At 38.9% G+C, this 288,358-nt stretch overlaps 2 protein-coding genes and 1 long non-coding RNA gene across 4 annotated transcripts in view; all 3 read right to left on the reverse strand.

The window, feature by feature from the left end:
- The window catches only part of LOC141946007 (protein cordon-bleu-like), a 16,118-nt gene extending 11,072 nt beyond the window's left edge, over positions 1 to 5,046 (reverse strand). The window contains exons 1-3 of the mRNA XM_074875071.1: positions 5,012 to 5,046; positions 1,999 to 2,102; positions 1 to 763 (exon numbers count right to left, since the gene is read on the reverse strand). The exon at positions 1 to 763 is cut by the window's left edge and continues 1,255 nt beyond it. Coding sequence (XP_074731172.1) covers positions 1 to 763; positions 1,999 to 2,086 — 851 coding nt within the window. The 5' untranslated portion in view covers positions 2,087 to 2,102; positions 5,012 to 5,046. The remainder of the gene's footprint in view (positions 764 to 1,998; positions 2,103 to 5,011) is intronic.
- A 25,286-nt stretch (positions 5,047 to 30,332) lies between these two features.
- LOC141946015 (protein cordon-bleu-like) lies at positions 30,333 to 151,692 on the reverse strand. 2 transcript variants are annotated; one of them, XM_074875084.1, is made up of 10 exons: positions 151,559 to 151,692; positions 107,536 to 107,742; positions 97,666 to 97,876; positions 96,674 to 96,902; positions 94,558 to 94,602; positions 92,110 to 92,204; positions 88,676 to 88,759; positions 64,737 to 64,931; positions 41,502 to 41,640; positions 30,333 to 34,564 (listed from the first exon to the last, which is right to left on the reverse strand). In XM_074875084.1, the coding sequence occupies exons 1-10, from the start codon at positions 151,600 to 151,602 to the stop codon at positions 34,521 to 34,523; spliced, it is 1,293 nt and encodes a 430-aa protein (XP_074731185.1). In that variant the 5' UTR covers positions 151,603 to 151,692; the 3' UTR covers positions 30,333 to 34,520. The 2 variants fall into 2 exon arrangements, with proteins under 2 accessions (XP_074731185.1, XP_074731194.1); XM_074875093.1 differs by lacking the exons at positions 88,676 to 88,759; positions 94,558 to 94,602.
- A 7,891-nt stretch (positions 151,693 to 159,583) lies between these two features.
- Positions 159,584 to 200,806, reverse strand: LOC141954061 (uncharacterized). Its single transcript, XR_012632077.1, has 4 exons — positions 200,745 to 200,806; positions 193,206 to 193,289; positions 171,871 to 172,009; positions 159,584 to 159,726 (listed from the first exon to the last, which is right to left on the reverse strand). It is a non-coding gene; the product is annotated as an uncharacterized LOC141954061 (long non-coding RNA).
- Positions 200,807 to 288,358: the final 87,552 nt, after the last annotated feature.

Here is a 288,358-nt window from a genome sequence, read left to right on the forward strand (position 1 = left end):
CCAGTGGAGAGTGAAACTCCTCTATCGAAATGTTTTACTTCAGGTTTGGGAGGGACAACTTTAAAGGTTGTCAAACCCATTTTAGGTTCATAGTTTGTTCCTGAATTCTGGGCACGATGACACCATGTGGGTGTTGATGGGACTTCTGCTTCAATTTTTTTTGCTGGTGGCCATTTGATTTCTAATTCTGATTTACTTTTTTTCAGAGATCTTTCCCTGTTACTACAGTCATTAAGTGGATTCATCTTCTCTTTTGCTGTACCGATTTCAGCTGTGGCCTTGGAGTGAGATGGAGTCAGCTTAGATTTACACTCCTCAGACTTCACACCATGTCTGGGGGGAGGGTCCAGTCTTAAATTCTTTTCACTTCTTCTTTCAAAGGAGGATGTGAGAGATTCAAACATATCTCTCCTCTGTTCCACAGGCAAGTGACTGAATTCATTTTCAGATGGTTGCTGATATATTAGGTCCTTGGATATGCATACAGCTCCACCATCTGTGTGTCCCTTATCAAAGGAACCTGCATTGTTGTTTTTATTTGTAAAGTTTCCTGTATTAACAGAGTCAGCTGAGATATTTTGTGAAAGCCTTGTCTCTGTCTCTTGATTTCCAGCTGAGTTAGAGGTGTTAACTTCTGGAATATCATCTATGACTGTTACTGGAACAGAAGTGGTAACATCTTGGGCAGCCTCAACTTTTCTTATATGTGGGCTCAACACTTCATTGATGTACTCGGAGTCAGAGTTACTTATACCATCCACTGCTGCAAAATACACATACAACATTATATATAGGCAGTATTTGGGCAATATGACTTTAAATTACACAAACAGACAGTACAAGCTTAAGCGGATCAGATATTTTAGTTACACGAAAACTATCAGGAATATATTTATGTCTGTATTACAAAAAAGGAGAGATCTGGGTCCTTTTTATTGTCTGGTTGCTGATTAAGATCAGCCAAATATTCCTGCAGTCCTCCTGCTTCAGCCAGTGGGAAACACACAAATGCAGCTGAAAGCAGAATTTAATCTATTGTTCATACTTTATCTTTGACTAACTTCTCTCAGTGATAAACATTTCACCACATGACTCCAAAGGAGAAACATTTCTGAGAAACAGCAAACAACTCCAAATTATGTTTCCCAGACCTGGTAAGTAATAACAGCCCAGCTGAAGGATTTCCTTGAGCAAGCAAACAAAGAAACAGTACTTGTATTTTTTCTCCATTCTTCTCACCCTTCATTACCAGCGACTCCAGAAGCCTCACTGTGCAAGAAACTTAACTCTTCTCTCAACTTTGCTGGTATAAATCAAGGGTTACAACATAGAAGCTAAGAACTTGCAGTGTTAGACAACTCACAGAAATTAAATCAAATCCACTGCAGAAGTACCGAAATAAAGATGGGAAGTTTTAAAAAACTATTCAACATCATTTGGTGACAAACTATTTATAGAGAAATATTTTTATTCAGAGTAGGAAAAAGAGGAGCACAAAATGACATTTTATCTCTTCCCACTGTTTCTTTTCATGTTTTTCAATTTTTAACTTTAAAATACGTCTGCTAACACAGAGAAGGCATTGGGTATAAAAATGTCCCCCCCTTCTCCACTTCATTATGATAAAATACAAAACAGAGGCACTGTTCATTAAACACAGAGCTAAATTCACAACTGATTTAGCTTCACTAAAGTCAATGAAATTATACCAAATTTGGCCCATAAACTGCTGTTCATCTCTTTTTGGTAGCAGACACCAAAATACAGTAACAATCTGATAAGCAGCTTGAAAAATATTCAGTGCGAGCCTATAAAGAGAGGCTGTCCTATAAGCAAAGGGAGAGCAGCCACTTTGGATGAACCATATTCTGCCTCAGACCTGTGAGTTGTTCCCAGTGATCTTAGTGAGAAATGTGCAGATGTTTAAGTACAGCTCGACTCTGCGTCTCCTGGCTATGCCTCTCTCTTTTGTACTTCAGAGGTAACACACTTCCCTACCTTCTAAATCTTCATCCAGGCCAGCCAAAGTCTGCTGGAGTCGTGCACCAATGAATATATCCTCATTCTCACGCTTAGCCGAAGCCATTTCTTCATCTCTCCTGCTAAGTGAAAGAGGAGAAAAAGGTTGGGTCTCCCCATTTTTTTGCTTTGCACAGTTGCTCTGAAATACACTGTCATTTCAGGCCCTTTGGTTCCACTGGGGTTCTGAAACTCATTCCCCAAAATATGAAAAATATGCCACCTTAGAGACACACACCACCATAATGACACATCCACATCTAGGAAGGATCTCTGTGATGCCTGAGCATACTCAGTGTACTCATGATCAAAAGATTAGGATTAATAAAGCCTGTTGCAAAGAAATGGGCTGGCTTCGCTGTGAAGTACACATTTCAGCTGGGCTGCAGAAAAGCAGCATATGCCAAGGCAAAGGTTTTGCATACCCATACAATTGTAAAGCAGACCACTAGCCATCCTATGCATCCACTGTGTCAATATATCTGCACCTTAATTAAATAAAAATTACATGGTAATGAAAAATAAATACAGTGAAGTACTGTTAGACAATCACTCTGTATCCTGAGGGGCGGGAGGGGAGGAGGAAAGAGAAACTAATCCCTTGAGAGCTGTTCCAAATGAAACATATCAAGGGGCCTGATTTTGCCAGAAAAAAATTCTATGGGTTTTGATGAAGTTGTACAATGATCTAAACCAAGTCTGAAATCAGAATGAGTGCCAAGTGTTGTCTTGGCTTATTAAAAGAAAAAAAAAGAAAAAGAAGATGTAGCTAAGAAAAATCCTAACAAAAATTAACTAAAATTAAAAAAAATACATATGGCAGCCTGTTACACAACAGACCTCCTGTTTCCTAGGAAGAAAAATCTTGACCAGCAGAGCTTTTCTGTCTAAATCATTGAAGTTAAGATTTCATATTGGGCAGTTCATTTTTTCCAGCTACCTGTTCCTCACCTAAATTTAAAACATTGTCGTCTGTGACACTGTATCTAAGTTTCGCCCTTGTGATTAGCCTATTGAAAAATAATTTTCCATTCTAGCCACACTTAAACTAACTCTGGTCAGGTGAAGCAAATTTGCCCTTTTCAAGATCAAACCCTTAATAGCACAGATACAGTAACAGATGACATTTTTTTTGGTGGTTTACCAAATACTACCTGAAAAATGCTATTCTTCTGCTGCCCTTTAAAATAGTAATCTGAATAAAAATTCAGGGATGTTTCCTGACATCGATTTAAATTATGTCTTAACAATGTAGCTTCCTTTTTTGCTATTTTATTGTTTGTTTTTTTCCCTTGCTCATACCAGGAACAACTGAAAGCACATGTTGAAGCATCAGGTTTTTATTATTTTATTTTATTTTATTTTATTTTATTTTATTTTATTTTATTTTATTTTATTTTATTTTATTTTATTTTATTTTATTTTTTATTTATTTAGCATTCACCTCTCCTTTCTTTATATCTTCTGTAATGGTCCTGGAGCCCGATTCATCTACTTGCACCTAAACTGCCTTGCACTTATAAAGCTGAGTTCACGTGTGTGGGATCAATGAAAACAGCAAAATATACCCACAAAGAAGGCTTCCAAAACTTTTCTCACATACACATCCTTGTTGATCTGAACATACAGATGGGATGGATTCAAGATGGCAAGGCTATATACGTGCCTAAATGGTTTCCTAAACCGAAATCTAAGACAGAAATCTGTATTGGTTGTTTAAATACAGAAGAAGTGACACAGTGCTCTGTGACTGGAATACAATTTTTTCCAACATTTGCCATTGGCCTGAGCTTTGACAGGCCCTGAACATCCCCAGAAGTCAATGTGAACTGATGATGCTCAGGCTCAGCCCCTACACTGCAAGAGTCATGGTAAACTGAGTTTTCCCCCAACGGATTAAGAGAAAGGTGACACAAATCAGTCTAAGTCTCCAGCAGAGGCAACTGGTGTTGTAAGACTGCAGTCCTACTGTACCCTGAAGCGTGCATGCACACGCGTGCACACACAGACACACACATCAGTGAGATTACTCATCTGAGCAATCTGACAAAAGATTTCAATTTACTGCAGCATTCAGATTGGGAGAGAAGACTGGCAAACAAAACTCTCAACTTGAAGGTGGCAGAAAGAATGAACTGTCTGAATTGCACGTTTTTTTTGCGGTGGAAAGTTTTATAAAATTAATAAAAAATACTTGCTCTCCTTTGAGTGCATTTTAAAACAGTTTATTTGCAAACTCAAAGAGAGCATTTTCAATGGGAGAATCATTCAAACTGTGCACCAGCTAAGCAACAGGTCTATCCAGCATGGAAGGCAAATATTGCTTTCTTCTTTACAAAGCTGGTTTTGTGGGATAGTTGTACACAGCTGGAAGCAAATTAGTGACACAAGTTGAGAGACTCTTTCTTCAAGCTGCTGTGTTTTGGTTTTGTTGTTTTCAAAACCTTGGAAGAAAAATGTGTAAACCCATATCTATCAGAGAATGAAGGCCATGCCAGCTCACCACCTTTTTGGTACCTGATCATATCTTTCTGTCTATGGCCTGACTGTTCTATAATATAGCCAAAATCTGTATTACTAAGGTTGTCTGTGCTGGGCTTTCTCCAGGAAATAATAGGAACTATTGGCTTGAAAATTTTATGGGCAATTTACCTAGGGAAACATATTTGGGACTGGAACAGAGATTTTGGGGGTCTGAACATGCAGTGTAGGTCCATTGCACTGTCCAGTTCTTTTCTCATGTCAATCATTGGGAATCTTCCAATGACTCCTTATAGCAAAATTATCTTCTCCTTGATGGGCACAACAATCAGCAGAGGTCTCTTTCATCATCCTCTGTGCACTTATGCAGTGACTATACATAATTTGCCTCTCAATCTCTGCTTCAATCTCCTTATCTAGACAACTGGGATAATAATATCCAATTCACAGAATTTTTCTGAAGGAAAGTGAACAATGCAGTAAAAATGAAAGAATTCTTATTTGCTCTTACAGAGGGAGCTTCAGAAAAAGCAGTTCTTTTCTTTTGCATTTCCAAATTCCTGAAAGAGCTATTGTTCAATTCATCTCCAAACTCACCTACAAAGCAAGCCAGAAGGTATAGATTAATCACAGGGCTTTTCTTAAAATTCTTAGCATTCGGAATTTAAAATGTGATACGTGTTTTGTGAGTCGAAGGTCTGGTAGTTTCCAGTAGCTCACATGATTTATAAATATGCCTAAGAAGACTCTTTCTCACAACAGTATATGGGAAAGGAAAACAAAAGAACCTCTAATTTTTTTTTTTCATAGCCTTCTTCCCTTCTAACCCTATACACTTTTCTTTTGTTGACAGCTCTGTTTTGGCCATACTCCAAGAAAAATATGACTTATTCCGATACCATGTTTTACATTCTGGATAAACATTACCAGGGGTATTTTCTCACACACACTTTTTTTGACTTAGGGAAGAACTTGATAACCTTTACATTGCCTTTTTGGGAAACGTAAGGCACTAAAAATGCAGCACTGGTGCGCATTTAGTCCAAGCTCAAAATGGCAAACGTGCACGATTCCTGGAAGCCTGCGCACTTATTACTTATGTAGATTACCAGAGATTTGTGCAAGAACACAGAACGGAGCAAAGTGACTACTAAACTACAGCCTTTAGTGTTCCACTGAGCTCAGGCTACAATGCATAATTACTCCTCAGCAGTCATTTGCGCAGTTGGAGACAAAATGAAACTTAGAACAGCATTTCATCAAATTAGTGCCATGGGAGACAGACATTTATGAGCAAGTTTACATTCTAAGAAAGAGAGAAAATTCTCCAATAAACCTAGCTAGAAATGCTGCATTAAAAAGAAACACAAACCAGTGATAAGACAATGCATTTGCACTGACAGAAGCTGCCATTTTGTAATAGTTAGAGCCTCTTTACATGGCAGTCTGCATGTGATAAAACTGACCCAAGTCTCCTTCAGCACTTTGCAGAAGTTCTGGTGAGCCTCATGTATGGTACCAGAGGTAAAGACCACAACTCCCACCGTAACTGTTTGATTACAACACAAACCTATGTAAACTGCAGAGAAGGGACTGAGGAAGAGATTCAGTTATCTAAACTTGGGCACTTGGTGCCATTTGCAATACTGTAGGATATTCAGAACATCTATCTGGGGCCAGTAGACATAATACAGAAGATAGAGAGACCCATGTCCTGATGGAATAGCAGCAGGCAAGAAGACACAGCTGTAGACATCTCTCAGGTTAATTAATATGACCTGAAAGTCTCACTCATTTTGCTCTATGTTTGCTGTATCAAAAGACTTGAGAACATGGCTCCTGTGAATTTGTTACTAGCTGGGGAGGGAAGACAGAGCCATTGTAAATAACAGAGTCAAATCCAGACAGACACACCATGCAGTAGCACACACAGGGACGTAGCGACTTCTACGAGGCAGCTCAATGGACAAGAGCATTCAACTTCTCACATGTGTCTTAGGCAGCTAACAGGGACTGACCGACATGGAAGTGTGATACGGTTACTCCAGACTGGGCTTTGGAGCATCTGGGCTCCTTTCCCAGCTCTAATAGTCTTCTCAGTCTGATACTGGGGAATTACATTAATCAGTGTGTATGTATCCAAATTTGTCCTCTTCAAAATGCATTCACAATATTATTCTCTTACACATATGCTGGAAAGAGAAATGCTTCTACCTTGGGTATATATCAAGGTGCATGTTAAAGAAGAGATGAATTTAATTTGTAGAAAGTATGGCTGAAGCTTTTTTGAATACAACTTTCTATTCACAGAATCACAGAATCATCTAGGTTGGAAAGGACCTTGAAGAACATCTAGTCCAACCGTTAACCTAGCACTGACAGTTCCCAACTACACCATATCCCTCAGAGCTATGTTGACCCTACTCTTAAACACCTCCAGGGATGGGGACTCTACCACTTCCCTGGGCAGCCCATTCCAACGCCTAACAACCCGTTCTGTAAAGAAATGCTTCCTAATATCTAGTCTAAACCTTCCCTGGTGCAACTTGAGGCCATTCCCTCTTGTCTTATTACTCATTACTTGGTTAAAGAGACTCATCCCCAACTCTCTGCCACCTCCTTTCCGGTAGTTGTAGAGGGCAATGAGTTCAACCATGCCAGAAAGGCATTAAATAAACTCAGTGTGTTTCTATATTTGTTTTTGTGAGTGATGCAGCAAAGTACTCTTCAAAAGTGGAGGTAACTATTTTCCAGATTAACCAAAAGTTTACAAAATTTTAGGGACCATTCTTCCATTCTTTGCATTTCTTAGACTAGATGAATTTTTTCTATTTCCTTCCGAGGAATGAATATAACAGCAGCAGGAAAGCAGCTGGTGTAAGTGGTGGACTTTCTGGTCACCTAAGCTATGACCTGATCAGCAATATTTTCCATTTCTGCTGCCTCCTGTGAATCTGAGCATAAAGTTTTAATGTTCAAATGACCAAATCCTGTTAAAATGCAAAATTTGTAGACTGAACAACCAACTTAGGACTGATTAGATAGCAAAGTCATCACTTGTCTTTGATGCAAGATTTCTGAAAGTGGCAACTAGGAAAAGGAAAAAGCACATGGTCATATTCTGTTGAATGTCAGATAACCTTGCTTTTTATGTTCTTCAATAAGCGATAGAAAAATGCGGCACATACTTTTTGAGAGCAAGGTACAGGTATAATTTCCATTCCATGTTTTTTAGTTTGTGTTCTGTTTCTAGTTCTGTGACTGCATCAAACTTACAAACACCTTTAAACTGCATTTACATCTGTGCTGAATAAAAATCTTCAGAGATTGAATTAAACTATTTTCCAATCCTAGAACACACAGGTCCAGTAGTGCCTTCAGCTATAACACCACCTACTTAAAAATAAGAACTTGCAAGTATAGATGAGGAGGAAAACGAAGTAATTCTTCAGCATCAGCTGGGTTTATGGTCCTTTTGCAGTCCTCCTCCATGGCTACTGGTCAAAAATTGAAACAGAAAGCAAATGAAAATGCTTTTGCTTAGTATCATTTTGTGTTTTAATGCTAGAAATCTCTAAGCTTGTTACATACCAGAGTGATTTAAGTTTCAGAGTCCCCTGACATATATTGGTTCCAGGGTCCTGTACATAAGCAGCAGCTTGTAGTTGCTATAGAGCTGGAAGCATGCCCCTGCTCCCCCTCCTCACATGGGCCTCTGGCAACAGCTTCTCAACAGGAAAGCCCGCAGGCAGACAGAATTGCCAGAAATAGTCAGGAAAGTGGACTAGCATGATTTAAATCTTAATATAGCCACATCACCTGTGCAATACAACATTCCAAGTTAAAAGATGGCACAGTGAGGTTGAATAACCTCTTGCTTTACACATAAAAATGAGAAACAGAGCAAGGACCAGAGCTTTTCCCTCCTGGAAGCCAGCACTACACCTTTAGCAACCAAAGCAACATGTAAAATATTCTACAGCTCCAAAGAATACGGCATTTTTCCAGTGGATGAGAAAGGCTAATCTGGATTCTTGCTCTATAGTGACTGTGAGTATCTATTACTTAACCATAATATCATTAGTATCTTCCCTCCATGGAGATATGCCAGCAAAAAAGTGCATGAGAGTATCCAAATTTAAAGAGTCTTCTGGAACAAGGGGAAAGGGAAAGCCAGAGATAAGGAAGGAAATTAGCAAAACTATGTAAGAAGCAGAGGCTTGCAAATCTGTCAGACATCTGGGTCTTAATTAAGTAATTTTTCATCCCTGAAGTTCTCCCTGTCACTTTAACCCTTTCTCTACATTCCTCCCACTTAAAATTACATTTCTGTTTTCCAAAAGTAAAATACGTGCCTACCCAGCTAAAATAAAACATATCCTATAGAGAAATAACAGAATAAAACTTTCCCATATTTCTCAGAGGTAGTTACAAATGACATGTAATTATATAGAATGTGTTTGTGCACAGAGGTATATCTACTGCACACATACACTGCTATTTTTCATTACAGATTTTCTCTTTCCTTTCTGCCTGTCTTCTGCCACTCACTATTGTATTTTTTTTCCTCTGATCAGCTTAATTGCTGAATTGTCTCCAGCTACCAACTTCTCTTTCCCTCCTGTTCTTCCCAAGTGGAATACAATACCTTGTAACATTTGAATTTGAATGAGCTGAAAATTAAGCAGAACAAGTTCACCCACCCCTATTCTTTCAAGCTTTTGTTTTAAAACAACTCATCAAAACCTTAACAGTTTCCTAGAAAACAGTGAGTATTTCTCAGGTTGGTAACCACGAAGACTCCTCTCCTCACCGTAGCTCCAACTACCCCAACCACAGTCAAAGGTAACAAATTCTTCCAAGAGAAGGGGAGGAAATGGGATTATCCCTGTCCAGACCCACAGCATGAATTGATCTCAGGAGGGTTCCCCCACCCCCACCCTATGCCCTCCACTAGCTGTACGTGAAAAAATATTCCTCTCTCATGGCTACTGAAACTCACGGGAAGGGAAAATTCCTTTTAGACCTTTGAAAGGTATTTTATCTTTTTGTTACAGACAAGTCTGTATTTATTTAGCTTTATAACTGCCAAGTTCCCTTTACATTTTAAAATACTTTTATAAATATTTTTATACATTTAAAACTTTATCAAAATTATAAAAAACCTTTTGTTTTTTAAAGTGTTTTTCCTGCTCTGAGAGAGGCTGGTGGAACCACTCACTCTTAAGATCCCTTTAAAAACCCCCTGATTTCAATTGCTGATAACCTTGAGAAATTATACTTCTTTGCTAGGCGGCAGTCCAAATGCAACAATTTATATCATGCCCATGATCATTCTGTTATTTTATTTCAGCCAAAATGGTTAAATGTCTCCCAAGAACAGAGTTTGGAGGAAAACAAAAGCTGCATTCTGATACGTGAAATGCTATTTAATGTCCAGTCCTCTGAAAAAAGAGGTCCTGTCTGGTCTAACTGGTCGCTAGTCTGCCTTGACTCTGCACATCAGGTCTCCTTCTCTAAAATAGGGGAGTGCCACCTTTTAATCTCATGTGAGTACTGTGCAGAGAAATGAATTAAAGTCTTCATGGCACATGGATACTAGTGTGATGAGTAAGATAAAAACAGCAAATGGAAATTAAATAGTCCTGTCTCCAGAAGAGAACTTGAACTGAGAGTGAATGGTGGTATACCTGCTTTATTAATTGAGCTCTGAAACTTAGGAAGAAAATTAAATAAAACACAGTATGATCACTTTAACTAGAGGCTTTATCATACTGCACAAAAGGTGGAGAATTAAGGTTAAAGGGGGGAATCTAAGGTTACACAGACAGCCTTAGTATTAATGTTACCTGACTTTAAGCGCGTGACCTAGCATCCCTAATAATATTATTTTAACATAATTTTTAATGTGTAATTATTTATAAAGCTCCAGACAGTAGGTGTGCATGATGCTTTATAGGCATATAAAATTGTCTGATCCCTGCCCCTAGGAGCTTGCGTGATGACACCACACAAGGGATGGGAAAGGAGGGGGTATGGGAGGACAGAGTTGCAACACTGTGAGATCATGAGATGTACTTACTGCTACATAAGCAACATTTCAGCTTCTCTGTGGTTTTCTTGTTACTCATTTAACACTATATATTAAAATTTGGTGAACAGATACATAGCACAAAGAAATCAACTGTAAGGAAGGATATGAAGAAAGAGAACTATGTAGTACAGTGTTCAGAGTCAGCAGTTAATATTAAAAAATTCACAGCCAAATGTTGCATGTAGTCAATTATTTATATGGGGTTAGCCCTTGGCACCTCCAGCTGAGGTTTGGATTCTGCTCCACCAGGCACTGTGCAAACATATCATGAGATATGATAGCTCCGTTATGGTTTTTACCGTAAAAAAACAGTCAGTAGCTGAAGGGAGTATCAGAGGTGGAGAGACAAAGATGGTTTAACAGGTTAGAGACAGAGCCAAGGGTAGAATTAGAGTGTTTTGACACTTGATTTGATATTCTACATGCTAATTAATATGTGTATTTGGATAAGATTGCTTGAACGAGAATCCCAAAACAAAACAAAAAACAAAACAGAGTGCACTTGCAAGTTTCTCCCATGTACTGGAAAACAAAACCATGGAGGAAAGACCCTAGCTTGGAAACCCTGGAATCCAGGGACCTTCTTTTAGAAATTTCTGTTTCTGTGCTCTGGGAGCTGAATGAGATTTGAGCTCTGCTGTGGTTGTCATTTCTGTGCATGCAAAGCCTGTGGTACATGCTATTTCTGACCCACAATACTATTATGCTGCTATATGCAGACAAACCTATTGCATGTTGAAGACTGTACCCTTAAATACTCACAACTTTCCTTGATTTCAGCAGCAGATGAGGTGCAGATCCTGCTGCGATATTCTAATGCTATCAGGCATTTCAGCTACACAGAGACCACCCAGGTCACTCAGTAAACAATTCCAGAAACTCTAAGAAAAATGTATTTAAAACTAAACATACAATTAACCAAAGTAAGCAACATGGCAAAATACTCTTGATCTCTTAGAGCACAGGCTAAGCCTCTGGACCACACCTCGGTAAGAACTATGGACTTGATTCTACTCTTCACTGCAGTTCTTCACAGTGCTTATGCAAAATACCACTTGGATTTTCTTTATAGTCCTTCACACTCTAAATATAATTTGCTTCCACTTTAAGGGTACTTTTCACAGCCCACAGAGTACAAAATGATTTCAGTATACAGCATCATAAATTTTTAGGAATTAGTTATTTCACTGGGTGAAAAGCCTAAGTTTTAGTCAGCTTTGCAATTTAAAATGACAAGCTAAATATTTCCATTTTTCTTATTAAACTTTTTTTCCCAAGCCTCAGCCAAATTAGTCACTAAATAAAATTTCTGCTTCAGTGGAGCTCAGACTCAGGAAGGACTCCACTGCTGCTAACCACTGTACTTTATAGCAGCGACATGTTCTCCCAATTTCTTTGTTCTGATCTTCCTTTTAGAATTGAGTTAGGTCTTTGGACACTGACTAGAAGAAGATAGAAAGCAATGAATAAACTCCATGTAAAATTTTTCTTTAAGTATTGTAGCTTATGAAAGATATTTAAAACTCTGTATAGCTTGGTATCAATTATTCACATGAACTGCACTTTGACTTGTCTGGGAATTTAGGAGGCTGGTTTGGTCCTGAAAGTAGCCCATTCATCACAAGAACTACACACAATCTCAGAGCTCCCAACAGATTTTATTAGTGGGGTGGCAGCTGTTCTGACAGTGGAAGTTGAAACTGATGTTCTCCAAATTTGGCTGTACTCAAAATTGTACTCAGAATTGATTTACATCCCACTAAAACAAGAATTTCACACAAACAGGTTTAAAAAACCTCCTTATTTTTTTCCTTCCCTCTACACTTAGGAAGTGGCTTCTGAAAACTTAGCAAGTTGACCTCAAAAGGATTTAGATGAGCACAATTTTCAAAGCTGGTTTGTTTACAAACATAGGTTAGGAGGCGAATTGCATTTACCTTCAAATATTACTGGCACATTCAGAGCATAAAAGTCTAAGAGATATTACTATCAGTATCGCTGCTGTGGCAATATAAGTGGTTGCTGACATAAGATTAAAATAAATCACGAATGTTAAGTTTCTGCTATACCCTAAAGTTGATCTGAAGCAATTTTGCTGTCCCAGACCCCTAAAAGTAAATAAAATTTATGAAAAATAATTGCACTCCCCAAACAACAATAAACATCTCCTATTTCAGTCTAAACCCACTCCTTTAAAATTATGGAAATATTAGATAAATACAGAATATTTAGCATGATAAAATTACAGAAAAGATTAAGTTGGAAGTCTAGTCCAACTTCCTGCTCCAAACACAGCTAATTTAAAAGCCAGACCAGGCTGCCCAAGGCTTTGCCTGGGTGACTTCTGAGAACCTCCAGGCATGCAGATTCTTACACCTTTCTGATCAACCTCTTCCACTGCTTAACTGCTCCTGTTTAGATGAATTTACTCCTTATATTCTATTTTTATTTCCTTTACAGCAGCTGGTGATGGTTGTCTCCTGTCCCCTTTTTGTTTAGGGAAAGACTGCAATCAGGCCCCTCCTTACCCACTTTGCTTTTGCAAGGTGAATCCAGTTGCTTCCTCTCACCCTCATACCTTGTGTGCTCCAGTACCCCAGCCCTCACAGTGGCTCTGCTCTGGACTCTCTCCAGTTTGCCAATCTCTCTCTTGAATTGGGGGCCCAAGACTGGGCACAGTACTACAGCACTGGCCTCACAGCAGCTGACTTCCCTGATTGCGATGGGCAGTACACCACACTATCCTTCCAGCTTCCACTCCTTTGGCTCAGCAAGACCCCCTGAGCAGCAGTCTTGCCAGACAGTGTGTGAAATGTCCTGCTGTCTCTTCTACATGCATTCTTTCCAACTATTAAAAATTTTGTGTGTTTGTGTGGTAAAGGTAAATCTCAGTGCAATGTATAGAATAAATGTCTTTTGCTGAAATGAAAGATGGAGAGAATACTGACTTCCAAGAGGGACCGTATCACTTAATGTTCTTTTTGTATGACTAAAAAACCCAGAAAAAGTCTAAAATATTTTTTGCTTATTAGTATTGTTCTTACAGGGCTTTGCTTTGATGTCTTAGCTCAGCATTATGGTAGATTCTTCCCTCCGCACCGACTCAATGTGCATATGTGTTTTCCTAACCAGTTTACTTCCTGCATTTTGAGAAAAGTTGGGATTGCTTAGCTATCTTACAAGGCCAAATCTGATTCTGCTGAAATTAATGAGTTGCTCTTTTGGATCAGGTCTGGAATGTTAATCGCAGTTACTATACTAGCCTATCTAATCCTCCAAACAGAAACTGTATCAGGACCTAAGAAACTGTAAAAGGACAAATCACGAGAAAAATGTATTGTTGAGCAAGTATCTAAGTGAGGTTTGATCTTGTCCCCATTGATACTGATGGATAAAGAAAAGCCCTGAGATCATTCCAATAGGTTAAATACTGACTTTGGCCTAATTTATCCATAATTTATCGCCCACTGCATGATCCAAGATGAAGTTCTCCTTCAGAAATGTGTGGAAGGAAATAACTAGGTCATGATACATGCTCTTATGAAGGGACTACAGATTAGCAGCTGAATGGAGAGAGACCAGAAAGCACAGACTTTGTGTCAACTGAGAATTCAGAGGAATTTCTGGCTCCTGTCCCATGACTCTGTAGCATCACACAGAGCGAATCCCTGTCAGTATTACCAGGCCACCCTCCTTGCTGGAGGCACAGCTTCCTATTTGGCCAGTTTGTATTTGCAAAGTCCTATAAATTTTGGGTTCCCTTTGCGGCCCTACCACCGACTGTGTGAGTTTTGGCAAACAAACAGTGTCAGAGTCACTTGTGCTTGAAGGCAGTTTCTAGTTAAATTCCAGGTTCTCGGATTTTCTTGCGAAAACGGCAGGAAAATGTTTGTTTATGAAAAAAAAAAGAAAAAAAAGGAAATATGCTGAAAAAAAACCCCCAAGGTATAACGCCAGTGGAGGTTAGCATTAGGTGAACATATATATGCATGCACACACCCACAAACCAATCCCCAAAGTTTACTGAATTCTTTTCCACCTTGCTTTCAGTGGCTTGATTTTTTCCATTTTATGAATTTTCCATTTTATGACCTGCACATCATTTTTCTAGATCAATACATAGTCACATTTTAAGCACTTCATATGCTATCAGAACTACAAAATAAACCAAACTGTAACAAAATTATTTCAGACTTCTTGGAGAAATCAACTCAGAAAGGCAGCGGTCTTCTGCAAGAAATGCAACTACAAGTTCAAACAGAAAAGTGACCTTTGCCTGTTGCTACAAGTATGTCACTGGAGGGGATTTGGCAGTGAGCTTTTCACTGGGAGGAGTCACTTGGCATTGGTACTGGTTTATGAAAGAGCAGAAGAAAGTAGAAGTTGGTTTTCTTAAATGATTCCCTACAAGGAGGACAAGCAAGATATTTTCCAAGAGCTAGCTGCAAATAAACTTTTACCTCTGTGGAGCACTGTCAGATCCCATGCTATCGCAGTAGAAGTTCTTTACAAGGCACATCTCTGTGCCATACATCGCATGCGCCTCAGCTGAGTCCATGTAGCCATTGACAAGCTTGGTGTCTCTCAACTTCATACTGTCATTTTGTGAATCCAGAGATACAATGTCAGATGGAGAGCTCACAACACCTGAGTCTTCTGTGGTGTCCTCAGATGCAAAACAGCTGCTTTCTGATGCTGTTTCTTCCACCTCTGATAATTCCAGAACTGCGTCATCCACTACATAAACATTATCGTGTGCAGGCAGCAGGCTCTCTAAATGAAATATAGCAAGGAAAGTTAGCTAAAAGTCACCAGCACATAAACACAGACAGCTATTCCTCTGTAACTGGAAAAAAACCACATGTAATACATTAGAAATAGTAGGATGAAGTTCAGTATTTGTATATAGGATAAAGATGATTTGAAAAGTGACAAAACTTTTGCCCCTCTTTGCTTTTAGAAAAGTGGTTTGCTATGTCTGTCCTGCAGAGTTTGGGTTTAATAACTTTCATAGCAAATCTGTTTCCTTACTTCTAAGAAGAAACAACTTTCCAGTGACAGTTTCTTGGGGAATTAGACTGAAGTTTAAACGATGTGGTGCAAGAAATCACTCCTGTTATTGCTTCTGACAACATAATCTCATTACTCCTCTTCTATGCTGCCAAACAGTTCATGACATTTCCAGTAAGAAGTCTACACACAGGTAAAAATAGGCAGCATTTCCCAGTCAGGACACTGAACTGGTAAACTAGATCTACTGCTGGTCCACTGGGTGTCACTTTATTTTACCACTTTTCAACTTCATAGGTGTTAAGTGGGAGAACAACAATTGTCTCTTTTTCAAAGCATACAAAATCTACTAAAAAGTGTTCAGAAAAGTAGACATTACCATGCTTAAAAGCAGAACCTTTTCCAACATTTAGACATGTACAAAGGCGATCAAGGGATATGCCCTCTGCATGTTTAACTCTATTAGAAGTTGCAGATTTTGAGAGATTAGACACAGTACAATTTTTCATACTCTGTTTTAGTTTGGTTCCTATGAGGTACGCAGGTCTTCTTTTGTTCTGTTTTATTTTTTTTTTTTTTTGTGAAAAATAGAATTTTGTTATTTCCCTTAAGAAATGTACAACTCTAGACTCCATCCTGCAATTATGCCATTAAAGAGGAACTCCCAACAAGGTCAATAATTTCAACAACTGAAATTATTGAGTGCCTAAAGACAGAATCAAGCCCAAACACACTCCTTTTGATCAAAAGGAATCAATAAAGACTAATCTAAATGTTTAATTTGGAGTTATAAGTGTGCTCCATTCTCTTCTTCAACCTCAGTAAGCAAAAGGAAGATTAAACAACAGTTTATGGTTTGATCCTGCAGACACTTGTGGTACATGTTAATTATATGAGAAGTCCCAGGTCTACAAGCATGACTAAGATTAAACATACACTTCACTGTTTTTTAGGGTCAGAATCTACAACTTTTTGAAGCATAGATGAAGCTACAGCTCAATAAAACGATCAACAGAAAGAAATACTTTTGTATTATGTGGTATACACAGAAGTATTTTCTTTAAGTCATAGAACTGAAAACAAGTTTGTCAAAAAATGTCATAGAAATAATTTTGTAAGGTTGTATCTTAGCAGTGAAGCTCTGGTAAAACTAAAATAATAATCAAACCAACATTCTCCTTGACCGAGGTTACAAGATGCCATTAAGTACTGAAATTGATTTCTGACAGCAGAAGCAATAAAATTCAGAGGGTTACAAATCATGATTAAAGTTGTAAGTGCTGTCAAGCATTGATATTAATGACGGAAGATGATCCGAAGACTCTATTGCGACTTTGGAAGTAATGTTACTTGATTTCTTTGACCTTATTTTCTATAACATTAGCTCTAGGTTCCAGATTTAATCCAAGAGATCGTTCCATCTAAAAATGGCAATTACAGGAACTAAGTATATGTCACTGAATGGATTAGAGTATGTTCATGACAGAACTACAGTCAGGAAAACACCAATGTCAAGGAGAAATACGAATAATTTGACATTAAACACCAAATAATAAAACCCCACAAAACCAGACAGTAAATGAACAGGTAAGAGTATATGGCCTGCTTGGCTTTCAAACAAACAAAAAACCCCAGTAACAACCCACCATCAAAGCATTAGTAAAAGCTACAGTATGTTAAAAACAGAACAAAGTAGGATGGCAAAGCAATCAATTTGAAGAGTGGAAGTTGAAGAGTGAAAGCACAAGGGAAGATTTTGTGGTAATGCACAATGCAGTATATCTTGATGCAAAGAGACCTCTATATAACACCGGCCACATCTGTTGTCACCAAGATGCCATAAACGACCTCCACCCTATAGCTGACACAGCAATTTATAACAAAGTACCAACTTCCAGTTCCTGACACGAGGATGGCAGGCTTTTCCTCCCTAGCTGTCTTTCTCATTTCCTCATTCTCTTCTCACCTGCCTGCAACTATTTCCTGCATTTTACTGCTCAGGGATTTAGATCCTTTTGGTCACACAGCCCTACTTGCCTACTGTAGTAATAAGACTCGAGTCCTTCCCTGATGTGATTCAGCAAGCTGCTCCACGGAAGGATCTCCATCCCCCAGCCCATTCTTCCCACATACTGACAAACAAAATGAAAACCAATTCTCTTATTATCAGGGTCCACATGCGAATCGATCCCTATCTGTTACGTCTAGATCTTGGCAGCTGAATCATCCAGTCCAGTGTAAGAACCTCCTCATTCAACAGCAGTTTTATTCAGAAGCATGGAACTAAAGAAAGACATCTTTCTATTCAACGATTAAATTCCCTGTGCTCAAGCAAAACAAAAATGTCCCTCTTTCCTCAGGACTATCAGTTTGTCAAAGAGCTTCTCTAATCTTTTATCTTCACCAAGAAGATCCATTAATTTTTAACAAGAGTTAATATCTGGCACTGCACAGAGTTGCTGGCTAAGGCAAACTGTTTTGATTGCCACTACTACTCGTCTGAACATGAAAGCACACACATAAAACATGACTGCTACGGTTCTGTGTCATGTTAACAACCTTGTTTCAGCTAAGAGCACCACTGAAACACCCCTGTTTTAAAGCTGAGCCATCCTTGGATGAATTAAGTAAGAATCTATTCTTCTTTCTACACGCTTGATTAAGTCTCCACTGATGCAAACTGAAGATGGATGGGCATTACTGGATAATGATACATGACATGAAAAAAGCCAACTTCAACTTTACTGAGTGGTCTTGTGTCCAGGAGTCAGAAACTACATTTTAAAACTTTCTAATTCTACACAGAGAACTGGGTAACACACAGTAGTAGATGTGATTCTGCTTTGTGATTTTTGCATATTTTTTCTCAGAGGGAGTGCACATGAAAAACACCACACACTAAGTGCAGTGTGATCACAATGACGGCAACTACTGAGGTTATGTTTTGGTTGAATAAAGAAAAATCTCAACATTTGTTTCTCTCTTCTCTGTCATGACACTAAGAAGATTTCAATATGGACTCTGATCTTCAAGACCTCATGTAGACACATCCAGGTTAAGACTGAATATTCATCAAATACTTCCAGATTGGACACACAAATAACAATTGCCACAGATAATACATTACTGAAACGCTGCTGTACCTCAGAAGACACTGTGCATTTCCAAATATATAACAATGCCCAGATCTTTTTTAGTAACATGTGACCCCATTCACTGGCTTCAGGTGGGGGTGGGGTGTGATATTGGAAGGGGTATAGAACTTGGCCCACGGTCTCCAAGTCATACTGAAATCTCTGTGGGACATCTCACCCACATGTGAAATTGGAGAGTGTCCCTCAATGCCCTGCATTGACGCTTACTTAGGTCCTGCTCCAGGTCGCAGACTGTGCAATGCCCAGCTGAGTGCCATACCAGGGATCTCCCCTGCTTAGCAGCAGCAGTGCTGTCGCTGCACAATTAGGTCAACCACAAGTTACAAAGGCTTTCTTGCAGGGGGGACTGGGATGTCTGTTTGCAAGAACATTTCTCGTGATCATCAAGAGGGAAAGAGGAGAGTAGCTCATCAGTAAAGAATGTGAGCTTCTTGTTTAACACAAAAGAGATCTTGTCGCTTTAATCTCAATAGGCTGCAAGTAATTAGGAAAACACTGAACTCTGAGTTTAGAGGAGTCATATCTGCACTCATGCAGTTTGATATCGCATATATGTACACATTACTCATACAGAATGCCAATGATGGGGAGACAGATAAACTTCACCTGATTTAAATGCTAATCAGCACTTTCAGAAATGAAGATTTAATTCAATAGATGAAGACTACCATGGCTAAAATACTCACTTTGATTACTACTACGAAAATAATCACCACTGACTTTGAATGAGATTAGAATCAGACCTAAGTGTTCAAAAGATGCATATCCTACCCAGACTTAGAAAATCCGTCACCAAAGACCAAGCCATCACTTCCTCTGAGTCGAGCAGGCACAGGGCATAAGTCTTGTCAGACTATAACTGTTCACTAAGTGCTGTGACCTTCTGGTTTTACAGCATTGCCGGTGGTTTACTGTCACATTCAATAATGACAGAAACAGTATATTCAAAAGCATTTTAAAAGAGGTAACAGTTGATTTAACCCCTACATGGTGAATAATCTGAACTTTGTAATTGTTTTAGAGATGCAGAGTTCCTCTAATTCCTCTGAGTTCTTGCTAAGAGGTTGGCAATTATTTTCCAATTTCTTTCATCACTTGTTCCACTGCCAAAAACTTCCTTTTCATGGACCAAAATTCCTTTGCTGTAGTTCAAAGGGTCTATTACAATGAAGTTGTAAAAAATATTACAAACTTCATGATGTTAAAGAATATTTTTTCTTATAACGATCCCCAAATTACAACATAATTATTTCATTGAGAGAACTTAAAACTTCTAGCGAGAGAAAGAAACACTGCTCTTATTATTTGTATTGGTGGTAAACAGTTAGACCATCACAAAAGATCCGTATTAAAAAAAGTGTATTTTTTCATACACTGGGAAGAAGGCTGGTGGAAGAAATGGGAAAAGAGAGCATTTATTATTGCAATGATTAACAGAGATTATGAAAATGGACCACACAGGACTGGTTTAAGAGTTTTCACATGGGTTCAATGTGTTCTGGTTACATTTTACTCATTTTGCTCATCAATCAAAAACTTCTAGGTAGAGATAGGTGTTAAAACCATTCAGTGAGCAGTTAAAGCATAAGACAGTATGGGCAGACTTCTCTCTATCACAATTAAGACTGTTTAATCCAATACCAATATGCTAGTTAGCATATTTAAGCCTACATGCATACTTTCATTTTTATTAAATTAAAAGAAACAAGGAGAAAATAAATGGCCACTGTTATACATTAACAACAGGGGGGATTCGGGGAACAGATCAAGCTCTGAGGCCCTCCTTCTCTCCCAACTCCCGTAACTGCCTTGCAGAAACTGAAGGTGAGGCCAGGAAATGCTGAGGTGAGGAACCATGCTCTTCAGCTCCAACCCTCCTCCACAATGAGGATGTAGAGCAGCTTAATGTTGGCTCAGCTCATTTAGGTCATAGAATCATAGAACAATTTAATTTGGAAGGAACCCCTGGAAGTCACGTAATTCAATGTCCTCCTCAAAGCAACTAACTTCCAGTTTAAACAAGGTTGCTCAGGACCTTGAGCAGCTGAATTTTGAAAATCTCCAAGCATGGAGACTCCACAGTCTCTCCGGGAAATCACAAATCATCCCGTGGGCAACGTTTAATGCTTCTCATAAAGAACTTTTTTTTTTATGCCAAACTGAAAATTTTCTAGCTGCAACTTGTCACTGTTGCAGTCTTATCCTTTTGCAGTGAATCTCAGAGAAGAGTCTGGCTAGCTCTTCCTTTTCCTTCAGATGCAAGACAGCATTCAATTCTCCTTACCCTTCCCTTCTGCAGGCTGAACAAGCCCCGTTGCCCCAGCATCTTTATGTACATCTTTGATGCCTTCTGCCAGACCCTGCTGCCTCTGCTCTGGTTTTTCAGTATCTTGTTCCACAGAACTGAAAACTGAACCCACTTTTGGACAACGGACACAGATGTGGCTTCATTGCAGCCAAGTAAAGGGGAGTAATCATTTCCCCTGATCTGCTGGCTATGCTCTTGCTAGTGCAACCTAGTCTGTGGTTAGTGCTTCATCACCGTAAGGGCACGTTGCTGACTCACGCAGTCCTGCATGTGACTCCCAGTTCTCACATAATGAGATATTCTCAGTCTCCTTCCTAGTCTTATGCCCCATGCTCATGCTTTCCAACAGGTTCTTTAATTGCAGTCATTCTTACTGCACAAAACCTGCAAACAGAACTAAATCCATTCCTTTACATGCTAGCCAATAACAAAAATTAAAAGACTCACAAAGGACATGTCTCATCAGACATATCATCAGAAAGGTACATATGGAGTAATATTAGATATACCCTGTGAACCTTCAGCATTTCCACAGTAAATCCCAAGCTATTCACAGTTAACTTAGTTACCTAGATCTACTCTCCTATGGTTGAAAATAAATGCAATGCGGACTCATTTAACCTCCCTTACGAACTCGAGGTTGTTAAACTCTTCCCCTGAGGTTAAACCTGTCTGCTGTTAGTTGATATAGCAACACAAGAGTATTGTAACTTTTACAAAAGCTTTTTTGGCAATGGTGTTTTATACACCAAAGGCAATACAAGATAGGATCAAGCCAGGGAACGGGAACTGAAGAGTATTCCAGTCCTTCCATTGTTTTTTCCCATGTACAAGCAACTGTGAAGAACTGTGAAGTGCACTAATGTTTGATTTTCCTTTCAAACCTATGCTGAAAATTATTGTCAAGTCTCTCTCTCTAAACAACAGCAGGTAAGACTGTCTGCTGGCTCTTCAAAGAGTCACAGAAAACTACCACTTCAAGTAAATGCTACCCTTTCCCATTTCAGACCTTTATTTTTAATCACCTGCCAAACAAACAAAGAAAAATTTCTGAACTAATGCAACACAGATTTTCAGACAGGGGAAAATTAACATATTGGACTTTATTATCCCCATTTCTTTCCCACAATCCTTTCTTCAATGACTGAAAAAGCCTCTCTGACCTCTGCAAAGCCCATTTGACCTAGAATGCTGCTGCTATGGCTGAACTGCTTTTCATCCTCTCCTTTTTGGCACTCTCTTGAACCTACTAGTCCCTTGCTTTTATAAAAGCCTTGTTTGGACTCTCTGACAACTCTACACCATAGCCAGTAACCAGACTGCCTTATTTGAAGGGATCAGATGTCACAAAAGCAACATGAAGAGCAAAATGCTCTTTGACAGGAAAAGGATCATGTGTCAAAGTAGATCTTTCCTTGATTAACTAGAGAACATTGCCACTTGGCTTAAAGAAGGATAGATTTTAAAAAATAAGTCAGTAGTGAGAGTTGTTCATTTGCTTTTATACACAATGAAGTATGATGGGGAGACTTTTGCAACAGTTCCTGGTGTTCACTTTCTGAGGCTAACAGCAAGCTAGAATGACTCACAAGGTGCTTTCCTGGGTCTAGTTGGTTCTTAGGTGTGGGGAGAGGGAAAGTCTGCCTAATCCGCACAGTTCAAAAAGGCTACGAACAAGCAGACAGTGTAGGTTAGAGGAGCAGGAAAACATGGAAATATATTTAAGAGCATATAATAGATAGCTTCAGACTTGCACTTTATAAATCACCATGTGTAATACTGGTAACATGCCATGATCAATAATGGGGCTCTTTGGAGGCCTTTGTGGGAAAGAAGAATCTAGATCTAAAACCAGAGGCTGCCCAATACAATGAGCCTGGTGAAGAAATAAACCACTCTCCATATTTTTCTGGGAATTATCAGGCTTAAGTGATAGATTTTGGCAATCCACAGCCTTTACGGAGGTGGTCAGCTTCCATTCAAACACACTGTAGAATCTAAACAAATGGACTGTGAAGGTGATTTTCACGAGCCACCTTAGAGAACACACTATAAAATTGCCTGAAAAGTGTAAGCAGTGTAATGATTAAAACCAGAAATGATTAGTGCACCTATGCAATAAAACAGTGTTTTATTAGGTGATTTTTAAGACCACAAAAAAAAAAAGGCCGTTTGCTCAACTTTTCTTTTTAAACTTCACCATCTTTCCCTCCATGCACTCTATCAATTCATTCTCTTCCTTAGTTTGTCTGTTAACAATTCCATAAAATCTCTACTACGGTTTCATATTTCTAGCATAATCTAGAGGAGAAAAACATAAAACACTTCTGCATTATAATTATACTCTCCTTCCCCAGAGACTAGCTGCCAGCAAACTCAGCAAAGAGGAGACAAAAAAACCCAACCCTAAACCAAACACACATACACATACATACACACACACACACGCTCATGGGATTTAAGAGTTCTTTCCATAGTACAGAGACACCATTCCACTCACAGTTGTGTACATATTTCTGATTAAACGTGATTTAGAAGTTGGGAAATGTGGAAGAAAACCAGGTCAATCAGTAATAAGGTATCTATTAGTGAAACCATTAGGTATTACACACTTAAAAATAAAAAAATTTGAACAGTTGCTTTCTACTTATGGGGACAAAGGATACTTGCCTTGGTCATGTAAGCACTTCTATTGAGAACTGCTGCACAAATCAGAAAAAATACTTTTAGTATGTTCCTAATAATGCAGACTTACTATGCAGTAATGGCCACAAATATTGGTTTTGCTTAATATCAAAAGCTAAGAGTGAACTCCAGGCTGGAGTGGTGGTTAACAAAATAGGATTTCATCACTTGCAGATTTTTTTCTTATCCATCCTTACAGCACCTCAGTCCATTCAGATCTGTGATGTTGCCTTTCAGTTCCCCCATCAGTGCAGCCATCATTTTCCCTTACATCACCTTCTGTCTTTGTACAGGATAGTATCTACAGTATCATCTGAAGTCAGACAGAGCCCTGAGAAAATTAAATGTTTCATGCACAAACCACCTGTCTAACTTACAATTAGGATGGCACAAAATAACTCCATTTAATTGGCCAAAACATGCTTCAGCCAAACCACCAATAACATAAATATCTTCACAGAAGATTTTCAACAGCTAGCTCCAAATTTAGATATGAAAAACATTTTCACACACCTCTATGCTATGAAGACACAAAGCTCTACTCTGACCTCTTTTGATGTACATTAACTGACTCCTCTTGGACCTGCTGATCAATGGAATACCTGCTACTGTCTCCAAAGTTCAAACAACAACAGGCTTTTCAATATACTTTGGCTGGTGGTTTATTTTAACCTAGAAGAGCATGCTCCTTTTCTGAGTTTAGTTATTATACATTTTACTGCACATTCACAGTCGATTACTCTGCTATCATATTTCTCATAGCTGTAAGATGTCCAATGATGTCATCAGTAAAAGTATATATCTGGAGAGACACTGCATGGAGTACCTGAACACTTCTCATCACTAAGACATTTTGCCTTCTGAAACTGCCCAGTGAAGAACTAATTATTCTTGAAGAGAACAAAACTGAGGACCAGAGAATGCTAAGTACTCCCTGAAGATCGTTCCCTTTTCAAACGACATTTCCTGGGCACTCTGAAGACGAGACTCCCATGCTGGGAGGAGGGCAAATCGAGGGCAGTGAGCCCAGGACAGTGCATGCCAAGCACGCTCACCACCTAAACACTGCCAGGCACCCTGGAGCTATGCTAGCAGCAAAGAGCCACAGACATACTGCAGAAGCCCATAAAGGCAATTGGTTTTATGGAAAGGTGGTAAGAGACAGACTTCTTTTCCAGTAACATAGGCATAACCAAGAAATCACTGCATGGGGCAACAATCAAATGCAGGGTATCATAAACTCCACTTCAGGCTCTAGCCATGAGATAATCTTTTTCAGCAGTGCACACTGAAACTCCCCCCCTGGGAGCCTAGTAAGGAGAGGAATACTGGACAGGTAGAGAACAAAGTGCTCACAGAGGAGCTCTTCTGTCATGCCACCACTCCTCCTTGACAGCAGATGGACTAGATCAGATTATTTCAGGCATAAGCAGAGATGGGAATACTTAAGTCAGAGCTGAATTTGGTCTGCTCTTTCATAGTCCTCTTGTGAAGTCAATTATCTCATCAATCGTGCTCTGCCCTGGGGCTCTCTTTCCCTATTAACTTGAAATACCAGGAGGAAGAAATGCAAACATGCAAGAGTGGTAACTGGATGTTATGCTCTGTACTGATTTGCGGATAGTGAAATGTTAATGGCAGTGTCATCTCTGGTGCTATGGTGAACAGCCTTATGCAAGAAATGGGTCATCATCTGAACACCCACTTGGAATAAATTTTCCCCTTTCATATTTTGCGCTGTAAGTATCAGATCTTGCTTCCACCTTAGCAGTTGGGTTTTGCCACTGACTTCAATGGGAGCAGGATCAGACCACTCACTGATTAAAATGCAAAGCTGCAGGTATCTCCTGCATGGGATGAATCCCCACAGGGAAAATTTGTCTGCATTTTTATTCATGTGAAGCATTTTAAGGCTTTCATTTACACAGTTCACTCAATAATAACGTGCATGTTGTATAATGGGGTACCTGATTAAGCATGCTTAAGTGCTTTGCTGGACCAGGGCCATTTCTAGAATTTGAAGGTTCGCTATGATCATACCCTCAAAACAGACAAGCAAGTTTGGGGAATTTTTCACCTGAGTTAATGGGCTTAATTAGGATCAGCATAAAAGGTCATTTTTGCTACAGGAAATTTGGAAATGTCTTTGAGTTTCTTTCTTTTTAGCCTTAGTTCCTACAGAAATTAGGTTGAGAAGGTCACACTGTTGTAGGTTTATAAGTCTGTCTATGAAAGCCTCCAGTAACTTTTAAACTGGCTGCCAACTTCTCCTGAATTAGTCAGGAAGGATAACAGTCTAAAGTTCAGTTCCAAAAGTTTCATAAAGAGGCAGAAGGACAGAGCAAGGAGACTTTCTTCATGTATGTGCTGACATAAAAGCTCATTCTCTATTATCTACCAGGGACACCTGAGGGAAGGATGTTATGAACAATAGCAAAGCTTCAACCCAGACTGTAGTGGGGTTTAGATACCAGAGAACTAAGTCATTAATGCAGAAGTCCCAAAGAAATGCTTAAGGAATTACTGGATGGGGGCTGGTCAAGGAGAAGAAAACAGAAGGTAAAAATAAAAGGAAAAATTCCAAAATCCTAATATCCATTTTGGTTTTGAAAAGCAGGAAGTTGAAGCTTCTGGGATTTTCTCCTGCATCTGTTTTTTTCCTTTTTTATCCATTATTATCCCTTTGTTATTCTCCTTTTTTTTCCCCCTTTTATCCCTAACTAAAAAAATAGTAAAAAAAAAAAAAGCACCTCCTCTTTTAAACTCCAAAGAACCAGTTACTTTTTTTCCCCTAAAAACACTACAGAAAGATAGCCTTTGGCAAATTTTTAGCAGGTGTGACTGGCCACTGTTTCACTTCATACAGTTCAGTTTGTACAGTAATGCTCAAACATTATCTTTATTCTCCTGATTGCTCACAGTTTCAGCATGAGATCATAAAACTCTCCTCTCACCTTAGTGGCCCATATCAGACCAGAACAGAATCAAGCTGGAGGTTTGTTATTACTCTTCACATTACAGCATGTAAGTTTAAGGACTTCTGTCTCCATTGCTTTCAGTCTGATAATTTTCTCACAGGCACTAATTTAACTCCGTGGAAAAACCGCAAGGAGTTTCCCTGTGCAATGATTTTTTGTGTAAAAAAATGCAATCGATACATTGCCAAAGCCTTGTATTATGAACAGTGTCATGTATTTAATGTACCCTGAAAGTGAAGAAAAGTCTTTTTAGTACAATCTGTGTCCCTTGTAAGAGCAGACTGAAGACAATGATTTTATTTGAGGAACATCTGAATCCCATTGATTAGCTTGATGAATACAGAACAGGAAAGCTGCCAGGTACAGAGGAAGCTGGGCATGTCCACAAGGGAGTGGAGCAAACAAGCAAATTACAGTATATGCATGCCTTTTTTTTTTTTTTTTTTTTTTAACCAAATGTTTTCATTTGGAAAACTTGGACACTTAAACGTCTAAGTTTCTTTAACTGACTGGTCAGTTAATCAGCATATTGTTCTCGTTTTCTGAAGGCAAGCAGAGAAGGGTTTTAAAAGTAAAAAAAATCTTTTAAAATTATAAATAATCAACAAAATGCTCACATATGTTGTGTTTAAATGAAATAAGATTTCTTCTGAAAAAAAATATCTTTCCTCTTGTTTGGGTACAAAGCTGGATAAATTTTACCTGGTAATAAAGAATTATGTCACTTCTAAGCATTGATTTAACTTGTCTGAGAGACTGGTAGTACCCAAAAAGGCTTTCAGAATAAAATGAAAATTCCAATGCATTCATGTAACAGTCCCCAAAGTACTATCTACTGTCAGCAACACCAGGAAGTGATACAGGCTGGCCCTTTCACAGCCCTTTGCAGTCCGCAGTGAGGTTTTCAGTAGAGCAAGTCAAGTATAGGAGTCTGCTTAGCCTCCAAAATGCTCCATTTCTTATGAGTAAAAGTCAAGTAAAGAAAGTTTTTATCTTGAACTTAAAGCCAATAGATTAGTTTTTCTTACAGTCTTTATAATTCTTATATAATTCTTCATAATTCTTATAAATCAAGAAGTATAAGAATTCTTAAATTCTTACATTCAAGTCTCGACTGTTACACCTATAGACATGCCTTATAAATAGAGTTGTTGCATGTTTTCACTTAGTTAAGAAAAGAATGTTGAAAATACTTTTCCATTAATTTTCATGTTTGTATAAAATGAAGAAATAGTTTCCCCTTTAGTTTTTAACTTCTTGTCAAATGAAAAAATTGAGGAAAGAAACAATCATGGGAGAGAAAAGAAGAAAAATGCTAACCTACATGTTTTAAAAATCAGGTATCAATAATAATTTTCATTAGATGTTTGAAGTGGAAAAATTAGTTGTTTGTTTACAAGTCAGTATGTACTCCCCTACCAGTCCTTCACCTAACCTTTTAGGAAGTTACCACATATTTAACAACATTACTTTCACCTTTTAATCACAATAGTCTTAAAACAAAAAAAAATATTTGTCTGTCATAGTCGTCCTTTCTCATTCTTTTCTTGGTCTTTTGTTTTAGGTCTTTGTCCTCCATTACACCCCACCTTTGCTTATGGTACAGTAGGTTGGAAAGTAATTCTTTTATCCATGCCAGGAACCAATTATGGAATCCACAAAAGGAGCTGACAAAAGAGACTCTGTCTCTACTCTCAGCCTTTTGCTCCCTCAGGCCCTAAAACCCAGAAGTGAATGTGCATGGCCAGAATTCTCAATTTCTTAGAAGAAAGCAGGCAGGCATTTTAGTCAGTGTTTACTGACTTAGAAGTGGTAATAGGAAAAGCTGAGTATGAACATCTCTAAGGATGGACAAGCACTTTGGTATGGGTTTTATCACCTACCTGGAACACAGAATACAAAAATTTTCAACAGTTTGCTTTCTGTAGCTTCCTGTGCATTGCCTGCATTTGAATCAGTAGGATCTCGCACTACAAATTTCAATGCCATTTCAGATACCAACCTTCCAGTTTGATTTGGCCCATTTGATTTGGCCCATATACAATGATTTGGCCCATACACAATGATTCCAGTTTGATTTGGCCCATACACAATGTGTAAATCAAGCCTAACGTCAAATTCATATCCAGGATTAAAGTTCTCACACACATACTCACACCATGTGCATGTATTTGGCTGGACATAGATGTTTAGTCCAGCTTGTTACTGATAAAGTGTAAGTCTCTCTATTTGTATGCATGTGATTTCTTCATATTCCACTGTTCAAGTACAACAGAATATGTTTAAGATGCCACTCACTCAAAGGTACAGCTCACATAGTTAAACTGCTCTTATTTTGACTAAGGAAGAAGAAAGCAGGGAGTTTGGTTTCACTTAGAATAAACATTCACAGTTTATCCACAGACCACTTGGACTGCAGAGCTGGGCTGCAAGGGAATTAGAAGAAAAATGTCTTTACATTTAGTCAGGATGGGAAATGTGAAGCTAAGGTTTATTCCACAATCTGTGAGATAGGTAAATAACCAGTTAAAAACCTAAATATCAGGAAATGAGGCTAGAAAGACTATTTGATTCACTGGAGTCCAGTCCCATTTCTGTAACCAGAAAATATTTTGTTATATTCAAAGGAATTGTGCTCCCTTACAGTAGGACTGACTTCTGTCTCAAAGTCTGCAAAATCACAGGTATTATTTCCAAGAGGCAGGAAAAAGAGTGAACATGTAAGGAATGTTGGAATACAAAATTTCCCCTTTCCAACTGGTGGTACCTTTACCCAGGACTGAATATCCTTCTTCAGAACTTTCTCAAGGCATGAGAAAATGAAGCAGATCTGGTGACCCAAATTTACAATTTTTTAGAACTGAACAAGGAAAAGAAAATATCTTTCCTATTCAAGGAATATAAAAGACTCAGTAGTTGATACCTACTTCAGAAGTAGTTAATTCTTCCTACTGGTCTTGATCGTTTCAACAGTCATTTACCACTTGAAGTCAGAGTATCACAGAATAATATGTAATAAACAAGAAATAAAGCAGCTGATTCTTGCATAGAAAAATACAAGATCACCTTCCCCCTTCTCCACCTCAGCAAAAACCAGCAGTTTATTACGTATAAGCTCTTCTGGATAAACAAAGAATTAATTATGTCACTTTTTGTTCTGTCAATTACTTATGAATTTTAACAGTGGACTTCTCTAGCCGTACAGGTGCTATACAGAAGCTTATCTGCATACTACACATGAGATACCTGAATAAGAAGTGTATAAACAGTGGCAGCAAGTTTCTCTCACTGTCCTTGAGGGGGGAGTTCATAGTTTTGCAATGACATTAGAAAACAACATGGCTGTAATTTTCAAGGGATGGAATAAGTTACATTCTGTCTTCTAAAATAACATGTATTTTAGTATGGAAAGTTAAATGGTGCCTACTGCATGTACTAAATATATATTGAGAGTCATGGTAGTGACTGGAAGCCAAGTTTGGGAGACAGAACTGCTGTCTTACATACACACACATGGCCCAACTCTCACAAAGAGGCACTTTTATACTGGGGTGGAACAATAAAGAGAGCTTGAAGTGGCTGTAAACATAAATGACGAGGTATGAGAATCATGACCACAGAGTTTATTTTACAAATGCGGAATACAGGGACGGATGATGGGCATATGATAGATTGCATGGCCATATGTTTAACAAATAAATGCATCATAGGCCTTTGCAATTCATCATACAGTTTGGACTGGATGATTTCTCTACGAATCACTCTCCCTTGGCACTCTAGATGTCATGATTTGAGCACTCTAGATGCCACAGACAGCTTTAAATAGTTCCAGTTAAAAATTAACAAAAGAAGAAATATTTCCTTTTTCCATTTATATAGTTAGAATATTTTCTCCGTATTTTACCTGCCCAGAATCAGTTTCAGTTCTGGCCCAGTAGCACATTTTCTGAAGATAAAAATGGAATGAGTTCAAAGTTTAGTATTCTACAGCCCTGTCACTGGAAAAGAAAAAAAATCCAGTTGCTCAGTGAGAAAGACAACATTCATTTCAGTTCTCAAAGATTTCAATCTTAAGGAAAAAAAAGAAAGCATTACATGTAGAAAAGACATTTAAGGATGTTTGGAGAGTCCCTGAATCCTAGATTCTAGTCTGAATGACTGAATTTCTGGTAACAAAGTCATCTGCCTGTGAAAGAGGATGGATATTAAAACAATCTGCTGGTGCTTTTAAAATGCTAAAACTCAGGCTGATAAGCCTTTCTAGCAGAACACATCTTTCTATAATGGCACTAAACCTGACCTACTCCTATGCACTTTTTCTTAAGCACATACACCAGCCATATGCACTAATTTCCACACCTTAGACACAGCTGCCATAAATATACAGGCAATATCTCTGCAATGTAACAGCCAACCCAACATTCTGTGACCCTTTGCAAGAATGCTTAGAGTAAAAATTTGAGCGTACATCTGGAAGATGCCATCACAGTGGCATCACCTGCAAATATGATTTTATCTTAATTTTCCTATGTGCAATGAAACTGATTAAAAAATCTAGAAAAAAATATTACCTTTTTAGCTGTTGAACAAAACAACTCAGTAAACTAAGTTTAATTTTATGGCATTCTTAAAGAACTGAAAATCTTTATATAAGTGTGGTATCCATTAGCTTAACATTAACCTTTAGCATTATTCTTAATTGCTACCTACTGCAGATATGTGACAACATCGGCTCCCTCTGGTGGTCAACATAAAAAAAGTTTCATATGGCCATTCAGTAAAATCTGTGCACCAGGAAGCTTAATCTGTTTCTAATTCACTGGATTTTGTAGGGGTTGAGAACATTCATGAGGTATCAGAACGGGTTTAATCATAAATTATACATTTGTCCTTATTTCCTAAGAGCACTGAATGTCACTGAAATCAGAGTCGTAATACTGGAATTTGTTTTGATTTATAAACTATCTATGCATTTACTTGTCCTCCTGAAATAGCTCAATAATATTTTCCAATTTGGGGTTTTGTTTCTTTATTTTTTTTTAATTTGTTTTTCATCCCAGATATATTACCATGAAAGACAGTATTTGGGAAATGTTGTTAGGCAGTGCAGATGAACCCTGAATATATTACATGTGTTTCATACTAACTCTGGTAAGAGCATTTTGGTGTAAAAATTGTAGTATAGTAGCCAGCTTGTTATCAACTTCTCCAGGTCATTCTCATTACACTTCTAATGTCTCCATGGCTAAAATAAAAGGAGTAAAGCTAAGACAATGTCCTTTCATACCACTGCTAACCCAGAGACTCCATCAAACTGACATAAACTGACATTTCTTCCTCTCATTGAAAATGAGAGAAAAACTCTCATTCTCTTCTAGAAGCTGAATCGAGGCAACATTAGAAATCCTGGGTCAAAGCCTGGAACAAACAGGGATTCCCCAACTGTACTTCAGTGCCGAGCTGGTGCTTATGGACAAAACTTCCAGTGAGTTCACGTTCTCATAATCACACTTTGCTTAAACACTTTAGCCCCTTGCACACACACTATTAACAGTTGTGAAACAGAGTATCTATGCAATTCCACTGAATAGATTTAGATTTAATGAATGTCACTGAAAGTTCTTTCCCACACTGTGTATAGTAATAGGAGGTTTTAAACATGCTAATATTATAGTATAATTTCTTATAATTAAGATGATTTCTTGTAAAGATGCAGCAATTTTTCTTTTCTTTTTTTTTTTTTTTTTTGTTTAATACTATATATGTACCTGGCACTTATGAAATGGTAAGAAACAAAGAATAGGAGCTAGCATAAGAAAGTAATTTTTCTTAAAATTCTGAAAGGCAGAACTGGCTTGCTTAAATCGGTCGTTAAAATGTTTTACACAGAAATTTCACAGAAAATGTTAATTCCCACAAACATATTTTAGAGGCAAATTCTGCATTTTAATAAAAAAAAAGTAAATTAAGGACGAGTAATGAACTTTTTGAGTTTACACCTAGAGCTTTAGAGTTTGAGAAGACCACCTGAAAAGAGACAGATTTTCATAGGAAACCTGTCAGGTATGTGGAGAGAGGTCATAGCCGTACTCCTTCAAAGCAAGAAAACTTTTTCATCAAAATGTGATTTTGTTGAAAACTTGAGCCTCTTTTAAGCTAAACTGGTGGCAGTGCAAAGAACTGCTTTTACAATACACTGTACTTCTTCATTGTACTCAATGTAAAAAACTTTTTTTCACCACTTCATTATTCCATTTTTATACTAGTCTGAACTCCACGGGGCATGTAACTCTATGGAGTTACAAATAGGATGTAAATAGAGTAATGAGAATGGGTAAATCAGGTTCTTAATCTTCACATTGTGAACACCTACTAGCTTTTTTTTTTTAAGAGAAGACTTACAATTAAACCATTGTCCTGTCTTAAGAAGCTATTACAAAGCACCTGGCAGTGCAGAGAGTTCAATTCTACTCCACTTTTATTAGAAGACCTTTAGGGTATTAAGTATACTTTCTGAAGCATCACTTAAAACTTATTAACTACATGTCATATTTGTATTAAAAACCGTCAAAAGTCTTTTTAGTCGTGTTTTGCATTATCTGTAGGAATGCTTTGCTTTCTTATTCTCCACTTTGCCTACCTGGAAAGGGTTCAAGATGAACATGATTATTTGCTTAAGGGTAAAACAATAATTTTTCATTATTTAAATTAGAGTTATGTATTGTAACTCACTCATTTAAATAACATAAATGTCTTAAATCACAGTACATGTGAGGTCAGAACAGTTCTGGGTGTGTGCACCATTGCAACTCATAAAACCTATGCTTTTAGTTCAGAATGATTAAAAATACATGTCTTATGGATTCACATGAAGAACTTTCTTCAGAGCAAAGAAGTTTTTGGTAAGTACAATCCCACAGCTGATATTTTAATTATAACTCACTGACTATTCCTAGTACAACTGTAAAAAGGAGACTTGTGGAACAAGATTTATCTTGAGCAAACAGTGTTTGCATCTTTTGTTACAGAAATAGAACACACACCTTGATTTCCATAGGATGTCACCAGCATAAAGATAAAATTACTCATACTAAGCATCAGGATGAAAGCAGAAATAAAGCCTATGAATCAGTGCATTTGGTACTGGTTCTCAGTACTCGTTTTAGGCCCCTCATAGATCCAACAGATCTTTCTGTTTTTCTCAGCAACTTGATTGATAGCCAAGATATAGAAAGAATCTTGCACTTCAACTTGACTAGGCCATGCCCAGTTCTAGTTTTGTTTCAGAAGAACAAAACACATGCAATGAAGGAAAAATAGAATATATTAGAGAATGTAAAAGGTTATATGTAGGCTAACAAAAAAAAGGAGAAATATTTTTTGGAAGTTTTCATTAAATCTATAGACAGTATTGAAAGTAAGATACCCTGTCCCAAAAACACACTCTTTGAAACACCAAATCAAATTAAACCATGGCTCAAAATAAAGAAAATCTTTTGAAAAAGAACAGACAAATGTATGGATAATCTTTCTGAGGCTGATATATAGATTTATACAACACAGCATTCAGTTGTGGAGCGTACATCTCACAAATGAGTATGAACCACAGCCATAAATAATCAATAGTAATTAAGAGAATGTGCGAGTTCAAAAAGAAAGGAAGCCAAAATCTCAGTCAGAAAAAAAGGTTCTTTTCCAGCAGGGGAGGAAGGAAGGCAACAGAAGAATCAGGGTAGCAGAGGCAACAGGAGTTTCAGAGGTATGAAGGTCATAGGAAGAGGCAAGGTCTGTCAGACGCGCTTGGTATATGAAGGGAATGATGCACAACAGTAAACTGTTGGGGGAAAAGAGTAAAAGGATAAAATTATAAATACAGTGTAGGTCAGACAGCAGAATGGCTAGCATGCTCAGTAACGTTAAAGAATCAGATGCCCAAAGGAGGTGTAGGTGCATGGGCACATGTATTAAAATTTGGAATCCCACAGATGCTCTAAATCCCTGGGTTCATGTATAAGGTAACTCAATCCCAACAGCACAACACCTACTGATATGCAGCATGTCTATGAATTCTGCTTTACCTGGCCTGAATTTTAATTCTCCAGAAGGTACAAGATAGATGATGTTAGAGATTCAACTTCATCCTCTAGCCTCGGGTCAGGCTGGATGAGTAAGAGCAGTGATGGCAGTATAAGCCTCTAAAGTCACACTTGCAAGTTTTCTTGCTTTAAAGACCATCTCTAAGAAAAAAAAGGCTGGGTCACTTGACAGATGCTTTCTGAGGCAGTGCACTATGACAGACCAGCAAAATTCCCTACTCAGTAGCTTGCAGTTCTCAATTAATTTAGAACCACATGTAAGAAAATGTAGTTTATTCTCTGTGTTTCTCTACGTATTTTTGCTTCAAGTTAACAAAGTCCAACTCTTAGAGACTATCCTAATGACTGTGAAAGACTATATATATATATAAGGTGACTGAAGAAACATGACTGAATTGCTTGTGAAACTGTCACAGCTTTTGTCAAGTGGCTTGTTTCACCTGTTAATATATCAATGATATAATGAAAACCAGTAAAAAGTAGATATGGGGATAAGGCTCCCTTCTGTTCTCTTTGTTCCTTAAAATTAACCTGGTATTATCCATCAAGTAATAGTATACATGTCATCTATACAAAATAACTCCTTCATCCCTTTCAAACTTTCTGGTTAAGTGATGATTGATTATTTTGATCTACAGTTAAAAGGAAAGACATGTTCAAGTCATGATTTCACTTCTTTAAAGACAGAACACTTTCTGAAATTTAAAAATCAGTCAGTTGTCAAGCCCTTACCCATTGTGAACCCTGAGTTCACTAGTATTTTCTCCAGGGTCAGAGTGAAGAATTTAACTTCAGACTCTCAATTGTTGAGAATTGTTTATTCTTTTACAAACAGCTTTTAATTTCTTACTGTATTTCTTAATGATGGTTCATAGCAAGACAAATAAAGGGCTAATCATGGAGGTTCACAGGAATATTGCATTTATTGTGATAAGCTAGTTGAAAACATTTAAAGGCAGCATGTTTTGGTTGCTTGTCTAGGTGCAGCAGCCTTTCAACATGTGTGTTCTTTACCTGAGATAAGTAGCACAGAGCTTACTATTGACTCATTTAACTGGGAACTTCACAAACTATGTGACATAACCAAACACCATGCAACAGAGGTGACAATCTCCATTTCTGCATTCCCAGTCAATCATAGAATCACAGGCCATGAACAATCTGATTAGTACGATAAGGAAGGAGAAAGGATCCCCAAAACATATCATTTTAGACATGCACACAACATGCAGCTAAGGGTCTGCCAGACCAAAAGTTAAGAGAAAAGGTCATGCAATGAGAATAAAAAGATTAAAGAGCAAATCTGTGAGGAACAATTGTACTCTTGTTTGTGAAAGAGATTCTTACCATTAGAATCAGAAAAGCCCAAGTATCTTACTAAAGGTCCTATTCATGAATGACTTACAGTCCACATAGGTTTGGAAAACTCCATGAAGAGGATTGCCACCCTCAAGAAATGAAAATTTCTCGACATGGGTTTCCCAGAGCACAACGGGACAACCGTGTGTTTGCGGGGAAGGAATGAAGGGTGAGGCAGGGTGCCCCACAGACTGTGGCAGAACATAATGAACAAGAATTTGAACTCCACACAATCACAGAATTTTAATTTCTGAATGGGAATCTCATCTTGAGAAAGACAAACTGCTGCTGACAGTCACCCACTCAGCAAAGGAAGACCAGAGTCCTCAACAGAGAAAGCTGTTTTGAGAGCGATTTCAGAACAAATAGGTCTTTCATCAATAGCTGGTATCAGTAGCTTCTCCTCCTTCCCACCTAGTTCTATGAGGAAACACATTTACTGAGGTTAGAGTTAGAATGATTGAAAATTTTATTCTTTGAATCTACCGCCAAAGCCCTATTTGCACCGCTTGAGGCATTCTCAGGCAATAAAAAACATCATTGCAAAACTCTGTTCTTATACTGCTCAATCACTACAGTATCTAAGCACCTTTCAGAATGGCATTAGGCAATATAATTAGCATCTATCATACGTGCTGCTTTCTCTCATGGGTATATCTATACACATTTCTCCTGTGTAAATCTATACACGTATCTTTATCTAAGTAGAGCACAGCATAATTATAAAGCTAAACTTGTCCCTCTCACTGATGCTTTAAGTCTAAAATAAGTACCCACTAAGCACTATTCTTTTGCTCTCAGTAAACTGAGGATAATAAAAGCTTATGTTATGTTTCCATGTACAAGCTTAATCAAACCCTTTTGGCCAGGATATTGTGTTTGTTTAAGAGCAAATGATCAGGCTGATAAAATCAGAGCTGCATTGATTAAAGGGTATTTGATCACCAAGGTAGATCAGGAAAGTATTGCAAAATAACAGTGGTAGAAACTCAAATGAAGCAGAAATATTAATGCAAAGAAGGCCACAATGGATTTTTAATAACGAAAACATTGTAAGCAAGCTGATGGTATCTAGCAAAAAAAAAAAAAAAGAGATTTAAAGTATGATATGATTTCTGTGCATATGCTGGTAAAAACAAATTAGGGTTAATTCTCAGTAAGATTCAGGTTTTCAGTTAGAATGTATTTCCTTATTTTCCTTCTCTGCCTGCAATAAAACATCAATCTGTATTTCCTCAGCAAGATCTGAAAAATAATGCTTTACATTTAACTGGTATCCAACAGCAAACACACCAACATTAATGTATCAGAGTAACTGCTACCTGCAGAATAATTTTGGTAAAGAAAATGTCCTGCGAAAAACATTTTGTCAAATTAGCAGCTAAGGGAGACATTTCTCTATCCCATGGTTAGGAGACACCCTCCTAACCTTCAAAGGAAATGTGCCCATGAGATGCCATAACGTGCAGATCTTTGTTGCCTTTACAGGATCTACATGGGTGTGCAGGGCAAGCCCACAGGGAACCTAATACATGATCAAAGACTTGGATTGTGTACAAAGATTTAAAGACAGTCGATGGATAAGAATTAAAAAGTAGCATAAAACCACGCTTTTCACAAATACAAAAGTACGTGGAAAATATCATATTTCTTTGTCTGATAACTGTTATGCCCTAGGGGGAAGAGCACACAAAGGACTACTCAGAGGTGGCAAGGAAGATGTACCTAACCATTAGGACAGGAAGGCCTTTAACAATACACAGCTCCTGTAAATGGTTCAGTTTTCCTAAGGGAGACACCCTGTAGTTTTCAACCTAGACTGATAGACCTGTTGACTCTCAAAGGAACTCATCTCTGGAGAGACAGAGAAAATGTTAGCACAGAAAAACAAACATGAAGAATTAATACAAGACAACAGATTTTTGCTTCTAGCTGCACAAAGTCACAAGGTTTGACGGTTGTTTTTAAATGCTTCCATACAATGGTCAGGTATCATCCACAAAACTGTCTCCAAACAAGTGTTTTGTTTACTTTATATTAATTAGTTACACTGCATTGGGCATTTTAAAAGACAACAGGCTGGAAAAAAGGGAAAAAACAGACATGTACGTCTAGAGAGCAGAGAGGAAAGTCTGGAAAAGCTACCCCTGAGAGTAACCATCAAAAGACTGGAAATGCAAATACATGTATTTTCAAACATACGTTTAGGTACCAGCTCTGTTGGTGCTGTAACATCTGCTTCTCTGTAACAGACTGTTGGATCCACAATGTCTCTGTCAGGAGGAGGGTAAGGTGGGGGTGGGGGTATTACTAACTGGGGTGGACCACGAGTGGTGCCTCTAGGAGGCTTTTGTGGCACCTGACGTCCATCACCTACAGGGGGATCAATTGACTAGTTATTTCATTGCAAGATAATGATTGCTCTGTTTATTGTTATTTTTTAAACACACATTGATTTTCCCTTATCCACATTCAAAGTCTCTCTGGATCTAATTCTGCTCTTATTTACCCTCAAATAATTAAGGGAGAAGGAAAAGCTAGGTCTTTCTTAAACCAACAGCAGTGGGACCAGAATTGAGCCCAGCACATACATGTACATAATGACTAACAGTTAAAATAATCAGCTTTGGCAGATATAAGGAGAAAAAAAGTTTAATAAAAAAACAAATTGGAAAAAGCTATGTGAGGAAATGTGAAAAACGTGTTTTATTTTTATCTCCTTAAGTGTCAAACTGCCTGAATCTGTTGACTGCTAGGATACTTTACGTGACTACTTTCCTGACTCTTTGAGAGAAAGAGGAAGATGCCTCAGGTCAGTATTTTGAAGTGGGTATCTTGACAGGTTTTCCTTTTCTTTTTCTGAGTAGGTTTTTTATTATTTTGACATTGTGGAGAAGCAGATGATTAAGTTGTTTTTTGCAAAACAGTATTTTAAACTATCAAAGGAAATGGTCATAACTTTGGCTGGGGGCTTATTTCAATACTATGTGCAATAACTTAATAAGTACATGCACCTTTGCACTATACTCTGTTAACTATTTGCAATGTTAAAAAGCTGCTGCCAGTTTGTAGTGTACAGACCTAGAGCTATTGCAGCTTGGAAAGTTCTCAGAGGCTGCAAGTGCACTGAGGAACCATGACTACCTGCTCATTCACACCCTGCCTTAAGCATCCGCTGTGGTCGTTGTTGAAGACGGATGCTGGCAGAGATGGACCGGTGAACTGATCCATTTCGATCATTCCTATAGTCTTAAGCTTATGCTCTGGTGCTGCTGAGAAGAGAAAAAGCACCAAGAGGTAGGAAAAAAGGTTAAACTATTATGATTTTCTACTTAGGAGTCACTAGCTTCCAGAGATTCAAGACAAAATTTAATGCTGGCAAATGTACAGACCCTTTTTTACTGCTCTGAGAAAACTGAGCACAATACTTTGGGGTCATAATAAGTGATTCAGTATTGAACACTGAAGTGTATTTGCCAGCTTGAGAATATATTCGATAGGATCTTTTGCTTTGATTCATGTGGCTAACGTGGGAGATACATAGGTAGCTTTAATCCTTTTTCCATCATGTGGCTGCCTATTTCTTGCAGCACGTTTTTCCCCTCACTACAGTCTTGCTTTTTTCACAGCTTTTCTCTCTTGCTTTCAGAGCCATCTGTGCTTTCTCATCGTTTTCTTGCAAGGGCCCCAAAGAGAGGCTGTTTTACCAACCTTCCCTTGCTGTAACATTTTTTCTTGTTAATGAACGCATTCATTCAAGAAAGTAGCAGAAAATGAAAAACACTGAAGATAGGGCTACTGTAGGACAAGTTCTTTGAAGGTGTAAAATCATAAGGCTCCATTAAAGTAAATGATACTATAGAATCCTACCTCAGCAGAGTCTGGCCAGCGAGCACTTATATACACAGTACTGAACAGACTAGAAGTGGCTCTGCTCTGCTTTATTTCATCTGTAACATTCTGAGCACTGATACAAAATAAAACGAACACTTACAAAAAGTTAAAGCACCAAATGCCACATCAATAAGTGACCAACAGTAGGGCAAAGCATGAGGAGCAACAGACTGTGACATCTACAATGGTTAGAAGTAAGCCAATTTGCTGAAAACTCCTGTGTTATATGGTACAATGATAACGTTCCCCTTAGAGGGTTTAAATAAGAGATGTCAATGGAGTCGTACATGTCACAAGATAATGGACTCCTGCTGCTACATAAATGCTGAGGCATTAAATGTGAAGCATTTACTGAAAATAAATGTTGGAACAAAGCCAAGAGGTTTCTTTCTAAACTGTGAGGCATTTGTAATGTAAGCAATTATGTATGACAGGATGTCATATCTGTATGTCTTAGGCACTTTATGAAACATGAGGTCAAAGGCATGAACTGAAGTGCACTGAGTGCACTATGGCACTTGAAGAATGATTCTCTTAATGTACTGAAAAATGAGTTCCAATATGTGGGGTTATTACCTCATATCTTTACCCATCATAAAATCACTTTGTTTGCTAAAAGCATAATCTCGGGGTCCTCACTCGGGCAAAACTCCCACTGATCTGAATAAGCTAGCAGTCAGATAATGACAGAGGTCTGGGAGAACGTTTTTCAGTCTTCCTGCATGAGAGCAAATGTGGCATCACATACAGCTGAAGGCTAGAGTTTCTTTTGTTGTCTCCAGCTATGTATGGCACCCCTTTGAGAGCACCAGTTCTGTTCTACTGATTAGCTAAAGACTCAATAGAGATTGATTTAAAATAAATCTGAGGACTAAATTCTAAAGAAAAACTTCACTGAATATGGTCAGTTGATGTCAAACTGTTGGAGGACTACAGGAAGAGAAAATGTCTTAAGGCTTTAGAAACATGAGGAGATACTGAACCAGCTTGACTGTACTTCAGTTCCAGCAGAACCCCATGGCTTCAGATTAATTCAGTATTGTCTGGACTACCTCCATTTACTAGCATTTCCATTTACCATTTCCATATTTCCATTTACTAGCAAAACCACTATGACCTTAAAGGCACAGAATAGGCCCAGGGCTAGTGCTTTTGGATATCCAGCTTGTACCAAACATTCAAATCACCTGATGAGTGTTATCTACCTTTTACTACCTTATGATACTCTGAACATTGCCATAAAAAAAAAGAGATAATATACCAACATTTATTTCCAGACTTTCATTCTGCAGACAAGTGCTTTTTTCTCCCCAAGTTACAAAAGTTTCTGAACTCACAGCATAGCACAATTAAGGAAACTTTGAATAGTGAGCACTGGAAGCACATGCATAGGATTACACAGGAGAAAAGAACGCCTCTCACCCATTGTGCTCTTCCTCTTGTCTTCCCTCTCTTCTGTCCTGTTCGGCATGGCAGGAGTGGGTGGAGCAGATGCAGCTGGTGGAAGAGGGGCACGCCTCTTCTTTTTCTGTAAATCATTCAGGGATGCTCCTTGTGAAATCTAGCAAAGTTGAAAAACAGGCACAGAAAAGGATATGTTTTGTTGATGTTGTAAATTGTGAATAATAAAAAAACCCCTGATTGTCATATGACCGAATTTCTCAGCACAGTATTTTTATAATAAGCATTTATAGTGACAAAAGGAGATTAAAAAGACAGATCAGAAGACGTATAGTAATATCGCACTCAGAGAAGGAAAGGGTCAAGAACTGCAGATGAATGTCACAGCAGAAATACCAGTCTGGTAGACCTTTGATGGTTTTGGTAAAAGGGATCTAGAGAGCCCAAGACTCAGCAACGCACAGTGTGACACTACATGTTGTTAAGCTTAAGCCATACCATGATCTTGTTTTTCCATTGATTTCTTCAGACCTTAAATTATGGTTAAATACTCCATCGGTATGTGTAGGGAATAAACTGTCTCTCATTTCTTTTATTTTCGTCTCAAATTCTTCTTTAAGGACTTCTGAGAGAAGAATCAGAATTGAAAGTTTGCTTGCATGATATGAGATCATACTGTACTCTATTTATGTCTACTGGACTTCACAGACATACTTTTGCAGATCTGTAACACCTCAGCTTCCAATAATTGCAACATGCTGGTTGGCAAGCCAAGACGTCATTACTGTTTACTCTGCTTTTAAAAATACAAAAAATTTCATTACAAGTGACTTGGGTTTCATTGGGCTGCATAATATTTTCTTGTTGGAACTTAGCTCTATTTCGTTTTTCTGGAAAAAAAATAATAATAAAAACCAAAACCAGGTAGGAAAATCTGTTGAAGTTTTATATTTGAAAGGTACTGACAACACTGGACAGAACCAGTCTTAGCTCAGGCAGAGGGTAACGGGAGCTGCCCACACACAGCATGCTGTTGGCCTTCCTCAGTCTTCACTTGCATGACTTCACTGCTCTGTCTGTCCTGATACTTCCCATAGCTGAAGATACCTAATATACAGAACTGCCTGGTGGTTTTCTAATATTTCAAAGGCCCAAACAATAATAATAATCATCTTTTATTTAATCCAGATGATTAATGAACCCTCAAAATACATTTGTTGTGGGAGATTTCATTGAACAAATAGTAGCTTCACACTGCTCAAAGCTATTATCAGACTTCAGGGGAAAGGCACTCATTTATATGCATCCTTTCTTACATTGAGTGAAAACTCTGAGAATAAATGAATTTTACAAAGAGTAGGACATAAATACAGCCTTCTTCACTTAGCCCTCCTTTTTAAAAGCACTTGGGAGGGTCTTAGGTTACAAACCACAAACATTCAGTTCCCACCTTTCAGGATAGTGCTTTAACCACTGTGCCACAAGACAATTGGACACTCTCCACCCCTTGTTGGTGAACCTGCATCCTGCATATGGAGAAACTTGGCAGTAACTGCTCTGGACATAAGAGCACATTAACCAGGACAAGCTGCAACTTCATAGCAGTTTCTAAAAGGTGGAGGGGATGGAGGGTGGGAAAGAAAGATGTCCTGGTCTTACTTACTACCATGTATTATTTCTGCATTTTACATTCAGTGTCCACTGGATACAGTGCACAACTGAAGCCAATGAGGCCAATCTAGATAAAGTTAGGCATAGTAAATTGGCAAGAATGTTAATAGCAACTAGTGATTTTGCAGACTTCAATTTTGGTCACCAAACTTCATGGCATTTGAAAAAATAGACTTATACCCAGAAAAGAGCACCAGGCCAAATGTTCAGAAAGGGATACAGCAAAATTTTAGAGCTCCTCTGAAAAAATTTTGCCTGAAGTTATGGTGTTGCTCCATATTAAGATGGGGCACCTCTCCTGATGATGAAACTGACTGCCATTGGTTAGGAACTGACTGCAGTTGACTGAAGTTGAATCCCACCCCCCCCAGTTCTTAGAGAATCAAAATGCCCAATATTGAGCTGAACATTGGAAACTCTGTTCAGTGTAACAGACTCATCAGGCTTTGGTTTACAGAGGAGGAATTACATGGAGCACACCTACCTAATGCTGCATTCTCCTTCATGTCTGTTTGGGGCAATTGGCAAATAGGCACTTGGAAAAAAAATCACACTCTTCTGCATTGCATTTTAAATGACTAAAGACATGCAAGCATTTAATATACTGTATTTTGATTCTTCAGGATACTACCTTACAAAAAAGAGAAAATTATCTAAGTGGGGACTTCAATTAACCTGACTACAAAGTCTCCAAAATTCAGTAGCTATGGAGAACTTGAATCATCTGGGAGACAGACAGCATCTGAACTTCCCCAGGAAGAAGCATCTGAACTTCACAAGCACAAGTCACAACTTTTGCAGTTATTTAATGGCATTTTTCAGCTTCCACATTCACTCCTGTCTCTCCTGACAGAAAGGTAATTTTATTTGAGAACAAAAAATGGATGGACTGGTGATTTAAAAGATAAGTCTAGACAATCTTGAGAATCAAGGCAGAAAGTAAGGGAATGCGTGTTTCCACTTGAAATGATAGAGATCACTTATCACTCTTCCCCAAGGACCAGATTCCTCAAAGTTACATTACTGTTTTACTAAGAAAAGATCCTTGTTAGAAGCCAGCTTATCCTTTTCAGCTCTATGCATTCTTATTTAGTTGAATCTTCTGAGGAATATTAGACAGATGTATGGATGAACACACTGCTACAGCTAAAGGAAATGCTAGAAAATAGCGAGTGCACAACTGCAATAATGCAAGTTTGGTCAAATACACAAACAAAAATGCTTTTATTATACTGTCAACTAAGTGCAGTATAATTCACAAACACCATAAAGAAGATGAAAAGCTTGTTTAAAGCCAGCCACACCACAATGTATATAAGAAGTGTCTAGTTCAAGAACAAGTCATAAAAATTGTTAAAAGTAGTTCTTTAATGCCAACTTTGGTAAACCTATGAGGCTAAACATAAAAGAAAAAAACACAAAGAACATTCTGTTTCTTTCTTGCAATTGTATATACCAAAACAATAGACCTTGAAAATAATTTGTTATGGCTGGCTGCTTCTTTTATAGAGAAATCAAGCTTTAACAACATTATCTGAAGTAATTTTCCATCCAAGCTTTGATACAGGAGTCCCTCTCCGAATTTAACAGAACATTTCCTAGTCTTAGCACTTGTGCTTCACCTATGTAGCATTTTTAACTATAAGAAATTATTAGGTCAGCTTCTGTTATGCAACGTATACATAATTTTTAAAGATGTTAATAAGTGTTCCCTGACTATAATTAATACTATCAACTGAGCTAGAAATTAATAAAGTGGGCCAAAAGGACCTAAGTCTGACAAATAGTGTCATTTCTGTTCCCATATTGATAAGACCACATATGATGGAAAAAACAATTTTTCATTAAATTCATGTCATGGCTCACATGCTGTTTGAAAAATACTTCCAATATTGCAGACAAAATATCTGAGGAATGTGCTGAATGTATTTTCCTTCCTTGAAAGCTCAACATATTTATTAAAATTTGAGGGCCTTAGATTTTAGAATATATCTAGAGCATAACAATGTCATGGGGAGGTTATGTGTCAAAACTGTGTGGAAAAGAATCCTACAAGGCTAATGCTTGAAATTCTCTACCAGTAGCATTCGACACTCACCTTACTTGCAAAATGTCTGTGGATACTGTAAGAGTGGATGTATAAATTGAGTTTCCTCATGCGTAAGAGTTCAATATTTTCTCTGGGTTAGGTTGCACACAATATGAATTCATGAAAAATATTAATCGAGGCCCAAGGAAACAAAAGCCAGCACCACCAAAATTTCAGCAAGCATTCAAAGACAAGGAGGTTCTCAGATAAATTTGCAACATGAGCTCCGCTCCTTTCCCTCGCCTGTCCTCTATTTACAGGTCAGACACTGCTTTTGTATTTATCAACCTTTTCCTATTAATCTTTGTAATAGAAATGTTTATCTACGTAAGTACTTGCTAAGTCATCTGGCAAATGGCACATTTCTTTTATTCACAGATCAAACTAGGCCTAAATTTACTGTAGGTTTACTGCTCCTGAAACTGAGATTCCTTCTGTAAACCAGAAACCATATCACTAATTTGTGTTCCTCTGTCCCTTCAGTGTCTACTAACATTCACAGCACACTTGATGACACTATGTATCTCAGTTGTCTGAATCACTACTTTGACCAAGAAGGAAATCTCACTCTACTGTGTTCAAAGACTGATTAAAGACTCTGCAATAGCATACTCGGAGAGCCATACATACCCAAGTCTGTTCTCTTAAGGACAGTTGACACACTCTTGCTGTAGGGTAGAGAAAAAGGGACTGGGCTTAATGCAACCTTGGAAAGCATGCATAGTGCATCCTTGTTAAATAACAAAGTACTGTAATGTTCTCATTACTACAGTTATATCTTGACTAGTAAAGAACCTAGACACTACCAAGGTGTTCCAAATGGTGATATGGCCAGGTAAAAATCCTTAAGCTAACACTAGAAGCCCAGCTGGATTTTGTGGGCTTGAGGGAAAAATATCATGTAACTTCTAAACTGGATGTTGAAGGCTACTTTGGTGCCTTCTGGGAAGTACTGCCTTTCAAGCAACACGTTTTGCCCATGTATTGAATAGCTGAGGGGGACTTGATACTCTTCAAGGACTACTGTGTCGGGACACAGAGATCACAAGAGCAAGTCATGTTTTCTTTCTTCTCCCAAGACTGATGTCTGGGGGGAAGAGTGGACATACAAGAGACACGTACTTTCTGCAGGACTGAGAAAGTTTGGAAAAAAGTTGGGTACTCTCAGCTCAGAAGCACAACTAAGAACACAAGTAAGGAAGAACAACTTAAAAATTGACATGGAAAGACTTTCCTGAACTTGCAAACTAAAAGCAAACAGCATCTTCTTGCATTACCTGAAACAGGTTTTCCCCAAACAACTCCAGGTATCTGTGTTGTAGCTGGCATCCACTCTTACCGGAGAAAGCCTGGATGATTGATAGACAGATCTAAACAGTTCTAACTGTGCCTTAACAGAAAACCCCTCAGTGGATCTAGTCAATATGTGATTGAGATCACGTATCTCAAAAAAAAAAGTGCATAGTTTGTGTTTCAAATTCCAAACCACTCTTCCCAATATTTTCATAAGTATTACAAGAAACAGTTGTCTTACGGCAACAGATTTTTCCTTTTGCTCTCACTGCTATCATTTTGCCATAGAAGAGGAAGAATGGAAACTTGGAAAACCTAACAATTTTCCAGGTTTTCTATTTAACAAAATTCCCCTTAAAGCAATTTTCTTACTGCTCAAATGCTGTAGCTACAGGTCATACACATATTCTATCAGCAATAGCATTATGTCTGGAATAAGGATTGTTTTTTAAGGGATGTCCCATGGTGGTTTAGCATATACAGATAAAAAATTGTATAGCATATGATATAAACTGTGTGAAGAAAGCTCATATACTCTCTTGTTTCTTTTTCTTTTTTTATGCAACATTACATGTCAGGATCTTTTATTGTTTTATAGAATGCTTGTACTGTTGTGACTTCTATCTAATTTGTATACAAATATCTTGTTTGGGGAAACTGTGAGTGATTGTTTGTAGAAATTATTTTTAGAAGGAAATAAAAAGGATTGGAAAAAGAACACATGGATTCAATCACTGGCATGCCCTGACTACAAACTGGTTTCCATCATCAAACACTGACTAGACACACACTCTTGATTTAAGCAAGCCAGATTCTGATACACCTGCTGGTGATGATATCATGTGGGGTCAGAATGCCTATCAAATTACAAGAGTGTTTAAGTATGATCCACAGAAAAATTCAGACCTAACTTGTAACTGAACAAACAACAGTATCACCCCAAACTATGTGTGGGACCATCCAAACTCTCTTCCCTTCACAAAGAATTTTAAGACATCTGGAAATAATTAAGAGTCATTTTACAAGAAGCTCTAGAAGTAAAAAGAAAATACACTTGTTTTATTAACCAGTTTTAAACTCTTGATACAACCATAACTGCACTGATCCCTAACAGCATTGTATGAAAGACAAGTGGTAAGTTGGTATGAGAGTTTTTAAATATATTTTGCTATGATTTTGTACATAATTTAAAGTAGTTGAGAATAAAATATTTTGATCCAAGAGGAGTCATTCTAGGAAAATCAGAGAGATAGATCTTTCAGTTGCAGAATGGAGACATAAATCTGTCCACTACACTTGATGATATAAAAGCTATTCTATCTAGCTGATTCTGCATTTTCACAGGGCAACAGATGCTTCAAAATGCCTAGCAATAGAAACCACAAGAAGTCTCAACTGAACATTAATGTGTCTTAAGCAACATTTATTCATATGCCTAATATGCCCTGGACAGGTCATACATTATTAGACTTTTCACGGGCATACACTGACAAAGGAAAATTCAGGGAGCTCTCAAAGAAACTGGGCATAGGAGCAATTCCTGAGGCTGACCACTGTAAGTCACATCGTATTAAATTGTCTATTCAGCACTGAACTTCTCTATCTTGTTTCTTTATTGGGTAGTACCCCATTTCATTTGATTAAAAACTGAATGTTTAATCCACAAGTATGTTACAAATGGCATTCAAAGATAGCAGTCTGATGTTTCCAAAAACATGTCCTTATGTTGCAGAATGCATTTGTGTGGGTTATTTAAAATGCTTACTAGGATCCCATTCAATGCAACAACATATTGCAAAAACAACATACACAGAGATACTAAAAAATCTGTCACATGGAAACAGTTTTAACAAGGATATTATTTGAAAACTGTGTCATTTTGATAAAATGCATAGAAATAACTACACTTCAGAAATTAGCAAGCAGTTTCTCTGGATTGGTCATTTTAGTTCTGTACATCTTGATTTTTCAGTGTTGAATCTCACAAATCTGACAATAAAATGAATAATAATAAATGCAAAGGGAGATTTTAAAATAAGCCATACAAATAAGCATGCTGTGATAGCAAGACTGACATTTGAACAGACTAGACCCAATAGCTCGTGTTACTCCGGACCGACTAGATCCAATAGTTTGCATTACTCCGGACACACCACCCTCACACAGAACAAGTTTAGATGGGAGATTCCCAAGCCACTGCCAACATGAGTTCAAGTCCACAATGTAACACCAACTAACTCTTCAAGCAGGACAACCATGTTTGTGTCCTGATGCAAAACCGCTCTGTATCAGGGTGTTTCCTCCTGACTTTGAAGCTCTGCACCATGCTTCCTTGTACTGTGTTTGGCCCACGTGATGGCTGCACCCCAGCCATACCCATGGCCTCAGCTTCTGAGCTGCTTTGCTGCTGGAAGTGTTCAGACACTGTGTTAAGTGGGAAGTCTGACTTGTAACTAGAGTGCAAATGCATTGCTGTTCTGAAAATATCCTTAATATTTTAATCAGATGCCACAAAATATTGTATCACTTTGCCTACTTTTATGATGCTTAATTTCAAATTAATTTTTTCTCATTATATAATTCTGGTATTAAACAGGGGTTTGTAATGAAATTTAGTATTCATCATGAAAAATCAAGCCATGACTGCAAAAACATCTCAGTCTTAATAACAGACAAAAAGCTTAGCATTACTGGATTTTACAAAAATTGCTATACTCTTGTGTTATTTTATTCATAAAATGAAAAAGACAAAAGTCAAGGATGTTCTTGAATACTCAGCTGATTGGTGACAGAAAGCTAAATCAGTTGACAGAAGAAAGCTACTACAAGGTGAAGGGGCAAGCTCATTTTTCCATCTGTTTTTATTGAACACACCCCTTTGTGAAATGTCATGGTCAAGGGCAGTTAAAAATTAATGTCATTCTAATCTTCTTTAAACACTTTAACTTGTTCAGTTAAATGTGTCAGACAGGAAATTATCCATAAACAAATTTGAGACGTTAAATTACTAAGATAGCTGTGATTTCCTTCTTTTGCAAAATCTCATTACTAGCTGCAATATTATTTCCACTCAAGGAAGTCACTCTACAACACCAAATATTTTCACATGCATTGAAACATGTAGACTACACAAGTCTGCGGATGTTTGCTTTGGCAAAGAATTGAACTTCCTCTGTTTCTCTGAATACAATGTAATTCTCCTCATTTATGTCTTCATTTGGGGGGGGGAACAACAAAAAACCCTCACCACTTAAAAATCACATTTTAAAACCACCACAAACTGTTTTGCTACCAAGATTCATTTCTCCTCTACAAAAGTTAAATAAAAAAGGCAAAAACCACCTTCAAATTTTCATTTCGTATTTGTGCTTATCTTTTTAGTTACAGCAATACAATTAATAGAACAAATAAGCATTAATAAGATTTTAAAACACATGGTAGGAACGCAGCTCATATTTCTTCTGACAACTTTGTCAATAAGTTTGACATGATCGATGTCATCTCCTTGAGTCGTTGCCTCTGGGAAAGGCTGGCTGATTGGTTGGGTCTGCTTGTCTGTCCTTAAAAATCTGAGAGGTGTTATAAGCCAGCTGAAGATCTGCAAAATTTATGTTGCATCTTTGTCCAATTTTCTGCCACAGGGATGGGCTGTAGCCTAAAGTCTGTTAGGGCTAGAAAGTGGAAGGCAATCACACAAATGTGTGACCAGTAACAAGAACCATACCCTTTCTACTGCCTCTAAGCGACATACCTCCCTGGAGTTTAAGTTTTCCTCTGCACTTAAAATTTTCTTCTGTAGAGATAGCCAAGTTTAATTTCTCTTGCTTAGTGCTAAGTCCTAGGCGATAACCTTAGAAGTCTTCTCAATTTAGAGAAAAACATACCTGACTTATTTCCAGTGATCAACCCACTTGTATCAGCCCCCTCCACCTGCAGACACACAGAATGCCTGGGAAACCTGGTTTGGGTGATAAGTCAAGTGGTAGTTGCCAATTCCTTTCCAGTTTCATAGAACCACAGAATGGTCTGGGTTAGAAGAGACCTTTAAAGATCATCTAGTTCATGTCATCCCTTCTCACTGCCCCCTGCAAATTTACACTCAAGTCTAGTTCCTTCCAGCACTTATGGCAGTCAGAAGTCCCTACTTCCACAATCTTCAGAAACCAAGAAGAGGGGGGAATAGCAAAGTGGTACCACAGTGTCAATTAGATGTACTACTAGGGACTGCAGCGTAACATGGCTCTACCTCAAGCCACCCCCCATAGGTATATGATTTTTATCATCCAAAATTACAAATAGATTCTGCTGCAAAGATTTGTTAGAGAAACCCACCATGGCACTCTGCTTGCTATCCATGCCTGGCAGTGTCAGGGACATATTGCTGAGCAGGACTCAGGGGTTGACTGTTGAGCTATGATATTCTGATTAAGATGAGCACACTGCAAACAAAACGAGGTGCCTATTTCTTCCAGTGATCTGCAACATCCATCCTCTAAAGAGGTGAAAAACTGAAGTGATATGAAGTCAGAGGGACTGGAATTGCTTTCCCCTCTCCCCACTTCTATCACTTTTGGGATATAACTGTGAATATAACTCAAACAATAAATTATACTTGTGATGTTTTTCCTTGCTTTCTTATTTGGCTAAACAATGATTAGAATGCAATGCTATTAAGCCATTAAATTAAACCTGATTTACACAGCGCACATGTACTTAAGTTAATTTTTCTATTCTATAATTTTTCGGCTTTTTAATTTAGGATCTAAGAAAGGTGGAGTTGCAAGCAAAATCTGAAAAGTGACACAAACCCAGTTTCTAAATTAAGCACAGCATTAGGGTCATTTTTCACTGCTTACTGAATGCCAGTTCTTCAGAAGTGTTGCTGCTTAAAATGATCTTTGTCTATTAACTTCCCCTAAATGCCTTGCCCAACAAAGTCTAATAATTACTTGACACATACTTTATTGAGAGTTAAACCTTACGATGACATCAGCCTGTCTTATTTGTCTGTGACTTGCAAGCCAGATGAAGTTTATTTACTAAATGTTGCAACCCTGCCAAAATTCAGGGCTGCATAGAACAGTATGTTCGGGCCCTGATGTCTTGCCAGTTTTCAATGAAGTGCTTGACAGAGACCACATGTGGAGGTCAAGTGATACTATCATGATTTCACCAGATGGTAAGTTGTGGTATTATTCCCAAGGCAGGTAGTATAGTCTGTTCAGAAACAGTTGGCAGGTGATCCATGAACTCACAGCCAGAAGCAACTGGATTATTGCAAAAGATCAAGAACGCTATTGATGTTTGCGAAAAGATTATTTAAAGAATTTTTCTTGCATGTAATTCAAGGACTCAATTCTCAAGACATATGTTTTCTTGCAAAAAAATAGAAGGATCTATTTCATTAACTGCTATCTTAAATCAGAAGCCCTCGTGTCAAACAAATATTGTATTCTTGCGTAATTACTATGTGATGTATGTTAAATGGTAAAATAAAGGCACTGCAAGCTCATCTTGGTTGGGTTCTTATAGTAAGGGTCACGAGGTCACTCTGATGTCAGTTCTACACAGGTCACTCTGATGTCAATGTCTACACAGGTTAGAGTGCAGGACTGGACTACTTTGCAGAGAACAACAGGAAAGCAGACCATGAAGGAATCTTACAAAATTTTGTAATTACATTCTCCCACTCCTCTCTAGCAACAGTCTATACAAGTCAGTGTGAAACACTCAGTACTTCACAGAGTCCAGCCTTCAATTAAAGTAGGCAAGCAATTCAAATCACTACTGAACGGATATTGCTACTATTTCCTGGACAAAGTTGCAAAAAAACTATTTCTAAAAATGCAATGAAGCCACACAGTGGACTCTTACAAAGCAGTAGCTTTTTTCTGCAAGCTAAAGAAGCAGTATTTTTCTTTCAGAAAAGACATAATTTTAAAGCAGACATTAAAATTTTAAGTTCTTCTCATGCAAAACCTATAAATTGAATGTAAAATTATCTGAGTAAAGACATATTCTCAAAGGGCCAGTCTAAAAGCAGTCTTACTTCCCCTTGTACTTCTGAGAGGCACCTTCTGTCTAACACCAAAACCTCTGCTGAAATTCTGCACTAACATCCTCATTCATACTGGCCAAACTTCAGAAAAAAATACAATCAACTGCACTTAATCACTTCATGACTGAGAAAGCCAAGATTCCTTTTAATTAATTCATCACGCTGGAACTCCTTACTCTATTTAAAATTATGGAACAAAAGAGTTGGAAAATAAGCATATTAATTAAAAATGAAAAAAAAAAAAAAGGAGGACACAAAAACTCCTGGAAAATAAATTGGCTGCCTAAAAAAAGGAGTTTCCTAAAGTTATTAAAATGCTTTCTGAAATTTTGTTTTTAAAATGGGACACATGCTGCTTGTAAATAAATGTTCAGCAACACAAAGTTGAGCATTAGGAGCTCTAAAGAGGATGGGTGGCAATTTGGACTGAAACTATGGAATTTATTTAGATGTATAGAGAAGAAAATTCTGTAATATATTAAAGTGTAACATACCCTTAACTGATACTCTTTGAAGATACTGAGAATGTAGTCACTACATTGCATGTATTATCTAGCTATAGCCTGTGATAACTACTTTAAAATAATTATCGTGTTTGATTAAGTGTGCATAATCCAGAATTAATTTTTAGAGCTGTTTTCCTCATAAAAAGAAGTATAAATTACTTCCTTTCACTAGCAGCTTTTTTTGAGCCTTCCTAAATTTGATGCTTTACATGACAGCGAGATAAGCCTTCAGCCATCATTGCACTTTTCTCTCTTCTAATTTGGGCCTGCATCATTTATCCAAACTAGAGTGTACTAGTTCAGCTAAATTAAGCACCCAGACTGCACAGCAAACATTATCTGATGTTCTGTTGGCTGGTTTCATGTTTGCCATCTGAGCATTGTTTTGTCAGACATGAAAAGAACAAGTCTAGATACTTACTCAGTTAACTGAATGTCATGTTTAAAGCTCTTTAGAGAAAATTGAACAAATCACCTTCAAATTGGAAATTAATTGTTCTGTGTTCTAATTTCTTAGCAATTTACTGTGGTGTAGGGTTTTTTAAGGACCACAGACGACTTCTACTACCTCCTCTTGTTTCTACTAATTGGTTCTTGTACATCTTGGTAATGGACTCTGCAATAGGATAGCACTAGCCAGGTTCAGCTCCAGTGGGAATACTAAATAGATAAAACTTTTCAGATTTATGACCGGTTACAAAGGCGATTGTTTTATGTATAAAACTTAATGTATGTCATCACAGAATTTCATGTCTGTGCGGGCAACAGTTTGTACATGGCTTTTTCAACACAAGGTAATTAACTGCAAGTCATTAAGTCTTACACACTCTTAGATTGCCTGATCCTCTGGGCAAAATTGGATAGATCCAGGAAAGCAGCACACCACAAAAGATCAGTTTGACTTGCTATCTCCTGAAAGGTAGATATATCATCATTTGCTAAGCAAAACAATAGCCCCATCACCGCACAAGACAGAATTGTCCCAACAGTTCCTTCCTCAGAGGACTTGCACTCTAGAGAATATCTGGCATGCACCTGGATCTGATAATTGATTTCAAATGGAAAGGGATCAAGTCTTTCATGCTGCTTTTTATTTTGTCAATGAAAGGCACATGTCCAGTAGAGTGCACTGGACATCACCCATACAGCTCCCAGCTACCTGTAATTTGAGCTGCATACCTGCATCTCAACATTTTGAGATGCAGCCCAGGGGGCTGCAACTATGACCCTCAGAGTCCTGTAGGGCTCTTTGCAGTTACAGTACTAAGTTGTGACGTGCATACCAGGCAAATTGCTTTAAGGGTCATGCTAGAAAATTCTTATTGTTCATAAGGTTTTCTAGCAAAACTTATGGCTGCATTCTGCAAGTGCAAAGTTTTGCACTTCTGAGCACAAAACAAGTAGAGTGATGATTTGGAATAGCAATCAAAGACAGCTGTTTCTGTTTTTAACAAGAGACATGTTGTCTGGTTATCAAATTACCAGTGATAAGACAGACCTAGTGAAGTCACTGAGAATGCTGCCAGTGACTTTCCTGGAGTGGTATCAGATCATATGAGACAAATATTTAGGTATGAATCTCTTCAGTATTCTCCAAAAATAGCTGTACTGGGTTAGATCAAGGGTTCTGCTCAGGCTTCTGTATCAGACTGCTGCAAGTATCTAGAGGACAGCAGAAGAAAAGGGAATGTATATTTGATACTACCTTCTCCCTAATACTTTTGCAGCCACCAACCATCTTCATGTCAGGGACTTCCTGGTGTAGTTTATATTTAAAAATTTGCAACAGATTTGTCATCCTTGTAGCATTTGTCTAGTTTCCTCTTGAGCCCATGTAACCTTTTAACGCCCACATCAACCCTTGGCAAGAAGTTCCACAGATCTACTGCTTGCACAAAGAACCAGAGTCTTTGGTTTTGTGTGGTTTGCCTGTTTGCTACTAGCTTCAAATGCTCTAGTAATGGCTGGTTCAGCAAATCCCTATTCATAGTCTTCATGCCACTTTTTCAAGATGAAGAATCACGGTTTACTTAACTTGTACAGTTGCCCCTGTCTTAAGCTACTCCACACCTTTGATCACCCTTGATGCCCTTCCATGAGTCTCTTCCCATTCTGTAATACCCTTTTGAAACAAGGGTAACACCACTGTAGTATTTAAGATGGGATAATAAAGCTCGTAATACAGTGGCATAATAAAGTCCTCTTTTTACCCTCTTTTACTCTCCTAAAATGCTCTGCATCTGATTTGCTTATTTGATTGCTGTTGAGCTCTGAGCTTACTTTTTTCAAAGAAGTGTCTCTTATGATCCTAAGATCTTCCTAACTGACAGCTGAGAGAACAGTATTTTACAAGGTATTAGGGAAAATTCAGAGTGGTCTTTTCTCACGTATATCACTTCACACTTTCCTACACAGAATTTTACTTGGTTTCACCTGCAAGTGCTGTCAGCACTCAATCTCATAAGGTCTTTCAACAGTTGTTCTTCATACTCAGCCTTTGTCCTTACTATCTGGATAACTCAAGTACCAGCAACAAACTTCGTTACTTTTTTCCAGGTCACTTCTTAATATGATGAACATGGATCCTCAAATACTCCAAAGCTGTTGGAACATTCCACCACTAGATGAGCAGATCATTTACTCCTAACCCGTGATTCCTCTTTTATTTTCTTTACTCTCAGTTATTTAAGAATAAGATGACCTTCCTCCTTATGGAATGGAGACTTGGTTTCCTTAAGAAATCCCTGGTGAGGGAACTAGGTGGAAGCTTTGTGGAAACCCAGACAGACAGTATCAACCAGATCACACATATCCATCTGTTTGCTGAATGCGTCAAGAACACTCTAAGAGAGCAGTAAAGCAGGGTTTCTGTTTTACTAAAGCTACATTTACCCTATTCATTATCTTCACAGAGATGTCAACTAGTTATATTCTCTATTATATTTCTAACAATTTTTCCAGTAAATAAGCCACATTAGGAGGCTTACAGTTTTCTTGATTACCCTCATACTTTGCAAACACCAACTCTACTTCCACCTTTTTTCTCTGAATTTTTTAACGAAAACGCAAAATGTGGCATTGGTAGCATTCAGCAATACTATTCAGTAATATTTTCTCTATTTCTTTGCTCCACACAGTAGAAAGAGACTTAATACAGGTACAGTTATTTTATACCATCTTCTTCATTTCAAATAGCACTGCAGTCTCCAGTGCATCATCTTGAGAATCCTTTGCACAGCTGCTGCTCAGACAAAGGAACTACAGCGCACTCCTTAGACAAAGGAACTGAAGTGCATTCCTTATCTGTGTTATTGGACAAGTTTGATGCTCATTATCTGCCTATGTAGGAAACCTTAACCTGTGAAAAATGTTAAGCAAAGTTGAACTGTTTTACCATCATAGGGGAATAGTAGGCAATTCACTGGCCAAAGAGTAAGGCAGTGTTTGTGTCAGTGTGGCAAAATAAATGATTTTTATATGTCTTTATAAGCCAAGGAAAAAGATCACATCATACCTGTAAACTCTCAACATCTATAGAAATGCATAAATAAAGTAAGCAAGCTTCTAAATAAAATTTCAGACAGAATGCCTGGAATAAAAGCCCCAAAGACAGATGGATACTAAAAGCCTAATGGAAAGTTTCATAATTATCATGCAGTATTTACAGCCTAGTACATCCAAAATAAGTGATTGCTACATGAATTTGATGTGAAATACAGAGAAATAGATACAATCTCCATTTTTAATGGGTTTATCTATTAATTATCTATCTGTATTAACACACAGACATAGACTCAGCTGCTCATTGACCTTATCAAAATACTGCTTCATGCCAATCGTAAAGTCCCCAGCCTCTTAATCTGGCATCACACAGCAGTACAGTGTGCTCTCCAGCATCTAATATCCAAACTCTATTACAAAAACTAGTAAGAGAGCATGATTAACAAGTTTTCTTAGCAGCTGTACTATCCCTCTATCATCTCAAGAACTCTGGGAATTAAGTGTTAGGTTTATTCTTAAACCATGAAAGGACATGTCATACATTCTTGACTACCTGCTGGCTTCTTAAAAAATAAAAAGTTTTCTTCTTTAAGGCTTACATAACTTGGGCAGCTGAACAGAATTCTGGAGAAAGAGCTTCTTTAATAAAGATTCAATATCTGTGCCCTCATCACAAAAATGCTGTTGAGAGATATCACACATTGCCTGAGAATTCTAACAAGTCTGCCACCAAAACTGGAGAATATCATACTTAACACTCATGATAACCTCAATTAATGAACAAAGACAAAGGAACTTTTAAAAATAACATGCACCATTCACATTTCAGGCCTTCTTTGTGCACAAAAATGAAAACCAAACCACAGTAAACTAAAAAGGTGTACAAAGCCAGTCATTAAATTCCTTTTAATCAACATTTAAAAAAAAATACAAGTCAGTCAAGTGTTCCCCCTCCTCCTTCAGAACAAATCCTGCTCTCATATCCTCAGGGAACTTATAAAAACCTGAGAAATGACCTAGAAGATGGAGAAGTAAAAGACACGTTTTGAAAAACAGCTTTTTCCTACAGCAGAAACTGATTCATTGCATCCTTCCTCAGAATGTGAAAAAAGTATCTGTTATTCTCAAAGGAGACTTCTGGATGCTCCACAGAAAAAAACAAGGCAAAACAAAAATACATTCACAGAACACTTAAGGGAGAAAGGAAATGTGTCATAAGAGAAAGGTTGAGAAGACCTCACCCAGAAGACCTCTGAGTCAAAAGAAACCTCCCTTCCTTTCTGAAAGATGATAAAAAAATCTATGCACTCATATCTTGTTGACTTCTAGTAGATATTTCTGTTTTAGGTGTAACCTATGAAAGGGAGGTAACTAATCTGTGTCCATCCACACTTTTGCTGAATTCTGGGCTCCTTATTAAAACAGAATACAACTGTCAGATTTTCTCCACCATGAACTGCTCATTACCTTTCACCTTATACAGAAGTATAGAAAAAAGTGTAAGGTAAAAGGGAAGAAAATACCTACAGCATAAGACTATTCTGCTGCAGTATGAAAAACAAACAACTCCTCTCCCAAGTATGACTACAATAATTTCTATAAAGTTAGATCAACCAACTAGGTAAATCTGAGGTAATTTGAAACTTTTCTTCTCAGGTCACAGGACTCTGATCAGAGTGGAGTTTTCACAATAAAGAATTACATCAGGTGCACAAAGGAAGAAGTAGGAGACAGTAAGCTGGTAAGAGTACGGTGCTTATAGAGGTGAACACAGCTAATGTTAATCAAGCAGGCTTTAGACACCTGCCTACGATAGATCTCGGTTCTGTAGGTAACCGTAGTAGATGTTCTCATCCAGTTGTGATTCTTCTGCTTCTCAACTTCCTTACAATTGCAGTGCCTGCTGGTATCATGCCTTTCCCATAAAATGATGCTTCTGATAATTCAAGATTTACGAGGAAAAAAGGCTGTCATCCACACAAACACAGGTTCTTTCTAAGCACTCAGCTGTTTCTCAGGAGGAAAGCCAACTGCAGGAGTATTATTACTTGAAATACCAGATTTATCCAAAATACCCAGGGACAAAGCAGATTGAAGAACTCACAGGGCACACAGATGGAGAGGTCTACTGATGGCATCCTTACAGACATAGCTGTACGTACTAGGAACATACCTCACTCTACACTGTTCTACAGGATCTGTATTCATTGTTTTAGGGCTTAATTTACAGCCATAGGGAAATATGTCATTTTGAAAAACTGAGGAGAAGAACAGAAATAGTGTGATTTCATATCAATCAAGATTATCCCTACAGTCATGGCATTAGATTATGAAGAAGAAAGGTGGAAGAGTGGTAATCACTTTATGCAAACACACAGGAGAGATATCTGTGCAAAAAAATCCACTGTGCTGGGGGGGACATTAGTGAAAGAAATGCTTGCTTTGCTCAGATTTTTATATTAACAATCTTAATTTAAACTCCTTTTGCAACAGAACGTGGCATAGTGAAAAATAATATATTAAAATCGCAGTGGCCAGATACTGAGTTGCTGAGCAACCAGATATAGCTTCTGACATCTTAAAAGTTCAGAAAACATCAAGCTACAAACTCAGCTTCCTAATTACGGACAGATGAGCTAACCATTTCTAAAAATCTTGGCCAATGTTTTAAAATACATTTTACTTTTAAGGAAGATAATGAGTCACATTTCCAAGTGGCTTCCAAGTCCATGCCTGTAGCATACACACATACACATGGGAAATTTGAGAACTGCAAATTCAGGGACTGATTCTGGAAATTTGGATGATTCCGTGATTTAATAACACTTTGAACAAATGTAATATGTTAATTATGATTTCAGTATAATTTTATCCATACATTTCCTTCACTGCCTGTCCTTTATTTTTACTGCTTGAACATTATTCTGTGGTTCTTGCTGGCAGAATGAATTCCAGGTATGTTTTCACTTATACACTGTGCTCATTTGCAATCTCGTTTGATGTATTTCAGGGTTGTCTGCAGATGGGCATGAATTCAATTGCTTTCAGCAGGACATTTCTCTAGAGTATTTCCTCCTTTTGACACACTCTTAATATGCTCAATCAACCAGAGGGGACCTACACTTTCAGTTACTGGTGTATTTTATTTATATTGGTTTATGTAGAAAAGGACAGTGAATAGTACTGTAACACAAATTCTGCTGCGAGAAAGGCATCCCTACCAAAGGCATGAAAATGCTACTAAATGGCTAGGATGGCTAATCCAGTGTCTTTCCAGCTTCACTGCACTCCTATCAATGACTGTCAGCAGAATCGTAACTCTTTCAAGTGCAATATGCATGGGAAAAGGGAGGCTGCTGTCTCCAACAGGAGTACAGAAACACTTGAAAAGGAAAAAAAAAAAAAGAAAGAAGAAGAAAATCCCTGTGTGGTGGTTAATAATTGAAATCATCAACTAAGATGGCAAAAATAACATTTCCTCTGCATTTCCACATTTTTAATCTCTTTTATTTAATAATACATATAGCAAATACTGAAAGTATCTTCTCTATACAAACAAGAAATTTGGCAAATTTTTAGTGTGAGTACCTTATTTTCTCCAGGAAAGACATGAAAGTCTCATTTATATTCATTCCCGTTAAAATGATCCTCTTAAAGTTGAACTTCTCATTTAGGCATAACATTGGTCACAAATAAACTGGGGGTAGGGAGAAAGAAACCTGCCAGCAATGATCTGAGTAAGCCTGTGACTCTATTTGGCTGCACTATTCCTTTTTATTCATGTGAGCAAGCCTCTTCAATGAATAAGTTTTTCCTGGTGAGAAAACACCAGGCTTGATAAAATACTGGAGGCAAGTAGTCTGCTCTGAAGGTATGGCCTTGACCAAGAATGGGAAGTCAACAACTGTCCTCAGCAACCCAAGTTTGAGATCTAAATGGAGAGGAGAGGAATGTAAGAAGCAGGGCAAAACCCACAGTATGTCACATACACTACTTTGTCTATAGCAACCTCCAGGAAACTATATAAACATGGAAATAAACCTGAAAATTGTGTTGGTTTATAATTGAACCTTCTCAAAGTGTGAGGCCAGTTCCTCACCTGCACTAAAAGCAACAACACAATTTTTATTTGAACCCACTGTCTTGCCATATGACAACTTACACTAAAATCTATGAAACAACTGTTAGAATACTGTATCTGTTATACTGCCCAATTCTTCTGTTAGTACAGGAATTTGACTGGCTAGTAACAAATCCCAGATGCCTCCTGTTACATCTACATGTTATATGAAAGTGTTTCTGTTCTGAAAATTGCAGCAGCTGAAATAGCACACAGCTCCTTTATGACAAGTCTACAAGTTGCATTTCTGCCTTCTGGAGTTGACATCAGAGCTATTATACAGATGAAGGCACTGAAAAGCCCTCTTTTAATTCTGATGTTGTCTCCAAAAAGCCTCATGATTTTATTCTGAATAAACCACTCCATTTCATAGAAAAGGCTCTTACAGGAAGTCTCTGAGGCCTTCTTTATCATCCCCCCCCTCACTCCAATTTCTGTATTTCCCCATACATGTCAAGAAAAAGTAATTATTCCCACAAACTAATTTGCCAGTGCACAATACTCTTGACCTCCAAAAGACTCAAATGCTCAATTTGACAGTTCTTCCAAGAAATGACCCAAACACACTTCTTTTTCTTTTAAAGAGAGGTCACTGAATATGCCTCTGAGGAGTTGCGTTTAATTCTGTCAGCCTTGATGTGTGGCTTTTCTCTGTGTGCTCTACCTAGAGTGGCACTCATACAGGTTTTCTCTTATATATTTTGTCTATGTGGTGAGTGCTTTTTGGGGTAGGAACTTTATTTATACTATGTCTACTGTAAGGTGGCCCCAAATTCTGCTGGCACATCATCTAAAGTGCAGTGACAAAGAACAGAGATTTTTTGCAAAGGGGGGTTCAGTTTTTTGCTCGCCCCCTATACTGTTCTGCTCTACTCTGTGAATGGTGTGGGCTCCGTGTTGCAACTGAAGAAAGGAGGGGACCTCCTTACTTCTAAAGCATCCAACCTTCTGGATTTCATACTGGAAATGTTACCATACCCTGGCCGTTTGCAGAATATTTTTGTCAAGTGATATTTCATTATTCTAAACAGCATCACTTGGAAGATGTTTAAAAAAACAGGGGGAAAGTCTCCAGGGAAGAAATCTGTAGACTCCTTTCATTGACTCTCATTCCTTTGCAAACTACTTAGTGCATGTTCAGCACACTCTGAAACATTGCTCAATTGTGCTCTGAACACAAACTAATATTTTCTAGAGAAGATTTAAAACAGTTACAGAGGGAACACTACCTTTAAATAGACATGGAAAACTAATGATGCTGTGCTAAAAAGTAATTAAAGTTACTGCAGGGGCCTTACCCTCGAAGAGGTAAATTACTTTAAGCCCCACAGAAACAAAAGCTGCAATATGGTAAAATTATATTGCAGTAATCCACCTATCCAGAAAAACAAGTGGAGAAAATGTAAATCTAAAGCATAAATTAAAACACCCCAGTCTTTATACACATGGAAATTTCTGATTGCAACCACTAGGCAGGGAGATGAGATACATATTCCCAAAGAATCATCCATGCTGTAATGAAAATTTAATGCCCTGGAGCTTAACAATGGGTTAAAAATAATGGGTTTATTGGGTTGCAAAGTCAAACTACAGGTATTCATAACAGCTACCGTATTTGCTTTTCTACACAACTTTATGCAACCCAATAGCTAAAAAAGAAAAAACCTTCTGAAAGTTCAGAATACCACCTTTTTCATTTTCTATTAATGTGCTAGCTTCACTGGAAATAAACATGTTCCCCTTTTGCAGGATCTTCCTGTTAGTAACAGTTGCACATAAATAAAGTTTTCTAAACAAACATCTTATCTTTTTATGGAAGGAAGTCCATTAATAAGGAATTGACGTCCTTCCCTGAAAAAAAAAGATCACTGCTAATTCCTTCCCATAAACTAAAGAAATAAACTTACACCCTGAGATTTTTTACTCTGTTTTCACAGAAAACTGGATAGTCTGCACATAGATAAAATAGAGCAGTTTGGGTTTTCTTATAAACAGTATCTCTGTTGCTACCTTGCCACATAGTACTGAATAATTAATCTCTTCCCTCAGTTTTTGATTGCTTCATGGATCTTCTGCTTCACTTCAACTGTACTTCACACATTCTTGTTCAAACTACAGGGCAGCCTGTGAGCAACTTTCAGCCTGGGAGCTTCAGAAGCACACCATAACTGTTTAATATTTTGACCTATACAGTCATTTTCAGAAAGATGTCCTTTACCCATCAAATGTAGCCAAACAGACTCTAGCAACTGTGCTCATAATTCTACCGTGCTCTTCATTGGCTTTGACAGCTACACAAGACATGTCTATTGCCCAAAATTATCTTCGTCATGGAAAATCCTCTGATGTGACCTTAATCTGTTTCCCTTCTTCAAAGTAGCTTTTTCTTTGGGCTAAGAGAATTTGAAGTTGACACTGTACTGTATGCTACTTGCAATAAATAAAAGAAATACTTTTCTCCCAATGACTTCAGAAAGCCAGCACTTTAATCTATTTGCAACAAGGCTGAAAACAGAAATGTTAACATGTTTAAAGAGAGTTTAGATTTTCAATGTTTTTGTGCAACACAAATTAAAATCTCAGTGCCACACTGCAGTGAGATAAGCCTAAGAGCATGGCAGAATAATACAGTCTGTGATTACAACACATGTATAACTTAAGAGTTATAATGCCATAGTATTTTTGTACAAAAAGATCTATTTATCTTAAACACATTAAATGTTTAACTCTGGGGGACACAAGAAACCTCATCAAAATATTTACAGTACAAATTTCAAAAGGAAATTTTAAAAAAGAAAGTGAACCAAATGTTGCAAGAAAACGTTGTTTCTCTTCAGCTGTATCTATAAATGAGTGCTATTTCAAAGGCACTTATCCCAATTTTGAAAGATGGAACACCACCATGTTCCAGCAATGACACTTTTAGATATCCTAAGAATGGGAAAATAAGATTCCATACGTCTTTACCAAAAGCGTGCATCAACTTTGCTTACACAGTGCTTCACTGGAGAAGGCATTTAACGTATATCTTAACACAGATAAACAAGAATGACAGGGAGTGAGATTGAGCACTAGACTCCTCCTGCACTACACTGAAGTCAAAGATTCCTTTCCTGACTCCATTCTGCACTAATACAGTTCTCTTTCCAAAGATCAGTCTGCTGTAGAGGTGACAAGCCCTAAGCAGATAGAGTCAATCCACATTACACAACTTTGACAATATCCGTTCCCTGCATTCTTCTTTGGCACCAATATAAAGCTCTACACACTGACTTTTACAGTTTACATTTAGAATGTAACAGTTTTGTTGATGGTGGAATCAGAAGTCTTAATGTGTTTGTGCATATTTAGTAACATACGTACCTGAATGTCACTATAAAAACAAGAACAATTTCCTTTTACCTTAACTCTATTCTTTTCAAAGGGTTAGGTCCTCAGAAAGGTTTCCCCCCATTTCTGTTTAATTCTCAATAACTGTACTGCGGAACAGTGACCTTTCTTAAAAGCAAAAACAGAGCACTGCTTTAAAAGGTCACATGGCACAACTCAGAAAGCAGAGCAGATCTTCTGGTATCCCACGGCAGCACTGGAGATAGGGATGTGGGTGACAGCCTGATAAGTATCTGGGCAAAACAGCACGCTGAAGTTTTTTGTCAGTCATTAGAACTGCCACTCATTTTTCAGGTCTGCCCTGGCCAAATAAGGATATACAATTTCCAGCTTTTCTGACGTTTTCTTCATCCTCCTTCTTTTAGCATAATGCCTCACAAAACTTTTCTGATTTAGAAAGATTCTTGACATGGGAAAAAGCTTGGGGCAGTCTCAAGAAAGCTTAGTAAATATGTAAAAAACTTCAAGACTTCTGATAATTTTATTTTTTAAGATAAAGAGTTTTGGTGAGCTGCAGTTAATGGCTAGCCAAAATATCTGTGAATGACTTGAATAATGACTTGAATAAATGAACTGATGATAGCTAGCACATCAAGCAAAGAAGCCCACTCTGTGGTGTCACTGTTACCTGTGTTGCTGTCTTTTCTTGTCCACTCATCTCCACGTTCTGCAATGCAGGTGTCACAACTGGTGGAGGAGGTGCTCTGCGCTTTTTCACTTCTGGGTTTGCTGTCATTCCTGAGATGTTACCAAGGGACAATGATGGACCCAGGCTACTGGAACGAGAATTCACCGAAGGGGAATTTGGTGCTGTGGAAAAACCCTGTAAATGGATTAACATCTTGGATTAACATCACTTTTTAAAAAACAATGGAAAAGAAAGAAGAAAAACAAGACACATCTGGTTACCGTTTAAACAATGATATGAATAATCACGTATGTTCCTCTGCCAAACTTGCTGAATTGCAAACTGTAACTTTTGGAAACTTCTAAAGGTCAGCTGGAACAAATCTTACAGACAGTATTAGTAAGTCAGGAGGCATGATGAGCACCTACTGCAGTTTAACAGTAGTATTGATGGGAATACTACTGCTGCTTGCTATTCAAAATAAAAGCTTCATCAAGACACATAATTACAGCTATCCAAATGCATTTGCAGTTGTATTTAAATTACAAGCAATACACATTTCTGAAAGCAAGATTTACTCTTAAAAGAGAACACATGCTGTCTGTGTCCCAGGCTTCTCTATTTTATTATCAATCTGCCTGATTTACCTGAGTCTTCTCCGCAGATTTATGCAAAAGAAAATCTGCTACCATCAAACTATTTCCAATTTACATGCACAATCAACCATAATCATTTACAATCTACTGAAAACAACTATTTAACCTGGTCAAAAGAAGTCCCACTGACAGGCACCACCTGATTTTAACAGGCCCAGATGAAAGAGAAACAAAGACTATTTCAATAATTCTTTAATGTCAAAAATTACTTTAGTTCTCATTGAAAACATGGGGAAAGTTTCACTGATTTCAGATCAAGGCCTTAATACATTTTTATATTAATATAGAAACAGAAATATATGCAGTGATATAGTAGTAAGTCTACAAGCAGGAAGACTAGGAAACATGACTGCTTGAAAATGTGCGTTTTTAATTTGGTTTTGACACTTAAATTCAACATAATTAATTTTTTGAATCTGCTAATAAAGATCTTGCAAAAATGTTTCCCTCAAAACCTGTGAGTCACCTTTTGCTATTTTTAATAAAGAGCAGCTTCCATCTTAAATTGAAGATTTTGCTTTTTAATTAAGTTATGAGACAGTCACTTCTTCTCAGAAATGGCTGCTGTGAAATCACCACTGATACCAATACACCATGAGCTGGAGCAGGATACCTATTCTGGAAGCACAGGCTCATGACTGTGGTGGATAATGCTTTTCTTATCACAACAGAACATGCTACTGCACTTGCAAAACTCACCCATTGAGGACATAAAGCTCTTGGGTGGAATTTTGTCCAAAACCACAGAACACATACTGGTGGGCAAATAAAGGTCACCACAAATCCCATCACTTTCCAAATAAAAGAAGTAGTTCTTTCAACTTAAGTTCTCCAATCTGGAAAGTGCTGGAAAACGCTTTGTCTCAATTGTATGCCTCATCGTTATGGTGGGTATCTGGATTTCCGTAGGAGTGTAACTTGCAGTGAATCTGACTCGTGACATGGCATGATAATTCCTTTCCATAAGCATAATCTTAGGTAAAAATTAAAAACATGGGGCAACAAGCTCAAGAAGACAATTCATTTAATTTTAGAATTGTTGAGCTAACACTAATGAAGCATAAATAGCTAAAAAATATAGCAATGCAAAAGGATATATGCAATACAGCTTTCTGACCGCCTAGTAAAATTCAATGTTCTATAGATACCTGTGAAAGCAACTGAAAATGCTAAATGCAGATAGCAAACTGATTTGTGCTTTGTCTTGTATTTACTATGCATGTGGTAACCACCACTGCACAGCAGACTTCACCTTGGAATAATATATTTAGCACAAACAGGGCATGTTACCAGTCTTCTCTGATTGACTAGGATTTTACTGAAGGATTAAAGCAGTATTTACCACATCTTTTTCATCTCTGAACTGAATAGCTTCAGTAGCTTCTTCACCTTTCTAGCAAATGAAGACAAAAATCTTAAAGTAGAAGGTGGGGTTTAAAAGAGGAGGTCTAATCTTATCGAGAAACAGTCTTTTCTTGGCCCTATATCTTGAACAGTGGAAAAAAATAATGATCTCATTTGTAACCTACAAGATCTAAGTCATTCTCAGTGCATATTGTACCTGGTTCTATCAAATAAAGTTTGATTACCTCTAAAGAAATTACAGGGTTCACAGGGTGAAATACAGAGTAGTCTCTTTTCACACACGTATAAAATAACTGAACAAAATAATTTTTAAAGTGTATTCTACATGTATGCTTTTGTGACTCGCTTTTAATTCTTTGAATTTCCTTGTTGGATAAAAAGGTTGAGAAATTTTTTTTGGAGATTTAAAGATGTACACAAATAATAAAAAACCCCTAAAACTTCCCTCCCAGCATACAGGGTACCAGTGAGAAGATAGGATGTATCCAGTTTTAAATTAATATCCCATTCAATTCTACCTCAAGGTCTTGTGGTTGAAGAGCTATCAGAATCCTTTTTCAGGGAACAGATCACTATGAAGGAATATAGTGATGAACAACTAAACATTTTAAAGCATTTTTTTAATAAAGCTTGGATTTCCTAACAGGAGATACAGAGAAAAAAAATGTAATACTTACATGACACTATAAATAGTTTATAATAAAAAGACTTTAATGAAAGGAAAAACAAAAACCTTGGAAATTCATCTAAGTTTTCTTTTCCAAGTCCAACCTAGATATTAAGTCCATTATTTACTGAGTGAGCATTTCAAGAATGCTCATGTTAAGACTCTTCCCCTAAAATAAAAACTTGCTATGGCTTCCAGGGGAATGGAATGAGGACAACTTCAAAGAAGTTTTGAAAGCCCCATCATTCAGCAATGAGAGCTTTGTCTAACTGAAGGCAGACCTTCAAGCTGTCCCATGTGTGTAGTCCTTTTCAGTACCTTTAAGAGCAAAAAAACCACGTTGCACACAAGCCACTGACACAAGTGTTTTTGGCATGACTCGTCTTTTGTTGTAAACCTAATCTAGAGAGACAATGCCTTACCCAACTTTTTTATTTTATGTTGTGTTAGATGCACTGCAGCTTCTTTCCAAATCACTGGATTTTGGAGGTTTGGTTTTCAGGCAGGTTAGCAAGGCAACTATTAAGAGGATACAACATTAATTAAGCAAACTTGCAGGGACTCGATATGTACGTGCTACTTACCCAAACCATCTCTCATTTCTTGTTGTTTTAATTTGTTATCAGTGGATTGATTTCAGTGGAATTACTCAAATTACAGCAGTGTAAGTGAGAGGAAAACCAAGCTCAAGTATTGCAGCCAATGTAGCTGGCTATAAAAAAGTCAGCCCTTATCCTGTTTCATTAGACAAACAGGTTAGCATGAATGTTCTGCTCAGAATCAAAATCAGTTCCTACAATCCATGTGTTTTGTAACTGCATTGCAAAATAAAAGGAAGAAAAAGAAAAAAAAAAAGAAAAATCATGTCAGAAAAAGGAAATTCATGGCAATGAATTATATAAAGAGCTTTTAAAATTGTCTCCCAACTTGCAAAATCAGTGTTTTTGGTAGACCACTAGTGTTACAGCACTTTGCTAGCAGTGCAAACAATTAACTAATGCAAACTAGTAAGAAAAAAGAAATACTTTCCTTTTTTCTGCCCCCACCCCCCACCCCGAGTTAAGCCAAACCAAACCCAGCATGAACACAGATACGCCAGCATAGGTCAGCAGTGAAGTTAGATTCTAGATTCTAGTCGAGCAAGGGTCTTGAACATGTACTGAACCACAACCATGGACTAAAGTCCCTTTCAATTTCATGAAGTAGATGTTGGAAGGAGGCAAGAAACAGCTGCAGTACCTACATATGGTACCATCAGGTTTCATGGACCCATTGTTTCATGTTATACTTGCCAGTTAGTTTTTTCCCCTCTCATTAAACTTCTGAAATCTAAGGAACTTTCTTTTTTTCTAATGTAAAAGATGCTTTCTTTGGGGTTAAGCAGTTTAATTTTAGGATTTTTTCCTACTAGTTCTTCTAGTGGCAGGGGTGGTTAAAAACATGGAAGTATGAAAGCTTGGAGTAACCTGGTGACTTAGGCATACCAGTCCCATTTTCAAAAGACACTGAGAAGTCAACTTTCTACAGGACTATCAAAGTCCATAGCCTGCTGAACATAACACAAGCTAGATTAAGAGCCAAAAGCAGAGGCCAGTCTGTGTTCCACAGTCATCAACCTAGAATGCAATTATAAAATATCATTTGCAAGCTATTACTCCCTTTTCAAGAATGAACAGAAGCTCCAACAGCTTATGGATACTTCTGAAAATTTTAATGTTAATATTAATAAAAGAATGTTAGATTAAGCTATTGAAAATATAATTGTACTGCTGTGACAACTCAATTTTACAAAAATAGATGTGTATAAAAATGGAAGTCAGCTTATGTTTGTTTTCAAAAGATATCCCTCATATATAACTCTCTTACCCAAAGCCCTGTTATTAGCATTTCCTTGATTTTCTGATGACACTAAGTGGCATTTAAAGGTCAGCAAGGAAGAGACTGCAGCTTGCCTGCGAGAGTGATTTGACTTCCCGTTCCCTGTCTACACCGGTCAATAAAAATTTTTCAAAATGTCAAGTTCTTTTCTTGTGAGGTTGCTACAGCCGGGCCTTTCTTCCGCAGCTCTTTGCCAGAACTCACATATTTGAGCTCCCAGTCTTGTTATGCAATTTCCTTCTGAGAAGTTTTTAAATCAAAAGTAATCAATTGAGCTGTTTTTAAGACCTCAGAGTACCAGATGTATCAGCAAAAAGTAAGGATTTTTATTTTTTCCAAAACAGGCAAAAAATAACAATGAAGTATCATAAAGGAAATAATTTTTTTTTGCAAGTGTACCGTGGGTAAATATGAAAGGTAAGATTTAGGGCAGGCAGACAAATCCATCTACTCAGTGACAGCAAGAATATTTATTCCAGTTGGACATTTAAACTCCATTAAAGCAAACTTTTATTGATTTGCTGAATGACACCAAAACTGATTACAATTGCCCATTTAAAATGCCAGACAGGTTATGTCAGATCTACTGCACAAATTGAAGTCAGAGGTTGCTTTCCTTGACATGATACTGAAATTCCTTATACTAGCCCTAAATTTGACAACACCAAACCAGAATTAATCCAAGCTTCTGCTTCAAAACCAAAGCATAATATTGCAGTCGTGAGATTGCTTGGAGACACAGTTTTAAAAAAACCCCAAAATTGTGACTACTCAGATTTTCCTTTCTAACCAGTCACACTGAATACAGTTTGCTTTTTGTACTCCCTGAAGCACTTGTGATTCTGGTATTTGCATACAGTCTGCAGTCAGAAAGGAAAAAAAAGTTAATCTTTTCCTTCTCTGAACTAAAAAAAAACCCTACTAATTTTTATGCAATTTTCTTTATGTTGCTTTATTATCTCATTGCATTTTGGTACTGGTAGGAAATAATCTGGTTACCCATCATGATATTAGAAGAGAAGCAACTATTTCATTTCCACAACAGTAACTCGTACAGGCAGTACCATGTTGATACTATATGTCTGGCAAGTAAGCTTTCCAGTTTTACTGTAAAAGTTTTGACTTATACTTTGAACTATGTACAACTACAGTGCTATCTTATGCTTGTATAAGTCTATTATAGTATCTAGTTAGCAATTCCAGATCTTGTGGTCAGGGCCCATTTGGTGGGCACCAGAACTTACACAGCCAGAATTAGAAATACCTGAGAATGTTCTCTCTCCCGTGCCCCTGCCAGGTCTCCCTCACTGTGGCCAACCACATTCCTCTCATTTTAGTACAAAGTTTGTGGATGAGAAATCCTAGCAGTACTAGGTGCAAGGAGGTCACCCCCTTTACAAAGTCATCTACTTTATCTCCCAGCACTGAATTAGCATGACCAATCTGTCACTGCAGAGTTTACTAAAACCTTCCTATGACACAGGTCCACACCATATGCAATTATGCTGGTTTATTGCTTAACTATCCTTATCATTACCATTTTTTTCCTTGTACCTTAACTACAATTTCCCTTCCTAGAAGTTTATTTGATTACTTCCTGTCATCCCTTAGGTAAGGTCATGCAATGTAAAGTGTCTCTACAGCTAGGAGCACACTGTTTGTGAATTTCTAAGTAGGGAATAAGTGTGGGTATTAACTCAAGTCCCATGCACTACACTGAGGACAAAGAGAATGCCCCACCGGAGAGAGCTTCTAAGAACCTTTAAGTTTTTGTTACACTTCTTGTGTGTGAAGCAATATGCAAAACTCCTTTTCCATTTGAAAATCAGATGGATACTGAATGAATGTAGCAAAAATCACAAATAAGTTGATTGCTTCTTTTATGAACAGTCAAATATTTTTGATATTTAGGTGTATAAACTTTTTACCCGAATCATTAGTAGGTTAGAAAACATGGATTGGGAATACATGCATTCCAGCTAAACATGAACATGTCTATAAATTTTTGCAAATATAAAGAATCAGATGCAGCAAATCCAAGACTAACTGCTAATATCAATATCATCTACTACTACCACCTCCCTCAGTATTCAGCTAGTATGAGGTCACAAATTTAATTGGAGTTGTCCAAAAGTGATTAAACTACCATGGCACATATAAAGCAGTGGAATAGAGATCTATGAATTCAACAATGCATGTATAATATTCAAGCAACTTAGAGATTGTAAAATCATTTATACTTTTTCAAGATTTTATGATAGATGTGATTTCTCAGTGCTTTGAGAATAGAAGCTTTTAAATGACCTCTGGTGATCTAAAATTCAATGTATTTCCTCCAAATAATTTCTCCTGTTTCCACATTTCACTCTTCAGTTTTTCCCAAGTCACACTACTCCTTCATGCTTAACAAAACCTTTGTATTACTGCTACCCCAAATCACTCATGACAATCTGAAGAAGTCTCCCTGGTAGAATGAAGAAGACAGTCATAGGATCAAGTGAAATGAATGCAATGATTTTTTTTCATCACAGCAATACATGCAGAAAAGGGCAGACAAGCTAACTTGATGTATATTTGTGTGCTTGAATCATCTCTTCTGTTTAAGTGACAGTCTGTTTCAAATAAATTCGTAGTTTTTAAAAAAAGTAGCATCCCAACAGAATTAGCAAAAACAACCTTTCTGACAGGAGAGAGTAGACACTACCCCTTCTGAATGTTGGGAGAGAGGGAAAGAAGGCAGAGCCATGTCTCAACAACTCAGAAGGTGGGAGCAGGCAGCATGCTGCCTGGTGCTAATGAGAAGACCAAAGTGTATAAATCAGTGTTTGAAAGGCACACATAAATCATTTGTGTCCTCTCCTATCAATCTGGACGCTGAAGTAATTCCAGTAACCAGCAAGCACATATCCTGTAGACCTCATGAATCAGAGCTGAGGAACTTGTTAAAAAGAAGAGGAACATATCTTCTTTGACTGAGAGCTGTTAGTATTAACAAGTCAGCCTCAACTCAATGCAGTGAAAATAACCTTGCTACAAATCTTTCTAATGCATAATTTCTTTAATTTCTCTGTGTGTCTGATGAAGGATGAAAAATTGTTTTGCTGAAATCTGAAGCTATTTAGCCACAAATGAAAGAAACTTAGATTGCTAAACATTCTTTTCTGAACAAATGTGATCAGCAAAACAAGTAGGTATGTGTTCAAAAAAGCAAACTTCAGTTCATAACCACACGAGCTGATTTTCCACTTAATATTCTGCTTTCCACCAGATTCTCAATTTCCAGAAATACAGCTAAAGAGCTATGAAACATAAAATTACTGGAAGATATTTCAACATTGGTATAAATCCAGTGACATCATGAAATAGCCACAAGCCTCAGCAAGTGTGCATTACAGGTATCTTTGCAACTGGATATACTGAAACCACCATGTTTTTTTAAAAACACATGCATGTCCAGTCCCTTAAAATGTCACATTAATGTGACAGACACATTACAGAGAAATCATAGGCATACATGCATAAGATTTCCAAACATGCCAACTTCCTTCATGCCCTTCTTGTGCTATGTACCTGATACCATCAGGTTAAACGATAGCACACAAAGCATGTTTTTGTTTTACTTCCTGGATGACAGACGCATTTTGAATACCCCTAAAATGTAAGTATTTTTGCTTCTGTTTTGGACATGTAAACCCTCGTGAGACAAACCCATCATTAACATAGCATAGAAAACATTTCTGCATAGGATATTTTCTATGGTACTTGGTACTTGGTTAATGGAAATGTTGCTGTCTGTCACTCGGGTGGGAGGTAGGAGTGCAGGCTGCAGACACAATCTGAAGTGAATTCCAAAGCCAAGCTGAACCGCAGGTGACAGTCTGGGATGCCTGCAGATGCTTAGGATAAGGTTTGCTTGCATTTCATACAAGTGTAAAATGATTTATCTTGACTTTCAGAAATGTGTGTTTCATTTGATAGAATGATGTCTTTTTTTTCTTCTTTTTTTAATATCGTTTTGGGAAAATACCAGAATCAATCCATATATAAAATGCACCCTCTTAGGGCTGATTTACATCTTTCTGGTTAGACTGCTAAAAACTTATCTTCCACAAGTCCAACTCTTCTTGTCACAGTGCACTGTCACAATATGTCAGCTCATAAAAAAAGACCGTATTTTGAAAATAGATTTTTCGTAACTGTCAAAAATACAAAAATGCAAAGGCAATATGGGGAGAAAGATTAAATTAAAAATATTCCTAAAAGGGAATGGCTAACAAAAAATAGGCAGTCACCAAATTCAGCTACTCACATCACTTACATTTTTTGGATAGCTATGTGCATATATGCTAAGTGAGCGTATCATTACCTGATAGTGACATAGATGACAAAGAAACATTTTTGTCATATACTATGCCAGACCAAAAAAACCAGAAGAGCTAATCTATAAAGAAAAGGGTTATCTATTCAAGATGAAATGTGTCATCAAATGGGGACAGAAGATGGGCTTGTAAGAGAGATGTGCACGAGTTTGGTGAATTATAAAAGGAAATGGGAAAAAAAGTGGAGAACACTACATGTCTCTTTTGGATATTCGTGCAAGTGGTACAAAAGCAGACACAAAGAAGTAGGAGAGAGCACAGGAAGAAGTGAGGAGAGACACAAAAACACAGTCATTATGGTAAAAAATGAAGTGAATATGTTCACCAGATTGGAACAGAGAGGAAGTCCTTGCAGAAATTCAAAGACAAAAATCTGGAAAAGGAGAGGAGCAAAGCAAAAAGCAGAAGACTTCAGTGAATGTGATGATAGAGTACTGGCTCATATCCTGGGGAAGGAACAAAGAACTAAGGAGACTGTGCAGGACAGAAACCATATTCTGCAAGAAAACTCAATGATTGCTCATATGTTAGCCCAGAAAGATGGTGATGTTATTGCTCACTTGTTGACATGAAGACAAGAAGTGGGGGAAAAGTCACATGAACAGAACTCAAACTGGTAAAGATTCAGAATGGAAAGGAAAGGGGATTTATATATAGATTTGTGTGGCAGGGATTTAAAAACATACCAAGATCTGGAATGAGGCAGAATGGATGAAAATAACCAAAGAAACATTTTAAAACCTACCAAGGGAGGTCTAAAAACCAATGACCGACCCCAACGGAAAAACTAATTTTAAAGAAACTTGAAGAAGAATTACAGAGGAAAATTCACATGGACTCCAAAATTCAATTCAATGCCAGTATAGAAAGAAGACAGAAAAATATCAAGCGAGAAGGAAAACAAGGAAAGAATATTTGAAAAAAGGCTATTTACACTTGGCCTTGGAAGGCTATTAGCAGATCTAGTGAGAGCCATCTTGGAAGAGTGAGTATGGAAAAAGCCAAATATTTCTAAGTCTGGTTTCTCCTTTCACTTACACTTTTGCACTACAAGAAAATAGATTAGCTCAACCAAATAGTGTTGAACAACCAAGCTGAAAATCAAAATCCGTCTATTAATGGTCTGGCAACAGACTTCAGGAAACAGGGAGTTCAAAAGGTCAAAGACCAACAACAGCAAAGAAGACAGTTTTGTAATTTCCACTGGTGTTAAGCATTCATCAATCATAAATAACCACAAACAGGATCAGAGGTCTTGAGCAAAATGAATTCATCACTGCAATAAGAGTTTATTTTCTCTAGTCTTATTAATTCTTTTAAATCAGTCAGCCAATGTGTTTGGTACATGGAAGATAGGAGTTGTTATATTTGTGATATACGTTCTTCTGAAATTCAAAACATTTTGAAAACCTACTGAGAAGAACTTCTTCTGCAATAAATTCTTTTCACATATAGGAACTGTCAAATCACTAGAGTTGATCATCTTCAATGTATTTACATTGTAGATATACCAATTTATAATGGAGGAGGAGACAGAAACATTGCATAAAACATACAATTTTAAAAATAGCTCCTCTAATGTCTGCATAGCCAATTTTTATGGGGACCAGAATTATGAATGGAATAATTCCTGGTGTGTGTTTTTTGGGTGTATATTTGTTTGGTTTTGAAGAAATAATTTTTGTTTTTTACTTAAAGTACTTTTATTCCAGTTAAATTAATAAGTGTTTTCCCCCAATTTAATGATAGTGTTGTCCTTACGCAAAATTTCCAGAGACAAGAAACATTAATGGTCAACTCTCATCATCTTTCAGTGTCTGCTGAAATTCTGACACATATGACTTCTGGCCTCTGAAAATCTCTACTTCTTATAGCTGTTGATGAATGGAGAAAATCTGTACTGAAATTCAAAGGCAAATTTTCAACAAGATCTGCAGAACTTCTCTATAGTCAAAGAAGTTGCTCAGATTTACTCAGGGAACTGACTTCCAGCTCTAGTCTCTATAATCCAATTCCAACACAAATACTTTCTTAATTTGGAATGAAGTTGTGCAACTACTTTTCCCTTTGAAGTCTATGGTAACTGTAGGTGTTTAGCTAGAGGGAGACAAATAAAATCATCCAACTGTCAAAGCAAATTTTCAAAAAGGAAGCTTTACACTTTTTAATGATAAAGTACTGCCAAAAATATTACTGAAAAACAATGTAACATCTGAAGACTTTAAAACTTAAATTAGAAGAACAAATCAGCTTTTGAACTCTGAAATTAGTGCAAATCCTAACACAAATCCTAATTACAGAGTCACTAAGAGGATTCTAGCAACATGAATCAGAAGTCAACAGCCAGGAATTTTACTGTTTTGGTTAGCTCTTTCAGATGCCTGGATGCGCATGTGTATGTGTGTGTACAGGACCTGTGTGTCTACATGTATCTACATCCAGACACAGGTATGTATACACACACAAAATTTATTACTTCAGTTAGCTCTTTCAGATGTCTGTATGCACATTCGTGTGTGTATGTCCACATATTTATACATACTCAGTACAATAGACCGAGTCTGAAACCCTAAGGAGCAGCCTAGGCAAGCCCCCAAACTGTATATGCAGCTTTCAAGATGAGAATTTCTGGCTGCAAATAACAGCACTGAAGCAGATTAACCCTTTAAGGAGATATGACAGCTTGCTGCAGAAGACAAAAACAAAAGACAAACTCACACACACTGTGCTCATAGCTTGATGCTCGGGTATCAATGCCAATGAACCATTTTAAATTATAACAGCTGAATATTTAGTCCCAGATCAATATCAGTGGTCAGGAGTACAGGGGTGAAGAGAAGGAGTCAGGAGGACAGGGTATAAGAGTACAGGGGTGAAAAGAAGGTTTAAAGACAACACTCTCCTGCTGGACAATGCATAGAGCACATCCAGGTGTTGTATACATCCATCTTCTGTTTCATAATACCTACAGATCAATACCTACAGAAATTAAGCTTGTCCCATTAAAGGAGATGAACAATTTGGATAGAAAATACATATGGTTATACTTCAAAGAAGTCACAAGCAAATTCATTTCAGGATCTGAATCTTGCAAGAGCATGAAATTCAGATCTAAGCTTCCTCTCCATCCTGGAGGATTCTCCAAAGGCTATCCTCTTTGGAAAATAATCAGTATCCTGAACATGCTGGCAAACATCACGGAAGTTCAATAATTGAGCACAGAAGAACATGTTAAGAATAAAGAAGCAGACTCCCCTTTGAATTTTCTTGGAATTATAATCAAACATTACTTCAAACATCCTTGGCCTTTTATTTTTTTCCTATTGTGAGAACTCAGAATTCTTTTAACTCTGACTTTGTCTAGGCCACCCCACCTTCTAAATAAAAGTGAAGTGAGAATATAGGATACTGCAAAGTGACTGGAAGTACAGTTGTGCTGAAGCCCAAGCTACTTTAGCCTTTTTCCACTTCAGATATATATATAGAGAGATATCTCTCTCTATATATATAAAATTTCATATTTTTATCTTCCTTTGCAGTACACTGTAGCCAGCTAAGTTTCTCCAAGTCTGAAAATTCAGTACTATATCCTTAGGACACCAGAGCTTGACTTGTGAATGTTTGTTATTCCTAAGAAACTAATTTTCCCACTGTGTATAGCCTAGTATCCTTTGTGAATTTAGTGTGGAATACTAAGAAATCACAGCTCTCCAATCTATTTATTCCCGCTGACTGGAGTGTTCCAATCCACTGAAGCGCAGTCCCCACTGAGGAGCTCTGGCAGAAACTTTTCAAGCACAGTCCCAAATTTAACTGACACAGAAGTTAAAAACTGTGGAAATAGATACAACATATACCTACATTTGGACTTTTACTTGTACAATTAAATCTTAAACAGGGCAAGACAGTGCTGAGAATTCTGCTTACTTCTCTGGGTATGCACTGCTTCAGATAACAAAGAATAACCTGCTTTTGCAACAAATTATTGGTTGGTGAAAGCCACTCCCTTCCTTTGCCACTGTTTGCAATTCATCTTCTACAAGACTTAACATGTTTACTTTGGGGTTTTCTCCTTCTCCAATGAGCAAATATTCTATAAACTAAGCAACTTCAAGAGATTTATCTGTGTCAACTGTCCATCAGAAAGGAATGAAGGTCTTACATTTTCAAAGATGACAGTGAAAGTGTCGGAAGATCTTGTCCATGCAAAAGAGAACCTGAAGTAGCCTAAGAAAGAAAGATTCTCAAATGGCCTAGTGTAGATAACGGCTAACAACTCATAAAGGACGTGGTCCAAAGCCATTTGAAACCAGCAGGAATTTTTCCACTGGCTCTAGTGAGTTCTGCATCAAGTCTCTGATGGTCACTCTAACTTTACGATGCCAAAAGACAGTAATGCTCAAAACTAGGCTCTGCTGTCATTTTTCCAGGAAATCTTTTTCTTCGGTATACTTTCAAACTCAATGAAAATCATAACAACGCCAGCACAGAAAGCATAGCTCTGATTGTTTAAACATAAAATTTGGCTCCAAATACCCATGCTTTAGTCTCTACTGCTAAAGAAATGAAGAAAGTAAAGCACTTCCAACAAAACATGCGTGAATCGGATCACAACCAATAGGCAAGGAGTTGTTTTAAAAGCATGCTCAAAACACAAGTTAAAAAACAAAATCCAAAAAACCCAATGCATGATCAGATACCCTGATGTATAGCCTAACTGTATAACTATTTGGCAAGGCTTTAAAAAAACAAAACATAACCCCCTACCCAGATGATATTAAACAGCATATGAACACATGTCTAGAAAGTTAACAGACCCTACGCTACTTTCACCCTCAGCATGATGCCTTCTTTTGATATAATATTCAGCCACAGGAAATTAAAAGTAGAACAATATATTAAGAAAGTTCACAATCCAATGCAAAAACATTAAGAAGTCTTGAAGTGCTGCCTTTCCATAAATAGAGGATGTTTTTTTTCTTAATTCAAACAGGTTGCATAGATTATTTTCTCCCAAACCCCTTTTTTTCTTTTGCTTTTTTTTTTTTTGGTGGGGGTCGGGGAAGGTGTCATAACTTTGGAAAGACAAGTTGCTTTTAAGTCAATACTAGTTAATGGCTTTGACTTGTACAATTGCCAGTATTTTTAGTTGACATTGTCTTTCTGACCTGTAACCCTTAAACTAGAACAAGGACCTTGTTTAACGTTTGTTAAATTTAGACAGCACCACTATCCAATATTACCCCCCTCCCACCGCTGCTCCACTAATCTCCCATGCCAGCTGCTCAAATGTTTACATTTGAAGGGCTTTCTCTGTTTGTGCAGAAACTGTCTCTGCACAGTATCTCTCATCTGTACATTTGCCAGAATCAAGGCAAGAAAAGCCTCACTGCTGGAATTCTTGATTAATAAATAGTCTTAAATGTTTCTTCTTCCCTTCCCCCTTCTGCCAAATCCATTGCCATTAGGTTTTTACAAGGCAAACCTCCACAGTGCACTTTACTGGCCTGACTCTTGTCCTATGCAAACAACTGTAAATCAGAACAAGCTCCATTTAGAGTCAATGAAATCACAGTATCTCTGCTGAAACTGGGAGACATCACAATCAAGATGTGTATTTGAGCATTTGCTGGGATGGAAAAAAGAAAATGTTATAATCGGAGGAGGGGGATGTGGGGGAACTATGCACTAACAGTCATAAATCTACTGGTAATCTCTCCATCTTGCTCTGTCAGTATACTTCTTATACTGTCATAGACATTGGTCACACCTGGCTCTCTTGCCAGGTCACTGAGGTACTGAACCAGCAAAACACTTGAAAAGGTGCTTGGAATGACACTGAAAAAGTCAGTGGGTCCAACACCTACAGCTATTCATCCACTTAAGAACTCTGCAGGGCTATGTCTTACTCACCTTGACCTGCTTTCTCTTCTGGCCTTCAAGCTGACCATTTATAAAACCAGAAGTATTTTTCTTAGTTTCCCCAAGTGTTCTGAGATCTGCTTAAAAGTGTAAATGATATTAAAAAAAAATAATTCAAGAAAATGGATCTGACTGAACGTATTACTACTTCATGCTGTTGTAAAAGTCTTTAAAAAGACTGACCGCTATTTGTCACACTCTTTCCCCACTTCAGCGTGCATCCCAAAATGCTGCTGAGGATTCAAATGAAATTTTAAACACTGGAGAGAAAGAGGAAAAGCAATGTCTGGAATTATTTGTAATCATTCTGCTAAGCTCAAAGGGGAAGATCAGTATTGGAGCTGCACAAAAAAGACCAATAAAACCTAATTTAACAGTTGTTTATTAAAAAAGAAGAAAGAATGTGAAACAGCTACACAGACTACAAGTATTAGAAGGTCTCTTTCCGTAGTAATGAACAGTTGAGCAGCACACACAGTACTTGGTGCTATACAGTCTTTGCTTCATATACACAACCACTCTTTGAGTTAAAGGGACACATGTAAGGCCTGCTAAGCCTCATGTAGGTTTGACTTTGCATGAGAGAACTAAGCCATAAAGTTCACTTAGGAAAACTTCCCCATCAAAGTAAAATCCATTGTGTCATGTCAGCAAATGTTGTTTTGCAAATCCTCCCTCACCTGCCATAAGATGTTATTGAGACATATGGTTTCACACGCTACCAAGCAGCTCAGTTTTGCCAACGAACAATAATGCACAGAACAAATACGTGTGGAAATCATGAGATCATCTAATTAAAAGAAATGTTATTGTTTGCCACTACTTTTAATGAAATCGAGTCTTCACTGTCCACAGAAGAGGCTGGAAAAGAACCAAATCCTATTAGCGCTCATGCCTCAGAAATTGTTTGCAAAAGAAAATAAATTATACTTCAAGCAGTGTTGAAAAATCTTCACTGTATCTAAAATCTACATATGCTAATAGGATATTTTAGACTAATATAATAAATCTATGGTTGCACGTGATTCTGAGTATGCTACTACAAAAACAGGTGTTATTATCTGAAAAAAAAATCCATCGTAGATTAGAAATATGGAGTCAATGACATACAATTAGCTGTTTCTGATTTCACCTGGTAAAGGGCATTGGCATAAATACATACTAATCCTTTTACTACAGTAGTTACATCTGGAAAGCTTTACAAGAAATATTTTGGATACCCATCATTAAATCAAACAGAAATGTACTTTGCAGTGGAATTAATAACTCTCTGACTCATTCCCAGACCATCCCAAACTTATGTACACAGAAATATGTGAAAGACTTTTTTAAGGTACTACACCTCTGCTTATCCAATTGAAGAAAAGCCTGATCCTGGGATAAACTTTTCTTTAAAGGTGGCATTTTCCACACCACTGCATGCTTGCCAGTTTCACCAAGAACAATATGCTGAATGAATTATGACCGAATATGAATTACAAGGCTATTATACACTATTAAGGGGCTCTGGTAATATTAAATACCAAGGAAGCAAAGCCTGAGCGGTTGAGATGTCCCTAGAAAAATCTCAAATGGAATTTAAGTTTGTCTTTGTTTTTTTTTTAATGTCCTTTTATTAATGCAAATTAAAAGCCATTGGTCTTATTACCTGCTGCTTTATTCTGTTTTTTCCAGCGAGTTAACTTCAGAACTTTTCAGTGAAATCAGTAACAAAAGATGAATCAGACATAAAAGGATTTGGGTGGTTAAGGGTGTGTCACCAGGTCTTAATTAAACATCCGAGGGAGATATCTGAGCCAACTTACGCCAGACCGACTGGGTACATCCACAGTATAGAAAACGATGCCATGCAGCCCAGGTCTGGAAGCTGAATTGCCTCACACTAGCCTACGTTACAGTGCTCCTGTCAAGTTGGGCCTCCCTAACTCACACCGCTTTGTGCGCTCCCTTCAATAAGCCTGACGCATACCCTTCTGATGTGCTTACTCCCATTTAGGTGCCCGAATTCTGCTTCTGGGCATGCTGAGTGGGAAAACTGTGGAGAAACCCATGAAACTGGCAAATCTCTCCATCTTCATCAGACAGGGGTCTTGATCTCATAGGTGTGCTTAAAGCACAAGTAAGAAACCTGGCTCCACAAAAAACATAACTGCTAGAAGAGGAAGCTATGGTATTTCTCTCCTGTCTTGTCCTTCCCCCTGCCCCAAATTCAATGATTCCATAAGAATATGGTAAATCCAGGTGCAAAACCTTCTCCTAGTTGAGAAAAAACAAACATGCCCCTCCCATGAGCAGAGTGAGCTTATTCTCTGTTCAAGGACATGAATATGAATTTAGCTAGAAAGAGACTGAGATTAGGGCACTCATCTGGGCAGGGAGCAACAGCCACTTGGCTTGTCCAGTTCTAGCTTCAGTGGTTACTTATTTGCTGGATTTAACATTTGCTTAGCACAAAACATAGAAAAACATCTCTGGTGCTGGCACTGGAACCCAGAGCTGCCACCACACTTAAGTTATTTCGCTACTGGTCTGAATAGTTAAGCTTGCTCTGGCTCTCTCTTTCTGAGTCACTGAATATTTTTACAAAAGGGTGCTTCCCACATCAAGAATACCTTACAGCTTTGTTCCAGGCAGTCTCTAGCCAAGCAAGTATTTTGGTTTTCTTTGCAAAGGAGGAAATAATTCTCTCAATAATGGTCCTGAGAGAGATAGAAGATTGGCTGGTATCTCTAAAGGCAGAGAAGAGAACCGAACTTAGTTCTCACATTTTGGCTAACAGTGGTAGGTGGTAAGCTTTTAGAGTAAAAGCTTTAAATACCTAAATCTAGCAGCTGACTCAAGGTTTCAAATCTTGAGCAGAGGCAGGTAGCAGACACAGAGGATGGGCAGAGTTTAACGTACAACTCCTGCTGTGCAGATCTCAGTGGCTTCAAAACTTGGGAAATCTAGCTCTGGGATGCTTAGATCCGGTGTCCAACAGAAGCCCACTCTGTTGAGTATTTAAAACACGTACTGCCAGGCATAGTTGTGCCCAGTTCCTTTTGTAGATACTCAAGCCCTTTCAATTCAACTTGATCCATTTCTCTCTGTTCATCCCAGAACGTTTCTTGAGACTATTTCTTTCAAAAGGTCCTGCAAAAACCACTGCAGGAACTGAAGTGTCCGAGTTGCCTTTTTAAAAGCAACAGCTCGAATGCACTGTGTTGTGATGATTTTACTCTGAATTGTGGTTTTATGTAAAGATGCAGGTTCTGGCAACCAATGACTACCTAATAATCTATTGTTTTTAATAAAACCTTCATGGTCACAAATGTTTAGAAATGTGACCTTTACAAACCTAATGCTCAGAAGCCAAATGGAGGGAAGTCCATCCTAAATGATTTGTTTTCAAATCTCATGATCTTAAGCCACTTGTGTGGTGAGCGCAAGAGCCGATGAGCAATTTTTGAATGCATGAAGTTGGCAATCCTGTGGTAGTACAAGATAAGCAGCACAGGCAGAACAGGGGTCAGCTGACTTGTCTTTTCACCAGATGCTGTTTTTAATAGCTTGTAACTTTACCATGCTTTAACCATAGCTGCTGAGACTTTCACTTCCAGGTGTCTGTCTCAGGCTTTTTTTTTTTTTTTTTTTTTTTTGAGCCAGAGTAGTTCAGCAGGTTCTGAGATGATTTTTTTTCCCCCACTAACTCTGAGGACCTTTTCTTTGAAGAGGTCTAGTAATACCATGCTTTGTAACAAGACCTTGAAGTCTGGTAGCAGGCAGACACTGTTTCAAGGTCTTGCCTTCTGCTATCAAATACTGTAAGAAAAAAACCTAAAGATATTATATTATGTAAAAGTATCTATGATTCACATGAACAAAGACAGTTAATATCCTGTAAGTGCACACCACAGACGGAGGTGGGTACAGCTGCATCTCTTCAGCAGCCATAATCTGGCTGAAAGGCACCTCCACGATCCACCTAATCTATCCCTCTGCTTCAAGACAGAATCAAGTATGTGTAGCTCATCCTCTAGACATTTTTGGAGGTTTTACAGATTAGGTGATGATAAAGATTTCACATTCTCTTTAATAACCTGGTCCCTTGTGAAACCTCCATGGAGTCATATTTTTTTCCCCTCTAATATCCAAGTTAAATTTTCATTGCTCTATATAAAGCACATTACTTCTTGTCCTGCCCTCAGTAGACAAGGAGAAAGAAAGTTGATCACCATCATCTTTGCTACCTATTGGAATTCTCTGAATGTCAGTCACAAGTCAGATGTCTCTGGCAAACCTCTTTTCTTACTAAGGAAAGTTAACAATAAAATGATTTTTTTTTTTTTAGAGAGTATCACAAGATAGCAAAATAAAACTAACTCTACTGTGATATTGAACCTTAACCTGAGATACCTGGTGCTTAATAAATGTTTTTCTTCTAATCTTGTAAACAGTTGCACAAATGAAATAATTTATAACTATACTGTATCTTCCCTAGTGTTATCCTCTGATATCTAACTACTGACTTACAGGCACCCTGTAACAGAAGACTGAGGGGGAACAGACCAGTCTGTTGCAGCATTTACACAACTCTCCATACTCAGTTTGTTGAATTTTATGTTTTGCAAACAAAACCACACTAAGCAAAATTGTTTCAAGGCCAGATCACAACCTACACCTTTGACAATGTACATAGATTACTCTAACTGTATAAAATGCAACAGAACTATCCCAGGATTTGACCCTTAACACACTTAACCAACATCATCCTAAGCATTGCCAGGAGACCAAGCAGCAAGAACATGAAAACAGGAATTTAAAGTGAATGTGACTGGAAGTATTAAAAGTAGATGGCTGTTAACTTCCATTTGGATGACATGGGCAGTATTCTCATTCCTACTGCCCTAAATTGTACCTGGCCCTGTGAGGTGAAATCTTTGACAGTACATGGTATTAACTGATCACCTGGGACCTACCACAATTGAAGAGAAATCACATTTCCAGTTGCTTTTGCATAACTGTACTTGATCCTTCTTTCTAACCATTTCTGAACTGGGAAAGCATATCATGAATAACTCTTGCCATCAATGAGGGCATAAAAGTTAGAGTACATTAAGAGCAAACAAGGCCCTGAAAAGGTAAATAATATATTTTTTTAAAAGCTTTTATAGGGAAAATAGCTGTTCCCATAATTTAAGAAATGACTGCCAAGGTTAGTAATGCACCAGAAGTCATGATGACTTTTTTCAAACATTACTACAGTATTTTTTTTCTGTAACATGATCTTGCAATTATACAGGTACTATGAAATAAAAAAACCCATACACATTCCCTAAACGTATCTGCTGTTTGGAATTTAAAATGACATTTTTTTTATTCCCTGATAGTTTTGTTCATGAACATACATAATAATAGCCGTGACAGATTCATTAAGCAGGGAACTACTGGAGTATCTGCTTCATTTAGGTTCATTGATTCTGTTATGAGGAACACCTATATTCAGACATACGCTGAAGAGTAGATTTTTTAAAAATGGTCCTGATGAAAATCCTCTAACATTGCTCTGCTGAAGCGCTGTTTGAACTAGAGAAACCTTGTGTGATAAGACTTTGTGCTGAAGTTTCAAGTCCTCCGATAAGTGTCCCTGGCTGTACTTCTAAATATTTTTTTCCCAAGCTGATTTATTACATAAACAAAGTCCACATCAGAGCTACATGTCGTTCAGCACTTGAGACGTGTTTTTTTGCTGTTGATTTATGAAAACACGAAGGCCCCAAAAATAAAACCAGCTAATTTTAGTCCTGCGTTCCAAGTATCGGGTTTCATCTTGATCAACTGTTTATTTGAGGACAGTGACACCAAGCGGCAGAGATGACTTAAATTCCCTTTTTTTCCCCACTGTTCTGAATTCCAGCTCTGACTGTCTGCCTTCGGCACACAAAAAGTGGAATACAGTTAACTGTGCTGCAACTTCCCATTGCTTTATTTGTATGTTGTATTTACACACATATTGAAAATGCATTTCAATAGCATTTGATTTGTGAAAAGTTAACCCGGATATAAAGCTCATCTGCTTAGCACAAAACTGGAACAGATTAAGGGAAAAGATTTCTGTTTCGTTTGCAATACACCATTAGATTTCAGATCCTTTATTGACGTGTGGTATAATGAACTGCTGCACTCTGAGGATTGTCATGGAGAATTCTTTTCTTGCATTTTTACACTCTCTTTCTCTAAGGTGTTAACAAATTCTTCTTTTTTCACCTTTATTTTTGCTGATACCGTGAACAAATGTCCTTTCACCTCAAGCATAATGTGTTGACTTTCCCATCTTGACTTTGAAAATCTGCTTCCTCATCAACAATCCAAAGTACTTTTTAGAGGCATTAATAATTCCAATAATAATTAGATAAATACAGCACTGAGAATGGTTTGGTGGTTAAAAAGCATATATAACTTGTGCTTGAATAAATACTAAGGATCTCTTATTTCTTACACCTTTATTCCATTCTTTCACATTGCTCAGTTTTCAAAAAAACCCCAATCAATACTCAGAACAGAATCATTACTTTTTCTACAATTCAGTGCGCATCACCACTACATAATAGTGAGAAAAGGATTTAAACTAAGCATACTGAAGTTCATGCCCCTACCTCACTAATACTTCATGAGTTGCCTATTTCCTTATAGGCAAGAAAAACTTTCCTGATCCAGCCAGTGTATCTCCTGGCACTGTGCTGCAGGCAATGGAAAACTATTTTCCTTTCAGAAATAAATCTGAAACTTTGCCTTTGATTCCCGCACAGCAAATGCAAAATTCTTTCAGATGACCCAAAACAGTAACAGAAAGTAGGCCTGAGGAAATTGCAAAAGAGGAAGCCTCTACTGGATGACATTTTGCCAAAAGTCCTATTTTAGCTCAGTTAAACTTCTATATAATTATCTCTAAATGTCTATTTCACATATATGGCTATGTGAGATACCACTCGTTTTGAAGAAGGATACTCAGTTCCACTGAAGTAAATAAGTGAGGATATCTTTTGAGCAAGTGGAATAAAGAATTACCCAAAATGATCTGGGGTCTGAAAGTCTAGTCCGTAAGGAACTACTAAGCTGAATTTTTAAGATTACAAAGTGCTTTTATTGGCATGTCCAATTGAACTTTATCTTAAGTTAATACAAGTTATCTATGCCAACTATCTATGCCAAGTTCACAGTATTTTAGAATTTTTCACTTAAGACGTCACAATTGTTGACCTTTTTCTTGAAGTCCATCTAGCCTATTCAAAGGATTGACCTTCTGTGCTGCTGAACGTAACTGTTATACTTATTTTATACATCTTCTGCAAGCTTTAACAGAATAGTACCAAATTAAATGGAACTACATCAATACTGTCATTTAAATATATACTTATGTCTTAGAAGGACTGGTGCTCATACAAATACAAGTGTCAAGCCAGAAGGGAAAGATGTAAACACTGAACACTGGCTACATTGTTCTCGAAGATTAATTGGTCTTAAGAGGAAAGAGAAAAAAACCTAAATCCCTGACATGTTCATGTAACTGAATAAAAAGAAAACATTTTTTACCTCTTCAAGATCCCTTTTCTCCCTATCACCTGTGCCTTTAGAAGACAGTTACATGTTCAAGATGGTTTTGGAAACTTTTTTTCATCAATGTCAAAGGAAAAAAACCCCAATCTTCATTCATGATTTGCCCTATAATATTCCCTACCACAATAAATTAAGAGATGTCTCTCATCAGAGCAAAGCACCACACACTAGTGTAAGAGACATTTCAGAGCATCTGAACTACCTTCATAGCCTCACTTGGAATGCCTCCTCTTCCTTCCCCTTCTCTTCTAGTACTTGGGTATCAAGATACTGAGATTAATTTATAATGGCAGTGAATACAAACCACAAGATTATTTTATTTTGGCAGAGTTTGTGATGGTTTTTCTATACTTTTGCCTAGTATATTTCAATTGCCTACATCATCCTCTACTAGGACTTTATATTAAATACAGTGCTCTCGCTAAAACATTCATCTTTATACTGTTACCCAAATTTTTAGTGTCATAAGCAGCTTTCCTATTTCAGTACTCTTTCATTGTGAAGTCTTCCCAGATTTGCAGAGACAGTTTTTTTAACTTCACAGTCAATCACTTCTCCACCTATTTCTCCCTTCTGACTTCTTTTATTTTATCCTTTTTATCTGGGATTTGTTTTCTCACTCCATTTTTTCCACAATTTTCTGTCACCCTTCTCTGTGGCTAGTGAGCTGTACATTTTATGGATTAGCACTCCTTTTCCAAATACCTGTTTCTGAAAGGGGGATTCAGAGTTGAACCTCCAATTTCAGGTTTCTATCATGTCCTGAACAGAGTCTTCTCCAGGTTTTGAAAATATGATAACAAAAAGACATACCATTTATTATGATTACTAATCCACCAGAACAGCCTTACAAAAATATTTAGGATTCACACTTCCTAATTAGATACCTAAATCCTCATAATTTAGTATTCTGTCAGGCATTTAAAAACCTTTCTAAATGTAGTTCACAGGATTTTAGTACCCCAAAACCTATTGAAGTACTTCACAAAGTACTTGTTTAAAACAAAAGTACTCTCCATCCTCAAGCTACTTATGAAACAAATGGAATGCTGCCATGCTGCAGAAGTCATGTAAAGGGATAAAAATGTGAGGCGCGGTTTCATTAAGAAAAAAGCTCCCTCTAAATGTCACTGATAAGGCAAACATACTCTTGTATCATGCAGTACTATCACCGTCTTACAGTCACAACACCTATGTCACTGGTTAAAACGCTTTCTACTCACAACTGCTTAGAATTTAACTTGGAAAGAAACTTTATTTATAGCGAAGCTAGCAAGTTTTATTTGAAGACAGCACGTTGCATTTTAATTTCATCAAGATATGCAAACTGTGCACTCACGTAACTAAGCCTGTTAAGAAGTAAGCTATTTCTACTTCTACTTGGCTAAGCATCAGGAATAGCAGTGGTTTCTGGTTATTCAAACTGCAGGATCTAATAGGAACGCAATAGCATCTACAAGCCATGTTAGTACTTACATCCAAGCTTCCTTCACTTGTAGATGTAGAACTAAAAACATCCTCCTCACAACAATCTCTGTTCATCCTCAAGTGTTCTTCTGTCTGTAACACAAACAAGTATCCTACAGAGCAGCAGCAAAGGAAACAAAACAGCAAAAACATACCAGAGCAAAGCATCAAACCTCATCACAGATCAAAAACAAACTGTCTCAGTAGTGCTGGACCTGATTGCTGAGAAACTTTGTAGTAGTCTGCAAAATTTCTCTTAGGCAAGGTCCTAAGAAATCCATTAGCAGAAAGATTAAGAATATAAAGAAACAGAACAATTTTCGGGCAAGGAGGAAAACAGGTAGTAAGCAACTCTGTTGCAAGTCTGCTTAACCCAGAGACACAGAGGAACAAGCAGAGAACTTCTCCCTGTGACTTGTCAATGACAGGACTGCTTCTGTGCGCTAGCATATACCCTACTTAAGCCTAGATCCCATGATTGTCTGCACAGGACCTCTGCTCTACTGGATTGCTTAGCAGTGCCAATTTGATCTGGATTTAGCCTCAGGCACATGACTACATTTCACATCAAAAAGATATGGAGTTCATGCCACCTTTATGTTTTTTATGCCAGCTGCAGGAGAACAGAGGGTAACTGATCCAGCATAAAATTAGAATGGAGAGAACAAGATGATACCTGATCTGGCATTAAGCCTGCCAGTACAAAGTTAACCAAAGAAATACTTACAACAAATTTGTATCAGCCATGAGAATAAGACTCTGCTTTCATTCTACATCACGGTGTTTTTAATATAGGAGAAAGTTTTTTTTCGAAAAAGATAGGCCTAGTGTATTGTCATATCACGATTATTGCTTTCAGTGAGCGAGCTGAGAAAGAAAGTATGTGTGTGGGCATGGAAATCTGAGCGTAGGCCTGTAGCGTGCAGTGACACTTGATCCAGGACAGTTTGCAACACAGGCTAATACTCTTCTTTCCTTGCAAAAGAAATTTCCTTCCCCTTGTAAATGCCTGCAACTCTGCAGTGCTACTACTGTGCAAGACTTTGGACAGTACTTGCTAACAAATAGTTCTAAAATACAGACTATGCATGACTACATACACACACACACACAGAGCATCACTGCAAATCATAATCCTCTTGCGGAGGAGTAAAAATATAAGAATAACTGTAAAGAGCACAGTTTAGGAACTCTGAGCCTTTGATACCAGTACCTGAAATCACAGGGCATCCCATCATATAATCCCTTCATAAACCTACAAAAATCCTTTCTTAAAATAACTTAATTAATTTGCCCTCATTCTGCTAACGCTGTTCAGCAGTTTCACTGCTGTTTTGGCTAGAAATCTTCCACAATACCAAGCCAGATGTCTTATGGCTAGTTAACATCTGTTTGCTCCTGTGTGCTCTGCTATTCTTCAGTTTTCAGTAATTCTTCCATCTACTTGGGTTCAAACACCTAGAGGTTTTTATTGAAAAGGCAACAATTATTTCCTTGCTGGATTAAAAGTGATTGATTTAGCTTCTTTTCCTACAGAGTATTTGTCATTTGAAAGTAGGAATCCAACAAAGAAATGACAAAGAAAAGTCAATTAATTTGTCAGAACTAGCAGCAAGAAAGTCTTACACCATTACCTCAGATTTAGAAGCTGTTTCTCATACTTGTTTGTACAATTCCTACTTTTTCTCAGGTCAAATACTACTTGTAACTTATAACTAAGTCTCAATATCCCTAGCATCTATTAAAATTTGCATTTTGAAAACCCTCAGAGTATCACCTCCTTTGTCTTTGATTAACAAGAATGAGGAAGAGAATAGAAAAAAAGACAGGAGTTTGCAACCTTGGGACACTCATTCCAAACTCAGCTGTGAGAAACCCACTGCAGTAACCACAGAATTGCAATGCTTCATAGCAACTTTTTCTAAGGTTGCAAGTGTAAATATTTTACAAGTTAAATCTGAGCTGCTTCAGGAGTTAGAATTCTAAGAGCACACACTTCATACCAATGTTCAGGAAAATGGAATCAGAGGACAAACTATAATGCAGAAACTGCGTGCTGTAATATATGTGGTTCTTCCAGAAGAGCTACAGCCCCACAGCGTGCTCTAGAGGCTGAAGCTGAGCTTCCTTGTTTAATTGATTCTTCCAGGCAGATACAGCATTACTGCTCCAGTTATGTTTTTGTTCCCTTCTAAATGAGAAATATTTTCTATGGAGAATAATACTCTGAAAGTGACTGACTTTCTATCTTATAAAATACAGTTTTCATGTGTCCTTTATAAGATGTAAGAATAGTTCAGCATCCATGACAGATCAGATTTTTCAACACAGTAACTCCCAGTGTCCATAAAGGAAGCTATTCCCTGGCAAAAGCACTCCAGATTTGATCATAATCAAAAGGGCAGAGAACTAATAAAGATTTTGGAAAGCTTTCACAGTTTTAAATACATGACTGAGAAGACTGGAAGGGTAAGTGAAACACTGATCCATTAACAAGCATATGTTTCTTAGTACCAGTTAATCAGAGACACATTTTATGATTTCACCGCAAAACCTTGGAGGGCTTTTTAAACTAGACAAAAGAAAGTTTCCTTTTTATTCTGACATCCTAGAGTATTAAACACTTTACAAACAAAACCAGTTGACGCTGATATTTATAGTGAAGGATGCAAAAAGTATGAAGCTAAAAGCCTAGTATTTTTGTTATGTTCCCAAATTAGAAAGTTTTTCTGTATTTAATTTCTGTGATGAATGACAGATTTTTCATAAAGGCATCTCAACAGAAGAAAATTATTTTATAGAAAATTTATTTTTCAAATTTTTCAAACCAAGATTAAAAACAAAGGTAAAAATGCCTAACATGCACCTCAGCAAATACTGATCCTTCATTTTAGTAATGCAAGTTATTTCTTCTACACCTGATTCATTGGTTTTACAGACTTGGAAATGGCAATAGCATGACTGCACAGAGCTTCCTGAAGATATAAATACTTTAAAACAGATTATCACCCATGTACAGAAGAGTTAATAAGATACTTCTACTTGATATCTTAATTGTTCTATATTACATCAGTTCTTTCATAAATGCATTTTGTAATCTGAGCACTACTAATACGTGGACATAAGTTGCTTGAGAGTACTGCCCTTTGTCAACACCTACTGAACCCACAGCATTTTAGAAAAATAAATTAAAAAATGGTCAACATGCCTGACCCTTTCAATAAGCAGCTGATATCTCCATCAGGCTGCACTTGTTAAACACAGTTTACGCACCTGCTAACAGATTACTCCTGGAAGGAAAAGAAGGAAAAGAAGGAAAAGGAAAAGAAGGAAAAGAAGGAAAAGACAAAAAAACTCCAAATGCATGCCACCACCCACAGACATAATACACCTGTAAATAAAACAATTGGTTTTAGTGAGGTAGTACACTGTTGAGCACTTACCTTGCTGCTTCTTCTATCAGCTTTAAACAATCCCAGAAGTCTTGTCTTTTCTTTTTCTATTGCATCATTGCTTACTGAAGCCTTTCGACTTGATTCTGAAACAATTATAATGGAATATTTTTTACATTTTTGCAATTCAGAAGATCGGTATTTTTAAGCATCCTGGATTAATGCTGTATTTTTATGAGCTGGAGATGTTACAAACTGAATTATCTAAGTAACTGCCAGATCCTGCACTTTCTTTTTTAGCAAACTTTTATTTGTTCTGAGTTTGTTCCAAAATCTGATGGAGGCAAATGGAATAATTTAATAAACTGCAGTAAATTTTCAATCACAATTTAGTAATCTTTATTAAAAGACAAAACATGAGCAAGTTGCTTAGCCTTCAGAAATACTCGCAAAGATGGGGAGTATCTTTAACAATTCACAGGCCTAACAACACAGTGAAGTTAATGGAAAGACTCAATGTCAATTTGGATAAAGCTCCATGAAGAGGAAAGAGACCTTTCCCTCACAAAAAGAGCTCTCCTTAGAACTTAAATCAGCTGGTTGTGCTCATCTTTTCTCATCTTGGTGTTTTTACTTCAGGCGGGAAAAGAGGGGAGTCTATATGCATTTCAGGCTGTAAGAGCTCAAACATGCAAGTTCTCCTTGAACCAGCTAAGAAACTCAGACCATTTAGTATCACTTCAATCTCTCCCACACCAGCCAAGCTGGATGAGCAAAATGATATGGTCATGCATTACAGGGAACGACTATTGGTTTGACATTCAGTATACAGACTGTAAAGCTCTCCCACTTTTTTATTGGTATATAATGCTATAAAGATTTCTTCCTGGTCCCAAGCACATCAGAGTATCCCACTAGCACACACAAAGTTTAATGTACAGAGAAAAATTGTTTTCTTTTGTAAATAACTGCTTTATTTGTTTAATGACAATTAAGAAGCAAATGTGAAATGACGTGTTTGTTGACACAAAATAAAGGTTTACTTCACAAAAAACCCCTCATCCCAGAACTCCTGTAAACTAACTTGCATTTCACACAAAGCAGGTGATTTTCACACAGGTCACGCATATCAACAATGTCATTTGTTAGAAGGTGTTAATTGCATACAATAGTTCAAAGCACAACAGAAAAGATGATGAACCCAGAGGAAAACAGGGAGAAACTATCCTTAAGAAAGGTTGCAACTCTACTGCAAAAAAATACAGTAATAAATTAATACTTTCCTCAAATACTAAGTGCTGCCTATGCTCATTCACCAGAAACTGCTGGTTTTCTGCTCGGGGCTGGGCTGCAGCTATTTGTGGATCATGATTCCCTTACTCACATAGTCTTCAACTATGAACAATAATGATAAAGGGTTAGCATAAACTATCAGTAACAGTTGATGATCCACATTACCATTAAACATTGTATAATACTAACAAATTGGTATTTTAAACATAGCATATCATCTCAAAACAGCAAGGAATCTTTATAAATCTGTATCAATTTTTCTTAAATATATACAGTAGATATTCTCTCTAGTATTATGCTCTATATAAGAGGACGCCACAGCAAGTAATAAAAGAATAATAAATAATAAAACAATAAAAATAATAAAATTAGGGGGGAAAGTACTGGCATTAGTGAAGTCAGGAGACAATAGGCCATGAGCTAAGATTTGCTCGATGGCTATCACCTACTGGAGGTAGACTTCCTTCCTGAAAATTTAAAGAAGTTCTTCACAGTTTTATTTTGGTTATGTTGTGTTTACTAGTAATGCAAACAAGCAAAGCCAGTTAGAAATCAGCCGTACCTTTCTTGAGCATAATTAATTTAAGCAATGTATTATAACAGATTCAGTGGGGGAAAAGCATATGCTAAATACACACATTTTCTGTTTAACTAGATGCAGAAGAACCAATGTATCTAATCAAACCCCACCCCCAATAGCAATTCAGAAGTCAGAATCTATTCAGAGTTATCCAATGTGTATACATAGGTTTGATATTAAAAAGCTTCATTGCATGTAAATTGAAATCAGTGGAAGATGTCATAGATCTCAAAATATTCTGTCTTTGCTACTGAATAAATTCTGAATCCAAGAGAACTCTGAAATGTTAGTATTTCTGAAATTCAGCTAATCATGCTTTAGGAAACCTGAAAAGGCTTGGAATCTGTACAGAAACATATCATACCACAGAACACTTAAATGACAGGATTTGTTAGTGGCTGACATTTTAATGGCAATTACTGAAGAAGCAATATGCCCAGAAGTGTGTTTGTTCTGACCAAAAGCACAGAGATGTGAACAACACTTTGCAAAAGACAAGACAGATTGAAAATAGCTTGTTTCTCTACAGCATTTTATGAGACGTTCTTAAAGAGCCATCTACCAAACCCACATTAATCATAGAGTGAAGGGAAAGATGGTTTTCCCTCAGCAGCATTGTACAGTACCTCTATAGTTCAGAGAAGGTTCAGACTGAGTTTTTGATGGAGGAACTGGAAAAGGCAGGCAATGAAAGGACAAGAGAAGACATATTAAAGTTCTAATATTGCCTCGTAAGCCACAATATTCATTAATTACTCCTAGTACTTATTGTCGTAAGCATTTCAGAAAAAAATGTTGACCAACAACAGACATGCAGAGCTGCTACTAGAAGCAGTTTAGCTGCTTTTTTATTCATTCCCAATTCACTCGTGAAGCTGCTTCAACTGCTACATCGAATTAAGTAAGCAGGTGGCAGCAGAGCTTGTCTTTTAATAATCCTTCAGCACTTGGTATTTCTGTTTCAGGGAAGGAGAGAATGACGAGCACAGAGGTTTTCTAGAACCTGCTCTTACAAGCATAGTCTGTGCTTTCAGCACCTCTGATGCCTTACTTGTTAGTGGGAATGTGTTTTCAAAATCTGTTGGTTCTGATAACTAAACAGACTGGACATCTGCTGAATGCACAGTTCATAGACCAACTGCTACTGAAACCAATGGGATTATTCCTCTTGGAGATTACAAATGAGAACACAGGAAGAAGGAATTTGCTGGAACAAAGGAAACCTTTTGTAAATTTTATGTGTATTTACCGGTTTCCTCATCAGACACCATGGTGCAGAGCAAGAGGGAGGTAGTAAAGGCTGAACTACACACAGAACCAGGGGGATTTTATCATAATGAAAGTTATACTGAAAGGTTAAAAAAAAATAAAATATTTTAAAAAGTCTGATGTAGAGCACAGCATACTATAAAGTGTTACAAAACTTGCTGCTATAAACCTAGCCCTGAAGTAAAGTCCTGGTTTTGACTGTACAGGCTACACTGGATTCGAGGACCAATATTATACCACTACATACACCATCTCTTTCATTTTAAAGGAAAAAGAGTTTAAGGAAGGCTTAGGCTAATTGCTCTATAAACTGCCCCTGAAGTACGCTGAATGAATCCTGTTGAATACTCTGCATGTTCAATATGTTGCTCCAAAATGGTTAGCTTAATTACAGTAAACATGTCTTAAAAAACCACACAAACATGCAATTGAGTTATGACATGTTGTCAGCCACTTTTTTGAGCATCCTAACAATTCAAAGGAAAAAGAGACATTTAGTTTACTTAAAAGTCTAAACTCATTGAAATTTGACTCACACAGAGATAGAACTGTCACTTACCAAAGGAGTTTGAAAGAAGAGACAGAATGTCAACATAAATAAATAACTATATAAATAAAAAATAAGCCTGCTGCTCAGCACCTACAAGACTGACGTTATCTAAACAATAAATAAGGACATTTATTGTGCTGGAAGTGATAGTGATTGAGACAACCTGCAGGAGGCAATTTTAATGAATATCCCCTTCTGACCTCAAAGGAAGTAGTGCTTTTAGTTTTAAAGCAGGTATATTTTAAAGCACGTCGCATAATTATGCTATTTGAATACACAATCAGGCCGATAAAAACACAAGCCTAAGAAGCTGCCGCTACAGTATCATCTGTAAGAACAGAAAGTGAGGGTGAATAAACAAGAGAACAAAATTTTAAATACAAATACCTCTTAGCTCCTCTTCACTAAACCGTCAATATCTTCACTCTTTGGAGAAACTGTCTCTGAACCTATCCACAGTCTGTTTCTCATAAGCCCTGGTCTGTCGCCTCTGCCTCTCAGCTTTCACAGCTGCCATGACTATGGCATGTCTCTTCTTTCTTTCTCTCCAACCCACAGCACAGGTTGGTAACAGGCTCTGCCTGGATGAGGCCCCTGTGTTGCACACACCTGTACTGACAGCAGCTCCAGGAGGTAGGAAAACTCCTCCTTTTGCCCTGCCCCAGGCCAACCTGCACCCTGCCAGGGGCCAGCCCAGCCTGGCACAGGGCCCAAGAGCAGCCAGGGATGGCTGGGCACGCTGCTGTCCTGGCTGCCGCTCTGGGCACGGCTCACTGAACAAACCCATGCTGCTCTCTGGACTGAGATGTCACTCTGCTCTTTCAGTCAGGCCCCAAAGGAATAAGAGCACAAATGTTAAGTTGCCCATAATATTGTTGGCACATCATCTAACCCTGCAGCGACCGCTTTCAGTCTTAGCTCACCTCTTTTTCTGTCCCAGGCATACAGCTCCTTTATCCCCAGCTCCTCCAAGGACTTGGTAAGCTCCAGCTCCTCCCCAGTGATGCCATCTCGCAGAAGAACAACATGCTCTTGACTGACTTCACACTTCTCACAAATAGCTGGGATGATGCTGTGGAGAGGCACCTCTGGACTAACTCGAACCACAGCCTTCTGCGTCTTCAAGTAGTTCACTACCAGCCTCACAGACTTCTGCAGAAACAAACACAAACTCTCAGCCCTCCCTCCATGATGGCTAGGCTCTCTTACAATGAGAAAAACACTGGGGACTTCCATTTTATCTTGACTCCTCCTAGGCAAACTTACCCCACATGCAAACTATTGCAAAAAACATTATTAAAAGTGATTTTTAAAAAAATCTCAGAACTGCCCTGTCTGTAAGGAGACATTCACAAGAACAGACAAATAAGGAAAAGGAATTGGAGGCAGACATAATTTGTGAATGTTTACAAGTACCACTCCGAAAGGCATGACTGTAATTAGCTATACTGATTCAGGGTAATAAAAATATCAGCAAACTTCTTTGGAAAATGGCTACTTCTGAATCTTCACTATACTGTGAAATACATTTATTAACGATCAGTCTTCTGCCATATCTGCAATAAAGATGGCAAACAAAATACCACCAAAATGCTAGCTACTTCCACATAATCCCACAGCCCTCCTTTCAGCCACTACTGCAAATTTCAACCACCCCGGTCTTCAATCAAGGGTCTTTATAAGAACAGATTTTCATCTATCCAACCACATGCAACATAAAATGTTGTCTAAACTCTGGAGTCCAGATCGGCACCTGCCAGTCTGCAAGCAAATCAGTTAAGCTAGTAAAGCAGGTTATAGTCAATCTCAAGCCTTTTCCATCTGGTTTGAAGATGCAAAGATTGGAAGAACTGCTCAAAACCATAGGAATAAAATGAATGTTCATGGCAACACTTTAGCCCTACAGTGTACTGACCTCAGGGACCCTTGGCAGAGGTCTCTTTGTCTTCTCCTCAGGAACCTTCTCTTTCAGAAGTACTGTCTGTACGTCCAGTGCTCCTATCAAAGTGTTTGGCTTGTAACTCAGAGGTTGTTGAGTTCCCAAAGACTTCAGTTCAAGACTATGTTGGGATGGATTTAAGCGATACTGGCTGCATAAATCAACCAACAGATCCATCACAGCTTTACTGCAGGGAAGAAGACATTTGCCATTAGCATTAGAAAAAACAGTTGCTACAAAATTTACCTCAGTTTTAATATGGAAGAAAAAAGACAATATAAGCTGTGGATTTGTCACTAGTTAACCACCGTTGAGAGGGAAAGTGCTAATGTTTTGAAACACTAAACAGATCAGATAAAATGCTAGGAATTAAATATATTCGCACTTCACTGTGTGAGCTGGCAATTAACTATTTCCTATGAGGCAGACAACAGTGCCAATAATAGCAGTAACAAACATAAGACAAGAGCAGACAAAGTGCATCTTATCTGCTAAATCCATATGTTAAATTCTTCAATTCAAACCCTGTTCTTTAACATGAAGACAAGATATAAAAAAATTATGCACTCATGGTATGGTAAACTCTACCTAGATTTGAACCATCACAAAACACAACTCAAAATGGAGCATTTAAATCTGGAACATAAGGTAGGCAGGATTCTTCTTTCCAGGTTACAATTTTGAGTCCCCCTCCCCGAATCCATTTGACACCAGCAATATTTCCAAGCACAAGAGATCCCTTCTATGTTTATTTTGGTGAGGATATTAACCCTGTATAAAAACATCTCGTTTCAAGTATTTGCATTATCAAGAACTCTTAGCGTAGGTGTGATTCTAAAACTATGAGGTTAAAAGAGTCAGTCACTACCCCTGTCTTATTCCATGCCTCTGCAAGGAGGTACTCCATTTTGTGTCAATAACTCAACATTCACTGGAGCTTGATACTGTCTGACACAGCGGATAGGAATATGTTCCTCCACACCCCAGAAATTCTCTTCTCCCAAGGTACTGAAGTGTTCTTTTTTTAAAACCTTCCTCCCTAAAATCTGAGAAAACAGGTTTATTAAAACTGGTTATGTTTCTGAAAATTTTTGGTTTCATAAACCAGTATCTGTCATCAACAAAACAATGTAAGTTGAAAAAAATTACCAGACGTAACCACAGTCTATCATATATATGTGATATTTTTATTCTAGCAGAAGTGAAAATAAGTGAAAATAGACAGCATATTTGCCAAAGGAATTGGCATCTTTTCTAATTTGTAAACTGGAAAAACTGTGTACAGATTCAAAATGCAAGCAAATTCAAATAAAATAAAATCCTTCGCAGGTTATTAGCTACCACCATTATGTCTGTAGCTCAGGAACCACCCTTCAATTGCAAGTTGTTGGCATCTGGGAAACTACTCTGTGGTGGCCGTCCTTCTTTCTATGCATATGTTGTTGGCCAACAACTGCTCAAGACAGTGAAGAAGCCTGGAAAGCTAATGGCAAAAACAGTGACAATGGAAAAGGAGAACCATCCCTTATTCACAGGTGAAAGCCTAAAACATACGTAGGTGACACTTCTTCCCACCCAAGAGATGAGAAAGGACCTTTTTTACAATAACCTATTTCAAGTTTCACTGAGTTATGCAGTGTGAGCTGAAAAAATGGCAAGCATGGAAAATCTGAAACAGACGATGGCATTGAAAAGAGAAGAACGCATTGAGAAGATGATGACTGAAGATCAAACAAGGAAAATACATCATTAATATGTATAGGAGGCTTCAGAATAATAGAGCACTGTGGAAACTGGTAACATAGAGAGAGCATTGAAATAGAAACGTGTAGTATCTAAATTGAAACAGGTCATTTCATGATGACTTATTCTGGCACTGTCCCCAAGTTGTAAATGTCTGTATTTCACAACCATGTTTAATTCACATGTAACACACCAGAAACTAACAGAAACATTTACACCTACTAAGTGCAAAGTATAGAACGCCACCCACACCACTATTTATATGAATATTCATTAAGCTGTGCAGCAGTGAGCATTAAAAAAAGTGTCAGTCCTCCTGATACACATCTCAGCTTGCCTGTTTACAGACATACTTCTTTTAAACTAAAATTTGCATGTGTTTTTTTTCCCCTCAGACTTATTACTGTTGTTTCAGAGAAAGGCAAACAACGTGGCAGAACCGCAATACATGGTGTTCTGTGCTAGACTCTTCAGTTTAAAGTGGAACACTAATATATTTCTGTACTACACAAAATTGTGATAATTCATTCAAATTTGGACAGTTGTCTTATGTAAACTATTCCATTAAAAACACTTTAAAAAAAAAAAAAAAAAGAACAGCACTTGTGAAAGGATTATTTTTTAAAACAATATAGTTCATTGTATTGGGTTTGTGTGTTGTGGGGTTTTGGTAGTGGGGGAGGGGCTACAGGGGTGATGGCTCCTGTGAGAAGCTTCTCAAAGCTCCCCCAGCTCCAAGTTGGACTCGCCTCTGGCCAAGGCCGAGCCAATGAGCGACAGTGGCTGCACCTCTGTGATAATGTATTTAAGAAGGGGGATCTGGGAGGAGGAGTGGGAGTTGTGAGGAGGAGTTGTAAGGGAGACACCAATGCAAACACCGAAGGCAGTGGAAGAAAGGAGGAGGAGGGGGGAGGTGCCGGAGCAGAGACCACCCCTGCAGCCCATGGTGAGAGGTCAGGCTGTGCCCCTGCAGCCCATGGAGGTCCACGGTGGAGCAGATGCCCCCCTGCAGCCCATGGAAGACCCCACGCCTGAGCAGGTGGTTGTGCCCAAAGCAGGGCAGGACTCTGAGGGAAGCCCCTGCTGTTATAGTTCAGCACTGGGAGGACCGCAACATACAAGAGGGACCCACGTTGGAGGAGTTCATTAAGAGCTGCAGCCTGTGGGAAGGACTCATGTTGGAGAAATTCATGGAGGTCTGCCTCCTGGGAGGGACCCTACACTGGAGCAGGGGAAGAGTGTGAGGAGTCCTCCCCCTGAGGAGGAAGAAGTGGCAGAAACAACAGGTGAGGAACTGACCCCATCCTCTTCACCCTGCAGCACTGGGTGGAGGAGGTAGAGAAATCAGGATCAAAGCTGAGCCCAGGCAGAAGGGAGGGGTGGAGGGAAGGTGTTTTTAAGATGTGGTTGTATTCTTACTCTCCTACTCTGATTTGACTGATAAATTAGTGGTGGTGATAGTGGTGTTCAAATTAAATTGATGTTCTTTCTTCCCCAATTGAGTCTGTCTTTTTCCTGTTACCATATGGGTGAGTCATCCCCCTCTGTCCTTCTCCTCACCCCTGAGCCTTTTGTTGTATTTCCTCCTCCCCATCCCACCATGGGGAAGGAAGGAGTGAGCAAGCAGCCACATGGTGCTCAGTTGCCCTCTGGACTTAAACGATGACATTCATTAAAAGAACAGTTTATGATTCCACCAAAATTATGAAATATGTTCAGCAGCAGCAGTACCACAGTTGCAACAAAATTAGAATCCTCATCAGCCATTTGAGAAAATAAGTTGTAGACAATCATACAAGTTGAACAAATTTGTCTGGACAATGAACAATTTAAAAAAACAGTCAAATTTGAGGTTTCATCTTACTGTTGATTACAGAGCAGGTGTGTGTTAAACATAAGATCTCAAGCTTTTGAAACAACTTCAAAGTGAATAGCATGTTTTTCCCAAAATGTAAATTTGGGAAAACAATTTCCACAAAACTTCAAAAGGAGAAAAAAGGAAGAAAAAAAAGAGAGGAAGAGGAAGAAAAAGGGGGAAGGAAGAAAAAGGGGGAAGGAAGAAAAAGGGGGAACGAAGAAAGGAAGAACAAAAAGGAAGAAAAACCCCAAAGGAATTCTAGAAACACCATTCAAAATTCTTGTGTTTCCAGAGATGTAAGAGAGCTGGGAAGTCCTTGCAATGAATTCTTACACTAGATTAATTTCACGAACTTGAAAAATTTTCCTTCTAAACTATAATACAGTTCAGCTTGATTTTAAATGGGAGTTTTATTTCAAGGAACTCCATGTATATGCCACACAGAAAAGAGACATTAAACACAGCAAGAGAATGGTACTGATCTTTCACCAACTTTTCTTTGTATCCTTGGGCTGCATATGATTCTTGGAAGATGCAAAGAGTCAACCCTTCCTTTGGTTCCATCTTGTTCCAGACATATCTGCACTTTACTTTAACCTGCTTTTGAGACCTGGTAGAGAGCATACTCTGTTCTGAAATTCAGGCAGGTCTGATCATAAAGGATTAAATCTAAAACTGAAATTAAGAAATTAAGAAGTTGCCTTTCCAACTACTCAGCTAAGAAACAGGTTACTTTCTTATTTTAATAAGATGTTGCTGAAATTTTGGGTGGAGAGACTAAACACTATGTGACAGACACCAAACATTAACGATTGATAAACAAATACTAGAGCACAGAAATAAAACTGGAGGATTAACCCAATTTAAGATTGAGACAAGATGGTCCAGACAACTATTCTTAGCAAAGGAGAGTACTTTGGCTCTGTCCTGATATTCTATTACTAAGCTGTTTGACATCCTTCCAGGATCGCACAGGAAAGATGGGAGGGACTCTATTAGGGAGTGTAGTGATAGGACAGGGGTAATGGTTTTAAACTGAAAGAGGGTAGATTTAGATTAGATACAAGGAAGAAATTCTTTCCTGTGAGGGTGGTGAGATACTGGAAGACTTTGCCCAGAGAAGTTGTGGATGCCCCCTCCCTGGAAGTGTTCAAGGCCAGGTTGGACGGGGCTTTGAGCAACCTGATCCAGTGGAAGGTGTCCCTGCCCATGGCAGGGGGATTGAAACTAGATGATCTTTAAGGTCCCTTCCAACTCCAACCATTCTATGATTCTATGATTTAACACCAATTCTGGACAGTAAAGAATAACTACTTTGTCAGCAATATTTATCAGGCTGAAGTCCTGATCAAGTTTGAGCATGTCAGACCACTGTGTCCTGTTGTTACCTGTAAAATGCAGCAAAGACGTCTATAGTTTAATAGGCAGAAAACAACTGAGTTGTTTTGGGTGTGGCTTGGCCTAATCTCCTTGGATCACACAGAGAAATTAATTTTTAAAATCAGCCTTGTACATCTAGGAAATAAATGTGTAGGATAAAGTTGTACTCATCAAGTGACATTGACTTTCCTTTTACCTTCTACTTTCATGCTACAAATGCCCATAAAAAAAAAAATCTCAAACTGGAGGAAAGAATCTTCATTATTTAGGCCAATGCCAAACACACATTAGGAATCTAAAGTGACAACTGATTGGAAAAGAAAAACAGTAGTGTAAAAGGGGTGACCTGAAGTCTCTGATGTTTTTGCTATCTGCATTTAAAACCAGAAAATAGCATTAGTCATTATGATTTTCTCATGCTCCAAAGCGCAGCAGGAATTTCATGAAAAGATTACGAGTTTTCCTACACAACCAGAAATGAATACACTAAATAGCAAGCTGTATCAAAAGAAATACAGAAAGCATGATAAACAGATATTTACCAATGTTTTCTATTTATTTTCTTATTTTGCTCATGTATATTTGGCTCTTATTTTCCATAATTGAGCAAGTCCACAGAAGGAACATCAAGATGGCACACAAGAAGAGGCAGAGGACTGGGTTTGTTGAGCCTTAAGACGGGGTGAAGGGAGATCTTTTTGCTGTCTGTAAGTACCAACTGGTAGGGTTACAGAGCCAGACTCTTCTCAGCAGTGAACAGCAAGAAGACAAGAGGCAAAAGTGCCAACATCGGAAACTCCATTTAGGTACAAGGAAACAATTTTTCACCACAAGAATGGGCAAGCCCTGGAACAGGGGTACAGAGAGATTCGGGAATCTCCTCCCTGGAGGTATTCAAACTTGCTGGAGACAGCCCTGAGCAACCTGCTCTTGTGAGACCTGCACTGAGCAGGGAGTTAGAGCAGGTGAGTTCCAGTGGCCCCTTCCAACATAAATTATTCTAATAAGATTTTTTTTAAGCCTACAATGAACTACTGTAGCTTTGACCTGACCCCTATTTAGTATTTAGTTAAGCTCATCTTTAACTCTTTTGATGTATGTCCCCTTTTCATCTTCTAACACCTCCTCTTTCATGTTTTACCAGCCTGGCCTTCTTTCACACCTTCAGCCTGTCTTGAGACACTGTTCTGTATGTTGAGCTATAAGTCCACAATTAATATCACTTAAGAGTCTTCCACTGAGAATTATGTGAGGATATTATTAGTTCTAGTATCCTGCTCTCTGTGCATCACATGTATGAGAGAATTTGCGTAACATATAAAGTAACAGCAGGAGCAACAACTGTCCAGTCTACTCTTCTGCATATCGGTCATCCATGTGCTGACAACTCCAAACCAGACATCATTTAGCTCCAAACATTCCCAGTCTTCTGCAATGTATTTCAAACACTACTGACACTACATGTCTTTATCAGGAAGTCCTCCTCAGTGTCAGCATGAACGAACACAGATGCATTTTATTTATATGTTACCCATTGGAAGTATTACCTGTGAGAATCACAAACAGAAGTTTCTGGTAACTCTTGTGAGCTTTTCCACTTATTGTCTTTCTAAATGTCTAGCCATCACCTCTGTCAGACCTGCTAACAGTTTGTGTGAATCTGCTACAGATCTATATGCACAAAATGTGTAAGTGGCCAACGCTCTGCCTATCCTTTCAGCACATCAGGTAGTGCTCATACAACTGTGCAAATATAGATGAGTTGTGGGGATATTTTATAATCCTTTTCAGGGGGGAGAAGGCTAACAGTTTTTCATTAATACTTTTACAGGTTTTACAGTAGAGTTCACAGGGACCATTTATTTCAAAAAAGAAAATTTTTTTTAACACTATTCTATTGCTGCACACACTCCTAAAGGACGCAGTTTTGTGCTGAAATCTTCAATACGTATTTCCAAAATCTGGAATAAATTGTATGTCACAAAATGGCAATAAACTGAGAGACTGTCAGCTTGAGTTAACTTTTATAAATAAATCTACTTAAAAATTCCAGATTCCAATAAAGTATCTTTAAGCAGCATACACTTTCTTTTTTCTTGAACTATCTTTCAAGAAAATTTAATGAGAATTTTTGCCCTTTTGCTGATATTTATAGGAACTTTCTATATAGAGAACAAAGTAAAATTAACAACATGCTGCTTTGCTTACAAACACTAAACAAACTGAAAGAGCTAATTTTGAGTTTTAACTTGGTTCACTTATAATAACCTTAAGTGATACTAATTAACTACAGTAGTTATATTTTCAAACATTCTCTAGCATACTTCATTGCTCTGTGAACTGCTTTCCTGAAATTACAGAATCATTTTCCATTATGTTGATGCCCAGGGCAAGGTTTTGCAAATTTTTCTGTAACAGAAGAGCTATTTCCCCAGGGTACCCAAAAGCACATTTTGCAGAATGCAGTTTTAATGATGACAATGGAAATACTGAAGATTTATAGCAATATAAACGACAGCAAAATTTGTCTGAAACGTCCTTTCATGATATCACATAAGATAAAAAGAGTGAACAGAGAAAAGAATTTATTACCTGCACTGGCTCCCATACTTGCTTCAAACTAAACAAAACACATTTTTTGTCCAGTTTGGTGTCTGGTTTGCAATGTCAAAACAATGTAAAAGGATGAAAAAGCCTGGGCTTTCACCCGAACCTGGAGACTTAAGACAGTTCATCCCCTAAAAATTTCAGATGCTCTTGACATTTTTTTTTATATTCCACATCTCTAAAAACTTAACCAGTGTTAATGTACAGAAAATTTCATCTTCCAGTGGTTAGAAAGAACAGCAGCACACACAAGGTCTGTTTACAGACTAATGCCACTGTAATACAGGGCTCATTATAGGGTATCCTTTTCTTATTTCATAACTTGTTAGGATGATTTACTCCCCTCCTCAGTTTACATAATCTTCTACTTTCCACAGCTGGCTATCAGCGCCTGACATTTGTCACTACCTCTCCACTCCAAGTGCTCAAGAAACTGAGGGAGAACACCTACTTACCTAGGTTAGACACTGATGATACTCAGATTAGCAGATTAGCACAAACAGGAATTTAATTGCTGCCTAAATCAGGGGCCTAGACTTGTCATGCAGACAATGTGGAGAAGTGGGTACCTTCATAGAACAATGAAGAGAAGAATGCTTTGTTGCTTAGAGTGCTTAACGTAGATGATATAATTAATTCCACAGAACCAACTAAGGTTTAATTTTTGACATTTCTTTCAGGTTTTAGTTCACAAACTAAAGACTCGAATAATCCAAATACTCAGTCTCAATGTATGTGATAGCAATGGTAGTGATAATAGACACCTGTGTGAGAGACAGAATGTTTATTGTACAGGGATTTTCCACTTATTCTCTGCTCCTGTAGCTTGTATGTTCTTCAAAAGGTCACATTAAAACTACACTCTTCAAGTGCTCTTGGAGTGTTTGTTTTGGGGTGTGGGGTTTTTTTTTTTTGAGGGAAAAGAAAATATTTTCTAAGCGTATGGCAATTATCTATGTCTCTATACAAATGCTGAATGAAGATTAGCCTTTTGTTAGTTCCCAGGTGGCTTGCCTTTACCAGTGAAATATCACCTTTTTCTGGAATTTAATGGCCAGTGAGTTTCATGTCCTGTTCTACTTTCCAGGCCTGTTCTTTCTCTCATTAGGTCCAAATCTCCCCATAAGAACTCGATCACTAAATTTATAATTTGACAGCTCTGCCTTCCTTTAAAATCTTTAATATCATTCTGGCTTTGGGGCTGATCTACACAAGTTGCACTAGTCTCCTGAGATTGGCTAAGTGACCACTAATTTCTACAAGAAAAGTAGGGGAAAGAATTAAGTACCAGAGACTACATGCTGCTATACACATCTTCCTCAGCCAGCAAAATACACTAATAGAGAAATAGTCAAAATACACATGTATCAGACCAAGAAGAGTAGTTTTACAGGAACGCAGACTAACTACTGCAAACCTCAAATGTAAAATAAGCACAGAACCTGATTTATCAACAGGCATCTACATATCCTCCTAATCTGGTATTATCATTTTCTACAGTGTCTCAACCACTGCTGACTACACTATTGCTTGCTAGAGCTTCATCATAGTATTGAATATATTTTTAAAACTCTTCCAAATTTTTTTTAAATAAGTCTCCCTCTTTCAAAACAGTTCTCACAGAGAGGATGAGGAGAAGAGCAAGCTCCCATGGTGAAGAAAATTAACTCAAAACTGCCTTTCCAATACAATTTGCCCTTGATTGTACCCAGTGACAAGGAGAACCTCTCTCTTCCCATGGAAAAAAACAATACACTTTTATATAGAAAAGGCTTCCTAAATACCAGCAGATGCTTTGCTGTCTATACAATTGCACTGTATTTGTGAAGGCAGGATCTCTGAATGCGATGAATCGTTCATCTTCTGAGCTTGCTTCTCGGCAAGACTCCAGACAGGCATACTGTCAGGATTGCTGTTTGCCAGCAGCACCTACTTCCTCTGCACCAAACCCCCTTCATATTTTGAGATGTAAAACAACCTAAGACTAGCCTAAGACTACATGGAAGAGACAGATCCATACACATGCTGAGGGTGATCCATGGGGAAAACAGTGACACAACAGCTGCTAAATCCTTCCTGCCCCAGCAGAGGGTCCTTTATACACGGCTCTCAGGACTCTCTGGTACAACAGCTGCCTAAAACACAGAGGGAAGCATGACACAGAAACCCCATCAACTCAGAAAGGGAGACATTAATATCTTCAAGTATCCCACTGGGAACAAAGGACTCCAGAAAGTGGGAGCTAATCAAAGCCTTACCTTCCTTGTACTGTGCTCTTCTGCTCCACCCCGCTGGGTAAAATGACTGTGAAGTCCACTGATCTGTTTATCATGTTCTCCTTCATGCTCATAAGGTTCTGATCAGAAATAACAGCTGTCTCTGCAGGTGACTTGTGCTCACTGTGAATTCTACTTGCTGCAGAAGGTTGATTTGGTGGAGGAGGAGCACGAGCTTTCATTCTTCTTCTTGAGAAATAAAGACAAGAAGAAAATTAATCATTTCTCCTGAGCGAAGTATAAACATGTTAATAATATGTTCTTTCAGCCATAAGATAGATTCATCAGATTGTTTTAAAAAGTTCCTCTATTGCAAGCCATTTTTCTTTATCAATGGAGTTGCATTTTATTTTTTTTATTTTACTTTTACCTCCTCTCTAAAAATACGCTATTTTTTTAATGATGCGCTCACTCCTGCTTACTTTCCATGCCCCAGGGAATGAATCAGTTCCATAATCAGGATATGGAATAATCAGTATTCTGTTGAGTATGAAGCATGCTCCTATGAAGAGAGAAACTGAAATGCTGGGTCCAGTCCAGACCTGACTCGAGAAACAGTTGTATTTACGTAAATGAATGTTTCCTCCAAGTCAGAATGGCAGGAGTGGAGGCAGGGTGAGGTTTCATTCAGCTATGTTTGGGTTCCACAGTATTACTCTACTTGAAATATTGTCTCTTCCTCGGCTCCGAGTAAGTAGCATTAAATTTGGCTCATCATACTTCATCAGGAAGCACCATGAAAAGGTCAACCATGAATGATATCACTTCTTACCATGCAACTCTACGAGACTGTAGCTCTTTGAAAGCACCCTGACTGAACTCATTCTTCAGTAGCAAGCTATGCACCATGTGCAACATACAGAAAAGCTGCATCAACTTGCACCAAACAAGCAGTGTACTTTACAGAGATATAAACCCACCACAAACTCAAAGTTTACTTCATTGGCAAGCTGCCAGAGAGATAAGCAACATATGTGTGCTGTTAAACTTCTGAATAGCTGGCCTCATACCAAGCACATGTCGAAGAGGATTAATTTTGATCGTTATTATCCCAGTGACCTCTTCTGACTAGATTTATGCTAGTTTAAGACAGATTTTAGTGTAACAGATGGAAAAAGCAGTAAAATATTTACTGAGAAATTATTATCCAGGCTTACTGCCTGCATTTTTTAATCTGCCTGTTTTTAGGGTGCAGGAAGAGAAGAGATTATGATTCAGCACATCATTTTTACCCTGCGAACAACATAAACAGAGGTCCAGAAAAGAAGAGTGCAGAAAAAGCACTCTAACCCATAAAAGCCTGAAAAGCTTAGTGGCTGAATCAGCCAAGGGCAAAACTTTTCAGGGAAAAAAAAAAAAAAAAAATTAAAAACTGAACCAGATTAATACTAAACCAAGCTCTTCTTTAATTAGAGACAACCTGTAATCTCACAGATAAAAAGACTAAACATACAGTTTGGATTACCATTACCAATGTAAGCTTCTGGCAGAGAAAAAAGAGACGCATCACATCACCAAAAGATGTGTTCAGAAACAATCCAAATCCTCTACACTTTTTAATCAATATTTGCATTTGATGAACAATTTCTATGACATGTCTCAACTTGCAAAAAATCACTACACTGCCCTGAAAATGCACATTTCAGTGAGACCTCAGCAGGACACTGTAAAATTATGGGTGATGCAGACACTTGCTTTCAGTTCCTGTGTGCATGACAAAAAGCATTCTCTGCAAATATGTAGGGAGAGCTAGTGACATATTTACTAGCATAGAGCAATTTCTGGTCCATGGGAAATTTTCCCTGAACATTCACTTTTTATCTTATATACACCCAAGGAGTCATGCAGTCATCAGTCACTAACTTGCAGCTCCTACACTCCTCCCCATGGAGGTGATGATAAAGTTCAAGGCTTTATTGTTTGTCAAACTACCTTGACTTTCTATATGTCCGTGAACCAAACTCCTAGTTTATTTACTTGTCTATAAAAGAAAAACAAGAAATTGAGATTCATCTTCTGCTCAAATCCCTCTACATTTGGCTACAGTTGTTATCTGTAGGCAGGCAGTGAGAGACATGGCAGTTTTGCATAAATCAATGTAGCTTTACAGTCATGCAGTACAACTTTTAAGGACTTCAGATCAATTTACAAATCATATAATTCTCGCCCTCCATAGCATCAACTACATCAATATAAGTAGCTACAGAGATTCTGATCAACTTGTTTCTTAAAACAAGCTTTTCTTAATTTTTAAAGCTTGTCCTATAATGTAGAGGGCAATCTAATACAGTGCTCCTGACAAAGTATCAAAGGGGGTGGGGAAGAAAAGAAGCAGGCAAGTGTCTTGAACCTGGCAGAACTAAGTTTTTCTAATTATGATTAACCTGGACTTGTAAATTCCAGATCTCACAGTGAACAGAGATAGAGGAAATAAAATAATGGTCATAAAATAAACATTAAACTGAAAACAGCTGAAACCAGAGACTTGAAACTTTTTCATTCAGATAAATGAAGAACGACTGAGTTTTGAAGCTGATGGAGGAGCTGGAAGTAAATTAAGAGTATGCTACACACCTGTTTGTTCACTAGCAATAACATAAAACAGCATCTGGTTTTCTGAAGGAACAGACAAACAAGGTCAGACACTTTAATACCAATTTTTAGCTCTGAAATGGGAGTGCGATTTTTATTTGGCCCCTTTTTAAGTACTCTTTACAGCCAGTTATGTAGTTACAGACCACATACAACACTGCTTGGAGCTGAGGGTGTGCGCGTGTCAGGAAATCAGGGATCATGCCATCAAAAGCATCAGCTATACATTGACCAGTGATGTTCGCTTTGCCTCTCTAAAATATGTAACAATGTGTATTCTTTTTGTCATTACACGGTCAGGGCCTTTTAGATACTACAGTCCTCCTTTTCTTTTGTAGAGAAATGACAGTGCAGGTCTGTTTCCTTCAGAGACATCAGAGAAAGGAAAAGGGAAAACAGTCCCACTGCAGTCTCTCTAACCTAGCAACAGTTCAGATGACCTCATACGAACTTTTCCACAATAGTGACTACATAGTCTCTTGAAACACTGTGACTGCTTTAAATGCCTGGTTTTCAACATTTTCCAAATGACAGATCTCAAACTATTTCAGTGGAAGCAGATCCCTTTAAAGTTTACATTTGTAGAGTGATACGTGGCACAGATTTGCATTTCCTAGCCAACTTTCTGAAACATCTCAGTAGTAGAAAGTAGTTCCATGAACTGCAAAGCTAAATCTACAGCTCTGGTTCTACTGTGGGTCTGCACGAGCAGCTGCTTTCTGATGGGCTCCAGCAACTGCAGTCAGAAGGTGCTGAGAAGCCTGTTAATACTATTGAATGTGAGTCAGAAAAAGAATTCAGCTTTCTTTGTCACCGCTACAATGGTTATAAAGGAGAGTACAAAAGCACTCCATAATAAAAGCCTTTTTGTTCCCCCACTAACATACTGCACAGAGAAAGTGTGTGATTTAAAAGCCTGTTTTAAGGTTGGGTATTTTCCACGCTATAAACACAACATACTATAAAAAAGTTGCATACCATTCTTCAGTGTGTGCTAAATTCAAACTAAATTTAGCTCAAAAGCAACTTTTTCCTCCACAAACATCTTTCACTGTGCTCAGTACTGAGATACTTGTTAAGCCCCCCTACCCGTTATTAGTCTGCAGATGAAGTTACAAGCAGGAACACGTCAAACCTATGATTCACTCACCATTACATGAATGCTTCAATCCAGCCCTTGATAAGGGGAGAGTAAGAGCAAGCAGCTGATTCTAATACATAGATGTACAGTGCCTTTTACCAAGGCTTGAAATAGTTCATCTCGCTTTACTATAAACTGAAAAATACACATAGCCATGAAATAAGAAGGCAGAATACATAAATAACCTACCAGCACTGTTCTCAGTAACAGCATCAGGCTTCTCAAAATGGAAAAAGAAAAACAACAAGCAAACTGACCAACAAGACCAGTGTTTCTGTAGTGCAGCACATAGAAGAAATGCAACAGAAACAAAGAAAAGTTTCACCAGACTAAGAACTTCAAGACAAGGTAACACAAGCCCTTTGGACCTGAACTTTATTAATATATAACTACCAAGCAATAGGATGCAACCTGGACTTTACAATCCCACGCTCAAAAAACATGATCTCTACTTCAAACGGAAGTGGTGCTGGGACTTTCACACTCATGGTAATGCTATGCAGACATAGTCTTTCTTCAGATAAGGCCTAACACACACACACACAAAAAGTGATCCTACACTTTTCCACCATGCTTAAAAAAGATCTGTAATCCTCTCCGCCCTGTAGGGCAAAGGCAGCTTAACAGGTATAGAGCAGACTTCATCCCACACATGTCAGTAGAAGTTTAGCAAGAGCTCCATATTACACCAGTTTGTAGAATTTAGTCCTTTCTATATCAATTCTCTCTCTAACCATTCATTTTAAACAAAAAAACTCAACCAAACAAAACCAAAAAAACCTCAAACCAAACCAGAAAGCCAATAAACTCTCAACATAACAGAATTATGGACAACATTCATTTCTGATATAATAAACAACTATCACAGGACTTCCAACCCAGTCACATCAACTTGCAGTCTTGTCAATGCACAGGGCTGGAACAGTTGCAGAGGGTTTCTCCATGACATTCGTGTACACCCCATCTCGTAATTAGGAGGAATAAATCAACATGAGAGTGCTCAGTGATGAGCGCAGTACACAAACACAGTGTCCCTTGGGTGGAAAACAAGAAATACTGAAGTAAATGTTCCCGACTTTCAGGTGATTGCACTCCTACAGTCTTTTGAGGGGAAATCTATACACATCGCTGTTTGAGAAAAAAAAGCAGGCGAGTACCTTCACTCTCTCTGGCAACTTGCATAGCAAAGCTAGAAACCCAGCCCTGAGGCACACCTTGTACTCCAAACCATCAAGACACAGACAGCATGGTAGAAGTTGCTCCTGCCTAGTGATCTAGACTGCAAAGCAGATATCCTTCAGAAAATATTTCTTTTTCTCTTTTTGTTGCTCATGGCAAAGCAAAGAAAACCCAGATCACAGGCTGGGAAAAAGACACCCACTACATCGGAATTAATAGTATGCAGAGTTCCCTCTTCGTAAGTAAAATTCTTTCAGCTTCGAGATACAGCAGCTCAGAAAAATTGTAACACAACACAAATGTAATGGAAATGCAAACAGATTAGCACCAACTTAAAGCTACCTCATGAATTTTGAAAACGGAAAACGAATGTTAAACAAATCCCACAGAGATGGAGAACAGAAATCAGGAGTGCATGATAATGTCCATAACTACTAAAGAGGCAGGAGTTCATCCAGACAGCCCTACATCATAAATTAGAGCTCCATTCTACTTTGCCATCTATAACACTTAACCAATTAAACTGAGTTTTTGGTTTGCTCTTTATTTGGGGAAGAATTAAAAAAAATAAATCAGAACATTCTCAAGTTTACTTAGTCTATCACAGGCAAAATATACTGATTCATTACAAGTATGTGCAACACAGGTAACTTTCACCTTTAAATGTCTCATAAGTAAATTACAGGTCAAAAATATATTACTCTTATAGTAACTTGTTTCCAGTATTATTTTACAACATTCTGTAACATTACAAAAATGTTACATGTTACCTTCTGTAACATTACAAAATATTACAAAAATATTACACTTTCTAAACAGCTGAAATCTTCGGCAGACACTAAGATCTAACGAACTGGATTACTCTCATGTTGATATGGTTCAGGGAACAATTAGGGTTCCCTAGGTTACTTTATTTTTTTAAATGAGATTATTTCATTCTTTTTAAACAGACTTTACTCGAATTCCCTGGCTATTATGGTATATAATTATTTTACGCTTTTCTCTTTTCAAACATTCATTTTCATTTCATATTACTTTTAAAAGATCATTCCATTTCTAAGGCAAGATCACACTGACAGACATGATGAAAATTATTCCCTTGCAGGCGTGATAAAGTCACCCAAAATAGACAAGAAAAAATAATTTGTTTTTGGCAAAGAAATTAAAGTTTGTTAATTATATTTTTATCTTCCATTTGATTCTACTGATGAGAAACTCTACAGCTTTACGTATTTTAAAAATAAAGTTTTAATGCCAGGAGGAAAAAAAAGAAAAAAAAAAGACCAGAAACAAACTGAGTAACAGCATTTGTAGCAGAGGAAGGAGGGATGGAAGTACATGACCATGCTTGCCCAAGGGTGAAATTAAAGAAAAATAAACAAAAGTCAAGGTGAGATGATACAGTCTAATGGAAGTAGTTCCTAACATTTTCTCTCTAATTTCAAACCTGTCACAAACTTAACCAATCAATCATTAAAAAGCACTGTGCTGCAGTTTCCCGGTCCCAAATGTACAAGTGAATAAACTCATTGTTACAAAGTTTGCTACCAGGGATATCTCCCCATATCTGACCCATTTCACGAGAGGCTGAGATGTGTCCCAACACATGGCAGAGACCTGTCTGCTCTGCTGCTTGTGAAGCATTGCACAGCTGCCAAACAAGAGAAAATGGGCTTCTATCTGGCTGGGACTCAGACTCCTGCCCTGACACTACGTAGCTGAACTATTGACAGCACATCCTCTGGAAGGAATGCCAAATGATTTGTTAGCCTACGGCTGGTATCCTCAAACACACTTTTTTTATACATCACCCACACTTTCGATTAAGAGTGCGTTATTTTCCAATAAAAGCCTAATCCTCCTTCCAGTCACTGACGCATTCCCTCAAGATCCAGTACAAAGCAGTTCACATACCAGTTTTATGATACAGTTATTTTTTAGGGCCAGAAGATGACATAAGCACAATAACCTGATTTCCTGTAGTGCATGGGCTATGCAATTCACCCCACTGCCACTTTAGAGAGCCCTTACTTAGAGGGAAAGCAAGGATGGAGCTGTACGTGCCGTGGGCTTTAACAGATCAAGGAATAACATTGCAGCCTACAAATGCTTTTGCACCTATTAACCACAGTCACACTAGGGAGCCTAACAGATCTACCTGTATCAGTTCCCAAAACAAAATAAAATACAAGCCTTAGAGAAAATCTTTTACAAAGGAGCCAAATCCCAGGATTTGGGTAGATGCCCGCTGCAGTTAATGAAAACACTGCCTGAATAAGCACTGCAAGGTCTGGCCTAATAGCTGTATCACAGGACTTTTGAGATACCACCCACACGTTCAGCATGTGGCACAGACCACACTATGAGCTGGTGCCATCATGCGCAACTCCATCAAGTTGCACATAGTAAAGAGGAATGAAACAGGGGAGAGGCTAACATAATGTAATTATTTGTCTCATCTGCTGAAACACATGCTAAAGAAAAACAGAAGTCTTTTGTGGTTAAAGGCAAGAAAGCATAGATGAGTTACTCTGTTTTGGAATGTTGAAGACCTGCGATCTAAACTGTGGTACTATCGCATCTGGGAGTCAGAGATACACCAATAGTTTTAACTCTTTAGCTTGGCAGATGTGATCAAAGCAAAAGCTCACTAACAATTCATACTGGAGGTTGAGTTAACAAGCTTCACCTTCAAAAAAAATTGGTCCAGAAAAGCAAAAGTGGAAATATAGCACACTAGGTATATATCTTTTCACAGTGACATCTGCCAGAGGTAAAGTCTCAGATGAACCAAAATGCTGATAAAAGCAATACACATTTAGGCTTTAGGACACAAATGTTTAGCCACCAGCACCTGAGCTAGAACTACCTTCGTTTCACACTGACCAAAATCAAAAGATTGCCAAGCAATGGCTGTTGAAGTGACTTGCAGCAGAACCAGCAATGCATTAGTGCAAAGTATTCAGCGGCTAGCCATGCAGTCCTATTCCCACCAGTATTTTTGACTTCGGACTCTGTTATCCACACACTCACATTGTTTTTTCTCCACTTACCAAGTACTGAGCTATTAGTCTCATTCCATTCCAAGCAAACTAGTAATAATAATAAAGAAAATGTTGAGGGAAACATCATGTTGCTTATGCTCATCTGAAATGTTATCCAGTTCCTTCACCTGTGACTAAATCAGGCTGCTTTGCATGGTATGCTTAAATGATGCTATTTTTATATTAATGTTGCTTAAGCACAATGGCACTGGTTAGCAAAAAGTAAAAAGTGTCCACACTAAGATCCCAAATGTACTTAGAAAGACATCCAGAATACTGCCACTTATACTGTAATATGCCCAAGCTCTGCTGCCGGGACACTGTTCTGTTCTCGGTGCTCTCAAATCTTCACTGAGCTGTTTTAAGGATGCTCAGTTTAGCAGACAGGAGGCTACAGCCATGCAGACAACCGCTGCACACTGAGTTCCCTGCAGATGGCAAATCCTGTGGCTGAACTATGAAAACTACAAGGTTAAAATATCATTAACTGATGAGACAACCAGTGAGATTTCTCAGAATTATTCATGAAGTTATAGTCAGGTTCATGTTGGCTAACTGGATTCTTACTAACCATGCTCACCTGTGGGAAAATACTGGCATGAAAATGTGCTAGTTTTGACTGGGACAGAGTTAATTTTCTTCACAGTAGCTATTATGGGGCTATGTTTTAGATTTGTGCTGGAAACAGTGTTGATAACACAGGGAGGTTCTGGTTATTGCTGAGCAGTGCTTACACAGCATCAAGGCCTTTTCTGCTTCTCACCCCACCCCACCAGCGAGTAGGCTGGGGGTGCCAAGAAGTTGGGAGGGGACACAGCTGGGACAGCTGACCCCAACTGACCAAAGGGAGATCCCAGACCATATGATGTCATGCTCAGCATATAGAGCTGGGGGAAGAAGGAGGAAGGGGGGGACGTTTGGAGTGATGGTGTTTGTCTTCCCAAGCACTGTTACACATGATGGAGCCCTGCTGTCCTGGAGATGGCTGAGCACCTGCCTGCCCATGGGAAGTGTTGAATGAATTCCTTGTTTTGCTTTGTTTGTGTGCGTGGTTTTTGCTTTACCTATTAAACTGTCTTTATGTGAACCCACAACTTTTCTCACTTTTACTCTTCAATTCCCTCCCCCATCCAGCCAGGGCAGAGGAGTGAGCAAGTGGCTGTGTGGTGTTTAGTTGCTGGCTGGGGTTAAACCATGACAGGAAACAAAGCAGAGTATTTCCAAGCAGGCTGGAATCACTGCTAGCATTGCCTCCTCTGCATGTTGTGGGCAAACACGCACACTTCAGATGCACGCACTCTACTATCCATCAGCTGTGTTTCTGTGAGGATGCTACAGCTCTCACCTCACAGACTGTACTGGGCACCACAACTCCATGCTGAGCTCTCTAGTAACACTCTTAGGTCTGGAAAGATAACTTATTAGTTGGAATAGGTTTTATTAACACCCAATAATTACATTAGTCTTCATCATGTTTATTAATAGCAAACCAATGAAAGCAATGAGAAGATAACTGGTTTCTAGAGGGGTCAATGCCTAAAGATATAATTATGCAAGCCTGAGGCTAGCTCAGAAATACTCACACGGTATGGTATGTCCCCTGAAGTAATAGGGGCTGTACAGATTTCAGTGTGCTTGTCCTTCCTTAATCTCTTATCAACAAGCACTTTCAATAAATCTATTTAAATAAACAAACATAAATTTTATTACTTAGCAACACTGATTTATAAACTCTCCTGTGGTGACTTGTACTGTCAATTAAGATGCAACTTCAAAGTGCATTTCTACTGTATTACTGAGAAAAAGTATCCCAGACTCTGTTCTATTTTTGTGCCTGCAGACTTTTTAACCCCACTACCACCTACTGAGAATCACTCTCTAGAGGCTTGAAGAGTCTGTAGATGAGGGCCCTACTGCAGTGAAGTGCTTTCTTTATTGTCTGTTTATTGTCTGTTTACAAGGGAAACAGAAGATGGAATAGTTTTGAAAGAATCTTAGATAAACAACATATACAGCTAGTGAAATTCTGATGTGATTTACTGTGCTGGCTAATTCCTAGTTTTATAATATGCTTACAAGCTAGTGGGCACTTCTGTGGAAAATCACTGACATTACTATAGAATAATATTCCTACCAATACCTGTTTCAACTAGAAATAGTATTCAAACAGCATCCATCTGATGTGCAGATGGGGAAGAATTATGTTTAGAATGATTACCTGCTTAAATAAACACACGTAACTCTGAGCTGACAGATCACTGTTTCTCATTTAATGAGAATGCACTAGGAGTATGCTACTGAAGTTCATTTCACCTATTCACCCTTATATAAACAGATTATTCAAAACCAGGCAGGCAATAACAGTTGAGGGAGTTTAGCTTTTTGCAGAATTAAACCTGTGTTATTCTTTGCAGAATTAAACCTGTGTTATTCCACCTACCTCCATAACAAAGGTTTTAATTCACCTGTCTACAAACGGTGGCAAGATCACAGTTACTTCAGAAAACCTACACACCCTAATGTACCAAAGAAGAGGATGCAGACAAAAAGTTAAAAGGTGCAGACCAGAGTAAAGAGGCATCTTGGCCCAGTTCCAGAGAACCCCTTAGATCAAAAAGGGCTTCCCAGAACATTAGAAATACCTATTTCTAGGCAGAAATGAAATTAATCAGTAGCAACTAACTCTATGTCTACAGGCTGCAGGTGAAATGTATATGTGCTTTTTCTGAAAGATGGAGTTAACCTCTTAAGCTAGATGGTCCCAGGCAGGAAAGACACAAAGCATGGCAGGCAGGTCTACTGAAGTAATTTATTTTCCAGCAGCCTTGAGCTCTCCCCTAAAAGGGGGAAGGCCTCTCTGCTTCCTCTCAAGTTCACTTGCCCGTGAAGAAGCACCTGTGGTCTTGTCACAGATGACCTTACATCAAATTTCTTGGGGCAGGAAGGGGAAGGCTGCATCCAAGTCCAACTGCTCCTACATATTCGAGAGTCCAGAGCTGCTGACACACTGGACGATAAACAAGGAGACAGTTTACTTACTTTGGATTGCCTGATTGAGAACACCGAAGACATGAATCTACTTGATCTTTTTTCATCTACAGTTATTCTGTAAATCCTAACTCTGTAGAAAACTACATGTCACAGAAGAAGCCAGCACCAGAACTACAGCAGATGAGCTTCTCTTTAGAGCCAGAAAAAAGCCCTAAAAGATCTAACAATGTGTTTTTGTGAGATACAGTTTACATTCACTTGCAGAGAAAAAGAATCAAAGATACCAGGACATTCCTTACTCCCTTAATCATCTTCTCAATTAGCATTTATAATTCAGTCTTAATTCATACTCCATCACACAGTAAGAAATCAGGTACCTCAGTATATTAAAAAAGGTTAATAAAGCAAATATGCAGTGCCAATGAGATAAAGAAATATCCAACTTCAACACAACAGTCTTAACTGCTGTGATAAATACAACCCTGTGTTTTTGGGATGCCACGGGTGCTTTTATCAGGAAATCCCACTGCTTCAGGTGATTTTCTGTGTGTTTTCCTGGTGCTGATTTGCTTAACAAAATTTCTTATGAGACCCACATATCTTTTGCTTTCACTTTTAAGATATTCTGTTCTTTTTAAAAGACACAGGAATTAAGTACCTCTTAGTTTAAATTGAAATTCGAGTATTTGGATTTAAAAGCAAATCATAAACTTAATTGGAAAGTAATAGACCCTACTCCAACTCTACACTGGAGTTAAGACATTAATGTAAAACCAGAAAGTCTGCTGAAAAATAAAACTGCAAATGTTAACACAGAAAAATACACTTACACCACCAAACAGTTGATTAGTAGGACTCTGAAGTATGATCTTGATTTGTCAAGTAAGAACAGAAATGTTTTTATGATTTTTAAATGCCAGCAAAACCCATTTGTTTACTTAGTTTTCATTTAAAATTCTGTTTAATATATCCTGTAGGCACATGTGGTACTTAACGGATTTTAAATCTTGCAAAACAAGAAAGGATATGGTATCAACTGAGCACTTAATAGCCTCATGCAGTGCAAACTAGAGCACAGTATGAAGAAAATCTTGATAAATCAGGCATGTTAACACACCCAGACAGTATCAAACAAGAGAGGAAGCAGCCAAATACCTTCCCTCTTTATCACACACATTCAACTCAGGGCGATTATTCTGTTTATTTTACTGATGTATAGCACTGGCTCAGGACACAGGAGACAGACAAGAATCTGGGCCATTATGGACTTTATAGAGTCAACCCAAGACCTTGCATCAGTCCCCATCAACAGACTGGAAGCCATAGGAATGGCATTACATGTTATAAATGAGAAAACATTACCAAGAACGATGGTATCTACTCCTTAGATACATTCTTAGGAAGTAGGTACTCTACTCAGGAGCTTTAAGTGTTACTCAGCGACAACCCAATTCAAACATGCTTGAGGCTGCTTTGTAAGTACTGATGGGGCATCACAGCAGTGACAGCAAGATTGTGTAAAGGTGCCTGAGCTAGCTGCAAACCCAGCAGAGCCTACAAGAAGCAGGGTATATTGACGACCTTGTAACATGAACTGCCATAGTTATACTAGAAATGGCAAGAGGTGCACATACCTCAAATGCAAGCACCAAAAACAATAATTTAGAGCTGGTCTTTTAACCAAGAGAAAATATTTCTGTCACCTTGTCAGAAACAAATAAACAGAAATATTAATGACGTCTGATTTCCTTCAGCTTCCTTGTCTTGTCAGGACTGATTTTGATATTAAAAAAAAAAAGTCTCACTGAAGTTTTTCTCAATACTGGAGCACTTAATCGAGTGTCTTCAACTCTGGACCTTATCCTGCAGCTATCCTTGAGTGATGTGGTTATGAATCACCTCTATCAGCCATCAACTTTCAAGAGACTTATAAAAAGCTATTATATTAGGCTTATCTTTCCTTCTGTCAGTTAAATTGAAATTAAACCAATGGCTGAGATGACAAAAATTTTTCAAGAAATTACAGGCAAAGAAAATCATCAAATAAACTTCATCTTACACGAAAATCACATTGCATGGCTACACAAGCTGGTGGCAGACTATGCTGAAACAACGGTGTCTGTCCTGTCTGAAAGCTGTCACCTGGGAACACTGAATGAAAACAGAAGAGGGAAGGGATTAACTACAGTTTCCTCCTCACAACCAATAAAAAGTAAAACAAAGAAATCCTGGAGTCAGTGAAGTCAATGGGAGTTTTGCCACTGACCTTGCAGAAAGCCAAGTTTTCAGCCTGGCAGAACCTCAGCAGAGCTCGGTTTCATCTCTGTGTTGACAGCCCCGCTTGCTGCGTCCCCCAGTTTGAGTACAACTTTCAAGCACCAGGACAAAGCCAAGCACGGGCAGAAGCTGTGGGATGCTGAGAGCAATTGCATGGTGCTGCCCTGGACATCCAACCAGCTGCCTTTTAGATCTGCAAAGGCACAGTTCTCTTATGTTCTTACTACATCTTATCGAAAACTGAAAGTATCAAGTATAACAAATGCATCCAAAAAAAAAAAAAAAAAAAGAAAGAAAAAAATGAAGATGAAAAAATCAGTTTAAAAAAGCAAGCAAGTCTATCTTCATACATTACCACCCTGACTTTGTATCATTTCCGATTCTAAAAGCAGTCAGAGAGGTCAAGGAAATCTGAGGACGCAAGATAAAGTCGGAGCTGCCACACCACAACCTCTTTGGTCACCTCCTCTGAAATAGGAAGGTCACTGGCATAGTGATAATTGGTGAAATTACCAGCATACAGAGAGCACTCCCTGAGCCAGGGCCTAACAGTTGCTCACTTGAGACATGCTGACACCGTTCTTCCCAAAGAGAGATGAGGACACTCAACCACTAGCAGGTCTAGCATCCTCTCCAAATGGTTATCAGACTTTCCCAGCCAGGAAAATCCTGGATGTAGCTTACAGAGCAACGTTCCTCCAAACACTTCTCTTCTGCTGAGTCCAACACAAACTGCACCCAAGCAAAGCCCTAAGGCAGGAGAAACAAGAGTGAAATCTACAAAAAACAAAACTGAAAGGGAGTCCCTTTCTTAAATGACACATGGGTTTTCCACATTGAATACAGAAGCACAGATGGTGAAAAGGGAGATGAAAGATTTAAAGGCAGCATTTCAAGTTTCTGAAAGTCAGAACTGGCCCCTCAACAAATAATACAGAGTCACAGTATTGCTGAAAGATCCTTCAGAAAAAATGCTGCCTTTTATTTTGGAACTAAACCAAAAAAAAAAAAAAAAAGCATATTTTTCCCCACTTCCTGAAGCAAAAGTAATAACCTCCAGTATAAAATCTTGTTTATAATGTTATTTGATTGTCATGCTTGAAATACAGGCCATAGCAAAAGCTTGCATAAAAGCTGTTTCCCTTCTTGCACCCCTTTTTATAATACAAATTGCAGCAAAAAAAGAATTACTGGTTCATATAAATAAAACATACTTTTTCCCCACAAAATTCTACTTTCAACGGGTAGACTACTCAAGAGGTCAGATTAGTTAAAAGCCATGTCATTACAAGAGCTCTATTTCAAGATTTTGGCAGCCCTCTTTATCTTACTACAACAGACCATGTAAAATCTTAGACACGGTGGGCTATCACTGGCTCATGACATATCCCAAAACAGTACTGCTCTGTGGCTCATACCTTGACAGAATTAAACAAAAGAATTGGTAGCTTTCACTACTCAAACCTAAATTTTGGGTTTTGTTTCTTACTGGCACCGAAAACCAAAACTTCCTCCTCTGTGGGATACCCGATTAATTCAGGTGTGCCAGAGTACCTGTGCCTAAGCCCACCCTCATCTGCCTACGATGAATCATTAACCCAGTCTTGGAACAGGAAGGTAAGCAGCAACCAGCCTCAGCCCCACAGACCATTCATCAGCCTGAGCTGCTGAATGAATGCTGAACCCAGTGGAAAAGCAGAGAGTAACCAAAACAAGAGCAGGGCGGAGGGGTCAGGAGGAATTTTGACTAGCATAGGCACTAGGACCACCAGGCTTCTTCCCACAAGCCACCACCCCCCGCTGAACCTTGTGTGCTAAGTATAATTCTAGCACTGAAGGAATGACAGCGATGCTGTCTGAGTTACTCTTGCAAGCTCACCCAACCCCTGCCCTTCAGGATAAATGCCGCTGGATGAGCATGAGCTACTCACACCAGCGTGGGTCGGGCAGAATTTTTTGTTGCACTCTTCTTTCAGGGAAACAAAAGCATCCCACACCAGTGGCTGCTGGACATTGTAACTGAGAAGAGCCCAGGCACGCTTCTTACCATCACAGGACATGTAGCATGTAAATGCTGCTTTCCCCTTACCCAAATGATACCACGCATATGTATTTAATGTAGTAAGAATGTTACCAGGCTATATGCCATTGTTTCTGCTTCTGAGTCAGAGGCAATATGTGAGAAGTAGCATTAAATACTATATAAATTGCATTCATTATTTAGATTCAGCTACTTCTGCACAGCTTTATTTTCTCTGAAACTTCTGATAGAATACGCCTCTACAGTACTTTGAATAAAGAAATCATGAGAGACATCTACTGACACAGGCACAAACAAAGCGGGCTGATCACTCCTTCTTGCTCTACAGAACGTCACTGAATGCTGCTGGCAAAGCAAGGATGCTTCCAACCCAGACTGCAGCCACCCCAGGCCTCCTAGCAGGCTAAGTTCAATCTCACAGCATCGGGGAATGTGGTCAGCCAGTGGAGGATGGATGCGTTCGGGAAACTACTAGACAAAACTTTTTTTCTCCCACTCCGATCGAGTAGGCTGTTATATGCCAAAAATATTACCATGCAATAACAGAAGACATAAGAGATCCACAAGCATCTGTGTGTCATCACTGCCCACGTTCAGAGCTAGGGAAAGAGACACTGCAGGCATTGACGCACCATAGAGTCATTTGTTGGCTATACTGTCAATATCAAATCCGCACAAGAGGATGCGCTGGTTTTGACAGAGCAGTTGGTCTGCTAGGTCCATAAGCACAGTAAGAGAGCACACTGAAGATTTTACCTGGCTTGTGAGTGTCAAAACCCATATTCCTTGCTATCAGATATCACGTATTTTTTGTGCTTTGTATGAGGCAGCAAATGAATTCCTGGACTGGGAAGCAGATGCCTCTTAACGTAAGCTTGACATAAGCAGCAACACAAGAACTCCACTCCAAGTGAATCAAACATATATATGCACACATGCACATGCATACAGAGACTAACCAAAATGCTATTTGCAAGGAGTCCCATCTCCCTGTCAATATTCAAAGACCTATTAATGCATCAATGTTATTCCAATTATCCTGACCACGCTGCTGTTAAAAGCAAGCTATGCTTTATCACAGATAAATCACAGGATTAGGTCCAGAGAGATGGGGTAGGAAGAGTGAGAATTTCATTTCCCCGGTGCTGCTTCTCTCAAAGTAAATAATAAATTAAAAGTTTAATCTTTCACTGAATACCTGGCACGTTTATAGTCTTGGCAAATGACAACTAAATTAAACATATATGAACGGTGTCACATAACAAGTCTAACCACTTATTTTTGAACTTGGAAGAGTCTGAACAATTGAAAATATCTGGGCTGGGCTTACAAAGTAATTCCACACACCCTTTTCACGCACTCAGTCTGCTTAGCTGGTACTAGATGGCACTGAAAAGAGAGAAGAAATCTGAAACAGAAAGACAAAAAAAGGAAAAACTTCCTAAAATCATGATATTAATGAGAAAATAGTATGTAGCATGATATTGTTTTTAATTTATGCTGCAGAAAAGGATGGCATAGGCTTAGGATGAGAAAAAAACCTCTGTGTAAGAATCAGTGATAACGAAGAAAAAAACACACTTCATAAAAATAAAATAGCCTAACCTTAACTTCACTTAGAAGTCTCTCCCTTGAATCAGCAAACTTACACCCATGGGGAACTAGTGTAAAGTAGACCAGCAGTGTGCTTTTGCATTCTAATTATGGATATACATACAAAAAGGGGATTTCAATCCTTAAACATCTTCACTGTTGAAAGAAGAAACAACAAATGTTAACAGAAATCTTATTCTGGCTTCTTTTAATATTATTTAACAAGTAACTTCTACAGCTAATTAATTCAACCACTTTTGCAAGTTCTACTTCAGCCAGCCTGAAGAAAAGCCACGGACATACGCAGCCCAAACACGGGCGCAGCCATTTCTTCCCACCACCCCTTCCTCCTCACTTTTGCCTTCCTTCTCACCCGTCTCCTCCAGGGGCTGCAGCCCTTCCAGGGTGATACCAGCTCAGCCATGGTGCCTCCTGTGGCGCTGGCCCCACTGCTCCCTCGTCTCAGCTTCTTCTGCCCTTCCTTACCCAGGCTTTCCCTGAGGTGCCTGCCTGGGGCTGAGGGGCTCAGCTGTGCCTTGCGGTGGGGCTGCTGGAGCCATCCAGAACTGGCTGTGTTTGGCGCGGGGCAGCCCCGGACGCTCTGCACAGGGGCCACCCCTGCAGGCCCCACCCCACCATCTTGCCAGTTAGGCACAGTACAATTAATAATTAGCACCACTGGCTAAAATGAATTAGCAGAGAAGAAGCTTCATTTTCCATTTGGCTTCTCCGGTCAAGGAAAGTTGCCCGAGAATCCGCAGCTGAGGTACAAGTAGAGGCTGTGGGACAGTAAGGTCCCATCCATTTCTCTGCTGCGGGCAGACCCTCCATAATCCAGGCAGATCCTTCCACCTCTTCCAGCTCATCCAGCTTCTCCTTCTCTGGCAACACACATACCACAGCAAAGTGCTCAGACACTGTGGAAGAGGAGAGCTGGCCGAGATGAAGAGAGAAACAAGGTTTCCTGATGATGTGCCAGTGATCTATCAACAGGCCAACGTGAGACACCTGGGCTGCCCGAGACCCACAAGTGGTTTAAGTGTCAGGCTGTGTGCAACGAGCCTTGTGCGAGACAATCCAGTCTCTGGCTATAGAACACCAACGGCGGCAGCTGAAGCCAACATCAGTAGATCTCACTAAAACCCAGATTCATGTTGAGCTCAAGAAGGCTACGCAGTAAAAACAATGCAAAAGTCTTAGGGCCAGTTCATCTCTCCCACTGAGCCACCCAGTTCACCTTCACTCCATGCTGAATACGGTATGTGCTTTATGAAACTACATGAGAAAACTATGAAGGCCAACAAGAAGCTTCACCTGAGGCACAGAGATGGCAGAATTCCTTGTTCTAAGGCCACCACCGTGGGATCACACACTGCCTCAGGATTTTGGCAAGAGGACTTCAGTTTTACCTGTGTCCTGCAGCTTTGGCTGGCAGTACACCAACAAAAGTACTATCATCACAGAATCTCCAATTACTTAAAGAAAAATTAAGTTACATTTAATTTTTGCCCTCATTTTGTCCCCCACTCACTCAACTCTAGCACTCTAGTGATACAGAAATGTGTTGCTCTTAAGTGATCAGTTATTAATACTTTTAGATGAACTTTTATTAAACTTTGAAAGTCTACTATTCAAACAAGCTAGACCCCTTCTTTAATTAAAATGAACTTACAAAACTTTCATAAATACAGAGATAAAATAAACCACCCAAGCAACCAGTAAAATCAAATACGTAAAGAAGTAAACGTATAAACAATAGTTCCTTAAAGCCAACTCCAGGAATGCTACTTCAATGCCAAACACTGAAGTAAGGCAACTGCACCTTCTTACAGTAACACAGCACCGAGATGCAGCAACACATCTGTATGGTGGCAGACAAGCTCTGTATACTGTCCAAACTACAAAACCCTATCCCTGCATTTTTACTTCAGGTTTTCAATTACCTTGTTACTGCATACCTGCCAGTAAACCAAAGATTACAAGCATTAAAATACTAACTTCTCACACGCTTTAAGCTGGCAGCAATGGTCTTAAAAACAGAGTCAAATTCTGATATTCCTACTAAACTCACGATCTTCAAAAACATGACACTGTTTAAAGAAAGCAACTCATGACATAGAGGTATTTGTCACTGCTACTAAGGCACCTGTACTCCTGCAGACTTCCTTCTGCCTACACCCTCGCACCTTTTTTCTGAGCCAAGAGAGAGCTACCGTAGCTCGAACACAGCTTTCTGAGTTCAAAAGTGTTTCCTGATCATTTGCTGTGGCTACCTGTTGGTAAAACGGGTGTGTAAAACATCCTCGAGGAGTATGTATCTATTTAAGTGACACACATTTACAGCATTGCTTCTGTTTTCAGAGCTTTAAAATGTTTCTCTTGGAAGGGAAGAAAAGGAGAAGGAAAAACAGAAAAAAAGTATTCATATTGACACTGAACACTTGTCTCTCAATGCTGGTCAGTATTTTTAAAAAAACAGCCAGTCGGCCAGGTGTTTGACCACAGGTTGAATCACGCACACCTACGTGAGCAGCCAAAGGACCAGCGAGGTGGAAGGCGCTGCCCCAGGGAGCTCTGCCCTGACACCTGCGAGCACCAAGGCCTCCCTCCACCCCAACTTAAACCCCAGCTGCAGCAGGCTGGACACAGATGCTCACACCCCGTGCTATTCCAGCGTTTAGGAGGGGACACTCCAACTCCTGTTTTTTTAAACACTACTTTTAGCTACAGCGTTTTTATTGTTTGTGATGAAAAACAAATACAAGAGCCAAAAGAGAAATCCCCTTTCCTTTGGCAAAACGGTGCTAATTACACCATCATTAGAGAAGGAACTTACCCGAATCACAAAAGGCAAACAGGCATCTCAGCTAACTATATTGGCTGGGGGGGCTAACAACAGCCGTCTGGAAGATTTCGTAACAATCCTCACAGAAATAAAATCGATAAGTGTTTAATTCCCTTGGTATGTGAATCAGCATAGTCCACTCATTAACGAAATAACCCTAACTTAACCAATGAAATAATCTGCTCCTGCAATCTCTAAATACACATCCTGAGCAAAATGTCCGTGTCAAACTAACAATGAAATTGAAAGCTTTAATTTTTTTTTAATATTCAAAAAAATAATCATACAAAATTTATTAAAGGAAAGTATGCACAAGGTATGGAGATTTTAAACTGTTTCCAGTTGTCATCACACCAAAAGAACTAAAAATGTATATGAATTTAAAATGTGAATATGTATGAAATGTATTTATAGCATTTTATTATTACTTTGAGAATGAGGAACCAGTGGTTGATTTTTTACGATCATTTCCTGATTGTACAGCAAACCAAACATACAACACCAGTAACGTTACCCCTCTAAAACTCTAGTAGCCTGGGACAGAATAGTAGCATATGAATGATGTCTTTGGGATAGAAGGCACCAGAAGAAAAAGAAAGAATATGAAAGCTGCATTTGTACAAACTGGAAAAGGAAGAAAAATTAACTTGCAGGAACAAAGACAATAAAAATTAAAGAATGATATAGACAGGAAGAGACAGACATGCAGCCTGCCAGACTGATCCTCTCTTGTCAACCACTGGTAAGAAGGTACGCTTAAGAAGAACGGTGGAGTACTACAAAGCTGAAAAATTGATAAAAGGATGAAAAAGTCTAAATCCAGCTGGGAAACAAGGAAGAGCAAATACATCCCGTCTTCTGAAAACATTCATTATTTTACATTATATGTGACTATTGAACCACTCTTATCACACTTTATGTCTATTAATTACCTGTGTTCTAATAAGAAGTAACATTTTAAGCAAAATTTGTAGCCATTAATACTAATACGTAGGCAAACTATCCCTGTTTTGCAAGATGGCAACTGAGAAAAAGCGTGAGGAACAAGTGCTCCCCCCACCAAATCAACAGGGCAGCAGGGCTGCCAGAAGAATTAGATCTATGAACTACTAGATTTTGCTGCTTTGCCCACACAGAGTGATTAAGATTTGGGGTTTTCTGAATGTAACCTGCCACAAATATTTTCATTAGCTGATACTAAGAAATCTGTCATTCTGCAACTTGGCCTTTGGTTTAAAACAACTCACTTTTATGTTTTTAATTATTTTTTGAGAATGGAAGTGACACTCTATACAGACTTAACCAAAGGCTGTTTAAAGTGCCATGCTTTCCAGCTGAAAAGAGTCTGCAGAGAAACCTAGTACTGCCAGATACCCAGTGTCTGTTCTTTTTTTAGGTAATCTGCTGAAAGCTAATCTTCAGTATCACAAGTAAGCCATTGTGTGCAAGAAAACCCAAACCAAACCACTGTCTCTACTCCTGTTGCATATACAGTAACTATTCTGCAGTACCCGTTTTGGAGCAAGAAAGAAAAGAGGAAGCAGTTTTTTACAGTCAGTGTAATGGGATTATGCATCATGGAGGACATCCATTTCATGTTGCTGAGAATAAGAAATTGATGAATTAAAAAAGATGCTCGTTAAGCATATTCAACTTCCTGACTGTTTATTAGTATTTCCGTGGAAAGTGCTCACCCACAGAAAAATGCTTAATATTGCGTCAGTCATACTTACTCTACAGTTAGATCCAGATCCTGAAGCAGTGATTGTTCTTTTTCCCTCAAATAAATTTACTCACCTCCAGTTTAATTCTTGACTAGATATTCTGAACTCATTTTCTGTTCTGTTCTAGACAGCAGGGCATCCTGGTAGCACCAGTGGTTGAACTGAAGTCAATCAGCACTGTAATTCATGATTTCTCATGATCTCTCCATCTGATGCCAACTACTGTCACTGAAAACTAGCACAATACTCAAGTTTGAACATGAGCTTCAAAGGAGAGGAAAAAGCCATGCATATTAATACTTTCTGCACTTACAGATACCCTAAAACAAACTGCTCTTTCATATTCTACTGTTATACATGTACGAAGACTAGCAGAGGAGGTGAAAGATGGACTAATAGAAGGAAAAAGATCTGACACGTGTCCAAGATCAGAAATAATTTCTCACCAGCTACTCAAATGCAAAATTAGTCTCATCAGATCCGCAGCTTGAAAACTGAAGATCCCTGTTGGCATGTTGCAGTATTAGTTAAAAAAGGCAGTAACTGTTTTTTAATAGTAACAGCCAGACTTCTTTTAGCTATTGGATTGCGGGTTCACCAAGAAAGCACATAGCAGGTGAAGAACATGCAAGTCCCCAAGAACAACATATGCTAAAACAAGGATTCTCAGATCACAATGAGGTAATGGATGAGCTATTACTGAGAGCCAAAAAGGAATCCCACTGACATATGTTTTTAATATATTTTATATCATTATAAATTTATTCCAGAAAAGCCACTGATATTCTGCTATAGGCAGAGCAACCTTGGTCCTGTTAGTCTGATTTAATTCCTGGAAGTGAGCTCGACATTCCCTCCCATTACCAGTCTGGTCTCAGACTAAATACAGAACACTGCCACTTTAGAAATGCCCCCAAAGTTAGTGTTTCTGTATAAAGTTTATAGTCCCCAGCTGTCATAATCTCCAAAATAATCTGTTCTTCTGTATTTTATGACAAAAACTTGGCATTAAGAAAGGACAGTCAACTCAATGTCATACATTACTAAACAGCTGTCACACAAAACAAAACACGTCTATTTTGTTTTCTCAAACTGAAAAAAAAATGCCTAAAAAAAATTAATGGAACAGTATTTGTTTATGTTGTCTCATAAGAAGATTCAACATCAAAAAAATAAACTCCCTAACTTTTCATAGCAGTGTCACCGAGAGACACTGGACAAAAACGATTACCTCTGTTTTGTGGTAGCGGATGGTCTCCTGTGCTAACTATCCATGTGCTTTCAGCTCTGGTCAAATCAAGAATGGCAAATGACACCTTCTCTAAAGTCTCTGCTTTCAACTACTCTTTCCAGTCCAATTGAAATTCCACATATTTTGAGGACCTAAGACATACAAAGCATATGAGTTATTATTATAAGCAGCAGCCTGCTTTTGAACATCTCCCTTTGTGCCCTCACCACTGTATTTCAGTACAAACCTACAAGTTAGCATCTGTACCTACCTGCCTGCTAGCAGAACTTGGACAAAAAGCGGTATGAATCTGAAAGCTGAAAATCACAACTGACTGGTGGGAGAAAAAGTAGAAGGGTAGATTTTCTTCTTTTGCTATCTCAGGCATATCGCTGCACATGCTTCTTCAGATACAAAATCCAGACAGTTATGCCACCTTTCTTTTCTAAAAGGACTCATATGAGGTTGTATTTTTATGCCACTTCCTTTATAATGGTATCTTTACTTTCAGGTAAATGCAGTACAGTAGATACTATGTGATCTACCTGGAGAGAGTTTTGCCTGAAATCACTCCAAACAGCAGCTTAATTTCAACTGCTAAAGTATCACGCCTCCTTCATTCATCCTCCCAGGGCAATGAAAGAGAAACTATTTCCGTAGCAGGATCACAGCCCCGCTTTGTTTTTCTTGATCTTGGATTTATATCCGTAGCTGATCATCAATGAGTCTTTGGTAGCTAAATGACAACAGCTCCTCTGTCCACAGTCAGCATGGATATGAAAGGGAAATGACTGCCCCCCCAAAAAAAGAAAAAAGAAAGAAAAAAAAAGAAAAAAAGGAATCCTCTCGCAGAGCCAAACCTCAGTTTACACAGCATGAAGCAATCTCTCCACAAGCTGGCTTCTCTTCTGCGCAGGTTTTATGGGGTCATGGTGCCACAGAAATGCACAGGATCTGCCTTGCTTATGCCCTATTCCTTTTGATGCCCACTCACACCCCCTTCTCTAGTGGGTTTATAACTGGCAACACCTGTGTTATCTTAGAAACACTTTGGCCAAGAATAATCATGCACACAGGAGCGGACTCTTTTCACACCTGCCTGCTGAGCACAGAGGGGCATATAACCCGGCCGAGTGGTTTGGAGTCAGCATCAGTGAGCTTTCCTATAAAGCAATGGAGTCAAAGCAATAACTTGGCAGGGTGTGATGTGCCAGAAACTCAGCTCAGCGAAAAAGCGTGATGGAGGCTTGAGAGGTATGTGTAGCCAGCAGGAGAAACACCATGGACAAGGTGGACTTGAAAGGGTATGACATGTGTTAGTGGGAGCAGGGGAGAAGAAATGCTACATCATACTGTGCCTGTGTTAAAACACACAGTGAAACGGGTACACCACTGAAACACCTTTAAGGAGGGAACATCTGGAGTGGCTCTCATACTAATTGGAGGCTTATGACACCTTTTAACAGGCATTTCTTAATACTATTCCTTCTCACCAAGGCCCATCAGGCCTCCTTGCTCTTTGTCCTATGCTTCAGAAACCCAAACAGAATTCAGACAACTTAGAGGTGGCATAAAACCTCATTTTTTTTACTCCAGTCTTCAACACCTTCATTCACGTGAGTTAAAAAACCACAAGGATTTTGTTTGAATTCTTTAACTGTATCTCCCAACAGCTGGATCTGTTGGAAAAATCCACTGCGATTTCCAATGGCAAAAAACATCACCTTTGCTCATTTGTTACAGACGCTTACTGCATGGCCAGGGTCTAGGACAATACTATAACAAAAGAATAAATAAAAGACACACATTGTGAGTGACTGTTCCTCCTTTCTTGATGGCAGTGTCGGGCTGGAGTGAATTTTGCTCGTTCTTGTTGTATTTTAATTTAGCCTTGCAGTCCCAGAACTGTGTAATAAAACTGCATTAAAGTTTTTCAAGGGGCTGCTCTAACTTGTACCTGAGGTATTTTAGCTTCTGCAGCAGCTGAAGAACTAGAAAAAGGATAAAGGAGGCATCAAACCATGCATTTGCTATGATTTCTGCGCTGCTTCTCTCCCAGAAGATGCAGCACTGAAGCAGCCCCCGGGTCTTTACATAAAACTCCACAGAGGGTCTTTATTTCAATCAGTCACTTCCAAGGAGGAGTCTGTTTTAACCACAGTTTCAAAGGATAAAAAATTTGACAGAATAGGGATGCATACACCTGGGTAAACAGTTTAATCCCAAATGATGTTTTAAGCTCATGCCTACGTGATCTTAAAATGTCTGTTCTGCAGACTCCTTAACTGACCTCACTGGCTCTTGTACACAATCCAAGCTCAGGGTTGAAGACCAAAGCCTCAGACTGAAGAGCCAGACCTTCCAGGCTAGCTCCCACAATCCCCAGAGATGTTTAATTATGATAAATTATAAACACCTTCTCTGCATTAATAGTGCTTTTTAAAATGACTACGTAATTTATATTAAAATGCTGTATTAAGGTTCACATCACTTAAAAGCCAGTGACTACTGCCTCTCAAATCACCAATTTAGACTGAAATACTTCTGATTTACACTTACAGAAATTAGCAGAGTGAAGCTTATGGTTGGTTTCTTCCCTATACATGCTGTGGATAGCACTCTGCTGCAAAATTACATGGGGGTCATCTGGAGCTTTACAGATCATTCATGATGTTATCACACATCACCCATGAAATAAGAAAGCACTAGAAAATGATGCACACGTACAAAAAAGTTGAGGAGAATTTGACCAAATAGGTCCTGAATATCTAAGTCCTGTTTATGAAGAAAACATAATTGTTCGAGAAGTGTTATACCTTAACACATTGGAGACGTGCTGCCTTCAGGAAAGCGAGCAGAATCAAATGAAACTCTGTAATATGGAGAGTCTCGCATGCCGAGACCATGCAGTGCATCCTCGTATTTAGACCTGACATTAAACACTGGAAATGAAAAAACCAGACACTACCCAAAGTTTCAAAACTATCGTGTCAGGTACAGGACAGCAGATACAAATCAATGCAGCAATGAGTATTTGAATATACATGATTTTACAGACAGTAATACAAAGGCTTATTTTTGTTTTGGCTTAAAGCATGGAAGTGTATATAGAAGAAAACTGCATGGAACTGTCATTTAGAAAAATACTGAAAGATGAAAGTATACAAAGTGAACTGGCTAACCTGTACAACTGTGCACTGAAACAGCCTGACTGCTCTCCAAGTGTTAGTGTCACCCTGAAGAATCTTCTTTGCTAGTGACAAAAGCTCACAGTAAACTGCTGTATGGGAGAGTTATGTCCTCATGTCCCGCTCAAAGGAGGAAGACACTAATTTATTTCTTAAAAGTATTATATTACATAAAAAAACCCCAAACAAACAAAAAAAAAACCCCAAAGAAAAAACCCCAAACCCCAAACTTGTAGCTGCTCTTGGCCTGGTGATCACAAAGAACTGCCTAACTTTCTCCATTCTCCATCCCACCTGCTTCACAACAGACAACACTGGTCTCATCCAGCACATCAGCTATGCAGCAGAACATTTTGAATCCCCACTAGAATGGGGTGTATTGTCTGGAGGATTTACACCAAGCTACTATGTTTTTCCATTAATACTAAACTACAGTCATGTGTACAAAGATGGAAAAGCAATTCCTTGCCAAAAGGCAACTGAAGAATCACACTCCTTATTTTCCCTGTAAAAAAAAAAAAGCTACCAGAGAGTAACATTTTTTTTCCCCCTCCCAAAATAAAATCACCCCCATGCACGTACTTGGAACATGCATGGGTAACACTGTATGGTCTTCACACATAGGCACTATTCTACCATAGACATAAACATGTTAATTAAAATTTCATAATGTTATGTGCATATACATGTACACACACAAAAAAACAGACAATATCTCCACCTTTTTCTGACAAGTTCTATGAACTCAACATTTTTCCATATTTAGGCTAATATAAATAGCCACTACACAATCCAAAACTAGTTATGCTTTTTCGGGGCGGGGGGGGGGGGCTTCTGTACTCCCACAGAAACCCACTGACTTCAACTCATTCCCTCTCTTTCACACAGATACTTAATTCTTCTAGTCTAGCTGCTGGGTTGTTTACCAGAAAAGGATTCTCAAATGAACACAGTTTTTTGAAATTTTCTTCTTCATCCTCTCCAGAATAGGAAAGTCTTGAACTGGAGATCCACCTTGTGCATCCCTCTCTGAAAGAGCCAAAAGGCTAGTGTTTAGAAGGGGCCTCCTGTCAGAATCACCTTTATGACCTGCAGAGCCATTCCTGACATCTTAACCAAAAACCTCCCTGCCAGCCCCAAAGCCTTAACTTTCACCTGACCTTCAGTCAGCTCCTGGCACCGGAGTGGAAATACCAGAGGAGGGTAACTGAACAGGATACAGCACCATCATACGTTAAATTACTGTTGTAGAGGTCTCATGAGTTTGGAGATGGTTCATCTGGGGTTTTTTTGTTTGGTTTTGGAGGGTTTTAAATCACAGTCACTTTCTCAGAACACCACACACTCACTTTGTTAAGTATAACCCTGCTGACAACAAGGCTGTCACTGGTAGAGTCACACTAGTCATCTGGAAGGCTTTTTTCCCCTCCACAATAAGGCTTTTTTCCCTGATTAACAAAGAAATCACAAAACATTTTGGTGAACGCTAGGGCCATGGTATGCATGTACCATTTTTCTAGCTGTCTGTATCATATTTGTACTCATCCATACTAGAAAATTGAATTATTTTCACCAAATTGATAAGCTTAAAAAAAACCCCCAAACATGTTCTTCAACGTAGGGAAATGGTGACTTGTAGATGCACACATTTACGTAATAATTGGCTTAAGGAATAAAGAAATACATCAGTTTTCAATGTAAAGCAAAGCCAGACAGATACTCCTTGTCATAGCTGAGTCCACAATATTGCAGTAGGAAAGCTGTGCTGGGGTTGGAGCATGAAAGAGCAGACTGCTGGCAAACTACACTAAATACATGGATAGATTTCAAAGCATTTATTAGCAAGAGACTTACACAAATTAAAGTTTTGTCTCCCAAATAAATGACAACTCTCTTACCTATTTTTTTTCCTGCCAATCTTTGTTCAGATTCTCCTGCTTGGCTACCACTTAACACACATCACTTACTAGTCATCATTATTCAGTCATGATTTAGGGTCTCATCCAGTCATGACCTCATCTATTTCTGACTGCAGTCAATGGTCGATACCTATTTATGTTAAAGATGGAAACAGAACATAATCCTGGGATTATTAATGATGTCCTTATAATGTTATTTGTTTTTACACAGGTTTTTTAGTGTTTTTTTTACTTAACTCTGTAACTAAAATACTGCCAGCAATCTCTTTGCGCTTCCAGTCATTTTCCAATTTCATCATGCCTTAATAAAAAATGCCACACAATAACAACAATTTATAAATGCAGCCTGTACTTTCAATGAAAACCAGTTGCCAGCCACTCCACAAATACAAATCCATGTGGCTCCACAACTTTCCTTTGAGTCATGAGGAAAAAGCAACTAGATGCTAGAAAGTCTGAATAACCCACACACCCACGCTACATGCGGCCAAAGAAGATCATTTCCCAGCAGACATTTGTGGACTCATTACTAACGATCCAGCTGCTAATTTAGCATCTGCTCTTGTTCTCGGGTTACCAGCAGGTCCCTCCCTACCCCACAACCCTGCTCTGAATGGGTTGTACTCACGCACAGCTTTGCTTCTTTAAAATACATGGGTATATTTAGCAACAGTAAGCGACTTTACACGATAAGAAGGCATGGTTCAGATTAAGTAGGTAAATAAAACTCAACCAAATTAATCAAAAGCAGGCTTCACAAAACAAAAGTCTTTCTGATTTGGTCATTTCAGGAAAGATTTGAAAGGGGAAAAAAAGCTTTATATATTAAAACTTAATCTAGAAGAAAAAAAAATTCCCCTGCCCTTTCTTTAAAAGGCAACTTGCTGCAGTTTATTTAAACCAGAATTTCTTCATTACAAAACCAAAACATGCAAGATATGCCATATATTTTTGCTGTATAAAGTGAAAAATGTTGTATTTTGACAAGTGTGGTTTTTTAAAAACTGGATTCAGAGATTAAAACATTACTTTCAGCTTTGCTGAAAAATGAAACTGCCACCAGTAAAGTTCTGAACTTTCACTCAAGACTGTCAGTTTTGTAGATGAAAAGGTCCCCGCTTCTTGTATATTACATTTAATTTCATTACTAAAACTGAGTTTCATGACTTATGTAGCAGTATCATAAAATTACACAACATTCACTTGTTTTGATTATTAAGTTTTGAGATGGGGTGAAAAAAGTAATGTACTGAAGTACTAAACCAATATAACTCCACCTACTGAATATGTACATACAAACTGAGCCACTTTGTGACAAAAATAATTTAATGCAATGAAGTATTAAATACTATTTAAAAAGGAAAACATAAAAAAGTAAGTGCATTATCACCTACTCAGTTCTCTCGTTTAAGCGTCCACTGAAATACTGTTCTATTAGAATACATTTCTTTATGCAAACTGTAATAAAGACAGCGCATTATGAATTGCAGACTGATTTAAGCTCAGAGAAAAACTCAGACATAATAAATGAACTGATGCCAATATGTAGATCTGTACCCAGAGGTCATATGGCTTGTTATCAATTTTATGTAATTACAAAGGTGTGTTATCAGAATACACTCATATTGTCTAAGCATGAAAAGAGCTGGAATCAGACTAAGCAAGAAAAAAAAAGGTAGTTCTATTTTTACTTAAATCCTACATCTAAGCCTAAATCTAAGGTTTTTAAGTGTTTCTTGTAATATGCTGGTTGTAAATTTTACATCTAGTAATGTAAAACTTTATGATTATTACTATAACTACATGACTTAACTTGTTATTTCGTGAACACCTTTTTCCCCTCTTTTTTCCGCAGCACAGGAACCCCTGGTGAGAGAAGACAGCAGAGAGGACTGAAAGGTGTCAGGGAAAAAAAAATACAAGCAGCTTGAGGAAAGTTTTACATAGCTGTACACTTCTAAACCTCTCTATAGCACACCCAGCTGTGTCTTTACATGCAGTTCCTGAATGTCTGCTGGTTTGGGACCTTCTGGGCCAATGCCAGCAGTAAGGACACCACTGTTCGAGGCATCAAAGCACTGCCGAAGCCCACCTGGGGAGTCACAGCTCTGCCAAGAGCTATGGGCTGGCGGACAAGACCTGGAAGGACCAAAGGGCATGAGACCGAGCAGACTGTGGCTGTCAGGCGGCAAGCCATGGCGGAGGGAGCTCCTTCCAATGCAGCCCCCGAGCAGCAATAACTTTATTCCAGAGACACATTCAAGTACGCGATTCTCCTCTTCTATCATGCCATGAAATTAGAAACTTGCAAGAGACGATTAAAAAAAAAAAAAAGGCCAGAAGGAATAAACTTCACTATCAAGGGACAGTTTCATTTTTTCCGAGTGTTTTCTCCAAGTGAGCTCTATTTATTCTGAGCTCCCAGGGATGCACACGTACTTTTGAACAATTTTAATAAAACCACGAAGACCCGATCTCGACCACTTGTGAAATCTGCAGGCACCATTGCCAAACCACAGAAACACACTGACTGTGTCTCGTAAGCACTGAGCTATACAAGCCAATACAGAATTTCAGGCAATTTTGAGTCTGCATCAGATGTCAACATGGCTGCACCCTACTGTGCAGCATAAAACCAGTATCCCTTGGTCCTCATCTTCCACATGCATTTTGAGGAACACAAGCCACCTCCCAAATTTTGTTTCAACTCACAGTACCACCCCCCTAAATAAGGAGTGTTTCATCAGGGAACACTTAGTTTTCCTGTGTGCAGCAAATTTTATAATCTATAAGCTTGCATGGTCTGTCAGATCATTATCCTCATAAATCCATCCACGACTGCAACATTTGCTCCATGTAAATAGATTGCAGAACAATTCTGGAAGGAATGGCACAGCTGTACAACACAGTGGACACACTGGCTCCAGAAGGAAGGTCCCATACAGTAACATTTATTTCCAGTATTACTCAACACGTTGCCCAAAGCACAGCTTTTTATCTTCCATCTACAACTCTGTGTGAAATACGAACACGTTAATTCAGAAATAGGCTGCAATTTTCAAAGAATCATAAAATAGTCACACATTTGCTTTTAAATGCCAAGAGAGCCTACCAAACCAATAGGATGAAAGAAGAATCTATTTCTTTCTATGAGCAGTGCCACGTGCTCATTCTCTCTTGCCGCTACCCATTGGTACAAAGGCTTGCTACTGAGACCGCCTGTATGCAAGGACTAGAGCCTCTCATCTGCACCCTAATCCTTCCTCACACCGCTCCCAAGCAATTGCATGTGTACTACTCACCAACATCACGCAAAGCAGCCTCCAAAACAGCTCCTGTGTGGACCTCTCTATGCCTATATAATTTAATTCTGAAGAATTGAGGTCTTTTCTGTGATAAGCACTATGGAACAAATCACAGGCACCTCAGAAAGCACAAAAGGAACATAAAGTCTCCAATTCACTTAGTTCTCCAAATTTCATCAGAAGATTTATCTGGTTGCTGGAAGATAAGACAGTATTATTTTTGGTTTCTTAATTGCATCACTATAGTACAATTGAATGCCACTGAACTTACTGTTTTTCTTTCTATACATGGTGATATTATCCTTGGTAGAAGGAAAAAGCAGCATAGAAAATTAAGAAAAGTCTTTCTAGGGAGTTTTAAGGTTTTAACCTTAAATAATGCTTGGTGAAAGCAATTTAATGCAGGAAAACCCCTGTTGCTGATTTGGGGTTTTGTCTTCAAGTAAACAATGCTTATGAAAGATTTATAAATATTTGAATAATGCTGCACAGGTATAGCCAGGTGCAAAACGGGCCATGAGGGGTTTCCTTGCGATCTGAGCTTCCGCATTATGTTTTCCCAAGTAACTCTGCCTACCCCGTTCCTGGCCAAGATGGGAAGGAAAATTCATTCTCCATGCTAGAGACATGTTCGTTACCACCTGCTCAGGAAAAAAAAGAAACAGCGTAGCCCAGATTATTTTTCCAAGATTAATAAAAAGGTTGAAATACAAAAGACAACCTATAGGAGACAGCAACAGAATATAATTCCGTTTTCAACTATTTGGATCATTCACTTGAAGGATTGATCTGTATCAGAGACTGACATGCATCTCCTCTCAAATGACGGCAGAACAGAGCTCTGCCCAGAGTCATTGTACGAGACCTCCTATTCAAATTTGGCACCTAAATTTTGCACACAGAGACTACCTAGGTGAAGACAGCATAATAATTTATATACAGCACAGAGTTGTTTGTCCTGTAACAACACAGGTAAGAGGGAATTTACATTAAAAAATAATGACTGAAAACTGTTCATACATACACCTCTTTTTTAAAAGGTTAATTCCCTCCCCCCAAAAAATAATTCAGCATTACCAGTTTCTTCACAGCTAAACTGTAAAATATGAAGTAGTTTAAGACCTTTCCCCCCCACATCACTTCAATACTAAACTGAAATCAAAAATCTGAAATTATTCTCAGGCAGCAAATTAGTATATAAATAATTGGCAATGCACCGCAAGCAATATTTCTTTCCAAGTAACTTATGAAAATGAAGCAGCACGGGGAATTTACGGTGCTTTTCATGGCAAGAAACCCACAGTATCTGTATAAACAGGTTTTATACTTCAGGCAGTTTTATATTTGTAAAATATTTTCCAGTAGACCTAGATCTCATTTTTAATAGGAGAAAGTATGGTATTTAACCACTTGAATGCAAAGAAATTTCATTCCAAAATAACTATGGCTAATTTGAGAATACACAATAATAAACAATAAACAATTATATAGATGAGAAGTATTCTGAGCAGTATTCTTAAATAAGGCTGGTGTAAATGGCATGACAAGTTGTGGGCTTTTCAAAATAGTATTAGCACTATCTGGCCTTGCAAAAAGAACAACTGAGCACAGAAATAAGTCACCTCTTTATCCTTGACCAGCATGAACAATATATTGTTAGTGTCCAAGAGGTCTTAGCTGTAAAATACTAGTGGAAAGATGGCACTTTGAAGTTTACCATCACATAAATAAAAAAAAGCAAACACAGGTGGAGAATATAGGGGAATACAGGCACTGAACTCACCTATCTTTACCTAAACATACAAATCCACTCCCTCTTTTTTAATGAGATACCCGATTTTTGTTACTTCAACATGAAATATAAACCAGAACCCCACTAAAGAGACAAAAGCAGTGTGCACACTCAACTATTTTAACTCATCTGCCCAAGTCAAGCCCCTGACAGTCCCTCTCCCACCTGTTTGACGCAGGAGCAGACCCAGAGATTTCAGCTGAGCCGCTTAGGATTTGCACACCTCAGCCCCACAAGTGAAGCAGAGCAAAACCAAACTCCACAGGCCCTTCGTCTCAAAAGCCATATATTAAGGCAGTGGGAGCATAGCCATGCCTGCTCTCCTCCATGCTAAACGGGTCATATAAATTCAAGCTGACTAAACGGGTCGTATAAATTGAAGGTGCTTCAGAGCAGCTGACCAAAGCCCCATTTCCAAAATTGCATTAAACAATTAACCAGGGCTTTTGCTGCTCTTCATTCTCTGGCAAGTGCAAGCAGACTCTCTGTCCCAAAAGAGTCCAATAAACCATGGGAACAGACAGACTCCAAGTCTGCCCAGCCCCTACTAGCCATTTTGCACAATACTACACTAATAGCAAGAAAGAGAGGGGGGGAAAGAAGAGGGGGGGAAGAGAGGGAAAGAAAAAAAGAGAGAAAAAAGAGACAAAGAGAGGAAAAAGAAAAAGAGAGAAAAAAGAGAGAAAAGGAGAGAAAAAGTGAGAAAAAAGCGAGAAAAAAAGCGAGAAAAAAAGCGAGAAAAAAGCGAGAAAAAAGCGAGAAAAAAGCGAGAAAAAAGCGAGAAAAAAGAGAGAAAAAAGAGAGAAAAAAGAGAGAAAAAAGAGAGAAAAAAGAGAGAAAAAAGAGAGAAAATATGCTTCTATGAAAAAAAGAAATCCCTGGTTTACCTTATGTGTGAGGCTGGAGGAAAATAAACCTTAAAAAAAAAAGAAAAAGGGGGGGGAAGAAACAACACAGCTGAGCCAGGAGAGGGAAGACCCTGTATTTTGATCCTGGCATCAATTGCTAAAACCCACTGAGACACTGTTTTAATTCCAAAATAGAACTACTAAAGGCAAAGAAATAGAATAACAACTTGCATCCACTGATATTTGATTATTTCCAAAAAGTCACAACTTTTCTTCTTCAGAAAGAAGAATTCTTCACCAAAAGTATAATCTCTGTTCTTCAGAAGAGTAACGTTTCCTGAGGTTTCACCTCCTGTGAGGTTGAAAACTGGGTAAATACTAGTTGCAGAATAACTAATTGCTCTTTCAGGAAGGTATTCTCTTGTTTCTTACAAATCTATGCAAGAGTTGTAAGGGGAATTTAATTAACTGTTTAGAAGTTAAGAAGAAAAGCAACTTTCACCATTAAATGGGTTAATCATCAACATACAGTTCTAGGACTGTGCTTAGGTAGTCTCTTTCTAGATAGTTTTATGAAGCTGGTACAATCTACAAGACTTGAAATGAAGTAAGAAAATAAGTCAATCAAATTTATTACTTAAAACTGCAGTATAACTTTTTATCCTCCTCCTAAATAGTAATTCAGAAAATCCACAGATCTCTGAATTTAAGATAAAATACTGTTCTATAATTAGCTCTGTAAAAGGTGAGGCATAGCTGTTGTCTTTTTTTCTTTCCTTTTTATTTTTAAGTTTGATCCTGGACTCTTTATCCATCACACACAGATACATCTGTGTTCATCTCACAGTGGAAAAGCTAGGTTTGATAAGAAGTTAACTAATTCTGCATTAACACATCATAGTCAGGAATAACAGACTTGATCTGAAGATAGCAATCCTTGACTTACTAACGTAAGCGTGGGAGTAAAAATATCTTCTGATTTATAAAAGCCCTAATGGAGCTCGAGGATGATGTCCTGGCACACTCTGGTTTCTCCCCAGCACCCCCACACCAGGCTGAACTCGGGCAAGTCCACTACAACACACGCCCCAGTGCTGGAGGATCCGCAGCTTCCCTGGGTACAGGAAAGGTTCGGGACTCCCTGAGGACAGAAACTGGTCCCAGTTTGTCCCCTTCTGGACAAGGCACTACCCAAGGATTGAAGCTGCACAACAGACCTTAAGGAGCCATAAAAACAAGACAGCAAAAAGACTGCATGTCTCAAAAAGCACAAGGTTATGCAAATCTGACGTCGGAACATTATTTTAGTATGCGATGCTGCTCTGTGGTTGCTCTGAGATGACCAAGTGACCCTCCAGTTCAGCACAGGCAAAGAAACAGAGGTAATTAAAAGCAGCCAAAATAAATTATTGCGGTAATCACACCACTGGCAGTTTAGCAACATGATCTACCTATTTGTAGCTGTATTTAATGAATTGGTAGAGTCAGTCTTAGAAGCACCTGAAGGTGTCACAGTATCAAGATTTTAATCACAGCAGAAGCTAAAGGCTGGTCTCCTTCCCAAGGAGAAAGCCCTGTCCTAGCAGGGGCTGATCAGAGCATTTGTCCAAGTAACTGTGAGCAACACCATGAGCCCCGTTAGAGCAGAGAAAACTGTGCTGACGCTGAAACATGAGCTGTACCCCCAGGGAACCCAGGAGTAATTTATTTGGTATCGATGAAAGTGTAGGCTTGGTACCAAGTACCGTGAGAAGCTACTCAAAAAAAAAAAAAAAAAAAAAATAAAAAAAAGAAAAGAAAAAAGACAAGTTAAAAAAAAAAGGAATCTGGATTTGCACCAAGATATTCCTTCATCAACACCCAGAACAACTGCTGTGCTGTTCAGAAATAAAGCCTTGCCACAGGAGGATAGATCGAAGAAAAGCACAGAAAACAGTTTTTTCATCCAATTTGGCTGAAACTATTTATTGATTTTGGAGACTCCCCTTGTGGCGCACACAGACAAAGCAGAAGGGAAAATACATGTCCTGTGCACAGTAAGATCAGACATGCCATGCTTGATATATTTACCTAGGTGATATTGCAAACAAAAAACAAAAATGCAAAAGTAAAAGCCATTTAAGCACAGATGTAAGAACAAAAATGAAATAATATGTTTTATTACAAAATAACTTGGAGTTTTTATTTATCTTTTTGGAACCTGCTAAAGCAAGGGAAAAAATAGTTTATTATACATCAAAATAATTTTACACAACAGAAATAATAGAAAGATTAGTATTTTAAAGGATCTTAAACAGAATTCACTATTGTATTTTCTCTTACATTAGAAAACCACTGCCATAGCTCCCAACAGACCTCCAGGGCAAGCACAGGGGAATGCCCACTGTGAGATGGGTGGGGCAAGAAGGAAGAAATGAGCCTTTAAACAAGAAAACATCTAGATAATCCAGGCAGAGCTCTTCGCAGCTTTCCTCTTGTGTCCCTGGAGAAGTCTGCTTTGACCAAGCTGATTCTGCATCTGGTGGACCTTAAGTACACTGCAGCACAAAGACCTTCACACAGCCTTGGAGGACAAACTCCTGTTCACGTCACCATCACACCATCTCCTGACACCACGTAACACAAGTAGTCTCACCCCAAAAAAACAAACTGCCTTTTCAGAGGAAAGGACACCAACAGACTAACAGGAATGACCGTCAGACCCGTGAGATGGTGACAACTGATCATCAGTGGAGCATTCGTACTCAGGCCCTTGAATTTTGTTGTTCTCTAGTCTAACTAAACCATCAAAAAATATTAATAAAAACCAGTAATATAAAGAGGTTTTATATTGTCTCACTATGAACAGTAGCACATATGTTTATTAAAACAATGTTTGAAAATTCAGAAAGCATCTCATCAACCATCTTACCTATTTTAAATCTCTATGTATTTGTGTGGTCTTCAGAAAAAAGAAAAAAGTCATTAACCCTTGATTACTGAAAAACAACAGGGTTCTAACCTTTTGGCTCAACTTCACAATAAAATGTCAATAACAGTCGATCAGATCAGCATGCATTTATATAAATAAATCCTGACACAGCAAAGAAAAACAGGTATGGCAAACAGAGAATCATACTACTTGTTAGTCACCCTTGGTGAAAACATAAAGTAACACTTATCTGATTAAGTACTTCTGGATCGGTACTTGCTGTTGAACCTTACGGTATGGCTATATTTAGAACACTGATAATATAAAATGTAATTTTCTTGCTCAAGCTCCATGCCAGTTGTATGACTTTACATCTTATCTGTTTATTTTGTTGAGTAAATGAAGTTTTCACTGTTAGCACCACAAAACCAGCATAGCTCAGAAAGACCATATTTTCTTCCAGCCTTTGGGTCGCTGCTAGAGCTTGCTATGGAAACATCTATTGCAACACAACAGCTTCAGGAATATTGAGGCTTATGTCTATCTGGCTTCTTGCTCAAAGGAAGAAGGAGGACTCCAGGCTGCTGGGTGGTCCTGGCAATTTGGTGTAGTAAAAGTTACTGCAGGTTTAATCCTCAGCCCTTTCTGTGCCAAGCAGGTCCTTGAATGTGGGTTTTCTGTAAGCGAGCTCCCTAATTACCTGGCTGCTGATGAGGGACTCTCCATCCCACCTTACTGAGCCGTTCCACTTTGCATACACCACATATGATGTTTGCATACACGAAGAGATGCAGACCAACTCACAGACCATCCTTAAAACTTACGCACTGATTTACCTTTAATAGAAGTAAGACACGGGAGAGTGCAGAACTGAACCCAAAACCGAAGTCTGTCTACTGCACCTCTGAAAGTACCTTGGGCCCTGCCTACACCATGTTCTCACTTCATTTGCACCTTTCCTACCTGTTTTAATGATGCTCACAGCCTTAGGAAAAAGAAAGTATGCCAGGGTTGTATCATTTTTTTGACTACCAGAGAAAGCATTATAACTCACATTTCATCACTGAAACTCAGAGGAGACTGCCAACTCTCTTCCATACAACACATCCCAAGGAGCGCACAAAACACAGCTTAACATGCAATTATCAGGTTGAATTTACAGGGTCAGCAGTAAGAAGTTAAATTTTTGTCCCATGGACACTCTCAGTCTGGAAGCTATAGTAAGAACAAAGGAACATAAACAGAAAAACCATTCTCAATACATTTTCTCTCTCATTTCTCTGATTACAATGACTAGTCTGCACAAATGCACAGCATCTTAGGCAGCTCATTAGGTGGGTGATTAATGGAACCGAAAAGACAACGTTTCTGGTGCAAGGGGACTAAAGCGGGTGTGAGATGCTGTGTGTCTGCGCCATCGCAGCACAGCCCTGCCACACAATTTTTGTGACTCACTCCTTGGCATGGGTTAAGTCCCTGGCTCATCGCTGACACTCTCATGCTGAAACTATGACAACAATACACTATTCCCAGCATTACTTATTCAATGATAAGCAGCCTGGCTCACTGGGCCACTAACAGCTCTGGAAACACTCTATACATTAAGAGGATTAATATGTTAATAAGGGTTGTAATTTCCATTAGCTGGAAATGCAGCTACTTTTAAAAGATCCTTAAATCACAAGTTTAGCTGGAAACATAGATTTTAAATCTTTTCCCATTCCCAGCTTCTAATGCAGGAGCTGGCTTAACCCATTACAGAAAAAAAAATAAATTTCTAAAGATGCCTCAATCTCTTAGAAGCAGCATTAAAGTGTGAAAGCTGTCAATTTTCATGGAAATCACAATGTCAAGGCAACACAAAAAGCTGCAGTATACAGAACGCAGTCCTTGCCAGAAAATCAAGTGTTTGCTGATGCTAACGGAGTAGCTAAAGGCCAGACACAGGGGAGTACTTGTTAAGGCACTGAATTGCGATTCAGGAGAAGTAAGGTACTTCCCTAACTCTGCCACAGGCCTCCTGGCTGCTCTCGCTGCAGGTCATGTACATGTGTTCACACTTTCGCCTATATAAATAAAATGGAGTCTCCCAGTGATGAAATGTGAGTTATAATGCTTTCTCTCTCTTTAACCCAAAAGAATATTGTTAGGAAGCCTTCACAAATGCTTGTAAGATAATTGAAGTCTGTGACAACAGGAGGCTTAAATATTTACAACACTACCGATGTTTAAGAATAAATATACATATTCAAGAAACTCTCGTTCCTTTGAAGGCAAAAAAAAAATAAATCCCTTCATTCTGGCCATAATCATGCACTGAATTACTCAGCAAAAAGCAATATATCACTTCTCTAGCAAGATTAACTACACACAAAGCAGCCATGTATTTACTGAACTGACTTCAAAATAAGTATTTAAGAAGTTGTTTTTTGTTAATGGTCAGTATCAACTAAAAGCGCACCCATGAGAGTGCTGTAAACTGTAATTAATCCCTCCTCTCCCCACCTTTATCTAGTGCAGCATCCTGAAATTCACTGTAATTGGTGCAGCTTGCCCAGATGGGGTGATAAGTAAAATCTGTCCCATCAAAACGTAGTACTACCTCCTTCAGCGCAGTAAAGTGCTTTGATAAAGACAAGCAATTTGACTAAGATGTAAACTTACAGGAGCAAAACCTGTAGAAAAATGAATCTGGAATTACAAGGGAAAGACATGAAGAACAAATGAGACAGACAACAGTAGGAAAGAGAAGATTCAATTTCATCTAACAGTGGGAGGAGTGGCATAAAAGAGCAAGATGAAAAAATACAAAAGGTATCTGTGAGAAATAAAATAGAGACGATTGGGAGACTCGGAGAGTGAAAACAAATCCTGAATATTCTAGACAGCCCAGAAATGGAAGAGACTTTAAGAAGCCATCTATTTAATTCTCTACTCTAGTATGAGACTAACAGATTTCTGAAAGAAAGGAAAAAGAAAAAAAAAAAAGGAAAAAGTAAGATAGGAGAAATGGAAAACTGGAATTCAGAAAGAACAGCTGTCAGGACTGGGTTGCATTGTGTTTATCTCACTATTTAGCTTATTCTTACAATTAGCTTGCTTATCTTCAGCAATCCTGAGAAATTAGTCATGACTGAAAATACAAATATCTTCCAGTATATTAGCTCAACAGTTATATTCGTATAGAGGTGCAAAACACAGTAAAAATTGCCTTGTTTCATTTTACGTAATAGCAGGCACAATTCTGTCACTGTTACCAGAGTTTTATTTAATGTGACATATCCCCACTGACACAGAAAGAAATATGTTGGACCCAAACTACTTGCAAGAGGAAGACTGGGCTAATGTTGCCTGCAGTGCCAGAAGAAAGTATTACAGAGAAGCTCCTTGTCTCAGGTGTACACATAAGATGCACCATCTGAATCCTCTGGGAGTGGTGCACGTCCAAATGGGGACAGAACATGAAGGATAATGCCAAAAGCACAAGTGTCAGCCTTGCAACTGGCCCAAGTCACCAATCTTCAAAGCTGGTACCACACTGCTACTCCACATTTCTAATCGCAGTCATCGCCCTTCGCCATACAGTACTCTGCACATTACACAGAAATCTCTTATAAATACAAAACAGGAAACTTACGCAAATTGCCCAGTTTTCCAATTCTGATTTAAAAGTTAATTACGTTTGTTTCTTTACACCCTAAATCTTGTAACATCTGAAAGTGAGAGAATACAGTGTAACCAGTGTTACACAGACATTCGCGCTGAGGTTCTGTGCCCTCTAGGCTTTTCCAGACAAGGTTTACAAATAATACCCTAAACACAAGCATAATAAAAAATCTTCTTTTTTTTTAACTCTGGATGTGTGATTTCACAAAGTAACCCTCTTAACTATGCGGAGTAGGCATAAAATAATAGGAAAAGGTTTCAACAAGTCGAGATGCACAACTTGCTCTGTACCTGAGGGTTTGCTTTCCTGGGTTCTGCGTGCAAACATTAGTGACGTTTCACAGCCTTTATCTGACTTCCAGAGTCACTTCAATCCAGCAGGTAAATCCCTCCAAAGTAGGTGTGCTATGTGTGCTTGTACTTGTTAGCACTGTAAGGCCCTGTGAGATAGGGAAGGAAGCTGAAGCATGGAAAATAAAGGTCCTACTTAAAGAAAGCACTCATACATCTTGTTTAACATAGAAGCTTTCCCCACGTCAGAGGAAGCTTTTCTGTGCTCAGACGTGAAGGCATGGAGAAGAACCCATAAACCGCTGGTTTCCATGGGAGATGGAGATGCTTTCAGTGACGGGGGAAGATGCTCTGCACTTTGCGAGGCTCCTAATGGAGCAGAACAGAACTGATCCTGTAAGCCCTCATTTTAGGCTTGAGCCTGCCATGCCATTTATGACCAATGTACGTCTGTTATGCCCCATTACGGTCAAAAAAGTCACCAATCAAGACAGCCAGAGAGGCCTAACTCTGCTCTCCCTAATAAAATAAGGGCAGATGCAGACACCAAGGTAGTAAATTTTAAACAAGTGTATTTCTCTCTTCTAGCACCTGTTGCATGACCACAGAATAAATCCTAATTTCTGCTGCTGCTACTGACTCTCTTAAATTCACCTTCATAAGCTAAAATAAATGTTAATTACATAAAGCATTATGGACTTGGTAAAGGTTTTCAAAACTTGTGCCTAGCAATTAGTAATAATAAAGTTCTTGGTGTTGAAGTCTACAGTTATTTTTGAAATTGACAAATGGGAAAAACCCTGCAACACCAGCACAAACTGCAGTTTACCCTTCCCATTTAAAACAAAAAAACCCACAACAGTATCCTACTTCTAAACGTGCAATTCTCAAGCTGCCGTGCCATGAAACACACGTAGTCAATTTATCTGTGTAAAGCACACAGCAGAGCTGCTCTACCCTGTACCAAATGATACATTAAACTTGTCCACTGTTTAACAAGGGGAAACTCGTAATGTTGCTGTTAATGATTTACACAGAGACAAAACGGCTCCGCCTAAATTTTGTTAAAAATTGTGAAGTTGCGGTCATTTTAACCTCCCTTTCATAACTGCAAGCTAACCCAATCAATAAGTTGGAAAAGTGAACAGCATTTCTTCTGCCATGGAAGGAAGGTATTTCTGCCACAGTGGCCTTAAAAGCCAGTGTTCTCCGGGCAGACTCCATAGATGCAGCTCACGTCTGGACTCATACGGGAATCAACAAGGACAGACGAAGCTGTCCTCCTGCTGTGCTTTCCTGGCCCTAGTGGATTTCCTCATTGAGTGACTAAAATCTGATTAGGGACCAAACATCCATCGATTTCCAGTATGGATGTTAGCAACTCAGGGAATTATGAACCGTTCAGTGAAGCCCACTGCTAACAGCACGGACACAACCAGGCTCGGAACCTCTGACTTGCAAGAAAAGGCAACAAGCAGCATTCCAAGGATGAAATCAGCTCAGATAAAACAGTCGGGCAGTCCCCGTTGGTGCACACGACAGCATTGTCCCCAGCTTCCACAGGAGCGGATTAGCACCCACACATTTTGCTATACAATATCGCAAGCGCATCTTCATCTTCCGACTGGATCGCCCTCCTTGAGCCATGGCAGAAGCGATCCGACTGAAGTTAATGCAGCGACTGTAATTTCTGCTCATATACATGAAATCTGAGTCTGGCCAAGGACAGGTTTACACAGATGAAACTGGCTACGTAGGATTCAGGAATGCCCTCAGACTCCAGCACTCATCTCCAGGATGCACTAATGACATGCTTTCTCATTACAAATTCAAACTCTTTGATGAATCTTTGGATACCTAGCAATTGAGACAAATTTTTAATCAGCACTGCATCTGAGAAATGCTAGCTACTCTTCAAAGCACATGTGTAAATTGGCATCATGGATCTCCTCTTCATTAGGGTTTTAGAAAGCAGCTATACTGTTACATCAACTAAATACGGCGAGGGGAGGCACATTCTATGTCCTGCTTTTCATAGGAGGTTAGCTTAAAAGGTCATGATCAAACAGGGTCGTTTTTAACTGGAATGAAGCATTTTATTTACAAAAAGAGCATCAAGCAATGTCACGCTCTGTAAGTCAAGGAAACATTTCACCCATACGGTTTCATTACACAGCACTAGCAACAGTGTCTCGTCTGCACCCATTGCTCCCCTGTTCTACTTTCTGAGTTAGACACTGCAAAACTCCCTATCAAATGCAGAAACTAAGGAAATTAAACCTAACATAACTACTGTAGGCTACTAGCATGTACTTTAAAGCTGTTTTCTACTTAGCTGAAATGAATTTATGACATAAACATTAGAGGTGGAAATAAAAAAGCTGCTGAAGCAATCAGTCTTTTTCAGTCCAGGCAGACAGTGTTAAGTAGAGCAGTAAATTGCAGCGAGCAGACAGCACAGCTCTTAAAACTTGCCCAGTTTCTGCTCTGACAAAAGAGATCGCTTAGGACTTCATCTTGCTGCCGCTCTCGTCGTTTAATTAACGGACTAATAAATTCGCCGCTGGCATATTCCGTGTTTGTCTCTTCTCTTGAAAAACCCCAAATCCACCACCCGTGGTTTACGCTAGGGCTGACCGCTGTTTAGCGTTACCTCCGCGAGGGCCGTGCCTGCCACCGAGGGCAGGAGGAACCGGGCGCAGGGGCCGGCGCCGCGCTCGCCGACCAACCTCGGACAACTTTCTGGTGTTGTTAATTCGAGGTTGGCAGCGGTTTTCGTTCCTCTGCCGCGGCCGGGCGCTGGGGCCGAGGGACCCGCGGCCGGGACGGCTGAACAAACCTTTCAGAGGCTCTTGGCAGTGCCCGCTGGCACACAGGCGGGCGGGCACACGGGCGAGCACCGACGCCTGCGGCCGCCGCCGGCTCCCCCGCACCCCTCCGCCGGCCGGGGCCGCCCCGACACCCGCAGCGGCCCCGGCTCCCCCCCGCCCAGCGCCCCGGGACGGGAGTTGCCAGCGACGGCCGCTTGCCGCCCCGGAGGGCGCCGGTCAGCCCCAACAACCCCTCTGCCAGAAATAAACCCCCAAACCAAACCCGCTCTCCCACCTCCCCGGTCTCGCAGACGGAGCGGCGGCGGCGGCAGCGGGGTCGGGGCGCCCCTTCCGAAGAGGAAGGGCCAAGCTGACACCTTTGCCCCCTCCTGCCCTTTCCCCACCCCAGCTCACCCTGCCGTCCCCCGCCCCGCCAGCGCCCCGGGGCGGGCCGCGCTCCCCCCGCACGGTCGGGCGCCGGCTCCCACCCCGGGAGATCGCCTCCCCGGGAGAGGGAGGGAGGGAGGGAGCGAGGGAAGGCACCGAGGCCCGCCAGCCGGCGCGGCTGCTGCTGCTGCCCAGAGCCGCCGCGTCCCGGGTCACGGCGCGGGGCTTACCCGCTGGGAGGTTTGCTGGCCCCGGGGCGTACGAGGGTCTCCATGGCCGGGCCTCCCCCACCGCTTCTTGAGGGACGGGCCGGTCCGGACGCGGTCCCGCAGCGGGGCGGCGGCGAAGGTCGGCGGCGGGGGGAATCGAGAGGGAGGGAAGGGAGGAGAGAGGAGAGGCGAGGAGTGAGAGCCGGCCTCGGCCTCGCCCCCGCCCGGCCCCGCTCCCCGCCCCGCGGCACTGCCCGCGCCACCGCCCCCCGCTCCCCAGCCCGGCCGCGGGCGGGGATGCCCCGCCGAGGCGGCACACGGCGGCCCCTCGCCGCCCCCCGCCCGCCTTACCGGGCCGGCAGGGAACCAACGCGGCGGGCACGGACAGCGCGGCTGCGCCCGCCGAGGAAGGGGCTGCCCGGCCCCCCGGCCCAGACCGGCGGGTAGGGGAGCGGCGGGGCGGGCTGCACTCCCGGCTCGGCTCGGCTCGGCTCGGCTCGGCTCGGCTCGGCTCGGCTCGGCTCGGCTCGGCTCGGCTCGGCTGGCCGCTGCCCGCTCAGCGGCCCGGGAGGGCGGGCGGGGGCGGGGGAGCTGCAAGCCCGGCTCCGTGTGAGTGGCCGGGCCAGACAGGGCGGGCGTGGGAGCGGAGGGGACGGGACGGGACGGGATGGGGGAAACCCGCGGGAGAGAGAAGCGACAAACGCCACCGGCAGCACCGGCTCAGAAAACCCGCCTACAGCGCTTTTGCCGTAAGCTTGGCAAAACCGAGCCTTGCCGGGCGGCTGTCCCCGAGGCTGAGCCCCGCGGGGGACGGAGGGTTTTCGTGAGCCTCCCACCTTGCCCAGTCCCTGGCGTTGCTCCCTACCGCTTGTTTCTCGTTACCTTTATTTTTATAGATTTTTTTTTTTCTTTCCTTGGAGGCAGCGCAAAGAACTTTTTAAAAATTAGTAGCGGCTTTGGCCAGGAGAGGGGCTGAAGGGCGGCGATGGGGCAGGCACGGCACAGCAGGCTTCTCCCGGGGCGTTTGAACCCAGGAGTGCGAGCCCAGCAGCGGGGGCCCCCATCACCTTCAGCCTCGCACCCCGGGCAAGGCGTGGGCAGGCCCCCCCGCACAGCCTTCACGTCGGTGCGGGCGGCACAGTCAAATCTCAGTGTGCCGTTTCAGAAATAGTCCCCTCACGCCGTTTCCCCAGGAGAGCAACTGTTAGGCCTGTGGGTGAAAGGAGAACCAAGCTGGAGGCGGGGGAGCCTGGCTGATGTTACGGCTGTATGTGCCTGCTCTCGCTGCGCCCGGTGCGGGGCACCCTGGCCTCTCTCGGGCATTACAGGAGTTTCTTTGCGGGATCCCCCCCGACCCCCCCCCTTTGCTTCACCTTGCTTTCCCGGCCACTGTGGGAGGATGGCAGAGATGGCACATGGGTCAGGCCATCAGCCAACACGGAGACCGGGAGGCGGAGCAAGTAGGCTGAGTAAAGTGACAGTGAGAAACTCAGGCGAGGGACTGCGAGGGGAAGGGGAGATGCTGCCCGACCTGCCTTTTCACCCGGCTGCCTTGGCGACAGTCCCACAGGTTCTGGTTAATGGTCACCCCTTTCCCCAAACCCTTCCTCCCCCTCAGGCTTGAGCTCATACCTCTGCATAGTCTGCCCGTTGGAAAGTGCCTTGCCCAGCTCAGTGACCACAGTAAATGCAAGCAGCTTCTCTGGCCCCAAAAGTGGGAGTTTCTTTCTCAGCAAGCAAACTTGGTCAATCTCGGTCACAGAAGCTGCATGAGAGTGATGGCATTGCTATCTGCAAGAAACCCCCTTCCCAGGCAGATTGCAAATATTTTGAAACATTCAGTCATTGGATTAATTTGCCAGTAACAGAAAGGAAAAGGACACGTTCATCTTTTCTGTAGTACATGAATAGAAGATTACCATAAATGCCCACTTTTGTCTTGTACCAAGGCTTTTGCATTATGGTCAAAATATGTTTCTCTGCATTCACCCCAATGTATAACAGAACACTTATTTAGTGTAGTCATCCTCAGTTTTGTCTTCTTTTGCTTTGACAGCCTGAGGTCCCCCCTTAATTCCTGTCTCCTCAGCAGAGTTAAGAATGCTGCTTTCTGTTCCCTCCTCTCCCATCCCTCCATCCCTGACATACACAGGCAGCCTTAGAGCAAGGGAGGCAGCTGGCTGTCCAAGCTGTAGGTAGAGAAACAAAAATACAAGTTTGCAGAAGCAAAACACTGATCTCTGATTTCCCTGTTAACATGGGTAGAAGTTGACTGAGTCTCCACAGTTCAGTAATTACCCTGGTCATCTGAGCCACATGCCATGATAATGAGCCACATGCATATTCCTAATTTGTGCCCTTATGAAAATAAATAGGTTGGCTTACATACTTTATTTTGCAAGTGGATTGGTTCTGCACATTGTCAGTTACCATAGCTCCAGGAATGAATGGTGAACTATTAAATCACAGGAACTTGATTTCATATCTCTATTCATCATCTGTTCAGTCATTTTTCATCTCACCTTTTTACTCCTAAATCTAAATGAACTCTTCCCTATCCTAGAATAGATGCTAAAGCTGCACAGGCACAAAACCTCTACAGAAATCCCCAAATCTTTCCCTGTCTGCATCATTAGCAAACTACACTGCTCCAGTTATTTCAAGAACCTGAAGGAACTTCCCTTACCTCATCTGTAACTTCTGCTCTACCATGATACATCCGAATAGAGGTGTAAAGCACAAAACAACAAAGCAGTATTTGCTTATTATGTTCACTTCTTTTTATAGCACAGCAAAAGAGCAAAAGCCTATTAATCACCAAAATCTTGATCTTAATATGTGTCCAGAGCATCAGCAGCACTGACTGCCCATGGCCCCAGTTCTTCAGTTGCGTTTAGCTGATGGAAAAACCTGGTGAAATGCGGGGAGCACACTCTGCGATACAGCACAGGAATCTGCCTTTCTCCAGGCTCCTTGGCACTGGGCCTGGCTTGCAAAAAAAGGGCAAAGGGGACATTTCTAGTGTGCATTGTAATCCCCACAATTGGGGTGCTATGCTCATTTTTTAGGCAAAGGCCATTAGTTTGGAGAGGGGCTGCATGAACTTTTGCAAATGTCATGTTTATGACACTGAGCATGTTCAGCTCCTCCCCCCCCCACCCCCCCCCCCCCGCCCCGTGACTGCTTTCAACACTTTCCTGTCTGTATAGCTTCATCTCTGTTTAGATGGGCCACTTCAATATGTTTCCTAAGAAAGTTAAGTCATTTAGATGACAAAATCCTTGCTGTGAAATAGTTTAGGCCTTTAAAAATGAAAAATTAATCATCAGTGCAATTTCACATTTCTGCTTTTATGCAGTCTTCAAAACATTATTCCTAGTTTTCCTCACCTTCACTGCTAGTAGTATTATTGAATCAAACCTTTAAGGCTACATTTTTCTTCTGCTAAAACTGGCCTGCAATGTTTCAGGAATTTGAGTTTATAGTATAAACTTAACTGAACACGTAAGGAATCTAGTAAAACTAGTCTAATACCAAAGAATTTGTTTCCAATGTAGCAAAAAGATGTTAAAATTAGCTCAGCATTATTTCTTTCTATGATTTAGCTGTTAGAGGACCATCCTAGATTTGGAAACCAGGTTTGAGCTTAAAAACCAAGGAAAAAATAACAAACCTGAATTTATAGCAGGAAAAGATTGTGAATAGAGGTTAGTTAATGTGGTTAGGTTTAGTTAATAGCAAACACACATTTTTAACCACATAAATCCTTTTCTCATTCTAAGCAATCTAGAAATTGCAATCTAAGCATTAGACTCTGTAAGAGAGTTGACTTACTGTACAATTGTGAAATTCCTGTCTATGTAATTATAGCAATTGGAGCTGTGTAGCCTCAAGCTCACAAAATTCTTTTGTTTTGCTATCCACAGGAAAAAAAAAAAAAAAAAAAGAAAAAAAAGAAGGGAAATGAGATTTTCAGGTCTTACTAGACCAATTCCTTGAGTCCCAGAGCACTGCTTCTTCAGAAAGTTGTTTTGGGATTTAGCCCTACAGGTGCTATTGTTTTTATTAGGAACCTGAAATAACTGTGAGCAAATGATATCAATTTTACAGAAACATGTCAAAATAATGAATAAAAATGGTGAGCAGTTTAGGTTTGAACAAATATCACGTCATTGCTAGTCCGTACCAGACTAACACAACATTATCAAATACTACTGAAGAGGCTGAATTTGCTTCAGAAAGGCTTGGCGATTCGATGAGTGGGTTAATCAAGGGGGAATGAGGATATTGTGCTTGGATCTGCCCATAGTCAGATAGCAAATTACTGACAAGTTTTTGGTTCATCTTTTGTTTCTCTTTTGTGTCATGCTGAGGAGCCTCCTTTGTGACTCAGTGCCAAACTGCACTTCTACAGCATCCAGAAGAGAGCAAAGGCAGTTCCTGCCCTGCACAACTCAGGGTTTTTGGAGCAGCGATTTTAGTTTTCTTCATGGTTTTTAGAGGCTTATGTGTAAGAAGTCTGTGATGTCAGTTGAAGCTCCCAAGGAAAGAACCAGAAAAGACACTTACCACACAAAAACATGACAAAGAAGCCCTCTGAAAGAGCACATGGATACAGATACAGCTTTATGTAGCTTTAGCTGAGATGGTTCATATTATTTCTGAGTTATCAGGTAATTACCTCCCATGTATGTGGAAAAATTGAAGCTTGCCCTTTGTCTTGTCCTGTCTCAACCTGCTCTGTTTTGAAAGATAGATCTGTTCAGAGATTTTTTATCTCCCAAAATTTACTGAAGTCACTGAAGAGTTTGGAGGGTATTTGGCCTTAACACACCTAGAGAAAGGAATTGGAAGTGTGATGGAGAAAGCTAGAGACTCTTCCCCAGCCTCTGCATGGAAAAGGCTGTTGAGGAAACCCCTGCTTGACTGTTCACTCCTGTCTCTAAACCATGGTGTGGTCTGGAAGGTGGCGAGGTGGAGTGAGGGATGGCCCAGCACAGCAGATGAGCAGGCGCAGGATGCAGCACCGGCCCAGCACTGATGCTCGGGAACTGCAGGGAAGATCAAGCACTGTCATGCCAGGCAAAAATATTCTGGAAAGGGAAGGTCTTTTTGCCTTAGAGAGCATTTCAGAGCACATGTGCAGGGTGAGGAACGTGATGTACATGAACAGAGACGGGCAAATGGTTTAAAACTATGATGTAAATAGAGTAAGAGGAATTTCTGTGAACGACACAGCCATCTGGAAATTAAAAACAGGCTATTTTAAATGTGGCTAAAAGTGGACACAACAGATATCAGCATAACTCAGACAGAAGCTGATATCTCTCTATAATATGCTGACACAGTCCTGAATGTAAGAACCGTAGAACTTTGGGGATTTTGTTTTAAAGGTTGGTTATTGATTACCTGCTTATTCTTCCTCTTTTTTTCCCCTACAGTTTTATAGTCTGCTGCTTTTCCCTAACATTTCATTCTATACATTTTGGACAAGTAGCCTTCTATTTCCTCTTTTTTCTACCATTCCTCTTACGTGAACTTCTTTGAGGATTTGAAACCCCAGGCCTAGTGTGCAATTAAACTGACATTAACAAAAGGATATTTACCTGGACAGACCCAGTGGGCCAGAGCTCATTTTCTTGGGCTCAGCTGTGGCAAGAACCTTCCTAGGGAAGATGCTAATATAAAATGCTTGCCAAAATCAAAGATGACTTATGACTTGTACTCATCTGACAACAGTGTCAGAGAAGACAGTATAATACTATTATCCAGGGAAAATATAAAAATAGTCTTTAGGATCATGTCATATTATATAACTGAAAAAAGCCTGTGTGCAGTCTTGACCAGCTTACAAACCAAATCTGAATCAAAACATTAGCTAATTTATGTAAATGTATCGTCATTGTACTGGGCTGGGTAATCCCACTCAGCCTGCTGGTCAGGGTGACCCAGCTACAGCCATTCCTCACTGCGAGGTTTTTGCTTTTTGCTTGCCATGCCAAGGAGAGTCTGAGGCTGTCCAAGCAGCATTTCAGAGAAACGACTCACTGCCCCCCAGATGCTGGTGCAGCTAAATATCCCTTCAGCCTTACCTCTTTCTCTAATGAGAGTAAGTTGTGCTATGCTTAGAATTACCCTCCCTTTCAACATTTTTGTGAAAGAGAAGTAGAGCTTTTGGGCCACTCAGCCCAGCAGAAGTAGCAGAAAGGGAAACTTAACGAGCCTTCTGCGTAAATAACTTTCCACAGATCTGAAAACAGTTCGTTTAGAAGTGGTGTGAAGTCGTAGCTGAGCACTTGACTTTGTCATGACGCTTTTCCAGTCAATGGGGTATAGACAGGCCAGGCTTTTGTAAAGCCAGGCAGGACTGACAAGGGGAAGGCAGAAGGGATGCTCCGTGCATGGTCCAGTGCAGCAATGAAGAAAACAGAAAGCTCGCTCTCTGTAAGCTATGGACGTGGCATGTTCCCAATTTTCCTTATGCAGCACATTGCGTACACAACACCACGTGGCTCCACTGTTGCAACCAGTCCGCGCCTCTCCCATGTGTTGTACCCAACCCTCCTCCCAGCACGCACGGCTGGCACTGTGAACGATGGCAGCAAGGAGTGCCTGACGCCTCTGAAACGCTGGCTTTTGTGGGGGTCTTCAGCTACTAATGGCTGAAACTGCTCTTGAAGTAAATTAGTCCCTGCAGTGACCAAATGCCCTTAGAAAACAATTCTCAAGTGAGCTATGTCTGTACTGAATACTCAATACCAGGGTTTCTATTTCAAGGCTATTTCTATTTTCATGTATATAATATAGCCAAGCTATAATCAGAAGAATTATCTCCACTCACAGTTCTCTCTATAAATATTTAGAACTGTATGAGATAATCTTTATTAACAATGTCCACAACTATCTTTTAGCTCACAGACTGGGTTAAACTTCTACAACTTTTAAATAGATTTTTTCAGTACAGTCTTTCAAGGAAATTTGGAAAGTTTCCATAGTCAGGAGGTAGTGGTATCTCAAGGTTTCATTTTCAAGTTTTGGGATAGATAAATAACAACATATATTTTGTAGAATTTCATAGTTACTTGCATAAGTCTCATTTCACATTTGCATCACCTGATGCACTTTTCAGTTAATCATGATTGATAGCAACATAAAAACCAGGATTTGGTTCTGTATTTAAATCAAAACTAATACACTACAGATAAAGACAAATACATATGTACTTATGCAAAAATAGAAAAGTAGCAGGCTTGGTGCTGCTGCTATTTCTATTGAGTTACATAATTCATGATTGCCTTAGCTGAACAACACTTCAAAGCACACAAAGATTTACATGTATGTGAAAGCTCACCTATATTACACTTAACTATATTCCTTAATTCTTTAGAAAAAATAAGACTCTTTGACATACCATATCATCTCTAGAATTCTCTGTAAACTAAACAGGGACTTGAATAGCTGCATGCTGTTAAATTACTACATGTGCCCCCAAACACCTACCTTTTATTCATTCCCACCCCAAATGTAGGCCTCATGAACCTGCTGAAATTACTGAATTACATTAATATGAGACTCACACCCCTGAAGGATAGAGCTTTAATGGATGCTATTGGTAGGAAAGCATCTGAAAAAGGCATCTGAAGACTGACATACTTAAAGCCTTATATATAATTCAGACCTAGGTTAAAAGTGTGAGGAGGTAAATAATGAAGTAACTTACCTTGAGGAATTCTCTCTGGGCATATTTGGATTGACATCACATACAACAAATTTTTTCTAGCCATCACCATGTCATGACACAGTCAGTGGTGTGCAGAGTGGCTTCCCCATCACCCACCCCTCTGAGGCCAGCAAAGAATTCTTAACTCTCCCTTCATACATTTCAGAAGATTTACACCTTGATATCAATAAGTGACAAGACAGTAATAATTTTCTCTCTTTTTGCTAATATACCTTGAGACCGATCCTGCTGCTTATTTCTCTTTCCAGAAGATATGGGTTAGCTGGGTGCGGCAAAGGAAGAGGAAAGGAGGTCTTCCAAAGATGTGTGGTTGTACTAATTCAGGAGAACGTGGGCTGAGATGCAGTACACAGTTGGTTCACCACAGTGTCATTGGACAGACGCAGTCACACAGGGACAAGACAGGGTAACGCTTCTGTCTTTAGAAAGGGTGGCATTCATCCTGATCCTGTAAGCAACACATAATTAGAAACAAGGAAAACTCTTCTTGAATTAATAAGGAAGGGACTGGATAAACTGGCCAGCAAGGAGGGGTGGAAGAGATATGGATTATCTAGAGACATCACTGGCCTGATCCAAAGCCTACTGATATTAATGAGTGGTTTTCTACTGGCCCCGACTGGTTTTTCCCAATCTTTCATGTCACTTGCAAACGTGGGCAGTACTGACTGGGTGTTCTACACAACCTTTCTTCTCTCATTTCCTCCCCCTTTCCTCTTGAACGTGAGGTTAACCATGTCTTAATCCTACCTCAAGTCACTTGTACTGGTGCCACATGAATCTTCACAGGAACCTGCTGTTTACAGGACCCTAAAGGACAACATGAAGGTAAAAAGTCTGTCGTGTGCTTTAAATGCCCTGTATTTGACACGAGGTGGCTGACGAACCTTTGGAACCTTTTTACGTCTGTCTTGGCTGGCTTGCCAGCTCTCCTCACCCTTCAATCTCAGTCTAGGGGAGGGGTATAAATTATGACATAATTAAAATGGAACAACACTCCCTTTCTTCAGGTGAGTCATCTGCAGGTATCCATAAAATGTACAGCGTGAAAATTACCTCTGGTTCAGGGCATTAAGAATATAAAGTAACTACTTAGAGTTCCTTTGGATAAATAAATATGGAGAACCTCTAACATAAATAAACTAATTTCCTACTGTTTGCAGTCACAGACTAGAATAACCAGATTAAAAAGCTTCCTGTGAATTTGCTACATGGGGTGGAGCACTGCTGTGTTGCTTCAGGGACAGCCCAGAAAGCAAACTGTGATGCAAAGGACTACGCTTGGTTCCTCCTCTGCCCCCATGGCAAGAGCTGTCCCCATGGCAGCTGGTGTCTGGCCCAGTGCTCATTGCCCAGCTGGTTGGCACAACTCTGTGCTCCAGCAAAGTGGGCGGTGAGCCAGAGCCCCACCTTTTCTCCACCTTCTTCTCTCTCAACACAAATGGATGACAAGGAAGGAAAACAATAGTCCTGCAGAGACCCGTCTTCTCACAATGCAAGTATCTATCACAGAAAGACCTTACTAGCCACAAAGGGTCTGGGATATAGACCACAATCTCTTTAGTAAATAAGCAGGTGTCTGTAGAGATTTAAAGGAATACATTAGTTTGTTTAATTTTTATACTTATTCATAATCTGATTAAATATTAAAGGAACCGACAGTTTTACATACAATTTTTTCTTTAACTAGAAGATGACAAATGAAGATGTAAATCCTCCTAAAATGCATTAGATTAATGCCTTCAATAACTATAGAGGTGCTTTCACAGCACTGGTGGGTGTTCAAATCTAAGTGTCACAAAAGACACATTACCTTTAGTGATAACTACTGAATCAGAACACACATGGAAATCTTTGCAAACTTTCAATCAAAACTTATTTTGAAACCTATCTACAGCTTCCGAGGGAAAATGAGAAGTCAGAGAGTGACATTTCAATTATTCACATTTAGTGTGCATTTGATGTGCCATACCATCCCAATGGTTGTGAAGCAAAGGCCCGCTTGAGTCGGACGTTGTAGGTGGGCACAAGCATAACTGGCTGCAGGTCTTGCAGCAACCTCTGTGGCCTAAATCGTTGCTCTTTGAAGGTTTTTCAGGATTCCTGGTGCGAGCAGTTCTCTGCTTGTCCTTGTTCCTCCACGTGCAGCAGATAGCTTTGGGTCCTGCTCTGATGCGGGTGTGTGGTGGGCTCCCACCTGCAGACATCTGTGCATGCTTCAAACTGAAGGTTTCCATGACCTCCCCCACCTCAGCCTCAGCTCACTGCTACCGAAACCCTTCTCCATCAGGTTGTCCCATCCCAGCTGAACTGTTGCCAAGCCCACAACATACCTTAAGCAACAGGGTGCACCATCACCCCAGCGCAGGCATAACCTTCCCCTTCTGTGAGATTTTAATGTCACAGCATAGGAGAATATTTGTGCAACTTGAGGTGTGGCATTTTTAACCCTTTGAAAAAGAACAGTATTTGCAAGCGTGTCACTGCAAATCTAAAATATCTTGCTACGATGTTTTCAATTTTAAGGTGATTCCTTAGAAAATTATAAAATACGGTTCACATACATATAAAATTGAATTTCAAAACTGCTGTCTAATACAGATCTTGAAAATGGTGTTACTGCTTTATGAATACCTCATTCCTTTGAATGTTTGTTTTGGCTGGGGTGGTTAATTTTCTTCACAGTAGCTAGTATGGGGCTATGTTTTGGATTTGTGCTGAAAACAGTGTTGATAACACAGGGATGTTTTAGTTACTGCTGAGCAGAGCTCAGGCTGGGGCTGGGGGTGCACAAGAAGTTGGGAGGGGACACAGCCGGGACAGCTGACCCCAACTGACCAAAGGGATATTCCATAACATATGATGTCATGCTCAGCATATAGAGCTGGGGGAAGAAGAAGGAAGGGGGGGACGTTTGGAGTGATGGTGTTTGTCTTCCCAAGTCATCGTTATGCATGATGGAACCCTGCTGTCCTGGAGATGGCTGAGCACCTGCCTGCCCATGGGAAGTGGTGAATGAATTCCTTGGTTTGCTTTGCTTGAGTGCACAGCTTTTGCTTTACCTATGAAATTGTCTTTATCTCAACCCATGAGTTTTCTCACTTTTACTCTTTTGATTCTCTTCCCCATCCCACTGGGGTGGGGGGCATGGGAGTGAGCAAGCAGCTGTGTGGTGCTTTAGTTGCCAGCTGGGGTTAAACCACAATATCTGATGAATAAAGACTAAGCATGGCTAAACCTGGAATTTTCAGATGGATGCAACATAGACTATAAAATACATATATTTATGCATATATATATAATTTTATGATTCTAGAGTTTTGTTTTCTTTGGGGTGGGTTTTTTTTTGCATACTGACTTACTTGGAAGCTCCAGATGCCTGTGGCTTCTCCTGAGACCCAACCTGAAGTAGAGCATCCAGCTCTGGGGCCCTCAGCACAAGACAGCCATGAACCTATTGGAGCAGGTCCAGAGGAGGGCCACGAAAATGGTCAGAGGGATGCAAAACCTCCCCTATGAAGAAAGTCTGAGAGAATTTGAGTTGTTTAGCCTGGAAAAGAGAAGGCTCTGGGGAGACCTTATGGCTGCCTTTCAATACTTAAAGGGGGATTGTAATAAAGATGGTCACACACTTTTTACCAGTGCCTGTAGTGGTAACACAAGGGGTAACAGTTTTAAACTACAAGGGGATAGATTTAGATTGGACATAAGGAAGAAATTTTTTCCTGTGAGGGTGGTGAGACACTGGAGCAGGTTGCCCAGAGAAATTGTGGATGCACCATCACTGGAAGTGTTCAAGGTCAGGTTGGACGGGGCTTTGAACAACCTGACCTAGTGAAAGATGTCCCTGCTCATTCCAGTGGGGTTGGACTAGATGATCTTTAAAGGCCCCTACCAACTCAAACCACTCCATGATTCTTGAGTCCCTGAGTGAGGATTTGGGTATCTGTGTTAGTGCACTCAAGTCAGAATATCGGATTCATTGTTGGCAAACTGAGGATATTTGAGGTCAACTTATAACGGAACCCCAGGATTCAGAACCCTTATTCCTAAATGGAGGTTTTTCAAAGGAAACAGAATAGAGTCCAGCAGCTGAGCCATCAAAGTAGACTGTTTAAATTTTATCACAGAAGCTCAAAATGAAATTAGTGGTTCTGTAGTGGTCTGGTAAGCAGCAGTACGATCAGAAAACAGGTTGTGGAAAACTCAGGGAAGGAAATTTTGATGAGCATGATTTCTTCAACAGTGTTGTAGCAATCTGTAACATGAAAATGAAAGTCTTAATAACATCTAAATTATTGGATTAAGGTTTGGAAAAGTCTAATGATTGAGAAAGGGAAGGGAAGAGTCAGCAGGAAAACAAACCCAAAACAAAGCAACAAAAATTCCCCAAGGCCTTATTGCAAAATTAGGCTTTAAAACATTTGTATCAAGCACCCCTCCACTGGGAGGCCTCTGTCACTGCTCTCTGGGGACATGGGGCTGATAGTCCCAATATGCAGGTCTGGGAGGAGGGGTAAACTCCTTTCCCAAGATGGCAAAGCGAGTGGGGGATCACTATGTCTTGGAAAAGGGAACAGGCTGACTTTATTTTAATCATAATATCTTTGTTTGTAATCCCCAGCTATGCTCTAAGCAAAGCTGAACAACTTTTCCTTTTTACTTCAAATGGGAATGAAATGTGTGGGCATGAAGAGGACGCTCCGGGTAGGCGGATGATGAAAGATCCTGCTAACACTGTCATAAAAGCGAAGCTGCAGCAGGAAGCTGAAAGGACGCCCTGGGTAGATTTGTAATCGGAGCTTCCAGTTTTGATGAGACAGAGGTGCAAAAATAAGCAAAGGATTTTGAAATCCTGAGCTCATGGCTGCTTTGATGAGCTGAAGTGGCCAGGTTGAACTCACAGGCAGTCAGAGATTTCACCTGTCACATCAGTGGAACAAGGATTTCAGCCACTTGTGAAGGACTTGTATTTTTGTCTCTTGCATGCCTAGGTACTCTGTGTTTAAAAGGAAAATCACCTAGACAGCAGAATGATCCTTAATTCAGTCCCTTTGAGTCCTGAACCTGATGGCTGGGCCCAAAAATCAAAGAACCACCTGGCCCACTAGACACCTCTGAATTGGGGGAGGGAAGCCCCACCAGAGAAGGGCTCTTTTGCCATCCAGTGGGGCGAAGGGGAGGCAAACAGAAAGCCCCAATAGACATGCCCTAAAGATTTTTTTTGCACATTGTGTTGCTGTGCCTGAGAGGCATTGCTGAGAGACAGAGTTTACAAACTGGGGAAAAGTTTGCATCTGTAACAATGATATTTATAGCTTTGTAATTTATTTGTGGCTTTGTGAAATGTATCTGGGTAAATGGCTGTCCCAGCCTAAGGCAATAGCTAATATCCACCTGCGAGTGAAAGGTTAGTGGTTATGCTTAGCTAGCTTGGGGGGGCGGGTGTCACGAGATATCATCCTGCAGACTGTATAAGCATAGGAGGCAGAAAACACCAATTTCCCTGCCTTATTGAAGATCCATGTCCAGCTCCCCATTTAGTTCATTTCAGCTGATGGCCGTGGGTAGTTCTCAGCATTAAAGCCCTGTAGAAGTCCTGCAGCCACAGGAGTTGCGTGGCTGGCTGTGCCGGAGCAGGAGCAGCTGGCTGAGAGTGGAGGGGCTCTTGGCAGAGCTGGAGGGCCCATGGAGATGGAGCAGCCAAAGGCAAAGCCCGCAGGGAGCCAAGCAGTTAGCAGAGCATCGCTTTACACAGCAGTTTATCACCCAACAAATCCTAGTTTTCACTTACTGCAGATGATGGGAAAAGGTCTAGCCTAGAAATTACTTCCTTAGAGGAAAAGACTATGAACTGTTGTAGTTAAAGAATAACTATAACAGTCAGTTACTATCACTCAGTTTATCTACCTGGTCAGATTTTTGTTCTCTCTTAAAAAAAACCCCAAAAAACTTTGTTAAATGTTTGATTCATGTTTGCCAACAGGAAAGATTAGCTAGTTCAGTATAATTTTCGCAGTTGTCCAGGTGTGGCCTCAAGTCACCACTTTCGGAGCAACTCCCTTCAATTTGAACCCAGACCTTTTTGCTGCCAGTTACATCCTGGCAGGAGGGTTACCTCTGAACAACAGGAGCAGTGTTTCAATGAAATGACTGCACTCTTCTTTCTCCAGAGAATCCCTGCTACCACTGGTATGTAGGATGGAGGACATGTAGTCTGAAGATACACTAAGGCAGTGTAGTCTATCTCATTAGTTAGAAAAGGAAGCAAAGAAGGAGATTCTAGGAAGAAAAAAGGACAATGTATTAAAATAACTAAACACTATCCCAGACTCCAACAGACTCCTTGGCTCTGAGCAATTATGAATGATGCTGGGTACATGGGATGAAACTTAATTTAGACTGCAGTTTCGTAGTCACTTCAAGCTAATCTAAGTTGGCACAGTTTATGAAAGAAGCAGTCTCGCCTGCCTGTCTGTCCCCAGCAAAGCTATTCCTTCTTTTTTTCCCTCCCCCTTCACACACAGAGCAGCTTTATCTGTCTCTGCATGGCATGCAGTGGGGCAGGTGGTTGTCCCAGAGGAACAACGCTGCTGCTCCCATGCACACTTGAAGCCTCCCCATGCCCCCTTCCAGGTTACAGCCATCCTGAAAACAATGGGAAAAAAGTCATAAACTACAGAGAATGGTTTTGCTAACGCAAACAGGTTTCCTGGTTTGATTTGGGGTGGGATTGGAGTGGAGTGCAGTGACATCTTCAAGCAGTGATGACAGTACAGCAACATACCCCGAGTACTGTGAAACAGGGGAGCAGTTAAGACACTTGGAATTGAAAAGCTCTGGAGTCAGCACCAATTCCAGCATTTCCTAGCTTAATGCTATTTTATGTTATTGCTGTGTAACATATTAACTTCTAGAGGTCACAGCCCATCAGTCCTGATCCCCTGGTGACTTGTCCAAATACAGGCAAGCAAAATGCTATCTGTTGTAGTCATGGAGGAGAAAAAAAAGTGCTTTTTTCATATACATATTTTTAAAAATTGTTTGGTCCATTAAGATAGTGACACCCTTCCAGTACTGTGTTTATCTTTGGATACTATAATGGGACATTGGACTCAATGTTTTGAGTCGTTAATCCTATGTCAGGGAGCCCAAGCTGAACTCAGCAAACACAGGCAAAGTATGTGCCCACGTGTGTACACCTCATTCTACTTTTCCTGAAGTTTATATGTATTTTCATGAGTGCAACCTCAATCTCACAGCTGAACATCTATGATTGTTTTAAGGTAATTGCACAAGGCAAAATACAACTAAAATGCAGCAGCCTTATTTAGGATACTTAAAACCTAATTCCAAATAAAGGAGTGGTCAACAAAAAGTCCCCTGGCATAATTTCTGAGATCACATGCTCGTTTTGCAGGAAGCTGGCTTTCTCCTGCATTAGAAGAGTTAAACAACTGTAAGTATAACTTGGGTGTAAATTTTATTGAGATCTGCCCTTCACTGTCAGAGATATGCAAAGGGTACTCATATAAACAAGCACTGTTTACATGTATCTTCTCAGTAGTGGCACTCTATTATTAAACATTAATTCTTAGGAATGTGTATGTTATGCAACCTTTTCACGTGCTCTTTGGAACTGTTAGCAACTTGTAAGGACACTTTTGGTAACTTAGGATCAAAGCATGGGTTTGGGAGAAAGGTTCATACACAAAACATTTTTTTTAATTTTTTTTTTTTTTTTAATAAAGGTGCCCTGAAGTTTGTGTTACAACCACTGAATTAGAAGGAGAGCAAAAAAGATCTTGACTGTTGGTCCCACCTGGTATATTTGCATTCCGACAGTGGGGGAGAACAGACACACAAGCAATAAAAGCAAGTTGGCAAAAAAGGCTATGGGAATAACGTAAAGATTTGAGATCAATTCTGGGGAAACCATCAAGCAAGTATTTTTAATGCAAGGTTCCTGTCAAGAGCAGCATAGGTGAGAGGTCTCTGCTCCACCTGTTGGTGGAGAGGAAGAGGGAAAACTCTGCCTAGAGAACTAAAGAGAGCAAACACCCATGTTTGCTGGTGTCTGCTGGGGAGTGTGCAGCAATAGTTACATAGACACTGAGTCTTCTTTGTGTCTTTGGAGATATGAAAGTGAATCAGAAACTCCCCAAGAGACTCAAGGAGGAAAAAAAGAGAAGTTACCTTCTTGCCAGCAAACAACCCTACCAGGCCTACAGTTAGAACTTGAGAGGGATGCTTGGACAAATGCACCTCACTGTCCAAACCACACACAGTGGTGGGGTGGGGGTTTTATGGGGTGGGGGTGATTTTGTGGTTTAGTTGAGGTCTGTTACTTTGGAGTGCTTTCACAGAATCATAGCATGGTTTGTGTTGGAAGGGACCTTTAATGATTATCTAGTTCAACCTCCCTGCAATGAGCAGGGACTTTTTCAACTAGATCAGGTTGCTCAGAGCCCCATTCAACCTGGCCTTGAATGTTTCCAGGGATGGGGCATCTACCACCTCTCTGGACAACCTGTGCTAGTGTTTTGCCCCCCTCATTGTAAAAGCCATTGTTCTGTGAAGTGAGCCCAGCATACTGTCAGCAGGGTATCACACCCTCTAGCTACTGCAAGGACTTACTGCTTGTTATTTTACAGTATGTTCTACTTTTTGCTTACCCCAGATTGGTACCCACTAAGAAAAGCTTCCAATTTGAAGAGTTTTTGGCTGTTTGTGTTATTCCAGGTTGATCTGCTCAGTATCTAGAGGCTTCCAGGAAAAGAAGCCTGTAGAGTTATCTTTCAAGAAGTATTACATCTGGTATCATTACGTCTTGGTGAAAGGTTTAGTTTGATGATTTACTGTGATAGTGGGGATACAGTTAGATCTTGTCTGTGGGAAAGCAAATCATTGACACACCCACAGTGCATAAATGACAACACATGTTAAAACACTCATGTAAGGAGATTCAGACTGACCCTAGCAGGCAGAGATATCTAGAATATGCACTTAGAGTATCTCATTCAGTGAAGCACAACACACACAGCAGAAAGTTCAACATGGTGGCCCCGAGTCAGAGCTGGTCTGTATTTTTAGACTCTATAACCTGAGTGTATCTGAACAACAGTGACAGTTCAGTATCTCTTTGAGTGCTTGCTGGGCACATTTTTCAAAATGCCTGTAGTAGGGAGAAATTGCCCACCTTCATCTGAAGTCAAGAAAAATTCCTCCGGGAGTCACGGTGATTCAGGAAAAGCTGAGCTCTGCCAAACTGGAACAGGTTCAGAGGGAGCACTGCCTATAATCAATTCATTACATAAACCTCAGATAAGGGAGTGGCAAGAAATCTTCCTGCCACCAACCACGAAAAACATTTAAGGGGAAACAAAGCAGCCACTGCATGGGCTTTTAACAGTCTACTCAATCTCGGTAGAATAAAGGCCCCAAAGGGCCTAGTGGTAAATACAGAGGAAATTGAAACCAGAGATTAAGCTGCTGTGTTGAGCCATAATGTCATTTCTTCTAATATCTCCAGGCACTGAGAGCAGCTGCACTTAAGTAGATAGCCTTAGGAAATAACTTTGTTGTCCAAGAAAGCAGGAGAAAAGTTATTTTCTTTCCTCACATTTTGCAGGATTTGTTGCTCAAGTTACAAAACTGCTATGAAACGTAATAACAAAAGACAACCCTGTGTAGCAAGGACCAACAGAAGTTAACCCCCCCCCCCCCCAAACAAGCAAGTCCCACATCTCAAGCAAGTGCCACATAGGTTTCCATGAACTGCTGAGTTTCTTTGGGCATCAAACCACTGGTCACACGTGTAGGATCATACTGCCTCAGGGCTGGTAAAGCCTCTGAGCACAGGTCTCAGTAGAAACCAAATGCAAAATAAAATTTGAAGTTGTGTTTCACACCAAATCTGTCATAATTCAGTACTTGATCTTGTGTACATGGCTAGGACCCCTGAAATAGTTATTCTACATGCTGTGCAAGAAAATACTGTCAAAATCCAGGGTGAAGAAGAAAACAGCTTATGGTCATGGTTTAAGCACAGCTCTTGCAGCATTTCAGCATGTCCTGGAGAGTGCCTGGTTGGAGGAATTAGCCAGGAGCATTGGTTTGTTCAAATGAGTTCACATTTGGGAAAACTATAACCTATAGACTACATACCAAAGGCTCCTAAAATTTTACAGTAGACAGGAACAGGAGAAAGAGGTAACAATGTAACACCTGTCCTGATGAATGCAGGAAGGGCAGGCAAAGAAATTAGAAAGAAAAAAAAAAAAATCACAAAAATGCCTAAGCAGACACCTTCATAAAACACTTACTTATGCCTCTGCTTTTGAAATACTAGTGTCCCAAACTTCCTGAGTATTTAGTGGGAACTTCTGGGATTCATCCAGAATTAAGCTACAGCTGTAAAGTTAAGGAAAGGCAATTTGAGAACATCCCCAAAGTCTTAAACCTTCTGAGGAGAAACTTTAGCCTCTTTTTAAAATTAATAGAAGAGGTTGGACAGGAGCCATTTCTCCCTCTGAGATTGTCATTTTTCATGCCCAGAACAATCAAGTATGTTTTGCTCCATTCTCTCTAGGGGCTGTGTTGCACAGAGCAGTACACCCAGCTCTGGGCAGGAGAGCTTTCTAGGAAGGCTGTGTCCAACAGCTTCCCAAGAGGCCAGAACAGCACCGCATGAAATTCAGGGCTATCCTGTTTAGCAACTCAGTAAAAGGAGAATGAACGCTTTTATAACTATTTGAGTAACAAACTTTATGGGTACCTCTTTGGTATCAAAATGCCTTTTATTACTTGAATGCAAGTCTTTTTCTCACATGTCTCACGAGATGCGCATTTTGCTAAGGTATATAAGAAACCCCACCCTAAACCAGACCTGCTTACACAGTGGAACTGTATGTTCATTCAGTGGCTGCACCAAGATAAATATATTGATCTCACTGCCCTAGCTCATCCTGAGGGAAAAGAAAGTTTGTGTGCAAACAGAACCTAAAGAGGATCTTCCTAAAGAGGTTGGGTGAGAGATCTGAATAACCAGTGAAACATTTCTTCATGGACAAAACATATTATGAGCATAAGAAATTAACCCCAAAGTGTTTCCCATATTATCATGGTACTTTTCCTTTATGTATGACAACATGTCTTTGTAATTCTTTATCACCATCATGTCAGGGGTCAAACGTGGAACTTAAAATTTACAAAACATATTAAAGCTTCCTCATAAGTCTCAGTTAGGTACAAAATACCTTAAAAAACAAATTCCTTAACCACAGTTCCTCTCTGCAGTTTAAGTTAGAGTAGAAGAGTATAAGACTCTCACATGCCCTAGAAATAATTAATCTGGCAATGTCTTTATTCTGTCTTTGCATTTCCCTCACATCCAGGTTCAGGCCAGGACAACAGACAGGGCTTAGCCTGACACACAGGAATTCTCCAGCTAAGTGCCTAAGATCTGAACACAAAAAAACCCAAACCTAAACAAAAAAACCCAATCATCTAAAGATCCAAGCAAAAAACCCCAAACATACTGAAAAAAAGAAAAAAATATCCCCAAACCCCACAACTTTGTAAGAACAGCCAGATTAGTTCAGACTAAAAATCCACTAGCATACTGTCCTGCCTCTGAAATAGGCCACCAACAGCGAGCATCTGGAGAAGAGAGTAAGATCAGGACAAAAGTAAAATGATAATTTCAGGTGCCTTAATAAGTGTTCAGCTAGATAACGTTTCATTTATTTTTAATTGAAGTCTACAGTCTTTATAGCTGCATGATTTTTCTTAAAGTGAAGGAATAAGGAGAGAGGAAGAAATTTAGCAACACCATAATTAACTACTTAGGGTAAATCCTCCCATCAGATTCATGAGACAGATTTCAGATAAGCAGCTCAAATGAAGGATTACCTTGCTAGCAATGCGGAAATGTTGATCAGCTTGATATTTCCATTCTGCAGCCAAGAGTTCACACTGGCTGCTCACTATTTTCTGCAAGGAGGTAAATCTCCACAAAGGCAGCAGGTCTAATCCAAAGGGGATTTTGGTTTTAAAACCCCCTCACATGACCATCTTGTACTTGTTGGTTTTCAGGCAGAAATGAGATCTGAATATAAATGCTGCTCAGATTTGAGAAGGGTTATTAGGCAGGAGGATGCCCTGATGGTATGATGGATAGGATGGAACACATTGCATATGTACTAATATGGTGTCTTAACACAAACATTAGCACTTAAGAGCATCACAGAGTACTCAAGCATTCTGGAAATATTAAGTTCAATTAAAAATATAATCTCCTATGACTGATAACACTCTCAGCATATGTTTCATAGCATTTAAAGACAAATGGAATCCATCAAGCCAGTACATTTAAATTTCAAGGAAAAAAGTCCTGTCCATCATCAGGAATACACTGAAAAAAGCATACAAAATTTAAACTGGAGCCTTTTCATATGCATAACGGTCTTGCATACACCAGTCGCATTTGGTGTCTGGGCAACCAATGCGACTGAACAAGTGATATACTTCCATTCCCAATGGAAAGGAGGGATAATGTTTTGTGGCATCTCATGCCTATCTCTTAGCTCACCTGCTTTTTGCCATGCCCTTTTCAGTCCTTTTGTCTCATTCAGAAGTGTCAGAGATGGCTTCAACAAATCCTAATTTCAGTTTCAGGATATAAAAGCAGTTGGCTGGATGGGGCTTAAAGGACTCTATGTCTTCATTCTCTACACAACAGAAAAACACATACACACACTTTAGTTATTTATGTTTTTAAACAAAAAAGAGAGGATCCAGAAGCATCTGGGGAAAAAAAGGTAATACAAAAGAATTGCTATTACTGCACTCACAGAAGTAGTACCACTCTCTTCAGATTTTGTTACTTGGATATGGGCTGCACATGTGATCAGAATAGATACAAGATATTCCATATCTCCAGGGAATATATTTCCATTTCCACTGTTTGACTTATGCAAACAGGTTACACATTTTGCCCACAGGTAAAATAAAACATTGTCCATTATGAGAAAAGTTGCTGTAGACATGCTACACAATTTCCCTATGTATTAGGTGTCCATAAGCTAAGTATAAATGTTTTCTAACTGGTGTCAGAATTCTTCAGAGAGGCAGCTGTTCATTTAAACTACATTTTATTAACTGCATTTCTTTATATTTTATAATAAGTAAAATGAATCTGTTACCACATAAAAAAATCTGTTTGAAACTTGGAACCTACCCCTCTCCCATCCTTAGTCAGATAAAATCCCCCCCAAAAAAACCCCAAACAAAAATAATTTTTGCTGAATGCATGCCTAAGCAGATAGGCCTCACAGCAAGATTTCTAGCAAATCTCAGGAGACTTAGGTATCAAATTCCCATCAACTGGAAAAAAATCCCCCTTTCTCTCCAAGACCATTGAGATAAGATCGCGTGTAGACATCACATCACACTTGGCTCATGTCTGCATGTTTAGGTCTGTAGTGCTCTTATCATTTCTGAAATTATTCATTCTTGGGCTCTCAGTCATATTAGTTGAATCTGAGAGTCATGCTCTCTTGGCAATTGTCATTTCTCCCTCAATTTTTCTCTACACAGGCAAGTACTTAAGGTACCATGACTGATCTCAAGAACATCAGTAGGGCACCCCACTAGAAAGTGGGGAAGATGCCTATACTGCCTGGACAAAATCACTTCAAGGCCTACAAAGCAAACACATCACTATCATCTCCACACAGGCAGCTGCTGCCTGTCAGGGAAAACCAGCTCCATGTGTTCACAGACAACAAGGCAGCTATCTTTTTTAAAATTTATTTTTCGTTTCACTAGCTTTGTTTTCAGAGCTGATAAAGGGTAGTCCTATTTCAGATATATCTGAAAACACTTTTGCATGGCAGTAAGGAAACTCATACTGGGAAAACGGTCAAACAACATAAAATAAATCCAGTAAGCTCTCTGTAACATGCATACAGAAACAATGATCACTTGTATGCTTCCAGGCATATGATCATTTACTGAATGTGGAAGCCAAATGAACAGGTAAACTATTGATCAACCCTCAGACAGCAATCACTAGATGGGATCATTTGCATTATCATCCTTAACCTCTTTATAAGTAATTAATCCATGCACCTTGTTGATAATGTGCACACTTATGGGCAATCAACTTTCTTTACTTCATAATAAGAAATACAGCAACACCTCAAACATACTTCCATCTTTCTTCTTGCAGTCTTTCCAGCATGCATAGTTGCTGAAAAGCAGGAGCAGCTGTGCACAAAGGCCTGGGTGTGTAAATCTCAAAGGCACCCTGTGGATTGCCCAAGCAATGCCATCAGGAATGGCCCTGCCATGACCCAAAAGACAATAGCTGAAAAGGATTTTTGGTAAGCATCCAATGGTAGAATGAAGCCTAGGCTATCACTTTTAGACAAGAGTTATTCCTTAAAGAAAATGCTTTGCTCACAGGAATAATTCTCATTTAAGGTTCACTACAGCTATAGAATACTGGTTTTGTTTTCCTATACTCAACCCTACTTTTTCAGGCAGCCTGCAAGGCTCAGCTTTATAGCAGCAACAGCATTGCTTATAATCCCATTTTACCCCTGTTTCTCCTACAAACAGCTCTTAAACTGTAAGAAAAAAAAAATCCTTTAGATGCTTATGTGCAAGGAGAAATTTATGGTTGACGTTCAGAACCGTTTTAAACACAGTAATCTGTAGTTCATTTAAAATTCACTAGACTGTATAAGATCCTTACAGAAGGTTTTTCTTTCCACAGTTATTGCATAAGAGAGAGAAGGGAGAAGCAGAGGAAAGTGATGCCCTCAGTGTCCTTGCACTATAACAGAGTTTGTGGCTTGACAGTGACTGCAGAGCTGATATCTGGTTACATCGGTCTTTACAGTAAATCTAGCTCAGGTTGTTGTTGTGAAATAAGTTGTACTTCCTGCAGGAAAAAGAAAATACCTGTAAAGTTCAAGTGCTCTGAAAGTAAGTGTTTGCTGTAGGGTAGTTGCTGATTATCTCAGTTATTAAATAGCAGATGGAGCTCTCAAAGACCTGAGTACTTTTTAGGTGCTAATTGGTACTCTCAACTCTTACTGAAGCAAGTGGTATTATGGGATTGTTACATTCAGGCATTTAACTTTACCTAAAGTCATCCTCTCTTACTTTAGACATTGCCTCCAGGAGATGGAATTGAGTTCAGAGCACTCCAGTTTCTTGATTTCTAGAGAAAGATGAATCCCTCTTTCTTTCTCCATTAAGTATAAAAGGAGATATCATTCTGATAACTGAGAAAGTATATGTTAGATGGAGTGGAAACCTGCAACAGGACCTCTTTGTAGTTGATAAATGAAATTTAGGCCAGATAATACTGATGTAGAGTGAGAACAGCAAAGAAAAGTTTTTGTCAAGTCACTTGTCTAAGAACCAGCAAGGTTTAATGTCCTTGGAATTTCAGTCATATCAAATGGCAAGGAAGATAGTCCAAATAAGATGCAAAATAAATGAAGGCCAAAAGACTTTTTTAGGGCATAAGAAAGGGAAGAAAGTTCATTCAAGTCTACAACTTGAATGTTGCAGTCCTCTACCTCAGCTTCTCATCTTTCAACTCATTCCATTCCTTGTTGTTACATTGTGTTTTTCCTTGGCAAAAGACAACCTTTGTCAGCTTACCTGATTTGTAAATAAATCACATTTATAAACATGAAAATCATATTTAAAAATACTTGAAAAGCATTGAAGACCTTTATTAATCTGCTGTTTAGCAAACATCAGTCCTCTAATGAATTCAACAAGTGTTAATTCAAGGATGTCTATCAGAAGTGATGGTATAAAAAAAATGCATACCATAATATACCATGCCATAACATACTTTGTACCTCTCCGCAAAACAATTAGATTTCTATTGGATGTTAGGATCCACAAAATATCAGATCTGTCCCACTGGGTACCTATTCAAATAATATGGAAGAGGAAACCTCTGTACAGCAACTACTGAGAACATCAGCAAACAGGAGAAAAAAAGAGAAAAATTAAAATTAATAAGAAGAGCTCCTAACGCTAACTCACTCAGGTAGAGCTTCCAGACAGAAGATATTCACTAACAATATCCCAGATGCACATTTCAGGAAATGGGTCAAAACCCAAAACCTTCTGTTACTTTCAAGCCAATTCTTACGAAATTTAAGTATTAAATACATACATAGGGCTTATTGTTATTCACACAATGGAAGTGGATTAATTTCCAGCCAGCTGTCTGAACACAATATATAGGGGATGGACACCTGTCTTACAGTTCTGGGACTCTCAGTTCCAAGGAACAATGGACATATGTACATGCTACACATTAATGCTATTCAAATGTAACCTATTGCGTGTATGAGTTGAGCTGGATGCTTCCAGTTGTGTATCTTTCTGATAAATTGTCACACTTCTGATCAAAAGCTAAAGAGCATTAAAAAAATGATGATATTTGAACAGACTTGTCACTCTAGTCCTTCTGCTCAGAATTAGGGCAGACAATTTCAATGCACATAACTGCAGATTGTTTGGACATTTACAAGAGTATAAGAAATAATTCTTTGGCCATCAGCACAGAGTTAGAGATTACATACTTCTACCTTATTCAGATTCATATCTCAAAGGTGTTCATGTTCTACATTAGTTAGAACCTTAAGCCTTTTCAACATCAGAGGGAGAACCTCACAAAGGACATATTTCACTACACACTATTAAGCAGCCCTTTGCATAGGACTCGAGTGGTGATGTAGGAAACCTCAATTGTAAGCCCCATTCAGCCTCAATCAAGAGTATTTATTCATTCCCAAATCACTGGAGGATTTGGTTTTTTGACATTCTGACACTGTTTTTTGACAGTCTTTCATGGCAGGTTTTGTTCATATAATTCATTCTATGGTCAAGATTCTGTTTCATTTTTATTTATCAAAACTAGCACCTCTCCACAAAATTTCTTTCCCAGTTAACATTTTCCTACAGCAGCTGTTTTCCAAACAACTCAATGTTGTGGATAATATTGCTCTTCTCTGTAACACAGTTAACAGATTCTACAGCTAATGTAGTTTATGTAATGGATGCAGTCAGCATGGTGCATCTTGCTTAAGTTATTTTCCACTAAACATTGCGTGAACAAAACTATTTGAACTCCAACTCAGGGCAGAATCCACTAATAGTTCTATGATATCCAGATTTTCCTGAAACTTCATAATCTTTCCATTGCTTCCTTAGCACTCTTAAAGCATACTGTTACTGATTTGTTATTGATTAGAATTAATTTTGTTTAATTTTAATGTGAATTATAGGAGATATTTAGTAGGAATTATATGCTTACATTTATTCTGCATTTGCACATTATACAGCAACCAATGCTACAACGAAATCCCCTGTACAGCCCTGTACCAAGGCCGAAGGAATTGGTCAAAATCACCTAGTAGGAACATTTAGAACTTTAGATAACAGGCTTAAGATTCAAGATAATTTGGATATAGTGTTTACTTATAAGGTATTTTATGACCTAAAGGAATGCATAGAAATGTCAGAATCCAGAATTAATGGGAACTGGGGAAAGTCGACTGAAGTAACTTGTAAGTTCCTGCCAGGAAACAGTGAAACTAGGCAAAAGGTAATTCCGGCAGGGGGAGATTGCGACCACCGACTCATTGACCACCGACCCAAATTACACCCCAGACCCATTTCTAGATGTTTCTGGGTCCTACTGCACAGAATCGGAAATAGGAGGAGAATATGTTAATGATTTCCAGGAAATAGTATGTTTATGCATGAATATTTAATGAATATGTATGAATAAGTTCTATATAAGATGTATGGTCCTGGTGCTTGGTGTGCGTTGTTAGTGAGAGCACTCACTTGTGCACCCGGCCGCCAATAAAGAAGTGTCTGCTTACCCTCATCAAATTGCTGTCGATAAGTTCTTTATTCTGAGCTTTCAGTAACAATACTACTCTTCATATTAACATTTTTAATTCACACAATTAAAAGAATTTCCTTTGTAGAATTTCCATAAATGTTAGATATGCTTACATGCTATATTATTTGTGCAGACTTTATGTATTATTACTGTCAAGTGACAAGGAGTTTACAGATGCCTTAGGAAATTTCTTCTCATCCATATCACTTTTGTTGATACTTCAGGCTTCATATATATCTTTAGTTGCTGAATTAGTTCAGTGTTTGTTTGTGGGGGGTTTTGTGGGTTTGTTTTGTTTTCAAAACAAAGACCCTGTTTCCATCAGCCCTAATCGTATTGAGCAGGATCTCAATGATTAAGGATGAATGATTAAGGATGTTAGTGGGTCAGATGCCAATATCTCTTTACCCACACTTGATAAGAAAAAGATGGGGTTCCATATTCAAAGTTTCACCCTACCCAGTGAATAATCACAGTGTCCTCAAGGATCTCACTGAGCAGGTTTCTATTCAGAGTAAATGCAATTTTTCGTCTTGAATATTTTTTTCCTTCAGGAAAATATTTAAACCAGAGTCCTGTTAGTCATCAGTATGAACAGAAAGTAGGTCCTAGCCAAAAAACAGCAGACCCAAGTTTCCTGACTATTCTCAGAGTCAGAATAAAAGTTTGATACTAACTGCTATCAAATGCAAAAAACCCCTTGGATTCAAATATGTCTATTAAAGCTAAAGGTATTTAAAATTCTGGTATAGGTTGTAATGATGAAGTTGTTGATCAGCCACAATGCAGAGATATCACTGTCCAGTGCATTCAGGTTCATCTTTTAAAATGTCAAGCACATCACTGTCTCTAAAACATTTGCTTATTGTAGTCTGTAGGAGCTTTGGTACTCCCATTAGTTTCATACCAAAGAATGAAGACGAAGAAATACACTATATAGAGTAAGTTACACTGCCTGTTTACTATCTACAACATGAACACACCCTCCTCTCACAGCAAGAGAACAACTCACAAGCAACATGCAGGAAAGAATTGTTGTTCCCACTTTCATAGCAAATCAATTCAACAGCAAGGAAAGCTTCATTGGATCATGTTTTTATTTTCCACCAATGTGTTTTTTAAAAGAAAGTCACACAAGTTATTCCCTGTTACTGTCAGTAAAGCACACTGGTGTGAGGCATTCATACAAGTAACCTCAGATGCAGATGTATATGAAATTATTTCTTTTCAGTTTCACAAGAACAGAAATAAAGGAGATTTCCAAAAGCCAGGTTCTTTACATTGATTTTGCACTTTCCTCCCTCTCCTTGATAACAGTGCAAATTCAAGTATACATAGCTGGACAACCCATCCTATTAGGAGGCAAGATTTCAGTTTCCAATACAGGAATGGTATTTGCAAGTCAAAGCTTTTCAGGACAGGCTGCAGCAGTTTGAGATTTCAAAGAGAAAAGGTCTGATACCACTATAGGTGAAAGTGAGATCATTTCTCCATCAATTTAGGATTCAGTGTGAATTCTCTGCAGGACACTAGAGAACCTGAGAAAGCAAACATCAGAAATTCAGCAACACTAAGGCAGTGCAGTGTTTCCACACAGTTCAGAGAGGTCTATTCAAGGCTCAAGGTCTATTAAAATTAGTCTGAAATTAAACAAAGGGTGAAACTAAGAGGCCTTATTTCCTTGGAGAAGAAACACCCCTGCTGCTTGATGCTACCTGAAATAACTCCCAGTTCTGAGTCTGCTTAACCAGCTACTTGTAATACATGGACTATCCTGCTAAAATGGATGCATCTTAGTCAAAAAAGCAAGGTGCATTGTTTGACACCATATAAGGAAAAAAAAAACCAAAACCAAACTGCAGCACTTACAAAGCAGTCTCTAAAGTTATCCCCCTCCATAAACATACTTAGCAGCACAGAATACTAAACAGTGTCTTTAGGCAGTCTGGTATAATAATCATAATTAAAAATGACATTTGATGAGAACTATTTTTACAGAATAAGTAGTGAGACTGTCTGGAAAAAATATTTCACTTTTAAAAGGAAGTGATTGAGGTGTTTGTGTGAAACAAGGAAAGCATGCCTATAAAACCCCAAAATTATACTAATCCAAGGTCAACTCTGCAATAGTATAAGATTCAGTTTAGACATCATATTGCCACAAATGTCTCTGTTTATTTCTCACACAATTTGGCACTGTTAAATCTTTCTTTCATGCTTCTGTAACATGTTTCGATTTAGCCAGGGTTTATTCCTAGGAATGGTTTCGTGTCAATTCATGACATCAAGTTATCACATGTATGAAACACACAGCATAAGTGCAAACAAATGTTTTGCAATCATCGAGGCAAATATTTAAGATGAGGCTTTGCTTTGCTCATGCCGATGCAGAAATCACAGCTTCACATCCAGGCTAAGTGGCAGGCCAGAGTATGGGACTAAGTAGTCAGGGCTGTTCCTTATCAGCTATGCAGGCCATAGTTGTATGTAAATATTTGCCCTGACCTTTCAGTAGACAAATCAGTAGCTGGATACACGTCTTTCTCTGCTGCTTCCATTCAGCATCAAAGATTGATTAATTAGATGGCATTAATTGGGGACTGCAGCACATGGGGCTGTACTTCCACTGACAGGAGGAGAAGGAAGATGCAGGCCAGTATCAAAAGGCCAGACAGAAAAGAGAAACTTACCCATTGCCCTCAGTACCTGCTGCACTGGACTCTCAAATGCAGCAAGACCATGTTTTACCTTATTTAGGACATTAATTTTTGCACCCATAGAAGAAAAAGAGCTTGCTGTTGTTAACAGCTGAAATACTAATCTGGATAACATCTTGCTCTTCTTTTAATTCACTTTGAGTCTGTCCCCAAGTGGCATGTCGGGACAAAGAAGGGTAAAATGAATGTAGTGCACAGCTGCATACGTACCTCACAGGCTGCCAGCCAGCTCACAAAAAGCCTTTTGTCTACATGGGCTGTTTGAAGACAACAAATGCTGGTGGCCCAAAAGATTGCCCCTGCGATGCCACTTGCAGCCCAGAATCAGGTTCTGGCTGTTAACACCAGATCAGATTGAGGTTGTACCAGCCATCATGTTCTTGTGCCAAGTCCTCAGTTGCACAGCAAATTTACCAAGGTTAGCAAAATGTTATGGACCTTCCCCAGCTGAAGATGTGGGTTTTATTTAACTATACGGAATGTGTGCATAATATTAGACTGTGAGCAAGATGCCACAGCCATTAAAAAGCTGTCTGGTGTGTTGAATGCCTAAGGGTATGCAGATGACTCACTGAAACTTTGTTAAAACACAAGACATCTGCTTGAATATGTTTCCTGTCAGTCCTTTTGCACGTCTGGAAATAATGGGCTAGAGATTCTCTCTTACTCCACCAGCCCTGGCACCAAAGGACTGGAAAACTGCTGTAAGCCACGGTCTGGGATTCCCCTTTGAATCATGGGTGTTGTGGCTTGGCTATGGGCGGTAAAGGGAGCCCCTCTCTCTCACAGTCCTGAAGGAGAGGGCACAGCTGAGGCAATGGCTCTGCAGCCCCCCAGCAGCCCCAGCTGCTGCAGCGGCTCATTCCCCCTGTGCTCCAGCCATGCCAAGGCCCATGCCGACTCCCCAGTGGCTATAAACTGCTGCAAAGCCATTTTTATTGCCTCTTAGGAGATCAGTGTTCATCTTATATCATCATAGTTACAACTGTGACATCACAGTTCTATGCACAGCAATAATAGTGATGATTCCAATGACACTGTGATGTCACACTAAAATTATGAAGGAGATAATTCCCTATTAATGGCACTGAATTTTCTTCAAGAAGGAGACTGTAAACTACAATAAGAAACACTTTCAAAAAACCCCCAGAAAACAGTTTGCCAAATCTTTTGGTAAGATATGATTCTGAAGATGCAGCTCTCATGACACAACCTGACTTCAAAGAAAGTGTTAGCATATAAGATACATAGATACGCACTACTGTACAAACATGTGATGAATAACAAAGCAAAGTCACTGGCTTGCCTGTAACTGCTCTACCTTAAACTGCATGTATTTAAATTTTTTTCCCCTCCTGTTAAAGGGTCAGACCTAATTGTGTTACTTTGAGAAGAGACCATTTCATCTACAAATGAACACTCATAAAAAATAAAGCGAAGCACCAGATGCTGCCATGGAACATTCCTCAGAGTTTTCATGTGATGTTTGCATCTGTTCAGCTGGAAGAGTGACTGTTTCAAACAAACTAATAGCTTTTAAGTGGTGAGAAAAAAGAGCAAAAAGGCAAAATACACTAGAAGGCACTGGGAAAAAAGTTAACAAGAACGTCTGTATTGGAATGATGGCACTCAGATAAAGTTTTGGATTGAAACTTGGGTTACTAACAGAAACAATTTAAAGCTGCCAGAGATGCAAACAATTATTTCCTGGTAAAGCAGCAAGAAGGGAACTATTTTTCACATGCATAAAAATGCGAAGTTTTAGAGGCAGAGATCTGTCTCATGTTAACTTACTTCTTCCTGCAAGCTTTGGGAACATTACAATTTTGCTGAAGAGTTAGCCTAACAGAAGATCTAAGTAGATGTTGATATCTAGTGAAACACTAGGGAATGAGAAATTTTGGTTTAAGTGCTTTCTTTAGTTCTATTCCTTCTTACTGAGTTATAGACAACTGCATGTCAACAGTATTTCTGTTCCTATTTTTTAATCTTCAATTCACCATCTTGTCATCTTAATAAGCACAGGTAGTCTTCAAAAAGTTAATGTGTCTAGAGTGAATATAACAAATCCCACCAGTAAATCTTCATATGCTTTACAAGTCATCTCAATTAACACTCTACCCTTTTAGAACATCCTTATGGAATTGTACTTTTTGAGAATTATGCCCACTTTACAGAAGAGGAAAGTGAGCCAACAAAAATAGGTTAATTAGCCCAGGCCACAAGAAATACCAGTAAAAATGGGATCTAGCAACAAGAATTTCCGTTTTTCAGACCAACACTGCATTTAGTTGCTATATAATAATTAAGCATCCAAAAAAAATCACAGGATGTTCAACTATTTAGTCACTGATGTATAAGATACACAGAACACCTACCACATGTGCCCATCATGAGTTTCTCCCGTAAAGCAAAGAACAGCCCTGTATATCATCTATATACAGATGACAATGGTGTGTATTATCTCAGGTCTTACTGGCTCCAGTGGGTGATAGACACCTTCTACCCCTTCCCCCAAGGAAGCTCTTTTTGCCTTCTAAAACAATCCAAAGGCTCACACTTGCCAACAGAACAGCCCTAGCACACAACTGAAGAAGGCAATTAGTGCATTTGCCAAACAGAAGTGACAGAGAAATGGAAAATGTTGTGATTTTAAAAGTGTTGTACTGGGAGTAAAATACCTTATTTCCTGCAATGGAAGTAGAACCACAGAAGTAGCATATGAGCTTTTAGCAAGATAGAAATGGAAAGAAAAAAGCCCAAACATGCTGCTGTTCTGCCCTTTTCATAATCAGTCCTGCAATTTTACTTACACTTCTCTTATGCATTGGCCAGATGTGGTTTGCACTGAACCAATTTTGACTGCCTACAACATCCATACTTAACTACCTCTTAAAAGCAGGATTTTTGACCCAGCAGTTCTCAATGAAGGCAACTGATCTTAAATTAGAGTTTAATTTGATCTAGCATCTAAAACAGTGGGAGGTTTGTAAGCTTGCCAAGTATTGATCCTAAAGACTCGTGCCTGGCAAATCTGATTGAGTGTTCTGTGGTCTTCCCTCAACCTCAGCATCCGAAACAAATGAGGAAGAATTTACTTTTTTGTGATGCTTTAATTGTTATGGTTACACTGCCAGCAGAGGGGAAGTCAGGATCTCAAACCAGTAGGAAAAGATGTTCAGAGGGGGGTTTTTGGGGTGGGTGGTGTGGTGGTTTTGGGTTTTTTGGTGGTTGTTTGTTTTGGTTTGGTTTTAAGTACACACATACTAAATATTTTTTTTCTTCAGTTATGAAGAAAATATCACCTAGCGAAGGTGATGGCTTTTACAAAGCTTGTTATCATATGGGCTACTGTTAGCTACTCTACAAGCAATGAGAAAAATGTTAAAAGCATTTGGTATTAAGTGTCTTCCGCCTCCACCAGTAAAAAAGCTGCACCCTCTCAAACACTTCACCATTGCTATTTCACTCTTAAAAATAAAAGCTTTTCGCCTCAACTGCAAATAAGAAATGTCTAAGAGAGACTAACACACCTCTGGGTCCCGGGGAACTTTTTTTGATGTATTTGTAACCAGTTACAAGTGCCAAGAAAAAAACCCTCTTGTCTCTTCAATATGCTCTTATATAATTTGGCACAGGGCATAAGTAAATCAGCTGGTGAGCAGTGCCTGAACGAGACCCTGAAACAGTAGCTTCAGTCTTTATATAATATCTTCCAGCCTTCTCTTTATAATTTAATACCTAGTCACAACAAGAGATAAATCTTTAATGGCACTACACAATTTGGGTAGGTAGAGGAGGAGTTTATTTCATCAGAAGACTGTCATGCCTGGAGTTTGAGGACAGCTTTTCATACTGAGTTTTTATTGCCCTTGGTCTGTTATTCATTGACAGAATTTATTAAATTAGTGTTCTATTAACCCAACACATACTTTGATCGAAATCTCACTGTGGTAGTTGCTCAGATGTCTGATCTACTCTCTCTTCAGGGTTGGATTTGTTATAAAAGTTAAACTAAAAACAGAGAGGGTCAGATGCATGTTTCTGAGCCTTTTGCCTCAAGGTGACTGATGAATCAGGAATGAAGAGGTAACACCCATGCTTCTCAAAACAACTGTGGAATACTTCAGCTGCGCTTCCTTTCCCTTGTTTTACCAACTTTTTTCCTTTTTGAACCAAATTTCTTGCCACCAGTAATTGGCAAGAAATTTTGGCCAACACTAGGAAATATGTTATTCTTTGCTCTTCCATTCACATTAGAATTTATTTTTGTGATAAAAGGAGACAATTCAGTCTTTTCCATTGGCACAATTTTCACCTGAAGCCTTTCTTATAGCTTTGCTAAAATAAGATCCCCTTTTTAATAATAGGTACTGCCTAGAAACAGGCTGGTTACTGGACAATTTGTTCAGACTTTATGCACAGAGTCTACCCATTAGATGACCAGAAAATTTGCTTGTAATAGATGCTTTCATATGCTGGCAGGAGCTCTATGTACTGGAAGACTATTTCATCTCAAGGTAGGGATGAACTCATGTGCTGTTTTGAGGTGTCTGGTTCAGTCAGAAAGTTCTAATTTTCCTCACTATGGAGGTAACAAGCAGAAGACTTTTTAAAAAAAGTCTGCAGAGAGATAAATGTACATATTCCTATTTTTTCAGTACAACAGCTCTTCTGACAGATGTTCTTTCATTTCTCCTAGGATCCATCAGTAAGGATTACAAAGAGACAGTGTAGTTTGGACTAGAAACAGCCTCTCTGCTTGTAATCTAAGTGCTCTTAAAAAGACACCGGTTGAGTAAGAACAGTTTGTCCTTTTATCAAGAAGTGTTCTCTACCTGAGAAGTGGCAGAAGTTTTTCAGTCATTTGTTAACTGTACTCTACTTTTCTATTCACTCTAAGTTAGAATACCTAACAGGAGCTATATTAAGATTGCTAACACACAACTCATTCTTTCCATCACACTTTTACCACCAGATTTAAATACCTATCAACTAATAGCTACCAGGTAGATTTTGAGATGGGAATATCATTTGGAGATATTTTTTTCCATTCAGCACCATTGTGCTAATGTAAAACACAAGTTGTTTGCACTGTGTAAACATCAGGAGACATTTAGTGAACATACAGCTGGACTAATCATGAAACCTTCACTTCGATTTAAAAAAATATTCTCCCCAGGCTTTTTTTTTTTTTTTTTTTTCCCCCAATGCATACTTGATTCAGTGCTAGTCAGGTAGATACTAAAATATGGTGTTTAGTGAGAGACAACTCCTCCACCCTCCTCCACCCTTTTGGAAAAAGCTGGGAACTACTGAAAAGCTAAGGCTGGAAGTGGATCACAGTTTGTCACCTAGATCTCAGTCCTCAAGGCTCTGAGCTTTTCTCAAAGGTGTTTTTATCATGATGTTCACCACTGCTTTTTTACTTTGTTTATTCAGTGGACAATGACTCACTGTCTAGGTTTAAGAGCAATTGACAATTCAGAAGGATTTCCTGTTGAAAGGAAGGCCATCTCTACATTTAACCTGCCCAACTGGTTTAAACAAACTCTATTTGGCTCTTGTAGATACCACAAAGAGTCTTTGTTTCCCACAGATTTTTAGTTTTTTCCCCATTTTACTTCTTTCAGGTTGCAATTACTTCTTTTGTTGCATGTAAATCATTCAATTGCTAGGAAATGTAAATTGGTACAATTTTACATATCTCAAAATGTGTTACACACGCCCCTCCCATCATGTTTACAAAAGTGATACAAATTCTGATTTTAAAAAAACCCACAAAACTTCTTACCCGAGTCCCTCTTCTTTCCAAGAACTGAAAAGCCATCACTACTTTTCTGCAGTCTACTCCAGAGATAATGATCCCCAACTAACAGGGTTAAGATTTTTTTTTTTAAAAAGTCAGCCTTTTATTGCTTACAGATTGATACACATTCAATATCCTCTTTTATAGGAAGTATTCCTTTTGACCCAAGAGGACCTAATCAAGAGCCACACCACTGCCAGCACTGAGGGAGTTCTGCAGGGAATTGTCCCTAAGGGACATGTATGGGAGCACATGTGGCTTCGGTGTCCTGGCAGCATCAGTGGCACAGCATCTGTGTTGTCCCAGATGCAGTGGGGATCCCACTATTCACCAGCAGGAGTGAGGGGAGGCAGAGAAGGGAACTACTCTTCAGTTGCCCTGGGATATTCAGCTCTGCAAGCTGTTCAACATTTCTCAGATTAAACTTTTCAGATAAATATTGGTTTTGCTGAAAACTGTTGATTTTCAAAGAAGCATAACGGAACCATCAAGAGATATCTGTAGGAGGTCAGAGGAAAGTCATTAAAATAACACCTTCAGTCAAGGAAAAGAATCAAACTTGTGGGCATTTTTGAACACAACAACAAGAATTTAAAAACCCAGTAAATTATGGTTCTTATAAGTGAGGAGGAGAAATTAATTTCACTTTTGTTTTTAAATAAGAAGAATCCAGAATGACATGCTTCTCAAAACAGTACGGCCTATAGTTTTAACTGCTACTTTTTGAAAGACCTTATGACTAGATTAAGCAAAATCAAAAACAACCCAAAAAACCAACCAACATATTTTCATTAAGAGAAAGTTTTGTTAGATTCCTTCTGGAGAACTGGAGCCAGACTCCTCATCTACAGATGTATAGAAAAAGGAAAAAATTATGAAAACATGTATAAATATGGAAAAAAACCCCAAGAATTGTTTTGAGATCTAAGGCTATTTTCTGTCAGTTTTTTTCAAAATAATTCAACCAAATGACCTGCAGATAAAGAATAAGACTAACTTCTAAAATCTTTGAAGAGTGCATAATTTCAGCAAGTTCAGTGATTTGGAATTAAAATAATTTTTCATAAAAAAACCCCATAAGAGGTCTAAAGCAGTGTTTAAAGCAGAAAATCAACTGAAATCTGGACCAATCTGGACTGCAAAACCACCTTTAATTATTTTTTCATTTTTGTGCCAAGATGGCTCCCATGCTGGGAGTGTGAATAGAATACACTGTTCATTTGGGCTATTTTTACAAAAAAACCCCACTTGAATTAAAACATAATTGAATATTTCTTCAATTAGACATTTATGTCAGTAGCTTCATTGGTTGCTTCTGGGACTGCAGTTGGTTCTGAAGTATAGGTAGGCAGTCTGTGAAAAAATACTCTTTTTAGGTGCATTGTTAATGGAGAAAGATTAATCTCTTTCAAAAAATGCTGAACTGCCCTGTAGTTCTTGGAATGGAGACTGAGGGGGGAAGCCATCCCAACCCCAGCTCCCAGTACAGGCTGTGCAAAAGTGTTGCCCTCTCGTGGCTCTTGTTGCAGTGATGTCTATGAATCATACTAAAATTATATATACCCACCTCTAACATCTAAGAACAGGTCTTCAGCTTCAGTAGAAGTAGCTTTGCTCACATGGGGAAAACGGCACTGGTGTTTCAAGATATCCATTTATTAAAGAGCGGATTTCAGAACTATATGGGTAATTTATAATAAGTATGCAAAGCAAGAACAATATTTTCTTGTGAATTTCTTCTTAGTAGATGTTTTACACGTTAAATATTTTTTAAACAAAAATAATGTGTAATAATTATCCAGCAGACAATTCAGGAGCTATACTTAAAATATAAGGTATTTTGAAAATGGACACAAACATGTTGATTTTCCTATTCAGATGATTAACCAACCTTTTTTTACTCTGCGAATGCTGCATTTCTGAAATCAAGGCTTGCTTAAAAATGAAGTTTCCAAGTATATTCCTGCAAGTAATACTGCTTGCTTAGGTGTTTGTTGAAAGGAAGCACAAACAGGACTCAAGTACAAACAAAGCACATGTAAGTATTCAGATAAGTATTTGTGGAAAGATGTGTTTGTCAGGCTACGGTTCCCACCATCAATAAATGTTCAAATCACATCATAAGGTTTAAGGAAGAAGCATTTCTGCACCAACACATCCTAGTTCAGCTGTCCAAAGGCATCACCTTTCTCATGTCTGGATACCCAGAACAGTTTTTCTGTCTTCAAACGTTAAACTGCATTAAGTATGGGGCGGCCCTTCCCCCCAAAAACCCCCCACAAAATATCCCCCTCCCCCCCCCCCCCTAACCCCCCAAACCAGAGAACTTCTTTTCTTGATCCTTGGAGGGGAAGTCCATTGGGGATAGGGAAGACAGGGGCAGAGGCAAGGGATGGAGGAGTCACCACTTCCCCTGGCTGTAGGCAACACACTAGCTTGCTCAGGCCACTGAGCAGCAGCTGCCACTGAGGACTCCTGAGTAATTTTGAGACCCTATCTCACAACTGTGAAATGTGCTAGGCAGTGTAGCTTTTTGCTTTAATTGGAACACTACTAATTTGGCCAATAGCATAAATCTTGGAGGGCTGTCAAACGTAGTCTGTGTTTTCTATCCAGGAGGCATGTTTGTTATTGTTAGTGCCTCACCTACATACATTACTATATTTCTTCTGAAGACTTCTTGCTAAGGAAAACCAAACAAATATAAAGTGAGATATTATAATCCACCCAGAAGTATGATGTTTTCCCATTTCCCTGCCTCTATATGTATGACTTCTGGTTTATAGAAAAACACTGAATAGACCAGATTTATAAAAAAAAATCAAGGCACACTGAAATATTTGAGTTTGTAAAATACATATTCCTACTATGCTGTACCACTTCTTATGTCCCTTCAGAAGTGCTGACTAGTGTCCATAGGAATGCACTGTGATTTTCTCGTGTCCTGTGAGGACAAGGCACAAGAACCCCCCCACAGGTACACAGGTAACACTGAACATGGGATATGTGGTGGTAATCCTGCATAAATGAGCCTGTTCTAGCCCAACTAATTCACCATTCACATAACTCTGAGCTATAAGTAAACAACATTTTTTGTTTAATTTCAGTGATAATTCAGTCTCATCATGTCCCTACAATTTCATTCTTGTTCTTAGTTTTGCTTTTTATTCTGATCTGGATCACATCTTTCCTACTGCTATGCAAACACCCACCTCTCCAGGTTATTCCAAATCCTCTTCATCCATTACATGCATAGACATTTCAAGAGCAACTAGTGATTTGGTGAATTTCCATATCTACTCAAACATCCAGATGTAGACAGTTTAACATTCCTAGGGTATTTTTCCCATAGTACAATGTGGGATCAAAATCAGGGCACCTCAAATAGAAAGTTATCCTTTAAAATTTTGACTGCTTTTTCAATGTAATTTAGCTTCTCCTTCCTAGAAGCCACATTCCTAAGAGTTACCCTCATATCTCTATGACTTGTAAAATCTAAAAGTCAGATTTTATTGGTTTTATTTTAAATTTGAAAGTTTTAATAAGATATTCTCTTGTTATTTCAGTGGATATTTACCTTAAGGCTCTAAAGTTGTTCTAAATAACAAAGACTTACTGAAATGACAGTCTAGTTACAATTTAATAGTCGGTTATTTAAGCATTGTCAGAATAGAAGTTGGTTAAATAATGGGGAAAAAATAAGGAACATCAGAGTTTAAGGTGAAAGTCCCTTTAGGCTGCAAACTGGGAGCTTGCCCAGATTCTTAACTCTAGGTGTCATTGCTTAATGGCTATGGAGCTGTCAACGTGAAGCTTTTTTACAGCCCATACAGGTACATGCTGGTCTTCCCTAAATTTCAACGGTGATATTATCCAATTTGTTGACAAGAACTGTCCATTCACCTTTTCAGTGCCTCTCTTTGTAGACAAGTACCAGGCTGCCAACTCCACTGCTCAGCACTGTAGGCATTTGGCAGGAGCAGGCAGGAAGGGCAGGGGGTGCCATAGAAGGCAGGGACCCAAGGGGCCCCCATCTGCAGTGGGGATCTCCAGTGCACTCAGCCCCTGACTGACAAAATCTGGAGTCCAATCTTATCACAGCTGTGAGGTTCTCCTCAAACATATGTTACGGTAACTAGACCACAGTAATACTTCAAAGTAGCATTTTTTCGGTTGTTTTCTTGTTTTTAAAGGATATTTTCCTTGATGCATATTATAGGTCATTTTCTGTCTTACTTTAATACATTTTTTCACAACTTGCTTCTGAAATCTCTGCTCTATTTCCTCTTACACTTTGCAGCCAACATGAAGTCGAGTACGAGTGTGTATGAGTTCACATGATCTTTTGTCAGCTTCCATGCTTATAACCGGATATCTCAAGATTTTAACTGGGCCAGCATGCTTTGACAAGGATATTGAAAACAAATCTCTGGTCTCTTCTGAAGCTACAAGATAATTAAAGTCTTACTTTCAAAGGAAATAAAGTATATAGCACAAATGCTCAATAGGTAATGAACTTTTTTAAATATCTGTGAGCAAGGGTGATAGAAAACATTCTCAAGACCTTCACATGTTTTATCCCCTGTATTTTTCATATCTGTTGGTAGGAGAGAATCAACGAAGAACCTGCCGTTCTCTTTCTCTTTCCTCCCCAAGGACTCTCTGACTGTATGTTTGATATCACCTGACCAGGACCTGTCCTTCAAGCCAAGATTGATTAAACACCATAAGGTAATCAAATGGCAGACATCAGCAAGGACATAAAGCAGTATTTGTCCTACACACAATACCTTGCCCCAAGGCTTATAAAAGTACAACAACATCAAGTTACAGCATACAGCAACTTATGACTGGAGTTTGGAAACTCATGACTGCTAATAAAGTTTGTTGACAAACACCTGCCCAATGTATTATCTACCCATCTGCCTGGATAGCACTCTTGTAAGCTTACAATATGTTTTTCTGGGCTAAGGAGGAACACTCTGCTTAATTTTCCATAGCATATTTAATTCATTAGGTAAAAAAACACATCTAAAAAACATTAAAAACTAATAAATTCAGAACAAGGTTCATTTGACAGCCTGAAAGGCTATCTACATAAAAGAGTAATTTCATAGAAAAGGAGTAATAGAAACCACAGAGACAGTCCCAGGATGTCTTTCATACTGTGTCTTTTGTACAATTTTGTGTATAGAAGTGGTGGAAAAACAACTTCATAATTAGCACAGGTATCTGGGTACCTGAAACTGTGAAACTGTTCTCACAGCGTAGGACAAATAGAAGAGCAGATCTAGCTAGCCAAGATGAAACACTAGGCTGCTGTCAGGCTGCAAGCTAGCTTGTTTACTGTGCTGTCTACACAGCACATGCTTATGATGTATGCCCCAACACTGCTAGCCTGAGAAGCTTAAAAAAAAATCATAAGCCATTCCACCCTAAAACTCACACAAAGACTATATTAACTTTCCATAAGACTCAGTGTAAAGTTTTGGTCTCTCTTTCCCCAGGACCTTAATCATTCTCCTAGTCTTCCTATCTGCAAAGACTTTTCAAACAAACTGTCATGCTTATAAAAAATACTTCCTACCAAAAGATCCCCAAAACAAAGCAAACAAAACTATATAATTTTTAATCAATATGAATCAATGAGCTTGAAGTTGAAAAGCAGCACAAATGGTGCCTCTCATTGCACTGTGATCATCTTTACTGTTATTTATAAGTGCTAACAAAAAGTCCTTGGCTCACTGTTGCCCTGAATAAGTATCTGCTATTTGGGCACTCCAGAAAACGCACTGAATGCCTTTTGGTCTCAGTGCCTTGTACTTTCTTGCTCTGCAGTAACGGGGCTCACTAAGAGAAAGTGAAACCATGAACCTTGTTAGAGATTCAGTTTTCAGAAAGCCTTGAGGCTCCAGCACATCAGCATTTGGTTCAGGTGTGGATGACAGTAGCATCTGGACTTGCTGAATAATGAACTTTCAGACAGATTCAATTCAGCTGAAAATTTCACAATTAGATGTCCGGGAGCGCTATGACAGCTGAGATATAAATATATATTTATGTATAAAAGCATGTGGGTTTTTATGGATACATGCACATTTTCTTAAAAAGGGGCAAACCCCATCAATAAGTACTGTTTCATGGTTTCTTCAGGAGTGGGCAGCTGCTTCAATGGAGGTATGCTGCCTGTAAGATACAACTTCACAAGGGAAAGGAAAATGTCATTATATAAATACATTACCTATTCCGAACTGTCATTTTAATTACAATTCATTATTGAATTCCAGCTCTAGGCTTAATACAAAGGGGCTGCATTAATATCTAATGGAGTATTATAGCACTCTACTTGTTAACTTAGTACTCTGAATCTCACCATGACCACTCACTTCGGCTCTGAAAATCAGAACTTGGATAAGAATGCAGAGTCCTACATAACCTAATACACCATTTTCAGAAAATGCTGTATAAAAAGTTCAGAGCAGCAGTGAGTGGATGCAGTTGTCAAGTATCCTTTTTCAAGGATGGTAAAAAGCCTTTCCCTAAATGCATTTTGATCATTCTAGAAGAGCTTTTATTTTGATTTCATGACAGTTTGTTCGGCAGAAAGCCATATGGGCAGAAAATTAGAGTGCCTTCATTACAGAGCTACCCCAAAGACCAGTTCTAGAAATAATACACTAAAATGTTTTCAGAGGATGGGACAGATTTATTATTTCAGTCCAAGACTGATGCTCCACCACAATACAAATAAATAGATAGATGAAGTTAGTGCAAAAAAAGTTACTAATAAATACTAAGATGCAAAATTTCACCTTCAAATATCACTTGCTATTACCCGAAATAAAGATTGGCTTTGAAGAGACACACATCACAGACAGCTTATATGAATTCAAACATTAGCTTAGTTCTAAATTTAAATCTTGGACTTTAAATTATCTGCACATATTTACCTAGACATGCATACAATCTTTTCTAGGAAGGCTGAGTGTGACAGTCAAGCCCAAAGATAGCAGAAAGGCTGGAATCAAGGAATGGTGACTGACCTTCCGTGTTGTCTTCCTTTCAGTGAAAAGAGAAGCAGCCATTTCTAACATATTTAAGTGGCATGGGTGCCATTCCAGTTGAGAAACACCACCAGCAACAAAAAAGATACCTTATTCTGATAAACAAGATGGTGCACAAAGAACTTCAAAGACCCAGGGTTTTTCTGTGAAGGTCTAGAGTAGCGCTGGAGGGGTGACATTGTACTCTGGGCACACTTGCAAGGAAGTGGGATAACATTCAGTGAGATTGAACAATTTTTACTCCATTAGTTGGCATTACATTAAAAAAGGAAACCTAAATGAACAAGTACGTGCCTTGTTTATATGTCAGAATGAAATAGATGTTAAAAAGAATCTTTCTCCCTCATTTCTTCTATCAATCACTTATCTCATGTCTTTTCTCACATGTTCAAGTTGAGCTCATCCTTTTGTGCAAAGACTTCTAACACAAAGCCTGGATCTGGTTGATTTCTTGGGGTGAGATTCAGCCTGAGAAAAAGCATAGGAAGAATTCAGACTTTAACCTTCGTCTTCCAGACTGCTATGAAGAACAAAGACATCTTTTCACATGACACCAAAGTGATCAGCACTGCACCATCATGCTTTGGATTTCCGGAGGAGATGAAATGACAAGTTTCATTTTTATGGAAGAAGCTCATTTTCAAGGCTTTTTGCTTGCTATTATGTGCCATCAGGAATGAAAGCATGTGTAAACTGTGTGTGGGGTGGGGGCAATAACCTTACCAGTAGAACAGCAGATTTTTGATCCTTCCCTTTCAGAGAAGTCACACAGAACTAAAGCAGCCAAAACAAGTCCTTCCCTAGTACAAAGTCCCTGGTGGAGACATTCCCTCACTTTTCCCTCTTCAGTTTTTGTCACCCTCTACCTAGGGGTCAGTTTGGACCAAAGCCTATTACACTGGAAAAGCCAGGACACACATGGGTAGAAGAAAACAGTCTAGTTTGACTCAGTCCCTTCCTACTAGGCAATCTTACCCTAAAGAAAAAAATACAAAGTATCTTAAAAGTTTAGAGATGCAGCAGATGTCTCAGAAGAGATACTGAAGTCTTTTTGTTCTGAAATAAATTGCTCCAAGGTGATTCTTTCCCTTTGTTATTTTTGGTCTACTGATGCAAAATTGCCATATCATCAACCTGCAGTAACTTTTTTCTTTACTTGCATAGCACCAAGCCTATAGAGGTGACAGCAGAGTGAATTTTGGCCAGTCATATCCTCTTGAGATGTGTTAATGAGGACATCAATCCTGAGGCTTTCTGATGATGTGATTTGGTGATGCTCCAAAACCTCCCAGCTCTGCCATTCTTATAAACGTTGCAATTTAAAAAAAGAAACAAATACCACCACCACCCCCCCCTTCCCCAACCCAAAACCCCAAGAAAGCAGCAGTTGTCATTAAAAAAACCAAACAAAATAAAAGCACTTTTCACTGAGGTGTCCAAGTGTCTTTCGTAAAAGAAATTAATGAAGTTTGGTCAAACCGAGTCTGATCTCATACATAATGAATACCTAAAGTGACAAACTTGAATGACAGAAAAGTATTACCTGCATTTTTTTTTCTGGAGACTGGTAAAACTTATGTCTCACTTTTGGTTAAGTTAGAAGAAATTAAAGCACCTACACAGTGGAACAAAAATATTCATCTGCCTCATACCTGGCTCTGGAGAGTACAGCTGCAAAATGAATCGCTAGCAGACCAGATGACATTTTTCAAGGCACAGCTAATTTCCATCATTGTAGTTGTGACAAGGAACTGGATTGTTCCCATGTCAACTGACAACCAGGGTTTGACACTCTTACCTGTCCCAATTTTTTAGAGGACCACAAAAAGAGTAGATAGTAAAATAGCAGGTACAGTCAGGCTACAGTATTTTAAGATTATCACTGGTGACTTCCACTGGCAGTAGGGAACATGTTGCACTAATGGCATTAAAAAGAGATTAAAAATAATTAAGGAAATACAGTGTGTTGTGCCAAAAGAGGTCAGTAAGGTAACATGCTGTAGTAAGGTATCATGAGAATGTTAACTACTCAAAGTACATAAGAAACAAAGGTAATTCTTGAAACATCTATTATTACCCTGAATTCCTGACACAGACAGCAGTAAATACTTCCCAAATTTTGTTGTTTGTCCAGAGTAGAAGAAAATGGATAGGGTTGTTTAATTTTATTCTAAATTGGATATTTGGGAGGTTCTAATACAGTAATGGAAGAATATCAAAATACACTGGAACTTATGGAAGAAAGTCAGTGCCTGAGCTTATACTGCTCACAAGAAGATCTGGTCAATTTATTTTTTGAATTTTTTTTCCTAGGTGAGATAGTATCAGTTTTATGATGGGGAAAATTTTTTGTAAGGATTTGTAATTCTGACAATGGTAATGACACTGTTTCTTAGGAGGCTCCAATCCAAAGCAAAGCCATCCCAAAAATATCTGTCAGGGTAAATGCAAAAATAGGTTTGACACTTATCTGCGTCAATTGTAGTAGGATTTAAACCCATTGCTTCTGCGCCTCTGAGTACCCTAACAACCAGAAGTATTAGCTATTTTTAGGTAAGAGAAATGAAGCTGAAGAGCAGAAGCAGGCATGCTATTGGAGCAAAAAGACTGACCTGACCTACATTGTAGTAGCTCATGCTTTTAAACATTTGGACACCACTGTTTCAGTCGTGATGTTTTAGCAACTATGATGTGGTTTTGTTATGATTTTTACAGATTAGTGACAATTATAACATTATAGAGGGTACTGAGGAAAGTCACTTTCCCCAATTTTTATTTTCTCAGTCAAAAAAGGACTCATTTCATGGTAAATCAGTTTAAGTCAACTAGGGTTGAACAGGACCTGAAGTCTAGGACTTAAAAGTCCCTGTCTGAAGGAAATCTTCAGTAGAAAAACAGTATAATGAGGGAGTAAAAAGAAATAATTGTTAAAATTTCATTGACAAGATCACTAAATGTTTGAGGCAAAATTTACATAATAAAGATCAATAATTGTCAAAGACCCTAGTCCTAAGCAAAGACTTTCTGCCAACAGTTTCAGCTGTACAAATCAGAGATTTGCCTCAACAGTCATTCCTTAACCTCAGTTTATTTCTCTGTTGCCAAATGTGAATACCATCCCAAACTGTGGAGGTATTTCACACATACCCCTCCATCCCAAATCCAAGCCCAAGGGAAAATTTAGTTAGCTACTTCATGCATGCACTCCTGAGGTTTTACCCCTCAGGAGTAAGCATCCAAGCAGACAGATCCCGAATCTCAGCAAATTTGAGTTCCTAGCACAGGACACTCAAAAGCAAGTACCAAAACCCTGGACACCATGAGCAGCTCCTACTTTTTCTCCTTGATTAAGTTTTGCCCAGGTGTTCAGAGCCTAAACCATTAGATCCTTTACAGATGATAATATCTCCTCAGAATTCACATTGCAAGAGCAAAACAAGTTGACTGTTTTCTGAAGCGGTTCTTCAAAAGATGAGTCTTAACCAAACACCTGAATCTTCTTCCCCTCCAAGCCATGAGGATGCAGGAGGATTTAGTATGCGGATCCTGTCAAAGCTATTCTTGGCACCAAAAATAGATTCACTTTATCTTCAACCTCTCCATGGTTTAGCTTACATCTTTGCATCAGATCAGGTTTAAATTGGAGCTTCTTGCAGGCCAGCTTCTAAATGAAAACTACCATAAGAAAAACCGACTTGCTATCTTAGGGCAAACAGTGAGTGTTAAATAGTGCTGGAAACAAATATTTGGGGCCATGACGTCTGTTCAGATTCAAGGTCATTTACCTGACTGCTTTATGTGCCACAGACCTAATGGAAACAGTATACAGCAATTGCTGTAAAGCATCAGCTTCAGACTTGGGGTCAAAGGGGAGAAAGTATGTAAACATCTTCTGGCATTTATTGTTCCTTATTGTTGAAAGGAAGAAGCCAGACATCTCACAGCATGCACGTGCGTACGCCACAGACATACAGAATGTTAGCCCCTGGGTTGGGGGAAGGATCTGTACCCTGTTGAAAAGGATCTCCATTTATTTTGTATTAGAACTAATTAACTGTAAAGTACTTGTCAGTAGAGGAACAGTTTTCTCTTGTGGAACATTCCTGTCAGAGGCACCAGGCAGAAGTAACTGGTGAGCAGGGACACAAGCTGCTCATGAGCATAGGGTGGTTCTGGGCAGAACCCAAGAGGAGGTGGGATGATACATCGCGACATGGTTGTGCTTGACCAGTGGGGCAATCCTGCATGAAGTTCACTGGATAAATGCCCATTTCATTTATACCAAAGGGAAACATATCTATTCTGACCATACATGTCTCTCCCAGCCAACATGAGTCTTTAGAAAAGAACATATCCAGAAAGAAAGCTGAATAACAATCCAGTATTTTCGCTCTAACACCCGACAGCCATGGCACACCCCAGAGTGGTTCAGTGCAAAGGAGGGACCCAAGCTTTGACTCAGTACAGAGCTTTGAGAATCCCACTGCACCAGTCAGCACAAAGTCACCAAATCTCTCAGCTAGTAATGCAGTGCAGTACCTTAGGGACAAGATATCCAGCAAAGCTACATATGCAACCTCACCTCTCCGGTAACAGGTTTAATCTGTGAGCTCATCACTGCTAGTTTTCTAGGTCACAAGGCCTCACAACAACTCTTTATACTGACATTGAAATAAACGTTCCTGAAAAGCTTTACAGATTTGAAAGGAATGGACACAGATTCTTCACTCTGGAGGGTAGAAGAAGTGTCCTCTCAAGTGAGCCTTTGGCATGCATTCTGTTCCTTAGGATAATCTCAACACAAGAAATAAAATCCTTGCCCAACTTCCTGATGAGTCCTATGATACATACTCTTATTTCTCAAATGGTGACAAAAAACTCTGAGGTAACTGGGTGCTGAAGCCTTAACATTCCCAAATGAGACACTTCTCTAAGATCTGAGGAGTTAGCCTAAAAATGAAAAAAGGACTGCAGCTGTGTCAATCCGAGTGCCAACACTTCTATCCTTGCAGTATGACAATCAGTTTTTTCCTAATATATAATTCACTGCAGCCAAGTGTCAAATCTTAGTAGAGGCCAAGTTAATCCCAGATGTAGGCAGATACATTAAATTTCCCATAGGTGGCTCAACAGGAGCTCCTATGCTCTTCAGCCATACCAACTCATTCAGAGTTGGCTTGGGTATCTTGTAACATGGTGCTGCACAGGCCATATTCATACTGCTACTAATGTCTGCTGAAAGAGCAAATACTTGCTTGAAATGGTGACAGAAAAGGAATAAAATAATATCAGGTTTTAGGTGTTTTTCTAGCTGCATATTTATTTTGTTTCACAGCACCATACCTCACAGTCTCATGTTTTTCAGATACAATAGCTTTTGCTGTGAAGTGCCAATAGGCGTTCATAGAAATTAACAACATTTACCTGTATAGATCATTGTGATATGGCACGAGCTATTGCTTTGCCCACTCATTGCACAATACCAGAAAACTCAGCTGGGTAAGGTATGTGCAAGTTATTGAAAAAGATAGTTGGAAGAAACTATGAACATATCAAATTAAAAATATCGACCCATTTATGTTTCAATGACTTAAAATGAACTTAAAAAGATGGAATCATGCATGTCTTTAAAAAAGACAAGTCAGAAGATGTTTCTGACAAATATTTAAGCAAAGCTCAGCAAGAAAAGTGTTCATAAAAAAAAAAAAAATAACCCACACCCAGCATTTCCAGTCAAACTCTAGGCAGCGATATCTCCTAGTCACTTCCCAAAGTTTTATTTTTCTCTTATCAGGGTTATCAGACATATCCAACAACTAATCGGAAAGTTCAGTACCACAACAGCAGCAAGTTGCGTTACATACACCACAACCCGGAGTGCTACCTATCAGTTATTTTGGAGGGAAAAAAATTTCTAAAAATCTACAGCACCCTCTAGTGACAGTCACCTGCCCCCGCACTTGGCCTTATCAAGTGGTTATGGTGGGGGAAAGGCCTTAAAGCCAGGGAAAAACTTTTCAAAAATATAAACGTGAAGCAGAAAGAGCCAGTGAAACGTCAGTCATTGCACATTGGTTTGAACAAGAGGCCAGGGACAGGTGTCAACTTACAGTTGCAAAAGAGTGAAAAAATCCAGCTCATCCACCTACCCATCCAGAGTCTTTCTATAAAGTTTACCGAAAAACTAAATTGGAATTCAGTGCACATACTCTGCTCAAACTTTCTCCTCTTTTCCTGGAACATTAGGTTTAAGAAATCCTTGAAAAGAAAGTTCTTACTAATCAGACCACCCAGCTTCTGTGAAGTCAGAGATTTTTAGTCTCAATTGTTTTTCAAAGTTTTACTATATTGATTCAAATAGCTTAAGAAAATATTAACACTATGCTTAAAATTTAAATATATTTATTTATTCCTCTAGAAAAAAGTTTTCATAGAAATCAGTATGTCTTCATTTCCACAATTTTGACAAAAATGTTTCCGCAGGGAAAGCTCAGTATCAAGAAATTCTACTGTCTGTATTTGAAACTCATGTATTCCAAGACTGAGACCCTGAAAATAAAAAAAAACCCAAAACCCAAAAAAACTTAAATTCACTCCAATTTAGCATGGAAAAAGTTAAACATAAAAGATTAATACTAGACTGAAAAAATTGAGAACCAAACAGATCATCACAGGATGTAAACAGATACCTGCATGTTGTTCTAGCACTGGCTGTTCACACACACACACAATTTGCCAGGTAGCCTTACCTAAGTCTCACAGCATCTTGAGAAGACTGTGCAGGGCTGCACGTACATTGGCATACACCTTCAATTAATTAATAAAACCAGGCTTATTCCAAAAGTAATTTATTTTAATCTCAAATATTTGAATGCCTTTCAGCCTGAATAGGTAAGTGAAACGCTTCCCACAAGGCTAGTGCTTTCCTAACTATGTATTTCTGACTGTCTCTCTTGGGGAAGATGTTGAGAGGGTTAGGGCAGTCACCATTGCCTCTGTCCATTTATGATATCCAATCATTATGCCCCTCAGAGCCAAATAGGTCACTAGATCATTTACCAGCAAGGAATAAAATAATCCCATTAAATTCCATATTCCTATGGTATAGTGAAAAATATCCCAAAAAAGTTTAAGTAAAATAAGAAAATAAGAAAAATGGTTTTCAACTGAAAGTTGGGTACAGAATTTAGGCCTGCTGACTTGTTCACTGGGCTGCACTGCTTTGAAGAAAACTTCAGTGAGATTCCACGCTAAGCAATAATAAGTGATGCACTCACATAAGCACAGAGAATGTTTAAACATTTGGAGAGACTTTTCAGAAACAGTTAAATAAAGTATAATGAAGTGAACAAAGCACAAGGACTGTGCTTTCAAAACCTGCTTTCTCAAAAGTTTTGCTACTTTATTTTTGCTGTTAATCATAGTGAGAAAGCTTCGTGTTCTATCTTAGCACTTTGAATTTCTTGCAGGGGTACCTTTGCCATTGCAGTTTCACAGTTTTAATCATGTTATTTAAATGGTAGCTTTGAGAATATTTTTAACTAAATTTTGATGTTTCTCTTGCAAATAAATATACATCCTTCTGTCTTTAGGAGGCTTTTTCTAAGCTGTCTTTTTTTTGGCAGCTGTAAGTTTTTGAAATAAAGCTAAAGTGCAAAGATGCACATAGATGTAGCAATTTAAACCAGTTGATCGTTGTATAAACACCATAAACACCTCAAAGATTATCAAGACAGATGACAAATATATATACACAGTTACTCAAATCTCATGATCCTTTCCATTGCATTTTGAAGCTACCATTAGCTTATGTGACCAAAACCTACAGAAACAAAGACAATTATATTTCCATTCCTCAGATATGAGATACAATATTATCTGTTTTATATAAGTTTTGCTGAAATAGACATATTAATACATTACCATAAATCATTGAACTGATCTTGAGAGCTTAGAAGCACTTCAGCATTTGATTTGTAGTTTGGACTGATCTTCTTTCGTGTTCCCCAACAGCATGTGATTTGTGGCCGCGCCCTGGTAGGATCTAAGTCTTACCAGCTTTCATGTGCTGCTTTGACTTTCTGACCTTCAATTTTAAATGCAAAGTCACTGGCAAGCTATCCCAATGATGCTCACTCCAAAGCTTGCAAGGATTACCTTCAATGCTGGAGAGCTCTGCAGGAGCGATCAAAGTTTAATCTGTTTCTAATTAAAAGCTGATCTGCTTGACCCTGTGCTCTAAAAATATCAAGTGTTTATATAAACTGTTTTTTCTCTCTTATTTTTTTAAAATCCCCGTGATTTTACAACATAGACAATAAAAGAATACAAAGCATTAGAAACATTTTTTTTTTTTTTTAAACTGGTACAGGTAGTTACATTTCAGAATAATTAACAAAAGAAATGTCAAGAGCAACTAGAAGTGCTAAAAGTCAAAAGAATGAAGAAGCAAATTAGTAAGTGAACTCACATTGGATATACATGGCCATTTTTCACTAGAAAGACTATGGGCAATTACAAAACAGCAACAGAGATTATAAAAAACCACTGTTTGTGTGATGTACTTAATTTGAGAGATTTTAGGGTTGTGTTAAGCAAAAGCAGGTAAGAGGAACATCACCCACAGAAGAGGTCATGCAGGTAAATGGTATTGTTGTTTTTATTTTGTAGCATTTTCTAGCTAACATTAGGTAATAGCTACCTGAAATTCAAGCCCATAGAGTACTTGAGAACAAAAACTCAGCACTTGGTATAAGATGGTTTCTCTGAACTACCCTCTCCCTTATTTTTTTCTCAATTAGATATTTTTGCCTCCTTTCTATTCAGATGAAACAAGTGGGCCTTCTAGCTTATTTTATATCTTTTCCAACCAAAAGAAAGGCAAAAAAAAAAAAAGAGAAAGAAGTAAATAGCTTTTTTTTTTTTTTTTTTTTTTTTTTTAAACAGCATTTTGTTGTACATAAAAGATTAAGGAAAAGATTAAGGATTTTTACTCTAAATGATGGCCTTTACAAGCAGCCCATACTGACGGCAATGTAGACCAGCTATTTTTTTTTTTTTAAATGAAAGAAGTTTCTCCAGAAACTATCTCTAAACACTTGCTCACACTTTCTTAAATATGCTGCAACTCATGATTTTCCAGATTACTTGGGAAGATTTCATGGTGTACTGTGATACATAAGCTACAGAAACCCATATACTGAGATTAAAAGTTCTCACTATCAGGTGCTGAGCATGTATTATTCTCTATGTTCCCTTTGGTTTTAATCTACTTACAGTTGCATGGTCCTTTTCCAAACTTTGTATGTGTTCAGAATCAGAAGCTCTGTGATAACAAAGCTCCTCTTAACCCACCTTCAGTACAGGACACAACAGAAGCTCATCTGAAAGACTTCTTACAGCAAGGGCAAGGGCTTTCATTTAGAAGCTCTTTCGAGCTAGAGGCAACAGGGTTCTATTTTGTAACCTCTTATTTGACAGAAATTAGATGAAATACAGCCATTAACTAAGTTAATAAGGATGTGCACAATACACAGCTGATAATATTTTAGCAGCACCACTTCTTGGGACACCCAGGTAGTACTAGGACAAGATTTAAATGTAGGAATTCCTGCTTAGGCTTCAAGGTGGGGTGACTGAGTTTTGGCTTTGTCCCAGACAACAGTACCATTCACTTGGAGGAAGTGGAAAAGGTTTCATGGTTCATATCTAATTTCCTTTACCCAAACCTTTTCTTTTTCCCTCAGTGTAGATTCTTTCTACTAGAGTTTGAAAAGATAATTGTGGGTATCCTGAATGTCCAGTGAAAGTTTCTCTTCTCAGTTGTAGTATTTGTTTACACTTTGCCATGTCTGCATGTTTACAGGTTATGATGCTGCAGTGTACTGAATTTGAAGCTATGACTTATTATGACAATGAAAACCTAATTTAAATGCATAAGTTATTGACTCATTTGTTAAACAATCTACCAACAAACAAACCTGCATCAATGCTTCATAATTGATATTGACTTGTGGTTGCTGCTCAGAAAGAGCTTAGTACCTTGGTCATTTCATCCAGAGCCAATTATCCTCATTAATAGCATTCACTTTAGGTGTGTGTTTAAGCAAAGATCTAATTGCCGCTTGCTCCAACAAGCTGAGAATGTCCACAGATTTGAAGCGATATAATTTTAACCGTCAAAAACATTCCTTTCCTCATGTTGTAGATGTGTCACTCAGTAAATCATATATTCCTGTCCAGCTTTCCTGTTTTGCAGCAGACAAAAACCTTAGTGCTTGAGGAGGAAAAATGAGCTTGTATCATAAATTTCTTCCCCATTACATTAACAATGGAAAGGAGGTGAAGTTGAAAAGTGATGATGAATTACGTGACAATAATGGGGTTCGCCTCTTTTCAGAACATGGCTGGTATTCTGTTTTGATACATTTTCTGGCAAATGTACAATAAAGTAAGCACTGAATGCAGTAGTCATCTTCTTACAGAAGTAAAGTCTGTATGAATAACGTATGCTAGCTTGAAAACAGTACTGATACTGCTAGTGATCATCCTAATGATAAAATGAAACACCAGTTCTTCCTCAAATATTCACATTTGAAGCAAGGAGATGCTATACTGCAGAAAATATGGAGAATATTTTATTAATCATGAAGTCTCAGATAAATAGTCTTGAACTGTATCTTTAGCTAGTTGATTCTTTCCAGTGACAGCATTGCATGTCGTAACTTCAGGAAAGAAGTCATTTAATGAAATTGGTTAAATGCAGCCTGGGTTTAAGGAGGAGAAACTCCAATAATTAGAGCTGATATTATACCTTACTAATTCCAGGGATTGGTATCTATTTTCTGTCTTTGTCACAGCAGTAGTTCAAGTCATTTCCAGTAGACAGCTGTGCAGATCAGGATCAGATGTTTGCTGGTCTGTGTTTTGTTAAAATAAACAGATGTATCCCCATTTTTACCCTACGTTTATGCCCAGGTGTTATAGAAAAATGTGCACCAACAATATTGACTTCTGAATGATTAGTGTCCACTACGCTGATATTTCCATGGTTTCATCCCTGGAAATAATACATTCTCTCAATTTGAAAACAAACTTGATCGTTGTGAAAATAGGAAAAGCAAGTCACCTGGGAAACTCCTGAAATATCATGACTTGTCTGGTAAGAACAAATTTGAGAACCAAAACCAAAAATGCTGCAGAAGCTGTCTTTCCCAAAACAGCTGCACTTATGTAAATGTTTTGAACTCCCCTAAAGGAGACACATTTAGGAACTTTAGTTTTGGGAGATTTTCACATAAATCTAAATAAGGACCTGGCTCCTGGGATATGTGTTCATGGAGTGACCAGACTGTGAATAGACATTCACAGAGCGTTGGAGCGATGGCCTCCAGGAATTTGGCAGTTGATGAGGATCATACATATATAGATACTGTGTAGGGGCCCCCAAGCTATTGTTGTTAGATAACTGAACTCACCATAGAAACTGTTTGTGTTAGTTACAAATGAGATTGGGGTGGGGGGCAGGTTAGAAATGAGAGACAGGATCAATCGCATGTGTGTATGAACGCTTTCTCTGAGCTGGTTGTTCATGAAGATGTAGGCAGAGAGGAGGGAACTGATGCTTTTCTTGCAAGGTCACAAGTTCTGTCTTATGACTGTGGTGGGAGAGCACCACTGTAGATGGGAAAGAGCTTTCACTTCCACCAAGCCAAACTGTTTTTCTCTAAAAGCAGTGTTTGCACCACAATCTGCACCCTTGTAGAACTAATGCAGGAGAAAATGTACGTAGTTATGGAAATACTTCCCTTTTTGCTTAATGCTCTGTTTGCACTTCACTCATAGTTCTGCTTTATAGAATGCCATATGGCTTATTCCTCCAAATATCCAGTCACTACAGGTAATGATAACAGCAGTGACCTCTGGCATAAAAACAAGTGTCTATTAAGAAGAGGAAAAACTTCAGTGGGAATAATTACCCACTTGGAACAACTTACCACTGGATAAAAGGCACTCTAATAAGTCTCACAACAGCAGGTTTGGCATCGTTTTTGGAACATAAGGAACAGCTGGCACCTCAGTATAAAACAAGCCATATCAGCATCTGTTGCCCAAAGCAAATATTCCACTACATTTTTTAGAGAAGAAAAATAAGAAGAGGGAGTCAGATGTCCTGGGAAAAACCTCAACAATGTCTGTTTTTATTTTCAGGCCTCCAGCTTGGGAGTAGTTACGAATTTCTAAGTAGGTGAATTTCTAAGTAGATGCAACTACTCCCTCTCATTGCTATCAGAGTGCCACCAGAGTTGCTGATGGGCTTAGCTTTGGTGGCTGGCAGGTCTGTCCTGGAGCTGGCTGGTATGGACTTTGTCCAACATGGGGACAGCTCCTGGTGTCTTCTCACAGAGGCCACCTTCCACAGGTTGTGAGTGGCTCCAATTTGGGTAAGGCAGGAAGGCTGACATTAAAAGAACCACATAAGCACAGAGGTTGCAAGAGACCCTTGGAGGTTTCTGTTCCAAGCTCCTGATCTGAGCAGCCCCAGTCAGGTCAGGTTGCTCAGGGCCTTGTTCAGTCATGTTTGGATACCCTCAAGGACAGACACTCTGCAGCCTCCCTGGGCACCTGTTCCATGTCTGAGCACCCTTCTGGTGACAGTCTTTTCCTTTTATCTAACTGGGATTTCTCTATCTGCCAGAGGGGGCCTGGTGCTGCTCATCCTTCTGACACAGAGCACCTCTGAGAGGGGCCAGGATTCACCTTCTCTGCACTCTCCCAGTAGGTAGCTGTGGTCACCAATCTGGTTCACCCCTGAGCCTTCTCTTCTTGGTGCTGATCAAAGAATCATAGACTTATAGACTGGTTTGGGTTGGAAGGGACCTTGAATGATCATCTAGTTACAACACCCCTGCCATGAGCAGGGACACCTTCCACTAGATCAAGTTGCTCAAAGCCCTGTCCAACCTGGCCCTGAACACTTCCAAGGAGAGGGCATCCACAGCTTCTCTGGGCAACCTATTGCAGTGTCTCACCGTGCTCAGCCTGCCCTCAAGTGCCATGTGCCCCAGCCCCTCACCATCTCGAAGGCCCTGGGCTGGGCCCACACCCCACACATCAGTGTCCTTCCTGGACTGGGGAGACCAGGAGGGGGCAGACGAGTCAAGATGCAGTTGCTAAAGTACCAAATAAGAGGGGAGGAAAGCATTTTTACTGTGGTTTGTTTGTTGTTGTTTTTTTGTTTTTCTTTTTCTTTTTCTTTTTCTTTTTCTTTTTCTTGTTTTATTGTGTTTAAAATTGTTTATTGTCTAATCTTAAAAAGAAGTCCTGATGAAGCAGCTAGAAGGAACCTTAATGCTGAAGGCCATCTCTTCTTCCTAGGAGAACTGCAGTCTTCTGCTTCTCCAAATGAACAGCTGTTTCTCTAACTTCCTTGCTTCATCTGTTGTTAGTTTTCATGCACCTCCACAGAGGGTCTGGCTTAATTTCAGCCACCCATTGGGCAGCCTTGTCATTATTAGACTGAAGAAACCCCACCTCCAGGCCCCAGCGACCTCTGTGGTCTTCTGAGGGATGACTGCTGTCACCCTGGTGCAGCAGCCTGCTGCAAGCCAGGTTGTCTCACTCCCTTTTCTTGGGGCTCAGGGCACAGACATGGCACTCCTTCAGGAGAGGTGGGGGAGGGGGAGGCAGTCAGGGATGGGAAAGAAGGGCTCACACCACCTGGGGCAATCAACAAAGTAATTGCTGATTGCCAGGAGATGCTGTAGGTGGCCCCCCAGCATGGAGAGACATGGAGTCTGGGCCACCTAGCTAATGCCAGAGACAGAGGCTGGGCTGATGGTAGGGCGCTGGCCAGGCGTTCCTGCAATGCCACTGCCCTGGTGTCATGGAGGGGAGCCCTGGCATGGAGTAATGGTACCAGGTGAACCATGCTGGAGGTGGATCCACTTCCATCAGTTCCTCTTGACCTTCAGGTGGATACAACACTGTGGGCTCCATACCATCAGCCACATGAGCGATGGCCATCACTACCATGAGGCTGATGGTGCCCTCTCTCTGACACCACCTCCTCTTCCTTCACAGTTCCTGCAGCCACATCTCTGCTCTCCCACGCAAAGGTGGGCAGCCAGCCATCTTGTTGTTCTGTGACCTCTTGCTACCAAGCATCCTTGGAATCTGAGGGCCTCAAAGGTCAGCAAATTGTGGGCCAGCTGTTGGGGGCCCTGTATTTGTAGGGCCCTGAACAGAAAGCAGTGAGGTGGCTCGTGACATCGGGAGGACACTATGGTGGTGGATGCATGTGGCCAAATATGGCTGTTCTGGGAGTTGGGGGCCTGTGGCGTGAAAAATGTTCTACTGTGGGAGAAGGAGAGTCAGGGGACTGAGGTCCCCTCTCTTGGGGCTCACTTCCCTGTGCCCTTCTTCTGCCCCTTGGGCACGGGGACTGCCCTCCACCTCCCCTCGTGAGCCCTGGGCTCCAGCCCCATCCTCCTCCTGTGCTTGGGGTCCCCTCAATGAGACAATGGCAACCACGTTCCAGGAGGGTTGGGGGTCCTCAGTGACATCCCACCAGTCCGGTGCCCTGAAAGTGGCACAGCCCCCTGTGCTCAGCAGTGGCTGTGAGGAGGTGAATCATCCAGACATCCCACCAGCAGGAAAGGGCCCAGCTGGCCTGCGCAAGGTCTGCCAGCTCTCCATAAAGAATTTCTGATTGCTGAGTGTTGTGTGGGCCCTTCTTCCACACCTTCCACCTCTTCCTTGGAGCATGGAGAGGTGCCATCTCTTCTGCACAGAGCCCTGAGGAAAGGGGAAGAGAAGGCCTGGTGTCCTTTGGGCTGTGGTGCCAGAGGAGGAGTCTTTTGGAGGCCACTGAGAGAGGCCCTTGGGGCCTGGAGGTGGCAGGGTTTCTTTTCAGACTGAGGTTCACCCTTCTTCTATTCTCTATTTTTAAGGACAAAGCTTTTCACTGTTTTTTTTTCACTCTTTTCTTTTCTTTTCTTTTCTTTTCTTTTCTTTTCTTTTCTTTTCTTTTCTTTTCTTTTCTTTTCTTTTCTTTTCTTTTCTTTTCTTTTCTTTTCTTTTCTTTTCTTTTCTTTTCTTTTCTTTTCTTTTCTTTTCTTTTCTTTTCTTTTCTTTTCTTTTCTTTTCTTTAAAGAGGGGGGAGACATCTGTCCTGGGAAAGACCTTAATTGTGTGTTTATTCTTAACATCTTGGCTTAGGAGTTGTTATGAATTTGTAAGTAGATGCAACTACTCCCTCCCATTGCTGTGAGAGTACAGACTATGGGTCATGATTGCTGTTCACAAAATTTCCTCTGAAATAGGCATGCATCAATGTTTTCAGGAATGGTGTGGTGCATGCCTGTCTTGCACCATCTTCTGCAGTTGGCAGTTAGTGAAAATCTGAGAGAATGCTGAGATGTGTGAGTGTAATGGACATGGAATTCCTTATCTTTCTCCTGAGCTCAGTTAATAAAGCTCACATTAGATCATATAACCTATATGCTGAAATAGGTATACTGTAGCTCCACACTCTCTTCATTTCCATACACCCATCTGGTTACACTGAATTGGTAGAGAAGCATCTCTGCAAAACAAAGTAGAAATTTGCTAGGATTCCTCTTCTGCAGCTTTTACAAGGTAAAAATGCTTCATATGATTCCTAGGCAGAGACATACCCTGAGAACAGCTATTGGAACCTATCTTAAAAGGCTGGGTGATTCGATAGTTTGTTCTTATGGTCATCAGTACTATGTGACTAAGACGTTTTGCTTGTTTTGATAAAGCAAGGCTATTGATTTAAAAAAGAAAAATGTCATACTTGTTTATCTCCGAGACACAGCAACTGCAAAATGAGACTTCTTATACTTACTCCTTATGTTAGGCAGACAATTTATTTTCAAGGTACACTTCTGTGGAAATTACAGTTCAGTCAGGTTTGATAGGAAAACTTGTTTTGGCAGAATTTTGGTTTACTTTCCATTTTAAGTTCCAGATGACTTGCAGTAGGTCAAGTTGTCATCCTAACTGTCAGTACTAATATCACCTCCTATTTATTTTTACTGATACCATAAATATTAATAGAATTTTGCATCTACACTGTGTTTTCCATTCATGAATTTTAAAGGCTTTAAAAATGGTTAAAAATTCTCTCTCTCTCTGACAGGTAAAAGATTTTAAGCACAGATTTTGTATCCTTGATTGTTCAAAGGCTAACTTAAATGCTTATTTGCAGAGGGTATTTCCATATATTTCTTGAGTAACTCCCTGAATGCATGGAGCTGATTAGTATCCATATTTGTGGTAGTTGAATCATTTCATCTAGAGTCACCTAGTCAGGCAGAGAAGTCCAGATTTACCATGTATAACTACTGGATTCTGACTACCTCTTCAACAGGAAATTATTTACCCATTTTGAATAACACTGTATTTGAAACCAAGAGATAAAATCAAGATTTCTCTGTGATAGAAAATGAAGAGAGAATTCTGAAGCCACTGGGTGTCACTGCTTGACTGCCTTTTGGTGTAATAAATATACAAAGCTCTTCGAGGACTAAAAATAATCTGCAACATCTCTGAGTACTGCTTCACTGGGAAAATACTTAATTGCTTGTTCAACAAACAGCATTTGTTATTAGTATCACAAGTTACAAAAAAAATTCTACTTTGCTTGCAAAATGGTATCTTTGAAATATCTAATTTATTTAAACTGGCTTATTTTCCTGGAAGCTTTTAAAATACAGAATGTTATTTTGTAATAAGCAATCAGGAGAGTTTTTGAATACAGTGATGCTGAGGCAGGAGAAAAAAAAAAAGGGTGTTTATATTAACTGAAATAATTTACACTTCCTTGTTTTTAACCATCTTCAGATTATTAGTTTACTAGCACACAAGGGTTTTGAAAAAAGGACAGAAGTTCTGAATAAAGACAAATGAAAATGTAAGAAGGTCAAAGACATGTGGTATTTACTGTTTCCATTTATGGGCTCTCATTTTTAAGGTAGTGTATACATAATTTGAAGACTGTTGCCAGAGAATGGGGGCTGATTTTGCAACCTGAAAGCAAAATCTGCCATTACAGTGGTAATTTGAGGTAAGCCAGACTATAGTTATAGCTTTACCCAAATAGTCAATGGACTGATTGTACATAATATACATGATAGAAAAGACATACCAAGAAAAATGTTAATCATCAATTTAAAGTGCTGCACACCAATGTCGTATACAACATTGCTTCATGATCTTGGAGTATCTGAAGTCCCTGGAATGATGGTATAGGTATAATTCAGAAAAAATTCAATAAGCGGTCCCCCCACCCCTTAAATTGCTTGCTGTCCTATATCCTTATTTTTTCCTTCTGTTTGAAAATTTCAGAATTTAAAATTTCATTGGAATGAAACTACTTTTAAGAATCTTGAAATCCTGTGCAAAAGAAACTGCTTTCTTCTCATATTAGTAGTCCTTCCAAAATCCCAGGTAAGACACAAGGCAACAGTCCCTCTTCTTGAGACTTCCAGTTCCCACTTTGTTGCAAGGATTTACGTTCCTTTTTTGGGGGGTGAAGGGTGTGTGTCTGTTTGTTTTCTTCTAGCTCTTGGAAATCTTTCCCCCTGTCTTTTTCCTGAGCCAGGTCTCATTAACAGCTTTGCTTTGGGAAAGAGTCCCAAACCCTGCTTTCCTTGGATAAGAAAAAGGTCAAGGTATACACGCAACATCTGAAACTTAAGGTCAATCTTCAGCTGGAAAGTGAATTCCTTGCCTGACTTGCAAGATGGTTATAGTCTCCACGAGCCTGCCTTTTACCTTGTTTGCCCAATGCCCATATTTCTTCCAGAGCTGCACCCTTTTAATGCCTCCCATTTTTCTTCAGCATGAACATACGATTTTTTTTATTATTTAAGATTTGGAGCAGTATTGTGACTAGCAGATCCAATTCATTCCTTGTTGGTCTGCATCAGTGACAAACAAGCCCATTCCGTTACTGGAGCACCATAACACAGTATTGGTACTCAAGCATTTTTAAAACTGGGGAATGAGTTTTCTGCCCCTTTTTTGTCCCATCCTATGTTGTAAAGTGTCCTGATTCACAGCTAAATCCAGTGTGTTAACTCTTCCACTCCATATTCTAACTAGGACGAAATCTTGTCATTCACTCCAGAAAAGTCAACTGTGGTTTCTCTGGGCCCCCTTTCATTTCAGTTTCCACTTGTACACATCACTTATTTCAGTCTTCAGCACTGCCACTTTGCTGAAGAAGTTGCAGCCTCTAGCTAACTCAACAATCCCCCAAGGTCCTCCATAGCTCTGAGTCCTCAAATCAAAACCCACATAAAACTAAGGGAATATTCCTATCCTGTGCATACAGGGTACAGACTTCCTTTCTTGAAGACCTCTCTACTAGCTCATTCATAGATTCACAAAAAGAAAAGGCACAAGTTTCTACTTGGATAATAAGCAATTGACAGAGAGCAGCTGTTGTGCCCCAGTTCTTCCATCCATCTGTTAGATTCTGCCCCAAACAGGTAAAAACATTTGCACCTGGCTGACCAGAAAGGGATCATCAAGAAAATCAGTGTAGAACATAACATGACTCAAATATTACTTGTAATATAAATTGCTTTTATAAATCAAACTAGAAAACCCATGTATAACCAAGATGAACTGTACAGAACCTGACTTAAATTTTCTCCAAAAAGATTAAACCCCAAGAGTTCAGCTGAATCTGGGCTGGTTTTACTGTGGGTGGGTAGCCTGTAGTTTCAGCATGGAAGAGAGAAACTATTTCAACATGAGGCAACACCGGTTGGTAAAATGTAGTAGTCATACAGACATAAAATATGGAGTAGGCCTCTGAACTCTAGCACAGAAACTAGGGAGTAGAAAATGGGCTGAGGTCAGCAGAAAGCATATGATCAATTAATTTTTTTAGACAGTCACAGCATCTGCAGAGATGGTAGAAATATCTCTTAAAAAAGCAAAAGGAAAAGGTAAGTGCCCAGCTTTCCACAGTGCAGCAGAGAACCCCCAAGAAAGGAAAATCTCCACAATAACTATAGACTGAGATTGTGTACCCAGTAGGAAAATATCTGAACACATTGAGGACTGAATATCCTACTCCTTCACATTTGGCTTCCCTCCATTAATCCTTGAAAATACAATAAATATTGCTGAGGATATATCACAAATGAATTAAAAGAACATCTGTTAAGGAAGACAGATCCAGTATCATAAAGGTGTAGGTATAGAACAAACATACTTGAAATTACTCTTTCAAGTGTTGGAGCACCAATAAATACAGTAAATGGAAATAGAGAGAAGGATACATTGTTTGAATACGCAATGGGTCACTCTTTCACTGTGCTGTCGTTCTAAAAATCTATGTTTTTCAAAATGTCTTCAGTATACAGCTTTTAAGGGAGATTTCATTCAAAGGGCTTATCAAAAAGAGGGAAAACACTTTATTTTCACAGACAATTTAAAAGTTTCAGCAATTTTTCTCTGCAAATGCAAAGAATGTAAATGAAGAACATGGAGATCTCTTGAAAAAACATTTACTAAGAAAATAGTCCACTTTAAATGCTTCCTTTCAGTTTAGGCTTTCTGACACTAACATATAAAGAACAATATTTTAAAGAAGAGATACCACAAAGAGCCGGAGTCACTATATGAAGCAGAACATAATTTATAGTAAAAACTTTCAATCTTGATGGAAAAAACTGCCAGTGAATTAACTACAGTCTTAGTCATATTTAATTTAAAATTAATGATTGTAATCTGGATGTTTATCTAGCACCGCTACATATGGTCCTGCTTCTTAATATTGTTAAATTCATAAAAGAGAAGAACCCACTGAGTTACCACTTTTATGTTCCCCATTTGGGCTTTGATTATTTCACTCCTTAAGTTCTGCCACGTTTATCTGATGTTTGACCACTTGAATTTGTTAGTATAGAGCAATTTACCAACCCATAAAGCATGTTCATGTTTTTTTCTCAAAATCCCTTCTTGAACTGTGGATTCCAAAACCAGATACAATGTTTCTGCCATGGTCACAATGAAATCTTTTACAGAGATAGTGTAACCTTTCCTTGCCTTTTCTGTGGTCCTATGATCTTTCAAGGAATATATTTGCTACTTTTCCTTATTATCGCATTCATCCTCAGTTAAACGTTTGTGAGTATCAGATTTGAAGAGTTCTCACGCACTTCAGTGTTGACAAAATTACTTTTCTCAAAGGAAAAATACTTTGGCATAAACCCCTAAAATCCTTGACTAGCTTTTACAGTAATTAAAAAAAGTGGTCACTGATTAAAATATAAATAATTGCATATGTTTAAAAAATCTATGGAATTGCTTGAGATGTTCAAACAGCATAACACACCTTCTCAATAAAACAATTCATTTCAGAACTATAAGTTCACAAAGCAAGAGCCATTCAAAGACAAAACTTATTTTTTCTTTTTAACTAATGAATAAAGAAGAAAAAGGAAGGCTTCCTGATTCTTTTTCAGAGAAATTCAGGATGAGAATGAGTTAAAGACTGGTCCATTCAAAATAGGAGCAAAGCACACGTAAGTAGTGAAAAGTAGAGCCATTGGAGCAAAATACTGAAAGCATTGAAGACTGGAAGATATACAGTAGCCAAACACAAGCTAGTGCACTCTAAGTGCACACTGACGAAATTCAGGACGCTGAAAAGCCTGCTGTTCTCCAGTCCCTCCTTCCTGATGCTCCAATGAGAGAATTACCTTGTCTCACATAAAGACAGCTCGGCCCTCAGTGAGAACGTAATGAAGTGGGAATCATTGCTAGCAACAGCTATTTTGCCAAGTATATTTTGAAAAATAATGTATTTTTTAAAGCTTATTTAGAGTTAGTACCCTTTTTACTTTAAAAAACTCTTTTGTTTACTGCATGTTTTGAAACATAGTAGAAGGATATCTCTTATTTTTTAAGTCTGCTAAGGCCGTTGGTTGTCCATCTAATTTTCCCTGCTTGAAACAGGGTAAACAAATTGGAAGTCTTCCTATATATAGGGGCTAGTATTAGCACAGCTGTCATGATGGCTGAAACCAGGAGGAGCTGCTATCAAAAAACAGGATTTGGTGTTTTTTCTCAGCACCCCTTCATTTTCATTACATCTCCAAGAGTTGGAGACTCTTTCAAGCAGCCATGTTATTTTATTTAATTCAGAAGAATCAGCCAGAGAAATTACATTTGGTACAACAAATTTGTACATTTTGGTACAACAATATATATAAAATGTTGATACTGCAGTATATGTCCCTTTCCATAATCTGTCCCTTCAGCTGTGGTCTGCTCTTAAAAGCACCTAAAACAGTACCATCCAATAATAAGTTCCTCACCTCATGGACTTTTTACTCTATAAAAATGTTTTCATTCTACATATAAAATTACAAGTGTTGCTTCTTAGTCCCTCCCCATTCACTGCCAGCCCTGCAAAGTCTATCTGGCTCCTAAAAATAAAAGAGAGTGGTTATTTACATGTCCATAGACTGCTGCAATTTCAAAGGTTGCTTTATATCAAATAAAGCTTCTCTTAGACCTTCTCAAATGTATTGTCTTTGGAATTTATGCTAAGTGATGCTTACAGAGTTGTAGTTATTATATAGTTTTGCACCAAAGTAACAGACTAGATTCAGTATTTTTTGGACCTCGTTTTGGTATTGTTCCAGCAATTTGAAAAGTAGTAGGCCTGATGTGGACAACAGCTGGTATGAATTTAGATACAGTTGAATAAAGATGATGATTTTTAGCCCTTAGGTCAAAATTTTTTTAAAAAATTTTAATAATAGCCTACACATATGCAGAGGCCATTCTGTTTCAGACAACATACATGTAGCCTACACCATGCATTTCTAGGCCTTCTTTTATAATAACTTAATCTTTGGCCTTGGAGGAGCCATCTAGCCATAGCTATACAATGCTTACACAGGAGTCTGTGTTAACTGTCTCTCTGTGCTTCTTTTAAATGTATCACTACTGTTCTGTGCCCCTGGTTACACGAAGGCTTTGTCACACAGGTTCACATCCTGTCCCACCCTGTTCATGGAATCCAAGGTGCCAGTAAAGTACACTTCACATGAAAATTAATTTTGAAGTCAGCACATGACTGCACATTTGAATATGGGGAAGAAACAGGCTTTAAAAGTGCATGCTCAGCTAATCGCAGTGGAGGCGAGTAAAAGCAATTGAACTGTTTGGGGGAGAAAGATTTATGAGGGGAATTTTAGCTGCAACCTTAATTGGATAAGGGAAATAATTATGGGATGGCAGTGCCAACAGAGCAAGTATGATTGCTTACAAAGTGGGAAACATGAACAATATGTGCCTTCCTCCTTATAACATGAAAAATGCCATCCTTGTCTGAATTTAAAATTGGTCAGTCTGTCATCTCAGACTCCTAAATCTTTATTAGTCCATTTTCCCTTCTAAGTTCCATTTCTGTGAGGCATTTAAATACGTGCCTGCTTTTAAGCACAGAAGGGCTGCTGTTAAGACAATCTGAATTCCAAATTAGCCATATATATATTTTAGTACTTTGCCAAACAGGAGCTTTGAATAACAGTATCAAAGAGCTGGATATTTTATTCCCTTTACATTGATTAACCTAAGATGACTGTATGTCTCAAAACTACTGCAGTGGCTGATCCATTCATCACACCAACTATTGACCATCCTGTGTTCTTTGGGGATGGCAGCTCAGAATAATATGACATCAAGAAGTGTGATTTATTGTATCATTTTTCTGATTTGTGGAAGCCACAGTCTCTTACATTCAGGCCCAGGATTTGACAAAAGCTCTACTGTAGTGGTTCCTAGTATTTATGGTGCAATATATCCAGAAGGGTTACAGTTGCCATCATGTTGCCTGATGCATTTTTCCTTTTGACTTTGAAATATATTATCCTGCTTGATATAGATGGAAAGGCCTGACTTGGTGAAGGCTACTGTATAATGCCATAGCTAAGGGCATGTTGATAATTATTTATAAAAACCACCATGTTAAATGTTCAGGAAAGGTGAAGTCTTGAAATCCCTGCACATGGAAGTCCTTTAGCCTTTTCCTTGGGACAGTTACTTCTGCAGCTGCAAGATAAGGCCAAGTGAACTTTCTCCCACTGCCTCTTTACCATCCTTCCTCCCACAGATAGCCAGGGCACCCTCCCCAGCAGAAGGTTAGTTCTGTTTTTTCCACCTTTTATCCTTGACCTTTTGTTGAGACTGTAACCAATTAATGCCATTTTTTTTTTTTTTTTTTTTTTTTTTTTTGTGAAAGCTGTCTGCAAAGCTGGAGACTGAAACCAGCAACTCTTCACATGTAATAGAGGACACTACAAAGGGCCTGTAAGCAGGAAAATTTTGAAAGACTGATAGTCAATGGGTTATTTAACTCCCTGGATATCAAGCAGCTTTAAGATAACCTTCCTTTTCTCACATTCTGTTCCAGCTCAGCTTAGTAGACAATCTTCTGATCACTTGAAGTAGCATTACAGACAACAGCATTCTCCCTTTGGCTGGGGACAGGAGGAGCTGACATACCCCATGGAGAAGTCTGTAAGTGCTTTGCAGAAATCCCAGTTGAATGGCATGTGCACCTCTGTAAAACACCAGCCTGGGCCTGTGGTCCAGCCTGTCTTTATTGTCTCATCAACATTTCCATGATTACTTTCACCGTGAGTACATATTTCCAGTGGTGGTTGCTCTTAATTTGCTAATACACAGATTCCATGACCAAGGGATATGAAATGCAGTAAAACCTGCTTGTTTTGTCATGCAGGAAAGAAACATTTGGGCAACTCAGTAGCTTCTGGGTCCTGGAGGTCACCGACAGATTCAGAACAGCACCACTGAATGTGCAAGTAGGTGGAGTCACTGTACTCCTGCCAAAAATCCTGTGGTTCCTGGGAGTGGCTTTGGTGACCTGCACTGTGGTCATGCCTGCTGATACGAGGGACTCAAACTTGACCTTCACAGAAAATTATTTTTTGGTCATCATATGGGCTCTATTTACTGCTTACCGGCTTCGGACAGGAATTTAAATTTTTACCTTCATGAAGCAGGTGGAAAAGGAAGGTGGCTGTAATTAACATAGCAAAAATAGAGTGTGCAGCCAGCAAGAGCAATTGATAACATACATTTTTTTGTGTTCTGTTACAAATATGAGCTATGTACCTTTTCCCCAAGAGGCATCAAACATGTTAAAAACAGTACTGGATTAATACATACTGCTCTTCTGCACACTGAAAAGGGAAGCAATTCATTTCCCTCCAAATACCTTTTATCTACCATACATACATATTTGCAAAGGTCAACTTTCCATCTTTTAGAGATGGTAATACAGTTAACTAATATTTAGTTTATTTCATCAATCTAGATTTTTTTTCTTAGGTTTTGTTTAAGGATTTTTTCCCCCTTTTAAGCATAATAGTCCTGAGTCCCAAATTAATTTTGTCTACTCATCCCAATAAAGATATAAGGATCAGTCCGTATGTTTTATTTTAACGAGCATTCAGATGATACTCCGTCTACTGCAGAAACCATAACCTCTCCAGATTTTGCTTCTGAGAAGTGGTGGTTTGAATTTGAATCATATATACTACCTGCTGTGCTTAGTGTATCTCCAAAGTTAATGACTGCTATTTTTGCCCAATTGCTTTCTGCTTGTGTACTGTGTGGAAAGAGTTGCAAAGTGATTTTAAATATTTAAAGGAGCAGGAAGACAGCGTATTATTTAATAAAATTATTATATCTACTAGAATATCTGCATTTTTATTACATCTGAAGGCTTCCAAATCTTGTTGCATCTTGTTCTTAAATAAATCAAGCTATTAACAGATAAACTTTCACTTGCATGTTAAAATTAGTAGGTTTTGGGCAATCCCTTTCCAACCTAAGGTTAAAGTCAATGCACTAGATATAAAGAGCTCTGAGCAGCAGGGAGGAAAGTAGGGAAAAGGTAAGTCACAATGAGGAGAAAATATTAAAAAACAATGTATGAGACAGAAAGAAATGAGAGAGAATAGGAAACGAGGTGTATAAATTGGGGAGTGGTTATGTAATGAAAGGATTAGTTTGCACTGGAGAGAAGACTGAGATCAGAAAGCAAAATAAGATGAGAAAGATGCTGAGTGAACAGGAGAGTGTGAAAATACTAGGCAGTGAAGTAGGGAAGACAGATGATAGAAAATGGAAACTTCAGCAGACAGCTAATAATGGAGAGTGGAAAGCAAAGTTACAAGTAAAATAACAAATGCGGAGAAGGAAATTGCCAAGCGGGAAAGACTAGATCTGAGGGGGGAACAGTCTATTCATCCCTAGGAAAAAGGACAACTTCTGCTACACTGTAATGGTGGTAGCAATGATAGAAGCTGCTGATAAGGAAGATGAGTGCAGAGATAACTTTTTGGTTTTAATATGGTATACTCCTGCTATGACCTCATGAAAAACAATTTCTACCAGGTGATGATCTTTGTATTACTCTCTTTTCCATATTTCTAACCCTTTGCATTTTAGGGTAATATTATTCTCTTCCCAAGAAACTTCAGGTGTTCATGTTTTAATTTAATAATTCTCCTTAGATTAAGCAATTGTGGTTGCCTTCTGCAGCAACCTCGTCTTGATCTAGCCCAGATCAATAACCATTCTAATTAAAATTTTCACTAATGGACTTTATTTCATAGACAGAGAAGAATCAGACAATCTAGTCTGCTGAACTAAAGATGCTGCCACTTTCCCTTACACTGAATGAGAGTCGCCTTCAGTTATTTTAATTTCTAGAGAAAGATCTTCTCTGCACCCAGGGAGGATCTTTTAAGTTCAGCTATTCCTGATATTTTTTTATCAGCAAGAATCCCACTCACGGCTTTGTAACCAACCCTAAGGAGCTGGAGATGTTCCTTGTATCATTCTCTGTTCCTCAGATCTTCTGTTCAGCAGGACCATTTACTTACCTCAGTCCTTAAAGAGATTATATGCCATTGTGACGGATGTGCTCGACCCCCCTTAACCAGACTAGCAGTAGTTTGGCACAGGCTCCAAAGGAGGTAAAGGCCTGAGCCAGAGCTGGGCCAAGAACTTCTCTAGACAACCCACAAAAGAGCAGAGCATAGTGAGCACTGATGCGTATGAGCTTGGAACACCTATCATGAGGTTAACACATGAAGAGCAGGTGGCTTTTCTAAGACATTTATTGAGGAACAGAGAAAGTTGTGGGTACAAGGAGTCTTGTGCATACCTCTCCCACTGCATGCAATCTGACTATGAGCCAATCACTTTATCCCATAAATATGACAGCCTAAGTGACCCTTCTTTGAGCTCTCCCTGCTAGGTAGCGTGGCTGCATGGCAGTGATCTCCCCTTGAACTGGGATGCCTCTCCGGGTTGCTCCTCGAGGCAACAAGATCTTTTACCAATGACAGATCATTGGATGAGTCCAATTTGAGTTTTCCCTGGATGGGAACTGGACTGCATGCCAGACAGCTCTCTCCTTGAGCAGGAATGCCTCTCAGTGTTAAGAGATATTAGTCATTTAGCTTAAATAAGTAAGTTTTAAATAGAATTAACCAGAGATACTATGCTGTTTGCTTAGCTTTACTTACTTAGCATGAGTAGCTAGATTTGCTGAAGCCTTAGGCTGCAAGCTGTACACTTTCACCTTTTTTCACCAGATTTACTGAATGGGGACCTACTTAGTCAAAACAAGGGTCTCCAGAGCCAGAGTAAATTAGAAGGTAAGGAGGCTTCAAGGCTACAGCTGTCAACAGCAGCTGCAACTCAACAAGATAATGGCCTGTCTGGAGACAGTGAAGGAATCCAATAAGGTGTCAGAAGAGCTCAGGCCATAATCACTACTGGACCAAAGGGACAGGTGAATAGTCTGTAAGGGTATAATTGCCCAGGGATTTCTTTATTTGGGTCCCTCCCTCCTTGGAGACACTCAGTTTGAGCTAATCCTTCTGCTCTACCACTCTATTAAACTATCTGTTTTCATGAGATTCAATACCTGGGACTCTACTTTGGGGAAACCTAGGGTTTGAACTTTGGAGGGAACTAAAACTAGACACCTGAATGGAAGGCAAGTGACTGACAGCATGCTGAATGAATGTCTAATGAAATCCATGTAGCTAATTCCAGTAGTCATAAACTGTTGACCAAGTCTGGGACTAAGTCTGGATCCAGCGACACCTAGACTCCTCTCTGAGAAGGCGTTTAGAAAGCAAGGCAGTCGATTCTGAACTTCGTGACTCAACAGGAGGTTTTTCCTTATCCTTTGTATCTCTTAAACATAAGTCACTGACCAAGTCTGAGACTACATTTGGATCTAGCCACACCTAAGCTCCATCAGGAGTTTAGGAAACAAGAGGGTCCACTCTGAACCTTGTGACTCAACAGGAGGGTCTCCCTTACATTTTGCATCTCTGATCTCTGTGTAAATCATTCTAAACTGATTCTAACTCAATTTTCCTTTGTATGTTTCTTCTATGTAGTAAGTAATAGAGTGAAACTTGCCATCAAACTGTTAAGTTGCACTTTTACAAATTCATGTTAAAATCACTTTTGATAATACCTTTGATGGTGATTCTGTAAGTAATCAAAGCACTTGGCAGGTTCCTAAATCAGGTTTTGTGAGCCATTTCCATACCTGTTCTCATCGCATCAAGGAACAAAACTTACCTTCCAGACTGCACCAGAAGGTTATCAGTCTGCAACATTGACACCACTTTAAAGTCAGCCAATGTGGTGAACATTTTGATAATAGAAACTGAGACTTCCACTCACTGTTCCCTTCACTGTTCCCTGCATAAACATCAGAATGTGCCACCTGAAGAACACAAAGGAGTCACTGGCAGCCACCTTACACTGGGCACATATTCCTCGTACGTCCAAGATGCTTTGTGCTGATCCACAGTGAAATGAATCCCAGAATGGGCATCTGGACTCAGCTGTTTCCTTTTTTCTGCACCAGGCTTTAGACTAGAGCAGGTGGAAGAAACAGCTGGAAACCTTCTGGAGTGTCTTTAATAAACAATTCCACCAGGCTCAGCTGCACAGACCTTCTCTGGCTGCTAAATTCCTTTCACTTGAAATTTATATAAAGGATTAGTAGCTGCCAAATAAGCGTAAGACAACTGCAACAGGTGATGAGCCTTTCATTTTTTGCAAGGAAATCCTAATCAGTCTGTTCCTGAGATAAAGACTCACCACAATTCACTTCTAATACTAGAATGAGACATGTGGATTATGTCCGAGATCTGCAATTACTTTCTGAGTGCTATTTAGCATTCAGAACATAAGTGTGCTGAAACCTCTTCTTTCTAGTGTTGGTTTGCATATTTTAGTCCCTGCTTTGTTAACACTGTTGGAATATGCTAATACCTTGATTAACGAACTTCAAGATTCCGCTGCTGATAGTCTGCACTTTGCTTGAAATCTCACGGGTATGAAAGGCCAAGCTGAAGCTGAACTATGTCTCTTCACAGGACTTTAAATTGAGTCCCAGTAAAATTCTTCACTGGTTACAGAATTATGCGAAGGATTTAGTTAAACGTGTTTTGTATCAACTGTAACTTTTTCCTCATGAAGCTTTTACAATTATTTTTACTAGATATTTATATTTCAGTTGAATTCAATGTCTCAGTGGGAATCAGGTCCTATAAAGAGCTATTCTGGCTTTTAAAGTCCAGGCAAAGATATACAGCAAGAGGGGTAGAGGGGAATACAGCTTTGCTCTCAAGTTGTTACTATCCCCTGGAGCAATCAATATGATTTTAAACTGTCATACAGTAGAGGCTGCAGGGCTGTGCAGCTCTCTATTTGCAACACTGTTGCTGCTCCGTGCTCATAGCTGTTACTGGGCTTTGGCATACCCTGGTGTGGCACAGGAACTTGTCAGAGAAAGAGAGGCTCCCGTTTGTCTGCCAGGTACATCACTGTCAGCCTGGAGTGGGTACCATGGAAATATCTGATAATGTTGGCACAACAGGAGGGTCAGGACCGTGGGTTGCAATAAGGAGTTTGCAGTCATAGTAAACTACTAGTTGAAGTGGGCTTTTTGTAGTTTAGCCTTGCTGAAACTGAATCATAAATACATCATATGCTGCTATAACAACACTGACATGACTTACAGGAAAGTTACTTCATCCTACTTTACGTGTATTTATGTCTGTATATATATGCACATATGTACAAATACTTAATCTAAAAAATAGACTTTAATGAGCATGGTTACTTACTAGTAACTATTTAATTGATGCAGATATAGTATTTTTTCCTCTAATTGTAGGTGTAGTAAAAATGATTACCCTCTTTATTTACTGGGATGATGACTGCACGTAACACTGAGTGATCTGCAAAGCAGTTTATAAAGGACAGCAGATCCCCTCCTCTTAACCACTTGGCAAAGCAATTATACTTTTTTTTTTTTTTTTCCTTGTTCAAAGCAGCAGGAAAGAAAAAAGAGAACACAGAATGAGCCTGGGCAGACATACACTGCAACAATGTGGACAGGGAACAAGTGAAATACTCTGAAAACTGGTGCAGTAATTCATTCTGCTGTCTGCCAGTATGAATATCTAAAGTCAAAGTCAAAACCCTGCATTCTCTTTCTTTACCTCATGCCTTGATGTTGCAGAGCTTAATACTAGCATTTAAAGGTGCACTGGAGCACACTTCTCTCCAGTTACTCAGAAAGTGCTTGTTCTTACAACAAGGTTTAATTGCTTATCTAATCACATACTTCTGTGATGTATTTTATGGTATTTTTGGAAAAATATGACAAACGCCATAGAGGATGTTTGAGCTGAGCCTTTCCACTACTCTCCTTCAATTCCTTCTGCATCCTTTGCTGTTCTTCCCTCATCAAACACAACCACAAGGGGTTTTCACACATTTCCTCCTCAGTCGGTCTTCTATGACAGAATATCTTTTCTGAGCTGAAAATATTCAATAAATTAAGTGTAAATTCACATATATGTTTAGAATATCTGAGCTATATTTTCCAGAGAATTTACTATTAGTATGGAAATATTTGCTAGCCTCTATTTGTGAAAATACAATATTCAAAAATAATTTACATAAACATTCACATTCGTATTTGAGGAACAAATATTTCTCCTAGTAAATGTATGGGTCATAAACATGTATTTGAAAACAAAGCCAAAATTTTTAGAGAATCTTTGGATATCTAGGCTCTATTAATTTCAATATGTGAAAATCTCAACAGTATGTAAGCATTTTCAACTTAACAAAACAGTGGCTTCTACTTACAACACTACCGCAGTTAAGATGTTTGTGTTATCATTAATGTGTTATTCCTAATAGCCTGCACTTCCAATACTGCCATGAAATACCACAATTAATATTATCTAAAAATTCTGTTGTTTTACTACTTTCAGGTGTATACTCAAACATAATGTGTAGAAACCAAAAAATAGCAGTTTTCTTTAAACAGACTCCTAGTCTCTTTAATAAGCACTTACAGAATATTGAAGACAGAGGAAAATACGTTGTAGTGCAGATGTTGTGTTATGGATGCTTCACTTCCACTTTGCCTTACAATCATGTAACATCCTGATACAACTACAGCTATTATTTAATGGATAAATTCATATTGGGCAAACACACATATGAAGTCTATAGATATTCTTGCTTGCCTCCTGGTCTTCTGTGTCACCTGCTGTGCTTTGGTATTGTGTTGTTGTTCAGCTGAATTTATACAGTTATCAGTGCAATTTTAGTGTATTTGGCAGTGGACAAAAGGTACGTAAAATGAACAAAGGCTTTTTGAAATAATGGACTAGGTGCTCAGTTCAGCTGCTTCAATTTATGCTAGCTGAAGTCCTGTTCCAATATCATCAGTGTCTTCAATCAATCTTTATTGCTGCAACTTTTGTCACAGCAACTAAATAAAGGCACTATCCATATACTCCCTGAAAATGCACTGCGCTTATGTGAGCCTCTGAATGCAGGCTTTGTTCTGGTAATGGTTTGTAGATAACCATCCAAAATTCAAAATCTGTGCTTATTCTTTAAAAAAAATTAAAAAAATTACAATGTCTGTGTTATAGATTCTGAAAACAATCTCTTGGTATCATTATCATTTTGACAGCAGGATGAATATTTTAGAAGTGAACTTCGGAGCTCAGTCAAGTTTCAGGAACATTTGGATCTATCATTTTTTTGAGGGTTAGTTTTCCTATAAGTGGCTAATTAGTGAAGATGGATGTTTGTAAATGGGTGCTCTTTCCCTGTGCATCCCTAAATCTAGGTTTTATTAATGTGAAGACCCTAATCCTTCATGAGAAATTTCCTCTTATGGGAGTAGTTATTATGACACAAACAAAAGGGGATATTTACAGGAAGTTCAGGTTAGAAGAAAAAGAAAATTCTTTTTGATACACAAGTGTTTAAAAGAGCAGAATCATATAAAACAGAAGGCAGGCTAATGCAAAGAGGCTATTGCACTGAATACAGAACTTGGTACCATTACCTACATGTATACATGAAAATGGAAAGCAGTTCCTGCTTAAACAGTAAAAGTGGTTAGCAGCTTTCACAGGGAGAATAAAGAGCTGAAATGATTCTAGCTCATTTTTAGAACAACAAAGCCCTGTTTGATGTAGAAAATAAATAAGCTACCACCTTTTCACCCTCTTTGATCATTTAAGATAAGAGGCTCAATCCTTTAATTTCAGATTGCATAATTCAAGAGTATTACTAACAAGAGGAATAGAGTAAAACATAGATGCATACATCTATATTATACTATGTATAGTATTTTAAAAGATAGTATTTTATTTTATAGTAAAAGTAGTATTTAAAAATACAGTAATTACAAAGTTTTAATACACTCACACAGAGACACACACGTATGCACACATGCATACATATGTAAGTAGTAATGTGAAGACAACCAGGTTTGTAGAGTAAGTATTTGGCTTGTCTGTGGGATTATTATTTTTTTTTTTTCTGTGACAATTCCTAGGTTATAAACTTTAAGGTTATTGTGTGTGAAGTAATTAAGAGGTTGGGAAGTTCAAAATAAGGAAGTAAAAAGGTATACTTCTAATTCTATACTTAACAGTGTGGATGGGGCACAAGGATTTCTTACATCACATGCCTTTCTACAGTAAAAGGAGTAAGTGTAGGATTACGTTGTGACACGTACCAGCCCTTAACTGATGCCTCAGCTCCTTTGTGTACAGAACAATCCTTACCTACCAAGCTCTGTTTTAATCCATTTGGTTTTAGGCAATAGCTGAAGATTTATCTCTATGGTTTAGACCTTCATAAGTGATAGGTAATAGTGATCGTACTGGTTTTAAGATACCAGATTTAATAGTAATCTAAAGGGAAAAGTGTTCAAGGAGAAATTGCCCAGCAAAATCTTAAAACACCTTTTGAAAGGACTTCTAACTGGCTAGCACTCTAAAATGATGATACTTAGAAGTATTGCTCACTTTTAAAAATAATCTATTGCTCTAATTTGTAAAGCAGCTGTTTTGCACTCTTTTCCAGTGAAATGAACTCCCTAGGGAAGCTGGGATTTAAGGATACTTTTATCACTGTTCTACTGCTTCCAGGGTCTTCACCAGGCGGACTCCAATTGCCACAGGTCACTTCTACCACATAAAGCTCTATGTTTACTAGTTCCCTGATCCACCAGGTATGTGGAGGAGCTGCCTGTTCTGTCTGTTGGAGTAAAGTACTGCCTACACAGCACTGCCATCCTGTCCAGTCTCCTGATACAAGGATCACTGACCTGCAAGAATGGACACCTTGAAATCACCTCCAACGCAAGTTGGATTAAGGTAAGTGGACAATAACAACTTGGCTACGAAATCCAAATATGGACATTATAGTTACAGATACTTAGCTGAAACATACAGAAGAGTGATGTTGCATCTAGCTGTGTCAAGATATAATCCATCAGGTCTCTCCCTCCTTTTCTAAAGGGGGCTTGTTCCTCAAGTTCTGCACAAAGTAATTGGATATTCCTATTTCCTGTCTATTACTTATTCTGTCTTTCTGCAATTACTAACGTCCCTTTTGAATGTCTCTATGCTTGACTGACTCATTAATAAGTCATCGGCCTACAGAGGGATAAATGGGCTTTCTCAGTAGGTGAAACAACGTTTGTCAGTTTGAAGCCTGTACACACTTTGAGTTTATATTCCATGTATATTGGTACCCCACACTACACACACACACACCTCAGAATGATAAATAAACACAGGTCATTGCTGACTCTTGACTCAGGCCAGCTTGACAGTAATCAGTCACTTTGATGTGATAATGGATTTGTAGAGACTGACCTTCAGCCATGCCTTAAAGAACACCTTGACAAACCACATGCAGACACTGCAGCTGAAAAGAAAAAAAAAAGGATTTTAAAGCAGTGACAGATAAGTGCAGATTGGACAGGTCTTGTGGATTTGGCATGGTTACATGATTAACACTTGTGTTCTACTATCACCTAGGAAAAATTGCTTCTCTATCTTTTTGCCCAGGAGCTGGGATATCTTTGCACTGTCTTGTACTTGCCTACCAGAGTTATACATCCGTGCTTCTCAGTATGTGGCCAGACCACTTAATGAGATATAACAAAATGTGACTGCTGTGGATATCCTGTGTTTTGTGTCATGCTTCCCTGTCTTGGTGTTCAGCATGGAGGAACTTTTTTTGGTATGTCTTTCAACACATTTTTTCAAGGCCAGTTTGAGTTATTTTTGACCAAATCTCTATGAAAAAATGACTTTGTGGTTCTGCAATGAAATTAAGAAATATTTTAAAAACTTAGTTAGCATTACACAGAAAGAAATGTAGGAAATGACAATCTGGGAGAGCAGAGTGAGTTAAGAAGAAAGATTTCTCTCCTTAGCCTGGAGGGTTAAGATACTTCACTGACTATCAGCTTGAGTAAATACTTAATTTTTTATCTATTTGAAATATAGGACAGCATCAGCAAAACAACACAGACTATATCTCTGACCTCTAGCTCCACTTGTCAACTCAGCATACTGAATGACTCCCATGAGAACGAAGATTCAAAGAGCAAAGGGTTTACTAGGAGGTAGAGCAGCCTGCCATCTTTCCATTTGTGTTAGCTACATCCCACAATGTCTTATTACCTGCTCAACTTTGTAGCTGAATCCAGCCCTGGGTTTCAAATGCTTTTTGGTAGAGGAAGGGATTATCCCGGCATGGTGGTGTCTTCCATAATTTGGATGAGGGCTTTAATCTCTGAACAATGGGAATAAAGGGATTTCTTTCCTCAGTTTGTCAAATTAGATTTCAAATGATGTTTTACCAAATGTGAGAATGGGAGAGCTTGGAATCAAGCTAGAATTTTGGTGACTAAAATGTTTACAAGGGTAAAAATCAGGTCTATTATGAACTGATACCTTGAGAAAATTCCCTGTCATAAGTTAATGCCTACAGAAGGAAAGGGAAGAAGAAAAATGTACCTGCCAAACTCCACAGTTTTTAAGTAGTATCCACAAAATCAAATAAATTAGACAAAAACACTTCCTCCACAGTATAAATCTATACAACTTCTCAGAGGTGTTACTTCGTCTCCAGATGACCAGCCTGAAGGAAAAGCCCAAACTACATTTCTGCCATCTGCTGATCACACTGATCATTTTGACAAGTCTACAGAACATCTAATTCAGTCCAACAAAGAAAAAAATCTGGCTTCAGTGGAAAAATAAATTGGTAGTATTCTGAGGCAGACCCAAGCAATGGAAATCAGTCCAGTTTAATAAGTTGGCATAAAAAAATCTATAATTCAAAGTGGAATTGAATTCAGAGCAAACACCTGCCTTTTTCTCCAGACTTATCATAACAGCTAGGCTACAAGCTTTTGCTGGTAGCTGGGAGTTCAAATGAAAGTTTTACTGATTCAAAATTCAGGGGACACCAGTCCCCTTCTTTGCTATACCCAAAGTTCTGCATTATTTCCCTTATGAACAGTTGTCTAAAACAGTAAGAAAGGCAAGATGCTATGGAATTGTAACAATTTCTAATACACCCTGCATAGCTCAGAATCTTCCCACAAACCAGTAAGCATGCACATTATTAAAATCCATCCCAAATTAGCAAATCTCTCTAGTTGGCTGTTCCTCTCTCTCATCCACATCCCATGTAACCAAGGAGACTTGGATATCTCAGCTTCATGTCTCCTTCCCATCACTATACTCCTTTTAACAATGTGCCCCAGACCTCTTTCATTTCCCTTCCCCTGATGAAGGCACGGTCCACTTAATTTCAAACAGGAGCCACTCCCTGTTAGCAGAGTGACACTGCATTTATTAATAAGCTACTATATTTATTAATATCTGCTCTGTGTCTGCAGCATCAAAGATACTTAGGTGCTTCTCTGAATTTAGTGATTGCTAGGTGGATATACAGTTTGTGGATGAGTGCCCAATTAAGAAACTCATGAGCTTCTCATAATCCCAATAACCACTGTTTTCTACCTCACCTTTCTTGAAATATTCCTGCCCTCAGGCAGGGCTACCTTGTCACATTCTGTTAAGCTTTAAGGTCTGTAGCAGGACTTCGAAATTCATCTGAACAGCAGAACAGAGAATGGATGTTTATACATTCTCCCTGACTCTTGGTTTACAGAGAGAACAGAGGAGTTTATACAACCTCTTTTCACAAAACAGCTTACTCCCTGCCATACACATGGCCAGTAGGGAGTAAGGACTCTTGCTGAAGGAGTTTTCTTCCATGTAGCTGTCTCTTAGCTGACTTACTCCCCTTTAGACCAATGGGGGCCCAGGCAGGTCTGTGCCCTTCTTTTACTAAGCTATGTCAAGCTGCCCACCAGTAGCTGCAGATAGATTTTGTTTTTCTGTGCCTAGCTGTTACTCTTTTCTAGATTAAAACCTTGGAGAAAAAGAAAATTCTTTTCCACAAGTACTTACTGATTTTGAAAGCTTCTGAAAAGTTTTACTTCGTGATACCTTCTCATGACACTTATTATTGAAACAGTACTGAAAATACTCTGACAACAGCAAACCAAACCAGACACACCATTTTCTGAAGATACAGGCAAGAGCTGTTGAAGTACAAAAAAGGTTATTCTGTTTATTTTTCCTGGCATTTCCTGGCATTTTACCTTTAAGGCAGTTGCGAGTATATTTGCCGTAGATTGCATCTATATTAAACTTCCCTAAATGATCATTTCAGTTCTGTGATCATAGTAAATTATGGACACACATCTCTGGAGCATTCAAAAAGAACCTCTTCTAGTATGATTTTCTGTAACTACAAAGGTAACTAAAAGCTTTTCACGTTGACTAGTTGCAAGTTGGATATTTTCTTTATTGCAGTTTAGCTGAGCTATGGAATGAAATATAAAACACACAGTGCTCTAGACATCTCATTTATAAGTGTATACATATATGTATATATGCCAAAATCTGTCTTCTTCACTTACATAAACTGACACAAAATGAGTACAAATGCATGCACAGATACTGTGTTTCATTACAGTTACTAGAGTTTGTTTTTTTCCTGCTGGTACAAGTAAAGTATGAACTCCTTTCCTTTAACACCTTAGGAAAAAAGATCAAGTCATAATTTTACAATGTTTATACTCTCTGGTGTTCTATGTAGATTATGCTGTCCCTATGTAAAATTCACATCGAATTTTCTGGGAGATTTTTGGGGAGGGCTTTTGATCGACCCTTATTCAGAACCCAGCTGTCTCACACATACACGTTAAAAACTAACCTAGTGTAAATGAAAACTACTCATGACTATACTTTATAAAATGAAGAAGCATACACAAACTACTTCTGATCTTGTAAGGTCTTAAATTTTGAGAACTGCTGATTTGCAGAACTAATCATGTGAGTAATACTATAATCTTTCATGGAGAACAAATATAATAAAATAATGATTTAATATAATTGAATCACCTTGAGTCTCACATCCAAATAAAATTCTTGGGTACAGACCAAAGAGGTACAGCGAAAAGAGGTGAATTTTAGGTTGGAGAAAAATGAAACAAAGGAGGCAGAAAAAACAGAGTAAAATGCTTATTAATTGCATCAGGCCTAATAAAGATAATTAACGATATAGACTTTTACTATTTGTTTGTTGTAAAAAATTCAAAATGAGAAAAATTGACATCTCCAGGTAGTTTCGAAATATTTTCTCAAGAGTTTGGTTACCATAGTGTGCTGGTTTTGGCTGGGACAGAGTTAATTTTCTTCACAGTAGCTAGTATGGGGCTATGTTCTGGATTTGTGCTGGAAACAGTGTTGATAACACAGGGATGTTTTAGTTACTGCTGAGCAGTGCTTACACAGCATCAAGGCCTTTTCTGCTTCTCACCCCACCCCACCAGCGAGTAGGCTGGGGGTGCACAAAAAGTTGGGAGGGGACACAGCCGGGACAGCTGACCCCAACTGACCAAAGGGATAATCCATAACATATGAAGTCATGCTCAGTATGTAGAGCTGGGGGAAGAAGAAGGAAGGGGGGGGACATTCAGAGTGATGATGTTTGTCTTCCCAAGTCACCGTTACATGTGATGGAGCCCTGCTGTCCTGGAGATGGCTGAGCACCTGCCTGCCCATGGGAAGTGGTGAATGAATTCCTTGGTTTGCTTTGCTTGTGTGTGTGGCTTTTGCTTTACTGTTTAAACTGTCTTTATCTCAACTCACGAGTTTTCTCACTTTTACTCTTTTGATTCTCTTCCCCCATTCCACCAGGGGGGAGTAAGTGAGCAGCTGTGTGGTGCTTAGTTGCTGTCTGCGATTAAACCACCACATATATACTTTCAGTTCTTTGAAACAAATCCTGTCAACTTCACAGAACAATACTCAGTGGCTGAATCCCTGGACTAGAGAGCATGCTATGAATATATGGCATTGGGATTAGTGGGAACAGTGAGACCCTCCATGTCCCATTCAGCAGGCTCTGTCAAAAATACACAGGAATAGTGATGGGAAGGTATTAGCACCATTCATGTTTTGTGGCCTGCTAAGGATTCAAATGGTTTATTTAGGCTTCTAATGGAGAATATTTTCTTTTGTAGCTTTCACAGGACAAAAACCTGAAGGAGAAAAGACACCTAACTCTTTTAGAGAGGTTATTCTATCAAACTATGAAATTTGACACAATCTAAATAACTGAACACAGTTCCATTGACTACGTGAAACTTGCAGATGATGAAGACCATGCATTTGCTAGTTGTCAACAAAACAGCAGGAACAAAGCCAAGTATCTGTTTAAACCAGATATTCACCTTTTAAAAAGGTCAAGATAGAGCTGAATATACAATTACAATTAAAATCTGAAATCCAATGCCTTGCTCTCTCAGCAGAAAAACAAATGAAACCTGGCTTCTATTAATTTGCTACCTACTTTGTCTTTGAACTGGACCTGACAAGCAAAGACACTGTTTTATTCTGTACTGGCTAGCAGAGGCACTATTTTATTCTATAGTGACTCTTTAAATGGCGGTTCTAATGGTTTAACAATTTAAAAGAAGCAACTTGATGAAAAATACTTTCCAGAGCTAACTAATTCCTTATGGTAGAGAATGAATATGGCCATACTGATAGTAAAATATCTCAAAAGGGAGGCTGGCACTTTAAAAGTACAGAAATTGTGTCACCTTACATGGCATAATAATTTCTAGCCTATAGGCATAACATATTATACAAGCCAAAGATAAATCTTGTTTTGTGAAATTTTCAGAGGGCTTTGATATTTGTCAGCCAAAAATTATTATTAAAATGAAAAAAAGGATTCAGAATTTATCTAGTGCAATAGGCCTGAGGATTACAAATTAATCACACTTTCTCTCTGTAATCTAATTTGCAATTAGGTTTGCAAAGACTTCAACTTCTACGCTGCAACTACATATAAAATTCTAACTGATTAGAAGAATGTTAATGCAGTGATTTTTTTTTTTGGAGTGGTGCATTTTATTTTTGCCATTTTTTTTTTTTTTAGGCTTCAAAGAAAATCTTTCAAGATTTCTACTGGATGATTCTGGAGACAAGGTAGAAGCCTGCAAATTTAAATAGTTCTTTTAATTTCCCATTGATATTTTCATGGATTGTGATGTGATCGTAAAGATGCCCAGGAAGAAACCTGCAGTGCCTGACTGCTCTAGGGCAACAGGTGGTCACTTTTTGGATCCAACTACAGAACATCTGCTTTGGTGGCAGAAATGGAGAAAATGGAATCTGTGCAGAGTAGTAACAGCAACTATAATGTATTACTGAAATAGTTTATTCCTTGGTATGGAAATGGCCCATGGGAATGTTAATTAGCACAGCTACTCAGAAGCTTTAAGCTAGATGCTTTATATTAGATTGTTTTGTCCAGCTTAGTAAAGATTTGTAGGCTTTAAAATATTTGTATATTCTAACAGTTTGCAATATATATTAATATTCAAAAAAACCAACCATCTCAAACCACAGAATTTGCAGAGGATCTCAAGGAGTCAACTCTTTTATTTAATTTACAGAAGCCTGAGAAAACTACAGCAAAATTATGTCATAATTAATACAGATATAGTTAAGTGAATCACATAATAACTTCTACTAGAAAAGCAACACAGAAGACAAATGTTCTCAGCTGAATGCAGTATTTCTGGGTAACAATATTATAGAGTTTTTAATTTACAGATTATATTTTGGGTGATTAATATTGTCAAAAAGATAAATAATCTGCCTCAATATAAATATAGATTTAGAAAATTGTACTTAAGGGTTTTACCCAGTAGTTGTATATCATTGTCAAATATAGCAAAAATTCAGTGACTAAAGGCACAAAGTTCTTCTAAGGAGCAGCAGAGTGCTGACTAATGTACAGTTTACTTACAGGCACATTATTATTTTTTATTTGCAAATTAAGCTTCTGCCTCTTCTGTGTTGCTGTGTTCCGTGGTCTTAAAGATAGAAATATACTGTCTCTTCTTTCTTCCAGCTGCTCTGCTTTCAAATGATTGCAATGAGTATTTTTTCCAGAAGAGAGGAATCTGGAACTGATGTGCATTGGTATTGATTACTTACCCTCTCATTTGAGTCACTTCACCTCGGTATTGTCTCTCATTTTTCTCACAGGTCTGAAGAACATAATGAAAGCTGCTTCTCCTACTTTGTACCAGAGGCTATGACTTAGAAAAACACTTGGACATGTTCTTAAGTATTTTGGTGAGTAGGGCTAGGTTAGGCAGGGGAGGGACTGAGGCCAGGGAAGTTTCCTCTGCCACAGTGGAGCAGGTAACCAGCTCTGCACTGTTCAGCCTCACAATGACACACTGGGAAGGGGAGGCTACAGTGAAAACTCAATTCTCTGTTCCATTTCACAAATGAAGATGTGAGGTATAGAGAAACTGAATCACAGAGCCACAAAGCAATGGACGGACACCTATTCCCACTGAAATCTGGGGGAGTTGGACACCTACAAACACTTTAGAGTATCTAGGCTCAGTGACCTGCTGAGATTATTTTGAAAACCTGGGACAGAGCAGGGATCATAAATTTAGTACTGCTGGGTTGATTTCAATCTTAATTTTTATTATTTTGGGGGGATTTTTGGTTTTGTCTACTAGCAGCTGGACAACAGCACAGCTCCTTAGTGTGGGATACTTTACTCCATTTACCTTGTCTGTGACTGAGAGCAAAAAGCACTTAGCTTCTCTGCTTAGATGATTTTGGAGGATTTTTTTAAAAATTTTTTTTTAATAACATCCCACTAAAAAGTCTGAGACAATGGTAATCCTAATAAGAAAGAAGATTGATTTAAAAACAGGCACAAAATGGAACTGCTGACTCATTTATATTCCTTAAAACCTACCTGACTACCAGCTTCTCTGCTTAGTAACAGGCAGAAAAGTTGAATAACTTGAATCTGATTAAAGTAGTCTATTCTCTGACCCTCTCTTCTCAGACTGTCAGCATTGCAGGTGGAGTCTGCAAATAACTTCTTTTTTATCCTGTCATCAGCTTTGAATTATGTGCAGTCTCAACCGTCTCTGACAACATGCTTAAATGCTTTGTTAGCTTCAGGTCTGTAAGACTACATGTGCAGCCGGTGACTAGAAGCACTGGGGACAGAGCAGGCTATTTCAATCCCTAGACAAAAGAAGCAGTAATTCTGTGCTGACTTGCCCTCTGTCTGCTGCCTTCAAGCTTAGTAGTTCTCATCAGTCCCTAGCTATTTCTACTCATGGTCCAGAATATCTGCCGCTCAAATAACCTCCTAGTCAGCCCCTGGAGAAATTCAGCAAAGCCCTGACACATGACTCATGAGTAAATGGCTTAACTCAAGGTAAGACTTTGAACCAAACAGTATTTTTGTATTTCATGAAAAACAAATGGCAAACCTTACCTTTTTTGCTCAATCCAACATATGTAGCATTCTTAAAATACTTAACAATTTAGCTGAAAGTGACCTTGCAGGAAAGGTGAGTTACGAGCACTGTGATTTTAAAAAAGGGTTTTTTAAATAGCATGATTGACAGTAGAATATGTGTAGATTTCCAACGAGTATCTGCCAGTTTCGGAGACATAATTCCAGCATTTCCTGCTGTGTTTTTCTGGTGAGTGGCATTCTGGCAGCTGGGGACTGCAGAAGGAAAGACTTCCTTGCTTAGATTGCCACCATGAAACCCTATTCTGCCCCTTTTTGTCAACACAGAATCAATTGCTGGGATTGTAGCATCAGGCCCTAACTCAGTACACCTCATTGGTTTTACTCTTTTAGAAGGGAGTTAATCTAAAACAGATGACAAACATACCAGGGTGTATTCGCTGAGATGCTGTCCAAATTTAAGCATAATTTCATATAGAGAAATATCAAGATCACCCAATTTTGAGCAACTAGACTTGAAATGGGCTTCTTCCAGAGGTGATTCAGTGGAGAAATCAGATTTTGGTACTCTGCTGCTGCTAGGAAGAGTGCTTATCTCTCCACTGAGTAACAGAGACATTTTGGGGAGATGACCTGGCTAAGCTCAATGTGTCAACTGAATAGCTTAATTTGTTCAACTTTCCCCTGCAGAATTATAGGCTATGCCTCAAAGCAGTAGGATATTAATTACAACAGACTTTGCAAACTGGATGACTGATGATTACATAATATTATTTTCTACAGTAAACAATGTTACATATCATTCAGCTTCTCATTTGCTTAGTTAGGCAGCTGAAAAAAATCCCTTTTCTAGATTCACTGTAAATGGGATTAAGCTGATGGAGTTTTATTGCTTGCTTTCTGTTATATGCAGGAACAGTGATGTGAGCTGTTGCTCAGTTCTTCCAGAGTGAGCTCAGTTAATGAATGGCAAAATGGGATCTGTAAAACCCAGCTGGTTTTAAATTTTCCTCATCATAAATCACATCTTTAGGTCAAGAGGTTCTGATCTCTTACAAGGGCAGCTGTAGAGAGCACACAGATACATTGGTAATAGTTGCCTTCACTTGCAGATCATCATCTAAACCATAGATTTTGGCCAGTCTTGAGGTGGGGGAAAAGCACAGGTGAAGGACTGTTTCCTGTCAACCAGATGTTAATTCCTAGTCATGCATTCAAATAAAACCCTACTTTTCAAGGCAATTCCTCACATGTCCCTGGATATGTGTATGTGTGGCCACATAGCTCCCAGAGATGCCAGACCTCTGTCTGCATCATCCAGTCTTGTCTGTGCAAGGACATCAGAGCCTACAAAATTGGTGTCAAAGACTCCTGATACCCTTGTGGCCAGACAGGGACATACTACAGAGACACTGTGTTAGCTCGTCTCGTGTTTCAGAGTTATTCTGCTGGATTGCTCCCTGCCCTAACTTGTGATATTGAGGATCCTGGGGCCATGTGCTGCCAGCTAGGCTCTCACAGGCCCACTGCTGCCAAGTTTAAAGTGGCTGTTAGTTTTAGGCAGGGCAGTACTTTTAGGGAAAGCAGTATTGATGGATTTTCTCCCTGACATATTCTCTGACAATGTCTTAACATTTTGGAGACCAGCAGATGAGATGTTAAGCCTACACTTCTTGACAGGGTCAATGCAGTGGAAATAATATATCTGTGTAAGCAGCCACATAGCATTATGGGTCTATGGTGCTAATGAGTTAGATTCTCTTCAACAATGTATCTGAGGCCTGCGTACTTTGTAAGACATTAAAGTTCACACCCCGTCATACATTATTCCTGCCATATATAAACCAAGCCTGAAATTCCCATGCAAAAAAAAAGCTTTATGAATAAAAAATGATTCTCAGCTCCATTATAGTTTGTGAATTATTGATGATGTTGGAAAACATGCCTGAGCAATTTTGACCTGTATCAAGTGCAAAAAGGGGAACTATGGGTAAATAGAGTTCTCAGAAAAATTCAAACACCTGATTTAGATACAGTTTGCTACACAAGCATCGGCTATAAAAAAAACCAAAACCAAAAGTTTCTTTTTTTTCTTTGGAAAGGCTGCATTGTTATAAAACATGTATCACCAAGAGGCACTATTCAGTGTCCAATTTCAGTGTTGTGCAATGTGCTAAAGAGAGGGTCTGATGGACAGATAGTTGAGAAAAAAATCAGAGACCCTAACAAAAGCCTTGAGTGTCAGTGCCAGTCAGTGCAGTAAAGAGACAAGAAATCTGATGTGTGGCTGTGGGGGATCTCTGACCACAAAAAAATGTTATTGTGTCATTCTCCCAACTGAATGGACTTAAAGGCCAGTTAAGAGGGAGTGGGGAAAGAAAAAGCATTAAATGCAGTGCAAAAGGAGGCAGAAAATGTGTTTTTTTGAGACACTGTTGTGGGTACTGTACCTTCAGCAGAGTTCCAGGCAACAGCTCTTTAATGGCTTCAGCTTCTAAATTATATTTTTTAAAGTTTGATAGATAAATTATGAAGAGTCCAAGAATGTTTATAATACAGTGTAATATAGCAAATTTTTCCATAGTTCTGGTCATAGAACTTGAACTCTTGTGAAGTTGTTTTTCCACAGTGTGCCATAGTCCCCCTCCTTGCTTATTCCAGGCAAATTCTAAATTGCACTTCAGAGAAAAAAACTGGATGACAGCTACTGAATCTTTTGCAAGGGGGGAGATGCCAACACTCCCTCCCCACTCCCACCTCCCTGAGAACAAAAACCCCAAGGTAAGTCTGAATCATGAGCTATCTTAATGACACATCTGGGAAAGCACCCCTTTTTTTAGGTAATATAGTTAATTTTTAGAACTAGATTGTACAACTGAAAACATATTTGCAACCATCTGACTCTTATTTGTAAATTAGAGTGCACACATTTGTAAATTCAAATGACCTTCAGAATCAGGTACCTGCAAACACCTGATATTTTCATGAACATGAAATACAATGAGCTTTCAAATTGTATGAAAGGTCAAAGTTTAATGGTACTCATCCAGGTCTGAGACTATGGCTCAGGCTGTTTACTGGTGACAGCTGTGCCCTGTAGTACAGCTCAGGAGCATAACAACCCACAACAAAGCACTGAGGTGTAAAAACCTTCTTCCTTCATATAGATGAGAAAAAAAACAAACCATGTTTTCTGGTCTGTATCTGGGGAATTTTGCCTTTGTAGCACTCACATTTCCAGTGCAAACTCAGACTATTTTATTTTTTTGCTACATGTCTTAGGAGACTTCTTCACTCTACAAAGATAACCAAACCCAGAAAATTAGTTAAGACCTTCTGAGCTGAGATAGGTTAATTTAACCTTTATCCTTCTTCTTAAGTGAGAAGGATAAGCCACTGTCTTAGTCCCTGCTTGACATTTTTGAATAACGGGATGGGTAAGTAAATACCTATTTCTAGAATAACAGGATGGGTATTCTTCCATAGTGAAGCTCTAGAGAACAGAGTTGCCACTGAGTGGTTACAAGGAAGCCTCCTGCCCAGGTATCTATCCCAGTAACTGTATCTGCCCATCACCTGCCTGAACAGAGCTCCATTGAGTCCCATTGTTAAATTATCACATTTACTCAATTTTGGTTTTGTTTTTGTTTTTGAAGAAAACACACACGTCCCTGCCCAGGTAAACTGCAGTTTATCCATCTGATCTTTGGCCTGTTATCTTGCTGCTTTGGTTTAGCATTCCACTTTTGTATGACAATACTGCCTTTACCAATACCAACTCCTGTGCTGAATTAAGTGCTTTCTAGCTAGCAAACTCATAGTGAATAAAAACATTCATCACATGCTAATTATATGCCTCATCATAGGAACTGGTTGCCATTGTTCCCAAGCAGGCATATGTAGGCATCACAAAACTCAGTGCTGATATTTGGGTCTCAGATTTTCTAGCATCTTTGTACTTATTTCTAAATAATCTCTCCACCGGGCCTCCAGATGCTTTTCCAGATGCCATGGAAGCTAGAGAGCTACTAAGAGCCCACCTTCTGTTATTTTCTTTTCCTCCTATCTCCTCTAAGCATCTTCTTTTTGTTAGAACATGGACACTTGGCTATCTTTGTTAGATGGCCACACATTCCTAGTTTTATTAGCCTTTAGACCATTCATTATAAGAAAATCCACAATCATCTTGTACGTAGTATCCTTGTCCAAGTATTCTGATGTCTTTTGTGCCAGTTGCCTACTCCCTAGCATGCAAACACCACACTCATTTACGATACCTTATTTATTTCTCACAAGTCCACTGTCTGGGTACAGCCTCACTGCCTTCTTCCTTTTTTATAAAAAAAAAAAAAAAAAAAAAAAGAAGGGATTGATTGGGTAAGTGAGAAGCTCAGACATTTCTCTCTCATTTCTTTAGTTTTCAGCAGTGATTAGAGCAAAAGGTGAATATGACTGGTTAGTTCCTTTAGGCTATATAGTTTTCCCTAAAACAGAATCACTTTTTAGATTTGCTCTTATGTATACACGCTCTTGCATTATACAATCCTGGTTCGGATAGAGTTCTTGCTCTGTGATGTACAAATTCAAATTACCTGAGTGGTTTAAATTTTTAAAAGGTCTTTAGCTGTGAGAAACAACTGTCGTCTCTTAAGTATTTTAAGTGTTCTAATAAATTAAAATCATCCTACTTTACACAGTCCCACTGTGGATGCCTTCCTGCATCAAGGGAAGATTTCCAGTTTTAAACACTTTCAGTAGTTTCACAGTCCTCAGAGTAGGCTGTAAAATATCAAGCTGCTGTTGAAAACTTGCCAAAAAGTGTTTCTGGTTCCTTTTCCCTTTTTTCATTTTAGGGACTGGGAAACGTTATTTACTTTTTGAGAGGTCCCTTGTCAACTTTCTTAAAGAGCTTGGACTGAAACTATAAGCCATGAAATGCCTGGCTAGAAAGAAATATATTTATCAAGATCTAACAGCTGGCTGTCTTGCAGGATGCTATGATCTGTTCCCAATTTATCATTTGTGCTTAAGCATGACTTAAAACTGAATTGCTTTTAATTGGGTTTTGATCAGACACTATTCATTGCAACATAGGGGTGTGCAGGATCTCCAATCTTGGAACTTTATCCTGCTGTGCAAGAAGCCACACTCAAACCAGAAAAGAGTCTTTATGACTGAAATTATCTATCACAGCATGACTTACTTTTATAAGAGTTATCTGAAAATCTTAGCTATTATTTCCAAAGTCCTATGCAGAGTAATTTCAAGTTAAAATATATAGCTAGTGGGAACTAAAAGCAACCCTGCCAATGGTCTAAAAGGAACAAACAAAATATTTTTATCTGCATGACTACCTACACATACATTATATGTCATTCCAGGATCCACCTCACTATGTTTGTAACAATGGAGAGGTATTTCCTTGTAAAATGTATGGATATCTGCTGATTGAAGTGCTCTCAAGAGCTTGAGAAAGTTGCTATTTTATTGTCTCTGCTTTAGGTTACAAAGAAAGGGAATTGAAACACAACAAGGTAAGGGAAAAAAAGGATCCCTGTCCACTAAGATCCTTGTGCTACTGCCTGAAATACAGGATCTTCCAGGTGACTACACCCTTTATGTGGTTAATAGATGGCAGGTCCTAATATGCAGGGCTCCTTAATTAAATTAACACAGAGACATGATCCTCATATTGTGCATTGATACTGTATTATGACAGTACCCATATTCTGCAAAGAATAAACACTACACCGTGGTGTTTCCTTTGGCTGTATATACTACAGACATACAATTACATTCAGAAATTCTGGATAAGATTTATCAGCACAAGTTGCTGTTCTTGTTTACATGGGTAATTTCCTTACTTTGCTTAGCAGGTTTGAAAACCTTTTGTCTAGAGCCAAAAATGCCCTGTAATATCATTTCAGATCTGTCCAGCGAAACCTTTAATGAACTTGAAGTGTCAAGTATCATCCTCTTTCATATAACAGTTTAATATTCAGAATGAATATTACAGGCAAATGGATTAACTTTCCTTGATGTTTATGAAGTTGCTGAAAAGCAGATGGATAATCACTATAGCAACTTAGCACATCAGGAGAGAGCCATTGAAAAGCATTCCATAATCAGGACCATGACCTTGACAGCCCTCACTTTCAATTGCCTAAGCAGTATTTTTCATCTGTTGTAATCAGGCAAATTTGTTGCATGCCAATAAACCTAGTTGGACTATCCCAAAACACCGTCTGTGTTGGAGTGAGCAAATCTAAGAAAGGTCATGCATCTCAATTTAAGATATTTTATTACATTTTCCCCTATGGCATCTCATATATTCTTGTATTTCAAACTGAGTACATTGAAATAATAAAGTAGCAAGTGGATGTTATGTATCTCAAATTTAGTAAGATACTGTCTCTCAAAATTTCTTCATAGACAAACCGAGACAAACAGGCTAGATAAATGGACCACAAGGTGGACTGAGAACTATCTGACCTCCCAGGCTCAGAGGACAGTCATCAGTGGCATGACCTCCAGTTGGAGTTTTGTCTGTAATGGGGACAGCCCCAGGGGATGATGCTGGGGCCAGTACTGTGTAACAGCACCACTGACTACCTGAACAAGGGGACAGAGTGCCCCTTTGTCAGGTTTGTAGATGATACAAAACTGGGAGCAGTGGCTGATACACTGCACACTTGTGTTGCCATTCAGAAGGACACTGACAGTCTGCAGAAGTGGACTGACAGAAGCCTCATGAATTCAACAAAAGAAAACACCAAATCCTGTAACTCAGGAGGCATAGCCTCATGCAACAGTACAGGCTTGGGCTAAGTGACTGAAAAGCAGCTTGGCAGAAGAGGATCTGGGTGTCCCGGTGGACACAAAGTTGAACATGAGCCAGTAATTCACCTTTGTGGTAAAGAAGCTCAATGGTATCCTGGCCTGTAATAGGAAAAGTGTTTCCAGTAAGTCAAAGGAGGTGATTCTCCCCTTCTACTCAGCACTAGTGAGACACATCTGGAGTCAAGGTCCAGTGCAAGGAAGATATGGATGTATTGGAGCAAGTTGGCAAAGGGCCACAATGATGATTAAGGCATTGAACATGTGCCATATGAGGAGAGGCTGAGAGAGCTGGAACCTGGTGGGAAGAGCGCTAAAAGAAGATGGATCCAGACTCTTCTCAGTGGTGCCTAGTGACAGGACAAGAGGCACAATAAACACAAAATCAATTATGAAAATTCCACTTAAACATAAAAAAACCCCTAAACACTGTACTGTGTGGGTGGTCGAACACTGAAACAACCTGTTCTCCATCCTTCAAGGCATTCAAAACTCAACTGCACATGGCCCTGAGCAACCTGCTCTAGGTGACCCTACTCTGAGCAGAGGGGTTGAACTAGACAGTCTCCAGAGGTGCCATCCAACCTCAGTAACTGATTCTGTGATAAGGCATCGTGATAGGACTCTAACAGAAGGAGCTGACATCTGATTTTCTCCAATTAATTTTCCTATCTGCAGTTGTACAGAGACCTTCACCTTTCATGTTATAGGCTAGCCTAATGTCAATATTGTACCCTGTTCTGCTGCTCCTCTCAAGATAGGGATCATTATATAACTTTGTAATCTGAACAGAAATGAAAAAATCCATATCACAACATTATCAGTAAGAACTATTGAAAGAAAAAAGGAAAAATAAGGAATGAGATCCAGCACAAACTTCCAACAGCTGGTATGTATATCCCTCCTCTCTGGAAAGTGCTGTTTCCAGCCCCAAAGGGAGCAGGCAAGTATGTTTTTCTTTGGACCTACAGGTTGAGGGCATGAACTGTTCTACCTTTACCATAATAGGATTACCAGTGAGAAACCTGAGATGTCTCAGTGGCTTAGTTGAACTACTCTACAGGTCGTTTGAGCATGTGATGACTAGTTTCCATGGAAATCTCAAAGGATTATATTTTCTCAGAATTTCTGGTATTTATTAATATTCAGCTGAGGTGAAAGTATCACATGAACAGGCCTTAGGATATTTCACAGATTAACCAGTGAGTCTTGAGTATTTATTTAGTGCTCAGAGAGATTTACTTGCAAAGTGATGCAGACTTGTCTCTGTCTTACAGACAAACACAGGTACTGTAGATTCAAGTGACTCATTCAAGGTAAGAAAAGTGGCTGACAGCAGAGAAAGGCAATGCCTTAGTACCTTAGGTTAGGTAAGATAACCAGCGAACAGAAGTCATCTCTCTCCCTTCTTTTTGTGCTTGTGGTCCAAGCTGAAAACAAAAAGCTCCAGTGTACATTCAAACAACATTAAAAATGAATCACCTTGTCCTAATTTAAAAATCTCCATATTCATGAGATCTTGGATAAAGCTTTTGTTTTACACTTAGGACAACAGCAATAGCCAGCAAAAGCCCTTACTAAAACCAACAACAATTCCTTCACACCCCAGCTGCTCTTTGAATAAAAATAAAATTTCTAACTTGTGCTATTGAGTTGACTAACGCAGACTTTCCTGGCTGAAAGTAAAGATGCACTGCTATCACTTGTTTGTATATAGGTGATGAATTACCATTCTTCCACAGTAGGAAGAAGAGGCATGGCTTTTTTTCTTAAAATAAACCCTTATTTTTTTAATTTCCCATAGATAGGAAGTGAGAAGAAGTCAGTTATGGCAAAATTTGTCATACCGAGGGATGGAGCATATCTCATCCTAGAACAGTGGCAGTGTTCGATGCTACACCATGAACATCTCTGGGATTCCCTGGGGTTAATTTTGATCTGAAAAAGCCAAGACGCTCCAAGATGCTCTTATCACAGACAGAAACCTCTGTGTATTCCTTTTAATTATGGCCAAACAAAAAAACAGGTGGGAGAAATACAACCATTTAAATAGAATTTTGTCTCTGAGAAAATAATTAAAGCAGCAACAGAGGAACAGGCTTTGTCTTTTGACATAAAGACTGAAAATAAGAGACTCAGCTCCCTGAAGTAGCTGCACATTGTACATTGTACAATGCTATCAAGTTTACATCGCATTGTCCAATATTGTTCATTTGCCTAAAAGAATAGAAAACACACACACATAAGCAGACACAGAATGCTTTATATCTGCAGCTTGTTTTATATAAGCAGACATGCATCTGAGTATCTTCTAATGGTGCTGACCTTAGAAATAATGATTAAAAATGTGTGGACAAACATATTGCTTTCAGGTCATTTTGTACAGACAAAACTACTACACTTCATGTTTATTCCAGTCTTTTCAAGATCAAAACAATGCTTGCTTTGTAGTAAGTGTGCACATCCTTCAGAAGCATAACTAAAAAAAACCCTGAGTTTTCAAGCTGGGTGTCAGGCTCCAGGCCATCCCCAAGACTGAGACCTGCAGGATTTCGCTGCTGCCCCTGAGAGAGCTGCCAGCTTGGGAACCAGCTCACTTTGTCTTCACCCAGGGCCATCAAATTCCCCCTCACAGAGAAACTGCTCTGAAGCACAGAAAAATCACCTGCTGGCAGTTTCACTTCTGTGGTTTACCCTTCCAGGCTTGGTGGTGAGATCAAGTCAGTTTGCATTACAGTGCCACCAACATGAAAGGATTTCCTTCAACAATATATGATACCTACAGGTAGCAAAAATAGTCAGAACTCAGCTATATGACTAGTACATATTACACTCATCATACTGCCTCTAGTAGACTATAAGACTTCACAAATTGGCACCTATTAGTAGATGTGGAACATGTCAACTTAAACTCTGACTTTGATTTGAAATTCAATGATTACTGACATTTTTTAAAAAGCAGATCTCCAGAAGCACCCTGTAATTTTTTTGATGACCCCAATGACAACTGCATAGAGCCATATATAATGCACGGATATAGACTGTTACAAAAACATTGTATTACTCTAACCTCCCCTGTTGCTCTTTTCACCCTATTATATGTATGATTGGAGCAGACTTACTGCCTTACCGTTGAATATTAATGCTTACTTAACGTTAATACAAAGCTCAAATATTTTATTACAATGGGAGCTTTATTAAAATAGTGTTCTAAAAGAACTAAGATGTAAAGATAATAATAAAAAAGCACACTCCTAAACAGCCACATCAATATACTCAGCACCTTTAGAAACTTGTGAAAAACACTGAAAGTTTTATTTCTCTTTTACTGCTTGGAAAATAGCATTTAAAAGCTTAATTTGCCTTCTCAAGGTCACACATTTAAAGTCACTGACAGAGCAGAAAAAAGAAGAGCCAAGGTACTGAATGCTAGCAACTGGCACTAGTGCCCTAGGTCTAAGCAGTGCCTGCCTACTCTTGGGATAAATATAGCAGGTTGTTTCTTCCCTTTTCCCCTAAAGAACGTTGCAACTTCTGCTGGCTGCTGTGAATTTGGTTTGCTGGAACTTCGGTGGCTGAAAAGGAACCAACAGCAGGTGGCAGCAGTTTGTCACTCTTCCAACCTCTTCTGGGTTCACAAGCGAGAATCTCTGGCCACATAAATGGCTTTTTGCCTCCTGGATTTGTTCTGTATTTCTGCAGAAGAGAGTTTTGACTCTCCCGGAAAGGTTTTCTACTAGACTTCAAAGAAAGCTTGGCACTGGGCAACTTCTGGTGATGCCAGGTATGCCCAGAGCCCTGCACTGAATACATACTGCTGGCCTCACTGGAACACTGCCTGCGTGGATGCAGAGAACAGTGATGTTCTAGGAGGCTTGGGTACAATGAAGAAAAAGGGGCGAATAATTTTCTGTCAGTCTCTTGTTTACTACAGGGGTACCCTGAATTATGTGTGATGGTCAGAATGACTTATGCAGCCTTCTAAAGCAAGACTATAAAGCACTTAAATATCCTCTATGAAATGAACCTATTAATTGCAGTGTTTAAGTACTGCATTTTGCTACAACAGAATACATGCCAGTAATGTATTTTTTGTTTATTTCCAATTAACGTGCATAGTTTCTTCCTTCTTAACTTGCATTTTATAACACAAGCAATGTCTCAAGGATATGTAAGTTAATTGTTTTGCACTGAAATGGCTGTGTTTTTCAGCTGTTAGCTATAGTTATTGTTGTGTGCAGGAATGCTGTTAAAACCTTAGTAAACATTATTAAGCACAAAAAGAATGGTGATAGTTCAATGAGCAGTAAGCTGTGGGCTAATGGAATGATGCATGGTACAATGCAAGAACAAGGGGAAACGACAAAAGGAATTCCACATTTGCAAGCAAGCTGAGCGTTGTGAAATCTCTAAAGATAAATTCAGCAGGGTAAGGAGCAATTATGCACTTGCTGCAAGTTCTGCTTCTCAGTAGAACAAACTGGTTCTAAGAACCCTAGTAAAAGCTCCTATTTTAATGTCCTTACTAGGGGGAAAAAACCAACGATACTCTTCTATACATACAGATTATGTTATTATGTAGAAAAGCAGCATAGGTAAAATGACGATTTTCTAGTTTCTATTCATTTATAATTTTTATAATATAATCCACAGAATGCTTACAGCTCCACTCAGGAAAATGGATTCTAGGAGTGCAGATGTCAAATCAGTTTCATGGACAACATTTTATGAGCTAGGTGCGTCATTTAAACGTAGCACCTTCCCACAGTCACTTTGAAGAACTGAATTGGGATGTACTTCCTAAAAATATTTTTAATGAAAGGCAACATGCCTTGATAAATAGGGAGCCCCTCTTCTAGTAAACCAATATTCCGTTCCTGTTTATTCCACTGAATTCCAGCATGAACCTTTGCTCAGGTTTGTTCACATCTCTTGATTTCCCTTTCCTCTGCCCATGGATGACAACAGGGATTTGCACCTCCTGTTCGAAGTATTCAAACTGACAGAGAGCAAATGCTCTCTGATATGCATGTAAAAATGAACTTGTGGTTGTACAAAACAGAAATAGCCCACTGAAGAGTTACAGTTTATTTTACTTTTTTTCCAGAACATCAAGGGGTCCAAGGATGCAAACATTTCTATATTGCTATTTTGATATTTTCTAATGCTAACAAGGATTAGAAAGTCCATGCTTTCGAAAAACTGCCTCATCAAGCTGTTGTGCCAAGCTGTATTTTCAGTGTAGTCTGTGACAGTGGAACTAGAGATGTTCGAGCTACTTTCCAAATTCCAAATACCTGCATTGAATGAGATTCTGCAGCTTTCCAGCAGCTCACATGCAATGAAATCCAGTGAGACAGTGACGCACTGCTTTCCCTTTTTTCTGATTTCCCTTGTGTCTCATGCATTTTAGGTGCTAGAGGTGCAGGCTGGCTCATTGCACAGTATATGGAAAGGTGATACCATGAAGTTACTGGTCCCTAATTTTATTTTGTTATTTAGGAGAAAAGATGGAAAGGACTAGTCCAATTAGTCTGGTTGGACCTGAATTTGCATGCTGTATTTAGCAGTGTTTGTCCCAGACAAACATTTTCTTTAGCAGTTTGAACCTCAGTTTTTACATCCTTGTGTCTCTAGAATATTTACTGAATGTTCCTCCCACTCAAAACCTACTAGTCATCAAAACGTTAAAATTATTATATACAGCTATATAAAATAACTGCCTTATTTCAGCCATCCACATGATATTCCTGACATGAGACTCTAATAGCAGCTCTTGGAAGAGTATGAGCAGGCAGTTGTAATCCCCTGCACATGGACTAGATCACAGTGTTACTAATACATCCATAAGTGTATCTATTAATGCCCATTGGCCATCAAGTTGCAAGATCTGACTTGTGTATCCCCCTCATTTTACATCATCATGCTGACCAAATCAGATCGGCAGCTCAGACTAATTAAAACCAGAATTAAGAACTAGAGAACACCAACTTTCTTCTAGAATTAAGAATAAAGAGAAATAAAGTAGAAACAATGACCGAGAGACCCTTATTAAAAAAAGCATTACAGGAGACTACAAAATAAGCCCAGCTACAAAATAAGCCCAGTTAATATTAGAGTATCATACCTAGTAACACAGAGTATAAATAATTTGCCTAGCTGACCATTGTTTCAATCATCCTTATTTCCTTTACTACATTTTATGCATGGCAAGAGTTGCTTTATTTTAGGTTTCTGGGCATTTTTGAAGGGCCAATACTACTACACACACACTCTAATGACTATAGTATAGAGAATCTTAGCAGGAGATGGGAATGGGTAGATCCTGGGAAACAGTCTTTCTGCTGGCCAGGACAGTCTTGATGGTTTGACTTCAATCTCAGGGCAGGGAATTGTCTGAAGACTATCTTACAACTTCCTGGTACTACCAGCTCTTGTGTCATACCAATTTGTGTTTTCCTAAGAGGTTATGCTTTTTCTTCAGGTCAGTGTAGGACTGGGAGAGCAGCTGTATTTCTTATTAAAATACTGTCCCTCAGGGCTGTGAAAAGTGACATCCAAGCCTCTGTATGTGACCCTTCAGTTCCCTGAATTACTGGCAGAGACTACTTGGCATTTTTTCAGAAAACAGTAGTCTTTTTGGTAACCAGTGGAGAACTCCAATACATGCGCTTGCTCCCTTTTTTTCTTGGTGGGGTACTGCCTACTTTTAGGGATGAGTTAATATAGTCCCTACAGTATCTCTCTATAGAGAGTAGAATTTGAGTTACCAGAGCTGCTGCTGTTTTGACACATCATAAGCGCTCCTCCCCACTTTCTATTTTAACTATTTATTTGGTATTAGTGAGGTTCAACCACTTTATCTGTGCTTCCATAGTTAGGCAGACTTGCATTTGACAAGAAGAACGTAGCCCTGAATCAATGGGAGCAAAAGCAAATTCACAGGCGTTAAAGCTATTCTTTTTACAGCCTGGCTTTGAGCAAGAGGTGCAGAGATCAGAAGCAAACTCCAGGGTAACATGTATCTTCCTAAGTCTGAAAGAATTACATTTTGCAGAAAGGAGGACAATTGGCGATTATTTAAGGTTTCTTTGGGACACTTGTCTTGAACATAATATGTCCAGCTTAATTCGAATTGTCTTAAGTACTATTCTCCTAGCTATTATTGAAACTTAAATTTGCTTTAATTAGCCTTTATTAAAAAAAAACAATGCAAACATTGATGTTCTTGGGTTTTAGTGCCAGTCTCTTTTTAATTACAGTATGCAATATTTTGCTGAATTTGAGAAGAGGAAGTCTGTTTTATTAAAGTTGGACTTTAATATCAAGCCTGTAAGGATTTATGTCTGTTCTTCAACACCCATATGGTTACAGTAAAACTAGATCCTGAATGGGTTACTGAGCTGCAAGGGCTATTTGCTTGAAGTAGATTATGAAAACACTGCAAACTGAATAATTGAAATAGTAATAAACCTGATAAACTTGCTTGTGTTTACTGGCAACTGAGGGAGATGCACTGTTTTCGGCAGAAGCTGCACTGGTAGGATGGGGGAAAAAAAAAAGAAGCCATTGCCAAAAGCAGACCTGTCACTTGGAGCCAAGTGATGAAATGCCTCTAAAGCACTGCCATTTAAAGCAACCATATTCTCAGCTGAGAATTAGTTTATTCTGTACTCCTCTGACTTCCTTACCCTTACTACTCTATAACCCAGCTGTCATGCAGCTGACAACAGGCCCATTAACTCTGCCAAATGATGGCTTTCCTATTTTCAAACACAGTAGGCTCCTAAGTATTCAGCCTCTGTTATCAACAGCTGAGTGTCAACTTTCAGCAGCAGCTTTAAGCCATTCAGCTCAGTACCCAGTAATTTACTGGGTTAAATACATCACTATTTTTCACTGCACTCCTTACTCCTTCCCCCCAAACCCAGCCAAGAGTTCTTCATTGATTTTTTATGTGTGTGTTGGTAAGACATACCCTTGTTCAGGGAAGTATTTATACACATGTGTGTTTAAGCCATACGAGAACTCCTCAAACCAACTTAGTACAAGTAACTGCCAGAATCTGGACCAATCTGTGGGAAGTACTGTACTTCAAAGTTTTCAGCCTCACACTTGGTTTAAGTTCTCTCATTTTCAACTGTATTTCAAAGCATTTGTGCTGTGTTACTTTCCAGTGCATTGTGATATGCTTAACAGATTCCTACCTCTCTGGTTTGAAGGTGCACACACATTACTGCACTGAAGATGGAGCTAAAGATTTTTGCAAAGTTAGAAGGAACTAAACACAAATAAAAAGAACAGATAAAAAGTTTTTAGGGTTTTCTTCCCCTTGTAAAGGACTGATAAATAAGCCATGTTCTCCTAACTGCAGCTTATAGATTTGGACATCTGTAGCTCATTAGTCGCCTACAACTGTCATTCAAATCAATTAATTGAAAGAATTAGGTGCTTTCTAAAAGAGGGACAGAACAAAAATAAATTCACTTTTTTAACATTTCTTTTAAAAGTCTTTCTGACATTATTATCTGCTAAGCACAGGCTAGCATATTGTTCCAAATATTTTATCTTTCCTTTTGCGCTCTTCTTTCTCCTTTGCATCTAGAGCTTGGTTGGTACATTGGAAATATCCAATAGCTTCATTCCTACCCAAAGCTTTCATTTTTGGAGAGAGATGTTTTATACTCCAGACTTAGGAAGAGGCCCCTTGGATACGTTTATCACAGTACAGTAGCCTAGTATTTGAGTATTACATCTTCTACACGCCAGTTCTGATCAAAATTATTTCAAATATTCTTTCCATGCTTAATACTATGACTTTCAAGGATATTTTCCCACAGTTTAGGTCTCCTAACAGTTTTCCTTTTGAAAGATTATTGCCAAGTATCCTGCTTTTATTTGATCCGAGAAATTCTCTCCAGATTTAATCACTTTACAGACTGCTGGGACTCTGTGTTATTATCTCTTTGCTGGATATCAGGAGAGGAAAACCTGGACAGTCTTCTGTAATAACAGTGGAAGATGATGATGGATTTGAGTTTACAGGATGCGGCCAGAAACTCCATAGCCTGCTGGCACTACTGTCATGGCAAGGAGGACTGGACAAAATGAGTAGGAAAGAATTCAGTCTACACAACCGACTATAAACTGAGCATTATCCTCTGACTGCCTAGCTCTGAAGTTGTACCTGATGTGCTTTTGTATAGGTGTCTGTAAGTAAGCACTAGTGCATTGAAAAACAGCTGCTATCCTGCTGCTACCACGTTGTGTAGAGTCCCATTCTATGATAAGGAATTAATTCCAGACATTATCTCTTTTGAATACTACAAATCAGTCTACTTCTGCCAAAATCATGCAGTTCTTTTAATGGTTCCCATTAGCAAAAGCTATAGACTCCTGTTCTGGCCTAGGTCATGATAAAACCATTGTCAAATCCTCTTATGCGCAATGTTCCTAGGCATCAGAACCAGAATAAAATGAAATGAAACTATTTGATCACCTGACATGGGACCACTCAGTTCACAAGTCCTTCCTCCATTTTGTCCATTAGGTTCTGTGAAGACTGGGTTAAGCTCATAGCAAGGTTTTGCTATTAGGTTCTAAATAACCTTTTAAACAAGTATACTAAAATGAAGCAGTGCTAAGAATTATAAACTCCACGAAGAAAAATGGTGTTGTAGCTTTGTAATATTTTTCACACAGAACACTGGAGGCTCCATTACTCAGCACATGCTGCTGGACACCACACTCAAGCCAGCTAAACCCAATGTCACATACAAATTAATGTAGCCTCTCACAAAGTAACACAAGAAGTAAGAAGCTAAAAACAATCCAAGAAAAATAAATATTTCTGGGATGCACATTTGTGTGAGTGTTTAACATGCAAATATATGAAATTCAAAACCAAAAAGTACAGTTTACACTCATTGCCCCTCCACAAATCTTACTCACCCCCAGTAGTTACCACTCTCCTGCTGCATCTTTCTGGCTTATTGACAAACTTCAGTGAATTGACGGTTCTAGTTGTGTGGAAATCCACTATAAAAGCCTTTTTTCATTTCACTCTGTGTTAGATTTCCATAGAGATTTTGTTTCTTAATTACATAACGCTTTTTGCCTGTGTAAGGTTTTATTTCTTAACTCCTGCATGTGATACAACGAAAAAAAAGCAGAGAAAAAGAGACCATTTTTGAGCACATGGGGTGAGTACATAGAAGCCTTACCTTTTATCTCAAGTTCCTGGCTTTTGCATTTACCTCCCATAGGCTATCTCAGAACAAGAAGTTAGGCTACAACTCATAGGCTGAAGATGAGACCTTCTAATAACAAAGAGGAGGAAAAAAATGGAGAAAATGAAAAACAGCTTTAGAGAAGGATTGGATCTGAATGACAAAAAGTAGCCTACCCTTTTATTGTATATAACCTGAAAGCTCTTGTGTGAAAATGCAGCTCTCCATATAGCCTGCTGCCAATAGTTACATCGATTAGCCTTAGTTACTTTTCATTAGAATTCTTCTGAGTCCAGGAATTTGTGGTCTCCATGCTGGAAACCTCACTGTTAGAAGACAGACCTTGAATCAAGGGTTCTTTTTTGCTTGCAGGTTACGTGGGACAAAGGTCAGTTTTAACTATTTCTATACATCCCAGCACAACTCTGCAGACTGGTGTCTCTAGGTGCTACTGTAACACAGAATATTAAATGCTAATGAAAGTTGTTTTCCATCATCTCTCTCACTTGAATATTTTGACAAGATGCAGTACAGCTGGAGCAGTTCTGCATAAAGTCAATGTAGATAAGATCTAATTGAAAATAAAACCCCTGTTTTATTTGACTAGGAAGTTCAAATTTTCAATATGTTTGTCTTTCAGTCTCAGGGCAAAGTTTAATATTCATTAGAAAAAGGTGGTCAAACAGCAACATAGTTAAGAAATAAACACACAGTTGTGGAATGAAATGTTCCTTCCTAGGTGGCAAGGAAGCTTAGATCATATAGGAAAATGGGAACATGAAACATTGCCTATTAAGCATTGCCAAAGTTCAAGTGGACTGGCTGAATAAATGAATTTGATTAGGTCCTACAAGCAAACTCTTTCCATTCAGGTGAACCACCTAAAATCAAGATCTTTTTCCAAATTTTCTTTGAGAAAAAACTAACAATTTTTGCAAATTTTCCCTGAAAAAAAAAAAGATTATTTTTTCAGAAACTATATCTTATCTAAAACATATCTCATAGACAAAATTGTAGCATAAAAGATAAAACTAATTTCACAAAGTCCCAGAAACCATAGAAAACCAGGGAAAGGTGACTTCCAATCCAGTTATGGATCCTTAATTTTTGCCTCACTATCTGCAGTTAAATGAAAATTAATTGCAACCCTGCCTGAAACCATTTACAGGCAATGTTTGCGCAACGGACTGCAAAATTTTTACATACTTCCTCTACTTATAAACTCTGATGATCTTTATTACCTAGTGCAGACATTTAAGTTTTAAAGGTCTGCTTACTTTTTCTGAGAGATACTCTGAGATCTTCAACGGAAATGTGTATTTCAAAATCAAAGCACTTCCATTATGAATACTGTTACATATACTTGATGGGATAATAGGAGAGACAACTATTAGGGGCTTTCAGACAATGACTATTAGTTCTTCCAAATACCAAGACCTTAGCTAGCTTGGCAAGCCTTGCTCCATCTTAATTATTAGTACTTTTTTCTTTTCTTTAAAGCAAAGCAGTATTTCTCAAACAATTTTGCCTAATGCATCCTTGCAAAGAGGACTAAGCCATGATTAATATAATCAGAAATAACACAGCAGACTTCTCTGCCTGTTCTCCCTAAAAGCATATCCTCCAGTTTAGGTGAGCAGTTACTAGGCACTGCTGTGTGTGTCACACTAGCTACAAGCTGAAGTGCTTTTCTAGATTAAGGTCAAAGCTTTCAGCATCCTGCAGGTTTGACTCTGCTACTGCCACTTTTAGTTTGCAACAGGTGAAAAGTGTTTTAAGTGGTTTTGTTTAACGTTGGGTACCCAAAACAGTGACCACTTTTGGCCATTTGGCCCTGCATGGCTTGGTTAAACTGCAATGGAAATATGTGGCTGCACTACATCTGTCTCCTTTTTAAGTCAGATGGAGAACTCGACAGGATCTTTAGCTGAATGAAGAAACCATCCCTACTAAACACACACTGAGGGTGCTGCCTAGGTCTTCATGTCCCCAAGATCCTAACTTTTGGCTGCTATCAGGGGTTCAGAATAACTTTGATAATTAGGTCAAATCCATGCTAAACCTTGAGTGTTCAGGAATGCTTTACGTTTTCAAGACTATCATTGCAATGAAAGGGATTCAAAATGTAAAAATGCAAACTCAGACAAATCTTATATGCTCAGCCCCAAAAACCACACTTGGCTACTTGCTTTGGACCACCCAGAAAGAGCTACATGAGCTCCTCAGACTGATGGTCTTTATAGTGTCCCTTTCCCTCTCACTGCTGTTTCTGTGATGGCTTCTGGGAGTTTAGTACTGTCTTCTGCTTCCTAAATCTTTTTCTTTTCTTTCTGAGGAATTATACTTGATCTGCTTAGTGGTTATAGATCTCAGAGAATGAAATCATTCCTGAGGTGGTCAGCTTGTTTACTGAAAAATCATTTCTCAGCACATTTTTTATCAGTGGCAGATGGGAAGGCCACAATATCATGTTTGTCCAAATCAGTCTGCTCTCTGACAGACACTGTTGCATAAAGATCCATCATTTTCTTTGCAGAATATAGGGTTAAAGTCTTGCTTTACACTGTGTTTGCTAAAAAAAGTCACTTAAGAGTTCTCAGGATTATGTTTTTTAAACAACTCAGATTTTTATTAATAGAGCTGAGCCCATCAATCAAAAAGACCTTTTTAACAGCTTCACATAATAAAAGATACTTTATGAAAGGTGTTTCCGCACTTTCTGGGGCCAGTGGGAGGGAGGAGGGCCAGGAATATCAGGATAAAGAGGCCTCATGACAATATTAGTTGGCAATCCAGTTTAAGATGGCGGCAGGTAAGTACCACCTTTCTGGACTACAGGTGGCCCAAATGGCTGCACTGTGACACCTTCAGCTCCATGAGGAATTTGTGAAAAGCAGAGATTTTCTACCAATTCAGAAGGTCTGTGACTGTGTGGGGTAGCCAGATGTGAACACTAAGATGCAGTTGAAACATCCTTGGCAAGGTGTATTACAAAGTATGAAACAGAAGGGTTCTCATATGCTTAAGATGTCAAACATAAATACCATAAGGGTACCTGGGGATAAAGATTTTCACAGAGAATACTACCAGGAATATCTGGGTCTGAAAGAAGTTCAGTCTTATTGGTAGACTCCCAGAGATTAAATATTTATGTCCTGTAAACAGGTATTGGAAGCTAGTCGCCCTCATTATCTGTTAAAAATGAAATATAAACCCTTACTACTTCTTGACTTCAACTCCAAGCTGTTGCTGTGATTTTGCCTGTTAGATGAAAGAATACTTCAATGTCAGACTTGGAGCCATAAGGTGAAACTTCAGGTCACTCTGTTCTCTCTTCTGTCGGAACAGCTTCCAGCTCACTCACCTGAGTGCAGCAGCAGCAGGATCCAACATAGAATCACAGAATCATTTAGGTTGGAAAAGACCCTTAAGAGCATCGAGTCCAGCTGTAAACCTAACACTGCCAAGTCCACCAATAAACCATGTCCCTAAGTGCCACGTCTACACGTCTTTTAAATACCTCCAGGGATGTTGACTCAACCACTTCCCTGGGCAGTCTGTTCCAGTGCAGAAATCTTTCAGTGTAGAAATTTTTCCTAATATTCAATGTAAACCTCCCCAGGCACAACTTGAGGCCGTTTGCTCTTACCCTATCACTTGTTACTTGGGAAAAGAGACCAACATCTTTCCTTCCAACTCGCAGCCCTTGAAAGGATTGATCTTCCTACTGTCTAATCACACTTTGCTCCAGTGCAAAAGTGTCAAGGGTGGCTCACACAAATTTTGAAGATATCCTGTTTCTTGACAGAAGTTCTCCCTTGAGACTGATTGTAATTCTTATTACCATTTTGAAGCTATGTTTGTCAGGTATGCTCCTCTTAACATTTGCAAGCAGGAAAAACTAATGTACAGAACTACCTCAATCTTGCAAAAACCACTTCACTGGAGTGCAAAAGAATTTTATAGTACAATGCAGCCATCATCCCGTTGTATCTTTTTTAGCTTTGAGACTGAATGGTATTTTTATTGAATGTGGATCTTACAATGGTCAAAGGCTAATATTTTATAAATCACTCTTTTTTCAGTGAACATTTCAGATTATTTTTGTAGGCTCAACTCACTCATATTTCTGCCTCTCACCATAACTGCCCTATTTCCCATCTGAAAGGGGGTCCTGACACATAATTTGCAAGGTGCTCCTCAGCTTTCAATAAGGATGTGCTGCTGCTGTTGCCTCTATGCTTGCCTGTTCATAGTGTGACTGTATAGCATTTCTGTTCTTTGGGAAGAACTACCTAACTTGTCACACCCTAAGGTGAGTTGATAATTTTAGAAAATTCCAGTGCTGAAAATTTTAGACCACTTCAATTAGTATGGTTTTGATATTCATCCTTGAGTAGAGAGATGATAACAAATACAGAGAAAAGCAGCAGTTAACTATTATTGTACTATTAGCAATCCTGAGAAACTTTCCAGAGATTTTACTAGCTCTTCATCATTTGTGAAATATTTTCTCTGGTAACCATGAGGTTCCTCCATATGCCTTCTCCTCTCCATTTCCTCACACTTAATTTTCCATGCGTTTCTATGCTGCTCCAGGAGGAGGCACTGTTCAGCAAGAAGCTGTGGTTAGTAAAGGAAGTTGTGCATGTCTTACAATGTATATGTTTTCAGCAGCCTCCTCCCTAGACTTAGCAGCTGTCAATGATACAGAGATTTGAAAGTTGCATGCACATATGGGTATGATATAAAAGATTTCCTGTAAAGGGAACAAAACAAGAGAGCAAGCTGAATTTCCAGATGCTACTTTTAGATGAGATTCTGGTTGCAAACACATATGCAGTCCATATAGTAATTAACTGTTCCAACACAGGAACCAGAAAAATAGTGCAAAGGATGCTTCTGTAAAAATCAGCTAAAGGTTCAGAAGTCAATGATTAAGCATTGAGAATCAGAAATACACTGCAGATAGGCTATATTCAAGATAGAATCATTTTTAGTTTCTTTAAAAAAATAAAAGCAGAGAGAAGCAAATCAGAACTGCTGAGAATTACTTTGGCTTTGCTTTTAGAAAAATAAAAAGTAAATGCATGAAATTATAATAGCACACTATACTTTTTAAAACAAATAAACTGATTTCTGCTCATCATTTGCTGAAGCACTTGTGAAAATATCGGCAGAGAAGTCTCAAAGTCTGGGAGATACAATTGAAAATGAGTGCATCAGTGATCTTCACGCGTGGGAGACACCAGTAACGTTTGACACAGAGAAAGAATTTATAGTGCTCCTTTCTGGAAATGTTTCTCCTTTAGTGACAGAGCTGACATTCTACAAAGAAAAACTAAAAATTCCATTTATGCAGTAGAAAGAATGGGGTCCCATATTGCAAATCTTTTTTTTTTTTTTTAGCTTAGCTATCATTTGTGGAAATACTGACTTTTATGAGTTATATTTTTACTTCCTAGCTGGTTTTGTTATCTCAGATTAAATGTCTCCATTCCCTACAGGATAGAAAGGAAAACGTTGAGGGTCAATTTCTGTAATTCCACTTCCTTTAACAGCACCATTTCAGTGAGCAAGAGCAGGATGAACAAGAACAGAATTCCATCCTGGAGGTATTTTTGCTTAGGGAAATTAGAACTCATTCAAATTAAGATTTTAGTTAAAATGAAAAGCATTTTATCTTCTCCACCCTACAGTATGTCACAGGTGCAAGGGAGATCTCTGTGTCACTACCTGTGACAGTCCCTTTACTGGTAGAAGCTGCCAGAGGCATTCTAAATACATGTTACTTAGGTTGTGTACACAAACCCAGTTTTGGACTTTTACCTAAGTAGCATTCAGAGCCTGAGGAAGAGAGAGCATGTTTTAAAAAGTTAAAAGATTTTAATTTCTCCTGGTTGTTATGTATTGTCATTCTCTTTTGCTTATTGTTTTGACACTCTGTAATAATGGAAAGAGCTGTCATAGAAGAACTGTAGGAAACTAATTGGAAATCACTCAGAGTTTGATTAATTAAGTGTAATTTAATTTTTGATATTTTTGAAAGGAACAAATGCTTTGCTACAAAAGTAAAGTTGTTGAGTTTCATTTTATCAGTTGAGTTGTTTTCTTCTGAACATAAATGCTTTAGTTCCCTTATTTTTATCTAGCATAAAGTCACAATAAACTGTGTATGATCTCTGAACCACATCCACTGTTACATTATATCAATGTAATGCTGGTATAACTCAGTGAAATAAAGAGAAAAAATCTACTGGCTTAACAATACAGAACTGGTTATATACTGGTAAATTAATCCTATAATATAACCCCCATATATTTTGATTCTGATGCTTGAAAAAGATGTTCTGTAAAGCGAATAAAGAAAATAATATAATTTATTAATTTAATAATTTATAGGTTTAAAAAAATGCTAAGTTATGTGCTTATTTTTAATAGGTTCATATACTTGAAAAACTTATATCTAAGACACAAACCACCAAATACCATTTGCAATACATACCCTAAAAAATTAGCTAAATTTGGGTTATTATTTTATTGTGGTTAATTTAGAACCTGGTTCGAACTCTTTTCAGGGAGAGCTGATTCTATTTGCTCAAACTAGTTTTTGATTAAGTACAAAGCATTCAAACTACTGGAGTTAAAGAAAGGATAGGATGAGATATCTTTGTTCCAGTAAAGTTCTTTTTCAGTGTGAGAAGTGAATTCTTCCTGTCATTCTACATTATGGTCACATAACAACTACAGTAATGTTAATAAATGCTTATTTTTCTCCAGCTAGCTTAGTACTGTTTACTTTATAGTTGATCTATTTTTACTGAAGTCATGATGTAAATATCTGTGAATTGTGTGGTTTTGTATGTTCATCATTTCTTGCTTTACCAGTCAACGACACATTCCTTTTTTTGGGTGTCCAAGGATGTCAAGACTGTAATTAACACTAGACTTGTCAAATTCTCAAATAGTACAAAACATCAGCCTTTAACCAGATTTTGACTTACAGATGTGTGTGCACAGTGAATGTTAAAAATGTGTATGAGGAAATGTTTGTGAACTGATGTGTTTCAATTTCTTAAGGGAAGTGGAAATTGGTATTACTGGGATTTTTCAAACTCATTCAGCACAGGGCTGTGTTGCCTTATAGTAAAGTCAATGCACTTAAAAGAAAAGCATGTATCAGACATTTGCAAATGTGACTGATACTTTAAGAATGGATTTCTTTGATTTGTAACAAATGCATAGGGAGAAAATCCATATGAACAAATTTAGATCTGGCTTAAAAGGAGAATTTCATTACGGTTAGTATCTTCGTTGTTAAAAACTGTAAATGTAGAAGGTAAAGACCAAGGAACAGCAGATACAGTAAATATATAAAATCAGGCAGAAGACTTACAGATGAAACAGCTGACTAAGAAACTGGCCAGCCCACCTAGTGTTGCATATGCCTCACTTTTCAGGTGCTGCAATTAAACTGCTCACAGAAGTCTGCTTCTCAGATGGCAAATCGTTCCTAAGAAAGGAAAAAAAGAAACAGAAGAAATATTTAAAATCATGTCTTTCTTTATTACAAAAACGTCTGTGCCTCTGTCATCAATTTACCACCACAAGGCAGACATTCAAAATTGGAAACCTGGAAAAACAGCAGCCTCTGTTGCTACAAATTACCAGGGGAATAAGCAGGGTGAAAGCCTGCATCACATCAGCTGTTCTACAGTACCAGCTTGTATGCATGCTCTTGTAACACACGACAAGCACAGTAACACTCAAGGGGAAACAACAAATGAGAGATCAGTGGACCTACTCTCGATGTTTAGTGCTATTCAATATCAGTAAGGGTAGGAAAACCTATTTCTATCTTGAAAATAAAAACCTACAACTTAAACATCACAAGTTCCTTGCTTTGAAGCAGTTTTACACTTGACATATCAGTCTAATGAATGGGGATTTTTTTTTTTTTTTTTTTTTTTTGCATTGAAATACAGTGGCACAGTCTGGGTTTAGGAAGGTAGCTTTGCTATTTTAATATTTGATACATCATAAGCAAGCTTCTCTCCACGTAACACTTTTTCAGAATATTACTGCATTTAGTCTACTTTCCTATAGGTAAACCTTAGGAAGATAGTAATTCTGAAACAAAACAAATACAAGAATATCAGAAAGCGAAAGCTCTGATGTTTACTCTTGTCTTTCCTAAACTAAACCATGTATCCAAATATGGATACAGCATACTTGTGACAAAGTCTGTAATGTGAAAATGAAATTATACAAGAACAACTCATCCTTATTATAATCACAGAACACCATACATCAGAGGCATTTAATTTATATTGCTATGGCTTGACAGGGATAAAAACGGTTCTGAGAACTCTCTTAAGAACTTATGGTAAAAAATAAATAAATGTCATGATCACTGAGTTATAAAACAAGCCAATTTCTTCAGAATTATACAACAAAACCCAAACAGATTATTACTTTCTTTGGAAAACAGAGATGGGGAATATAATATATAACCCTTCATCCTTGTTAAACTTGACAATTACTGTCACTGGCTCATATATGGATCTTCTTTTGTCAGCCTTACATTTTGCAGCTTTTTGATGCACTGCTCAGACAGAAACATTTTAATAAAGCTTTGGTATATGTGTTTTGAATTTTAAGCAAAATTACTGTTCGTGAGAAATGGATAGGGAGGGGAATCTTCCCTGACAGAGAACTGCCAGAGAAGATCAAATCTCCAATATTTTATCTTCATCAGTGACTTGTGCTCAAGGTTCTGATGATAACGATTGAGATTTAAAAAAGCAATTACTAAACATGCAGGTGTTCAGTTACAAGAGGAAACGAGGAGTACTGCCCTCTCTTTCACAGTATTTCTTGGTGGTGTAATGTTGCTACTTAAATTATTCTCTCAGTCTGCAGTGAACAGTTTCTGGATGGCCTCTCCCCGCCATCATTTTATGCCAGTTGTTACTAGTCAGCCAACTAGCGACATTAGGTGGGTAGTGACTTTGTCATTTAGAGCTTTCATGGCTCTCCTTGAATTATTCTTTCATTTCCCTGCACAAACTTCCCTCTCTCGAAAGGTAGTAGGAGCATACATGCTAAAAAGTCTTGTGTGCAAGAATAAAGTCAGTGTTCCCTCAGTAACATCAGCCCAGTGCTCTACAAAGATATGGTGGTTAGCCATGATGCCATCATACCTTCTATAAGATCTATGAGGGATCCTGCTCTTTTGCTGCTGTCACTTCCTACTAATGTTGTCATGCCACAGAATGTGTCTTGTTCTGCAATAACTGCAGCAGCAGCACAGTGGTCAGAAATTGCTGTTGTTTCTGCTCTTTAGCTGTTACTTAGAACCATAGAATCATAGAATACCAGGTTGGAAGGGACCTCAAGGATCATCTGGTCCAACCTTTCTGGGCAAAAGCACGGTCTAGACAAGATGGCCCAGCACCCTGTCCAGACAAATCTTGAAAGGGTCCAATGTTGGGAAATCCACCACTTCCCTGGGGAGATTATTCCAGTAGCTGATTGTTCTCATTGTGAAGCATTTTCCTCTTCTGTCCGATTGGAATCTCCCCAGGAGTAACGTTTGCCCACTACTCCTCTCCTTTTCCATGTCACTCCTTGTAAAAAAGGAGCATCTATCTTCTTTGTAGCCACCCTTTAAATACTGGAACATGGTGGTAAGGTCTCCCCTAAGCCTTCTTTTCTCAAGGCTGAGCAAACCCAGTTCTCTCAGCCTTTCCTCACCTGACAGGCTTCCCAGTCCCTTGATCATCTTTGTGGCCCTTCTCTGGACCCTCTCTAGCCTGTCCACATCTTTTTTGCATAGCAGGGACCAAAACTGAACACAGTATTCCAGGTGGGGCCTGACAAGCACTGAGTAGAGTGGGATAATGACTTCGTTATCACTGCTGGTGATGTCCTTGTTGATGCATACTTGTTCCTCTAAGGCAATTCCAAGTGGCTAGAATATCTCCTGAATACTCCAAGCTACGAGTTTCACAGCAAGAGGAAAGCTCTCCTATTTTGCGTAACAAGTAGAAAATGGGATATTCACATCCTGTTCTTGTAATGCTCCTTTTTAGTCCTTCTTCAAGTCATGACCTGGCAGCACTCTATGGGTTCCTTATTGATGATAAATCCTGTCAGGGCACTTCTCAGTCCAGCAGCTACCATCCCTTTTTGAAGAGACATCATCCTCTCTTCTCAGCTGTTGGCCATCTGTCAGCTAGCTGCAAGCGGTAACACTGCTGCTCAAAGCTTAATGTCTGTTGTGGGGTGACACATATGTTGCCATTGTGAGACTGTTCATGGTTTTGTCCAAAGACGTTTTTCCTATTTAACAATGGGAGACATGCCCTTTCAGAAAGGTGCAAGCACTGCTTGCTTTTGTGGCAGCAGATTTTGAATGTACTAGTGGCCACTCAGAGCTACAGACCACAAAAAAGAAATAATGCTACTGGTTGCTAGAGGGACTGGATAGGCTGACTTTGAAACAATTCAGTGCAGTATTTTACTGCAAATACTGCCTAGCTGGTAGAATATAACCTTCCCTTAAAGACAAAATGAATACTTCAAGAAATCCATCATCTTTGCTTTAGTTTCCTGAATTTGCAGCTTTTGACTGTGCTCTGTAACATTAATTTAAAATAGTCTGTGAGGGGCTGCTTCACTTTAGGAAGCCATTGGATTGCTCTCATCCTCCAAACAACTTCTGAGTTTTAATCTGCAGCTAAACTCTCAGGTCACTCTCCTCTTAACTTTAGAGACATCTTTTAATCCATTTGGAATTTTGAATTTCTATTGCCTAAGGTCTTGCTTCTCTTCCCAGAGAAATTCACCAATTTTCCTTGTGATTTCGGAGTCTGCCCTGAATATTAATAACAGGTTTCATTGGGTTTGGATCTACATGATGTCATAGTTTCATTACCAATAGCAGTTAAGTCTTCATTTGCTCTATCATCTCTTGCTGATGAAAGAATAGGTTTCGTATTCTGGCAAGTTAATATCACCTCTTTCTGTACCCCAACAATGTTATATTGTTCAAGCACCTTGTTTGTCTTCCCTTCCTAAATCAGCCTCTGAATGTGGTCATTAGCATGGGGAAATTTGACAGTTTCCATATTCTCCTTAGGGATAACAGAATTGCAAATGCTGATGTGTTCTGAGTTTTTCCAATGTTTGTTGGTTTTTTTTTTTTTTTTTTCTTTTCCTCCTTGATCTTCAGCAGTCTGCAGCAATTCCATCAGAGTAAGGAGATATGCAGTCAGAAGAGCCTGCCTTGCTAGGAATCCAAGAGACTGCATTAACAGCCAGCTCTCAATCTCCTTCATTTTTTTCTCCTGTTCAGCAGTACTTCGTACAAGCCCTGTTAATGATCCTGGAAAAATTGCCAGATTTTGCTGCCCATTCAAAGATGAGGCTTTGCTCCACTGAAGCCCTTTTATTAAATCAAGTTTTTATCTGCTACAGAAACTAAATCAGCCTGAATGTTGTGCTTTGTAACTGCTTCTTATGTACACAGTTTGCTCTGAAGAAGCTCAACTGACTCTTAGAGGAAAAGCTCTAATTACCATGCTTGCATAATAAATGTCTTATTAATAATAATGTAAACATACATTCAAAGTGACTACTAAAACCATCATTTGACAGTGTAAAGTGTATCAGTAGTGTTGTCTTTGCAGAAAGGTGGTTAAATTCCTGTGCTCACTCCTTTCTTACCTGTCCTTAAGACTCCTGAGTGATGTTTAATTTGATGTGGGTTTTATGATGTCAGTTTAGGAACTGAGCTGAGCTTCTGAACTGATTTTAGTAGGTTAAAAACTATATAGACATTAGCAGGCACCACTATTCTGTTCTATCACCCTGTGGTCAACAGGAAGTAGAAACAAAGAGTAGAAAAAATGTTGTATCTGAAAAACTCTCTAAGTACTATAAAAACTCTGTAAGTATTATAAACTTGCATGAGGTTCTAATACTGGCTGATGTGCCTGTAACACGAACATCTACCATGCTAAAATCTGACAGAAATCTAGTCAATTTAATATCTGCTAGTTTTAGGATATCCAGATGATACAGTGCCAAGCACACAACATTGTTACATCAAACAGGTATTTGTCTAAATTCAGCTAAACTGATGCCTGACTTTCAGTTTCCCCTCACAAGGAAGAAATCGGTACAAACAAGTAGGATACTTTCTACCAGTCATCCCTCTCGGGGATCTACTGACAGTGTTCTCAGCCCTTTATGTAAGATCCCAAATTGAATTTGATCATGAAAAATATTAAAATCTTCATGGTTAAACTTGACTCAGAGAAGCAGGAAACCTTATCCTGCTAAATTCAGCCACACGAAAATTGTACCATGTGTCCTCTTGCAGTTGTCTCCTTCTAAGTCTAAGTCTCATGCTGGATTCTGGTTCTTACTTTCCCAGTAGCAGACTATCTGGATTGCTGGAAAGTATTTTAGCTAGACCAGACCCTTTTTTTAAGCAATAGTTATTACATTATATCTATGTGTGGCTGCTGGTATTTGGCAGTCTTTCAACATGACTCCTGGTTGGGCAGAAATGTGAGGGTCCCATGGGTCACACTGTGAAATCAGACAGATAAATTTTAACTGTACCCACGCGGTGAAAAGCAAACAGGCAAGCAAGTGGCTAGCTATGGAAAGTTAAAAGATATGTTTCATACTAAATATTAACTAAGATGAATTAATGTTTGTACAAAAAAGCTCTGGAGACAATGTGCTCTCTCTAAAGTGGTGAGTCAGACAATTAGGTTCACACTAAGCCTTTTTTAAAAAAACCCAACTTTTCTCCATTAGAGGTACGTTCAAGGAAGCACAGTATGTAATTTGCTGGCTGCATTACGCAGTGCAAATACCTAACCCCCTAACACTGGTAAAAGTTTTCTTAAAATGCTTGTTACCATTCTCTTTTTATCTCACTTGGATGATCACTTTATCAAACAATGATTTCATCCTCACTTTCAAAATCCTCACCTACCAAAGGAAGACGGTGTTTTTAAACTAAATTGAATGTCTTCAGGAGACAGAATAAAAAAAGTTTGGGGGTAGGGGGATACATAGCTGCTGGATAATTCTCCCTACCTGCTATCCACAGCTGACATTTATCAGAGCCTTCAAGCCACTTGTGCAAAAAATCAGCAGTTGTTCCTCTGTGCTTGTGGCTGACTTTCAATCAGTCCTATAGGCTTTTATTCCCGAAGTGAATCAATACAAAGAGAGTTATTCTCAAAAGGCCCAAGTCATCTGTACTCTATTTGCGTTTAGAACATTATTTCAGGTTCTTTCCCACAGAGCAAATATCACCAGCAGCAAGACCACATCTTTTCATATCTATACAAGGAAAAGGACAGTTTAGCACTTTTGGCAAAGATATAAAGATATCATTGGCCTAGCTATTTGAAGATTATTTTTTTTTTTTTAATCTTACTGAAAAAAAATACAATAGAAGGAAGATGGGACTCATTCTCTTTGAATTTATGTAATGTTAGCCATTTCAGAACAGACTGCATGGTAACCCTTCATAAGGGTGGATTCTGTGAGAAAATATAAGAAATACCTTGGCTTTCAAAAATGAACAAAACTCCCTTACTATAAACTCAAATTAGCTCAATATAGAACAGATAATATAACACAATGCCTAGCATCTAGTGTTTTTACCACTTCAGTATGCGGACAGCTAGAGATTAGGGAATGGCAGGAAACACTTTTATTGAAACATTTGTCCAAATTTCAGAAATAATTTTAATGTGACTGCCCTTTTTTAATGACTGCTTATACACTTAGGTGTTATTAGCATGGACGTGTATCTAAGGTGGATTTTGAAACTGATGATAATGAGAAGATCACTTACAAACATTTTTTTTTATTACATTTCTGAGAACTTGACCCCACATAAAAAAACCTGTAAGCAAATTTTACTGATTTTCATTGATAATGTAATTTGTGTGAATTATTTATTGCATCAGACATAACTCCTAGTAATGTATATGTAACATGTAAATAGCTGGCAAAGCATAGACTTAATAGAAACAAACAAAAATCTTCAGATCATACTGTTTTTGTTATTAAATTGCATGATTTTTCTATGCTGTCATCACACCATTTACTCCAGTTACCACATTTTCAGTGGTGTAAATACGAACTGAATTGGTACAGCATTTTCTCTTATTTTGTGAGGATAGCTCTTAATGTGCTTTCTCAGTACAAATAACATTGATTTGGATTAGTGAAGACTGAAGATGAATGAAAATGAGGTAGAAGTAGGAAAAGAATTGTAGGATTCAGCACTTTATATTAATACATAAAGTTCACTTGAAAATTCCATTACATGCAGTTTAATAATAGTTTTAAATGAGGTGCTTTGAATTGATGATGGAAACTACAAAGGCTTTTCATAGCCACCATCATCTGAGTTTTCAGATTGCCACATATATACCACAGAATACCTTCTTTTAGATAAAAGAATCTAAATCTGTTGTGCTGGAGTACTAGAGCAGAGGTATAGCAATCAATGTGCAGAAGTCACAGAAGTATGGGAATTAAGAAGTCTTCGTCTGTGGGAGATCCATCCAGCAGCTAAGGCACACAGTAAGTGACAGTGACATTCTGGGAAGTGCTGGAATGGCACATAATCATTTTCTATTCAGTCTGAGCAACATACATGTTTTATTTCTTTTAAGTCTGTTAAAAAAGAAAAGTGCTGCAAGATTTACGACTGATAGAACTGGCTTCCTGACAAGCCAGCACATATTTTGAACCGTCCAGTCCTGCGTTTTAATCTGGTGACAGTTCATTTTATACTATTGTTTAATTCTACACTATTTTTTAATGTAGAAGTAATTCTCCTAGATTTAACTGCTGACATTAGAATGCCAGAGATTTCCTATGTTGAGTTTAAATTCTACAATACATCTTAAAGACAGAAAATAAGTGAAAGGGTGGTAAAACTACACATGTATTCTGGCTGTGGCACTCAAAAGTGTTTAATACTTCTATTGTAGACATAGCAATAGGAAGATCTTCTACAGAAGGATATCCGCTAATCCTTGTTTATGCATCCTTAAATTGCAAGGGCAAATAAGTATCTCAATTTTATAGTAAAAGTACTAAGAAACTAAGGGAATAATTTCATCATTGTTACTGGGTTAAGAATACAATATATAACACACTTCAGAACTCAGATTAGCTGCAAGCTAATTCTTCCAACATTTATTTTATTTGTGTACACTGCAAACAAAGCCTAGATAACTGTTAGGAAAAATTAAATCTCCTGTTAAAATTGTTGTGGTCTACTGGCTTTTCAGAATCATAAGACCCACAATGGCAAATTAACCCTCTGAATTGCTTCATTTTGAGAGTATAATTAATTTTCTTTCATGTGTGGAATGTATGACTTGCTTGAGCTTGTAGTGAACATATATTTTTTAATTGGCTTAGCACTGCCAAAACCTGAGAAAATATACAGCAGCCTGAGGAGTCATGCAACAGAAATCTTCCTGCTCCATTTACTTTATCAGACATGTATCAATTATTTACCAGGCAGAAGATGCAATAACACTTAGGGTCGTTGAATCTGTGGAAAATTGCAGCTGACATTTCTGGAACAGAATGGTATTGCAAGAGCTTCCTGGTATTCATTTATCAAAGATGAGTCACTGAGTAACCTCCAAGTTAGCACAAAGAAGGCCACTTTGGACAAATGAGGTACCGCATTTCTGCCTGCGCACAGAAAATGTGCTCCGAGACATGAATACTGGGGTAACATTCAGAAATCCATATAAAGTATCAGATTAATTCTAAAAATAAAAGAATGCCATTGCTATAGTTATGGCTCTATGACATTTTCTGGTTTCATAATGATAAGCCTTTCAGCTCCAGAATTTTAGCTTGGATCAGCTGGGAGGCTAAAATGAGTTCTATTAATCTGAAGTGGTATAGTCTGCCCTCTCACTGCAATGTGCATTTTTTATTTCACAGGGCAAAAGCGTGCTCTGATGTTCCCTGTGGTCTGAAAAAATTCTCTCACTTTCACAGAGATGCACAGAACTCAAGACAGGTCCAAACTTGGTTCACTGGGCTTAGCTGGCCTGAGGTTGTGAAAGTTAGTCCAAAAAACCTCAGGTTTTAGCTTGAGGAAGCCAACAGAACCCTCCCCTCCCACACTCTGCACCCACTAAATGGAGCGTAGGATGGCAGGTATCAGCAGTACAAGTTAAATGGGCACATCCTGCTCTCACCTCGTCTGGTGCACATGGGAACCGCTTGCACTGGAGATGGTAGAGGTTTTCTCAGATTCAACACCTGAGAGCAGAATTTGTGCAGATACTTTATATACTTGCAGTTAAAGGGAGTGTTTAATAATAAGCAGGAAGAAATGTTTCAGACTGAAAATCCGAGATTAACAATTGTTTGCCTGAGAATCCACTTGAGCACAGGGAGATGGCCAGAAACCACAGCTTGTGCCAGGTTTCCATCAACTGCACCAACTTGCAGAAGCAAAAGACAAGCACCGTCCAGCTAAAATACTCCTTTGTGACTGACTGAGGCTCTAACAGCATTAAGATGAAGTATCCAAGATTACTGAGTTTGGTGCTGTAGGACTGAAGATGAAGGCTAAAACAGAGTTTTGACCCACCTTGTCTTAAGTAAGCTGAGTAGGGCCCTAATTCTTCATCTTTATTTGTTCAGGGAAGCATACTTGCCCCTGAGGAGCCCCTCTGAGCACTACAGCTATGTTGTTCACTCACCTGGGTAAATAAATGGGGGTGTGGGAGGATTCCTGAAGTTTGGTGCAGAGAAGTGAAGAACATTTTGGGTTTCATTAACCAGCTCCCCCTCCAGCTGGTATTGCATGCCATGCCGAAGCAGTAACAGACACAAAAGAAATAGCAATGGGCCTCACATGTTGGTCATTACGCTGGAGTCTATCAAATGTATGAGGTTTAAATGTGAGGGATATTATGTCACGTTAGGCTCCATCTGGTCTAGAAGAAATGCTAACAACTTGCCTTGAAGAATTTAATAAAATAGCAGAGGACTAACTTCTGCAGATATTGAAGCTAGCCCAAGCAGATGTTGTAGAGCTATGCAGAGGCTGTGCAGAAAAGCTCTGGTTGGCAGTCTCAGGGCAAGATTTGGACAAACCAGTAAGGCTGGCTGCCCAGCATAATATGAGAAATCTGTTGCCATATGTTATAAACAACTGAAGGCTATGTACTGATATAAGTTGAAACTTTTGTTCAACTGTTGATGCAGCAGAAAGCGTATATTAAAATTATGGAATTAATGTGTGTTCATATTACATACAACCATATGATTATAGTTTATCTTTCTTGGCAACTAAGTACTTTGGATACAAAAGTATTTTGTTGCCAGGGCAGATTGAGCATCCTGCTACACACTTTTAACTCCCTTTTTAAAAATCAAGACGTGTTAGAAGTAGTAGAAGAAGGAACCACTGTTATTAAGACTCTGATGTACTGAGCATACTGCATTACCGCTGTGGCATATGTTTACACAACCAAGGCCTATAGAGTATTTTCTGGGAATTGCCATGATACCACTTCAGTATTTTTCCTGTTTGAGGTGTGATACCAAGATGAATTTTTTTTTTTTCTTTTCCAGGCATCTAGACCCAGCTAGCAAAAACCACTAACCGAGACAGTCTGAACTATCCCTATAGCAATTGTTCCCTACACACTTATTGTTCCTTGATATACAAAATTTGATTTTATACAAGTATTAATGCACTTCTATTTAGCTCAGTGGAGCAGTATAAGTGCATGAGCTGATCTCAACCATTAGAATTTGAAATTTTTAATAAGGTCATGGAAATTGTGGGGTTTTTAAAGTGTGTATATACATATAAGCACACACTCAGTAAAATTTGTCTTACTACAGTGTGTTGCATAAAGAAATGGAGGAGGGGAATAAATATATAGTCCTGCCTTCAAGCTTCCCCCAATGAAGCAGTAACAAAATCACCTTCCTGTTAAAATAGCACAGCTGGCTCTCAGCTAAGCTCCAGTAATGTATGAAATAACTCTGCTGTGCCACACCTGCAAGCAATATGCTGCAATAGCAAGCATGAAGTTTGTACAGCAGATTACTACCAGAAAGCAGTGAGAGCACAGCTACTGCTAAGGGAAGGCAAGTCAGGAGCTAAGGGACACCTCTGAGCCTGTAGTATATAGGCCTCACCAGGTTAGGCTTGTCCCACCACTCACAGCAAGGTAAGCAAGACAGACCTGGAAACAACAGCCAGATTGAACTACAAACCTAGATTATAAGAAAATACCACAGTGATGGAGCTAGGGTGAGAATCAAACCACAGATCAAGGTCAGATCCAGCAATCACCAGGCAGAGCTATAAGGGCAGGCTAAGGTTAAGGCAGGAAGGCAATACCCAGGGCAGGGCTAAGGTGCTGCATGGCCAGGCAGGGGCTACAGCTGAGCCAGAACTCAGCAATCCCCTGATGCAGCTCAGTCAAGAAGCAAGGCTTCCTTGTGGAGGTTAAATAGAGCTCCTGGGCCCATGGGTGTGGGGGGAGACTTCAGGTGAGGCTGCTTGGGGTCATCTGGGCTTATTAATGCCCCATAGCCCTGACAGGTTATCAGCTGGTTGTGTGCAGTGCAAGAGAAAATACCCTAAGCTACAGCCCTGTGCTGGCTAGAGATTTTTCTGGCTTCTTTGTTTTTGCTTACTAGCTGTATGGCTGTAGGTAGCCATCTAAGCTTTTAATGATGTGTCAGCACGTGTTGAGCCTGCAGATCTGAGATACTGCGGAGGGATGGCTGCAAGGTAGTTACAGATATGCCTCTTTCTAAGGCCCTACATCTTCAGAAGGGTGGAAGCTTAGCAAGTGTATGGTTATGTTTCTGCTGTTATTAGTGTATATACCTGCCCAACTTGTGATACAAAATAATTGAGAGAAGTAACAAAAGAATTTCCAAGTGTAAAGGAGGGTAATGATTACACAGTCATCCTAATTTATAAAACTAGAAATCTGCGGCAGTGCTTATTTTTTTGCTCATATCCTTGAGAGTGAAAAAGAAAACAACAGCATGAGGAGAAGAGATGCCTAGCAGGCAGGGCTCAGGCCCTCGAAGCCCTGCGGGTGCTGCCAGACCCTCCCTCCCCTCTTCCCTCACCTCACCTGGGCCGCACCGCGCTGTCTCTGGAGCCTGTTACCGGGAAGGGGACGGTGGGGGGGACACGACACACAGGGCACGGCTCAGCCTTAAGGGCCCTACCTGGCACTACTCCAGCTCCGTCCGGGGCCGAGAGACCGGTTCCGTGGCCAGGGCGATGCCCGTGGCGGCGGCTGCCCCCTTCCCTCCAGGAGGGGCAGGTCTGCCCGGCCCGGGGCAGCGCCGTGGCCTGGCGGGGGGTCTCCAGGCTTACGCTCCAGGTGTGACTTAAAAATAATGCTCTGCCTTGTGTTTTTGTTGGGTTTTCCCCCGATTTTTATAGGGAAATCCTTACAGTTTTTCATAGCAAATAATTTTACCTCATAGCTGCTTATTTTGAACATTGTATTGCTGTCATAGTCCATGGCTGAAGGGTTCTGCTTACCTGGGAGCAGCAAAGATTTAAGTAGTTCTATTTAAAAGTACTTTTTTTTTAAAAAAAAAAAAAACAAAAAAACCAAACCAACAAAACAAACCAGTTTTCAGTAGAAAAGCCAAAGCTGTTGCTCCAAATGGTGGGGTGCAGGAGTTTTGCTTGAACATGAACCTGCCCAACCCAGTTTTCGTAGATAGCATGCTCCTGTATGGAGTTGCTGGTGAGTGTTTAGTAAATGAGCTCCAGAAAGAAAAATGTTAGATTTAGAATATCTCAACTTAATGAAAAACTGATTTTTTTTTTTTTTTCCCAATATATCCATGCTTTTGTTGCAAGAAAACTGAAGCTCTCCCCACATGATATGAAATACTGGCTTTAATTCAGTGTAACGTCATTGCTTTATCTTTAAAGAAAAAAAAAAACCTAAAACTTAAATTCCTCCAAAACAATTGACCCCATTTCCTCCTTTTCAATGCTTGCCTATACGATATAATTGACATTTAATACTTACTTGTTTCTCTCCCATTAACCCTTTTGCAGGAGCGGATTTTCACAGAGCAGGGGGGTAGGATGGAAATGCTGTTCCTTTTCTTCTGGATGCCAGCTGAATGGTTGTTGAGCTGGTCTGCTGCCTTTAGCGACCACTTCCCGAGGACTGCTGTTCATAGGCACAACCTCACTAACCTCTGACTGACAGGCTTGCCTCCAGCTAATGGGCTCTGTGCATGCTGGTGATCAAGAAGGTTTTAAACTAAAAACCTGCATCTGGTGAATTCCAGAAGCAATTTTCATAGCTGGCTGATAGCTTGCTAATTTGCAAGGCAAAAAAAGGGGGGAAAAACCCAAACCCTTCCACAAAACCACCCAGCTGCAATGCAAACGAACTGTAGTTTAGGGAATCTCTAATCAGAGATGTACAAAATGTGTGTTTCTCCGTGGTACTGGTAAAAAGGTAACCAGAATACTCTGGGAAGCAGATGTGGATGTGAAGGATGCAATGAATGCTGTATTGCTGCCACTGTCTTTTGTTCAGTCAAAGGCTTGACTCTCCTCCCCACCAGCCATGGAATTACCAAGCAGATTTCTAATTAAACTCAATGAGTCTTGTTAAATTTACTTCTCTGTCAGCTTCAAGTATGCTGAAGTATCACCTGAGGAATGATAGGTGTTTGGCAATCCAAAAATGGTAATGGTTTTCTCATATGTAATAGTAAACAACAACAGAAATACAGAAACTAAGAAATGCCAGTACAATTTTAATTTCCTGTTACCTCATAGGCTGTCAGGAGTTACTTTTTTAAGTATCAGATCATACACTGCATCATGTGTTACAACACCTACTCCGTGTCATTTTCAGTGGAGAGGAACTCAGGGCCATCAGGCTAGAGATCCTCATCTGTGGTTGAAGTTCTTTTGTTAAGCTTTATTGCTATGCAAGAATGGAGGTAAGATTCAGAGCATGCAAGAGGGGATATATATGAATGAATATCCCAATGCAGAGGATGCCAAATTAAGAGAGGCTTCTACTGCACCACCACCTGCCCCCAACAGTGTGTTTTCTAACAGCTCTTTCACTTGAAGTGCATGATTCCTTCATGACCTTCTGTGTAGCTGTATGCTTTTGGGATTGTGTGACAGGCTTCCCACATAGCCCAAAGACTGGAGATTAGTCTGCCTTGTCAAAAGCCACAGGGAGGCTTTCAGACTCTAAAGCTAGGTTTTACTTGAATGCAAACTAAGATAAAACTGGAAATGCAGAAACACAGTTCTGCAGGGCAAGACAGTAAAATAAAAAGGGGTTTTAAATAAGCTGCCTTCAAACCTCCTGCTTCTATGTCAGGAGATTTGCAGGATGGATCCTTTCTCTCAGGCTTATGATATGTCTGGCAATTTAAAAAAAAAAAAAGAATAAACACAACTCAGGTCTCCAGGAAAATCACTTCTTCATCACCTCTGAGGTATAGGTCTGTTTCTTTGCTGCTCAGAAGCTACTTGGGCTTGACTTATGCTGCAGGTGCCTGACCTGTTTGTCAAAAGTTGGTTTTTCAGCCCCATCTTCTCACAAAGGCTTCTCGAGCTGTATATGATCAGTTAAACTTGGAGGTGCAATCTCCTATCTTCCTTTTGACTTGAAGCACAGCAGTGTGTGCAAAGCAGATAATCTTCCTCGCTGCCTGGGCACCCTTCTTTAACAAGGCATAACTTGTGATATTTTTTTTTTAATGATACATGAAGAAAACCTGTCTGATTTGAAACTGATTTAAATGATTCTGGGCAGATAAAAGAAGAAAAAATCTGAAAAGTCTGTTGGAAACTGGCCTGTTCAGGTTTTGTCTGAGCAGGCGTATACAATTTTTTAGTTTTTAACAAAATATATTGTCTTGTTGGCTAAACAGACTGAATAAAACTGACATTTATCTTTAATGAGTAGGAGATACACTTCAGTATTTGTAGTAATGAAGAAAAATTCTTCATTTAGAGTTGGTTTTCTCTGGTGTCCTGCTTTTTGTAACTTGTTTAGGGCAAACCCTTCTCATTTGTTATGTAAATCCATGCTAATGTCATAACTAGCTAGTTGAATAAAGCATACACAAATGCAGTAGTATGTCTGGTAGCAAAGGGATGGTGACATTCTGCATTATCTCTGTTAAATATGGAGTAAAACCTAAACAAAGCTCTTGCCAGTCCTGTCTCTTACTTATGTATCATACAGAGTCTCCAGTAGCAGACAAAGCTTGACCCATAGATACGAGAGTCATTTCTGCTATGGCAAGCATGTCATTTTTTCATAGCCATATTTTAGAACCAAACCTAACTTTGGGACCAGTTTTGACATAGAAGTACAGCTGTGATCGTGGGTTGAGATTTCAGATATTCTCAGTGTATTCTCTGGAGGGAATTGTTTTGGGTTATTATTAAATCTCAGGAGTTATTTCTTCCTGCTCCAAAGTGTTGTCATTCATGTCTGCCACTGTCCCCCTACCCTCGCAAAGATGATGCATACCTTTCAACCTATTAAAGATGAAATGTAAAACAAAAGAAAGAATTACAGAAGAAAGAGGGATCTTTGATAATGCCTTTGATGTAAATAATAAAATAATTGATGCCTTTGACATCGATTTTGTGAGTCATCATTTCAGGCAATATCCTGGCTCATCTTTCATGAGTAAATCCTCCTCTACTGTTATTAACAGTGGTTTCCTTTCTCGCTGAAAAGTATTTTGGCAGCAAAACATTCTGAATTACAATGGTAAAACATTTACAAAAGCAGTATATCTGAATATTGTTCTTCTATACCCATCACACATATGAGATACCTGGTGAGTATATGAGTTAATGGTCCCTGCAATAGTGTTCTCATGCTCCTTTGTTTCATAAGCAGCAGTGTTAAGCCAGTAACACTCTGAGCAATGTTATTGGCTTTGTTTTCTGCTGTTTAATTTCCTGTAGTTGACACTATCATCAGAAGACCTTGCAAGCAAAATGGTGCCCTGTAAACCATAAATTGGTAACCGCTGCACTGAGATCTCATGATGTGTTTTGCTGTTTGTTTTTTTTTTTTTTTCCCAAATCAGTCACATGTTGTGGACGGAAACATTGCTAGCAGCTTTATTAGATGGAAGTAGAGGGAAACAAATGTTTGGAATACAGTGGTACAGTCTGCTTGGTGCTGTAGCAAAATACAAATCTACTAGCCTTTTAAGAAGGTGACTCAATAGTAGTTTTGCATTTTTGTTGTCATTTTAAGAACTTCTGAAATGTTCTAACAGCCAAAACCGTGCAAAGCCTAAATGCCTTTTCATTATTTGTATATGTTCACAACTTCTGTCCTGCACTCTACTTTGAATCAAACATTGTCATTAGACACCTTCAAGAAATAGCCTGTATGCATGACTGTTGTCTCTGGCTGACAGTTACAGCCAAAGTAAGGTAAATGTAAGCTGGCTGTCACATGACGGGTAGCTGCTGTTCAGGAAATCTGTGAAGAGTCTGACCAAACTTCCTAAAGAACATAAAGATTGATCATTGCTTCACCTTAGATCAAATGTTTTTATTTTTCTTTGTGCAGTAATGCACATGGAAAACATCCTACTTCAAATTAAGTATGAAACTTAAGTTCTCCAAGATAACCAAATTTCAATTATACTTCAGAATTATTGCAATATGCCCAGTGGATTTTGAATTGAAGGCTGGTCTTAATTTGGCTGTAACAACCTTTGTCCAAAAATGCTTATTTTGGGTTTTTTTTGTAACAAAGTGTGGAAAATACATTTTTGAAGCATGAATGCTCAAAGCTGGAAGCAAATTTTTAATTACATGCATACTATAAAAGTTTACAAGGAGGGCTCTTGTGGCTAGTTTTGCAAATCACCTTATTCTTAAATTGGTCAGAAGTTTGAAACTTACAGCTCCATCTAAAAATGGTACACAAAAGTCAGGTGTGTGTACTTTGATCTGTGTTGGACTATTTAATATGCAAGTCAGATGGTAGTTTCATTACTCCCGTATGAATAAGCTGGGTGACTGAGTAATGCAGCATGAATTTCAAACCGTTATTACAAATGCAGTTGAATAATTTGAAAATGATTGTGTGCTAGTCAATTTAAGTAATTTTTTGGAAAAGTTGATATTACTTTATTATATCCTTTAGAACCTCCCATAAAGAAGAGCAAGCTAAGACTTGAAAATGCAATATCAGAAAAGACACCATACTGTGAGACTCAACTTTTGTGCCCCTAATGAATTTGTGTTACTAACATTAGAAGTCAGGGATGATAGCAAGTTGAGAGGCTATGTTATGAGAAATTACTTATATGAGGTTAATCATCTGACTTGCTATAGGAAATGTATCAAATAAGAGTGTGATGGTAAATTGCAGAGTTGAGTTGGAATTCATCCCACAGGTAAGACAAGTTTGGATATACGAGCTTTTAATTCAAGACATTATTTTTCCCACTTCAGTTCATCGTGCTTTCAGGATCAAAACAGGAGGAAACCTTTTGAGACTCATGAAGTAGCAATGCACAATTCACTCAGACACCTGATGTATTATAGCCTTTATGACTCATGAGGAAAGAATAAGGAACCTGCACAGTCCCATCCTTAAGATTATTTTATATAATAAAATAGGAATATATGCATATTTCTTCAAACAGAAGTTCCCCTTCCTTTGCTCTTGACAGGCTGGTGTTTGGAAGGGATGTGGTGTAGCATGCTCCAAGGGACACAGTGTTGCCTCCTCCCAGATTCCTGCTATTCTGCAAACATACTATCTGTCTGCTGGCCCTCACCCAAGTCCTGGGTCTGCTAACATGACTTTGCGTTGCCTGTGACTGAAAGAAGGATGTAGCAGAGGTAAAGCAGGGAGAGAAGAGCAGCTAAATTGATTAAGAGCTTGGAAGAGATATGTTATGAGGAAAGGACAAGAGCCCTCAGTTCAGAGCAGAGATGCCTGAGGAGTGTCCATGTAGCTGAGGCTTAAAGACCATGAGGGCAATGATGAATGCTGAACTGCTGTGGACCAAGTCCCACAGTACTACAACCAGGGGCCATTTGAGGAAACTAGCAGATCAGTTCAGGATGAATAAGAGGAACTACTGTCCTCATCCAGCAGTGAGCTTCGGGAACTTCATGTGACAGGAGGATAAGGAGGCAGGTTGTATTGTCAGGCTGGAAAAAAAATAATTGAGATAGCTATTCACATGCAGTAGTTTCCTAAACTGATGAGAGGAAGCAGGCAGGCTACGCTTTAACAAGCCTCACTTAAAAACTAAACACAACCCAAACCCGTACTGTGGGTGCTAGGAAAGTGTGGAGGGGATAAGACAACAGAGAGTGGGCAGGCATGCATGCTTTCGGTGAATAACATCTGCTGTTGCCACTACTGGAGACCAAATACTGGGTAGGATGGGCCATTGGCTTGATCCAGTAGGGCATTTCTAATGTTCTCTATCTTAAAGTCTCCAGATTATTTCAATAAACAGGTATATGTTAATGAATGCTTGTCATTCACACAAAACTTTATTTTTCCTCTCTGTCCAAACCATTTTTTTTTTTTTTTTTAATGCACACAAGAGACTGATCAGTGTAAGACGAATCCTGCCGTAACTTTCTTAAAGAGGGTTAAATTGTCTGGAAAAGACTTCATGTTTGAAATATTTCACAGTAGAGCCATAGAAAGAAAGTGTACTTTCTTGTCTCTGGATCTGTTCAGACCTTTTTTTTTTTTTTTTTTTTTCTTTACTTGTCTCTTCTGGGGTACATATCTCATGTTATAGCTTTGTACTTTCCCCAATATCTGTAGTCATCCAAGTAACTTATATCATTTAAATACTGGCACATCTGAATCATCATCTTCTGTACTATTTGGGACTTACTCTTCCAGAATCAAAATTATGGGTTTGACAGATATGTCAAACAGGGAAAGACTAGGTATTCTTTTTACTGTGGATTCAAGTAGAGCAGTTGCTACACATGTATAGTTAGATGGCCATAGTCACATGGCTACTTGAAAATGACGCCTTCTTCTGCCTCTTGTGTCTAATTTCAGATATCTCAAGAATATTTCTGTGCACAGAATATTAGAAAGTGATTAACAGCTCCATGTGCTTTCATCACAAGGCTATTATTTTCAATGCTTTTCTTGCACAGAGTACAGGCAGCTGTGTCCTATTCTTCTATGAAGCAGCAATGCAGTGTCTGGTCATTATACCATCCTAATATGTTAAATTATACCAATATCATAAAGCAATAGCAATTTAAAAAAAAATTAAACAGCTCAATTAAAAAAATAAAACCCTTGACAACTCCCCAAACCTCTCAAAGGAAGCAACAGATGTTGAATTGAAACCAGGAGCCTTTTATAATTTGGTTGAACATTCATTTCCCAAGTCCTATTTAAAATTTCAGCTTTCTGATCAAAAGAAGGAGAGGGAAGGGAAGCAGACCACTTCATATCCTAGATCTTAATTTTTTTTTTTTTTTCTTCCTGAAGATTTCTAAGGCTGCAATTGTAGGAGGCTATGCTGCACAGGGATCCAGAGTGACAACTGATTCACATGGACAGTCATGCTTTCACTGTTTGGTAAGTTCATCCACACTGTCTAATAGGAGAAGGAGATGGATTCCACTTTGACATGTATCAACCAGCTATCCTCGGAGGGAAATTCAAGTTTAAATGGGAGAGGGTGGCTTGCAGTCAAGTCTCAGTCATCTTTCATGTGCCCAGCAGTCCTGACGCCATCATCCTTCCCACTCTACCAGGCCCCTGAGCTTTTATCCTCAATTTCTGTGCCATCCTGCCTAAAGCTCTTCTCCAAAGGGTCTTTAGTCTCATGAGGAATGACCTGGTGAGATAATGTGACTGGAATACCCGAGTATCCTCAGAAATTACCTTAAACTTGCACTTCGTGTGAGCCAACTGCACGTGCTGTGTACCTCCATGATGGAACGACATTACTGTATTTTCCTTTCTGGTATGGAACAGGAAAGGGTGGAAGACTGCAGGACGGGCTCATGCTTGTGCCTGTGAAGGTGTTGTAGTTTATGGGCATAGTAGTCCTTTACCTCTGAACAATCCATGCAGTTGTGTTCTTCAATGCCAAATCCTGCTGAAATGAATGTCCCAGATACTTGGCATTTCACCTACGTGAATGGAAATTCAGTTTCTCTCACAAGGAACTATCCGAAGAGTTGGGAAGTCTGCAATCATCTGGTTCTACCTAACCTAGTCTTAAGTTCAGCTGGAAACCAATTCTTCACTTTTAATGTAACCAGACAAGAAAGCCAAGCTGTCAGGGAACTAAAAGCTTTGGAACAACAGCCAGCTGCTGTCAGCTTATCAAGTAATAAGGAGAAAAGAAAGTTAGTAGTACAAGCACAGGTGTGTGTGAGTTTGTTGTTACTGTTCCTAATGCTGACAAGCAAACAGTGATTTAAATTTTTTTTTTTTCTAATGAGCATGGGTTACTCTTTAAAAATGTCTGAATGCTTCTTTTTGACTAAGTTACTAAACTTACAGTGTAAAATTTATGCAAACCTATGTCAGGTGCAAAATGTATTACTAGTCATCTAACACAGAGGAAAATTGTTCTTTTGAAGCAGGTTTCAATTAGGCTTTTTAATCATAAAATTTGTCCAAAAGGTTGGCCATCTAAAAAGGTACTAGAAATGGCAACATGTAATAATTAGGAATGTTGTTATTAGGCAAGGCAACTGAATTGCATGGTTTATATTTCTAGCAGCTTTGCTATTTCACTTGGATTCAAGGAAATCGGAGTGAAAGAAAAGCCAGTAGCTCACTGGTCCCGGAAGTACTGAACAGCTGTAGTGTAAAACAAGTAGAAAAGATTCTGGTAACTTCTCTGCAGGTGAGTCAGCTTTGCAGGGTACTGTACAAAAAACCTGCAAGAGAAAAATGTTGGTTTAGTATCCACAGGATTAGTGAATACTGACATATAAATGAAGAATATGTGCTGGAATATTTACTTTAAATTCATTCTTAAGGCCTTTGACAATAAGGACTAAAATTGTACCATGAATCTGAAATAGAAATAAATTTGAAGCTCCATGTTTTCATTATTAAGTATTGATAAATGCTAAAAGAGCAAAAAGAAACCAATTTGTGAAAATTAGTTTCCTGAATCAATGTTTTGTATTGTATATACTAATTCAGTAGAATGAAATGCTTGCTTTTTTTTTTTTTTTTTTTGAGAGGACTTCAAAGGGCTGCTTGGAACATCATGAACATACAATAACTGTTCTCTGCTTGTCCTATTGAAGAACAGGATTATTGAAGAAAGTAAAGCAAATAAGATTAGAGTCAGTAAGAAGAAACTAAGTATAACCTAGACCACTTGCAGAGTTCAAGGTGACAAAAGTCATCTTATCTGTAGTGTGGTATCAGTTCACATTGAGTTTAACAATGCAGTACTTCTATTCCTTCATTCACTAATGTGGTTTCTAATTTCTGAGTTCCTCAGAAGGACCAATGACACTGACACTGCTTTGGTACTTATTTAAAGCAATTGACTTAAATGTGTTAAAATTCAGGCAGCACATTGCTGAAAGAAAAAATTTTGTTTATTTTCCAGCATTTTATGTAGGCTGTTTACATGGTTTTAATTGCTGTAAGATTATTAGAGCTCTGTTTTATGGCTACTTGAAATGCTGAATTCCCCCTGAATACAAATTACAACAATTATTTACAGGTAGCCTTTAGTACCAACATTTAGTCATATTCTTCTTGTAATATGTTTGCAGGCTTAAGCTTTCTGGATTGATGCACTCTACCAGAGGACTGTTTCAGTGTAGCTCTTTTCCTCTTGGTATGCTTTAAATATTAATATCTGAGATTAGTTGAGGATTATCCCCTTTGAGGATCTACCAAGAAGGAGACTTTTTGCTATTGGAAACAGTTGCTGTTATTTCCCTTCTATCGGGGGATCAACTTGTTGACTTCCTCCTCAGTCCCCCTGAGGATCTGTCTGAATTATCTTTTTATGTGTCATAACTGACCTAGTAGCCCAGAAGGATATTTACTCCTTTTAGTAGCTTTTACAACTCAGCACCTTACATAGGCAAAGGAACTTTTGTGGCTAGGAGAGCTCTGAATTGTCATAATTCTTTTTTTCTTTCTTTTTTTTCTTGTTAGCAAATATTTCTGAAAATAGATGTTTTTGAATCTCTCCACAGATGAAAAACAGTTTCTTGCCTTATAGCAGCGGTGTAATGCATTCCTTGAAATGAAAGTAGCATAGTGCTTGTACTTTTTTATAGATATCAGGTGACCATTCTCTATGAAGTGTCTCCATCAGAGTGAGTAAATAAGATGTCAGAGCATGAAAATCTGATCCTACACTGGGCAGGACACTTGTAATATGCAGTGTCTTACAGAAAATGTGTATAGTCACTCTCCCATTAGTGCTGGTTTTGAGAGGGAACCCTAAGATTTCTTCACAACACTTCATTGGCTTGATCTGTAAGTGCTTTTCAGCATACCTGCCTGCCACCTTGAGTTTGATTTATTAATGATTAATGCTCTTCATGGTGTTATTTTGGTTTGCAGGTTCATCATTTTGTGATCTGTGTAAGAAGGCAGAATTACATTGCAAACCTTAGATGGACAGATGAGTTTTGTTTCATCAAATCATATTTAAATATTATTTTTAAGATATGAAATAAATTTAGTTCATAAATTTACTTTTAAACAGTTTACTAAGGTTATTAAAGGCAGATGAGAAATGGGAATTGGGCAGTTTTTCCAGAGAATATACACTTGGGGGTGGGGTAATATATTCTTTTGCAGTCATCTTGTCAGTCTGGTGTGCCTTTCAAACTATTCAGGAATACTTTGGAAATCATATGGACCTTTTTTCACATCTGTAGATGTGATGGCTTTTACCTGCTTGTGAACAAGTTAATATTGTAGCTGTTCTCATAATGCAAATTTCTCCAGTAGGATTCTGCTTCTGTGCTTAAAAGACAACTGCTGGGTGGTAAGGTGCTTCTGTCTGAGTTTTTCTTGAAGATGATGATTCTCAGCTGGAGCAAGTGGGAAAAAATGTAATCACAATCATCATCTGAAACCAGATTGCTAATACGTCTTTGTGTTTGCAGAAAATTTTCAATAGTTCTTAGGGAAGGGCAAGTTAATCTTTGATCCATTTCCCTGCATACTGAAGATCTGTGCATACTTGCAGAGGTGTTGTCACACCTGATGTCTCCTGGTAATTCACAGCTATTCATAAGTGTGATTAAGAAATTCTGGTTTAGCCCAGGAAACCTGGAGAGAAACCCACAGAGGAGTATCTTCAAAAACAGAAGGTTTCTTTCCAAATAAGCCCAGCTGTAAAGGCTTGTGTCAGCATCTTGCATACGTAGTTTGATGAGAGTAGCATGTGGAGTATTGTGACTGTGCCTAATGTAGCAGTGTTCACCAGATAACTACTAGTAATTCATTGTTCCTAGTCAGGGGTGTAAATGTCAGTAATGTAGTTTGGAAAGCCAGACTCAGAGAACAACCATCAGCACCTGAAACTTTATTAGAGGGGTCTGGCAACCAGAGTGGTTCTTCAAGTTTCAAACCAGATTCAGATCACATTTTGAGCTGCTGCAGCTGTCAGGCTGCCTGTTCCTGTTTGTTATATTACATTGCTACCTAACTTAGGGCAGGTGGAGTCTGGAGCACGCAGCCCAGGTTGACACAAGATAGCATCAGGATGAACATGTGTTTTCTTTCATGGAACTATTAATCTCTTCTTTCCTACTTGCCACAGTCACATTGTACACTGTTACAAGTGTTGCGTGATGCTCAGACCCTTTGCCATGTGGGATGGGGAATGTGCTTTCCTCTTCTGGTAGTGATCAGAGGAGAAAGTGTGAAATGGATGGAGATTTTTAGAGGTTTATAAGAAAAATGGGAAAGTTAAAATTGTTGTCTTGCCTGGAATAGAAAAAAGTGAGAAGGCTGAAAAGAACTGTTGGTCCTGACAGTCCCAAAGAAAGAGACATCTGGCTGTAGATTGCCTCACTGGCAGGGTTGTTGCTGAGCACTGTGAAATGCATAAAGGTGCTTGTGAGCAGAGTGGTGAGCCCTCCCCAGCAGGGTCATAAAATCAGCAAGGACAACCGAGGCATGGCTTCATGCAGTGCCCTCTGAGGCAAAAATAAGGAAAGGTGCCACATACAGGATTTATTGGCTTCTCCTTGGGATATGTGAGTGTCTGTTTTCAGGATGTGCCAGCACAAAGCATTCAGAAAGGAAGCAGACTCATGGGCAGCTCTTAAACTCATCTCTGCTGTCCAGTGTGCAGCTGCATTACCCAGATGTATAAAACTCAGGCTGGCAGCTGATGGAGATGAGTCATAGTGATGCCCAGCAAATGGCACAGTTTGAATACTGGTATATGAGCAGCATTTCAGTATTTGTCCTTTGTATCTTCAATGGCCAGGAAAATGGGGCAGGAACTAGACAGCACCAAAAAAGACTCATGCAGATGAATTGAGGTACCTGCCAGATGCATGCAGAGAGGTCATTTAGTGGCCATAAGTAGATACAAAAGCTTGGTTGCCTGAAGCAACTCAGTGGATATGGAAGAGGTCAGAACTCTCTGGTTACTTATGAGGGTGGCTTCTGCCTCCATGCCTTGAAGTACAGAGCTGTTCTGCAGGCCAGATAACCATGGCTAGTGAGGGACTGTGTCCACTTCTTACTCCTGTGAGGAAGTAAAGATATCAAAGGTGAGAACTATGTGCATAACAGTTTTTTCTTTTTTATCAATTTTCTCCAGGGAAAAGGGGGAAACAAAAAAAGCTTTTAGGTTCTTTAGAACCACGGAGTTGTATAGCAGTATAATCTTCTGTTTCCTTCTTTGTCAGGATCATTTTATTTAATATTCAGGACACAAAACTTTGTCATCAAGTATATTGGCATATTGATCAATGTCTGAAGTCAGGGGCCCCACTTTTACCTGTAAAATGAATAAAGTCAGAGGATGGCTCAGCAAAACAGATTTCTACCAGAATCTGTATGGGGCTTTTGTTTGAATATGAACACACAGAGGCTTTAAAGTTACATTTGTATTTTTTGTATTCCCCTGAAATGTGTATTACTCTTGACTCTGAATTCATGACATACCTGGGTATACTGGTACAACTGTATATAGGGACTGTTACTTTACATAACAATAAGGGCTTTTACCAATGACAAGTACAGTTTGGTAAAAAAAAAAAAAAAAATCACTCAAGCATGATCCTAGCCACCAAACTGTTTTAATGTCCAAGTCACTTCAGAAAATACTTCCCTAAGCCTGTAATGAAAGGTACAGATTGGATTGTTTTGCTAGTTTAGGTGTACATACACGTTTACTCTGCAGGTAGCGTACTGAAAAGTAGCAAAACCACTTTGTGTCAGTCTGTAATTTTGTTGACTTTATGATATTAATAATTTCTCAGAATTATCCATCCATCTTGTATTTCATGTGTCTTGTCTTTAAATGCTAGCTGTAATTTATGATGAATGAAGACTGTTTCACTGTCTTGCTGTAGCACTTATCCATACCCTCCTTCTCCTAATCACAGTGTGATTCAGGAGATCACTGAAAGTTTTTAGCCTGAAAAGGTATCCTAGAATAACATACATACATACATACCTGCCAGCATAACAAGCCTCTATTCAAAGTCTGTTCTAATCTCCAGCTAGATAAAAAGAATGCTAAAGCACAGCATTATGTTTTCAACAGAAGTTTCTAAAAGAAATTTATAATCTCAAACTTCGTCTTGAATTTAAGTAATTTATTCTGCTGAGTTAAATTATTTGAGTTGGAGTCCATGGTTTTCACCATTAGAAAAAAACCCCCACAACAATGAAATATCAGGTGCATAGCAAATGAGATTAGTTTATCAGCCAACACTGTGTAACTCCTCTGCTAATGTAGATCATGTGCGTCTCCCAGGTACTGCTTCAAAGAGTTATCATATCTGGGAGTAAAAGTAATTGTTACAACACAATAGAAGGTTCTGCTCAACAAACAAATGACTTAGCTCACGGGGGCCTGGTAATGGGAAAGCTTTACTTCCCTTCCATTCACTTATCAATGAGATATGGTTCAACATAGTGTTCAAATTCTTTTTTGGGAGAATGGCAATAGACCCGTGTTATTACCAATATAAATGCTAAATTTGCCTTTTCAATTACAGGCTCATTCTTTCCAGGTGGGAGCAACAGAGCAAAAAGGATGATTAATGGGCTCACAACAATGCTGTACATAAAATAGTCAGAACCCAGGAGGTGTATGTCTTAAAATGGCTCTGAGAAGCATGTCAGTTATGAAAATAAATATGGATATCTAGCTTAAGCTTGTGTTCAATTTCCTAATGTATTTGAGTCAATTAGAAGTTCACGTCCTGTTTTCAAAAGTGGTAAGGCATTTAAGAGTTTAAACATTTTTAAAAGTTAATGGCACTTTCTAGCAGTGCCATTGCTAGAAACTAAGGGGTTTTTTTTAGAAACTACAGGTTCCTTTTTGATTGTCTTCCTGTAAATATCATAATTTCACCTCAATCATGATAGAATGAATGTCCCACATAATCTAGGATAATTCACTGAATAGAAGAGTACTGAATACTACAGCTGCGACTGCCAGATGAAATGGTATAAAAACAAATAATTAAGATGAGAGAACTCTACTATCTTTTTCCCTGGAAAATGTTGAAATAACTGTCACATTTCCTGTATTCTGAGATAGTCTGGAATTTTATGTTTGAAGAACTAGAGAAAGCATTTCTAGTCTTTGGCTGCAAATTTGGGTTGAAGTTACAGACATGCATTAGAGACTGGGAAGTTACTTGGCCTTCTCTATAAAACCAGAGCCTCTGTAAAGCTGCATCATATCTAAAAACACTATTTACTTCGTGCTTTCTCACCTAAACCCCTTTCTCCTTGTTTCCCACCTGTAATCTTTCTCCCCTGGAAATACCTGAAATTATGAAAGACGTGTAACAAAACACATAGTTGCTGTTTCAACCAGGAGCTGCTTGCACTTCTACACAGGGAGGGTTAAATGTGAGTCTTCCTGGCAGGGCACTATGCAGGGTCAATTTGACAAGGGATCTTGGGTGAACACTCTGAGCATGTAATTAGAGGAATCCTGCTCTTGTTCTGCCAAGTCCTAAGGACAGTTTTTGAAGGGGCTGTTTCTGTCTTGTTCTCTCAGTGCTTTACAAGTGCACCCAAACTAGATCTGTCAAGGTCTTACTGCTTTTTGGATTTGGCTCGTGTATTCTCAACAGTGCAGGCAAAACTGAATGTTGCCGTCTCAAAGATGAAGGGCTACAGGCATACGACTCCTGTCTCGTGAAGGGAAATTATTGGGAAAAGGGATGGATTAGGAATGGAGAAGTAGGGGAAAACCCTAATTTTTGGGTTTGTTGCCACCAAAGAAGTGGGAGAGTGGGTAGTCAAAACTGTTGCTTTTGGAAGGGACAGTATCCTTTATCAACCTAACTTTCCAAATTGTTATAGTCAAGGCAGAATATTTTGCCCCATTCCTCAGTGTGCAGTCCTACACAGCTGCTATAGATATAGGAAAATTTTCAGTGTACACAAATGCAGTTGATCTCTTTATTTCAGTCAATACAGATATTTCTACTACACATGCACTCAATACAAAAAAGTGAGTCCTTACTAACCACACCATTTCGAAAATGAAGAGGCTGGACAGACCTGCTTTCTAAGACAATAGCCAGTATCAGATGTAGCCTTCCAAGCAATAGTACGCTCCCTTTTCATTCAAGTGTCTCATAATAATGTGCAAAGATCGGTTTTGTACCCATTTAAGACACAATGGTAAATTGTCTAATCTTGTTGGCCCAAACGCTGTTTAGGGAGATACCGCAAGAAATGACAATATTTCATCTACTGTCTTAAGAATCTCCTGTCAGCATTAATAACCAAATAAAGTTTTCTTAATTTGGACATTGAATATGGCTAAGTAACAGACATAGAGAGCAGGTGAAAGAAGCAATGCCAACTAGGAATCCTATTCACATGCTGTGACTACAACTGGTGGTCATCCTTCCTCTGAAAAACAAAAATGTTCAGCTGAATCTGCTTCTTTCACTCTCCTTTTTCACATTTATTTAAGCATACCTTTTTCCCCTCTGGTAGATACTGCTTCATGCAATTCTAAGCTACTAATTCTAAGATACTGCATTTCTTACTGCTGTCCATGTGCTTTTGAGAAACAACTTACTGTTGCAGAAGAGCTTGCAATATACTTCTTTTTAAACAGAGTCTTGAATTTTATAATTAATGAGCTCACTTAACACTTCTTTGCTTTGTCTTTGTAGCACAGAGTTAACTGAAGTAAGGTCCCATGCATCCTTTCTTGGAAAATGTTGCAAGTGTTGAATATTTGAATATAGTAAGTGTTTCTGCTTTTCTCCAGGAAAAAAGTTTGACTTATTTAAATTCTGCAACAAGCTAAAGTAGACAAGAGGACTTTCCACAATAAATTGATCTATGTGTAATTTCTAGAGGCCTTCACCCAATTGAAAGACTGAACTTACAGATTTTAATCTTTTCTGCATTTGGCTTGATATTCTTCCAATGACATTAATTTTTAATCTTAGGTCTCACATACTGGTTCAAGCTATTACTGTGGATATTTTATATATCTGTTTCAGAAGATTTTGGAAGAAATGAACAACAACAAAATATTTTGAGTGCAAAGTCTTGTAAAGAACACATGTTTCACAGCAAAAGTTATTTCTCCTCTTCAGAAGGTATGGACTGTTTTTTGTAAAGGAATATGCCTCTCTACTTGAGTGTTGTGTTTGAAGAAAAAGACTTACACAAAACCAGATGTAGAATATTTTCCCATCTCTGTAACAGGTTAAATGCTTCATTGTCAGGTTTGACTGAAGCGATGACTGTAATAAGAATAATTTATTGTGTTGGATGGTTATCTGATGATTCACTTGTTTAAGTGAAAGATCTTCATATTTTAATCAGCGTGTGTGTGTATGTTTATATCGGTATGGTGGCTGAAAGGGATGGCAGTTTTGGTAAGGCAGTTTCCAACCACTAGATTTGGTAAAAAATGTGGGGACAGCTGCTGATATCACCATGAAGTTGTTAGTTTCCATTTATTAATATATAAATTAATAAATTAAGCTTAATTTCAGAAAGATTAAATTAATCAGAGTTATGTGATTTAGTTCCTCATGAAGCAGTTTGTGAGGATATACTTGGACTTGTGAACAAGTTTGTTTAGTAACGTATATATGAGTATGTATGTGTATAACAATAACTGGCTAAAGCTGACAGATCTTTTTCTGACAACATTATACATTACAGAAGGAATATCTTTCCATGTGTCTCTGAAGGCTTCTTGTAAGATTCAGAACAAGGAATATAATTCTTTATAAATTCTCATGGGTTGTCAACCCCCCTCCCCACACACATGCTGTATAAGGGATATTCTTTAATGAAACCCAGGATTTTGATTTTATTTGAAAGTTATTCTACAGTCTCATTGGTTTCATCCTGTTATCAGTTGAGAGTGAGTATGAAAGAATTATATTACCCTAAAGTTTTGAGTATCTTCTGTATTGTTGGTTGTGATATAGAACACAGAAAGCTGAGGCTGTGCTGTGGGTTAGGAGACTTAAGAGTAAATATAGAATTCCTTTTGTGTAATGTCAAAAATAGTGTAAAAAAGCCCCAAACAAACCCCTTCCTAATGGGGAAATGAAACTGATTTTTTTAAAAGGTCTATTCCACTAAAGAAGGTATGTGTCCTGCATTACTGAAAGATTGCAGAGAACTGGGGATGAGTCTCTTTAACCAAGTAATAAGCGATAGGACAAGAGGTAATGACCACAAGTTGCACCAGGGAAGGTTTAGACTAGATATTAGGAAGTATTTCTTTACAGAACGGGTTGTTAGGCATTGGAATGGGCTGCCCAGGGAGGTGGTGGAGTCCCCATCCCTGGAG

The sequence above is a fragment of the Strix uralensis genome, chromosome 1, assembly GCF_047716275.1.
Source record: "Strix uralensis isolate ZFMK-TIS-50842 chromosome 1, bStrUra1, whole genome shotgun sequence".
NCBI lineage: Eukaryota > Metazoa > Chordata > Aves > Strigiformes > Strigidae > Strix > Strix uralensis.

Coding starts and splice junctions, on each gene's coding strand:
- LOC141946015 (XM_074875084.1), bottom strand. CDS start 151,602: ATGGAGACCCTCGTACGCCCCGGGGCCAGCAAACCTCCCAGCGG. Junction 96,903..97,665: donor CTCTGCCAAGGGTCCCTGAG/GTCAGTACACTG, acceptor TTGTTTCTGCAG/AAGTCTGTGAGGCTGGTAGT. Junction 34,565..41,501: donor CAAGAGGAAGAGCACAATGG/GTGAGAGGCGTT, acceptor TTCCCCCAACAG/TTTACTGTTGTGCATCATTC.